Genomic DNA, 288,358 nt, shown 5'->3' with positions numbered 1-288,358 from the left:
AGGAGGGGGAAAACGGCTTTAAAGGTCATTAAATACGTCAACCGCTGGTTTATCAGTGCTTCACACAACTTCGCATTATTCTATAGCCTCGTCGTAAAATTGGGCAGTATCTATAGCCAGTTGATTTCACGCCAGCCTTAATTCAACAGTCACTGCCCAGCCCCACCTCCAAACAAGTCTTACCCCCTCTCGCGCAACCGTCACGAAGCTTTGAGTAATTGCAAGCAGCTTAGTTCTTAACGTTAGACAGCTGGACAACAAACCAAGTGCCATCCACAGGATCACCTTCTTCCTCAGCGGTTACGAAGTTGGTGGAAGAGCATTGGTGATGGTGCGAAGGAGACATAGAAGGAAACCGGGACAACGAAGGAAAACCCCTCAAGATGGATATTTACGTGAGTACGAAAATGTAATACAATTGGAATAACACTTGATAAGATGAACTGACTACGAAATGGCTGAAAAAGATATTTTCTGGTAATGTTGGTGATGTTTTACGGGTTCTATCAGTGGAGCGGAAAAAAACCTAAAAAGGTGAAAGAATTTTTTAAATCTCAGTATTTTATATGCAGTCTTTTTGTTAAAATATCAGAGTGATGAACGGACGCAAAAATCACTTGCAAGTTGTTCTCCTTATCTCGGTTGAAAACATCAAAATAAGTATTATAGAAATGAGTTTATTTGCTGCGGCAGTTGAGTTATGCGTTAAGATTCAGTCGCATTACTGTTTTCGTGTTGCTAATTGCTTTCCACCCCTATGCGGTTCACTTGATCAGTACTCCTCCATCGTGCATTAAACACTTTAGGTTAAGCTTACACCATCCGCACATACGATCATGTATTTTCTCATGTTTTTTCAATGACGTTTGAGGCCAATGTCGTATTAGCCAGGGGGGCTCAAACCCCTGATGGAGAGAATGGTCATATGCAAAATCCCTCCAAATGAACGAACCGCCTTCCCCATCCCCACGAAATTTTTCTATGGCAAGGGCGGTTTAAGATTGTTGTTTCATTGTGTTCATTAAAATCCTTCGCGCATCGCTGATGTGCAATGCTTCTCGGCGATATTAAGTCCGAGACCTGGTATGCGCAGACGAGTGGCTTCGTGGTATTCATAAATTATTTTATTATTTTTAATCATAGTTTATTAAGCCGGTATATAGCGGAACAGAAGGAAGAAAAACTTTTATTAGTAAACCACATGATCATAATATTTTCAATTTTTCTATAAATTGCGCGGGTAGTCCCACCGCTTAATTTGCCACTGGTCTACGGCCTTGATTTTAATAACGATACAGGTAATAAAGTAACCCTCTCACACTGTTCGATGCCTCGTACGAGTTCGTTTAGGTGCCGAATTACTCTTGATTTTGGTGCGAGTTCTCTTAATAATTCCTAAAATGTCTTAGCATTCTATGTCCCTTTTGATGAATATATTTCGCCATTTGAGTGAATATTTTCGGGCCATCTACGATTACAACAAGTTGGGATAAACCTTAAAACTGCCAAAAAAGTATCTGATGCTTTCACGGTGAGCAACTGTATTGAAAAGCAAATTAACTACATTCGATAGTCTGCTTAGACACTATCGATATATCGATGGTTGGTTGTAGCATGCTGTGCGATTCACACCATGTGCTCAGTTGAAGTCAATTCTGTTTCGTGTGTAGAAGAAGTTCTCATTGTATTTGTGTTTGATATTAAAATAACGTTACCACTATCTAGACGTCAATAATTTCAACAGGTTATGGACCCAGACTGCTTAATCACCGGAAATGTGCGGTCAGTTTTAGTGAGAACGTTATTTTTTGTGAACTCCAATCGCAACTTTGTTCTTCGGTTCTATGTTCCAAACGGACTATAAAATGGATTTCCGAGCCAATATTGAAAAACTGAAGGGTGCGGAAAATTGGAGTAGATGGAAACGGCAAATAGAATTATTCTTGAAGCATCACGAAGTGGCCGATGTAGTTCACGGAGGAAGACATCCCGGTATACTTGCCACGGCTGCTTCTGAAGGTGAAATTACTGCGCATAGACTTGCTGTGCGAGAGTATGAAAAAGCCGACTCTCTGGCACAAATTATACTCGTGAGTAGCATGGGTGATGCTGATGTTGAATTGACGGCGACATGTGCCACTGCTGAAGAAATTTGGAAGAAGCTGCTGTCAGTATATGAGCAAAGTTCGGGCCAAAGAGTGGATCGGTTGATGGAGAAATTTTTCTCGTCGGAGAAAAAGGAATCCGAAGACATCACAGCGTACGTTGCTCGTCTCCAGAAGGACTTCACGGACCTGAATGACGAGCTGAAGCGATTGACCGATGCTGTGCTCCCTGAATTGCTGTTGATGAGCAGAATTATGTCGACTTTACCCAGGGAATACTTTGAATTCAAAAGTGTGTGGGAGAGTATACCCATTCCTGATCGTTCTATCAATCTTCTGATTGAGAGACTTCGATTAATTGAGATGAGGCTTCCGGAAAAGGAAATAGACTCATCTGCTTTTGCTGTGAAAGCCGAATCGAAGAAAGGTAAAGAAGAGACTAGAAAATGTTTTAAATGCCATCAGCGTGGTCATCTAGCGAACAAGTGCCCTGAACAAGGTAAAAAGAGGAACAAACATTTTTCAGGCAAGGGTGCAAGTTTTTTATCTTTCTTAGTTGAGGGTAATAATGTGCCTAGAGAAGCATGGCTTGCAGACACTGGTGCCTCTCAGCATATGTCTAATAATAAGGGTTACTTCATGGACTACACTCCTTTTACTAAGCCTGTGAATATCACGATAGGAAATGGTGAAGTAATTAAGGCGCATGGCTGTGGGACTGTGAGTGTGAAGGCGTCAATAGACAAAAACCTTGTTTCATGTGATATTAGAGATGTTTGGTATGTTCCAGAATTGGGAAGGAATTTACTCTCTGTAGGAAGGACTGTAGAAAAGGGATTTAAATTTAGTGCGGATGCGAGAAAGTGCATCTTCAAAAGAAATGGGCTAGTGAAACTTGTGGGAGTGAAGACGGAGACTGGGTTGTACGAATTAAAAATGACTGTCCAACGTCCAAAGGACTCTAATGAAGTCAACGTTACAGCAGTCGATGCTAGTCTTCAATTATGGCATGAAAGGCTCTGTCATCAAAGTAAACAGCACGTAAAGAAGGTACTGAAAAGTAGGGGTATTGAAGTTCAACAAGAAGAAGATTTCTGCGTTGGATGTGTGATGGGAAAGCAGCACCGTGATAGTTACAAAACTCGAGACTGCAGACCTGATACCGTTGGTGAGATCATCCACGCTGATCTCTGTGGGCCGATGGAGACCTCATCGTTTGGAGGAAGTAGGTACTTCTTACTGCTAAAGGATGATTTTTCCAGTTACCGCCGAGTATTCTTTTTGAAGACAAAAGATATGGTTCCTCATTACCTTGAAATATTTTTGAATGAGGCAGACAATGAAGGTAACAAGATAAAAACTTTTATGAGTGATGGTGGACTTGAATTTAACAATGCACGTGTTAGAAGACTCCTTCAAAAGAAAGGTATTAAGATACGGATGTCCATGCCCTACACTCCAGAACAGAATGGAGTGGCAGAACGTGAAAATAGAACTTTAGTGGAGAGTGCAAGATCTATGTTGCATGCACAAAATCTTCCTAAAGGACTATGGGCGGAAGCTGTGAATACAGCATGCTTTGTCTTGAATCGTACAGGTCCGTCAAAGGTATATGGAAAATCCCCTCTGGAAGTATGGCTGAAAAAAGGTCCTGTTAATGTAGAGCACTTGAAAGTGTTTGGTGCAGAATGCTATGTACATGTTCCTAAGCAACGCCGGAGGAAGTGGGACAAGAAATCAACATATGCCAGATTTGTAGGATACTGCGATGAAAGGGATGGATATAGGTGCTGGCTGCCAAACTCAAAAAGAGTAATAATGAGCCGAGATGTTTTGTTTAAACCAATAGAAGTTTTGCCCAATAAGTCAGAGTTTAGAATCAGTAATCATCCTGAGAAGAGAAATGTGGATGAGAATAATACTGAACCACACAATAATCAGGAGGTAGGAGATCTTGAATCCGTGGACGACTCAGAAGTAGAGGAAGAACCATCTGAAGATGAAGAGATGCCCCAGCTGCGTCCCAAAAGGCAAGTAAAGCAGCCTGCATATCTGAAGGACTATGTCATGGCAGCAGAGTCAACATCTCCATCATCTTTTAGTGAAGCGATAAATTCAAAAGATGGAGACTTGTGGAAGAGTGCCATGGAAGATGAGATGAACTCCTTGAAAGAGAATGAAGTGTGGACTCTAGTTGATTTACCAAATGGAAAAAAGGTCATTAATAATCGGTGGGTTTTTCGTGTGAAAACACATTCAGCCAATGGGGCAGTCCAGTGCTACAAAGCACGTTTGGTAGCGAAAGGTTGTACTCAACGCCTAGGTATTGACTACGAAGAAACTTTTAGTCCAGTGGCAAGATTCGAGACTGTACGATCGGTTCTTAGTGTGGCTGCTGAGGAAAGATTGAAGCTTCAACAATTTGATGTGAAAACAGCTTTTCTTTATGGAAAACTTAAAGAAGAAGTGTACATGCAGCAACCTCAGGGGTATGAGGATGGTACAAACCGAGTTTGTCGCTTAAATCGAAGCGTATATGGACTGAAACAGGCGCCTCGCTGCTGGAATAACAGACTGGTTGCATTTTTAGCAAAACAGGGGATGAAGAGGAGCTCTGCTGACCATTGCCTATTTGTGAGGAATAGGATGGACAAAAAAACTGTTAATTGTGATCTATGTGGATGATGGGCTGATTGCTGGAACAGATGAAGGGGAAATGAGTGAGTTTTTAGAGCATCTAAAGATGGAGTTTAAAATCACTATGGGCCCTCTTAGTTCTTTCCTTGGGATGGGAATTCAGCAGCTAAGCAATGGTTCAATTTTTGTGAGCCAAGGTTCATACACGAAGAAGGTTCTGGAGCGGTTCCGGTTTGCTGATGCAAATGCTGTCTCGACACCCGCCGAACCTGGTGCCTCTGGTGGTGACGATGGCACTGAGGATCAACCCTTGGATGCCAGTATACCGTATCGTGAGGCTGTAGGGAGCCTTATGTTCCTAATGGTGGCTACACGCCCTGATATAGCCTATGCCGTGAGTATTGTCTCCCAATCCCTTGAGAGCCCCTCAAACAAAGACTGGAAAAATGTGAAAAGATTATTCAGGTATTTACGCGGCACAGCTGACTATGGATTGTTGTATAAAGTTGATTCCCCAGAGCAAGTGTTGCATGGATTCAGTGATGCAGACTATGCTGGTGATATAAAAACTAGACATTCACGGACTGGGGTGGTTTGTATGTACTCAGGGGGTGCCATTTCTTGGTTTAGTCAAAAGCAAAGAAGTGTTGTATTATCCACCACTGAAGCTGAGTATGTGGCAGCAAGTGAAGCAGCTAAAGAACTGGTATGGTTGAAAAGATTATTTTCTGAAGTGACATGTTTAAAAGACTCACCAAAGTTACTAGTTGATAATATGAGCGCTGTAAAACTTGCAAATAACCCAGAGTTTCATAAGAGATCAAAACATATAGATGTTAAATACCATTTTGTACGGGAAAAGTGCAGTGATGGAACATTGAACATTGGACATGTCGAGGGTTTGAAACAAGTGGCTGACATTCTCACTAAGCCATTGGCAGGGCCACGATTTAAGACTTTGTGTGAAATGCTGGGTCTAGTTGATGCAATAAATTTAACATGTGTGTAGTTAGTTTGAGAGGAAGTATTGAAAAGCAAATTAACTACATTCGATAGTCTGCTAAGAAGAGATCTGTATCACAAAGTATGTGATGTTTTTTGTGAAAGATTCAGTAATAAAACTTGGTGACAGCGGTGATGGCTTCGCCAGTTGGAATGTTGGCCGCGTTAAGCACTATTGGGGATATGGCAGTGAATTGGAAGAAGTTTCGGCGCCAATTCGTTACGTTTGTGGATGCCTATTACGACAAGGCAACGGAGGCCAGGAAGGTAGCGATATTGCTACATTCAGCGGGTGAAGAGGCTCAGGAAGTATACGAGTCCTTCCAGCTGGATGCTGGAGATGAAAAAAAACTAGATATCGTACTGCAGAAATTTGACGAACACTATATTCCGGCCACCAACGTGACTTACCAGAGGTATTTATTTTTCAACAGGCGCCAAGATATGGGTGAATCGTTTGAGCATTTTATGTCGACACTAAAAAATCTGAGTTTACAGTGTGAATTTGGAGCACTAACAGATAGCTTAGTAAAAGATATATTTATTAGTGGGATACAGGACAAAAGACTCCAAGAAAAGCTGTTGAGCGTTCCTAATATTGATGCTAAGGGTGCTTTAGCTTTGTGTAGATCCCACGTAGTAGTATCTCAACAGGTACATAATATTAAGAGTGAAAAGAACAATAATACAAAACAAGATAACACACTATACAACATCTTCCCCTTTAAAAAAGAAACTATTATATTACTACTCTACTACTAAGTTTTATTACTGAATCTTTCACAAAAAACATCACATACTTTGTGATACAGATCTCTTCTTTAGATCACATGCATGAATATACATATGTTCATGATCACATGAACAACAACTAAAACTCCCTCTCTTGGGAGGTTCATACATCAACCAAACAAAAGAACAATAATACAAAACAAGATAACACACTATACAACATCTTCCCCTTTAAAAAAGAAACTATTATATTACTACACACAACAATCAGCAGACAAAGTCTTTAAACTTACTTGGCCATTTGACTTGTCTGCCAGACCTCGTATTAACTACAGGATTACTCTCCTGAAGAGAGAATGACTCTCCCCTTGCTGACACATTCAGATTACTCTTCTGAAGGGAGACTGGCTCTCCCCTTGCTGACACATTCACTTCATTTCTTTTGTACACTCCCCTTCCTTCCTCACCCTCAACCACATACGATCTGGGAGTTTGACCCTTTTCCAAAATAGTTCCCGGTACCCAAATGGAGTTTGGTTTCTTTTGAAACATGACCTTTTGACCCACCCGGTACTGGGGATGGGATTTTGCAGACCGGTCATAATACTCCTTTGATTTATATTTATTCTCCTGGAGAATGGGACGATCTTTATCATATGTAATCTTTGGAATCAAAGCTTGGAAACTACACGGTATATTCGTGCGCAAATTTCTGCTCATTAGATTTGATGCAGGGGAGTGAACTTTGCCTCTAGGAGTGTTTCTGAAATTTAAAAGTGCTAAGTAGGGGTCTTCATTTGAATCCAATGCCTTCTTAAAAATCTTTTTAATAGACTTCACTCCGCTCTCAGCTAAACCGTTTGACTTTGGATAGTGGGGGCTGGAGAGAACATGAAGAAATTCCCACTCTTTAGCAAATTTCTTAAACATTTCAGAGTCAAAACATAATGCCCCATCTGTATACACAACCATGGGAATACCATGCCTAGCAAAGATCGATTTCATTTTCTCCACCACCGTAATAGTCCTTAAATTGTCCAAGGTAGTTACTTCAACAAAGTTAGACAGAGCATCAACCACTACCAAATAATATTTTTGATAGAGTTCAAATATATCACATCCTACTTCTGACCAAGGCAATTGGGGTAGTTTTTTGTACTTCAAAACATTTTTTGATTTGTTATCCTGAAATTTAAGACAAGTTGGACAAGACTTGACAAATTTCTTAATGTCTTGCCCACATCCTAACCAGAACATGGACATTTCAGCACGACTCATCATTCTGTTAATACCAGGGTGACCTGTATGTAATTTTTTCAGCATTTCAATTTTTAAAGAACAAGGAATTACAATTCTATCACCCCTAAAAACCATTCCTTTTACCAAAACCAGTTCATCCTTAAATTCAAAATAGGGCCTACAATCAGAATCAACATCTTTGAAGTACTGAGGCCATCCATTAGTAATGTAAGTCTTTAGTTTGCAATACACAGTATCATTGGAAGCATGCTTTGAGATCAGCTCCCAATTCTCCCTTGTCACCGGCAGATTTTCCAACAGCAGTGCTACCTGCATTTCCACATCATCATCAAATTGGGTATCAACATCACAACTTTCAGCACAAAAATCCCTTGACAAAGTATCAGCAATGAACAAGTATTTACCTGGAGTATGCACTACATTGAGACGGTATGGCTGCAGCTTTAGCATCATTCTTTGTAACCTTGATGGAATTCTGTGAAGTGGTTTGTTGAATAATCCAATTAATGGTTTATGATCAGTTTCCACCCTGACATAATCCTTTCCTAAAATATACTGATTGAATTTTTCTGCACCAAAGCAAATGGCTAATAATTCCTTCTCAATCTGGGAATATCTACTTTGAGTGTCAGTCAAAGCACGAGAAGCATAAGCTATAGGCCGACCCTCCTGAAGCAATGTTGCCCCAATCCCTATTGAACTTGCGTCAACACTCAATGTTAGGTCTAAATTAGGATCATAAAAACCCAATACTGGTGCCTTCGTTAATGCAGCCTTCAGATCACCAAATGCTTTATCCTGATGCTCACTCCAAACAAAATAAATATCATTTCTTAACAATTCCCTCAGCGGAGCACTCCTCACTGAAAAATTTGGTATAAATTTGGACACATAATTAAACATACCTAAAATTCTTTGCAATGACTTTTTATCAGTGGGAGGTTTCAAGGCATTAATTGCTTTTACTTTCTCTTTATCAATTGACATTCCCTGAGAATCAAATGTATGGCCTAAGAAAGTTATTTTATCAGCCAAGAAAACACACTTTGTGCTATTGAATTTAATACCATTAGCCTTTGCTGCCTCCAGCACCTTAATTAAAACCTGCATAACTTCCTCTTTTGTATCTCCCCATATCAAAATATCATCCTGAAAAGAGACAACATGATCTATCTTATCAAAAGTTTGACAAATTATCCTATGAAAAATTTCAGGTGCACAGTTGAGACCAAATGGAAGTCTTTGAAAAGAATACCTTCCCCAGATGGTTTGAAATGTACACAATTTAGAGCTTTCCTCGTCTAGAGGAAGCATCCAGAATCCAGATTGAGCATCCAATTTACAGAAATATTTTGCCCCAGCCAGCCTTGTTGCTACCTCCTCAATCGTAGGAAATGGAAAATGAGCCCTCTTAATTGCCTTATTCAGTGGTCTAGGATCCAGACATATCCTTAACGACCCATCTTTCTTTTTAATTACTACCATTTGGCTGACCCAGTCTGTTGGTTCAACAATTGGTTTTATAATACCTGCTTTCTCCATGCGATCGAGTTCATTTTTAACTTTGGGCACTAATGAATAGGGTATCTTCCGTGCAGGGGAAACAACAGGTTTCACCTCAGAGTTAATGACAATTTTCACCTGTTGTGGGAGACAGCCCACTCGGCCATTGAACAATTCCTGATAATTAGCCAAAATAACCCCTTCAGGACTTAGTGATATTGTTTCGATTCTTGAAATTAATCCCAAAGCCTCTGAAGATTTTAACCCAAGAATATTGGCACACTTATGAGACACCACATAAAATTCTATTGGATAAAAAACCCCTTGAAATCTGCAGTGCAAAACACATTTACCAATAACCGGAAGTTTGTTGTTTGTGAACGAAGTAATTACCACTTTACATTTTTTTAATAAACCGGCATTCAATCCCAAAGCCGTGTACTGAAACAAACTAAGCACATTACACTGCGCACCGGTGTCCACCTTAACCTGAAACAGTTGCCGGTTCACTTCCAGACTAGCCGTGTACCAATCACCACCTTCCTGCATTTGTTGCTTCACTGAAGATACTACCACTGAAAGTTCGCTTATCTCTTGGTCACTATCACTTTCCTGAATGTCCGGGAGTCCATTGATAGAGTTTACTTGCTGCCTTCCGCCTGCGGCTCTACACATTCTAGCAAAATGATTATTTTTCTTACACCGAGAGCACTGTTTGCCGTATGCCGGACAACGGCCATACTCATGCACATACCCACAAAATTTGCATTTACTCTCAACACCCTTATGAGTATCCCGCAGTTCCTTTGGATGCTGCCTCTGCCGTGTTTTTTGTCGCGTTCCACCAACCCAGTTTCGATTAAGTACATCAACATTGGGCTCATCCTTAACTAACAGTTCTTTGTCCATGTCCTTTTCACTCTTAATATTATGTACCTGTTGAGATACTACTACGTGGGATCTACACAAAGCTAAAGCACCCTTAGCATCAATATTAGGAACGCTCAACAGCTTTTCTTGGAGTCTTTTGTCCTGTATCCCACTAATAAATATATCTTTTACTAAGCTATCTGTTAGTGCTCCAAATTCACACTGTAAACTCAGATTTTTTAGTGTCGACATAAAATGCTCAAACGATTCACCCATATCTTGGCGCCTGTTGAAAAATAAATACCTCTGGTAAGTCACGTTGGTGGCCGGAATATAGTGTTCGTCAAATTTCTGCAGTACGATATCTAGTTTTTTTTCATCTCCAGCATCCAGCTGGAAGGACTCGTATACTTCCTGAGCCTCTTCACCCGCTGAATGTAGCAATATCGCTACCTTCCTGGCCTCCGTTGCCTTGTCGTAATAGGCATCCACAAACGTAACGAATTGGCGCCGAAACTTCTTCCAATTCACTGCCATATCCCCAATAGTGCTTAACGCGGCCAGCATTCCAACTGGCGAAGCCATCACCGCTGTCACCAAGTTTTATTACTGAATCTTTCACAAAAAACATCACATACTTTGTGATACAGATCTCTTCTTTAGATCACATGCATGAATATACATATGTTCATGATCACATGAACAACAACTAAAACTCCCTCTCTTGGGAGGTTCATACATCAACCAAACAAAAGAACAATAATACAAAACAAGATAACACACTATACAACAGACACTATCGATATATCGATGGTTGGTTGTAGCATGCTGTGCGATTCACACCATGTGCTCAGTTGAAGTCAATTCTGTTTCGTGTGTAGAAGAAGTTCTCATTGTATTTGTGTTTGATATTAAAATAACGTTACCACTATCTAGACGTCAATAATTTCAACAAACTGCGATGACTTTTTCTCAGAATTTCGTCCGGGTTAGGCCTTCTATTTCCGTCGAAGTTTCGATAGCGTCTGACGCGGTTGGATGTCCGATAAAAAATCATGACATATTTACTGCCTTTTCCGTAAATATAGAGGAGCTAAAATGTTACTATTGGCCGAGAATTAAATCTTTCCAACCCAGAGTTGCCTTTGGGAAAAATTATATTTCAAGATTTTTTATTTTTTTTAAGTGAAAATTTTCTACTCAATCATGATAACTTCGGCAGATACATATTTCGCAATTAAACTTTAAAGCATAAAATAATATATTGTTTAAATCTTTAATGTATATAGCAGATAATGAATACATTTGTAGTTGCTTAGAAGCAAAATTGGTTTATAATGGGTTATTTGGAGGGAATTCACATGGCCGATTTATCCGAGGAATACTTTCAGTCCACAAAAATGTAACTTATTTCCCCTATTTATTTTAGCTATTGATGTGCTTGACCCATTTACCATTCCACTACGCTCCACGCGTTGAAATGATGAGGTAGGCCTTACTTCCCTTTTCCCCTATTTTGGAAGGTATGTCTCTTCTTCCTCTCCCGTCTCTAGAAGCCAGTTCCTCGAATTTCCCAACTGAGTGAAAGCGGAGGATCGAGCCACTCTGTGTTTTCAATCTCGAAATTTTTGGCGTCCGCGAATTTATTTTATCCGAAACATTGAGCAAATGATTGAGAGGACAGAATTTTGGGTTTTCGCTAAAATTTCTCTGACGAAAGTGCATTACACGTAAGTTATCTTTAATTATGAGGTTAACAAAGGCCTGTTTCAATCTTTTATTAGAGCATGAATATAACTAGAAAAATTGGTTGATGACCACTTTTGATCCAAGTAGATATTCAGACGACGTATGAACGAAATTATTGAAGCTCAATTACGGAATCAACTTTTTCATCAACTAAACCATATCAGCTTCGTGTCCTCTTACAATGGAAATATTTTAAGCTATTGTAATTTAATTCAAGGGAATATTTTAATAGAAATGAAATATTGAGAATTTTATTTATTAGAGAATTGAAATACTGATTTGAGAACAGAATAACGATTTCTTCGAGGATTCAAGGTGGCTTACATATTTATTGTCACTCTGTTTTGACGAACCAAAAGCAGATTTTCCTTGCCATTGGGGGAGGAAGCAGAGGCCGTGCCTCATTTTACATGCAGTTAATGGTTAGGGGTACTGAAGAAAAGGCTGGACGATGCAGAAAAGGTGGTCAAATTCAATCAACAGTCAACTGCCCTAATGATCATGCAAGGTAGAGTAACATTTCAACAAATAGCTCACTGGTTAAGAATTCTATAGCTGTGCGGCATCCTCTCTCCCTCATACGAAGTTCTGCGAAGTTTTTAATGTCAGAAAAAGTCCTCAGTGCGTGTGCAGCACCAAATCATTTGTGACCAAGATTAGAGCCATACTGGTCTGTAGATTGATGCTTTGCCATTTACACCATCGGAACGAATGTGCTCTTAGGAGTTTCAGGGCATTTCCATGAAAATGTCAACTTTTTCTATTAAATTAAAATTTGGACTGCAAATATTTTATCTTGATAAATCAAAAGCTAAATATTTGGATTTTATGAAATCAGTGTTTGAAAAATTATTCGGAGTCTTATTGAAAGTTTTCAAATTATACTTCAGTTCACAGAGTTTTGAAGATGTTTGAAATCATTACACTAAGGAGGTTGATCTGGCAGTAATTCCGTCACATGTTAATTTTGGGCATATTTAGAAAGTATTTCGACAATTCATTTTGTTTCTGTATATGAAAATCAACTTTAAAAATGTTTTTTGATCATGCATAGTTAAAGTTTTGCAATTTTTTGTATGCTACAATTTTAACAAAATAACCTATTGCAAAGTTTTCTCGAAAGGTAATTCCGTCACAAATGCAATTGCCCTTCAATGCCCAAAATGTTGACTGTGTTTACAGATATCCCAGCGAGAATAAACTCTATTTCAAGTGGGACGTGGGCGAATTCGTACTTTGGTAAATTTAAGGAAGAATTCGTAAGTGGGTCTATTACGTGCTATCGTACTGCGATGCATGAGATTGAATTTGACTGGTACTAGGCTAATCTAGTATGAAAACTCCCATTTGTATGATAATATTAAGTGGACAAAATTTTGAATTACGGGCGTCTTCAAGTACATCCTGCACAGTAGCGCCGACTCCATGGGGCCTGAGGGGGGCCGAGCCTCCCCAAAAATCCGTTACAGATGTGAGGAAAAAATGTGTAAGGGTTGTCGATTTTCCCCGGAGTGTCCAGATATCGAGATTCGAGTGAACAGGGTTCTAATGATGATCATATGACTCTTCTAAAATGCTTAAAAACTTAAAATTCACTACTTATAAAATTTACCGGGGCAAGGTCCCCGGTTTGGGTCCCCCCAATATATTTTGTAAGTCGGCACCCTTGATCCTGCAATGCCTGCGAAACATTAAGACGCCAAAGAACATTGGTTTAATTTTTTTCCGCCACTGTGTGTCACGAGCAGTTAAATATAAAATTAAAAAATAAGAGGAATTCACATTTTTTTATTAATGAAGTACCTAATTTATTTATTTACTTACATAATAATTAACTTGTCATTTTTATAATCTAATTAGAAGGACTCAATGCTATTTCCACTCGATTTCTGGAATTTCCATATCCATATTATTGGTCGGCACATTTTCTCCATAGTTCAGTTTTGAGGGAAGAAATGACTGTAGGTGTAGGTGGGTGTGGAAAGTGGTATTCGGCAAAATGGGTTAGATAGAAAGCGCCGCGAATATTGGCTCAAATTATTACTTGAAAGGGGATTTTGGCAAAAATAATTTATTAGCTTCCAACCGATATATCAACGTGATCTAGCACTGCAGTCCGCTTTTTGGGAAATAGGAAGACAACCTCCTATTCACGAATGTTGCGGGAAGCTCAATAAACGAGCGAGTATATACATATATACGTTTAAAACTTATCCCAAAAAAAGCATGGTTTTACAAAAATCTAACAAATTGTTACGATTTTTGCAATATTTTTAATGCACAAAAATTAATTTTGCATTATTATAGTTATCGAGTAAAATGCGGTTATCTATTGCAAATTTATACGATTCTCGCAATATTTTCAATGCGCAAAAATTAATTTCTTATCAAATGAGTGCTATAGACTCTAAATTAAATATATTCGTGTTCAGAGCTAAAGTTAAGACAAAAAATACTATAGATCAAAGAATCGCTACCTCGAGAGGGAAAAGTTTCTCAAACTGTTCTATTCACACAAATTACTTTTCGAAGCAATAATATGTTCTAACTTTCGGCACACTTGTACGTACCAAATCATATAATCAATTCGTATACGCATCACATGAAAAATAGGCCCTGAAGTCAGCTTGCGAGGTCACGTGTAAGTGAGTGTAATCCCAGAAGTACTATTGTTTTCAATAATATGTAAACACCCACGAGTCCTACTCAACTGATGGGACCGGGACGGTGAAAAATTGGAGGGTTTACCAAATTGAAGTACTAATTAGCACATGAAGCAACCTACATCCTTTGCCTTCACGGCACCAAAAGCCGACGAGGACTGGCGCGGACGCGACTGAGCTTCCGAAGCTGGAGTCAAACTCCAGGAGAAAATGCCCAAGCGGAATCAAGATTAGCGGATAGAGTGCATTGAGGAAACTCGCGTCCACGCACACGTTGGGCCGTCGGAGTGTTTTCTTTCGGGTTCCGTTGCGAGGTTTTAAACGTATCCACAGCCTGATCAAAATGAACAACAAATTTAAAATCAAAATCAGATAATAGCGAGGGAAAGTTTAAGTAATACACCGGAACTAGTCTCAGTGATAACTTAACGGAGTCACCCGAAATGCACAAATTTTGCGAGAAATCCACAGAGAAAAAACCCTAAGCATTTCCAAATTTCCACGGGGGAGAATGACGCCTCGGTAGCTTACCTGACTAAAGCACTCAACCGGGTCTCGGAGGATCCGGGTTCGTATCCCGGTCAAGGCAAATTATTTTTCTCCGCGGATTTTTGGCACAGCGAGAGAAATGTTCAAATAGTAAGTGATTTCGTACGCAATCACGCGCACGGTTGGAAAGCTATTTGCACCAAAGATGAAATTTACCATGAAATAATTATTTGTTTTGATCGGTATTCCAATTCATATTTCCAGTACGATTGGTGACGTAACTGGTAGCAAACCTGAACGTCAATCGCGAGGTATTGATTAGAATTGACACGATTGTTCATCTTATTCGTATAAAAAAAAACTAAAAATATTATTTGGCACAAGTTTTCCATGAGGACATATAAATATTTGATTCATCATCAGTCAACAATCCTAAGATTGGTTTGACGCAGCTCTCTATTTCTCTCTCCATTTCGCTAGCCTTTTCGTAGCGACGTATTTATTCTATCTTATATCCTGTATAACCTGTCCTATGTAACTGATTCGGGGCCGTCCCTTGCCCTTTTTCTCTTCCACTTGTCCTTCAATGAATGTCTTCGTCAGACCATCGTGCCTCAAAATGTGGCCAACTAAGTTGTCCCGTCTTCTTCTTAAGGATTTTGGTAGAGTTCTCTTTTCTACTACTCTTCCTAGCACTTCATCATTACTTACTCGGTCGATCCATTTTTTTCATGCTTCGGTAGCACCACTACCTACTAGCCACCACTAGCTACTGCTGTCGGCGTCTAAGGCTCGCTTCCATAGAAGAGCATGATCCATATGTAGCATATGATGCACTATTTCCTCAATTATATGCTTGTACTCTCAGCAGTAAGAAGATTCTTCTTTATGCAAAAATCCCTCTTCGCCTGCGCTATTCTACTCACTTTTGCTATCTTTTCTCGCCTGAGAAAATTAGCTGTATAAGAAAAGCGTTTGAAAAGATCAACTTTTCCGGCATAGCGACTCACGGAACCGTAATAAAAATTTTCACTACAGGAAACATATGTCCTTCATTTACATTTTTTTGGCGCAAAAAGTTTTATTAGACAAGGCTATTTTTTAAGAATGGCGGTTTTAATTTTTCGTAACAAAAAATCGCAGAATCCGATAGAAATTTCAAGACCAGTATATTTTGCAAAAGTCCATGAAAAATTTTTTACATTCCAACTACTTTGATGCCTATTGCTATGCAACTCTATAGAAATTTTTTCGACATTCGTTAGGAAAAAATAAAAATTAAAACTAAACTAGAAGCTTGGACGTGATGGAAAGGCTCCGTATTAGCAAGGATAACACTTCGTGACTTCCATAATTTATTTATTTTAATATGACGGGTTTCGGCTATCAAGCCATTATCAATTATATAACCAACAATTGTTTAATTATTCATTGTTGTTCAAAAATTGTTCATTTGGCCATTTTTAGTACATAAACAAGCATTGTAGTTTATGTACTTAATAATGGCTAATTATTCGATTGCCGAACAACAGTTAAGTAAATAAAATAAACAACACTTGTTTTTTATGTTCTTAATAATGGCTATAATATAATGAAAATTATCCAGTCAATAAACAACAATTGTTGTTTATATACTTGATAACGGCTTGATAGCCAAAATCAGTCGAATTTAAAAAAATAAACTGTGGAAGTGTTATCATTGCTAATAAGAAATAAATTAAAAATTAGTGCGGTGGCGAAATGAAGCCACAAAGGTGGCAGTGAAGATCTCTCGGGTTCTTCGCCGGGTAAGACCCTCCATTTCTCCATCCAACGTTTCGACAAGAAATTTCGATAATCAAGCAAGAATCCAATTGGATTCCTGAATCCCTGAAGACGATTGGTGAGTTTTCTTGTCGAAACGTTCGAAGAAGATATGGTGGACCTCACCCGATGCAGAACCCGACAGATCTTCACTGCTATTTTTCGCCGGGAAAGAATCAGACATTACATCAAGTCTCAAAAGTAGATTCCGGAAAAGAGGATGACGTAAGACGGGGTGGACAGAAAAAAGTTCAGAAAAGAATGAGAGCGAAGAGAATGGACGAAGTCAGTGTCTGCGTGATGGAAGGGAAGTGTATTTTCGTTCGAATTACCATTAACGAGCCGAAGATAGCACCTGCTTCCTGCCCGCATCTGCCTGGCATCAATCTTTGCACGAATCCCATGAGTGCATGAGTAATCTACAAGAACGATATTCCTGAAAGTCGAAATCGAGTCGTGCATGGCCACCATATCACAATCGCCCCTGTAAGCAAATCAGACTAAACTGCGCGGTATAATAGCTCGAAGAGAGGTGGGAGCATTGGTCGATTATGCTATCCATCGACACGCTTACTTATTTTTCACGATAATAAAGTGGGCTGAGTACGAAGAAGTTTTATTTAATTAATTCACCAAGTTGTTCCTATATATCTCGCTTAAACCAATGGAAACTACTTGACGAAGAGGATTTCAATTTTTTCTTGAAATTAACCAGAAGCAAGGAAGATAGTCCATCGAGAAGAAAGAAGGATGTCCATCGAGAGACAAATAGACTACATTAAGACACATGATAAAGATATTATAATAAAGCATTATCAAGGACATAGTGTAATGTCGAAACCTGGGTCGGTTATTAAAACTTCTGTGGAACATACAAAAGTGTATCTTTATTATGTTTCCTGTCACCAAGTTCCACCAAGTATCGCCATCCAGCTTTAAGTTGAACTACATTAGGACCTCCAACATTATTAAATAAGTTGAGTGCGGGACTTCACTCCTCTCACAAGACACGTGACCAGGAGCTTCGGACCCCCCGAAATATTTTGTGACGACTACCCGCGATACATCTGCAGAGAAAACCACTACCCCAGGGGCACCTATCCTCTGAGACTCCATTTATCGAATTAGCTACATTGTATAATGAATGCCTATAACTAACGATGAGTTTCACTGTCAGCACTATGCAGGCGAAAAATATAGCTCACTTTATGCATTGCTGTCCAATGGGTGCGAATAGAAAAATTAGAATCGGCAGCTCTTATATCTTCCGAGCACTTCCCTAAGCAAATTTTGGGTATGTGCCTGGTGTTAAATCGGTATATATATATATATATATATATATATATACCGATTATATATATATACATATATATATACCGATATATATATATAGGTATATATATATATATATACTTTTTAACTTCAAAATTCAATAGTAACGTTCCAAAAGAAATAATTACTTCTTAATATCACTACGTTTCGGCGCCTTGATAATGGTATCAAGGGCCAAAGTCTTGGCCGGGCAAGTAATGAAATTTGAGAGGAAAGTTACCACTGGCTTTTACCTTTGACATGGATCACTCTCTTATGTCTTGTGCACCGTCATAGATTTAACTGCCGTATTTTAAATCACTAGACTCATATTTAAAAGAGGCGACAGGGCTTGAGAAAGTATGAAACCATGCAAAAATAACATGAATAATACACACTTTCTGAGGCAACTTATGACCCCAGCTGAATAAGGGGATTTACCACATTAAGGTTATCAACGCATGATAATGTGAGTCACCAGAAACATATCATTATACTTTACTGCACGATGCTAGTAAGCAAGAAACCTTCCAACTACAACGATATTGCTTTTTTGTTGATAGTTTTCCGCCGCCGGTGCAGGAAAGTAAATGAAATTATTGATACACCAGGAAACTTAATCTATCTTCACCTTAATTCATTGGCACAAAGTACGTATTCGTAATATGCAACTCACTGGTCGGTGCTCCCGGCTTTACATCGAGATACGAAGCATCCGTTCCCCATTTCTGATGTTTGTTTTATTTATCCTTTGAGATGCAGGCAAATTTTGAAGAGGCCTACTGCACTTACCCAGAAAGACGGAGATGATGATGAACACTCCATTACGACACGCGGCATACACCCATATGTGAGTTATTTTTAATCAACATGAGCCGCAAAAGCTTCAATTAAGAAATTCGACGCCTCTACGGGGAGGACCACCGTCGCGGATCGAAGAGATTCGACCAATTTCGTGGCAAGAAATCTTCCCTTCTTTGTCACTTGGCTTTCCTGCTGCGCTGCCGAGATGAACAACTAACCCCTGATTTCCTCAACCTTTATCATCATCTCCGTTCCCGCAGAACAACGAGGCCGCAACATTTCGTTATCTTCCCCCTCCAGTCCTAACTCCTCACACCCTCCGCCCACCCTCCCACCTGAAATATAAAAAAGGCAGCAAAAACCAATCCAAGCATTATTCCCTTGAAAAAGTGACCAGCAGTCGGTCGCGAAACGTCGGGTCAATCTCCAGTACGACATGCGGCATACACCCGTATGTGAGTTATTTTTAATCAACACGAACCGCGAAAGCTTCCATCAATAAATCCATTTTGCTTAACTGGATAAATATTACTTATGGAATCGTGTAAGGATTTATAAAATACCCCTCAGAAAGCCGTAAAATTCACCATTTTGAACAATTTATCTTAAAAATTTTCTGGGGGAGAGCGCCCTCACCTCCCGCATACCCTGGTGGGTATTCACCGCGGCTAGTCCCGGTATACTTTAAACTAGTCTAGAGCGAACACCTCTTTGTGTTCTATGACCGGGCCTGCTCTCCGGCTGCGGCGCTGTGCGCACGATTTGGACTGCTTGTGGCATCATAAGCTCAGCAGTCCAGCAACACCTTGTCCGGTAGTGTCCAAAAATGTACACAGGGATGAATGACGCCTCGGTAGCTTAACTGGCTAAAGCACTCGACCGGAAATCGGGGGATCCGGGTTCGAATCCCCGTCAAGATGAAGGATTTTTTCTCTGTGGATCTTTCGCACCCTACTATTAGTTGCGCCATAAACTACCTTAGCTTTAAATCCTAGCTGCGCGTCTGAATGCCGACTCAGTGTTGCTCTCCACCTTTCCATTCCCTTCCCTCATGACGCAAATGAGCTCAGCTGTCGGTCGCCGCCTCCAATTATCATACCATACCTCGAAATGACCCCAAGATTTTTATATTCATATCGATCTCAAGTGGGCATGCAATAGCGCGGAACTCAAAGCAACGAAATAATGATCGCGATAAGCCGCGAAGAGTATCACTTGAAACCTGGTTGAATGCAGTTTGGGGCATCACAGATTTTCCGACTACCTTGTAATTTAAATATGAAAAATGCGCGAAACTTGAATGAGAGGCTAGTGCTTTTTTTAATTACGTAACCCACCGGTATGCGAGCCATATTCTCTTCCACGAGTGGGCGCGCCGGGGTAATTTTACGGCAAATAAAAATTGCATTCCCATCGCTAATTTTGAGGTGTTTTCTGATTAAAAACAAAGGCTGATTAAAGTGTTATAGGTCTATGTTTTGCTTGATATCAAAATTACGGTGCTGATCATATTGGATCGTAACTATGTTATTTTCTTCGCGTCTGGTTTACGTCTCTTGATGACACCTCTTATCTACATTGTTTTTACTCCTTTAGCACATATCTGTTGATCCACAACAGTTATGTCGTGAAATCAATTGTAAGGATGATTCACAATTCCATCTATCATGCCATCAGAATTAAGTAAATGCGTCCCCTTCTCTCTGATGACTTGTAAAATTCTCTTCGATTTAACATAGCTATTGACACGCTCGGTAGATAATTGACACGGATATCGACTGTGCCGCTGTGAAAATTAAATAACTTGGATCACAGAAATATATAAACGCTATCAAACGGCGAAACCCGAAACTCGGAGGATTATACAACAGCACAGGGCCTCATTATTCATTAATCCCAAGTGCAATTCAATTCAAGTTCAATGAGCAGAGAATTTGTTTTAGAGCTGCGGTGTTTTTTCTCTATGTGAAAATCAATCGTAAAGGTCTTTGTCTCGTTTGAGAGCCAGCATTCAAATATTTATAGAATCGATGTGAATAGAATTTTAGAGCAATAGATTGTGACATCAAGCACCAACCGTGTCTTTATAATCACCACGCCACCTTTGTGATTTACACGAACAAGGAGGTTCCCTGTTTTTTCCAAATAGAAAAAGAATGACCTCTGACAAATTAGGCATAAATGATAGCTAATTTTGTTAGAATACATAGGTTTTGTTAAATTACTCCACCGGTTTAATTAAATTATTCATTTAATTCCTATTGTAATCCTCCCTTTCCCCGCCTACCAAGAATTCTTCCCTACTAAAGAACATATGAATGGTGATAAACGGATAAGGGGAAAGTTACGGAGAATAAGGATCCAGGCATGGAAAAAATGAAATTCCTCGAGATAAAAGCATATTTAAAACTCTTAAAAGACAAGGTACAAGAAGCAATAAAAGAGTTACAATTAAAGTGTTTTACCGGTGTAGAAAAGAAAGCGTTTAAAAAAACAAGGTTGGCCAACTTCCAATTTTCGCCATTTCTCCACAAAAAGGGGACTGCACTTTTTTTCCAAAACTTTTGCGGTGTAATGTTTGTAATTGTGAGGAATAGCATTGTAAAGTTACATGAATTTGATATATAGTAAAATTATTTATATAAATATATAGACTAACACCCCTAATTATTCTTAATTTACCCGTGAAACTCGAATCGCTTTGTCCGTCAGCGACACGGGTGGCGACTCTTGCAAACCCATTTAAATGCGCGTCGGATGACAACACATGTAGAGGCCAAATTGAGGATCCTCTTTTGTAATATTCGTGCTTTACAGTCACAAAAATTAAAATTCAGATCAATGGAGTTGAAGTTCATCTTCCTCGCCGTCTTCTTTGAGAATCGTTGGAGGTCATTGCCCGTTTGGTCGAGTGGTGAGGGAAATGAGCTAGGAAATTCCACTGCCGTTCAAAATTGATACTCTCCAGCGCTCCACAGTCAATTCTTGCCGTCATACCATGTGTGGAGAGCGAGAAAGACATGAATCATCTCATGAGCGCAATCGGGAACATGCTCTCGTTCAGATGGAGAGAATAACGAGGCACTCTCCGTGTCGCAAGTGCACGATTCCTTCCTCGGTTGGTGTGGCCGGGACGCTAACGCCGAAAGTGACCCGCTCGACGTCAGCCTATTGCAGATATGTTTGGCCATGAGGGCAGAAGAACTGACGCACAAGTCCAATGACATACGGTCAAGGAGAGTATTTGCTATCGTTTATTTAAATACATAATAGATATACTGCAAATACATTATTCACTCAAAAACCGGGACTAGTATGCTGTCTGCGACATTTGAATTTCACTGATACAGCTATTACCTCTCCGAATCAGAATTTTCCTCATATCAACTCCCAGTTTATTAAAATTCCATCCCGGTAATGAATATTTATGCATTTTTCTGGCATTAGTATCACTTCCGCTGTGAAAATGGCTGAAAAGACTTCGGTCACTTTCATTAGGCTAACATTGAATAAGATTTGAATTATTTTCTTTTGAACAAGACGTTATCGTTTGCTATCCAGAAGTATGCTGTGATTCATACTGCATTGTCTTTTAGGTTTTTCATTTCTCCCCAAACCAGGGGTGGTTTCCTAGCTATACGGCTTACCTTACCCCTAACATTTATATGCTTTTGTGCCTTATTTTAATTGACAACAATAAAGCATATAATAACTTTTAAAAATCTCCGAAGACAGCATAATCCGATAGCCAATCGTTGGGAAAAATACATATTTCCGTGACAAAAATTTCAAAGGACATGGAAATCATCAAGAGGGGAATAATAGATGTTAAACAATCAAGGGAAAAGTCATTCGTATCACAGCCATCACGAATAAACAGGCGGGAGGGTAAATATTTTTGCAAATTTTTGGCTCAATTGGTAAAATGTTTTTAAAATTATTTTAAAAATTAAATTTTTTTCATTTCCTCAACTCTCATTGATTTAACAAATGTGACATAGTCGAATTTACCAACTGTTGCTCTCGCCCCTCGACCTGACGGGAAACGCAATCCAAGGATTCTCAGAAAGAAGACGGTAAAGATAAACTTCAAATCAACTTAGAAAGATATGCATCGATTATCTTGGCAGTTAAATAAGGGGGAAAGATAAGAAATTCCCGCCAAGGGATAGGCTAAGAGTGAATATTAACCCACCCCTCGGCAGCTTTACCTCTATTATTCTCCCTGTAAATGGCTTCTAAATCAATCGTATAATCCGTTTCAGAAATGCTTATTTCTATCCTAATTTGCATCCGGATGTTCCTGTCTTGAGATATTTTCACTGAAACCAATTATAGGCTCAACTTAATTATTATCATTAAGATACGGGTCAAAATTTGAGGAGATTAAAGGTGGTTAGGGCTAAACTTGCTATTAGCCCATATTTTGCGCAAAAGAGAGGCATTCATGACAATTGTCTCTCGTTATGCTATTCTCAGCACATACATCGGTTTTCTAAGATAACTAGTTATCCAGCAATACAGCTCAGTTAATTTTTTTTCAATTTCAAACGGTAAGTGCAACGTAATTAGATATATTTTGCCATTTATTTATCTTAAAAATAATTTTAAACTCATAAAATATGGTGAATATATAACATTTCTTTCATTTTCGCATCATTGCCGATGATGCGAGGAGGTTATGCGAATTTTCCTAGTAAGAAATTAAATTTACTAGAATCAATTAATTGCCATTTCCATTGAAGTTCTATTGCATGCCCTTTTAACTATTTCAAGCTTTGCAATTACATTTATAAATATGAAATGGATCAGGTAACTCTACCAATTGACAATGATACACTGGGGCGTGGCTCCATTGGCCACAGCGGCGAAGGCAAAGTATTAAATAATTACAGTTTACCTAAGAGTGTAATTAACGTTAAAAATTTTCAAATAAAGATGAAGCAACAAGATAGTGTCACTATTCCATTTTTTTTCAATGTATAATTCAATATAAATGAACCTCCCTCGATGTGGAAGGTTCATTATATTGAGGAGGTAAATTCCAAAATTAGGAAATTGTACTTTTAAAACAACGAGTCTTGTGCTCATACCCAAGAACGTACCAATACATTTCATGTATTTTCGTAGCATCATTTCTAATTATTAGGTGTGTTGGACTGATTTCCGAAGAAAAATCCTTCCTGCTGCAAACCCAAATCGGTTTGATGGGGAAAATGAGGATAGCACGCCTGTTAACCTGAACATTCTATTACTCCCATTGGCGAGATCGTTCGCTATTGAGTAATTTTCTCTCCAACAGTCCGTGATTAAAGGGCTTCACGGTTCCTCAGGGTATTGGGTCGGCTGCCTTTCATTCACAGTCCCACGCTTCTTCCTTTCACCGATTACCTAAATCGACGCGAATTGTTTCTCCCACGCGAGCGCAGACTTGAAACTTTGAGTGAATGCCGAAAAAGAAAGGCATTTGCAAAAACCCATGAGATCACCAAGTTCACGCCCTTCCTAAATCGGCCAATGACGCCAGAAAACGGAAAATATCTGGAACAGGAGGCTCCACCTAGATATATAATTCTTTTGCGAAATTTTCAAAATTTGGCTTATTTTTAAATAATTGAACTTATGAAGCAATATTTTTAGGAAATCACACTTAAAACACAGAAAGTGCCCATACTTAGGTTCCACCCCAAAACTGCAAATAAATAGACGACATTTTGATTTATGTCGGAATGTTTACTTCTTTTTGACAAAAATTACGGTAACTTTCAATATTATTTATATAAAGGCCCATGATAAGAAATAATTTAATCGTTATGTTCAAATGCGAGCAGTCATTGAAGTCCAAATGCAAAATTAAAATTACGTCCTACAGTCGATTGAAACTGGTGGAACAATATAAAATACTGAATATACAATCAAGTTAATTTACATAGTAATCGACATAAAAATTATTCTTGGGCTGTGGCTCGTAGATTGTTTCTACACTGTTCTGCGATTTTTTTTTTTTTTGCCGCTAACATGAACGGTAGGGTGGTCCTCATTTTTAAAGTCTTCGAATTTCTTTTGGGATGCAACCAGTTATGCTTCATTTAGTAAGAAAATAAATCGTTAAAATCATTTTTGCTATCGGAAAAACGTGCCGCATCGCACTTAAATTTTTGAAATTTTGGTATTTTTGGGTGTTTTTCGGACTTAACTGAAGATAATGTCACTCTCGCATTATTCTATCACTTTTCTGTGTTTTACAACGACTCGTTAGTCATTTGTTGAGTATCACCTCAAATATCTTTCATTTCTAGCGTTTGGTTCCAGGGATATCGCACCGAGAGTGGGCGCGCGTCACCCTAGGGAGAGATTTTGGGTGGCACGCGGGTTGCATACCAGTGTTGGCCGAAAAAACTCATTTTTTTATTTCGAAGTTGAAATTGCGCGGAAATTGTGCGAATTGTATTGACAAAGTTAAATAATAATTATCAAAATCGGTTGACATCTTCCGGTCGCGCATGGAGCCCAAAGTTTGACAAAATAGGAAAAACTTAATTTGTGCGATTATTTCTTTTTAATTTCTGTGAATTAAATGTTTTCGCAATGCAAAATTTTGCAATGTCTTCAAATATAGCCTTAAAACATTGTGCTTTCATTTGGTATAAGTCAGTTGATATCTTTCAGCTTCAACATACTTTTTTAATGTAATGGGTACTACTGTGTGCATTGTACAGTTTCCTCCGGTGCCGATTTCATTTTTACAATATTTTTATCCTATTACATTACATTAATTTGAAATTTCATATTTCATTTTTCATGAATTTTCTCCTGTCAATATTTTAACATACTCTATCATGTAGGCTGATTTGCCTTCGTAGGTATTCTCTTATCTACATCGTTACAGAGCTCATCCGATAGCTTCGTATTTATTAACGACAGACAAAGGAAAAAAACTGAGGGCATATTTTATCAGCGCCTGGGTCTATATTTAGAGTACCTGTAGCGAGAGCGAAGAACTGTGCTTTTTAATTTTTTTCTGAGTTTTGATTGATCTGTAATCCACTGTCATGAAATACCTTCAAGGACCATTCATATGCTTTTTACTGCATGGGTAAAAATTGGGCGAGAGCCTAGAGATACCTACTTTGCTACGAATGTGGACAGACATTACATGGATTTAACGGTTTTTGGAGAAGGCGATCGACAGCTGCGGTCATTTCGATACCTCAGCTGATCAAACGCTCAAAAATCGACTACAAGGGCTACTAGATGATCGGATTTGATTCGGTGAGCGATTGTTGAGCGTTTTTGCATTAGAGGTACGATTTGCGCCTTGAGGGAAGGGTGGAGAAAAATCCGGCGTCGGCATTAGCCTGCTCATAACGAAAGGCACCAAGGGGACCAAGGCTTAACGTCCCACCCGACGGACGGAGCGTTGCGCTTGAAATGTCGACCACACAACATTCAAGTAGGGATCGGGTAGTCTCTTAAGGCCGTTTTACACGGTACACGGAATTGCGCAATCTGATGTACGTGCGAAGGCGCAATCAAAATTGCGTCGTGTAAAGCGGTGAATTGCTAGAACATACTGTATGCGAGAATGCGTGGATGCGAGACGGCAAAATAGCCCCTGTTCTAATTTCGTTCATGCATTCGCGCAATTCCGCGCCATTTTAGAAATTAATGCAGCTCTAACCTGCGCAATTCCGTACGCGTGAAAAACGGCCTTTAAAATTCTCTGCCATCGCCGGGTTATGAACCCGAGCCCACGGGTTTGGGAAGCCAACACTTTCGCCACCGCATCAACCCGATCCCCACATGGTTATGTACGGATTTAAAGATTTGAATGTAGTGAGAACCAGAGCAATCCACAAGCAGAACCTGCGCAAAATCTTGAAGAAAGAAAAAAGCAAGATCGTGTAAACACAGTTTAAGATAAAGAAAATTATAAGGTATTACAATTATAATTTTTATCTCGCAAAACGTTCATTACTTCCAATCTGTTGGCTGGATCTCTTGCAAACCTGTAGAGACCACGCATGTAGAGATTTGAGAGGCAAACATGGGCCGAAAGCATCGTCCTGACGGAAAACATTGCCAGCAATATTGAGAAATTACGTGGTTATAAAGGGCATAGCCGGATAAGAGAGTGAAAAGTCCTCCCTCTGGGATTCTTCCCGTACTTGGGGTAAGCGATTTGGGATCAAATAGGACAAACCTCCCCACATTTCCAGCCCACTAGAGGCCCACCAGGGCCGACTAGATCGAAAGTACGATTTTCACTCTTTTTTTAATATATCGGTCAAGAAGGCATATTTTTTAATGCGGTTTGCGGCATTTGAAACCTTATATAATGGAGCACATTTTCAATTGTTTTCAAGAACTTTGAGCGGGACAAGAAGATATGGCGTTGATTTGAAAATTATATGGTAACTCCGAGTCGCCACTCATCCCCCCATTGTCCTCTGGGACACAGACCCAAGGCCACGCTGTCCTCCATTTGAAAATTTCTAATGCATGTTTTTATAAAATATGTTTGAGAAGGCCAAAAAGAAAAAAACCTTTTCTGGAGGTGTTTTAATACCTTTCGGCTGGCGTATTGAAAAAATAATTTTCAGATGGTGGAACATCGCTAAAAAATGCGATTAAAAATATGCTATTTTAGCCATTTGGCTCTATGCTCTGGCCTTTCATAACACCCCTTTCAGGGATGGGGGACTTTTCACTCTCTTATCCGGCTTTTCCCTTTGGCCTCAACTTACGGCTGCTGAACGAACACGTAAAGCGTTCTGCTAATGCTTACGCTGGGATGTCTACGGAGAAAGTGAGTCGAGATTATGGGTCGATAATGTAAACGCTGGAGGACGCAGGTAATTGAGCGACAAAGAGAAGAGCCGTGATTCATGCTAAGAGATAGCCGCTTAACGCTGGGGGGAAAAGTCCACTGACCCAAGAGTTTGGACTGAGCGCATGATAAGATGGCGGCGGCGTTGTTGTAATCTTAGCGCTTTCGAGCCCTCGCTCCTCCGTTTTAAGTGGTCTGACATTGAGGTAAGTCGAGCAAACGCAAAGCGTCGTTGCGTGTAATCCTCCGTGTAAGTGACCACGGTGAAATCAAGAGCGAAGGCGTCTTAGAGTACGCGAAGCATGAGGCATGTCCATCGAGAAAACGTTCAAGATAACGCTCAACTTTTATTGGTCGTCCTCTGGTCACATCGTTTTCTAGTCTCGCGTGAGGCCACGCGCACGAAAGTGCATGTCCTTCCGTTGCAGAGCTCATGCGATGACTTCGTATTCATTAAGCGACTGCCTGAGGGGAAAAAAACTGAGGGATTCCTTTATCAGCGCCTGGGTATGCATGCATAGTGGTTCCGCTTCAGATAATAAACTGCATCGGTTAAAGAAAAAAAACAAAGTATCGTTTGACTCCACATCCCCGAGTTTTACGAGCTATTTGGCTGTGCCGGTGCAGTTCGTTCTGGCATTCCATGTCAGTATATACTTTTCAGTCAGCCATTTTCAACTCGCTCAAGTGAAATATGAAACTTAAACTAGGGAAACTTGGTAGCCTGGTGAGCGGAGCGTAGGGTGCTCGCATAGTGAGGAGGTAAGACGTGGAGGTGGAGATAGAGGTAGAGGTCGCGGTACCTCGAGGCAACACAAATGCATTTAATGTTACGGGCGCGCCCATAGTGAGCAGGTCGAGGTAGAGGTGTACCTCGCGGTTCACCAGGAGATCGCGCGGCACCGCTTTCAAAGACAAACGAGTTTGTCTTTCGGGCGGTGTGTCGCGAGGTACATCGGGAGGCTTCTCCGTGATTGGTGCGTTCAAGGCCCGTTTCATGTGACATCCTAATGTAGTTCCTGAAATTTGTTTAGTTAATACTTAATTACAAATACAGGTGGTGATATTCCCCCAGATCTTGTGGCGCTTGATTTATGGGATGGGCATTGAATTCGCGATCACTTAACGACCAGTCAGCCACCACTTACATGCTGATGACATGTCGTCACCATCACCACTACTGCCGCTTAACATTGGAAAAAAGTAACGATTAACCAAATAATCATTATACTTGATGCCACCCGGTGAAAGATTGGCTCGTGGTCGAGGCAATGGGAAAGCTGCGAGCGTATACCTCTCGACTATGCGATACTACCTCTACCACCACCTCAATCTCCATGTCTACCTCTATCTCCACCCCCACCTCTGCCTCCTTACTATGCGAGTACCCTTAGGCTGCCGAGCGAAGGCTCCCGGGTTTAAACCCTAAATATGAGAAAATAGCAATGTTGTTTCTCGGTGACCTCTACCCTCACCAATCCAAGCTAATACGCTGAGTGAGTGAGGGAGAGGGTGAGGGAACAGATCGTTCTTCAAAAACGTCAAGAGACATGCAGCTAATAGGGTGGTTTCCTATTATTTTTTATTGCCTTAATCGAAAGATTATTACCCCTGGATTACGATTTCACGCTTTTAGATTTTTAAATGACGATATCTATTTTTCGCGATTAAATGAAAAGTGAAAATTTTCAAACGCGCGAAAACGCGACGGCTAAGTACGAATGCTGGGAAAACTCCGTGTGACGTCGTTCTGGTTCCCGCTGCCGCAAGTGAGGTGATCTTTGGGAGAGGCTTTGAGCACTGATACGACGTAGGATGCTAGCAGGTAGCAGAGTACCCTGCTAGCTGGTAGCGCTTGGCTTAAATAAGGGTTATTAATACCTTAGCAAACGAAGAAAACTTTCCGACCATAGGCAGTTTTAATAGGTGATTATTAAGACATGTTTCCCTGAGCTCTGTGCCTCATACATGCATTGGTAATCTCAGACGATGTAAAACTCCCATCTACTCGTATAGAAACTAGGTCCCTGTGACGTCACGTGGAGCGGAATCGCATGGGCACCAATCTGGCCTTTTTCAAATGAGAATATAATTGACCCTTGCCATTCGTCTAAACCGGTATTTCTAAAACCAAATAATTTGTATATTATGAATACACTAATGTTGTGTAACAAATCGCAATCAATGCCTTTCGTTTTCTTTGATGAAGAAAACTACCCTATTATCCGATAGAGAACCAGAAAATCATTTCTGAACCTGGTGGTACGCCGGAAAAATCTAAGATCTTACATCGCCTTTTCAAGTTCTCACTTCGAGTTCCTATAGCGTGAATCACGCCTAATTTTTCTTGATCGATCGATTACCTACGACCACTCCACTGTTTACCGTATCGACAGACTATCTTGACACACTTTCTCGGTGTGGATGTCTCCATAAATTCAACCCTCGCGGGCTAGGGCAAAGTGGAAGAAATCAAATTAACACTCATTCACCCCCGAGCCATTACGCCCCAATAACGGGTGCGAGGAAAAGAGTATGCTTCAAATTAAGGCATCGAATGGGGCAAGAGGAAATCGGGGACACGTCCACTGATAGATTTCTCGTTCCGCAACGCCCTCACTCGGATCAAACGCAAATTACATTTCGGTGCGATGCCACGTGGGCGTCATTCTTTCCGAAAGAAAGACATCGTTATCAAATCATCTGAATTCGGATCGAACCTCTAGCGCCGATGTTTTCTCTTCAGTTTGCGTATTCAAACCTTTCCAAAAAGGAATGGTAATGTTAGAGAGGCCGATAATATCATAGCTGTTGCTTCAGCAAGTTACTTTTAGTGTCATCGAAGCAGGGGGGGGATAAAGATCGTCGTGGTAGGAGGGAGGGACTCTCGAAAATGGTACTGTAGTAATGTACCATACTTTTTAAGCCAACCCTGATGAAATTTTCTGAATGTAGATACCTTTTCATGATATATTTATTTCCTTTCTGGACAAAAAAATAAGAGTGTAGCTTCTTTTTTTCAAACCGTTATTGTTTATTTTTTGTAATTTTGCGCTAAATTTATATGGCCCTGGTTAACACATTCCGTGCTGACCGTTTTTTGATGAAAATGCCCGTGGCTGACTTTTCGGCGTTCGACGTGGCGTGGAAATGGCTGACTTTTCGGCAAAAATTTGTATTTTTTAAAATATTATTTTAACGACGTGATCTTATGATTTGTGATGCCTGGTACATGTTTTCACACTTTTTTCCAAAAATAACTATTCATTTGTAAAAAATTTAAAATTTAAATTTTCTAAGTATCCTGTCAAACTTGTGATACCTTCCCGCAACACACCTACATGTTTCTCATATTTCTATGCTCTTTGTCAATACTGTAGCGAAAACCCGTTCAGACTTTATCACTTTCTGGAAAAAAATAATGGAAACAGTAATGCAGCTAACATTATTTTTTAAATCTGGAAATGATACATTTAAATAGGATTTTAAATGCTTTATTGCTCTAAAGAAAATATAGCGTGTATTACCAATATTTCCAGCAAAAGTGTTGCTCCCTATGATGGAAAAATTATAATGAACGATATGATATCCTCTGGATAAGATTTTAAAATGAAGTACATTGGTTTTTAAATGAAAAGGAAAATTTGTATAAACGAAGAATTCTTGCAATGAAACATATTGTTTCACAAATCAGAAATTGACCAGCATAATTAGAATAATTTTTCAGTTACTATGCATAAAATAATATCATTTTTTTAAATAAACATTGAAATAGAAAATATAAAAGGTATGCATTAAAAAAATAATTTTTTCCCGCTGGGTAAATAATTTTCTGCATCACAAATTCTTGTGATACTTCTGGAAACAGTCAAGACACAATCGAGGATCAGCTAGGCAGGTGGGGCTATAATATGATGTGTCCTAGCGGACATTCTTCTTGAAGCACTGCCTACATCTCTTCTGTTTTCGTCTTTTCTGTCTTCCTTGTTTTTCATATAATCGGGAAAATGTCTTAATAAGCCCTTGGTTTTGGTTGAGGCGGGCTAGGATGGCTATCTCCTCAAAGGGATCGAAGGTACAGATATTGTCATAAGAGATTCTATAATTGGAATTAGAAAGTCGATGAGAGGAATTTTCCAAAAATTTTCTTTGAATAAAAAATAACGGTTCAGCAACAGTAATTACAGTAGGTGGATTCCCAATTTTTAGTACCTTTTGATGGATTTCCTTTCAATGGGAAAGTCAGGCATCATTTGACCCCAATGATCAATGCCACAATTGTAATTGCTATATTCAATCACCGCCTGTGGCTCTCTTGGCATGCACCCTCGTCTTTTCGTAGATTCGTTCATTTTTTTGCACTGAATTCAGCGCTGATCATCCGCACTTCCCTCTTATCCTTCCACCTTAGGATACAGATTTTATCCTCATGAAAGGCCTCCACCACCTCACCTTTCTCTTATTTGTAGCAGAGCACCACAAGAGGAATAACTTTCTTGAATCTCCTCAGTGTCCCCGTCAAGTTAGGTTTCCCATTTGGATGGAATCTAGAACTGGCAACACTGTTATAAAAGTTATCCATATAATAGGATTGGCCTCAGTCAAAATGATCCTCCGTCATTTGTTTGCCATCTTCTCCAAATGCCCTCTCCCAGACACTTCTGAGTTGGAGGACCTGCAGCGCCAAACCCTTTGCTTCCGTCAACATATACAACTTTATTGCGTACCTGTAGCGCTTTCCCCTCATATATTCACTACATCCCAGCATAGCTCTCCATGGAACCATAGACTCTTCCAAACTTAGGTCACGTGAGCGGGTCACTACTTTGTCTATTGTTTCCTTTAATGCGTCTATCTGGGGCTAATTTTGAATAATCAGTCGGTCAGAGGAGTGTTAGTGTCAGAGAATGTAGATAGGTTCTCGTTGATTTGAAGGGCTTGGAGAATTGACATGAATTGATCAAGCGACTTCTCTCTCCTGAAGCAATGCAAGCAGGGGCGGATCCAGGATTTTTTTCTGGGAGGGGCACAAGCAAGACCGTATCCAGGATTTTGTTCTGGGTGGGGCACAAGGATACCTCGTAATACAAAACGAACGCAATGATAATGGGACCGTATTAAAAATCTTGCATATTTTTGAGGGTCTGGGGGGGGCACGTGCCCCCGTGCCCCCCCCCTGGATCCGCCTATGAATGCAAGTCATATAAAGATTGAGCTTTTCAATTATTGGAGATGCGGGAAATTTTGATAATTCTTGTATGAAAAATAAGGCCAAAAAGTGGGGAAATTCTTCTATGGTTTAATATATCCTTCTAGTAAATTTCCTTCGGGACAGGCATTACCCATTTTATATCCTCGGATGTATATATTCTCGGGCCGGATCAGTTTCTCCGAGTTCGGCGGCATGTGACTGGGTTAGTGGAAATTGTTCTCTTAGGCATTTTTTTGTTGGGGAGGATGCCACATAAAATGCTTGTAAGTATTTCGAATATTATGGAAAAAATTAAGTAATGAGTCTCTAATTCAAAGGCTAGTGAACATAAGGATGGAGAAGTCTGGCAATTGTGCATGAAATGTAAATAGTAAAAATAAATTGCAATGTGGAACCAGGACTTCACTGAAGTTATTGTAAAATTTATGCAAATATGGTTATTATTTCAAGCTTAGCAGCAAATAAACATAGGGATAACAACAAATTTTGCCATGATGAAATCATAGCAAATAAAATTCACTCGGAAACTTTAAAGGTATAAGAACGGAAGCATTTATAATTAATCGTAAGGATTAAAATACACATACCTGGAGTATGTCCGAAATTAGGCATCCAGCCAAGCAATTTACCACGATAGCGTTAATTGACGCTAAAAATAAAAATAACAACAAGGGAAAAATATTTGTATTCCTTCTTGTAAAAACCAATTAAATAAACACAATTTAATCATTGCGTGAAAAGTCATAAAGAAAGATAAAATAAATTGTAATTAAGTATCTTACCTATCCTCGTCAACTGCAAAAGGATCTTTTTTTTTAATTCGCTTTGAATATTCATAAAAGTTTTTTTTAAGGTATAAGAAAAATTGTGAGAATATATTACTGTTTTGTGCATTATAAAATGAAAGTAATAATGAAATAGATTGTAAAAACCCACCCCCAAAGACGTCCTTGCAGAGCAAAACCGGGTAAAATAGAAAAACACAGAAAATATGGAAAAAAAAATTTTTCGGAGCTTTCCGCACGGCCAACAGGTGAAGAGTGGTGACTGACCCTCTCCCATACCCTAACACCGGTGGCTGGTGCTCAGGGCGGAATATAACGCAAAAGGGAGTCATGACGTAGCGTCTACCTCATCAGCCACTCGGTAGTGGCTGCCATGACGTAGACGCTACATCATGAGCACCGAACGTGTTAAACCTCATATGCTATCAATATGCTTTCTTATCTCAAATTTTCCTCAGATTAGCACCTTTTAGGCTGTCTCTTCAAAAGAGTTAAAAAGATGTTTCAAGGAAAATTTTTCCCTTTGATCTATTCATAAAGCATAGCACCAGAACTGGATCAAACTGGGAATTACGGCGTCCAGTAGACAACAAAAAATTATCCAAAACCGATTGCTTCATGTCATTACCTATTTAAGTCCACATAAACCTAGATAATTCCACTACAGTTACTTATGACTCCAATGAGTTGAAATTTTGGTTCGGTACATATGTATATCTTTTACACCATAGCAACCCAATAACATCTCCAATGTAGGCTCACTATCTCTCATATGAAATATCCATGACACAAGAAATGTTCCCGACATTAGCGCAGCTAGGCTTTTCCTTCGGGGGGGGGGGTCCAAAAGCAGGGGGGGAATATTTTGAAAAACAGGGTACTAGGTTGAGGGTTTTTAACTAATTTCAACACTTTTAATAATCGAAAAAACTTCATTTGTTAAAGAAATATTTGGTAAATTCATGATTTATCAACATTTTGTTTTCTTTTATGAAGGAAAATAACTGTGTTTTTATATTTCGGGGGGCACTGTGTTAAGTTTAAGAAAGTTTTAATTTATTTGATTATACGCTTGTACACATATAAAAGGCAATGCCTTCTTAAGATATAAAAAGGTTGCAATTGTGTTTCTGCAACATTCAGTAATATGGGCATATAAAATCCTGAAAAATGAGAAATGAATGTCGTAATCGTCTTTGATAAAAAAAATAGCTGCGCAATTTAAAAGCATTTGAGTTGATTAATTAAATTTGTTTAGCACATTAATCATTCGAACCTCATAATATTTTGAATACGTAAAGAGAAAACGTTCAGGATCGATTTGGTAGCTCTTGCATCCGGCTAAGTACATGTCAGAGAGAGATAGTCACCTCATATCACACACCTTATGAATAGCTTTTTCGGTGGAAAATGTACCGTTTGTGATTGGAATAAAATAATGAAATAATGGTGCACGCCATGTACCCGCCTCTGCCTCTATGCCGGGGTGGTAGGGGGCACTCAGATGGGGCTCATTATGGGGCCCCCTTTTCCCGGTATATTCGGGGGTCCTTCCCTGGAAAAATTTAGGAAGTTGCATACAAAGTATAATCTGCATTAAGGTCATTTTTCATCAACTACAAACTACACATGTATTTCAAATACTTATTTTAAAATACTTGTGTTTGAAATACTGCCCTTCCTATTCACTTCCGCAAAAATGACCAGCTCGAGCATAGTGCGCGGAGCATACCCGAAAACTCAAAATACAGCCGTGATGACCAGCGAGAGCTTTCACTAAGAAATAACATTCATGGTTATCGCGATATCAAGGTAAAATAATAGGTTTAAAAAAATCGAACCACAATCACATCATCGATATTACGATCAACAGATTTTGACAGTAACTAAATCACTATATCCGCTTAGAGCAACAACTAAAGTACATAGATAACTTTCTTAAGGTATATAAAATACTGAGGTACCGATTGCACTTTAAATTCGTTTCTGGCTTAAACGCATCAGTCATGATCTCGAATAATATTTTGCGATAAAGACTGTTTGTCCATGCCTTTTCATTAATATTTTTTTGAGAAAAAATTGGGGAAAAAAAGCAAAAAAAAAGTTATCAGTGGGGTTCGATCCGGTGACCTCCGTTTTGACAAAGTTTAATTTGTTTTCAATGATAAGAAATGAAAATGAACTAAGAAATGAAAGGTGTGAGGACGGCGTGGTTCCACAATGTGTGGATTCCTTGGAGCGCGTCCCCGTGGGGGCCGGAAGACTTCAGGGAACTCCCACCTGCCTGAATTCCTCCGACATCCAGTGGGCCGCTGAACCAAGACCACGCCGCCCTCAAACAATAAAGGCGAAAAATTAAGTATATAAACAACGATCCTACCGGTAACCATGGTAATCCTTCTCGAGTAAAAGGCCTGGTCACGAGGATGGCCTTTCCGCGCAAACTTTACTTCACCAATCTATAATGTGGACGAGACTGTCCCGAAAGAGATTAAAAAATTGAAATAATCTAATTTCGATATTTACGTCATACATTTGCTCCTATAAAATTTCATATCGCCGAAACAAATCAATATATGGATCCATAGTGATGGACTATTGTTGCCCATTTGAGGTCCAGTAATTAGAGTAATTTCATTATGGTGCTTCAGTTCTTAATATGGCTGTGGTTACTTCTGGATACTGAAATGCAATGTAAAAATAAACCGGTAAAACAGGGACATACGTACCGACGTACCGGCAAGCAAATCGGACCGACTGCCCATTATTTTCCTTTTATCGTGACGTATTTCTCATCATCTTTGTGCTCACCTTTCACATATTTCAGCTTTTTGCCTGTGCCTTGAATTTAAAAATACGTATGCGAAAAAGCCAAAAAAATGTTTCAAAAATGAGATACCTACAGGAAAATAAAAAACGAGGGAAAAATGTTTACAACAGGAAAATTTCAAGATTTTAGCATATGTTTGAAACAAGTTATAAGCCAGAAAATGAGACGGTCTGAGAGCGAGTGATGCATCTTCGCATATGCATCGGCGGAATAAGGGGGGGGGGGGCACGAGGGTTCGTGCCCCCCCCCCCCAAACGCTTAAATAATAGACATGATATTTTATGCGGTTATAATTACGTTCTTTATTTTTTGTATTACGGAGCCTCAGTCATTTAATTTTATATCAATAACTTTTATATTAAAATAAAGAGAATATTTCTTACAGTGATTATTGTATCTTGTTTTTAATCTCAATTATGAGAAGACCTTTTGCCTGTCAGACCCTTGTGACCCCCCCAGAAAAAATTCTGAATCCGCTCCTGATTCTAAACTTAACTATCCTATTATACCACCATATGTGAGTCTCGATGTGGGTTATGGTAAAGTTTTTGGAGGAGGCAACCGACAGGTGAGCTCATTTTCATGGTGAATTTCATCCTTGATGCATATAACTTTGCACCTTTGCACGTGACTGCATAAAAAGTCACTTGTTCAATGCAGTGCTTTGAAAACTGTCCTTCGTGGTATAGCACCTATGACGGGGTTATTCTCCCACACTGGTTTAGTAAGCACGATCTCCATTTCCTGTGCCACAGAATGAACACGACAACGGCATGCTCCATTAGCCCACTCGTAAATTCGCCTTGCAAAAAAATAAGGTCTGGTGGTCAGTGGCGAAGCCAGGAATTTCGTTCGGGGGGGGTACAAAACAATGACCCGGCTCACCAGCAACCCGCACAAAAATGGGGAATAGTCTGCTTGCCACTCAAGGAGAGGGCTGAGCAGGGATTTCCTTTATGATGACGCAAAGTACAAGTAATTATGTTTCATCCAAATAAACAGAAATGTTGTGTTGTAGTCATCCGGAGCCTCAAGCTCTTTCAAATATGTAAGAAAGGCAAAAAAATGACACTAAAGAGCATTAGTTAAAATATATTTACAACATTTTAACATTACGTAAAAGAGCAAGTCCATTTAATCTTTCACTACCTATTTACCTGAAGTAAATAATTGATAGCAGGGTAAAAGTTTTTGTCGCAGGCATCTAGAACGGAATTGATTTTCTTGGGATTACATTTACATTAATCCCTGTCATATTCCACAGCATATACTCTGCCTTGACCTCACAATCAGACCACTGACTATCGTAGAACAGTTTCAGCGGTTTCAGTTTGTGAATATTTTTTTGTTTTGCATTGTTTGGGAGTAAACAATCTAGAGCTTCCAGAATTTCTCTATTTTTCCCGAACCGGTCAACCAAACTTGTAAGAAAAGAATCAATGCAAGCTATGAATACTGATGGACGATAATATTCCTCAGAAATAAAGTAAGGGGGTTTGTCTCTCTTGGTTTACTTCCCCACTTGCCGGAGCACAACAATTGCTGTTTCAAAATTGTCTTGAGATATTTTTTCAGCCTTATCAAATAATTAGGAAAATTGTTTCATATCGCTGCTATCTTCATTTTCGGACGGGTTACGCAAATACTTTAGTCGTTCGACCGTGTCATCAGCAAATTTAAGGGCAAACGAGATGTCACTTTCAGGTTTTTGGAGGTACTTCGAAAGAGGAAGAGTGATGCTAAATATGAATTCACACACCACCATTGCAACAAGGAAACCTCCTTTTTCAACAGAGGCTAGGAGATAGGCAGCTGAAGACGATATCACTCTACTAGAAGATACTCTTGCAGAGTAGCAACAATAGCAGGAAAAACTTCAACAAATGTATTGATAGTCTCAAGCATTATTTCTCATCACATTGACCACTTCATTTATAGTTCCCAAACAGTTCCTAATGTAAGGTATGTCTAAGGAGTCACTCAAAACCAAATTCAGACGGTGTGCAACACAGTGCACATAAATAGCTTTGGGATGTGATTCGCGAAATCTTTTATGTACCCTAGGCAAATGACCACTAAACATTGAAAAACCATCGTACCCTTGACCAATGACTTTATCCATGTTGAGACCTACACTTGCGCAAATGGTTAAAATAGGTTCGTAAATGCTTTCAGAAGACAAATCAGTTATGTGGGTAAATGCAATGAAGTCTTCTTTCAGAATAAGTTTATTTTCATTCGAAATGTGTCGAATGCAAAGTGAAAACTGCTCTTTTCCAGATACATCAAGCGTTTCATCTCCTAAAATGGAAAAACAGTCTGCACTATTTACAGATTGAACAATGTTTTTTTCTGTGCAAGTTTTCCACAAATGTCAATAATATCATTCTGTACTTCAGGGCTAATATAGGTTGCATTCCGTGCACCATTTAAAATGTGGTTTTTTAAACTTTCCTCAGTGACTGTTCGGTACCTGAGCAAGGCTCGAAATTCACCCTCCTTTTCTAAAGGTTTTTCATCTGTTAGTGGCCCACTGTCCCGATGTCCCCGAAGGGGTATTTCAATTTCACTGCAGATTATAATTGTGTCAATTATAGGCTTGAGTGAAGCTCTGTTTTGTTCTTTTTCTTTCATCTTCTGCGAATCCAACGTCATTTAGATGTCTTCGACAAGGCCAGAATCGACCTTCATAAAGCTTTCTGTAGCTACACAAGAAAATTTGTGGTATTCAGAGTTATTGTGAGGGGTAAATTTATCTATTGCATCTTTCCATTTCCTATGAGGCATAGTTACTAAAACTCCCAATTTTTGGTGTTGGCCTTTACCAGTGAACGCATTGGCAAATAACACTCAAAACTTACAATAAGTTCCATCCTTAACCTTAGAATAAGCAAGCCAATTGAACCTTTTTAGCCAGGTACTACGAAAGTTTAATATTTTATTGTTAATGATGGTTACTGGAAAAATATAACTCTCATCTGGATAAAATAAATCATTCAACACTTGCTTTTCAAATCTGCAGATTTATAAAACTCTGTTTTTGAGTGAAATAACTGGTCAGAAGCTATTCCTATATCTATAGAGGTTAGGCCAATTATGCTTACTTGATAATCTGTAGACCAAATAGTATTTGACTGGTCACAAGAGGATGAACAACACGGAGTTGGAGTTCACGGACTTCTTTCTTCTCCTGTCGAGCCATCAGTGGTTTCTTCTACCTCTCGGGGCAACAGCGAAACTAACACTTTTTCTCTCGATTCCATGTCCGTTTTTTTAAGTTTTCGGTTTAAAAAACTGATCAATGGTTCTCTTACTCACTGTAAAAGGAAGCAGCAGTACGGAGTAAAATAAAAACTTGATTCCTTAACGTTAACAAACATCAAAAGAACAACACTCATCCCGTCACTGTCAGTAAACATAAATCAGCTGGTGACACGACAGAAGTCTTCACATCAACTAAGCACAAGCAAATATTCAGCTGTAGACACTGTTCATTTCATTCATTTAAAGTTGCGGGTGTGCTGGTAAGGCAAAAGCAATTGGGGGTTAGGGGAGGGAAAGTTTCGTAACATGTGACTTTCCTTTAGCCAATCAACAGAGCCGAGCGTAAACGTATTGTTTCATAATTTATTATTTTAACAAAAGGAAAAACCTCTTTTAACAACGATATGATAATTTAATATTTTTAGACTTTCCGTCCATAAATGCTTAATTAATTCTGCTATGCATCTAAATATTTCAGGGGGGTGTCCAGACCCTGGCTATGCCACTGCTGGTGGTGTGGTTGCTAGGATACCTGACGGGCAATCTGGGGTACTGATATAATATCCAGGCTCGATTCCTGGCCAAGTCAATTAATTTTTTTCATGACGAATTTCATCCTTGGTGTATGTGAGCTCATTTTTGTCTTCAAAAACTCATCAAACTCAAAAAACATCATCAAAACTCATCTGCTGTGTTAGTTATTGGTACATTCATCCTATGTAAAAAATTAAATAGTCAGTGTCAACTAAATAATGCGAAAATATTCTTTCTTGGTTATATGGACTTCAACAAAAATATCGAGATATGTACCATGTGATGGGCCTCGTAAACCGATCCTGAGTGGTCAATGTTCATTAGAATTCCTGGGTGGCTGAATCTGTAGTGTTAAATGGAACATGTCTACTTCCGGAAATAGATTTCTTGAATCATACCATTGGTTAAGGTTAAAGGAGGAGCAGTGGCTGCTTTATTCTGCCTGAGCAACTTAACAGTTCTATGAATTAATTATTCTTAGAGTTAAGCTTCTTACGATGAACATATCAAATGAACTTTGCCAGAAAGCACAAATTCACCAAATAGCCTGCTCCTTGCAAAAGGTAATTAGATTGTCTAAGCAAAGACAAAGATAACATCTAGGTCATTCCACAAAAAAATAACTTGTTAGCAATGAAATCAAAGTTTTACTGTAAACATTCTGATTTGACTTACATTCCAGTGCAGTGCCGTAACTAGGAATATGCTTTAGGGGGGGGCATGGGCTTTAGGGGGGATGGCCTCGAGTAGCGACCCCCCTAGGCAACCAGGGAAAATTTTTGAAAAATGACATGCCTGGATGTACATTTTACATCATTTTAGCGCTTAAAATTTAACGATAAGCAAATGCAGTTAAATTTCGAAACTAGACAATAGTGTTAAAAGACTTTTTTATTTCCATGACGATTTTGGGGGGGAGGGTCTTTCCCCTAAACCCCCCCCCCTTGAACCCCAATAGTTACACCACCGTTCCAGTGTATAAACTTCTTTATTGGTTGCATTATAGATACTTGAGACCTCTGGATGGTCTTTGTAGCTTTATTTTTTTTAAAATACCATCAACAGCACGGCATGCTGTGCATCAAGATGCCTTTACTGACTACACTGGATGTAAGAACAGTGCAACTTGTAATGACCTGTTGTCTGTATACCGTAGGGTGGCGCACGGGCCCGCCAGCTACCTTAGTCGGTCCGCAAGCTACCTTAGTCGGTCCACAAGCAGCGAGCGCCAGGGGGAAGAAAGGACCGACCATAAAAACTATGAGACTGACTCAGGTAGCCGGCACCACCCTATGGTATACAGACTATAAGCTAGGCATTCATTCATTCATGACTTTTTCTGGCCCAGTTCATTTCAGACACTTTGCATAAGTGTGCATTGTGGTTCTGACCAAACTCATTCACTTTATTTCCATTAAATTTTACTTGACATAAAGAAATTATTCAGCATCAAAATTGGGGGGAGTGTCATGAGCTGGGTCAAGCCAGTATACAACTTAAACTTCTCTCAAGTTTGGGGCTCAAGATTGGGTAGCCATGCATTTGCATATACACTCCTTTTACTCCGTTACAAGGTTAGAAAAACTATTAAGCCAACAAAAATGAAATTTGAGGGGTCATGATGCCAGTGACCTCTAAATACACCCCTCAGTGTCTCTGAAATTGTGCACCCTCTTAGAGTTTTCAGTATAAGTCCTCATGTTTCCCTATGTATCGATACATATATTTGTGGAACAAGAACTTGGTTTACCCATTTGTGGTGCTTCAAATTCGAATGCCAAGTGGCTGAAGCTTCTTTAAGATCTACATAGCAGGGGCATAGCTAAGAATTAAGAATAGGGGGGTTTTAGCCACAACCAATACTGGCGAGTCTGAGGGTATGGACTACCTGCCAGGGTAAGTGGGAGGTGCTGGGGGCCCTCACTCAGAAAAATTTCAAGATAAATGGTTATACTCTTTTCATTTTATCGCTGCGGGTGAGCTGGTGTGGCCAAAGCAAGTGGAGATGAGGGGAGGGAAAGTTTCTCGACATGTGACTTTGTCTTTGCCAATCAAAAAACAGTGGGCGAGGCCTCAGTGAGTTGCTCTCAGACCTCCGCCGAGTGAACATCGTGAATCTGCTCGTGGAGCAGTGTTGCCAAACCTCACGCGTTCTCCTTGTATGTGACTAATTGTAAGTATGCCTTCCACCAACGGTGCCTGATTCAGCACGGTAGCTGACAATGTCATGGGCTCCTGTGAAATGATTATCCCCAATGTCTTCCAAATGAGTAGGTATATTGTCTCGGCACCAGGGCCAAAATACCTGTGGCCACCTATGACTCACATGTTTTCAGTGACAAAGTAAGACGGCTATCTACATTTGGCAACGTTATGTTCGCTCCTCCTCTCTCTCTTGATACTACCCCCTCCCCCATCAACAAAGCCGTCTGAGAGTGTCCGGGCTCTCACGAAAGCTCACCCGCAGACATAAAGTGAATATACTATAAAAATGGTGAGTTTTACTGCTTTCTGAGGGATATTTTGCTAATCCTTACCTACACTATTCTATAAATAATATTAATCCAATTAAGTGAAATGGATTAAATAAAAATTTCTCTGAGCTCTGGGGGGGGGGGGGATATCCCCCCCCCCCCCAGAGCTCAGAGACCATACCATAGTTTTGGGGGGTATCCCCCAAAACTATGGTATATAGAGGCACTATAGTGCCTCACATTTTAAACTTGAACTTGTGAAGAAAATATGGGACTATCCCATTCTTTTAACACAGGATTACCATTGTGTTGCCACGTAAATGTCGCCATGCACTCAAATACCAACAATTTGAAATGCATTGCTTTGCATGTGTTGTTGGCTTCCCTACAAAACATTTTGATGAGTATGGTAAAATAACTGTTTCCCTGTGTATTGCTCAACCGCATCTTTTCATACTCCACAGCTTCACTATTTATTATGCATTTGAGATACTCTACATGCCTTACCTCAAGAACAATAGAGCAATTTGTCAGCAACACTGGGCATGTTTTTTCAATAACTTCCTCTTCAATTTAACAGGGGTAGAAATACTCTGATCTCATTTAAATTTTAAGAGTTAATAAGGTATGGAACTTTTTTGCAGAATTTATTTAAGTCCACCGGTTTCGTCGCAAAGACGACATCTTCAGGTACAGATTTTGTTATCTTTATAGTTATTTGGTTGTTATTATGCGTTGGTTGGGTTGCGGAGTGGGCAGGGTAATGGGTGGTTAAGGAAGTTCTGGGACCGGTGTGGGGGTTAAGGTTGGGTTGGAGCATCACTCAAAAATAAATTCTGTGAGAAAAGTACCATACATACCTTTTTAATTCTTCATTGCAGGTTTTCACAAAGTAAAGCCTGAAACCATCAAGTTCATATGTAATTAAAATTTTGCATAAACATGTTCTTGAGATATTACAACAAAATTGGGAAGTGAGAGCTAAAATGTTTTGAGTTGGAAAATAAGCAACAATCAAATGAGCTTACTCCAAGAGGTTATCATTTCCATGGCTGGAACCCACCAGTAATACAAAAGACTATTATTATACTCCCTCTCTTTCAGACATTTCTTTCAGGTACTCTATGCATAAATGTATAATGTATTACCACAGCTAACCATTCCAGAGTTTAAAATATAATAGTCCTGGGATGCATGGAGATGCTTATGCAAATGAACAATTTTCTTAACACGTTGCGTACGGATGGCGGGAATTCTCGTCATTTTTTTCCCGAATGTTCCGGACGGATGACGAAGATTCTCGTCATTTAGGCGCGTCAACCTAAACAATTTTAAAGCGTACAATACGTATTCGTTAGTACGTTTTCAGTTGTTCGTTATTCATAATGAATTGATGCATCATAAAGTTTGATTGGGTAAAGTTATATTCTAAACATTAGCTTTTTAACCATGTTTAAACCAAAGGCATTACGCCCTAATAGGCACATATTTCCAATCTCCGCGTTCCTAGGAATTTAAATACCCCGGTACGCAACGTGTTAAGGTATGTCTACACCATGGGCATAGCCAGGAATTTTGTTCAGGAAGGGGGGTCCAAAACCAGGAGGGAATATTTTTGAAAAACAGGGTACCTGGTAGAGGGTTTTCAACTAATTTTAACACTTTTAATAACCGAAAAAACTTAATTTGTTAAAAAAATACATATTTTGCAAATTCATGATTTTTCAATATTTTGTTTTCTTTCATGAGGAAAAATGAATGCGTTTTTATATTTCAGGGGTAATGGGGGTCATGACCCCCCGTACCCCCCCCCTGGCTATACCACTGGTCTACACTGTAGAGTGTAGCAAGAGCAGTCTACCATAATATTCTAAAATGTAAACATCTCTGAAAGAAGTCTAGCTAGTGCAACTCCCAGCTCTAGTAGTAGAGCTGCTTTCATGCTAGAGCAGCAGTGTGAACAGAAAGTTTTAGCATCTTGCTAGACTGCTCTCACTCTGTCAAGGTTGCCAGGTAAAGTATTTTCTCTCGCGAGAGCAAATCAATCCTTTCAGCAAGAAATGGATAAAAATTGGGGTAAAACTGACCTCTGACTCAATTCAGCCGATCGAAAGTTATTCAGAAAAATGATCTGGTGCTTTCCCGGAGTCTTTTGTGAATGAAATGCTCTTTAATTGCTCCCACTCCCAAACCCCCCAGTATTGGTTGCACCTAAAACCCTCCCTAGCCTTAATTTCTAGCCGTGCCCCTGGTTCTCACCACCTGATTTGCCTCATTATTGTAGACGTTTCGATCAGTGACTCATTGGTCGTCGTCATCAGGAATACAGCTAGTCGCTTGTCAAAACGTCTTGAGTATAGGAGAAACTCACCTTGTGGAAGACCCGAGAGCATTATACAATAACTGTAGCTGCTAATGGCCATCTATCCCTGCGTGAACACTCCACAATTGACTATCACTCTCTCGCCTCTCAAATACTGAGATTACGCAAGCTGAATCTGTTGCACTTCAATATTAGTCTCATGATAGCAGTCTCGCAAGAGTAAATTTCATCTCAGTGTGTACAGTCTCTAGATTAAGTCTCGCTTGAGCAGTCTCACTTTGTCCAGATTTTGCTGTACAGTGTATCTTTAGATTAGCGACTCTCTAATGTGGGAGCGTTGATGAGGTTCAGCAGGCTAACTGGGCACATCACACAGATCATATTCTATCATACTTACAATAAGAAAGAGCAAGTCATTAAGGGATAATGGCTTGGAAGTTGAGAGAGAAGAAAACAAGTAGATTTTCTTCATCATAACAATGTGAATGAGATAAAATAATAAATGAAAAAATTTGAGGAGGAAAAACTACTATGAAAGTCAACATACAACCCAGAACCCACAACTTCTTGTTTTGATGGATGGTGGCCCTTTAACACAGGAGGTTTTTAAAACCTGCATTTTCATTTAATAAAATTAATTCATTAGTATGTATATTTAATATAACTGCATCCAGAATTATAATTAAATGTCCTGAAAAATAGAAGTGATACATCAACATACCTTGGAACTAAAACCATGAGAGTTGTGGCCACCTGTCAATTTGGGAATTTCTGTATTCCAAGTGTTGAAAAGAGCTATGCGATTGAATTCAGTTGTACACCCATATGCCCGCTCTGCAGGGGATAAGAGGTGTCCAGATGGTGTGGGAATTTCTACAATGAGAAAAAGAAAGAAAAAGTGAAGTATCTGTTCTCTGAATTAACCCACCACTTGGAACTACTGCAATACCAATGCTATCTGAATTTTTAATTTTTTTTTTCACTCAGTTATATCAAATATTTAAAACAAGAGGATATTCTTTCTTGAAATTGCTGAAAAATAGCAATACATACATTCATCTAACTTGCTCACATAAATTTATCATATTTATTTGCTACTGCAATATTTCAAACATTTTAAATGACATTACCAATGGGGATCCCTTACATCACAACAATGTTTGAGGTGATTTACAACTATTTGGGCTCTCAGAAGTTTAGGAGACTATTGAATAAATTTGGCAATAAAATCCAATCATGATTACTTTTAAATATACTTTTATCTGATTGGTTAACTGAGCAGAATTGCTCCAACAGATTGCTTTTACGTGAAGGAATCGCTCATCAGAATTAATGAGGACCCCATTAGAGCAATGGTGGTGGTGAAGGTAGGATTACATGGACAATTTTGGTAATCACCCCAACTGTCCCCCATCCCTAAATTGAACTTACCTCCACAATCACTGATAATGCATATTACCTTCATTCTATAAATAAATTTTAGTCTCTCATTCCTCTTGAGAATAAACTAAAATGGTATCCTTCCACACAATTTTATTTACTAATAAGTACCGACCCGGTTTCACCTTGATAATGACGCTACGTGTCGAAACCGGGTCAGTACTTTAGTAAATAAAATTGTGTGGAAGGTTACCATTTTAGTTTATTCTCATGGATATAAAACATTTCCACCAGATATCGCCGGACACTGTGAATTGTGTTTTTTTTAATACATATTTGACACAGATATCGCCGGACTCTGAATTATGTTCTCACTCCCCTTCCCTACTTGATTGAATTTTTTTCCTCCAACAGATTTTAGCTTCCCTTCTACACTTGGTATGCATTTGCTCCATCCAAATTCTCCTCCTCCTCTGTATACTTTAATAAAAGTATATTCGCCACGTCCATCATTCTTACACTTCTAGCAAATCATTTTTTTATTCCCTCTACTGTTCCCCCTTTGCTAATTCATTTCTATTTCTGTTATCCTTACTGATTTTCCCATTTTCCTCTCATTTGCTGCCCAAATAGTGGAACTGCTCCACCTCATCCAGCTTATGACCGTCTACTAATATGATAAGTCTCACAGTCCTTGCCCAAGATACATACTTTATTAAACCACGACTAAAGTCTACTAGTGATTAATTTTCACGCCATATTCCTCGCACCAATAGCACATCCCTTTTGTCATCTGCTAATTAATGTCTGATCTTCCAAGAAACTCACTGATATAAACATCTCTCTTCATATTCTCACCACTTTAATTCTCACCTCTACTTCATCCCACACCTCCCTTTCAATCTCCCCTTCTCGATTGAAAGAAACATGGTCAAAGCTTTTAAGAACAAAGTGAAAACTTTAATTAGCGGTGGAACACCCCTGCCCATTGCATTACCATGGTTTTTATTTAACTACTGAATAATGTCGCACATAACCACCAGAGAGTCCCTTGGTGTATTGATGTTTGGAAGGGCTCTTCACTGACAGTTGTCATTGGTTAAACCCAGGTTAAGGCCCATATCCAGGCCTTTCGTGGCTCACATCTTACAGTAAGTGAATTGCAAAGGGTTATGATTAAAATGTACCCACATGAGCAAAAGGTATGCTCGGGGGTGGTGAAGGAAAAGTTGGGGTCCAGACTGTCTTTGGTGTTAACCGATGGTGTTGTTGTTCACAGGCACATTAGCTGATGAAGATATATGGGAAAACAGGGAATCTTAACATGTTGCGTACGGATGGCGAGAATTCTCGTCATTTTTTTCCCGAACGTCCCGGACGGATGACGAAGATTCTCGTCATTTAGGCACGTCAACTTAAACAATTTTAAAGAGTACAATAGGTATTATTTAGTACGTTTTCAGTTGTTGTTCAATATTCATAATGAATTGATGCATCATAACGTTTGATTGGGTAAAGTTATATTCTAAACATTAGCTTTTTAACCATGTTTAAACCAAAGGCATTACGCCCTAATAGGCACATATTTCCAATTTCAACACCTCCACCCAGAATCGGCGTTCCTAGGAATTTAAATACCCCGGTACACAACGTGTTAAGGGATATGGGCAGATGAAGTGGGACGGATCAGCAGGAGAAAAGTCAGTGCCTGAGGCTACTCCATCTGAGGATGATGAGGTACCAGGGCACTAGAACCATAAGCTCACCAAGAAGAAGCTCTAGAAGCAGAACTAACCACACTGGAAATTATCAGAATAAATCTCCAGTGAAGAGTTGGTAAAAGAAGACATATTGAATGTTTATCCGCGCTCATATATAAAAGGACCATGGACGCGGACGGATTACCAACTTTTTGCCGCGAATGACTCTATCATTAACACTTACGGCTGGGAAACTCTAAATTTGAATTTCAATTTTCGTCGTGACGTCACCTGGCGTTTTGTGGTTGCCGACGTGTCAAAGCCAATCATCGGCGTAGACTTTTTGACCCATTTTGGACTTCTAGTGGACGTGAGAAACGCCAAACTTATCGATGGCATCACCTCACTGCATGCCATCAATAGCATCGGCGTTCACTCAGGGGACCAAATAAAAGCGGTTGTGGGTGTGTCCCATTACCTCACCCTTCTGTCCCGTTTCCCTGAGATTACTCGCCCGGCAGGAACCCCTGGGAAGACAAAGCACTCCACCGTGCACTTCATACGCACCACCCCCGGCCAACCCATATGCTGCAAACCTCGACGCTTGGCCACGGATAAGTTCGACGCAGCCAAGAGGGAGTTCAAGTTAATGGTGCGGATGGGTGCCGCCCGCCGTTCGGACAGCAGCTGGTCGTCGGCCCTCCACCTCGTCCCGAAAAAAGGTAACGAGTGGCGCCCCTGCGGTGACTACCGCACCTTGAACGCGCGCACAATACCAGATTGCTACCCAGTACCCCACATAGAGGACTTTTCCTCTTCCCTGAGTGGTGCCCAAGTTTTTTCAACTATAGACTTAGTGCGAGCATACTATAACCAAATTCCTATGAAGAAATCCCGGAAGACATCCCCAAAACCGCCATTACCACACCTTTTGGACTTTTTGAATTTTCTTTCATGTCATATGGACTACGCCTCAATTTTACCTATGCCTATCTTGACGATATTTTGATCGCATCTAAAGACGAGGATGAGCACGAGCACCACCTAAACAAACTTTTCCTTAGGCTTAGTGATTACGGTGTTGTTATTAATCCTTCAAAGTGTGTTTTCGGTGTTTCTCAAGTGACATTTTAGGGTATAGTGTAAGTGTTGACGGCACAAAGCCATTAAGAGACAAGGTTAGTGCCATCCAAGAATTTCCCGAGCCGGTGACAATCAAACACTTACGCCAGTTTTTGGGAATGATTAACTTTTACAGACGTTTTCTACCCAATGCGGCATCATTACAGTTGCCACTAAATGATTTATTGCATGGTGGAGTGCGAGGCAATGATGAGATAACATGGACGCCCGAATTGTGCCTCTCATTCCAAAAGTGCAAAGACGCCCTCTCCAACTTTGCCCTCCTCGCCCACCCTGTTCCCTCCCTCCCCCTAGACCTTTTCACCGACGCCTCGGATTTTACCCTGGGGGCAGTTCTCCAACAACAAACCGACACTGGCTGGAAACCATTGGGTTTCTTTTAAAAAAAAATCAATGCCGCAGAGAAGAACTATAGCCCATAGGATAGAGAGCTATTGGCCATTTACCGTGGAGTTCGCTACTTTAAGCACATGCTAAAAGGGCGAACTTTCACGATTTTTACGGACCACAAACCGATATGCATTCAGGCAAAAGTCAGACAAGTGCTCACCCCGGCAATTCCACTACCTTGACTTGATAAGCCAATTTTCAACAGATATCCGTCACGTAGCGGAGGCCGACAATGTTGGTGCGGACGCCTAGTCCCGAGTTGAGGAAGTGACTCATGCCATTGATTTCGAGGCACTAGGCCATTCCCAGGAGACTGATGAGGAACTGGCCTCCCTTCTCAACTCCCAGACATCCCTAAAACTGAAGAAAGTGCACATCCCAGGGTGCAGTGTACAGTTAATGTGTGATGCATCAACATCCAACGTGCGACCATATGTCACACCCGCTTTCAGCCGCCAAGCATTCAATTCTATCCACAATCTTGCACACCCTGGAGTGAGAGCCACCGTAATATTAATGACTAGTCGTTTTGCGTGGCCATCAATCAACAAAGATTGCCGTCAGTGGGCTCGTTCTTGCATCCCCTGCCAGCGATCCAAAATCACACAGCACTTCTCCTCACCCCTTTCTAATTTCTCTCTGCCAGGAAGGAGATTTGAACATATACATATAGATCTTGTTGGTCTCCTCCCCATCTGCCGTGGTTACCGCTACTGCCTCACCTGTGTAGACCGCTTTACACTGAGGCCATTCCTGTGGAGGACATCTCCGCCGAAACTGTGGCACATGCCTTCCTTCGGGATTGGTTGTCACGCTTCGGCATGCCTCAGCAAATTACCACGGACCAAGGCAGACAATTTGAGAGTGCCCTTTTCCGCCAACTCTCTGATATAGCCGGTGCAGTCCACTTGAGGACATCCTCTTATCATCCGTCAGCAAACGGGATGGTGGAGCGCTTCCACCGCCAACTAAAATCTGCCATCCGCTGCCACGACACACAGCAGTGGGTGGATGTACTGACAACAATCCTCTTGGGTTTCTGATCTGCGCTGAAGGAGGATATTCAAGCCACCCCAGCGGAGCTCGTATATGGCGAGCCACCACGTCTTCCAGGAGAATTCCTCTCCCCCACAAGTGGCCCCAACCCCAACGCCACCTATTTCACCTCCCAGCTCCGGGAATACTTTCGAGGCCTGCGTCCTCGACCAGCAGCACGCCATGGCACACAGCATGCCTTCATTTTTAAGGACCTGCCATCGGCATCCCACGTTTTTGTGCGCCATGATGCAAGTCATGGTGCCCTCCAGGCCCCTTACAGTGGCCCATACAAGGTCCTGCAGCGGGATAGTAAAACCTTTAAAGTTTGTTTGCCAAACCGCGATGTACACATTGCAATTGATCGACTGAAACCGGCATACAGCATCTCCGAGGAGCCAATCATCCCTGAGGAGAGGAGTGAAATCCTCATTCCGACTACCAGGAGGCAGCCATGAACCCAGGTGTTGCCATCTACCAGCATCCCTCCAGCTGATGGGCCAACTCCTACACCCGCAGCTCCAGGGGCAGAATATACACTGCCCAGTGGCCGCCCTAAGAGGCGTGTCCGTTTCCCGCAGCATCTGCTGCACTATCATCTCTAATCTACTCCATTCCTTTTCCCCTCCAAACATTTGCCAATTTTATGCCTTTTTCTTTCTTTTCTCTTTTTTTAATTCTTCTCCACTCTAGGGTATCTCACTGCCAGGTGATGTGGCGGAGCCCTTCGTTTCGAGCGCCGTCACCAAGGTCAGGTGTACCTTCACGAAGGTACCTGAGGGACATTTCAGATATTTTCCTCTTCAACAAATGCTTTAATTTTAATGGGTTACTGACATGATGCATTACGTTCACCCTATTACCATTTTATACACAGTGTTCTGAATTGAGATTCATTTGCATTTGAGGGGGCAAATAGATACTTAGGTATATTATTTTATGCTTCCATAGCCCAAATAAAGTATGTGAGCGCTACTAGCTGGAAGATATTAAATTTTTCTTACAATCAGCTCATTAACTGCACCCCTTCCCTACAGAAATGCAATGCAGTTTTTTGAAAGAAGTAGGTATGTTAGTATGTGTAGATGTTTGGTGAGTGAAGGAGATCTAAGGAAAGGTAGTGCCATGGAAGAATCCTTCTTCCATGGTAGTGCTACCCTTGCCTTACCCTCACTGGAATGTGGAGCATGAGTTGATGGAGGGTTAACTACACACCATGGAGGGTGTGTTGTTGCCGTAAAAATAAGTAACTCCGTTCCGGGTTTCGGCCTCTTTATTGAGTAGCCAACAAGCAACTTTACACAGTCTGGCTTTACAGCAAAATAACCCCCGTCTGCCCCAAGACACGGCCTTTTATATCCGTCGCTCCCGCAGCTCCGCGACCTCGGCGCCCGCTGTCTATCCGGGGTTGTCATTAAATGGGGCCTCCGCGACGAACCCGCCACATCTCTCCTTCTGAAAAAACACTGAATAAAACAGGGAAAGGAACAGGGAAACGGGTCTAAGGAGTGTATCGTTGAGGGGGACGCACAAGTCGTCCGTATCTCGTCCTGAATACTCCCGTCTCTGGTGGGCTGTGGCTCTTCGCTGTAGACTCGAGGTCTGGAAAAAATGCTTCATAATCACTCGAAATACTCGGCTGCCGTTCAGCTAATGTCAGCGCCACCCGATTCCTCCTGATGACTCCACTACCCGTCTCAATGAGATAGGACCGGGGATGGCCCGACTTTACTACCCTTCATTTACCCTATGTCTACCCACCATGGAGGAGTTCATTTTTATTACAGTGGAAGTTGCAGGCAAAAAGTTTTGCCTGAAATTGGTAAATACATTGGAATTAGAATAAACCATTGCAAATTATTTTATTGACTGCTAACTACTTTCCAAAACCCTATTTGATATTTCAACCTTCATTGCTTGTGCAATCATTTAGAAGTAATATTTATTTTTACCTTGCATATTCATTTTTTACTATCTTACCAAGCTTGCTTAAATGCTTAAAGTTTGCATCATAAATTGAGGCTAATATCAGAAGTACTTCTGATATTAGTCTCAATTTATGATGCAGCCCTTTCTAATGCCATCCAAATAACGCAACTCTCCACAAGCCATGATTGTGGGCAGTGGGTACCTTTGAACCCATATGAAATTCATCTACCTATGAAATAACAAATATAAAATTGTAACCCTTCTTGAAAAAAAATTAATGGACATTAAAAACTGACCACTCCATAGCCCAGGATTCCTAATTCCATTAAGTATCAATGTCTGATATACATTATAATAATTTCACTGTAACAAATAAAGTTAAGAGCAAATTGCAGATGACCGAATAAAATATCAGATCTCATGTCACATCAGAATCCAGACCAGTTGACTCACTTGGAATTTTTCCAGAATAGTTCCAGACCAGTTGAAACTCATAGAATATTTCAGTATAGTTACAGAATAGATCCAGACTAGATGCAGACCATCGAAAATTACAGTACAGTTACAGTCAGTTGATCCAGATCAGTTACACACCATTGAATATTACAGCACAGTTACAGACCAGAATTCCAGACTAGTTACAGACCATTTTCCTTTGCCTCTCTGAAATCCAGACCAGTCACAGAACATAATTTAGCCTTTCAGACCAGTTACAGACCAGATCCAGATTAGTTACAGACCAAATATTTTTACCTGGGTAGCTTTATGGCATATCTCATTCCTTATTCTCATGTAACAATTCTGCACTTCCTCTGTTTTCGCAGATTTGTATTTCTTCTTAATTAACACATTCAGTGCGGATGACATATATATATGTCATGAGGGCTTTTCCACTCAGGCGGATGACATAAATGTATGTCTTCGGGAGTACGTTTTTCCGCTGGTCACTAGGGTGCTCCGAGCGCGCCTAGCGTTACTTTTTCACCCTCCCGCAGTTTGGGATTGACCTTACACCATTGCGGAAGTGTCCGTTTCTAGTTCTACGTGTTCCTTCATTTTTAGAGTTTTTTTGTTTACTTTACTGCTATTTTTGGAACAATTTGGCAGGTTGAGATTTTTCTTTTCATTTCCTTCGTCTCTTTTTCATCATTCTTATCGTAAATATCATAATCATGTCTTATATATGGATTATTTTTTTAAATTTGTTTTTTTACCTTCATTTTTAATTTATTCATATTTTATGTGCTATCACAAAAATTATGATTAGACTAACTTTTTTATTAAAGATATTTATCCCCGTTTCATACTCACTACATTATAAAAAAATGATCTTAGTGCAGTGCTTCAGTTAATGATGTTATATTTGAATTTCTTTTGCTAGGAACATTTTTTATTAATGCAAATTACGTTTATCCTGGGTGATTTTTTTTTGGGTCTTTTTTCTACTTTTACGGCATATTTTCTCATTCGTTTCCCTAGGTCAATTACCAATCCTCTATTCATTTCGATTTTATTTCATTTTCTGAGTTATTCATACGTGTTGGGTTAGTTGCAGATTTTCTTCCTTTTCATAAAAAAATAACTTATTAATGGCGTATGCAACACTGCATTACATTATCTACAGTATTGGTCTGTATTTTTTTACTCGTTTATTTGTTTCCTTAGCTTTGAAAACGAAATTGCGGAAAAAATAGACTCAGAGGTATTTTAAGCATTACGGCATTTAACCATTATTTATTCCCTTGAAATAGTATTTTTATCTTATTTTTTAATTTATTCATATCATATGTGCAACCACAAAAATTATTATCAGACTTAGTTTTTGTTAATAACGTGTATTCCCGTCTCAAAACTTACTATTTTATTCCAAAATGTTTCCTTGCGGTCCATAAGGTCGCATTTTATACTTTATTGATAATTTTAAAATAATTATTGCAAATTACGTTTTTTACATAATTTGGGTTTTTTTCCTAATTTTACGGCATATTTTCTCAGTCATTGCTCCGCTTCAATTACTTGTCCTCTGATCATTATGGTGTTTTCATTTTGAAGGTCATTAATACATTCTAGTGTTAGGTACAGATAGTCTTAATTTTCATAAAAACTAAGGTATTAATCATGCAACACTCTATAACACAAATTGTACTATTTTGCTGGATAATTTTTAAGGCTCAAGGTTGGAGTCCCTCCCTACCAGCGGCACTCCCAGAGATTATTTCAACTTGCAAATGATATTTTCTTTGAAATAATCCTCCAATAGACGGAGAAAAATGCAGAAAGCATTTTCCTCCGAAATCCTTCACCAAGGGCCCTCACTAAGGGCATAATGGATTGGAAGCTGTTGGACAGGGAGAACTGGAAACTTGGCTGGGCCTTCCTCTCCACATGGGCGCAATTAGGGTTAACACGATTTCTAACGATTGGAGGTCAGAATTAGTGTGAGTACCGATATTCGGGAGAAAATGTGCCGTGATAGGTTTTTAGGAATGATGCAGGCTCTTCATTTCTCCGCTAACCGTGAAGGCATCCGTAGGACAGTTACTGTAATTTGCCCAGAATGTGAAGGTCAACCAGGGCACTATCTAAGGCCTTGCTTTCAAATATATCATAAACATTTGTGAGAATTTTTATCGAAATGTTTCAATTTTGCAATAACTCTGAGGTAACTTAGATTAAAAAAAATGTTTATCCCATAAATTTATATTTTTCTTGCCGTTCATTGTGTGTTCTACTTCTGTGACTTGAAAAAAAATTAAATCTACGGCCGTTGAAACAAAAAAAATACACGTAAAGACTAATTCCAAGATATTTCAGTCATTAACCTAAGGAATCCATGGTAGAAGAAGTATTATAAACGGAAATATTAAAAGTTCACTCCTTCATACAAGGAAAATTGCATGTGTGTAATGCGGGTTGCGTGAATTGTCAATTACTGGTGACGGGTGGCATACATGTATGTCATTAGGGTTTTTAACAAATTGCTTGAAATAGAAACAAAAAAAATTGCAAATTCTGTTGTGTTACTTCCAAGACCACCGTTATGAAGGAAAATCACCCATCCGTCACTGGAGGTTTCGGTGAAAATATCATCCGCATTGAATGTGTTAAATGAGATCCAATACTTTCTGCAAGATCCATGGTTTTTCATAACCACTTTCCTTTTACCAACAACTTCTTCAGCAGCTGCCTGCAAACCACTTCCAATGGTTTTCCAACTCTCTTCGACTGATTTATTGGTGGAATTCTCCCCTATTCTGTTTTCTACAGCTTCCTTAACAACCAGTTGATGTTTAACCTCCATAGCATTTTCAACTTGCCATATTTTTCAAGGCTTTCTTCAATTATTAAAATTTTAGGTGTCATTTCATCATAACTAAGTTATGGTCACTGTTGATATCTGCCCCTGGGAAGCCTTTGCAGTCCTTCACCTGGTTCCTTAACCTTTGATTCAATAGAATGTAGTTAATTTGAAATCTTCTAAGATGTGCTGGCATCTTCCATGCATCTTCTGACATATTCCATGTGCATCTTCTTTGCAGGGGATTTTTAGTAAAGTGTTGGCAACCACCAGCCAGTGCACAGTACAGAATTCAAGTATGTAGCTTTTCTTCTTTTTCGGTTCAGTTTCCCAACCCATATTTCTCAGTTATCATTCTATCTTGACCTTTGTCGAGAATGGCGATCCAGTTACCTAAAATAATAAGATTTTCTTCCCCTCTTACCTGTTTGATAACTTCCGTTATATCTTGGTAGACATCTTCTACTCCTTCATCTTCATAATCTCGCGTAGGCATGTATGTACACACTATTTATAATGACTGAATGCAGGGGCGGATCCAGGATATCTTTCAGGGAGGGCACAAGCAAGGCCGTATCCAGGATTTTGTTCTGGGGGGCACAAGGATACCTCGTAATACAAAACAAACCCAATGATAATGGGACCGTATTGATAATCTTGCATATTTTTTAAGAGTCTTGGCGGGGGAGGGGACACGTGCCCCCCCCCCCCTAGATCTGCCTACGTCTGCCTACACTATTTATCTTATCTGTATACACTATTTATCATGGAAATTAGAATAATATTGCTAAAAAAATCCAGAGGTAGTAGCTACATATCTATAATTCACCAAAACCTGAAATCAGAATACCAGAATGTATATACCAAATCAGAATATAAATTCAAATGTGGATTCTGCAATTAATAAGAAAATTTATCACGCAATGAACTGACCATTATCACCACCAGCTCATGAAGAATTCACAATTCACTGATATGTCACAGAGAAGAATTATTGGTCTTATTTTTTTTCATCTCGCGAAAGAATTTAGCACCACCGTTTCTTGGTAAAAAAAATTCAAGAGTCAATTCAGCCTGAACAAACTCAAAAGAGAGATATTTACAATACATAACAGAAATGATGTTGCAGAAAAAATAAAAACATGAACTTATGCCTATGTTGTAATGAAGTCAATGCTCATACCATAAATATGTTTGGTATATAAATTTCACATGCTGTGGTGATGAATTGGAGTTAACATTTATGGCACCTGAGTGGATAGCGCAATTATTATGTTCATATTTTTTAAAGTATGCTATTAATCATAATATTTTTGAAACAATATATTAATACATACTCTATAAGAGGAAAATAATGACTTAATTAAAATAGATTAAAATAATCAAGCATCAGTAAATTCAAGAATCACCAAAGATACAAAATTGACCTACGGGTGTATGCTGACTGACATAATGCTATTCCATCCAGAATAGCAGCCCTAGGAGATATTCCCCAGCCTTATATTACCCATTGCAGGTGAAATTGGGAAATTCATGGGAAATAATGCTATGTACCATATTATGCTGGCTTTGTATTTATTTTGAGTCCATCTTTCTTCCTCCAACTTGAATTATATAAAAAGCAAGCATCACCAAGTATGTACCATCAATTCCCATGAATAAAACCAGCAATTAGTATGGAAAGGTTTGGGTTAATATCCTGGTGAATCACAGAGCATGCACACATATGTAAGTTTTGTCATCATGAGCCACGAAAGCTTAAATCAAAAAACACCAGAGATACAGTGCCAGATAAAGCTTAAGGCTAATGGGCATTTTATAAACCTTTATACCCTATCCTATAAGTAATATTAATGCAATTAAGTAAAATGGATTTAATTAAAAAATTTCTGAGTTTTTGGGGGGTTTATTCCCCAAAACCCCCCTCCGCTGTGCCACTGGCCAGAGGGACCCTGGCTCTTCTCCCAACTTAAATGGCAATTTGTCTGAAAAAAAGTATGAAACCTGTACATTCACATACAATGAAAACAACAATATGAAAATGTTAAATTAATTTTAGTCTTAAATAGAACTTAAAATGCTGTTTGCAGAGGGTAATTTTAAAAAATTTCCAGGGTAAGGCCTTGGAGACCGGGGGTTTCACTGGGGGGTATTCCATAGCCCCTAGACCGCAGAAAAGATTGCTATGTAAAACATAAAATAATGAATTCAGCCCTGAGCATAAAATTCTGAAAACAGCCCATGATCTACCTATGTGATAAATTTCCATATCACTGGAAAGTTTCGAAGTGTAACTGTACACACAATTCCATATGTTAAAACCATGGATGTGTTGTAAATTTATAATTTGTTTTTCCTGAAAATTTCTATTTCTTTCTTCCCTTTGTTGTTTCTTGTTCCTAATACAAATTCAAATAGTTGTAAGGGTATAATAATACTACAAGCTAAGCAGACAAATCTATCCCTTGGGTTACAACCTTGCCACCATGGAAAAGCTTGCATATTTTTATGACCTCTAGAGCTGCACTGGAGGGATTAATTCCAAATGATTCCTGGTAGGCCCACCCATGCCAGATAGGTCAAAGGGTAGGAGACAGTCGAAAAATGGCCCAAGTGGTGTCACGTAAAAAACACTCTTGGAATGGAAGTTGGAAACCCTACCAACTATCTCTTCCCTGAAAACATGAAGTACAATCTAGTGAGCTTCAGAAACTCATCCAATGGGACCTGCCAGCAAAGAGCAGGTGTGCTTTACTGCAGTGAGGTCGGCAAGGTCCTTGGGGTCGTCAACATGTAAATCCTTGCAGAGACTTATCATCAGTGTGGTGTACCGCTCAATGACTCAAGACAACGTGGTTTTCAGTTCAGCGAGTCCGACTGGCTCGGCGGCAGGTAAGGTAGCAACTCCTCGAGCTCACAACTGCCGCTGATAAGCCGGGGTAGGCGGCGTGCCGGTCGAGCCAATCGAGCCTCATTTATTTCCAGCACAAATACAACAATTCCTCCCTTTCAAAAATGGTTACATCATAGAACAAAACTTAATAACAAAAAAAATAAATTTGTTTCAATAAACAAAAATTTAACAACTCCTTGGAAACACATATTTGGAAATATAAGGCAATAACAATAGCAGTGTAACAATGCATAAACTATAAAAACTAATATAAACACCAACTAAACTCTCAAATATAACCAAATAAACAAGATCATTGCGATTGAAATCTATCACCCGGCTTCCTAATGCGCTGAGGGTATCTTTTATCAACAGCTGATCCCTCGTTTGGAGATGGAACACTTGCATTTGACTGAGTGTCAGAGTGAGAAGGAACCGGGGATTGCGGCGATGGGGATGGGTGAGGCAAACGTGGCGTACTGGGAATGCTAGAGGTGGGTGAGGAGTGAGGGGAAAGGTTGTTTTTGTTTGGGAACCTCTCCGCTACTGCGTCGTTATTGACATTGAAATCACCCGTTTTAACATCATCACAATTGGCATACACTGAGCTGGAATTCATCCCAATGAGCTGATCAATATGTCTGTTACAAACAAAACCAGACTTGAACATTACAGAATACATTACACCACTTAATTGTTTTAATACGATCCCTTCAACCCATTTGTCTTTACAGCGATAATCCCTAATTAGAACAGGTTGATTTTCAAACAAAATCCTTGTTTTCTTAACACCAAAATACTCTTTTTGTTTTTCTTGCTTAAGTTCCACTCTCTTGACCACATTAGGCCTCAATAGATCTAGTCTGGATCTTAAAGGTCTACCAAACATTAGTTTAGCAGGGGTTTCATTCGTAGTACTATGAATAGAGTTTCTGTAACTAAACAATATATTACTCAGGGCAATATTTACATCTGCATTTTCTACAAAAGCGCAACTTAACTTATGCTTAGCATACTTAACAGAACTCTCCGCCTGGCCATTAGATCGAGGGTGGTATGGCGGCGAAAATGAGTGCTTCACACCATTTGATACCATAAAATTTCTAAATTCTAATGAAGTGAAAGGTGGGCCATTATCGGAATGTAAGGAAACAGGTAGTCCAAATCTTGAAAATAGCTCTCTGAGCTTTTCTATGGTTACCTTAGCCGAGGTAGAGCTAACTTCAAATACCTCAAGCCACTTAGTATGAGCATCAATCACCACTAAATACATCTTTCCTTTAAAAGGGCCCAAGTAATCCACATGTAACCTCTCCCAAGGAGAAGCGGGATAATGCCACACATGAAGTTCACTCTTGGGAGGGCTAGAACGTTCTCTAAGGCAAGGCGAGCAATTGTTAGCTAGGTCTTCTATTCGTCTATCAATATTAGGGAACCAAACATAATTTCTAGCCACAGATTTCATCTTTACAATACCTAGATGACCCGAATGCAATTCGTTCAGAACATAGTCACGCAATTTACTTGGAACAACAATTTTGTACCCCCACATAATAATACCATGCTCTACAGTCAGTTCATCTTTCCTTAAGAAATATGGCTGTAACTCACTATTTTCCTCTGAGATAAAGTTAGGCCACCCATTAATTACATAATTATACACCTTCTTTAAGATAGGGTCACCCTGTGTTTCTTTTCTTACATGTTCAAAATTTAGTGGTACGGAACTCTCAGCTATACAATGCAAATAGGTCCTTAGATATAGTTAAAATTTAAATACTCATTCATAGGATATATGAGTGGGTGGCAAGCCAAGTGGTACAAGTGATTTCTTTTTTCTATGCAGTGTTAGGTACAGAAATAAGGTATAGAAAACAAATCAGATCAACTAGATATTTAGTATTCACTACAAACATAAAATTGAAGTGTCTGATCGATTAGAGTATTTGGCGCTTAAGAAAAGATACCGTAAAATTCTTCAAACAGCAAAAAAATCCTCCAACAATCAAAGAATAGTAAATACTGACAATAAATCAAAAGAAATTTGGAAAATTATCAAAGAATCCAAAGCTCACCACAATCAACATTGCATCCTTCAATTGCAAGACTCTAAAGGGGAACTAATCACTGATTATACTACCATGTCATCCAATCTCAATGATTTTTACCTGTTTCAGTCAGATCCCACAATCCCAGGCAATTCAAATAACTATGTACTGTGTAATCCAATCGCCAAGCAACTCGTTGTACTTGTTTCCTTGTACTGAATCTGAACTGACCAAAATTGTTAACAAATTGCCCAATAAAAATAGTCATGGATTAGATGAGTTGGGAGTTTTCCCGGACTCTCTTAAGATTGCCAAAGTTGTTCCTCTCTATAAAGGCAAAGGAAGCAAACAGGAAATGGATTCATACCGTCCGATTTCCCTGTTGAACCAGCTCAGCAAAATTTTTGAAAAGGTCTTTTACAACCGTCTGGTATCATACCTTGAGTCATTCAGTCTCTTGTCCCCTTCTCAGAATGGGTTCAGGAAATCTAAATCCACATCCACAGCCACCTATGAAGTGGTGACCCATATACTCTCAAATCTGGATAAAAGAACGGAGACTCTGGGTCTTTACTTCGACTTTTCTAAAGCTTTTGATCTTGTCAATCACCAACTACTCCTGCTGAAACTGGGTTATTATGGTATACGAGGTACTCCTTATAAGTGGATTGAATCGTATCTGAGTGGACGTCACCAACATGATGTATTATACAAAAATGGCACTCAGTTTATCTCTCCTGGTAAAGAAGTCCTACTTGGTGTGCCACAGGGCTCCATCTTGGGCCCTGTTCTATTTTTGCTGTATATAAATGATCTACCAGGTACTCTTATATCTGTCACAGGTGTCAAATCTATACTCTACCCTGACGATACTAATTTTATTGTATCAGCCCCATCACTGAATAGCTTGTCCCTTACAGCAGTCACTGCTACTAAACTCTGATATGAATGGTGTCAAAATAATATTCTTAAACTGAACCTTGACAAGTGTGGCCTTATTTATTTTTGTAACAAAAATAAAGTGCCAGAATCAATACCAATTGTTGTAGAGGGGAAAAAACTCCCACAAATTTCTAGTTCACAGTTCCTAGGAGTTACCCTGAGCAAAAATATAACATGGGTCGAGCACATCAATAAATTGCGCAACAAGCTTAGTTCAACATGCTTTCTTATAAGAAGCATCAGGAACACCGTAAATAATGATGTCTTATTGTCTATTTACTACAGTGAATTTTATTCTCACATTATTTTCAGTATCCTGTTTTGGGGTTCCTCTCCCCATGCTACTGAAACCTTCAAAATTCAGAAGCGCATTATAAGGCTGATGTGCAATGCCCCCTATGATACACCTTGTCTTCCACTTTTTAAAAAACTGTGCATCCTGCCACTTTCATGCATATATCTATGTCATTAGTATGCATGTAAAAAAGAACATTCTTCAGTACACATCAAATGAACAATACCACGACCACAACACCAGAACTTGTAAGGTTCTGCATCAAATCTTTATCAGGACTCAAAATACAGCCCTAGGTCCTAAACCTATGGGCCTGAAGATTTTTAACCCTTAGGCTGCGGGAACGTTTATAAACGTTCTTCATGGTGAGTGCGGGAAAAACGTTTTTCTACGTTTGACCAGATTTTCTTACCACTCGCAGACTTCCCTTAGGATTTTATTGCCATCCTTTCCGCGGTTGCTTGAACTCGGCCCAACTTAGTGGCAGAGAGCACAAAGGCGTCTTTCGAGGACTGGGCACCCTCACCACGGGGAGCGCTACCCAGATTATCCCTTCTTCGAGAGAGAGGTCTCTCTGCTCTCCGCGGCACATTCACGAAGAAAACAATTCCAGTGAATCCTTACATTTCCTAGGAATTTTTTAATCTTGTCATTGTCCATTAGCCGGGGAAACTTATTTGAAAGCATTGGTTATTCTTTCTTATACTTTCGGTGGTGGGTCTGTCGCACCTGCGTAATTACCAAGGACATTTCTTTCCTTTGAGTATTATAATCTCGTTCTGGATTTCCCACCGAATGGGTTTCCCTTCGAATATCCCGTCTTTTCCACATGCTCTAATGATCTTTGCTCAGTTTTTCCAGAGTTTCGGTGGTGTACGTTTGCTCCTAATCAAGTACCTACTCGAGTGACTACATTTTGTGAATTCTTCATTTATTTTCACTATGGATAGTGAAAATTTGCCATCTCGGCCAAAAAGGAGAAAGGTTTCTCTCGTGGATGAAGTTGTCAATATTTTATTCGACTCTGATTGTAAGAGTGAGGACGGAAATTTTTCCGATGTGTCTGTGTCTACCAGGGATACTGAGACTGATGAGGATGATGCAAATGATTCCGGCGATGGTGGTCCATTCAATTTGGCTGAAGACATTGAATCCGCATCATCTTCTTGGTCCAGGACTGATGATTTTACTCGTCAGATTTTCCAGTTCGACAGCTCCTCATCTGGTGTAATATCGGACCACCTTCATGAGAATGCCTATTATAACCTTTATTATCCATTATCTTTACCTACCGCATCCAAACATACGTTCCAAATGCTCCCCAAAGTTCAAATCGGCTGAAGTATGGTTGAAATGTTGAGGAATATGGTTAAAAATCAATGGATTTTTTTACTGTTTGATATCAAATTGCTCATAAAAATATCATGCTGGCCAAATTTGAGGAAAAAAATTCATTTACATTCAATTTAGAAAAAGTAACGTTCAAATATTTTAATTCCAATTATGATTCTTAGAAAGGGCTCAATTGTATTCATGGTCTGTCGTCAGGGGGTAGGGTGGGTAGTCCCGGATTATGAGGGTCCACTACCTGCTAGACACACGCCCGGGGTCGACGGAAAAATATCTTCCCCGTTCGTGTCCCGCACACAGTGGCAGAAAAATTTTGACGCTCCCGCAGCTAAAGGGTTAATGGGTTGCCTCCAGAGGTGAAAAATGAGAGTAGGACCTCGGTCTTTAAGAAGAAACTTCTGAAGTTTCTGAAAAAAAATCTATTTTATTCGGTTAATGATCTTCTGTATTTGTAACATTTTATCTATACATTCCAATTTAATTTTTTATTGATACCAATTGACGTGTCCTATATTTGTATTTGTATTTTGTGTACAACATACAGATCTTTGGACAAACTTTTGGTACAAATAAGGTACAAATAAAAAATATTATTATTATTATTATAGTGCATTTGATTTTCCACTCGATGTCAGCACAGAACAGAGACACACTCGTATACCATCCAATAAACTTTACCTAACACTGTTGAGAAAAATATCACTTGTACCCCTTGCCTCATCACCCTCTCACATGAATATGGAAGTTGGGCCGAGGATCGAGTGAGGAAAGCTCTTATTCCAACATTCAAAAAGAAGACAGCTGTAAAAAGTGGAGCAAAGGAATAAAAGCTAAATGTTCAAAAGTAGTGCTGAGAATTGTAATAGGTTAATGGATGCAAGGGCAAGCAATCAATAATTATTTTAGTAATATTGAAGGAATGTTAACCTATGATGTCTCAGCAGTTATGGATACCTCAAGAGAAAGGAATCTAGAATATAATCAGTGTGTGTATGCATACATCATGAATTTTGAATATAGCATTTGATATAATAGTGTGAGTGAAACAAATTGGCACCTATCCTTAGAGAAAAAAGGAGTTTTCATAATCGGTATATGGCTCAGATGGCAGAAGTGAGGATAAAAATCCCAGGAAAGAAAATTTAGTAGGGAGGCAGGACGGGATTCTTAGATAAGGTACAGGAAAGATGGAAGCAAAATAGGAAAATTTGAATTAGGAAAGAGAGACAACAAAGGGAAGAAAGAAATAGAATTCTTCAGGAAAAACAAGTTATAAATTTACAACACACCCATGGTTTTAAAATATGTAATTATGGGCACAGTTACACTTAGAAACTTTCCAGGGATATGGAAATTTATCATATAAGTAGATCATGGGCTGAGTTCAGAATTTTATGTTGGGGGGCTAGCAATCTTTCCAGGGGTCTAGGGGCTATGGAACATCCCCCACGGTGAAACAGGGGGTCCCCAGGGCCCTCTCCACAAATTGCCATTTAAGTTGGGAGAAGAGCCAGGGTCCCTCTGGCCAGTGGTGCAGTGGAGTTTTGGGGGATAACTCCCCTCTCCAGAGCTCAGAGAAATTTTTAAGTTTAATCCAGTTTACTTAACTGCATTTATATTACTTATAGAATAGGGTAAGGGTGTATAAATTATCCCTCATAAAGCCGTAAAACTCACTATTTATCCTAAAATTTTTCTGAGGAGGGACCCCGCATCTCTTGCTTCCCCTGGTGGGTATTCCATTGCTCCCCCAGACACCCCAGTATTAGTTGTGCTTAAAACCCCTCCAAGCCTTAATTCCTAGCTGCGCTCCTGCCTCTGGTCACCCCAAAACTCCACTCTTGTTGTCAGGGGTGACTTACAAAAAATATTGGGGGGGCCCAAACCGGGGACCTTGCCCTGGTAAATTTTATAAGTAGTGAATTTTAAGTTTTTTAAGAATTTTAGAAGAGTCATATGATGAACATTAGAACCCTGATCACTTGAATCTCGATATCTGGACGCTCCGGGGAAAATCGACAAGCCTGACACATTTTTCCTCACACCTTTAACGAATTTTTGGGGGGCCTGGGGCCCCCTCAGGCCCCATGGAGTCTGCGCCACTGCTTGTTGTTCAATATGATGTAAAGAGGAGCCCAGTATTGTATACACTATGACACCAAATAAAACAGGATAATCAAAGAAATCTATGGAGACCTAATATGGGATATGCCACAAAGCAATGCATCATGGGCTTCATGAGGCAGACAACATGAAGCCCCAAGAGACCCCCAAGGGATATTCAATAAGGGTATTTTTTTGTTTACACCTCATTGCTGATATACAGTCAACATGAAGTGTTATAAAACTTCAATATTCTTTTGCTTCAGAGGGAATGCCATTGAGTTTTGTTCAATGGTATATTGTATTCCCGCGGGCCGCATTGGGACTTTATTTCTGGAATCTAGTATAGTTATCCGGAAATGGAAGATTTCTCTTTCCAATATATGCATAAATATGTCGTTATGTGATGTCTCAGAATAGCCAGCTATGACAAACTGTGCCTTGAGATTTGTATCTTTTCACTTTCAAGAATGCCTAACCTTCCTTTTCCCCTTCCTCTTTGACCAAAACATCCTAGTTTCATTTCCCTATAATAATGGCATGGTGGAGACGCTATTGGGACACACTCACTTACTTGATGCAGTAACTTATACTCAGTCACTGGCCACTCGTCTCTTGCCAGTAGTCAGTCATAATGTAGCCGTCAGTTGGAGTCGAAGCGCGGGCCGTATGGCCCGTGTGACCAAAGCGCCTTGCTATCCACGCATGCCATCACCAGCGGCTCCTCTTCCTTCCCGAGACTTTGGTAATATTTAAACTTTTGGCTATTCTAGACGCAAAATTCATTACTAGGTACTTTGTGTCTTTCCATTGAACTGAATTGGAAATTGGGATTTTACATGGAAATAAACTTTGGATTAAAACTTTAAACATTCATGCGTGATTATTTGCTTCCCGATACCAAGGGCAAGAACCTATACTTAAGAGCATGTGACCCACGTTGCAGGCCATACCTATACACTACTTCCTGTATTTTTTCCATGAATCTATTGCAGGGCTGGAACTGGGGTGGGGCAGAGGTGGCACGTGCCTCTAGCAGCAGATTTCAGGAGGCGGCAAAATTAGAAAAGTTTATTTATAAAAGTTATTGAATTTCCTTAATTTAATTATTGAACAACAATTATCAATTTATAAATTATTATCAAACAATAACATTTATAAAAAACTTCTTAATGGCAAACATACGGTGTGTAATTTCAGATACCTCTCAAAGAAATGGCTAATGTGTACTATTTTAGTTTAAAGGTGAGGGGGCGGTGGGGGATAAGGGGAGGGGGTGCGACAAATTGATTTTTTTACCCCCCAACAAAACTCCTAGTTCCGGCCCTGATCTATTGCCCTGACCAATAAGCCGTTTTGGGGTAGGGGGGTGGTGGTTCACTACATACTTTCCACGTGGCCTTATTGGTATGCAATGCCTATCAGTGTTAATGAGACTACTTAAGAGACAAGTGGCTTTTAGACATTGAACATAATAAAATTTTGCTTTGGGGAGCCGTTTTCATGATTAACACCACGAATATTACAAAAGAGGATCCTCATGTCGGCCTCTAAATGTGTTGTCAACCGCCTCGCATTTAAATGGGTTTACAAAAGTCGCCACTCGCGTCGCTGACGGACAAATTGATCCGAGTTTCACGGGAAAATAAGGTATAATTAGGGGTTTTAACCGAAATTTATTTACATGACGATGTAATCTATCAAATTCATTAAATCACAATGCTATCCTCTTTATTGCAAACATTATACTGCAAACTATTGGAAAAAAGTGGATCGCATTACACTCATCACTGCGCCGCGGACATTTTTGAAAACCGATTAAAATGCGACCGAAATGGCAACAGAAATCATCCTTCTTTGGGGTAGAATTGGGCCTCCTTTATTGAGTCCCCTTGATTACCTTCTCATTTCTCCACATTTTTCCAGGAAGTGCGGGTGGTTATCCCCCTCTTAATCCGCCACTGTTCCTGACATAACTCTTCGCACTTAATCCAACCATAAAGCCCACCACCACGGAAGCGTTACGATCTTTTTGAAGATGGTTGAGTTCTTAACTCTGATTTTCGCGGGGCTAAATGACCCAGTGGATCTGTTTGAGACCACACTGGAAACGAATTCTGCCGGATGAACGGAAAACTTCCCATCTATTTATGTTTCTCCCCACCAAAAGCGTCGACATCAAAGGCGACCCATTGCGGGAAGAGAAGTTTACGCTCCATTCTATATATCTCGCCAGCTTCTCCTCGATGGAAGAGAAAGGCGATAACTTGGGGAATCGGTAGCGTCGTCAAGCAGGTGCAAAGTCTCTATCACACTCCGATGACAACTCCCCTCTCTTCCCCGCACCATTGGGCGGTCTGGCCTCGTCGGCTGCTCAGCAATCGCCGAGGGCCCCGAGCTTAAGGGGCCCCCACAACACTCTCGTCTATCGTGCAGTGTATAGGAAATGTGTAATAAAAAAAGACACGGAGACCTTGAAACAATGTTTTACATGCTATCATAAAATTCTGCGTTCACATTAGTGGCTTTACTAACAACATATTTAAGTATACCTGGACTAGCCACGGTGATAACTTTTACGGAGTCACCCGCAATGCACAAATTGTGCGAAAAATCCACAGAGGAAAAATCATTCACCTTGACCGGGATTCGAACCCGGATCCCTCGATTTCCGGGGGAGAATGACGACTCGGTAGCTCGGACGGAGTGGACGTGTTTCGGAGCTATCTGTGAGTCAGCGACCGAGGTTTTTTTTCCCGGCGATCGAGCCCTTGATCGCCGGGAACGTGGTTTTTGCGTTCCCGGTGGAGTGCTTTGCCTTTCGGTTGAAGGCAAAAGCTTTGTTTTTTGTGGGTTCGCACCCCTGTACCAGGGGTGTGCGGACAGTGTTTCGTGTCGGTGTACGCAGAGCGAGCCGTCACAATGCCAGTTGAGAAGAAGAACACTCTCCGTGTCAACATAGAGAGTGTGAGTGAGGCGCCATCAGTCCTTGAGGTCCACCAACTGCTCGGTGGAGACCTCGGGCTGAAGACAGAGGAAATATACGGAATCAGGCTGGGTCCGGCAAGGAAGTCGATCTTCGTCAAAGTCAAGCAAGAGACTACCTTCGAAAGGATTATGGTGAAAGCGGGTGAAAAATTCCAGTTCCCGACCAAGGGCCCCCAAAGGTTCTCTTGGTGGTGCGAGTCTATTTCCGAGAGATATACGTACGTTAAAGTGTGTCAACTACCCTTCGAGGTGTCACGTGAGCAAGTGGAAGCTGCATTGTCCAAATATGGAAAAATATTCGCGTATGTGGAAAATAGGTGGGCCGGCGATGGGTTACACCAGGGCACTTTGACGGGCACTAGGACCGTTAAGATGTCCCTCACTGAAAATATACCAAGTGTCATTAGTATTGAAGGTGAACGCGCTGTCATTCATTACGACGGGCAAAAGTTAACGTGCTCAAGATGCGGGAGTGAAGATCATTTGAGGCTACAGTGCCCCAAAACGAAGGCGGGACCGTCATACGCTAATGCACTTAAAAATTCTGGCGGGGGGGGAGAAGATGAGAACGACGAGGAGAGGATGGACATCCCAGTAGAAGACGGGGGGGTAGTACACGTGGCGGAGGAGACGCCCAAATCGGTTGAAAGTGGGGGCAATGTTTCGCAAAATAACGGCGAAAGTGCTGTGAGTGCAACAGAGGGGGTGGAAGTGAAGAAAAAGGAGAAAAAGAGAAATAGGCAACGTAAGAAAAATATATCCAACGGCATAAACAACGACAGCAATGTGCTTGTTTCCTCAACCGAGACGGACACGGAAGAAGCAGTAGTGTTGGAGAGAAATGTTGTAGTGAAGGGGGGAAAACCCGATAGTAAAATTGTGGAAATCATAAGTGAAGGGGAGGGAGGAAATGTTTTAATGAATGCCTCAGGCACTGTGGTTTCGACCGAAATCATGGATTTGAGGGAGGGAGGTTGTGATGACAATATGAAAGTGCTGGAAGAAGAAAAAACGTCCTCGGCCGTTGGGGGGGTGGGAGGGGAGGGAGTGTTTTCTTCCTTTCTTACACAACCAGGTCCAAGCAGGCTGTGGTCGCAGCGAGACGACGAGGAGATGGGCTCTAGTGATAACGCGGCCCTCACCCCCTCAGAGGATGACGAAACGAATAGAACTGCAGCCGCAGTCGCGAAAAAACTATTTGGGAAGGACCTCACACAGAAAAAGAAAAAGAAGTGGAATGACAGGCTTAGAAAACGAGGCATCAGAATCCAGGGTGGTGAGCACAAAAAGGAATAAAAAAATCGTCCAATTAAAAAAAAATAAAAAATTATGGATAATAATTCCTCCAAAGTCTTTGTAAATCTAACGTTAATTAATTTAAATAGCTCTTGCTTTGCTTTGATTATAACTATGCATTTAAATTGTCAAATAACCCTTGCTTTGATAATCAGAGTTGTTTTATATGAACCATGCCGAGGGCCAGACTTTACTTTCATTCCTTACTTTATAAATTTGAACATTTTTTCTCTTGAATATTTTTCTTTAAATACCGAAGCTGTCATGCAAACGGTTTCTATTTGTTTCCCCAACATTAGAAAGAACTTTTTTCAAATACAACAATGAGTACCTCTCCAAGTAAACGAGAGATAACGGTGGCGTCACTGAATGTGGCCAGTATTACGAATAACTTAAAAATCAATGTTATTAAGAATTTTATGTACAATGATCTAAAAGCAGACGTCATCTTCATCCAAGAATACAAAGAATCGACTGCTTGGCAGAGCAAACATTATTGTATATTTGGCAATACTGATGGCTCCTCTCTAGGTACAGCAATTTTAACTAAAAAGTCTTTAGAGGTAACAAATGTGCGTCGTCATGCCTCCGGGAGGATAACTGCACTGCAAATCGGGGACACGCACTTTATTAACGTATATGCCCCTGCAGGAGGTGGGATGTGGAAGGACATGCGAGAGTTCCTGGCAAGCGAAATTCTGCCTTACGCATGCCTTTTCAAGGACAAGGCTATAATGGGGGGAGATTTCAACGCTATATATAGGAGGGAGGACAGCTCGGCAAACAATACGCAAATACGATACCCAATAAACAAGACATTTAAAATTCTAGTCAGCAATATGGACGCAATAGACACCGGTAAAAATACAGCTCAAAACAGATTACAATTTACCAGAATAGGTACACACTCGAAAACCAGAATCGACTACATATTTATATCACAGAAACTAAAAAATGATTTAATTCAATATAGTACGACCCCTATTGCCATTTCAGATCACCACGCAATTCACATTAAAATTAAACTGGACCTTGTTACACAGAGGACATACAATAAGAAGGAACAAATTTGGCGCGTAAATACCAACTTACTAAAAGATGTAACATTCTGTAAAAAGGTTGAATATGAAATATTAAGGCTCTCAAACCACGCTCTTAGCGAAAAAGACATTTTAACCTGGTGGGAACAGATATTTAAAGCAGGTATTATAAAAAAACTTAAAAAACTAACTAGTGATTATTATAGAGAGAAAAATGAAGGAATAGCATTTTATAGAGAGGTGCTTCAACAGCTGATAGATTCAAATTGCAGGACACCCAGTGTAAATTTCGAAATTAAAGAACTAAAAAAAGAAATTTACAGACGGGAGGTGGAAAAGCTTGCCCCGAGGGAATGGGAGAGAGGGTACGATACGAGTGAATCAGAAGCTCTGACTTTGGAACAAATACGGATATTAATCAAAAATGCGAGTGGAGGTGAAGTGGGAGGGCTAGTTGACTCCGAAAAGCGGCTCGAGGAGGCGACGAGCTTTTACAGTCGACTTTATAATCAGTACGGGGTATGGGAAGACGGAGATGGGCCGCCTATCCCCCCCCTCCCCAAGCTCAACCCCGAAAACACGAAGAGCTTCGAGGCAACGATCACAGTAAACGAAATAGACGATGTGAAGCTAAAGCTGAAAAAGGGAAAGGCTCCAGGGGAGGACGGTCTGCCTAATGAGTTCTATCTCACATTTTGGGAACAAATGAAACCTATTCTATGTGCAGTCTTTAACGCCATCTTAAAAAATGGGGAAATGTGTGAGCGGATGAAAAATGCATTAATCACACTGGTTCCCAAAAAGAGAAACGCGAAGCACCTTACTGAATTTCGGCCAATCTCTCTGTTAAATACAGACTATAAGATATTAGCCCATATTGTCGTCCAAAAAATGACCATGATAATGAATGGCGCAGGCCTAGAGAATCAGTTTGGAGTGGGAGAAGGGAAATCCTCAATTGACGCTTGTATTTTAATCCGGGACATTATTCTAAGTAGCATGCCAGAAGAGGAAAACTCACTATATATTTTAACTATTGACCTAGAAAAGGCTTTTGACAACATCAGAACAGAATGGATTTTTAAGATTATGAGAGAAAAACATTTTCCAGAAGGAATTATAAGCATGATTAAAACGCTTTATCATGAGATTACATCTCAAATTAAAATAGGGAACAAATTATCCGATCATTTTATGATTAAAAACTCAGTCCGACAGGGGTGTCCGTTGTCTATGTTGCTGTTTTCTTTGGCAATGGAGCCACTTATAATAGACTTGAAACACAGCATCGGAATCAGGAGGTGTGGAAAAAGTTACGCATCCTGTATATATGCCGATGATATCACTGTCTTTGTAAAAAATAATTTAGAACTAGACAGAATAAGTGGAATAATGGAAAAATACACCTCAATAGGCATGAGAATTAACATGTCCAAATCTGCTCTCATCCATGTTAAAGGGATAGAGTTTTCTGATACAAAAGGTTGGAACAAAGTCGATGGCCAAAATATATTAGGGCTATGGTGGGAGAAAGACCTTGCCGCCACCATTAATAAAAATTGGGACATGGCAACCGCAAAAATTCGGAAAACCATATTTGGCTATGCGGAATACAACACGCAGATTACATCAAAAATAAAACTACTCAACGAAGTTCTATTCCCAAACCTATGGTATGTGGCTCACGTCTGGCCAATGCCTGAAAGAGTAAACGCTAGCGTTATAAAGATGACGAACAAATTTATTTGGAGCGGCTTCCTTCAAAAAGTTGCAAGGAAAAGGCTATACGCGCCCCCAAAACTGGGTGGTCTAAACCTAATCAACACAGCAATAAAGGCACGGATAATAGCTATTAAAAATATCGCTAAGATCTTACACGCAGATGATAACGAAAGAAAACGTTTATTGGTTAACTCCATGGAAAAAACAAGGGGGCTGAGGTACTTTAAGAAAATCGTGCACGAAGCAAATAATTTCGGGGACAAATATGCATTTAACAATACTCTGCAGTCCACTAAACAAATATACGAGCGCGTGCTAAAGGAGGAGCTGGAAGCGACTCCTTACACAAGGTCAAGCAGAACCTGGGAAAATTACTCCAGGCTGGGAAGTGGTGCGAGGGAGGCGGGCATAATGTTCAGCATATGTTCGGACTGCCTGGTGACTAATGCCATGAGAAAGAGACTAGGTCTACGAGCAGAGGACGAGTGTCCGGATTGTGGGAGGCATGACGACATACCGCACACTGTTCTTGGTTGTCAAGAAAAGCACGATGTATTTTGGCAAACGTTGAAAAACATATATAAAGAATTCGATGCTTTCGGCACGGGAAGAATTAACGATGAGGATCTATTAAAATTGAATTTCCAACTCTTCCCATGCACGAAGAAAAAGATTTTAACTGAACTTGTGGCTGCTTATGTTTTTAGCAAACACTATAGAGGAGACATCAGGTATAGTTTAATTGAAAAAGTGAGATTTCTAAACAAAACTGTAAATATTACAAAGGAACAGAAGGAGTGGTTGCAAAATGTTTTTTAATTAAAAAAAAAATGTAAGTGATCTCTGCTTTGGCTCATTTCTCTCTTTCTTTTTCTTATTATATAGTGCTGCCTATGTATATCTTCACTCTCTTTTTTATATAAATATTTATAAAAATGCATGTATAAAGGTGTGCCATATAACTATTCTAAATATTTGTATAACTGTAAGTGATTTTAAAGCATATTTAAAAAATATGTAAATATGTAAATTTTTATATATTGTACTGTGCCAAAGTAAGCAATAAATGCTTTTTAAACGTAGCTTAACTTGCTAAAGCACTCGGCCGAAAATCGAGGGATCCGGGTTCGAATTCCGGTCAAGGCGAATGATTTTTCCTTTGTGTATTGCATTATTTACAACATACTCAATGTTAAAATATTATAAAAATAAATAAAATAAAGGTGTCAGGAGATAAAAGAGAGCCTGATGCTTTTTTGAAATGTCATTCGAAAAGGGTATTTTAAAGTTTTATTTAGAATCAGAGCAGTTACAAGGACCAAATTCATTAAATAGATATTAGAACCGTGGTTCATTAATATTATTAAATTTTATAACCTGCTTCAACGAATTTGATATATCACATCATCATGTATTTGAATTTCGGTTAACACCCCTAATTATACCTTATTTTCCCGTGAAACTCGGATAACTTTGCCTGTCAGCAAGGCGAGTGATGACTTTAGAAATCCATTATTAAATTTTGCAAGCTGTGAAATTCTCAATTTTCATTGTATTTTTCTTGCGAAATTGCTGTTTAAAAAAACTTTTATCTGGTTTTAAGAGAAATAATAGAGTTAAAATCCATTTCCGGGCATGCTATTTCATAAAATTTCCGGGGGAGAATGCCCGAATTCCCCGATTAGGAGGGGCCAATCATGAGCCCCAGCCGAAGACCCCCAATCACCCGATACCGCCCCTGCCCTCACCAAATGGCAAATGCTGATTCACAAAAAGAACGAGGGCCCAAGGGGGGGCTTTGAAGGATACAACACACTGGTGCCGGGACACAATGATTCAATTGATACGCCTGGACACTCGGGGAGGGGAATGGAGTGGCAGGTAGAAAGGAAGGAGGCGCCGCCGCGATATAGGAGCCCGTCGACGTCTCCAGGAGAGGATAGTGGTGGAAGGGTGGGATAGGGAATACCCGCGTTGCCATTTTGACAACGGATCCCACTACTAGCGAAATCATGACTTGATTCACCAACGGAATTGGCAGATTCTTTATGAGGAGAAAAATCCATCGATGGATCGTGTGGGTGCACACCAATGAGTACCCGAGTAGGGTACTTTGAGGGTTACAACCGCCGGAGCCGGGACTCAGTACTACAACTGATACGCCCGCGCTCCCGGGGAGGGGTGTGGAAGGGAAGGAAAAAGGAAAGAGGCGCCGCCATGATAAAGAGCCCGCCGGCGCCTCTGGTGTAGGGATAGGGATGGAAGGGTGGGAAGGGCAAACCCTCGCCGCTATGGAAACGACCAGGGCTCAATACAAGCGAAACCATGATTTAATGCTTCTACTGAAAAGGAAAAAAATCCTATGAGGAAGGAAATTTCTACGATTTTCCGAAGATCGTGTGGATGCACAAAGAGAGTATGAGGGTTCAGGGCGAACCCTTCGAGGATACAACGCACCGGGGCCGGGAACCAAGCCAGTGGCTTATTCGCCCGACCACCCGAGGAGGGGGAGGAGAGGAAGGGAAAAGGAAAGAGGCGCCGCCGCGAAAGGAGCCCGTCGACGCCTCTGGGAAAGGAAAGGTGCGGAAGGAACGGGAGAGGGAAAAACACCTCAACGCTATAGACGCGAAGAGGGCCCTACTATTAGCGAAACCAGGCAAAGCCATTAATGTTCTAACGATCTTGGAGGATTATTCTATGAGGAAGAATAATCCAACGATCAGATCGTTAGATCGTGCGGTGCACACTTTAGTCATAGCTTCGCCATGCACACTAGTGTCCAAGTGAGCTACAAGACAAAGGGAAACCGTCCCACTTCCTAGATTCACTCGCTGTGAGTCACAGAAAGGCAGCGTGACTTGGCCAAATATTCTCCGAGGACACAATACCACGAGTGCATTCAGGAGGAGTAAGAGCTCGAAGCTCCCGCTCACCACGAGAGCAGACCGCTACGTAGCATATTCAACCTCTCTGAATGAGAAAGTTGAAAGAAGCGCAACGTAAGGGGATTCTAAATCATTTAGAAACAAACCATTGGGCACCAAGAACTACGAATATTACAAAAGAGGATCCTCAAGTCTGCCTCAAAAGGTGTTGTCGCCCACCGCGCATTTAAATGGGTTTACAAAAGTCGCCACCCGTGTCGCTGACGGACAAATTCATCCGAGTTACACGAGCAAATAAGGTATGATTAGGGGTATTAACCGGAATTTATGCACTTGATGATGTGATCTATCAAGTTTTATTACTTTTCAATAACATTCCTCGCAATTGCAAACATTATAATGCAAAATGTTGGAAAAAAAAGGATCGCATTGCACTCATCACCGCGTCGCGGACATTTTTGAAAGCCGATTAAAATTCGACCGAAGTGGCAACAGAAATCAGCCCTCAATGGGATGGAATTGGGCCTCCTCTATGCAGTCCCCTTGCCAAGAACTAGGGATGGCAAGTGAAACGAAACGATAATGTTTCGTTTCGACCCGGAGGGAAACGGCAATACGAGGCCAGGGTTTAGTCTCGTTCCCGCAAAAATTAAAATCATCAAGGAGTTTAGTTTCGACCCGGGACGAAACTTTACTCCCGGGAACGAAACTAAATTAATCGAAACTCCGCTGCTCATAGTTAAGTTTACATCCAATAGGATGAGTGGAGGGGGATAAGAGGGAATAGTTTCGACCCATTACGTTTGACATGAGAGGTTAAAACATTGAGCTTAAAAATCGAATGGCCAGTTTGCGTTCACCGTTTTACTGTATAGCGGTAAAATATGAGTGACCCACGCATCTAATGGCGGTGGGCCGAACCTCTATTCCATTCATCCATACTTCGTACTCGGTGTGTGGGTCGAAACTAAACTGTTCGAAGGTGAATCACGTGGTCCCTCCGGTGCGAAGCATCATCTGCGTGTCGTTTTGTCCCAGAGTTTTAGTTTAGTTTCCACTCGAAGTAGTTTTGTCTCCGGTTTCCTTTCGACCCTGAGTTTAGCTCGCCGGGTTTAAATCCATTTCGTTTCCTTTCTACATTTCGCTCTCGTGAACGAAGCTATTGAAATTTTACTGGTTTTGAATTTCGTTTAGTTACTATTGCCATCCCTTCCAAGAACCAATATTTTAGCATCCGCAAATCAGCAACGAGTATATAGCCTATAGGTGAACAGGGTATACCGAGAATCTTCGACTCAAATTTCGTTTCAATCGGTTACGTAGTTTATGAGTGATTACCTATTATTACGTTACAAATTGCAACACCTTGAAACATCGGACCCCCACCAAAATGTACCCCGGGCCACCCACATCCTAAATCCGGCCCTGACCGCACTTCGCTTCTCGGACTAACGTCCAGAGAATCATTTCGCTCGGAACCAATCGAGGAAAGCGATATTACTCCGGTCACTGGTCCAGGGAGTACCGGGGCAACGAACCCAGGCCACGGTCCGGATGTTCGCGTGAGCTGTGCAGGGAGGTGGGGGAGTTGAACGCAAGTTCGACGGACGAGGGGTGAAAGCTCGATCGCAGGTGCACTTAGCGGAAGTAAACAAACGAAGCGAGAACCACGTGGGGTCGAACCGGAAGAGGAGAGAGCAAGCCAACGGATTGGACAGGCTCAAGAGCTTAACTTAACGCTTTGGTGGGCGAAGGTGTCACACGTCGGCTGCAAAAACAGGAACGATCGGGACTTTATAAATGGGGAATGGGTGTCGAAATAGGTATCTCCGAAGAGTGGGAATGAAATATTTACCCCTTATCTTTTGTTTTTAAGTTCTATTTTAAAATATGTACTGGTCTGCCATGATTTTTTCCTAATTCTATAAGTGATTGAAGCTTTCGCGAACCATTGATTACAAATAAACTTTTGTTTTGTTAAATTGCTACCAAACAACAATTATCCCCGAAAAAGGGTGTCATTAAAAATAATAAAGGCACCACATGGTAAATACCTTTTTCAAATATTGAATAACAAGCAATTATTTCTGTAATCAAATCAAGAAATTAACCATACAAATATAAATACAAAATTATGGTAATTATTGGTTTAGTCTTGATAATGCTGCAGTGCAGCGAAATATGTCGACGGTAGTTTAATAAATTTTTATGTGGTAAGTGCTAAGTGTTTCACTACATATCTCATAATGGATCTCCACAAAGTATATGCCTCATCCATTCAACCTAAAATTTTGTGACTTAAACATCTTCTGAAACACTACTTCAAGGCTTGTAACACGAGAGATATTTGGGTTATTGAGAGTTGGTGAGAAAGGAGTATTAAAAGACGACAGTATCAGCAGGTAGGGTAGTGAGGGGCAAGAGTCCGCATGGGGCAAGCTTCCTTTTCCGAAATATTAATCTAAGCAGCTAATTCTAATATCTAATAGCAGGTTCGCAGCTCACTATGTGGCAACGGCCTTGGGGCAAGTGTCCGCATGCGGACTCTTGCCCCAAGGCCGCTGACTCCAGATTGACTGACGCTGATTTTACAGGATTGCTTTTTCTATGACTTCATATTTTCCGCCAAAAATATTATATTTCCTTTTTTTAATAATTGTATTGAAAGAAAATGCGGAAACTGTAAGAGAAAAACCGATTGGGAACCATTAGGATAATAAATTTTGGAGATTTTCTCTGCGTCCACATATTGAGGAGTGGTATGTGCAATAGAACATATAGCATGCAATGATAGGGAATTCGAAAAATATTACTTATTTCCAGAATTTTAGAAGCATTTTATTCGCAGATATGCATCATACTGCCTGTTGTTGCCCGAACTACCCTTGATCAGGCATGAGTGTAAATTCCCTCAGTCCTTAATTTTCCGAGAAAGCGATTGAAATTAGCTTGAAGTTTTGAATCACCTCCAGGAAATCTTTTGCTAACGACAGATTCGGTATTTATTAATTCAGACATTTATAAATGACCGGCTGAAACATTTTAAGGGAGATCCATAACTCTCTGCTGATGATTTAGTGTTGTCATGGAAGACGGAGAGGCCTTTTGTACCCTCAAATATTCCTTCCTTATACTCCCTTGCCAAATTCATGTCCATAAAACCTTTCACCTTGAGTACTTTACTCTGATAACTACTTACCACTTACAACTTACAACCATACATTGCCTATCAGACATCGGGAGGCACGTGTCTCTCTTGTGAGCATTAGACCATATCCAAAAGTATTGCAATCGTAAAATCGGCGTAAAAACTTAAAGTGGTCTTAAATTCTTACGAGTTCCCTCAACACCCAGAAACTAATTGTTAATATATCTAAAAAGAAAGTAAAGGGCTGTAGCACTAAGCAGCGGTTTCTGAACGGCAAACAGGGCATTCACTTCACAGGAAAAACTGATTATGACTATGTAGGTTGTGGAAAATTGTTCTCAGATCCAACAATTGTTAATTGGATAATGTGTTGTGAATGTAAAACATGGAGAAAAGAACCCTGCACCTCATTTTATGGAAAGAGAGAGTTCACATGTGAAAACTGTGATTAGGACTCTTGCCCCATAATGCGCGGGCTCTCACACCACGTGAGGAGCAAGTTTCCCATTTGTTTTTCTCTTACTCTTTGCTGAATAACTCCAGTTCTTAATTTCTTCTGCAGCAATGGAAGATTTAAGTATTTTAGTACATGAAACAGGGAACAAATTGTGAAAAAATAAAAATTATAGCTTGAACCTGAACGCATAATTTTTTAAATTGTTTGTTAGATGCGCACTCTTGCCCCTCATTCCCCTACGTAAAATATTCATGGAGACAGCTGCATCAATACAATCTCAGGATGTGTGGCGAAGATGATGGAACGATTGGTCAGTTTCATTCAAGCCCTTGTAAAGTACTCTTCATATCTCTCAGTTTTTCCACACCAAATTTTCTAAAGTATTCATTAAAAGTGGTCTCACCATTCTCTATTGCTTCGGGCGTGAGACATTGTGATGCGTTTTTGGGCAAGTATTTGCGTAACTTTGATATGAAAACTAATATTCTAGGCTCCTAACTCGATAACGTGGACTTTATTTTGATCTGAATCCAGCTGAAATCGACTCCCGATTGAATAACGCGAAATATATATCTAATGCCGCAATATATCATTGGAAAACACAATATATATTATCTGAATCAGACCTTATCAGGAAATTGCTTCCCTATCGAATTATGTAACGTGATATTTATATAGAATAGGAGGCGTTTCATCACGTCGATTCGTGATATTTGTACCGGGCCCGACGCGACGTGAGGGTGATCATTGCTTTCGTGGTTTACCGGAGGAAATTGTTTTGAGCCCTTCCCAACTCACGCCAATATATTTATTAATAGGATAAATAAAATTGAATTTTGAGGGCTTTATAAACGTATATTTTTTGAATTTGGTGTTTCTTGTTTCTTTTTTACTTTGGTCTTCGTATATTATTGTGTAAAAATGGATTTTGAGGGCATTGTAAATGTAGACATGTATTGTTTTTTGCTGATTTGGTGCTATGTACATGGGGACATGTATTGTGTAAAAAATGGTATTTTGAGGGCTTTTAATTTTTTTTTGTACTTAGTATTTTGTTTTGTATTTTGGTTGATGTATATTTTTGTGTGTGATATTGATAGGTTACAACCTATCAACCAAGCTGGTACTTTGCATTTTATATTTTTTTCTTAATGTACTTCCTGACTTTATGTTACCACCCGACTTCATGGTCGACTTGTAACAATTTATGTAATAATAATAATAATATTAGTGCCCCAAATCGCCAATTAGCGGCTTTATAAAAAATAGCGCTTTCTACACTGAGTTTTCCATTTCACACAGGCTTACCATCGCCTACTCCAGCAATCGTAATAGCGATAGTTTTTTGTTTTCCCGTTCCTTTTTCAGACCGACTCCCCGGCGAACTATTTTGGCAAGGGCGGTGAGGAGGGGGTGGGGGGGAAAGGAGAAAAATACACAAGTGTACACGAAGGGAGGCGTTATGGGAGGATGTGTCGCCGACCGCTGGTCATACTACTTCGTGGAGGAACTGCGCATGCGCCGAAACGGGGAATCCTTTACAAAAATTCTATTTCAGTATCCATCCCTTTCTTCCATCCTGTCGTGTGGAATGGGCGTCTCTGAGTCTCGCCTGGCAGTAATCCCCCTCCAGAAAAACGAAAGCGCTTATATAGGGACAGCCTCCGAGCTCTGGAGGCGAGAGAGAGGGCAATTGATACGAGCCGAGGATTCGGCAGGCACCCCTCTTGAGGAGTAATGCCTCGTTCACATTACGATTGCCCGAGCGATCGTCCTAACGATAGTTGGCCGAACTAGCCGTGTGAATGCATGTCCTGACAATAGTTCACGTATGCCCGAACGTTGCCACTTTACGATGGTTAGGCGCTGGGAGACCGGAAATGGGAGCGATAAGAGAAAGGCGAAAAGTTCGTGAAGCTCTCTTCGCTCACTTTATTTTGTCCTAAGAAGGAAGAATATGGGCGGAAGAAAAATTATTCGTTAAATACATGTTGCACACAGTAATATCATGACCCTGCATACCTCAACAGCTTCGCTAACCGTCAATTTCTCGTTCACTTTAGATGTCAGCACTAGAGGGCAGCACAGATTTTAACCATCGTCGTGTGAATGCACGATTGCTGGAACAATCGTAATCTGAACGAGGCATAAGACACGGCCAGCCCAAAGCTCGGACGAGAGCGGAGACTCAAACAAATGAAGGAGACATTCCCGTCGCGAAATCCAAGGCCGTGCTGTCCTCCGCAGACCGGAGCCGGTCCGAAGCAAACGTTAAAAATGACTCGTAAAGAAAGGATAACTTAAAAATTAAACTTTTCCGTATTCCACATAGCATTTATTTAAAAATAAAATTCGACCTGTTTCAAACTTTTCAGGACATCATCAAGAGGTTGAAACCTGTCATGTCTAAATAATTTATTAAATTAAAATTTAACAAATATATTAAAATTTATTTCACGATTAATGAACTAATTATTTAAAGATTATTTAAGCATAAAGTTACCCATATAATTAATTTATATACAAAAATATTTATTTATATTTAACATTAAATAAATTTTTTATTAAAATACTCGACTGGTTGCAACTTTTTCGGGTCATCATGAAGAGGTTGAAACCCGTCGAGTCTTTAAATTATTTAATAAATTTAAATTTAATAAATATATTCAAATTTATTTAACTATTAACTAACTAATTATTTACCTATTATTTAAATACATAGTTACATTTAAAGTTAATTGATTTATAAATATAGTTATATATATATATTCAATATTAAATAAATAATAATTTAAATTTAAATAATTTATTAAAAGACTCAACCGGTTCAACCTTTCAAGGTCATCATCAAGAGGTTGAAACCGATCGAGTCTTTCAATGAGAGCTGTGTATAACAAAAAAAAGTATATATCTATAGAGCGTTCCACATTTAGTTGACAGTACGGGCCTTATGGATAACAGTGTTGCCAAGCTTCTGCTCCGCCGGCAGGCATCCTAACAGCGTATGCAACCACACATAATATGGCGCCAAAATGGTTTAGTTCAAAAAGGAGTTAGGGATCGCACGAAAGACGGCGTAAATTAAGGAAATTTTAGCGTAAATTACTATACCTTTGCTGCAATATAAAAGGAAAAGTCTTTTGTTATTTTTTGCATGTACTTATTCAATGCACAAGCTGAGTAGTGAATAATCTGTAATGTAAAAAATAACAATAAATTGAAGGATAATAAAAATTATCGCCACTCCTGAATGAGACCAAATTTCTATTCCTCCCATATAATGCAATATTTTTTGGATCTGGCTAGTATTACATGAAAGGCGATGTTGTTTAAGACATCATCAATCTTTCAAAATTTTCCCGTAAGTACTTGGTGTATTGTAAATTAAAGATCTCTTTTCAAGCTGACATCTTCAAAGCTAATTTCGTTAATGTTCTTTTTCCTCCACCTTGTAGTAGGCAAGGATTCCAATTTCCTTGAGTAATAAGAGGCATTATCTACCACTATAATTGATCCTTCGGGTAAGTTTGCAAGAGGTGAGTGCTCAAATCATCTCTCGTAACACTCGCCACCCACTTCTTCATGCTCATCCATTGAGTTCTTTTTGTACAGAAACACATGCAATGCTCCTTAAATGAACCCATTTTCCGTTCCTGCGTGTATAATTGCAAATCGTCCTCCTCGGTAAGTGGGGGCCAAGCCCAGTATTTAGTCCAGCAAGGAAAGCTTGACGCGGATTTTCTAATTGTTTGTTTCGCAAACTAATGTTCACTATCTGTCCAACATTAATCCAACTTTCGCCTGTGAATACACTCGTCCTGTGTTCGCGACGATATTTTTTAGCTGCCTTAAATAATTAATTGTGCCACCAACGAATAATATCATCCCTTTCGATAAGGATGATTATTTTCCCCCTGCGTTCGTACACGAAGCCTATGTCCAAAAGAAGACGATGTAGTGTTGTCCTATTGTAATCTGGGAGAATACTATCCATATATACCGAGTTTAAGATGGATTTTAAAGTCGAAGGAATATTTTTCACGAAGGATTCGTGTACCTTCCTTTTAATTCCCGAGCTCACAAAATCGTCGAAAATCACTGCTCTCGAATTTTTGTAAGGCTGTCTAATTTCTTTAGTTTTTGAAGGAGTTACCAATGGACCACGGGAGCTTTCCTTTCTCACTCTGTAAACAGTGGACTCCGAGCACCCAGTAGCCTTCGAAGCTTCTCGGCAGGCCTCTCTAATGCTGAGATATTTAAGTACGAGAAGATTTTGAGCACCAACTGTCTTTCGCGGCTTATGAGCTTCTCACCTTTTATCCTCTTCTTTGTATCGGACATATTGATTGGTCGTGTTACAACAGAGATAAGTGTAAAACACACTTCACAATTCTCAAATTCAGCAGACCACACAACACTTGTTCACTCCAAAAAAATGCAACGACAAACTGAACGCCTTCGTAAATTCTTCCCACGGTCCCTTCGGTCGATTCTGGTGCAGGTTTTATGGTACCCTATGGAGGGAACTCAGAAAAAACCCTAGCCCCCTTTTGTAAAAGGTGTGCACTGGATGGGGTAGTGTTTCGTACAGATTATGAGATATTCTCTTTCTTGGTTTCCGCGATGGGACCGAAACGCCCAAGGCGAAAGCGTTTTATTTCCAAGCCGCTTGCTTACTTTCGTGTATCATTGTATTCAGATAAAAACACTGCTATTACGACGTATGAGTATTCTCTGTTTAGGATATCAAACGAATAGATAAATACATTTCATAGTATGCATTGACAAAAAACTCCTTTTCCGCCCGAGAATTTTCCCTCTGCGCGCAAGAAAAAGCAAGAAGCCCGGCCCAGCGGCGCCGTAATATTTTTCCTTAAGATCAAAACCCTGTAACTCGCTTCAGAATTGATGTAAGTTAATTATTTTTTCACCAAAAATAACTTTGTAGTTTTCTTCACATTTGATACGCGGCATATTGGTACCTACGACGTAAGAAACGTAAGTTAGTAAGCGACTACCTTTTACCTTACAAAAATCAAAATTTTCTTGTCCTAAAGGGTGTTATGTCGGCATAACAACATTTTAACTAAATATTTGTACAATTGGTGAAGACCTTCAAAGATAAAATAGTGTGAAGAATTTTGTGCAGAAGATTCAATTCAATACAGACAACGGTCAGGCAGAAATTGCGAGAAGAAGATAAAGTAAAAAAATATACGTTTCTGACGGAAATTTAAGGAAATGTTTTTTATAGCTTTTGTTATAATTTTTAGCGAAAAACTATTAGAACCAATGAATGCAGCATATCTTTCTACATTAGAATAAAATTTTTAATCAGTGCATAACGCAACATTAATTTTCGTGCTGTTATTGACAACACCGCGCTCCTGGCCTTACGGAGATTAACATGGGAAACGATTCTCCATAAGAGCCCATACTGTCAACTAAATGTGGAACGCTCTATAAAAGCTATCATTTCACGATTGCACAAAGTAATCTTGCAAATCATTGATTTCGTAAGGAAAGGTGATCAAATGTCAATATAAGTTCGCGTTCAAATTCTACAATGTGATATAAAATTAATTTATTCCCATTTCCGCCCAGGAAACTAATTGCTTGGGATTGGGAAGATATTTATATATGTTTTTAAATCCATAGTTGTCCTCAGTAATCCTGTGAAATATTTTGGCATTACATGTTCCTTGTTTTTTCAGTCTGGGCCGTAGCCATATGGCTATACGCTGGGTGGTAACGAGGTCAGAATCTAATGCTGTTCAATTTCCACAATCTTCAGGACACGTGTACTATATTGATGTCAATACAAGTAAGTGCTATAGGGAAATATTATACCATATAGAGCACAAAAATGAAACCAAGATTTTGGCAAAGAAATCAAGACGTAAGAAAGCCTCGGACTAAAGCCCCCGTCCTGGACAAGAAATGGCATTTTGAAAATATGAAAGATTGCACGTTTTAAATGACCAAATAATCCTCACGATGGGGAGTTCAGAAAATCCTTGATATCAATTACCACTCAAAAAACTTTGGCAAGAAGCCCTTTGGACCAAGATAACCCTTTGAAATTGAGTCTTGCATGTAAGTCTGAGCAAAGTCGCCGTAAGATGACCGCAGTCATTAGCAGCAACACTTGATCTTTACGTGGCATTTTAATCTGGCTCATTTTCGAAACTAAAAACCAAAAAAGCCACTTACATAAGCCACTTTATTCTGTTAACGAACTATGAACTCTTTTCTGTTCACCGAGGCTGTTTTCATCATGACATGCAATAGTAATCATAAAAAAAGAGCACAAAAGGTTGCGGTTGACTATGTTGGGATATTGGTGCCAAATACAATTTTTTCACAGACGCGATAATCTTAACTTGTTATTTTTCTTCCAATGAGTCAGTCTGTGTTTATTTTACCACTAATACATACATGTATAATGAAATACTACCTACTGTCAAGAAAAAAATACTTCTGAACATTAGATCAATTCCTATATAATAATAACCTCAATAAATGTGTAGCTATTAAGAAAAAACTCATTAAAATGTTTTTGTTGAAAAAGTTGTGGAGCAAAACCTTGAATATTTATTTCCCAAGAAGCATGGACAAATTAAACAAGGACAAGGGCGTCAAAACGCAGTTGGTAAATAACAATGTCAACCGAATAACAGAGCACGGCAGCTATAACAATTATATGATTTTGGTGAATGAGCAAAATAAAGCATGTAGAAAACACATAACTGGCTATAAATAAATGGATGTATTGACTTGAAAAGCACTAAAAGCAGTTTAAAATTGGAAAAGTAATTCAGTTCCGCCTTCAAATTAATTTGTTACCGCTAGGACCACCTTTAGAACTGTACAATTACAAGATTTCCCATTGTAAATCAGGTTATGAGATGTTACTGACACGATGCAACTAAATAGTCAATAATAAATTAATATGTGTCCAGTAATGTATAGTATATAAATTAATACATTAATAAATTATATATAATAATTACTTAACGATATAAAAATAATTTTATGGCAAATACAGTTGTGATGGGATTTAGATTTGATACCGAGCGAGATAATGTAAAACAGATTTTTCGAGATCAACATTAATTCTACTTACATCAAATACGCATTAGTGTGTCATTTCAAAAAGTTAGTACGCTAACTTTCCGATCGCAATGATAGACAATTCTCCTAAAACGTATTAAAATCATGTGATGGAGAGCAGTGGCGAAACTATGGCGGGATGAGGGAGTAGATCCCCCCAAAGTCTCATAGAAATAAAAAGGTTTTTTAAAACTACTGTAAAGTTTTGAAATCTTACAAACGCATGTGCTAAAAGTTAAGCTAAGCTTAAAGTCATTTACGAAAGAAAATGAACCAGGCGTGCTAAGTATTCTCCTATTCCTTGCAAAACGTGTCTGATGAAAATTAAACATACTTCAGCTTTCTAATAAGCCTTCGAACTAATCAATATGAGGACTAAATAAATGCAAGTTTTAAACCGGTAAGAAAATACAAATTTTATGACATTCATCTAACTTATGCAATAACATTACTTGGGTTATTACCTACCAAAATCCATATGAATAATACAAAAGAGCTCCTGTGTCCACTCAAATCCAAGTAGATTTTTAGCCTCGACAATAAATTGTCTCCAGACTCCTCCGCCATGTCAACCTCTTCCCCATGTCTTCTCATGTCTTCAACCACTTGGTCATTCCATCTTAATCTTGATCTTTCTCGTGGACACTTGTCTTCTGATTGATCTCTCTACACCAGGCCCGTGCTGGGCCGCCGGGACATATCCCGGTGCGCCCTCCAGCCCCGAAATCTTTGGCGCCCTCTTCTTCCGAAAATGACAAATTTTACAGTCAGAATGCAGTCAGTCATTGAGCAGTTAACTTGATTTCAATCATTTCTAATTTAAAAGGGTATATAACACCGTTTTTAGTAACAAAACAATAATTCAAATTAATATAATTCAGTCTGAATCATTCCGGTAGGTAATCCTCCCCCTGCATAGTGCCTGCGCCCTCTGATCATAGCCGTCCACCAGTGGCACAGCTAGGAATTAAGGGTAGTGGGGGTTTCAGGCGCAACTAATACTGGGGTGTCTGGTGGTATGGCATACCCGCCAGGGTAAGTGGAAGGTGCGGAGGCCCTCCGCCAGAAAAAAATGAAGATAAATGGTTCAAAATGGTGAGTTTTACGGCTTTCTGAGGGATATTTTATTAACCCTCACACTATTCTATAAGTAATATTGATCCAATTGAGTAAAATGGATTTGAATTAAAAATTTCTGTGAGCTCTGGGGGGGGGGGGGGTTGTCCCCCAAAATCCCCCTCGCTGCGCCACTACCGTCCACCGCCCTAACAGGGGGTCCAACACGGGTCAGCTCTATACTCTTCTTAGCATTGCATCCTCCTTCCATCTTTTAGCATAACCAAGCCACCAAATCCTCCTACTTCATATCACAGCCACAATATCTGGTCTTCTGTACTGGTTCCTGAACTCTCTGTTTTTCATCATCATAAACATATTATGTATTTGATAGAGTGAACTGGGTAACGTTAATGGATATTCTAAAGAAAATAGGAGTAGATTGGAGGGATAGACGACTGATTCGTAATCTGAATATGGCCCAGACTGCGCAAGTGAGGGTAGCGGACGGAGAATCTGGGTGGGCAAGCATTGGGCCGAGGGGTGAGGCAAGGCTGTCCTTTATCGCCGCTTCTCTTTTACGTGTACGCTGAGGAGATGATGGGAAGCGTGGGATGAGTTAGAAGCTGAAATAAAAGTGGGAAGAATGATGTTCAAATCAGTGAGATTCGCGGCTGATCAGGCGGTGATTAGCCAGTCAGCGAGGGGGCTTCAGGCTCTAGTGGATGCGTTATACGAGCGTTGCGAGGAATATGGGATAAGGATCAATCACTAGAAGACCAAGGTTATTGGGATTAGTAAAGAATCACAAGCGAGGAATGTGGGACTTAAGATAAAGGTGGGTGGCGAAAAACTTTAGCAGGCTGAGCAGTTCAACTATTTAGGAAGTACGTTAGAGGAAAACGGATACAGTAATAAGGACATTAGGAAGAGAATTGCATTATAAAAGGAGGCGTTCATTAACAGGAAGGAGCTTCTGAGAGGATCGTTATGTAAGAATTTAAAGAAAAGGTTGGTGAAGAGTCTGATATGGAGTGTAGCGCTTTACGGTGCGGAAACGTGGACACTGAGGAAAGAAGACGAGAGAAGATTGGAGGCATTCGAGATGTGGGTGTGGGGAAGAATGGAGAAGGTAAAATGGACAGAGAGGAGGAGGAACGGCGAAGTGCTAAACATGGTGGGTGAGGAAAGGCAGCTTTCAGATGAGATACGGAGGAGACAGAAGATATAGATGGAGCGGGTACCTAGCGGGGAGGGGATGTTGAAAACAGTGTTGGAGGTCGAATATTAGGTAAACGAGGGAGAGGAAGGAAAATAATAGGATTTTTAGATATAATGAAAGGGAGGAGGTCTTTTTGTGAATTGAAAAGGGAAGTGCATGATGGAAAGGGAGGCTCCCGGAATTCTTAAGCACCCTACGGAAACCTACCTTAATCGGAAGAATATTTTAATAATAATCATTAGAGATACGTAAAAATCGCACTTTCATTTTTGTTTTATCGCACTTTCAATGACAGTTTATCGCATTTTGTATCGTCATTTTTTTTATTTTCATAATGAGGTAGATGACGATAAAATGTAATGAAACACAGTTATATGAAAAAATACAGAATATTTTAAATACCTTTGTTGTAGACCAATAATAAATTAAGGAATAAGACATATACTGGCGGAGGTGAAGCTTGCCCGCGCCCACTTGTAGTTCGCGGCCACGTAGAGTCCCAGCCAACTAGCTGCTGGCCAGTCGCTCACATACAAGCGGTGAGTGTCGGCGGAGCATTTAAACTGCGCTCGGCACAAAATGTACGAAGTTTGCCGTCGAAAAGGCAAATTTGCGTAAAAATATCATAAAAGTCCAGTCATCGCATCTATGTCGCATTTATTTGCGCACATCGCATCTATATCGAATTTATCGCATTTGCGATTTTCACGCATCTCTAATAATCATATATGAATCTCATAATATATACTCTTTAATAATAATCATATGTTGAACTAAAAAGAGTCATAAGTGCTCACAATCGATTCTTCACATTATTCGCACGATCTTCCGATGAAAAAACAAGAAACGCTTTCGTCCGCTGAGTGGATTCCCAGAGACGGATTTCCGGGTTTGTATCCCCCGCGGCCCTCACGTGCCGCGAAAATTTACCCTGTCGAACAAATCACATACGTGGACTGACCCTGGAGCGACCTTCGGCTGAGTTCCGGCCCTGCTTCCCCGTGCCACCCATCTGCACATCAAGTCCCGTCCAAAAATAAACGGAGCGCTCGAGGGACTATCGGAAAAGCCGCAATGGATCTTCCACGTCTGCTCGTCACCTTTCTAATGCTATCACATTGCCCTCACTACGCATTCAACCACCCTACGTCATCGAAGCTCGTTTCCTTGCAGCTAAGAATATGTGGACAATTGCAAGTATTTATTTCAAAGCTAAATTAAAACTTAGCCCAAGATATTAAGTAGTGAATATATATTTAAGTAGTGAATAGCCCAGATGAATTTCATAAAATGTTTTTTTACCGGTTTAAAACTTGATTTTTCTTAGTCCTCATTAGTTTGAAGACTTGTTAAAAATATCCAGTATTTTTAACAAGTCTGTTTTAGGGTTCTGCATGTCGAAACAGGCGGATAGAATCGCTCAAAAAAATATTGTGCCACGGCAACAATTTTTTCGAGCAAAATTCACTGGCATGCCAATTAAAATTAGCCTACTTTGATATGAGAAGTCTGCGAAGATTCTAAGCGTAAAGTCAAAAGATGTACATACAAATTCCATAGAATTAATTTTTTGAGAACACTCATGGAATACCGTACACATATCATTCAATAAATTAAAAATTTCTCGCAGAAGGGAAAAAATTAATAAATTGAATGTTATTCCTGGAAAATTTATCCATCACTTTTAGTGAAATTTGTAATGATTGTATTTTAAAATAACTATAATCATCATCGGAAATTCCGTGTCTAAATCACAAAAATTACGCAGAATTGCCACCAATATCTTCATTACAAATCCCGTAATTACGTCTCTAAGTCTCTTCATTTGCTTTCCAACATGCAATACGTGTGCTTCCTAACTGCTATTTTCCTCACTTTCACGATTTTTCCCTCTATTTTTACCATCTTAAAACTGTCTCAGAGAGTTTTACATTACAGAGTTTGGAGTGCAGTGCACTCGAGCCGGTATTGGAGAAAAATTCTTATTTATGTTATCATCCTGAAAGTTATATAACCCTATCATGAAAAATGGAATGCCATGTCCCGTAACCGAAGGAGAAAATACACGGACCATGCTAAAGACAAGAAAAAGACACAAACACGTGAACAGCCGGTTTAATCGATGCAACTTGGCTTAGTTACTCTCGGTTAATTCTAGCCCCCTGCGAGATAGATAGAGATAGTCTCCAACTCCACCGATCGAGTCATAAATAATTATCTGTAATGAGAAAAACTATCTAAAATAGACCCAAATACATAATTTTTGAAACGAGTAGCGAATTGAGCTGCAATTTCTGGGAAATTTTATCAATCATTATGGTTGAGAGGAAACCAATTTTTCCTCATCACCAATTATTATTCATCTCATCTCCATCTCCACCTTTACCAGTTAAACTAACCATAAGTTGGAGTACAGAGATAAGTAGATGACTTCAGAGGATTCAGTTAAATACATTTTCTTTGATAATTGATTTTCTTTTCTTCTGTAAGCTTCAATAATTCCTATAGCACAAAAGGAGGGAAGTTTGAACATCGAGAAATAATACTATGAATTTTCCGCTGAGTATGCACTATTCGCCATAGGATAGAATGTATGGAAAGAGGGAGTACTTAACGGGGAATGGATGTTGAAAACGGTGTTAGAGGGTGTAATGTTGGACAAACGAGGGAGAGGAAGGAAAAGAATAGGGTTTATAGATAGAATGAAAGGGAGTAGGCTTGTTATGAATTAAAGAGGGAAGTACTTGAAGGAAGGGGAGGCTCCTTTAATTCTTCTCAAGTACTCCGTGGAAACCCACCTTAACCGGTAGAACGTTTTAATAATAATAATAGGTACTTTTTATATAAAAATAAAATGGGAATCTCTCACGAATCTACCATCACTCACCGTGCAACTAAACTTCAGATAAATTAAGAGAGAAAAGCAGTGGAACTGAGTTGCTCGTAAACACTCGTGATTTTCCATCTGATAATAACATAAAAGACGTTCTTCATTTTCAGTAAATTCCGCGTCCGTTGCCGTGGCGAAGACAACAGTTTCGCTGGCACTGCTGCCAGCGTCTTCAGGTTGGAGATACTGGTTCACAATTTTCGCCCTCATTATACAGGGCTCCTTTACCTCAAGTTCTTACAGCTGCTCTGCCGTTGATCCGTTTGAGCAATCTTCTCCAATGGGCGTATCCACCGTCGCGAAAAAAAATCGTCGGTAACTAGTGAACACTTCGTTCGCAATACAGTAGAATGAGAAAAATAACTAGGAAATGATATTCACATCATAAGTATTTCTTTCCCGACATTTATATCTCTGAATATTTCCATGAAAGTATGAGTACCCATACACAATTTAAGTATTACAAATTTTGCACATAGGTCGATAGAAAAAACATGATTATCTCATGAACACGAACGCGAATTATTAAGTGTTTTAATCGGCAGGTCCATGTTACTGAGAGAAAATGAGGGAACAAGCTTATACTGATGAGAATCAGTTAAAAATGAAGATGCCGTGACTTGAGCATACAAATTACGTCGTAATTTTAAAGGAAAATTTTGTTATAAATAACAATTCACGATACAATTAGCTCATCAAACATATTTAAAACATAGACAAAGAGCTAACTGACCTCAAACATCCACTATCATTCTCAAAAGAGAGAAGTAAAAAAATATCTATTTGAGATTCCGTGGAGGAATAAACGGAAAATCTCATCAAACCAGAGATCAAAGATATCGACGAAATCAGTGACACTCTCATCTTTTGGAATGACTCAGACTATGGTTTCAAAAATAAACGACGATGTCGCAAGGCGTTGAATCTGGTCGTTTGCCTGAATAAAAATCGGCAAGAACATGAATACTTTGTCTTTTCTCATAAGAAATACTCAATTGCTAAAATTTCCTTCTTCCATCAAATAATAGGTCATATATTAGCTTCAGAAATAATCATATTCCTCAAACATAAAAATAACTAGTTAAAAAGAAAAGAAATTAGCCTACTTTCATCATAGTCATCATCGCTTTTTCATTTTTTAAGCGTTTACTTTCTTTATGTTCAAAATACCTACACAGTTGGGACAGTTTAAATCACCATAAACAAACTACCTTTATTGCAATTATTACAACTAGGTGTTTACTTGAGAAAATCGAACAATTTACACGTTTGAATTATTTAAGCAGAAAGGGATCATTTTTCACATTATTTTTCATTGATATGATTCAGTGAGGATCTTACCAAGATCTGATAGCTGTTCTGAAGGCCAAGATTACTTTATCATTGTTATTATGAAAACTTATAAAACAGGCCACATAATAAGTTAAAAAGTATATGAATTGATCAACGCGATAATAAAATGTATTTAGAGACAAGGGACTTACAAGGTCAGGTTCTAAAAAAAATTCGTAAAAAAGGTTCTCTTTTTCATGACGTATCCGTAGGGCGTAATTCAGTTATTATCTTACAACTATTTATAATTCCACCTGAATAATATTTGCTTAGCATATTTTGTAGTAAAAGGTTCAGGTTAAACAGGCAAGTTTTACCCAAACGATTACCTTAACTTGGTCTCCTCCATCAAAAAACTTTTTCGCTCCCAAAACTACATCAATGATGTTCTGATAAAGGCTATCGTTATTTACACTCCGGGGTATAGTCATAGGAGAGCCAAAATATGTTTTAAACAGATGGTTTATTATGGTGTGTATGTGGTGCTTTCGCTTTATGGCTACGGATTTTTTTTACATAAGTTACCCTGGCTCTTTACGAGACATGCAAATACTTTCCCTCAGTATAAACCATTTATCGATTGTAAGCGATGTGTATAAGAATGAATATGAGGCAATCAGAGCACCGCGAAACCACTCAGTGATGTATTTTAGGGTAAGCATATATTTCTAAACAAGAAAAGAAAGAAAGTAATGGCGGGTAGAAACATGAAAGAATACCTGTTATGTTCTTCAATTGACTGGAAAATAGAGGATTCTAAAGTCAGCATCTAAGTGTTTTGTCACCCACCGCGCTTTTAAATGGGTTTACAAAAGTCGCCACTCATATCGCTGACGGACAAATTGATCCGAGCTTCACAGGGAAATAAGGTATAATTGGTAACTGAAATTTATATACATGATGCTATGATCTATCAAATTCATAACTCTTTAATACTATTACTCGCAATTACAAAGACTATACTGCAATTATTGGAAAAAGTGGATCGCATTGCACTCATCACCGCGCCGCGGACATATTTGAGAAGCGATTAAAATGCGACCGAAGTTAAAACAGAAATCAGCTTTCTGTGGGATGGAATTGGGCCTCCTCTCTGGGATTAAAACCATCCAGATTCAACGAGACCATTCCATTTTCAAAATGCCTGAATTACGAGTACACAATTCCAAGGTCGTAGCAAGTGGTAGGATCAGACATTTCGAACTCCCCGAACAGTTTGAGACGTCTAATATAGAGATATTCATGAATCTCTTGCGAAATACACCCCCTCTCCAAATGGCACTCCTACCCCCCTTTCCTAGAAATATTTACCTGTCGACGGCCTTGCACCGTCCTGTCTAAGGATGACTGAATATTCATTCTATCATGAAAAAAAACCAACAATATTTTGCTCAATGCAAAAGACGACTTAACTGCAAGCAAAGACTGATTTCTTATTGCCAGTACTCATTATAGCACATAATAGTGAACTAAATCAAGAACCGGAAATCACCTGTTCATTGCAATTCTAAACTTAAAACTTACAAGGAAACAAGAAGAAATGGTGATGAGCAAACCATTTTTTACAGGTTTCGAAAAAAGCTATTCGGGCTTCCAGCCGGGTGGTCTCCCTCCATTCTGCCGAAGACTTTATGAGCTGGCAAACTTCGTCCACTCACCATTAGCCCTGAGGATGGATGGTATGGTATTTGGATGAGGCGACCGACAGCTGAGGTCATTTGCGTCATGAGGGAAGGGCAGGCAAAGAAGGGTGAAGAGAAACCCGGCGTCGGCTTTAGCCTGCTCTTAACGAAAGGCGCCAAGGGGACCATAGTTTGACGTCCCATCCGACGGACGGAGTGTTGCGCTTGAAATGTCCTCCACACAACATCCAAGCAGGGATCGGGCAGTCTCTAAAAATTCTCTGCCACTGCCGGGATTTGAACCCGAGCCTACCGGGTGGGAAGCCAACACTCTAGCAACCACATTAACCCGATCCCCTGAGGATGGAACCCGATTCGTGTTTCGAAGCGTCGGCAGAATGGACGGAGGCCACCCGGCTGGAAGCCCGAATAGCCTTTTTCGAATATATTCGCCGGGAAAGTATAAGATTTTACTTCATATTTTACAGGTTTAATGGTAACTTTTATTCATTTCCTTATCCCTCCTTGAAGACGCTTACTTTTTCCTTTCACAACCTCTATTTTTGGGTAATGTTTGAATTTCTTGTTTTTGCTGTTCTATAATGTATTTTTCGTCAAGGTGATAAGGCGCTGTGAAAATGGGTTTCGGGAACAATTTTCCAAATGGAAGCAAGAAAGTTCCATCCTGACATTAAAGAGCGACTCACGGATCTTCTTTCGGGTAAAAAAAATAAACTAACGTCGACGCGGGGGCGGCTGTGGAGTTTCCTAACACGTTGTCCGAACCGGAAGCGGGTTTTTCCTCCACAGTTTCGAAGGAATGACTTTACGCCGAGAATGACTTACGAGTTACGAGGGCGCTGGAGAGGACGCGGGAAACGGCTGAGTTTCAAAGGACGGAAATATGCTAGGGAAAACAAGGCCATGGGAATGGAATGGTTTCGAGTTTTCGGAATCGGAAAAATATCTTGCGTAAGCACTGACGCCGGGCGTTAGCAGCAGATAGACGTCAGGTATCACGTCATTTGAAAAGAGGTTCCAGATGACATAGCAAATGAGATATAAAGAGTAGGTACCCAAACGACGAGCAAAAGTCAATTGAACAACCTTAAGTACGACGCATATTCATAAAGTAAGGGCAGTCTGCTTATATTTAAATATTGGCGCTTCAGACCACAGTTTTACTCTTGCAGCATTTGTTTTGTTTCGGAAGTCCTTTGCATGTCCGTGCATGCAAACAAAAATGTCCGCGACAATCGTTGACACCGCTAGCTGTGAAGTGCGTTCTGTCATGCGATTCTTGTATGCAAAAGGATTTCCGTTGGGAATTATTTCATCAACCACCGCACAGTCTTGACCTTATACCTAGCGACTACTTCCTTTTCTTACACTTGAAACAGTGGTTCAGTTGACAACGTTTCGGAAACGAAGAGGTACTCAAGAACGACGTTCATGGGCGTACCCAGCGGGGGGCAGGAGGGGGCAGCTGCCCCCCCCCCCCTTAGAAGCGAAAATAAATTTAGTTCAAAACGAAGGTTTTGAACAAATTTTCTTTTGAAGAAAAATGAAATTAGTCTAAAACATGGAAATAAAATAAAAATCATTATTTTTTCAAGCAAATAATTTTATAAACTAATGAGGCGCAGTCATTATTTTCTTAAAATTTTGGTTTCACTAACCTTTTCTGTGTTACAACTTGAACGACCACGGCTTGCCCCCCCCCCCCCCATATTTTTGATCCTGGGTACGCCCATGACGGCGTTGTTAGTTCAACCCTACGGCGGCGAGCTCCTATGCAGAAGGGTCAAAGAAGCTAGTTCAGTGGCAGGAACAATGCTTACAATTAGAAGTGAACGGCGAATATGTAGATAGTTGAATCAGGTTTATAGCTAACTAAAAGAGCCAATTAAATGTATTTCATATGAATATATTTTTTCTCGTGACCAAACAGCCCTTACTATTTGAATACGCCTCGTACCCTATTGCCCTAAATTTAAAACTTTACTAATTACAAAAAAATAAATAATGTGCGTCAGGGTGACCGTTAGCCATGAAACGAGGGAATTCTCTGAACCAACCGCAACTCTCTGAGGGTAGTCTCTGAACTAAATCCTCACGATAAGAGGCTAGAGATATAAACTGCCCCTATACGCAGAATTGGCGACATTTTCACCTTCATGGCTTAGTTTGTGGTAAGCTTTAGCATCAGTAATCCACTAAAAACTTAAATCTGAAATACTGAATGAGTTGGGGTCATAAAATATGTCACAAAATAGAGGTTACTTTGCGATAGGTCACCTTAATCCTCGTAGTGCCATGGGCCGACATATCGGCTCGAACGTAGACCGGATTAAAGATCACTATAAGTTAATACACAAAAAAATCCATTATTCAATGTATAAGAATGTAGTAACCAATATTTTATTTTCAGTAATATAAAAACATTACATTTAGTAACTTCATGTAGTCTTTGTGCATAAAGTGCTACAAAATTCTTAAATTTATGTAGGCAATTTTCGCCAATACCACGAAATTTCGGGGGCAATAAAAGGGTTAAAGACGCAAGTGGCACCACAAATATTGAATTTAAAATTTTTTCCTGTCGATGGGATGTCTTCTCCCTTACTTAGAAAAGCCAAGCCATGCTTCCGAATGGTAATGCCGCCTCTGACACTGATGAAGCCTTAAATTTATCAGAGAAAATTATTGTAGACAAAATTAATGAGAAGGCACTCCTTTTAGAGGGTCAGCACGTGCTTCATGCAGAAGAGCAGTTTTCCTTCGCAGGATTACTACACTGCTTTCGAGAATTCTCCGCCCTTAATCCGCATATTTTCACGCCATTCCATCCGTTTTATTTTTATCTCCGGGATTTCCCAGCGCGCATTCAATCCTAATCCCGACCACGGTTCGATCTTTATACCTCCCACAATAGCTACCACATCCCGCGAGTCTGATGGTGCTATTCAAATAAATATACATCTGGAAATTCCCAAAAACTAATAACGCTACAGATAATGAATAACAAAAAAGACGCTACGACCCTCTAAGTCAATTTGCTCTGTTACTTTAAACGCTATTTCAATAAATTAATTAAATATAATTATTTTATGAGCTTGTGGAGAAACCAAATACAAATACAAAAAGTGTAGGCCAATTTTAGTTAGTCCTCATGTAATTACGTTAATTTTATTTGCGTGCAAGCAAGATAAAATTTAGTCTTAATAAGACCAAAGACATAAAATATATCACATTATGATGACAGCACTAAATGAAGTAAAAATGAGTTTTCCATTTTTATATCAATATGACGATTTTATGTTTCAAAACTGAAATCGACCAATTAAAGGGCTGTATCAATAATTACAAAATTTCTCAGTCTAATTTACAAATAAAATACATATTTTTGCTCACCTTATTTAAGATAAAATAATTGAAATCAGGTTAACCAGGAATCGCTAATATAGCTGTCACTTAACTGAGAAAAATATTATAATCAGTAATAATTAAAAAGGTTCGTATTAACTTAAATTTAATTAAAGTAATAAATGGATATTCAATATTCACGTAGCATTTGACCGAACATCTCCCATTTTCCACTGCATTCACAGACCGTTCAATATTGTTTTCCGTCTTTATACAAATATTTTAAAATCTAACAGCCGTTACTATAGTCACTAGGAGGTGGTCATTCTTATAACTCTGATGAAAAGCTTACGCTGTTTTTAGTACGGAAGGACACCTTCCGCGCATATCGACGGACATGTAAAATATTTTATGGCTAGATTTTCCCGAAGGATGCAAATAGAAAAATATGACGACTCATTCATTTCTTGACGCTTTGCTCTATAAGGCTACCGACGAGGAATGTTGTTCTCCCGAGGAGAATATCTCATCACCCTGACATCCGCCATCTCATAATTTGCTTTTAGACTCGCACCCCGTTGCTTTCTCTACTCACTGTTTTAATAGTGCACACACTATGTTTGTTTTGGACTCTACCGCGGTCAAGTGAGCGTTCATGGACTGATTCCATCAATGACTAATATCCCATAAATAAAGGCAACAGTGTACTCCACTACTATCAATATCTATTTTCCGGCTATTTTTACCACCAGCCCCATACTCCCCTCAACCCAAACCAAGCCGCAACGGACGAACATTCCAGATTATTTATCACTCAACACTTGTCGTGTACCTTCATTGGCTTCAAATTCTCACTACCGATTAAAATGAAACCAGGATTTAAAAATTTACCTGCTCATAACTATTACTGCCTCTGAATTTGTTCGATATTCCTTTATCGAAGTTATTGTTCATTGATTTGGATATCAAAAAACGCATTGCAAACTTTCGATTTGTGAGCAGACATTCAACACTTCAATTTCAATTGCCGATGGTCGCCCAGAGTCACAATTAAAATAAATATGTCACTGAAGACGAATTTGATACAAATACGTGTGATGCCACACAGCTTCAAATAATGAATGACATTCAACAACTTATTAAAACTGCTTTTTGTTTAAATGCATTGAACACGTTAAAAACCATTCATTTTCTTCAACATCAATTTAAAAACTTTATTTTTATTCAATGCATAAGAGTACCCCATAGATTAACAATTTAGATACTCTAACGAGAAGCCTCATAACCTATTGTTAAAGTTAATGGGAAGATCATATATATATTACTAATAAATAGTTGTTCTATAAACCTGATAATTCTCTTGTTTCGCGAACGTCAAATGTTTGAAAAAAGCATTTCAAATGTATATCAACAATACGGGCATAAGACTCGTTGCTATCGTCGTGTTCAGCCAATCATACAGATCACGTGATATAGTCTTTTTATCCTTAGGCCCATGCACAGAGGCCGATGACTGCTTTTTCATATCTTTGCCCTGAATTTATGTCAGAGCACAAGACAAGTGTCTCATATGAAGCGCGAGAATTATTTCCTCATCGATATTTAGTGAATATATTCTCAAAAGACAATGTTAAATTAATGATATGTGAGGCAGTACATGAAAAATCAAAGTCCGTCGCTTCATTCGCAAAAGAAGTGAGTTTTTTGATTAAAGGAATTTAATTGCCATCAACGGTGTAGCATCCAAGTTAATACGCTTAAAACTTTTTTTGAGGCCAACAAAAGAAACTCACTTCCTCTTTTTCTAACTTAAGACACGGGAAAAGTTGCCAAATTGAACCACCGCAGGCAATTAGGCCTTAAGGAAAAGTTAGATCAAGGTTTCGCTGGTCTATAAACCAAACAAAAAGGCATTAACGGCTTTATTCTTGCCTAAAGGCTCAGCCAATTTCCATTTCAATGGTCTATTTAATTTTGTCAAAAAGATTTAGATTAGATTAGCTAAACTGTAGGTTTCTTTACGAAATTCAGTATCGCATTGATGTTCACTGACATGAAACTATGGATGCAAATAATTTCGTATCAAACTCGATCATCTCATTGTTAGAAAGGATACAAACATTCGGTTAATAGGTGGAGTGGAAGTGATCATTTTGAACTAAGTCTTCAATGTGCTATTTAAAAATTACAATGACCAATGAATGGGACCAAATCAACTAATCACTAAGTGAGTGGTCTCAAATCGGAGACTAACTTTGACAATTTTAGGGCAGAAATAACCTCAGAACAAGACAAAACAGCATCGCAGCCATTTTTATGTGACTGCTTTTCAAACAAGTTATATTTTTTCTGAATCACAAATTTCCGCATTGTCACCTACTTCATTTATTGGTGTAACAGATAATAGGCTATGCAGAAGGCTTGGCATTGAAAATATTTGTTTTATGTGTTCATACTTACTCACTTCACGTCCACATATTGCCAGGGAGTACGCTCTGAAAATGTATCATTACCTCACTCCCTCGCTAACGTGATTTTAAATCATGTTAGATATGACTACATAAGATGCAATACAAATCGTTACATTTTTGTACTAAAAATATTTTTTTCGAAATCCAATACTCCACTAGATCGAAAGAATTCTTGATTCCTCCGATCAACCAGTAAAATATTAATAAACACTAAGCTAATACTCCAATTATTATACTCATTTGATAAATCTAATAACACGGATCAGTAGAAACAATGTTTCCACTAAAGAACTCCTTTCAGTCATCTCTGTTAGCTGCTATCGCAAACTAAGCAGCATTCAAAGGCAACGGCTTTTAGCAACCGATTCGCCAAGGAGCGTGTATCAGCGGAACCACTCCATCGCTACAGCATGTTTCGCAATAACAGCTAGCGCTAATTAAAGTGTGCTGATTCTGGCAACGTTAGAGCTACTCAGGGCACATACCATTGGGAGAGAGAGAGAAGAATTTCAGGGCCCCGGGCAGACGAGATTGATTGAATACCGAAATGGAATCACGGGTAAATACCCATAACAAGCTGACGCTGCAAATGCAAGATAATTTGAATGCGAAAAAAAACTGTGAACATCACATCTCCATACTTTATAAGCCATTATTACAGCAGAAATAATGATGTGACAAACAGTTTATCGTCGATAAAATAATATGCACGTTTTTTAGCTTTTAGCTTTTTTTAGCTTCCTCCCAAGTATAATTTATTAGGATATTCTCAACAAATGCTTAATAAAATCAAAGGTTTTTATGTTGTTACTTGCCTTCTTCCATCCCTCTCTAAAAACCGAGGAGCAGATCTCTAAATCTTGGTACCTATAAAAATCTATGATTTTTTACCTAAACCCATGCTTAGGAAGTATTTGTAAACAACCGTAAAATATCTGAGAGTTCGCTAAGTTTTCTTTTACCATAAAAGGAAAGATACAGATGATTTTAAAACTTGACAAAAACTAATTTCGATAATTTTGATAAGTCAACCACTAATTCTTTCATTTTCTAAATAATTGAAATTTCAGGATATTCAGGCCTTAGTCTATTAACATGTTAAAAGTGATCCCAAAAAGCTAAAAATATGCGTACATAGCGTGTGTAGAAATATTCGTTTGGATACAAAAAGAGGCTGTTCGGTTTTCTAGCCGGGTTATGTCTCTCTATTCAGCCGACGTTTCAGAACCAGAGTTGCGTTCCACTGACAGGGCTGATGGCGAGTGGACGATGTAGGCCAGCTTATATATTGTTTACGGGGTGACTATATTCGCCGAAAGAGCGTTAGATCTTACTTCATACGTTTGGAAAGGATTCAGGTTAAAATGGGAGAACCATAAGGGGATGAAAACACCAAATTTTCCATTTAACCTATGTATATAAAACAAAGTCCTAAATCGTCTACGCTACAGTATTTATTCCTCGAGAATGGCTGTACCGATTTAAATGTTTTTTCATCCACCTTAGCCCCGGATTACAGTATAAACATTAAAAAATAGTAAAAGTTCACGGAAAAAAATTAATGATGATCTTAGGGTTATTATTTTTAGGAGTTCGCCACAATTTATGTGAAGGAAAACTGCTGGGTCTAATAGACGCTATAATTGGTATTTAAAGATAATTTTGCACTTTTACAGCTGAAAAAACTTTCATATTTCTAATTTATCACACCATAGATCAGAAGATGGAAATAATTTTCGATTGGTGTGATTAAGGGCTAATACCATATTATATCTTGCCGGTAGAGGTCAGAAAACTAGTCATACATTTCATATAATTGTTTAAACATTTCAAGCACCATTTTCAGTCAAATCTAATCCAAAATCGCCATCATCATCACTGGTAAACCGTGATTGGAAAAATATCGCTCTCAAAAGGCGAGTCAAAGTCACCCCAAATGAAATAAGAATTGCTACTTCATATGATCTTCTAAAATATTTTAGTTAATGAGTGTAAAAATCATGGACCGTTTTTTGTCCTAAAAGCGAATTTGTTTCCATGTGAAAAAAGTTTACCATTATTCTTTCTGAGAAAATTAAGCCTGATGAAAGAGAATGTTTACAGACGATATGAATCTCTCAAAAAATTTATCAACAAGAAAAGGGTGATAGATTCATATATAATGAGAAAGAAACTCCAGCTAACCATCCATTGTGGCTGTATTTGATATCACAGTCGGAATATATGAGAATTTGCTTAATTTGGAATCTTTTCATAAACATTCAACCGCTTTTATCTTTTTTCCGCTGTTAGGAAAAAGTCACCTGAAGGTTGATAAAGATCCCCTAATTGACGGCACTGAACTATTAGTACTTAAGTAAATGAAAAAAGCAGCTTTCCCGAGAGAAGAAAAGTTTAGGGTTTTTAAAAGTTTCAATGCAGATAAAAAAACGTGAAGGACTGATTCGTTGAAAGTCCACGAAATGGTAAACGACTATATTACTATTATGCTAGCAGGTATTTCCTTTAAATCTTATAATTAATCAGAAACACGTCCCAATTTTGCAGTCCCGTGACGAAATTTCCGATCAAACGCCAGATGTCCACCTACCAAGAAGGCTCGTTTCGCGACGAGTCACTTTAATCTATCCGACACCATCGCTGATGGATGAGGTTCCGCGATAAAATCTTAGGAAAGGGCACACTCCCCTAGATATTGGAGAACGTGCCATAAAGGTCTCGGGAAATGGTCGGGTTAGATAAGCCCACGCTGCTATGGATACCTATCCTTCGCTGAGGTTCGAAAATGATTGAGCCCGCAGAGAGAGATATATGGGCGTGTGACGACATTGGGCAAGCAAATAAAAGCTTTCCACCTCAAACCCTTTTTCCTCCTTCGCCTCCATCGTAACGCTCGCGCAAAACTACCCTTCTCCCTTCCTCCTTCCCCTTTGCCTCTGACACTTCCATCCACCTCCAACCCCTCAAAGCCGTTACCTCATCCATCCCACGTCGTAACACCGCGAGCGGTGCCAACAAACCAAATTGCTCTTTCCACAACGTCCCCTCCCCTCCAATAACCTCATCATCCCCCACCTACCCCTCACTTCTCTCATCTCCCCTTACTACAGCTTCACCACCAAGCGTTGCTAATAAAAGAATACTCCTATGCAGGAAGATTCAAAACAAGAAATGATTTACAACAACTTATTACCTGATTCATGTCTGAAAGCAGAAAATAATAACGTAATTATGAAAAATGTTCAGTCTTGGCTGTTTAGAATGCAAAGTGTGGAGGATTTTCTTCTATGATATAATACCATGTAATACATATGATATAATACCTTGTAACGTACTAGCTTCAATTCAAATGCTGTGCTTAAAGTGTTTATATGCCAGTCTATGTAAATCATGTAAATGATGGTAGCCAAAAAACAGGTTGTCCTTAATGGCTACCTAAAGTTACTACATTTTATGTAATTAATTCTATTCTGTACTTTTTATTTTTTTTGGAGTAATAAACAAACAATTTATTTATATTTATTTATTTATTATTTATTTATTTTTTGACGCAGTGGCATAGCCAGGAATTACGTTCGGGGGGGGACCAAAATCAGTGGGGAAAATTTTTGAAAAACAGGGTACTAAGTAGAGGGTTAAAACTAATTTAAACCCTTTTCATAACCGAAAAAAACTTCATTTGCTGAAGAATTATTTTGTAAATTCACGATTTTACAATATTTTTTCATTTATGAAGGAAATTAATTGTGTTTTTATATTTCTGGGGGTTTCCAGACCCCCCAGGCTTCCCCCCCAGGCTACACCACTGGACGTCATTTTGTGGAAATATTGCACAGCCATGATAAAGCAAACAAAGGTTTCACACCTATTAAATACAAATTCACTATTACTCCAAAAGTATAAAATCAGTATTAAATACAGTACCACGTGACTCAGAGTCATATTCGGTGGCGGCGGGGTGAAGTCTTCGATTGTCAAACCGCAGGTCGAGGGTTCGAGTCCCACCAAGCTAGGTTTTCCTTACCCAGGGCACGGATATTTGTGATCGTCCCAAGTGGCTACACGTTATTTTCCTCCGATGTAGAGGCCTTTAATGAGCTATTTTCGGCGCGATGAAGATAAACAAATAAACATGGTAGGCACAGAGTCGTGAGGCGGCGAGGCATATACACGGTAATCTCAAATCTTTTACCGTATTTATGCCAGTCCAACCCTGTGCCATACGGACACCTAGCCGCCACACGACTCTGAACCTGGAACATGACATTGATTACATTATCAATTTTACAAAAAAAATATTGACTAGCCAGCCTAGTAAGTATACTATGCCAACAACAATTTTAGTGCAGTAACGGGCATCACTAGAATGACCCAATTTTTTAAAGTTTCAAGAGCGAGTGCAATTTTTTTGGTGTAGTATCATTATCAAACACTTCGTAGAATTAATCAGCTTAACTGTACAATGTATGACCTCTACTTATTGCATTTGAAATTGATCGGTGTATTTTATTGAATATTGCCTACGTCAACAGGGTGAACTTTGGGGTTTTCATATTTCCACGGCTGACATTGCGGTTGCCAGAGAAAGAAGCAAACTTTAATTACATATTCTATCCTTCCCGACGAGACTTTTAATTCATACGGTGCTTAAATCTGTCGATAGTAACTTCAACTTCACCTTTAACACAATATCCCCATGGGTGAGAAAAATTAGCGTACGACTGAAATGAATTTGCCACGGAATGATAACGAATACAGAGAGATTGGATTAAGTGACTGAGATATGTAACTTAGGTAGCAAATTGGAGATTCATAACAACTGCTCCTCTGTGCTCAAAAGAAGAATATAGAATTCCAATAAAGCCTTTCAATTAAAATAAGCCTCCCAATAAAGACTTGCATGCAATAAGCAGGAATAAATTCCTGATACGCCTCATTTGGAGTACGGTAACATATGGATTTTAGGCTTCGACACCAAGGATGAGTGTAATGAGCATACTTGAAGCTGCAGAAATATGGCTTTGAGAACTAAGTAGGCAGCCAGAAAAATCAATGAGAACGTACGAAACGAATTCTCATAGAAAGAGAACTATAGGAGTCAATTAAAATAAGAAAAGGAAAGCTCAAAGGAAACCTACTTAGACACGAATACTTCATGAAAATAATTATGGAAGGTAAAATTCTAGGCAAAAGACAGAGAGGTTGACCGTCAACTTCATCCGTAAGTGTTGGCGATGAAAACAGGATGGACCCCTCAATTTACTGCCAAAAACTTTCCATAGGAGTTCCAGCAACACTAAACGTAATACTTCGGCAACAAGCCAATACTGCGGCTAGATGCGAAAAAGTGAAATCAATTTATCCCATCCCACATAAAAATAAATTATTAAAGAATTCAGACTGTGGTATTTTCACTAAATACTGTATACAGACAGATATGGTCAATTTAAATTCTAATTACGTAGTTCAGTGCGTTTGAACAGATTCTTTAGTAGCCTAAACGTGGTTGCAGCAAATACTTAAAAGAGAGCGCTTAGACGATATACTAGCAGCCGTAAAGATAGTCGCCGATTTCTTCGTTAACTAGGGGTAGCGACCGCTAATAGCAACCGAAATAAACGCCCAATAAATTTAAAAAATAATGCCACAACATTGCAACTAGTTACTGATGAAAACTCGTCACGTGAAAACTAATAAACTTGAGTGTGAGCACAGTATTTTGAGGACCATAATTTCCACGGTAAAGGACCATGCTCAAGGAGGTTTTCAAAGACCTTCGGCCGTAAACACTCGGGATATAGGTCAGCGATATTTTACAGAAGACCTCGAATTCCTCGCATTTCGGAATAAGTTGGTCTCCCTCTAGCCGGCTCCTTCCCCATCAGCTAAATACTAAAATCGTTCAGCAGCTGCCATTCCAACCACCAAACGAGCTTAATAAGACTTCAAATATATCAGTGGCTCGATGTTAATCAGGGCTTTTGCACTCCAAGATCCTTGCAATCCAAGAAAAAATAACAGTAAAGGGCGAGGGGAAATGAAAGTTCCATCACTCGCTGTGATCTGAAAATATCTCAGAAGGCAATGAGGAATAAGAGGCAAAACTAACTGCAATTACTAGGAAATTAAACAAGATGTCCCACATGAACCTAGAAAATGCTGTTAGGGTGCGGGTTAATTATGTTCCTTTCAGAAATTGGATTCTAAAGATATTAAATAAAATCATAGCCAAGGGATTAATGTAATTAATTACAAATATAACTCAACTGTGGATTGGTGTTTAGCGATTTCACTGATCCACCTGGACTTGATGGCATAAATAAGAGCGAAGGAATCACATGATGATCGGGTATTAAATCTGCCACGCAAATTTCGTCCACAAATATTAAATTAAGGTGGGTAGAGGTAAATTTCATGAACACAAGAAGAAAATTACAATTCCGGACTATTTTCCCGCTACATCTGCTCCCAAATAGGAGCAAGATAATTTCCTGAAAATAGATGATAAAACCCGTACTTGACGACAGATACCAAGAATTATTTTTTTCAGTCCACTCCGGTAATTTAAATTCTAATACTAACCATTGTAATATAAATATGAAAGGATATTTTTCCCTTTTAACTTCTTAAGTTTAAAATAGGTCAGTCAATGGTGAAAATAAATCAGCGTTGTAAAAGTGCAGGGTAATTTATAAACTCCTGTGAGAGTACGCTTGACTAGCTATGACCATCGACCACAATAACCCATGGATGATGAAGATCACTGCGCTAATAATTTACACAGCGAAAAAAAAGAGACGCGTATTACACTATGCAAAACTTTCCCCTTCTACAGAAAATATTCCAATGAATCATAATCACTAAGAATTGCCATAGATTAAAATAACCTGGTTAGTTTTTTTAAGTTAGCATTCAAAGACCTTGTGCATTCTGAGGAAGTAGGAAAATAACAGGAAATGAGCGCTTGGAATACGAGGTTGGAATAATAGGTATATTCAAATGATTGGTTAAATATTTCGGGTACAACTGAATCAATATTATTAAATTTCTCTCAAAATAAAACACATTAAATATATTGACTTCAATAATTCTGAATTATATTTTTAAAATGCGAAATTCAAAAAGCTTGTGTAGATTCTTCAAAACGTTTACAATTTTATATTGACACATTGAAGATGACAAGCAAACTATTTGAAAAATGTTCGGAAAGTTCATTTTTCATGGAATAATCCATTAACTCCAAACAAAAATCACAGTTTTCAGTCGCTTTAGTCAGTTTGAAATGTTCATATATAAAATACCGAAATATTTTACCACATATCGCGCGTGCTCAAACATTCCATCCCAAGCCTCTCCAACGCCTGGTAACAACTGTCTGTTCTTAGTCCGATCAAAAAGTATCTGAAATCAATCCGAAGTTGGCCTCTGAATTACATTCCGCTTCCTTGCCCGATTCAACTCTTTCCATATCCCGTCTATGAATAGTCGCTGCTAAGGTCCCCCTCCCTTCCCACACACACCCTCCCCCCCTCAAACCCCACCCCTCCGCTTTCCCCTCAAATGATTCTTTACCCCTCCCATTGGCACCCCAAAACCTTTATTTATTCACCGTCTGACTCCCCTCTGTTGTCACTACCAGCACCGCCCCACTAGGAAGACAATTCATCCAGCATCTTTCGATTCAAGCTACCCAAAAAACACCGATGAGGCATTAAGAGTCAAGTTTGCAATCTACAAGCTATTTAAATACATTCCTTCTCCCTCCGTTCCATTGGCATGTCATGCTAAACTGTTTATTAGCTAAAATAGGCGTCCATAGCCATGATCAGATTTTTACTGCCTACATTACCCTTTTTTGGTTCATTTCTCGGATTATAATGTGATAGGAGATGACAAGGAGAGTACAAGTTCACGAGAAATTGTAAGAGGCTTTTAGATAAGCAAATTTTCTACATCAAACAGTCTTTAATTTTACTTTAAAATTTCGCTGTTTCTCTCTCTTTTTGTTCCAATGATCGTATTTATATTCAATAATTATAATAAATGCATCGTGGTACGATCTTAGGTGCCCATTTCCAAAATAGGACTTCGGATTTTTGCATTACCCTCCTTTGATCCGAATAGAATAGATTCAACGGATAAAGGCAGCCAATGTGGTGTTAGGGAGGAAAAAATTTCATGAGAAATTATAAGGAGCTTCTAATTCCACCCAACGATAGAGAGCTAAAGAGCACTACTTTTCCCTGTTTGCGATTTCAGCATTGCTTCGCATAACTTTGTAAGCATTATTCATAAAGCGACAATGATGAAATCGTACAGCTGTTTCATTCGAAGGCGCACCTGATAGAGTAGGAAAGTGTGATATCAATTGAAAAATGTCGTCGATATATTTTACCACGAAAGCGAAAACTATAAGAACTCCATAATGAGAGACTTGACATCAAAGGTGGGCTGAAATCACCATTTACCTTGAGAAGTCATTAGAATGTCTCTTATTTGCATTAACCGAAGGTCAAATAGGTGTGAACCTCAGCCAAGGGGCACTCACGAGAAAATAATGATATGCTATTTGGCGTTAACGACACTAGTTGGAACAGTTCGGCCTATTCTCCTTGGAAAAATATCAACAACGATCATTAATAACGCAAAACGAGCCTCTTATGAAGCTACCACGAGTACTTCGTCGAAAAACAACACAAAAGAGAAACCACGGGCTCTAAGAATGGATTAATTTGTCACCGCATAGAAGGAAGATAATCTTATCTTACTGGATACCAATCAGCGGCTTGTGACAGATGATAGATACATTGAAGCGTAAAACTTACTAGCGCATTATTTATGGAGTGTGGATATCAGACAATACACATTTAGAACAGGACGTATGCCAGAGAACATATCTTCGGATACAACTCTAATCCATAATTTCAAGCGTACTGAGGTAGAAATTCAGGAGTAATAGGAACCGTACAATGGGAAAACTCGAGCCTGCAAATAAAGAATTACCTATAATATAATAATGAACAAAGTTTTGGAAGTCAACCCTGCTAGAAATTTCTGTAGAATATTTCTTTAGAATGTTAGGCTTTCTATGGAATGCGCCGACGGTTCCGTAAACTATTCTAAGGGCTTTTTAACAGAACACCAGTCTTGTTCCGCAGAAAAAAGTATGTATGACCTTGCTGGCTGATTCTGTACAATGAGTTCCGTAGAATGTAAGTAATATCTATAAAATGACGACGACTTTCATTCCACACATATCATGTGTGGTAATTGTGTACGACAGAGTAATACGGTATTCTTTTGATTTCGTATTTGTTTAGTGGTAAGAGCAAAGAGTTCATAAGGCATCGGTCATGTATTTTACTTTTTTTTAATTCTTAATTCTTGAATGGTGCTGTAAAGTTTTCAAAAACATCGTTTTCGATTATAAAATTACATTTTTAATAACCGTGAAACTAGAAAGCTATGGTAAAGAATTTCTACAGGAAGTTCAAAGGAGTTCTGTAGAACTCTGTAAAAACTGCTTATTAATATTGGTGAACTCTACAGAAACTGTCAGGAGATCCGCACAAATTCCTCAAAAAAGTTTTTCAATATTTTAATGAATTTCTATAAAAAAATATAGGAAAATTGTAAAAAGTTGTGAAGAAACTAAATAATTTTATAGTTGGGAATAGGAATTTGCTAATGGCTCATCTATGGATTAAAACATCGCTATGAACATGGAAATTTTACAAAAAATAATTAGTTAAAAAATTAGTCCCGTGGACGTAAAACATGCGTAACAACAATTAAAAAGAACAAAACTTTGTATTTACCCACCAATTTGCTGTGTACCTGAGGATGACGCCGCTGCGTCGAAACTAGTTGTACCACGAAAATAAATTGGTGGATAAATATAAAGTTTTGTTCTTTTTAATCGTTGAAATGAACTTCCGCAAAGTAGAGCCTGAGGCTATAGAGATTAACATGCGTAACTTAGCAAATGAACATGTCCACTAACAGGTCTTTAAAATTAATCGGTAGCGCATTGTAGGTTGGGAGCCAGAATGGGTCGGAAAAAGTTCAAGTAGCCAAATTTTTTAAGGGCGGTCCAGAGCAAACGCTATCCGTCTTTTAGGACTAGCAGTGAGTGCGTCCGCAAGGAGCAGCAAGAGGACCATTTATCTTTCCGACACCGCAGTCGGAACCAAAAGCCAAGACACTGAGGCAATAACGAAGAAACGAAGTGGACATCGCCCTGCAGCGGACTAAACCAATGACTATTGCTCGGCAAAAGCTAACCGTGCAAGAACTGGAGAGAATATTTGAATTCCATACTATCGGGAAAGCAAAAATCAACTTTAAATATTAAAATAATCGCCACTGAGGCTAACGACAAAAACATCCTCGCCAAAAATATATGATATATCTCTTTTAAAATACGCATTAAAGCACACAAGAAAAATTACATCATGGGCAAAACTTTTCTAAATAAGGATGCCGCCATTCCCATGCCAAATCCACAATTCAGTACCATCTTTAACAATTTTTCTAGAATACTTGAAAATCAGAATACGAATTTGGTATATAGCACATATGTGACGTGTCTTCTTATTAATAGCTTATGTGGGCAATTTTCGGGTATTTTTATATACTTTAAATTAGTAGGATTAAGTTTTCATGTAAAAGTAGGCAAGATGGATTATCGTAATTATTACGAAAATTTCCCAAACCATTTTTAATAATAATTAAATAGCCCGCAAAATCCTACACCACTTGTTGAACATACATAATATGTATCTTACTGATCACTCAAATAGCGAATAGATCGGCCATCGATATAAACAAAACTATGTCAAGCCATCTCTGTAAACAAATTTGCCCCCAAAAACTTTTTAGCTATGTAGAACACCCGTCGTGCTTTCAACAAAATCTACTGCATATCTATACGAATTAAATGAGTATATAACATTCATTTTGATCTTTTTTGGATTTGTACATTCATAAATTAGGCAAAAGTAAGATTAAGCTGACAAGAACTTTAGAGATCATGAGCGAGCAAAAGTATATTTAAAACAAACATTTGTTCAACCCGAGCCACCAGGTATCTAAGCGAATTGCAATAAAGTTTCAAGGCTTCATAGGCGCTAATAAATGAATGAAACGTTTACGCCTAAGCTTTGAAAGCTTTCTAGGCACCTTTCTGGCGATCCTGACCCCAAATTTGCTCTAATAATAATAATGAACGTCTTTATTGGGCGAGATTGGGACTAGAAAGTCCCGTCTTCCATCTAGCCAACGATAAACGCTGCCGTCTTATGCCTTTCTTCTAGTTATCGCTTCCAGACTCTGGAGAGGTCCTTCCCCTACCCTTACCTCCAACGTTGTCTACTAAATCACAGAGAACGTCACAACGCCCACATATTTGGCCAACCCTCCTGAGACTAAAGCTGCACTTCGCCAATGAGTCTCGCTGCATAAGCCGTTAGTCACCAACCTCATCAATCAGCCCTCGTTATAAGAGTGCATACAAATGCATTTTTCATGCGCACCTAACATTTAAACAAAGGAGTATTAGTCTTCAGATCTACTAATTGATGAAATATGCTCATCCATGTGACAATATGAAGCGGTTGAGATTAGAGGACATCATTAGCTCAAGAACAAGACTTGGGCATCGCAAAAAAATCATACGGCCTTGTCTTAAACTTGTCCTTGCCTCGACTGAAAATTATATCCCAAGTTCTATTCTATATAAAAAGATGCCTATTACCAAAAATACATAGTTAAAAAACCACACAAATGTAGTCACCAAACATATATCAAGTAATTTCGTTAGACAGTTGCATTAGAACTTATCATCCACACACTTTTCTCGAAGTGCTATGCTATGTTTTATAAGTGGAGGGCAGAAAAATGACATATATGACGCAATATCCTTCAAATTCTGAAGGTAAAAGAAAATTTGAAGTGTTTCGAGGAATGAACTCTAATGAATAAGGAAATCTTAATCGGGACATTTAAGAGGGAAGTTAATTTGGGAGAGTTCACAGGCTGGATTGGTACCCAAAATGCTTTATGAAAACCTTTTTCAGACGGTACGGTATTCCCTTCAGTCATCAAACGACAAGCAAATTATTCAAAAAAGCTGTGACTACATAAAGGGTTAGGAATAAAGTGAAGGAGTTCAGTAAGCCGAAGTTTCTAATTTTTTTCTATTAATGAGAAACCGTGCCACAAGTATTAATCCATTGATTTCTATTTTCTGAGAAAAGCTTACGCACTGTCATAGAAGTAAGCATTCTAATCATTTTAGGCAGAAATTGATTTTCAGTTTTTACTATATGTAAACATTGCTACTGGTCTTACATTATAAGATGAAAGGTAAGAAATTGACCGCGGATAGATACTTTTGTTACGTAACCTCGGAGATTCACTTGCCGCAGTTGTGTCGCAGAGCGGTTGAGAGAGGGCAAATATTGAAGCCGTATTGACGTTGGCGGACTGCCACATGAGTGAACTGACTTCAAGTAATAAATTAAAAAAATATGTCGCTATATTTCTTGATTGGCAATGCTCTTATTGTTAGCGAGAATAAACTAACTTATCATATCAAAAGACGTTTTCAAGTAACATTACTGACAGAGAGAATATTTAAGCAATGCCCTTCAAACAAAGGGAACCTTAAGTTTCTTAGATGGTAACTTAAGAGAATATACCAATTTTGTGAGTTTCAATGCTTTTTCACTTACAATTAGTTTCGAGTGGCTTTGTATGTCATTCTCAAGGTCTGAGGACCTTCAAGAACAATTGAAGGGGAAACTTTGTACATACATTATTTGCGTCATTTGTTTGAAACCAGTCGGATTTAAATGAATAAAATATATAAGTGCGAATTATTCGAATACAGCATCAATCGGAGATTTAATCGGTATGTGACTTTCTACCCAGAAGTGCCAGTGAAATCCTGGTGCTGGCGAGAATTTCTAAAAAAAAAACCACTTGCCTGTAACTCAAATTTCATACTTTAACCTTAAAATTATGCCAGATATATAATTATTATAGTTGAGATAACGCAAATTTCGGCAAATGTATACTTTGAATACCCTGACAAATTAAAGGTGATGATGATGTGTTTCAAGCACGCAATTCGTTGCGAAAAAAAGACAAAAACAACCGGTCGGAGTGATGTGTCTTCATGACTCCTTATCAAGCACATTCACTCATTTGGTGATTCAACCCCATGGTCGGTTTGGATAGGTGAGGGTAGAGCTAAGCACGGACTAGTCATAAGCATGTGAAATTCACAAATTCAGGATAGGAGGTCCATCTCCCTTCCCTGGGCCACCTCATACTGTGAAAACTTTGATTCGGTATGTCCTCAGGCTTCACCATAGATTTGAACCTAGAACTCTTCGATCAGCAGGCAAATGTTCTACCCACAAGTCTACCACGCTCCTCTTTGTTTGCCCTGTACGATTGTTTTTTTATTGAACTTGAAACATAATGAAACGCTGGATATAGCCTTTCGAATTTTTTTTGATAATTTATGGATTTGAACCCAGAACTCTTTGGTCAGCAGGCAAGCTCTCTACCCACAAGGATGTTGGGAGGCTGAAAAATTATATAAATGAAGCAATTTCCCCAAAACTCAGAAGGTAAAAGAAAATTTTGAAGTGTTTCGAGGAATAAACTCTAATGAATAAGGCACGCTTGACCGGGAAATTAAAGAGGGAACTTTAGTTTGGGAATACCACTCTATACCCACTTAACACGGAGAAATAATTTTTTTTTAAATTTACCTTACTTCAAATACGGTCAGACACAACTGTTTTCGAGGGCTTCATTTCCTCTTAACCCTTCAGCCCCATCATCTCCACATCCTTTCCTCATTCCCCTCTTTTTTCTACACCCCCCCCCCTTCCACAACTCACCCCTCCCCTCCGACGCCGGACCCGCGAACTGCCCCTCCTCCGTCGCAACCTCCCCTCCGTCCCCTCACTTTCTCTCCAATCCCCCTCCCCCGCGCCGCCGTCTCCAGACGGAAGTAGGCAAGGGAGCGCGGAGACGCCCTCTGTCCCCAGCCTCCAAAACTAATCCAACATTCTCGCCAACTCTTGCTTTGCCTCCCCTCTCTCTTCTATCTCTCCTTCTCTCTCTTTCTCCTTCTCCTACAGCCCGTCCACAACAACCACACATGCGCAACACACATTAACATTCGGCCAAAGCTCCAACATAGTCGCACATCCCTCCCTACACAAGCAACGACCCGTCCCGCAAAACGCCTTTTAGGATAAATTTAAGCGAAACGTATATTTATTTTTTCTCTTTTTTTTAAGTATAATCAACGTAAGTAACAAAGTTTTTCTCAAGCAAGTACATAGGGATTACAAGATTTTTTACGTGACACGTAATCGAGTGTGAGGGCTTATCATAACTGGGGTGAAGGTGGAGAAGAAGGATAATCGACGAACTGTGCGAAGAGGACAAGGAGGAATCAGTCCACCCCTGGCGGCCTGGTTTAGCGGCTGACAGCGACTCAGAAGACCCAGTCCCGGAGGTCAGCTGACGATATCTCCCGGTGAGTCTTCTCGTATTTCAATCCATCCGTAACCACGGAGGAGGCTGTGTATTAGTGTTAAGGACCGGTTACCTAAGCGGTGATCAGTGCATGGACACTGTTCATGTCTTCAATGGATAGTTCGCCCGAGTGATTTCCATACTACGTTCTCAATAGGAATAAACAACACGAGTTATATTGATAACGTTCTATTTACATATTTTCGTATTCCTGGAATGGACACGGTGTTATGATTGTGCCAGTGTGTCGGTGTAAATATATGATGAGGGATTACGAAAAACTCTTCAAAATTGATAGGCCATGAAAATGATTCTGATACCGAGGTCATAAAAGTTACTTTTTGGCCAAGCGTTGAGATATTAAATGAGTATAAAACGACTCGTGCCTTTAAAGTAAAAAGAAGGCCGGCAGTGAACGCGTAGAAATAATTATTTTGACGTGACACTGAAATTGTTGACTAAACGAAATGATTTTTTTCAAGACTAATACGATTTAAGTGAGAAAATAAACACAATTTTTTTCTTGCGCTTCAGACTTCAAAATAGCACTCCGTTAAAACTATAAAATGAGATTATAACACAAGTCTATATTTTCACAAGTAATGCTTGATAAAATGAAAAGTAGACTACCAAGTGATCCGAGTTCAACGTCCGAGTTCTAAAATTGGATATCAAAACATGCAAATAAGTTACTAAAGTTGAATAATGCACCGTACATTCTCGTAACTATGTTTTATATTCTAAATCAGTGTTGCACTTTAATGGCGAACTACTTCAGTATTATTCTTTAGTGATATAAAGGGTTGGATGCAAGAAATGAAATGCAATATTTCCTCGATCCCGCGCACAAATCGTAATCTCACTTTCTGGCTTTTCCTCACCAAGGCGGTGGAATTTTTCCAATTTATTCGTCCCACACGCGATAGGCAAGGCTGCTAACTAATTTTGCTGCAAGACTGGCATGCATCTTTCAACTGCAGATAAAATTGAGACTATAGTGCCAATGGAATAAAAGCAAAAATGGATAATTCAAATTGAGAACATCATATTTTTATTGATTGCTGGAAAAATTGTGATTGTAGCATAGTTTAGATTTATTTGTATCAAATCGATGATTGAAATTTATTCAACACTTAGAATGAATAATATTTGCGAATATAGAGCTCGAGTCCAAGATTTTTCTTCCGATTGGTGGTGACAGGACACTTGGGGTAATAGAATTGAAATAATTCAAAATCAGCATCTCGTCAAACGAGCCAAATCAGCAAGCTATCTCAAATCTCACCTTCTGTACAGGTAGATATATTTAGTTGGCGGCGCTCCTTTATAAACGTTCATCTCGGGTGAAAAAAAATCTTTTACTCTCACTAGAAACAGGTGGTGATTACAACAGCCATTATTAAAAGTAGGTATTTTAGGAGTTCGTCGATATTAGTTATTAGCTATTCGATGGGCTAAAAGATGTCTGAGATCAGAATCAGGTTAAGAATTTAAGGAATTTAAAGGAAAAGATCGATTAGTCTTTTCGAATCGCAGGTAAGGACTCGGCAGTTAATATCTTTACGCGTCCAACTACATGAGAAAAATAACGACCTTCTTACATAGTGATAAAGAAGCAACAAATTTTTGTACAACTGTGTAAAATCAAACCTTAATCTTGAGGAATGGAAGCTCTGATGTTAATTATGGATTCTATAACAGCGCAAATAAATGTAAAAGATAAGCATGAAGTGTAGTGACTTAAACTTGTTCGCCTATCTTCCGGGGCTTTTCGCAATTCCAGAAACCACCAGCTGAGACTGAAAAAAAGCTCACATCACGAATCGAGAAACAGACATTGGAGACTCAGGGCAACTTCGATGGGAACTAAGCCATCCCATATCCTAATCTCTCGCGGCATTTGCCTTAAGTTAATCGTTTTACTTATTTTGCGTGTTCGGAGATGTTTTCACGGGAATTAAGAATCACATCTACCTTGGACGGCTACATAACAGCACGGTAGTCCAAATATCATCGGTTCGTTTCCCTTTCCACGATTTTTTTCTTTCCTATACATTCAGAAGCTGTGGTATTCTGAGCCACAGGACTAACCAACACAAAGTATTCCGTCTTATTGTCTTAAATAACGATTTTAACGAGTTTTTTTTTTTCAAATTAAAACACAATTGTAAACGCCACGCTATTTTTTAGTGAAAGCCGACCCGACTCGCACTGAACTGCCGAAGCTAGGGTCGGTTAACATTAAAATTAGTGTGGGGTTTACAATACAGATAAAATGCATCCACATAAACAACTTCCACAAAATATTCGTAATGTCAATTTTACGAAATTTTATCATGTAACGTGATGTACTATAGGACCAAATAAACCATTACCCTTGGAAATAAAAATTGATTCCATCGCTCGTCAATAGGGGAGTTTGAAATTGTTTACACATCAAAGTTTGCTCAAGTGGGCAGCTAAAAATTCCCTAACGTCTTTCATATTTCCCGCACTCTCCGGTCACTTCTGGTTTAGTTCCGAGGTCTATTTTTGATTCCGCGCGAGGTGCAATGCACTGAGGGTGTGGGTCCTCAGAACTTCCAATTTCTTCGCCTCTTTCAAATTGGAGCGTAAAGTTTTCACCTTGTTTACTTGGCCCAGAGTGGTACGGATGCCAAATTGGATCGAGAAGCGAAGTTTAAGGGGACTATTGGATGGAAAGACAGGACGATTGACTCCGAGATGTTTTCCCTTCCGTTCAGAAGCCAGACTTTTAGCGAGATATCAAATTTCGCCCAGGGTCCTCGCTCCCTTCACCAACCTTGACTTAATGGCTGGGTATTTCGCTCGCGCGAAGGAGCCAATTATATCTTGAAACTATGTTTGAATCGCTTGAGATTAGAGAGAGGAGAAAAAAATCGCTCCAAATAGAATTTACATGCTGAAATATTGAAAGAATATTTTTTTTTTAAATGGGTTAAACTCGCGTGCAAATAAGTGAAATAAGTTAGTGTGGGAAGCTCGAATTGAAGCTAAATTCGTAAATATTATGCTCATGTTCATATACCTGAAATAAGTTGCTGTGAGCGGTAATTCGCGTGTATTCCAACGGTTCTGGTAAATTCATAAACCGGTTAATCCATAAAACGGTTCATTCGTCAAAATCAAACTAATGTAGGATCATGATTCCTCGTTTAAATTATATCTATCAATTATATTCCTCAGTCCACAAGTTCATTAAAAATCATATCAGTATAAGCTGCAATGAACGGGTGATATTAATTAAGTTTCAAAGGCTTTCCTATTGTGTATTTGTGAAAGTATTTACAAGCGTAAATAAGAACAACAAGGACACGAATTTTACATCCCTGAGTAATGTAATGTAATCCCAATGCCTCATCTCGATCATGCTCAAAATGGCTGCCTCATTATAGCAACAAAACCCTGTTTTAAGAACCCCTTCAATTACTCAAATATCAAGTTTGTGTTAATACTCCGCAACGTCATAAATCGATTTCCTCTCTTTTCCTGTGCAGATGAAATAATAACGTCATAATTTAAGTACCTTCAGCATGCTATATTTCACTCTAAAGCAGAAGCTAATAAATATGTGATTATCAGAGTATTTATAACAGGATAACTACAAAGAAAATATAGGTCTCATATATCGCAGAACTTCTCATTCGTTCAAGAAATTTCTTAAGAACTACTCTAGTGACTGGATTAAAGAACGAAAATCAATTCGTGATCGTCAAGGAAAGTAGGGCATTCCTTCTGCAATTCATTCGCATCAGTTCATCTTTATCATCATTTGGTACCCTTCCTTTAATTGGAGGATTCGAAACAGCAAATATCTCTCCAGTGTAACCTATCCTAAGCATCCCATCATCATTCCATCTGTCATCTTAAGCTTTCTTCTTCCTCCTTTCTCTTTCCACTGGTCCCTTGATTGATGAATTTAAAACATCATTCCCTCAAAAAAATATGCCAAGTTTCTCTTTCTTCTCTGTATCTGTTCAAAAATACTCATTCCTCACTAATACTCTCCAGAAAATCAGTAATCAGTTTTTTAATACCCTGGTAAAAAACATCTAGTCTTCAATTATATTTGTGTATCTGAAAAAAACTGGCCACTAATAAATGTATACCCACTTAGGTAAGAGTTACTTCCACCTGTAAATGGAATTTAATTATTACCTTCTAGTGAGTTAACTGCAATTAATTTGAGTATATGAGTAAGTTAGCAAGAAAATGCTCAAAAGTTTAAGTACCGACATAAGGATTCCTCCTTTAGCCCTAAAACACTCAAGAACTCAAATGCTTTAGAGCATAAAAATGAAAAAAATTTAAATACAAGTGAAAATGTACTTTTTATTATATAAAATTCGAGGAATCAAGCGAGATGGAGTGGAATTGATTCATAGTGAAACAATGACTTACAATTTTCCACGAAAATTAGGGACATTTACACATATTTGTGGAAAATTGCAAGTCATTGTTTCATTATTTTTTATTATATAGTTTTAGATATATGCAAAATTCAATTTTTAGTTCCCAATAAAATTTTACCACATTAAAACTTTACTTATACTAAAACTTTATTACCTAAAAAATACTGAAAAACAGTAATCATTTTTTGTTAAAAGTAAAATAAACGGCTTTTTTACCAAAAAAAAAACTAAATTTGCAAAAATTCAAGTTATGAGAATTTAAACGAAAGCAGTACTTCGACAAATATCGAAAAATGAATATGAAAACTAAAAAATACTTCACTAAAATCCAAAATTATACCTTTAACATTAAAAATATTTTTTTCCCTTAATTATTAGAATATTCCTCACTATAGGCCGATTCAAGGTTACTTAACGTCCGCAAGTGTATAAGAAATGGATTGGAAGTAGTTCCATGTTTTGTATGATCAATAAAAAATAGGGCTACGCCAGAGAAGCTATGATTGCTACTCAAAATTTCACATTAAAAAAAGCCTCTAACTCATTTTAAAAAATCGTTATAGAGCGGGGAAAATCGCCAATTTCTATCAAAAATATATTCGTTTATGTTCACCAAAAATAATACAAAAAATTCATATGATTATTCGAAGTTTCAACTAAATGGGCATGGGCATTTTATGAAATTAGAAAGTGCCAAAGAGTAAAAGGGATAAGTAGACCTTGCGTGGTCCTAATATTGATTGAAATGAATCAAATGCTTGCATGCCAAAATAAAAAAACTATTCTATTTTCTCTCAGTATAAATGAACTGAACAACTTAATAAATATAGACCATTTTGAATGCCTGGGAAATAATCGAACCAAAAACTTATTAACATATCATAAATACTCTATAATTTAGAGAAAGTGGTTATAAAATGGGGGAGAGTAAAATAAATTAAAAAGGGGAGCAATATAAGTCGAACACGGTGAGTGTCAGGAGACATGATGAAAGGGTTGTCAGACGATAGAGAGGTCGAGCAGTAAAAAAACATCATTGCATGGTTTCGCAACACAATGGTAATTTTCATATAGCAGTAAGTCATCCTTCCTAATTCTTTGTCAAAGCGGTGTAAAACAGTAGCGTGAAAAAGGGGAACATTATCAAAATCATAGAGCCAAGGCTTCACCTATTTCCACAGCACACCCTTTCTTCCTCATCATAGGCATTTGTATCCCCACTACTGCAACGAAGTCCGAGAAGTCAGGGTTTTGGAATGTCATGTCTTCAACCAAAATCCAAATGAAAGGAAAATGCTAAAGATGAAAAACATAAGTGAAGTTTAATCTAATCACAACGTTACAATCTTTAATGTTAGTATGAAAGAAATAACTATACGCATAAACAAGCCCTCCTATCAATAGCATATGCCAAATTTAAATGTTGTCCCATTCTTTGGCATTGTTAGCAAAGTTTCCCGTAAGAAAGTAAAATCTGAATGCTAAAAACTCCACACAAACTCAATAGTATTGGATAGAAAGATTAATTATGGTTTCGGCATATTGACCAAGAAAGAAAAACTATTTTTTTCGTAATTTATCAAAGCCAATAGATGGGAAAGAACAGCGGGATTCCATTCTTTTCTAATAACATCAGAATGGAGAACTATATCAGAGACCTAATTTTGGAGAGATTTTCTACTAAAATGGCATTTCTTCCTCGTTATAGGCCAAATAAAAAACGAATTTGGAGGCACATTTCTTGACTCTAAGATGAATACTAAGGAAAATTATTGCGGTTTAAACTTTACACAATTTCAGGCGGAGGCTAATTTTTCAATCGTAAGATCCATTTATATTTTCTTCTCCGCAATCAAGAATATTTGATTGGGAATGTACAAAATTGTCCCTGGACTCGAACTTAATATTGTAGCCCAAATTTCGGAACGTGAAAATTATTCCTGCCACGAAAACCACGAAATGTGAGAAAAAAATATTTCTTTGTTTTCGATGAAGGTACACTCTCATATGCTTTGCAGGAAACAAAGTCTATCACAAGTAATTGAAATATATTTACTGAACTTTTATTAGCAGATATTTAGCCTGTGGGATCATCAAACTGTGATTTCACTCACATAGCGTTGACATTAAGTCACATAACACCACTTTGAATCTGGAATCATTTCTCTGCTTCCAATTTATTCCACCACGTGTCGAGTGCCAAGATTCTCGACTGATCCCACAGGAGATAGCAAAATAACTCACAACTTCCTTCGCCCTAGCAAGGTCGCAGAAGGGAGGAGTGTTGGGGGTTTGTATATGGCACCAACGAATCTCCATAGCCCCTCAGGGCACATCTGTCCCTCGCAAAGGCGTTTCTCGTTTCCCAGCAGCGCCTTCGTTTATTCGCGCCGATGCCGAAATATCCTGGCAAAGTGAACGGGGATGCAGAGCAGTTTGTTTGAGTCCTGTGAAGCAGTAATATATCCAGCCCACGAGCTGCACCATTTGTACTCGCATTGACAACCACTTCAAAGGAGCAGAGACAGAGACCAAGACTCACAAAAGCCAAAATCATCTTTTCCTCTATGCTAAAATACGCACATGCTGTGGAACCCATGCTCCATTACGTCAGAAATTTGAGAAATTTTGACCATACTGAGCAAGATTAGCTATTTTCAGGTATTATCGGACTTATTTACTCATGGCATAGAATATGAACAAATTCGTACTTCGCTCATACATTACTGACAAGTAGACTATTGAAGTGGTTAAGCATACTCTTTTTTAATTCAGAGAATAACCTTAAATCTATCATAAATCAAATAAGATATATCGAATTGTCTCTTTTAAATTAGAGAGAAAGATTTGTCATTCAGGACAGCAGTCAGGCTACGCATCTCTGCCTTCAAAATTGCTTACAGGTTGCGCTGTCGTATCGGAAGTCGATTGAACCACCATGATGATTACCAACAAAAAAAAATACATTCAATTCCTGTCGTTGAAATTAACATTAATATCCGACTTTTGAAAGTCGAGACCCAAAATCATGTTTCCAATAAATCCAAATGATAATGTGGATTTGTAACATCAATAGTCACCATCATTAACCGTATCAGCAACGCTGTCCAGATTTATCGGACCGTTGCAACATAGGGATCAACGGGATCAATAGGGATCAACGCGTTGATCCATAGGGATCGGGTTGGTGTGGTAGGTGGACTGCTACCTTCCCACCCTAAGCATCCGGGTTCAAATCTCGGAGGTGGTGGAGGTTTTTCAGAGGCTACTCGTTACCTGCTTCAGTGCTTTTTAGCGAAAATTTCTTTGGCTGTCGGTCACCTCCTCCAAATACCTACATGCTTACCATTAATCCATGCGATACTCTTGTAAAATATTCATCAAATTATCATTCATTACGGTACCTCCCTCGCATTAACTATCACAACAACTAAAGACTCCTCGTCTATCTAAATTGGTACTCGGTATGACGAGTGTTAGAGAATTGTGGCCGAGGTATGTTGCTATACAAGCACTGACACAACTCTTAAATGAGGGTGGGAACTAATTCTTCGTTAAAACTTTCGCGGGCGCTCGTCATTATGAATAAAAACTTTTGGGCTATGTTGCCGCGACAATTCTTGGGTGGCCCCAACGTTTCCCGACCGATGCTCGTCGCTTTTTCAAGGGACACAGAATCCCTTGAGAAAGCGACCAGCATCGGTCGGAAAACGTTGGGGCCACGCAAGAATTGACGCGGAGACATAGCCCAAAAGTTTTTATTCATAATGAGGGTGGAAACTTCCAAATGAGGGCGAAACTCCCAAAATGATCGTTGACCTCATCATCGAAACGGCTTTTAAGAAATCAAACCATTGAACCTCCCGCTACGCCTGTAAAAGCATTCATCGAAGCAACATAACAGTCGAGTAGGTCCCTCGATTTCACTACGACTCCCGGATGAAGACGGGCGATGTGAGTACCTACCGTGCGATCAGTCAGCCGAAAGGCTTCGAGTCTCTCGCAGGCATCTGTGCGCGCGCATGTCCACGCTTCGACTCCACTATTAGACTCTCCCGCCCACCCTACCGCCCTCCCTCCTTTAGAAAAATAGGGGAGGAAACCGAGGAGGCGATTTCCCCAAGGAGTCTCGGCTGCAGCCATCAGGAATAGACCTCAGCCACCGCCGCCGCCCGCCGCTGTAGGAACAACGGCCGACCCCCTCCACACTCTCCGTTACCTCCTCCATCTCTCCCTCCTCACCACCCCTTCCTATAGCAGGATAACTTATTACCCATCGCTCTATATATCACCCAGTGGCCTGCCGGCCGTTGATGATGAGTTCGCGTTCTTACTACCATTTAAGAATCAGCGAAGTTCATTTGAAATCTTGATTTTAAATGAAATAAATAAACCTTGGCGAAGTAGATTATGGAATTGTCACATATAATGACGTGAAAAATGTTTTTTTTTTCACGAACAGACGAAGGTTTCGTATGTTAAGGGAAAATATTCTTTCAGATGATGAATAGCAAACTCCGTTTAATACCCGATTGAACACTAGGTAGAAGAGGTTCTAATACCATTGTCGATATCAAATGGTTCCCAGGGTAGAAAACTAGTTCCCCAAACTTAAAAAGAAATTTTCATATGCACATTGCTATGAGTTTTCTCTCCCGTACGAAAAGTAAACTATTGACTTAAACACTTTGACTTACTTAATGTCTATGCACCAATGAGAGCCATGATTTATGTTACTAATATTATTATTAGAAGCATGTTATTTTTTAAGAAATAGGAATCCAAAGAAAAAAGTTATTTAATGAAATAATAAAAAAATGGTCTAAAACTTTATCAGAAAATTAAGCCTCCGCAGCTAACCTTACCACTTCGATCCCTGGTCTTTTTCAATAAATTTGAGGCAATAAGCCAATTTTTTTTAACCATTTTGAATATATAAATTGAACGCTCATTTTCATCGGGGTACTTGACTTTACTTCTCTTTCCACGACGGATCAGAAAAGTCAAAACATTATTTTCGAAACCACAACCACAAACAACTGTAAATGTGTTTAGGATAGCAAAGTTTAAGGTCATCTCAAAGTAATGAGAAATTGTTTATAAGGAATATACAAAAAACCTTGTTTGTTTAAGGATTGATGCCAAAATATTTTGATAGCATCGATGATTTTATCGCACCCTATAAAGGTGTGATACAAAGTGGAGCGTTAATCTGGGGACAAATCGTTCATTAAGGCCAAACACTTATGGGGAGCGTGGTTGCCAAGTGGCTAGAGAATTGGGCTCCTAATTGAACAGTCCTTGGTTCAAGTTCCAAGGGAATTTTTGGACAATAACGATCAATAATTCTTGCTTGCAGAAATGAATATCAAACAAAATTTTACGATTGAAATGCTGAGTAATCTACGCTCATACCAATGTTTTAGCGTTTAAAAATTACTTTTTTCCAACTGGGTCATTCCATGTAAACTCAACCAGGGTCCCACGCCCACCATCTCAGATTTTGAGTATTTTTTCCTGTTATTAGTTTCAACCTTAGTTAAGAATAATCGAAAATATTTAAGACCCATTGCAAGTATTTTCCAAAATATGAGTGCTTAAAGTCAATGAGGCACACACAAAATTTCTGCCCACGAGTCAAATTATTCATAACTGCCGTATTTGTGCCTGTAAAAAACCTAAACCAAATGAGCCAATCTAGTAAAACTTTTAGAAGCTATAAATTTGCAGCCATAGTTTCCCAAAATGATTTTCACTTTAAACCTTTTTTTTCTATAAATGTTCAAAAATTGCACTTTTGACAAATTTCCACAAAAAACGACATTTTCAGACATATGTAAAAATCACCTATATCACATGAAATCCATAAAAATCACTGTAAGCATGGGGAAGACAACCAACTTTAAGATAGAGTGAGCTTTAGAGCCAATGTTGAATTTATTTGTTGACAAATCTACTGAAAATGACCATTCCGCTAATATTTTTTGTTGAAAAATGTCCCTTTTTCAACTTCTAACAACAAAAAAGGGACACTAATTAGGTGACTGAGTTTTTATTATAACTTGCACTATCTTCCCTCTTTCTGGGAATTTAAACCTTAAGTTGCTCCCATGATTTATAGTGCTTCTATGATTTATTTTAGTGATGGTTGTAAAATGGCCGTCTACGGCACTTACGTTTCAGGGCTTCCCCCAAAAAGGTGAGTTGAATTTGATTATTGAGGTTCCTGTAAACCCCTCATTGTTTTGTAACTGAACTAAACTTGTTATTTTGGTTATAGATAACCTCCCTTCAATCAATCAATAATTCCGCCTCAACCGTGTGGAAAAGTATTTCCGATCACTTCCTAGAGATACCTCAATGACTCGAAATGAAAATAGTATCGCACCCGGGGATATTTAGTAAATAAGTGCGATAGCGCAATTTGGAATCGCACTCGGACCCCGGCGCCTAATAGGCGGGCCAGGCCGTTTCCCCATCACACGCTCTGGGCCAATCTCCAAGGCGGAATTCTCGTGGCAAACGTTTTGAGCTGGAGAGAGGAGAAACGTAAGGATAATAGCGGGGGACGCGGTGCGGTTTATTCCGGCCGTTTTAGAGGTGTCGGGTGAGTAAATCCCACAGGAAAAGGGTGGAAGAGGTTCGGAATGGCCTATGGCTTACGGTTAAGGGGAAATGGTAGTGCGATTTTTTTCCGACGCATGGGCAGCGGTGATAAAAACACCAGACGCGCCACCGGAGGCGGCACTGTCGCTACCGTCTGCGTATGCGAGTTCTCTCATCTATGAGGCCTTCTGGCTCTCTGTATACGCGGTGGAAGCACTGATGTCGGCTGAGTATAGGGCTCGCTGGCAATGGTATGGGATGTAAACGGATGGCCCAGCCATATCTCGCCGTACTCTTTGCTTGAAGCTTTTATAGCCTACGAGGTATAAGGAGGCGTTATTTGGCTCAAGGCAAATGCAGAGGGAGGTCATAAGGGGCTTCTCACGTCACACCTCCCTTTAAAAAGTCTCCTCCTACTTTCTTCTAAGCAAGTTATACATACCAAAATGTTTCATTTCTTTCACATTTTATTTCTCAGCATGTCCCTAAGAAACAGTTGAAAACAGAAAAACCATTAACCTCCGCTGAATATAATTTTTATAATTCCCTACCAATTTCAAATTATTAGGTATTTACCAAGGAATGTCTTGGCTCATACATTCTAAATACACAATTTTTTCTGATAAAATGTAATAAGTAAACACCTAAGTACACTTATAAAAAAAACTGGCACAGGTAATCGTTTTTCTAGTGAGCACGATATAAAATGATTGCATGCTATTGATAAATAAAATCATCCCTCACCAATCTTTATTGCCTCATATAATGCTTTTAAAATGTGTAAATACTCTGAGAACACTTTATCCGTACTTACCATAATAAGAGAGAGGATAAACAAATTTTAGCTAGGAATAGCAAAAGCTTTACATTTAATCTACCTACATTTAATCTACCCGTTATTCATTCAAAATCAAAGAATTATTATCGAATAACTCTCAACAAATAAGTCCGTTAGATATTAATAAATATTTATATTTTTGAAAACTTCATCTTACCTCAAGTTAACGCAAATTTTTCCTCTCCAAGAAAACAATATCCTGGAGAAAATGGGCAATAATCATTTTGAAGGCCTCATTCTTTTTCCTCAAACGATTTGGAAAGAAATACTTGTTGGTAATACAAAAGAAATTGGACTGCAAGGTGCTGCATAGTTTCAGGACGAAACAGAGTTTACTAAGGTCGAAAGTAAGGAAATAGTGGGAGGGGAAAGGCTCATCATCGTCGTCTTCAGATCGACCATATTGCATCTCAAGTGCTACTCAAGAGAACTCTGGTCGAGAGATTTATAAATGCACTCAAGTGTGGACGACCGAACTCTCTTCTCCCCTCCTCCCATCTCTTCTTTCACCATTTCCCTCTCTACTTCACAGCGTAACGTCATCACCACGATCATCTCACGACCGTTTCAGCGTTACGTGTATGTCGTTACGCACCTCAAGAGCACCCGCAATTGGTACCCGCACACTTTTTCAGCCTCTAACGTAGCCAGCGATCCGAGCTTAGGATTCCCATACTTAATTTCTTAATATTTCCTTCGAATGTACCACAAAATGGTCAATATTAAAAACATAATTATCCGCTCAATTAAATTTCCTTCAAAGCAAAGACATTTTAAGGATTAAAGAAACAAATTGAAATAATTTTACATAAAATAAAAGAATACTTAGCGTTCGTTAATGACACTATCATGCAAATGATATGAATACATGGTAAAGATAATATTGCTTATCCCACATAGGTCATTGAAACGCGAGCAATTTTCAGATAAAACACATGTAACCAAAATGGAAGTAACAAAGTACATGATGACGAGATGTGTCTGAATGTTCACCTAATTCTCTAAGCCGGCAATAATAACTGATAACGAGTTGTTTATTTCCATTATAAATATATATTTGTTCAATTTAATTTAAATTTGTTTAGTTTAATTTTATCATGAACTAAATGAAATGTATTGATTATTCATTCACTGTTTTTTCCATTTCTCAGCATAATACTGGAATTAGGGGTTTCCATGTTGGCATCAGCTTTTGGTTACTGAACATCCACCATGACAGATCTTTCAAATATTTAATGTCAGGTGTATCCCCGATTACCCGATAAACGAAAACACCTTAGTACAAATATCTCGATTTTTCTACGAATATCACTGACTAAAAAATATTAAATGCTTCTGCGGTAAGTAAAACTTACCTGACCATTAGAGATATTATTGGTTCTTGCTGACGTAAGTCATCTTGCCGTCTAATTTCCCCACAAAAAGTTCATTCATAGTGTTAAGATGTGTGCTAAAGTGATTAAGTTTTCAGAATACAACGGTTGAAAGGAGGCCACGTAGCTGTGTCTATTTATTAGGAGTAGAAGAGAACACATTTTTGCACGCATCAAATAATTACCTCTAACCAACTCGATTAATTATTAATTGAATATTCTTCTGACTAAGGTTTCTAAGGGTTTATTGAGCATTTTATGAACCAGCCCGGCCAGTCTCCCCTCCACAATTGGACATCCCTCCTTAATTCCCAATAAGGCCTACTCCCTTTCATTCCATCTCTAAATTTTATTCGCTTTCTTCCTTTCCCTCGCGTAGAGAAATATACCTAAATCGGAATACCCTTGAAACATTCATTTTCTCTGAAAAGGTAGATTTATAGTTATCCTGAAGTCGGCCATCTCACTACCGTCATAAAAGCAGTGGTGCCTTATCCTGGCACGACCACAAGGTGTGACGCCTCAAAAACTAGTTCAGCCACATCAGCCAAAAGTTTGTGGCCATAAACAGAGTAACTAGAACGGTTCCGATTGAGTAAAAATCAATTTTATACATAGATATGACAACATTCTTATTTAGTTGTATGCATTACGCCAAAAATTTGTATAATTCACCTTTTTTGCCTTTACCAAGCAATTCGTCATGTCACAAATTTATTCTACCTAGAATAATATTGGAACCAGTAGCCGAAAGTTATTCACGGGGAAGAAAGCAATTATTATTATTATTATTATTTTTGTTAAAACTTCCACCAAATCAAGTCAAATACGCGATCTGCCTTCTCTTCACAGAGTCCGGATGATAGAGAACCGATCGTAGTCGTAGGTAAGCATTCTTCATTCGAGAAACGTAATTTAGAGGCTCTTCCGGGAACATATTTTCATCGTTTCAAGGCTTGAGAGGATTGAAATTAATTCATGGGAGGTCTTACGTCACACCAACACGGAACCCCGACGAAGAGGAAGCACCTCTGCCGGTGTCATTTCCCCCTGCTCATTCCGGCCGCTGTGTTGTCAACACCCTGCCGTCTAGTTTTGCGCCAACTTTTGCCGGAACTTATCTTTGAGCGACGGGCGAAAATGACGCATGATGAAGCGCATACACGCTCACAGGTCGGGACGAAGGCGCAAAATTGCCAATTCGCCTGGTGTTGAGTGGGTAGTACCTGCCTACGCTAAAAGCAAGGGAGGAAGCAGGCTTGAGATCTCGGTGCATCAACTCGTGGCTAAACACCGTACCGTTTAACCTAAGATCACAATTCTGAGATACATACCGGCCCAGATGGAATAATCCAAGCTTTTGAAATGATGCAGAGTTTTCAGGTATTCATGTCTCGGTGAGCACCCAACGCATTTGGCGAGGTAAAAACCAATGATTCAATAAATGCCAACGTTTTATGGCTAAAAAAACCGTGATAGATTAAAATCATCCACGTAGCGGAGAGATTAAATGCAATGCGGGTGGCGTAAGAGTCCATTCAGAAGATTCACGTATGTCATTTTTTAATAACATTTTCATAGTTAAAACAAATAGGAAAAAAAGTTCAAAGACAAATCAGATTATTCAACGTGAGAATTGAATGGATAGCTATATCAATCCAGCATAAGTAGCATTAACTAAAATAGTAACGATGAGGAAAAAATTTGCTTCAAAGGCTATCTATAGTCTATTCGAGGTCCCTTTTAGATCAATGGACCAAAAAAATCCATAAATATCCTGGTTACTAAAGATGCTCATAAAAACCTAAATTACAAATTTAACGAAATCAACGAAGCTTTGGATAAATAATCCGGCAAATACCCAACCAATCGGGTATTCACTAAAACCTAATTACAAACCCGGTTTAGTGACTAATTGCGTTTTGCACTACACATATACACCGCTGGCAATACGTCTGGATATCCCCATGATTACCGACAAAAAGAAAATAATTACTCGCCAAGGGAAGCAAACCCTGGACCATAAATATTCCGGTCCTGTCCATTACTGCAATAATATTCAATATTCTTGAATATAATTGAGGTTTACAGACAATCGCGCGCAAGTCGAACCAAATTATGTTCAAACTTCACAAGAAGACAATAAAATTAGTGTTAACAATGCATTATGAAAATGCGCTGTTATTTTATTTCTTCAAAGCGAATTCAAAAGCATTCATTTACACTTTTAAGGTTACTCTTTGAAGTATAACCTCAAAGTACTTACATATTTCATTCCAAAACACCACAAACTGTTCTCCTCTGGAATTCAAAATTCGTCTTAGAAGAGGCTTTGCGTTTCCGAGGAGAAAATGCCTTAAAATAACATCAAACGCTTTTCCTGGGTTTTCTGCGAGGAAATCAAAGAAAAAATCTTTTTGTAATGAATTTGAGACCCTTACAAACCGCTATCGACTTTGGAAACTCGCCATGGAACACATCCCAAGACACGAAGCAAGCACGTACGCAGTCCTTACAGGTTGAGGAATGTCTTGTGCCAAATAGTTTTCATGCAATCAAGCACACTTACAATGGACGAGCTTTCCAATTGGTAACGAAAGGAATAAAACAACCCCTAATTCAAGGCAAACGCCAATCCGCCACGAGAAAGATATTTCATGGTTGAAAATGATAATTGCTGCGTGATAAACATTATTATTCAAAAACACACATGGCTTCAAACCAAACCTTGTAAATCAGCCAATCTCAGCCTCCTTAAACAATATTTATATAATTTATAACCTTCAATATTTATCAGGGTAAAATAATGAGGATTCCTTTTACGATTTCATATGACTAAGTGTGTTATAAGACAGTTTATTCGAAAATTTGACAAAATATCTATTCCTTGAAATACGTGGGTACATACCAATTCTATCCTTCCAAGTGCTACGAAATAACCTACTCGCCATGTACACAAGATCTCTAAATTCACAAAGTCTTTCACGCAAACCGCGATAATAGCGAGAAGTGTCCGTCACTACAACTACCTCTGAAGAGTTACGTGATCATTTACTTATCCCTAAATCTATTATGCGGGAGAAATAGATTTCAGATGCCCATAATCCCCACATCAATGCCCATAAGACGTTAGACAACATTTTAATATCATCAAATAAAATACTTTGTTCTATTCCACACTTTACTTTAAATAGTAAGACCCGGGTTTGTGCATCTCATGCTATCATCAGGTAACATCTACAACTACATAATACCCCGCAAGCCGCCTAAAAGGCGTGTGGCAGGGGGTGTTAGGACACCAGCCGTTTACAGCTACAAAAAATATGAAGTGCTTTAACGAGGTTGGGACGCGTTTATTAAAGTCCTTTATGGTTCGGGGGAAAAACGAATTCCCATATCTATCCATTCGGCAAAACATCTCTCTTAATTTATCGCTTCTATCGGTCCTGGAAATATAGTGTGGCTCTAACATTATGTTCTCTGTGTCGCTCTTAAAGATATCCACTCCCAATTGTTCAAGCAATCTAAGCCTAGCGCGCAGCCTCCGAGTCTCCAACGGCTCCCAGCCTAATTCGCTTAACATCTGGGTAACACTGTCTGTACACCCGTAGCATTTTTTGACGAAACGCGCAGCCTTCCTCTGTATTTTATCCAGTTCGCGGATTAAGTCTTTCTGCACGGGATCCCATACGCTCGCTGCATATTCAACATCCTGATGATAGCATGAGATGCAGAAACCTGGGTCGTATACTATTTAAAATAAAGTGTGGAATAGAACAAAGTATTTTATTTTATGATGAAGCAGTTCCACAAAGTAACGCCTGAGACCGTGTCTTATAGCATTTTAATATTTCATAAGTAATCGCAGGCGCTTCAATGAGAACAAGAGAATTTCCGATTTCTCCTGGTGAGTACTATTGATGAATTCTTCTTGGATTCTCAGCCAGGTTAATTTTGTCGTATAAGACAACTTGTCGTCCATATTCAACGCCGTGTTACTCTTTGAAATTGTGAAATTGGACTTTCTAAGAAAATACGGCCTTGAAGATGGCAGACAAGTCGTCTCTCGAAACGTCGGCTTATACGACAGAATTAACTTGGCTGAGAACCCGAGAAGAATTCATCAAGAGAAACTCCTTTACAGGTTTTAGAGAAATTTAAAGTTTAATTTCTATTACGCTCATTAGCTCTATTGTGCATTGTCTAAAAGAATGCATAGTTGGAGCACTCGTGCTAAATTCTTCGAAAATCCTTAGAAATAGCTAGTGATTTACTCTGTTACTCCATGATAAGGTGTTTTATACTCCATATTAATCAGTAGTCGAGATGAAATACTATGCCGATGAATACGTTCGGTGCATTTTCACAATGGTCATTATAAAGAAAAGTTCAGTTATGTTTTCGCAACCATTATCACAAAAATGTATTTCCGCGCTAACGCAGCCAATGACCGCGTCGCGGCCTTTGGTCCTGTCACTCTTGATCGTCTCCTCGGAGCGGGCAACCCTTGTAGGTCTGGGCCAAAAATAATTCCTGCGCCAAAAGTAATTTACATTCTTCGAACGCTTTGCAGAAAATGTTCCCAAGTGGAAACCGCCAATTTATTAAAAATATCAGGGAAGAAATTCAAGAATGTGCTCACTTACATACAACAGCGTACCACGGTCGTCGCGGAGGACATTTATTATACTGCACGAAATTAATAAATAAATAATGAATTAATATGCAATTTTCTGCATAGAGATGAATTGAGAATCAGTGTCGGCCTATTATTAAATTTTAAAGTTATCCTTGCTGATATTTAAATAAAATTGAGTGAAAACTCTGGCCGTCACCACAAATATCTTTTGATAATCGCATATTTGCTTGCCTAACCTTAAACTAGGATAAATAATAAGTATCAATAAATTTGATAATATTTTAAGATTAAGCATACCCACGGGAATTTCAAATAGAAAGAGAAAATGTCCTCCAAAATGGTTAAAGATTAATGATTGAATTGTTTTAAATTTGCTATACTGCTCATGAGATATCTCGCACCCCTTCTAAAACGATAAAAAGAGAGGGAGCAGGAAGAATAAACCCATCGCAGATTCTTTGAAATGGCTAACGGACCATTCTTCTACGGTATTAAGAGGTAAATGCAAAGGTTATTAGACAAAATATAACACAAATCCTGCATAGAGTATAAGCTAAGCTGATGAATAAGATATATACATTCTTGTACAGGCCATATCCAAGGAAAATTCAGTGGTATTATAGCAAATATCGTCACAAATATGGCTTTCCGTAGACCGCAACCAAGCTCCTCACCACACATATCTTTGGACTATCGCCCGAATGCGTCTGGTTCGCTGTCACCCTTGATTGTCTCTCCAGGGCCGGCATCTCTTCAGGCCGGTGCCAAAAAATCATCGGCCAAAAGTAAAGCGAATTCCTCGCATGCTTGACAAAAAAAACCACTCAAGCAAAATGCCAATTTCTTCTCAAAAAATAATGTAGAAATTCTAGAAGGCGAGGCATTAGCTCTCTTAGATTATAGGAGAAGATTAAGATGGACAGACAAACCTGCTATAAGGTTTTTGCCAATATTCTAAGGTTTAAAAAGAAAACTGGTATAAAAAACAAGTATAATCATTTTCTGTTATTCTCTTGTAAGCATTTTATAAGTCCAATCCTTAAATTTTCATCAAAATCAACTGCTGTGACAAAAACAGTGATAGTAAGATTGTATACAATGGTAGTTAATGGACTAAATATAAATTCAAAGGAGAGCATCATGATAACTCGCAGAGTTTAGATACCTTCTTAAGGAGACCTCTTAAAAATTCAAAAATTATATACACTTATAACAAGTCGCACTACAATGTTATATAACTAATAAGATAAAATTACGCCAAAAACAAAAAATGGTTATCAATTCTTTCCTAATGATGATGGCTTCCTTATGTGATTTAAAACATATAGATCACATCCTCAATTGGAAGAAGTTAAAATGCAGGTAAGTAGGTATGAATAAGATTGATAAATTTATGCAGGGCGATGTTTAGCAAATCGATAGTTCCCACAAAATTGTTTTCGTTATTATTTTTGAAGCTCCAGAAAAATTATTTAACTCTGAATGCAGCATTCCCGTATTCAATTAAGAATTCACACATGTCAGAAGTGGAAATCGATGCATTTTAGCGTATTATATATTATCGTATTACACAATGTTGATTTCGTAACACTAGAATAATTTTCCGCATCATTTCAATTTCGTCAAAGTTTGCCAATAAATACATTTAACGACACCAACGATGCATGTAACCGAATACATATTTATCCTAAACATGACAAAAGTAATTTCTTCGATGGACTAGAATCCTGGTATCCTCTACGTGAGTACCTAGGCATTCAAAATAGGCGTATACGCATGTATTACCACGTCGAAACCTTCACAGAATTTTATAACAGGTTCCGCACTAGAGTCAAGTATTTGCCCAGAGTGCATGATCAATCCGCATATTAAAGCAGCGTGATAAAGAGAGTAAGGGCGTTAACTAGGTACCACAAAAAAGTCTTCCGTAGCACAACAGATACAAGTTGAAATAACTCACTCCCCGCACGAGATATCTACCCTATTACGCCTTCAGCCGCTAACCGCCTAATTATTGGTTTATCTGAATCGAATTGCCACAAGTCAGAAATTTGAAACTAGGATGAAGAATATGCTGGCTTATTGTTAGAGAAATCGCATTACAATATCCATGCGACCATATCTCCTCCGAAGGACAACATTCACGAGTTCCGCAGTCTCATGTTACGCGATAAACCAGCTCACTCGGATAAAACTGGATATGCAAATCGACTTCCTACTTATGGTGTAGGACTTCAAAAACATCACTAACTGGCAATGAAATTGCCTTATTGTAACCACTCTCAAGTGTAAAAACCAAAGCTAAATTCCAAAGATTAAAACATCTAGCCATAACCTGTGCTCACACCAAGATATGTAGATAACGTGACAATTGATTCAGCAGGCAACAAGAAATCCCGCGAAATTAAGTTGAAAAAAAATAAATCATATTATTTCGAATCCAGCTGTACACATTTTATCGGACATAATCGATCGAGTATTCATTCATAAGAGTAACCTCTTTTCCATAAAACAATCCAACAAAATTAACCGCGACTCAAAACTTGTCTGCTGAAAATCACTGTATCTATCAACTTTACTACTTAATCGTTGATTACACAATGCTGCCCAGCAGTAGTGAGATATAATCATACCGTCAGTTTTATCTTTTTATCCCCATGTAGGATACTTCTCTGGTCTTCAAAATTAATAATTTGAATGCATAACGTGATTAGTACAATAATTTTTGCAGAAATTTGATTATTTTTGGACACTTTATAACAAATTACCACAGCCATCCAGCAACTGAATCTTTATTACAAACTAAATTGCATACAAATCATCCGTATATCATATAAAAATAAATCGAAACGTTGGCTGCTAACTTTTGTTTAAATGACCTATACTCCAGGAAATACCATATTATATATTAAATAAGGTCAAGAAAAGAAAAAAAATAATATTAATTATATCATAAGATACATTGCCCTCGATACACCTATTTGAGATGACCGCATCTAATCCATAAGACGTAAACATTAAATATATTTCACACCGACCATCCAATACTGCGAGTACAATTTCACTCGATAAAAATTTACACTACAAGCAGCTGGAAAAGGATTTAAATGTATTCTCCGAGGCAAAAATACAACGTTCAACGCACAGTAAAAAGCAAAAAATACTAAGAAAATACCACCTGCTAAGCTAAACTAAATCGAACGTCGCCGTATTTCTGAGTTAACCAATTCCTGCAGCATTTATCTAGATATAACACCAGGAACATCTGAAACAATTTCCAGCCAGCTATAGACGAGAGCGTGGGACGGATTTGATCGAGCGGGTTGGTGGAGGAAGTGGCAGAAAGGGCGTGGGAGAAGGAAAGGGACACCACCCGTTAGAGGAGTATGGAGAGCTAAAAGCCTTTCTTCCACAACGAACAATGATCACTCGATTACTTTCACGAACTTGTACCTCAGCTAGCTACGGTCTACTAGCCGTACTCATCCGCTTTGACGCAGCAGTTGCCAATATTCCCTTCAATAATATGTAGAAGGAGATGGCTTATAAAGTATTGACGCGGGTTACTCCCAGAATCCATTAATATTGACAATAAATATGGTGTTTTTGAGCCATTTTTTGTGCTGGAGAAAATCAAATACAGTGATGACCTTACAGGAAACGGCAAACGAAGTTGATAGCAACAGAAGTCAGAGGGAATTTTTCAAATGATTATAACAATTTTTTACATTTTCACAGTTAATTATTACATTCAGAATTTCAATGCAGCAAAAATTATGATAATGGTGAACGCATTTCTCGATTTGACTGTCCAAATGAGCATTTCGAAAACCTTAGTTAAATTAAAAATTACAAATGATGAGTCAATTAATATCTACTTTAATTAGAAAGATAAAGGAACTAAAAATCCGGTAAGTACCAATAGGGGGAAAATCGAACGTCGCAACTGAGAAAAACTTGGTAGCAAAAATTGTACTCTATCCTCTGCTTATACATTAAAAAGATCTTCACCCTTTCTGAAATTTCAACAACGAACCCGTATCTAAAGAACCATACGGACACTCTTTCTCCTGCATATATAAAATTTACATGGCAATAACACAAGCAAATAGCTTTGAAAAAACTTATGCTATCAAGTATTTCATCATATAATGACAACGCTTATGCTCATTATCGACATTCTTTTCCCGTTATTTACGAAGAATGGCGGGGATTGAATTACAAATACGCTTAATGCCGATTAAATTGCAAGAAAAGAGACTCATAGATAGAATTTTCACAAAACGGGAGAAAATATTACTTCTTGACTGTTTATATTATTTTTGCTAAAAACCAACTGGAATGATCGTTATGATAACACCCTCAAGTGTTCTCCATAATACCGATTCGTGAGACCTTCACATTCATACCCAAACATGAGGAGGTAAGAAGTGAAAAAAATGTGGAACCAGAGGTAAGTAATATTAAGTGAAATTAAGGTCATGTAACATGGGCTGTTAGTGTGATCTAACAGACCAATGATGACCATAAAGTTTGAGGAGGGAATTCTCAGGAATCCTGTGAAATCAAAGGGGCTACATTAGGTCAATAATGGCAAAAATAATCCATCCAAATAATTTTTACAAAAATATCCTGTTTTCAATCGTTCTCATTCACATGCAAACTTTCCTCAGTACTGCTTTTGATGCTCGACAAATATAAGAGACAATCATACCAGATGGGAGTAATTTTGTCTTCGAATCTATACCCGCAGTTTTCTCTTACAATTAGTTGAAATTTCTCTATCCATCATTTTTTACTTCCCCGGACACATGTAATGTACGCGTGCATGCAGTGTAATGGTGACAAGACATATGAGTTGAATCATAATATCAAAAGTTGGTATGTATGGAATACAATTGAACTAATAAGTTATCAGTGAGTATTGAATTTGTTTTTGTTTTAAATTTGGACATAGGATAATTGTGGGCCCAGGCATCGCAACTGGCAACCGTTCCGCTAAGTTGCGAGATTAAGAATATGAAATTTCACCAACGTTACTCATCGCGGTAGCTCACAGCTGAGATAATCCCTATAGCCAGGTGGCGGTGGAAGTACCGCAGCACTAAAGTGGATGAAAGGGTGTGCACTGTGGAGATAGATAATGGATGAAACGAAGTTGAGACTCGAGAAAGCTTCACCGCTTAGAGTGGTTGGGGAGGAAGCCCCAGTTTGCGGGGGCGATGAGTGAGTCAGCGACTCTGGCCTCTCGCTTTCCACGGCGACAGCACACGGCCCAGGCTGCTTAATAGCTTGCTGGTATAAACAGCAAAGACGGAAATAATGCCCTGACGCTATCACAAGCGTATTCACGCTCAGGGAAACCTATGCATTGAGTGATCTAAGTATACCGGCCACGGTGATAACTTTTACTGTGTGACCCGCAATGCACAAATTTCGCGAAAAATCCAGAGAGAAAAAAATCATTCGCCTTGACCGGGATTCGAACCTGGATCCCCGATTTCCGGTCTTTGCGTATTTTTTGCACAATTTGTGCATCGCGGGTGACTCCCGTAAAGTTATTACCATGGCTAGTCCCGGTATCAAGGGGACTGCATAGAGGACACCCAATTCCATCCCATAAAAGGCTGATTTCTGTTGTCACTTCAGTCGCATTTTAATCGGCTTTGAAAAATGTCTGCGGCGCGGTGATGAAATGCGATCCACTTTTTTCCAATACTTTTCAGTATAGTCTTTGTAATTGCGAGGAATAGCATTGAATAGTTAAGAATTTGATAGATCACATCGTCATGTACATATATTTAATAATAAATAATAATAAATAATTTTATTACTCCACACACAAATTACATGACAATAGCAAAATTGAGTAATTTTAGGTAGCCGCGAAGGATAACCTGTTTGAGGCTCCAAAATAATAATACATTATGCTTTACATAAATTGTACCTCATTTTGTGTTACCTTGATAATCTATACTAACAAAGCTTAAGTGCGTATACGAAAAAACAACTAAAGTAGTATTTATAATTCGTTAATTCATTTACATCAATTTCGATTAATACCCCTAATTTTACCTTATTTCCCCGTAAAATTCGGATCAATTTGTCCGTCAGCGACGCGAGTGGCGACTTTTGTAAACCCATTTAAATACGCGGTGAGTGACAACACATTTACAGGCTGACTTGAGCATCCTCTTTTGTAATATTCGAGCCCGTTTCACTTAATTTTGTCAAGAGCGAACACCTCTTAGTGTTCAAATTTCGGGCTCTGCTCTCCGGCTGTGGGGCTGTGCTCACCATTTTGACCGCCTGTCACATCACATGCTCAGCAGTCGATAAAACCTTGTCCGGTATCGTCCTCAAATTTCCATAGAGGAGAGTGACGCCTCAGAAGATTAACTGGCTATAGAACTCACCGGAAATCGGGGGATCCTGGTTCATATCCCGGTCGAGGCGAATGCTTTTTTTCTCTGTAGATTATTCGCTGCATGCATTGAGTCTTCAACGCAAAACACTCCTCAATTATGGCAACCATATTGAATCAAAATTCCTTGTAGATTTCACTTACTTAGATGGCTTAAATCTCGACCAATTTCGTCACTGTGCGAATCGGCCGATACAAATAGCCTTATATACACTGATATTCCTATCCCGTTACCATTTCCTTAATCTCCCACCACTTGCTGTCACTGTTCATTCTCTAAATCAACCTCCCCACCCACTTCCTGTCATTGCGTGACTCAAGGACGATCATACCCTCCTTCCTATCTTCCCCACCTTGGCTAGCCTTTCACACCTACAGACTCATAACATATAGGGTCTAGCTTTTCCTGTATTTTTGCCTTAAGGCTCCCGGATACCTAGACCAAAAACTACGCTGCAGACGTCTGGGCAGATTCGTTTGAGGCCTCTGTTATTCTATGCACATAACATTTGAATGCTTATTTACAAAGAAGAAACATCGATATTTAAAAATATCGTCGTAATTTTTCATTTCTCGTTTTACACACTGCAATATTGACCACGGAAAAACCCTAAGTTCGGCAAAATTGGCTGCCTGCTACGGCGTGTATGATGACGGAACCGAAAATTTTTTACGTACTTTTTAAACGATAATCCTTTATCTTCATATTAACCCATACCATTTTACTCCCTACTTTACTACCATATACTCCCTATAATAGCGACACTAAGTCAATCTATGCGAACCTGCACACACAGGGACGAAACTGGTCGAGGTTAAAGTTATCTATGTGAAATCTACTGAAGGTTCTTTGATTAAGCAGAAAGTTTTTTCACGAAGTCACGCCTCAAACTATCCATTTCAAGGCAAGCATATTTTTTTCTTCACTAACATAGGGATTCAGCCCAAAGCTTGGTCTGAATAGGTGAGAGTAAGTCTCACCCCGAACTACGTAACAGGCGTGTGAATATCGCACATTCAGGGAAGGGGGGTCAGTTCCTTTCCCCTGGGTGTCTTCGCGCTTCGAGGATACTGTTTGAGAATGTCTCAGGGCTTCACCCGCGATTTGAACCTAATACCCCTTTCTTATTATCCCTGTACCACCGAAAACAGCTCCATTTGCCTATTACACCGAGGTTTTTAACCTAAAAATCAAACGTACACGAACATCCACGCCCTGGATAGGGGCAAACTACACAGGTGGACTCGAACCCGCGACCTCTTATGTGGTAGACAAGGGCTTTACCCCGCCGCCACCAAGGCCGGCAAATATTTAGGTTCTGCTGGATTCAAATTCCATTACACCATGGGACCTTTAATGCTCTACCCATGCGCACCCTCCCTCGCCTTTCATATCTTTAAAGTCATACATTTTAACATTTACGCTCATTGCCCTGACGATGGGGCTGGGAGTTGGAATGAAAGTGAGTTGGAGCGGGAAAATTATAAACAAATATCTGCACAAGGGTAAAATGGAACATCAGGCATCGGGCGGGCTTAACCAATTAGAATATGTAAATGCCGTCTAGGGAGATTGCACGCAGAGGTTACGTCAAAGAAGTTTGTCTTCTTCTACAATGATTTTCTAATAATTTTCTTCGTCACAGCTCATACATATTCAATTTTAGTGACGTAAAACAGTACCGTAAAACCAACCAAAAGTTCTTGGTGCCAAAACTATCACGGCAACAATACTTCAAACCAGATAGATCTCATCAAATGTCGATTCTGGTTTGACATTTTATACAGTTTTTTTGCAATCAATAGTTGTCAATAGCGGGATTTAAAAGTACCACACCAAAACCTATATATGTTGGCACCAAAGGTTTAAGCGCGGTAAAATCATCACATTACGCTGATATTTTAACTTTCAAGAAATCTTTTTCATACCATAGCCAGGGTAAATGCCAGCCGATGATGAAATAAAAGAGCTTCGGAGCGCTAGAGTACATAAAGCCATTAAGCTGGAAATATGAAGCGCAATATCAGATAGCAGACAAGGCAAAGTAGTTTAAATCCAGAAAAGGTCACATAGATGCATGGAATGAAAGGACGCGGTAAAAACGAAGGCACGGAAATGCCCATAACGCCAGGTTCTTCTACACAGGTCCTCTTGCATGAATTTTCATCCTCATGGTAATAAGACCATCAAATCCATTTGAAATAGATGCCCATCGCAGCTGAATCCAATAAAAGGTGATGCACGCAAAATTTGCATCGTAAACAAAATTCGGACGTAAAATTTAAAGCAAGACTGATTTTCATCACTGATTTACTTAATACACCACCTAAGAATAATTTCCATAACCAACCCTCCAGAAACACTGATCATAATTAATAGAATTATTGCTGCGCAATAATTGCCTCCTAGTTGGTACAGACTCCCGCAAAAACATTTTGCAATTACAAGTATTTAAGTTAAGCCCTTTCACGAAAAGTCCTCTAAAAGGAAAAAGGCCGAGAAATAATTTAAGGAGCATCGGATCGGAAAGAGTGAGAACAAAAAAAAATGCCGCAAAGAGGGAAACATACAATTCAACATTATGGATTTGACGAACCAACGGTTTAAAATCTGGACATACTGAGGACGAAAACAAAAGCAATATCAAGAAGTGCATCTCTGATTTTCAACTTAAATTCTCCAAATCTCCTTCATTAGAGCCAAAAAATTGTTTACCCACATATGAAAAAAAAAGAAAAAAATGTCGCTTGTTCTTATATGGCGTCATTTTTATCACGATATCAGAACATAACTCATATCCATACCTTAAAGCAAGTAAGAAAAGCAAATATAAGATACCATTGCCCCAAAAATATTTTTCCGCGATAAACATCGCATTCCATAGTCTTCGGCTCCAAGGTTAGTGCAGTACGAGCACAGAAAATGATATTTTGCCTACGAAACTCACTCACTTTATCTCATATTAAATTTTCAAGATACCGACCGACTCGTCCACCATCAAGACGACAAGGCCATGCCGAGAAAGAAATAAAAGAGCATCGAAGCGCGAAGAGGAAAAGCTGAAAGGCAAGCCGCGAAGCGGGAAATATGAAACGCAACATCAGGTATCGGACGAGCCAAGGGAGTTTAAATCTGGAAAATCCCGTCGAGTGGGGGTGTGAACGTGGGTGGGGGAGGGTGAAAAGCAGAAGGAAAAATGGAGAGGGAAGGTGGAATGGGGACGTTAAAAGGGTGGAAAGAGCATAGGGGGCGTCGTACGTGGGAGGAGGGGAGGAGACAACCGACAGTTGGCTCGGTACCTTCTTCGCGGGCGAGGGGTTTGGGGTTTCCTCGAACAAGGGTGGCAGCGTGGGGTGGGAAGGGCGAGGAAGATATAGGAGAGGGGATGTTTGAGTCCCGAGGTAAAGGGTGGCGCTCCCTGACGCGACGGAGGGGAAGAGTCAAGAAGGAAGAGAAAAGGGCAAAAAGATAAAAAACCTTTGCCACATGGCACATGAACACACGCAAAGACACACGTAGTCGGGAGAGCTACTGTGCTCCCGAGGCTCCCGGTTCTCAGAGATCTTTTTCCACCAGTGTAGGGAGTCCACACGCGTCTGGTTCGGCCACCTTCACACGAAAAGTTACGGAGGGTAGTAGAGAGCAGTCGTTGGATATTTCTTCCGGTAGGGACTTTCATAAAGAAATTTGAGATAACGAACGTGAAGCGAACGAGGATAGAGGAATCTTATTAAAGGACCCCATAAGCGAAGAGAGTTAATCACGAGGAAAGAGAGGTGGAAGCTACAAGGATTAGGAAGAGAAAAATCATTAGATAGATTTTTTTTTGTTTTTCTCACGCCCTACCCCCCACTCTCAGTTCTTCCTGGGTGAAAAAGTGTGCTCACTCCCCCCAACCGACGATATTTCATCGAGGAAGTTTCGTGTGTTTTCCCTTCTCTCCGACCCTCACTCCTTTTCTTCTTTAAATCTGGAGCGTGTTTGAGGTCAAAAGTGTTTAGCGAATAGCGTGCTTTGTTCCCAAAGTGACGGGGAGAGGTGAACAGAACCCGGCGAGGAAAGCTGTGTTCGTCGAGAATTTTTTTTCTGATCGCTTTGTGGTGAAAATTGGAAAGGAATATCAATTGTCAAGGTCGGGTGATATATTTGTTGTTGAGCCTCCTGAATAGAGGTGGGTTCTTTTCTTATATATACCAGCTTTCCCCTGTCTTAGCACATTCTTTGACCCAGTGAATGATCGCGGGAGGAGAACAGTACCCAACATCTTTATTTAATTTTTGCATACCCAAGAAATAACCCCCGATTTAAATTCATCTAACATTGACTTATTAGAAGCTCTAAAAACTATCTCGTAACACTGTTCACTGTTTTAACTCATCTCCACTAACCAACTGAGTAGTGACTAATTTCTTGGTTAAATAGATAGATTTCATTAAATGGAAGAGTTCTAAGCAGAGGCTTTTCTCCCTTAATATAACCTTCATATTCACTTACTATCCAAATATCCATTCCCATAGCAATATATTATTACCACCTATCCTTTTCTACACATTATACCTTTATTTTTTATGAAATCTTCCAATTTAAAAAAGAAACCACGACAATGTCTTATTTACCTGTCAATTCACACCTTCAATAATAAATATTTCTCCGAAAACATTTATTGAAAATAAATGCATTTGCAACTACTTTTCAAAATAAATTACTATTTTACTATGAATTATTAGAAAAAATATATAAGGCATTAATTAGTAAGTGAACTAGACCAAACATACGGACAGATAGAGTAGTTTACACCGGTATGATGACCATTTTTAAGATAAATCTGTACATGGGAGATCAAATTGCATTTAAAGTAGCGCAGAGAAAGACAGGATTCGCAGAAATATTATAACAGCAATTTCCATTGCATAGAGATTATATAATAATTGCATTTAATCTAAACATTATTTGATATTAGTTCTAATTCCATAAATATATTAATGCTCAATCATAAATCAGAATTTGTACCATATGTTGACAACAGCTAACAACATATAAAATACGTCAATTTTACTAATTATTAGTAACGCGTCAGAAGTATAAGCACGAACGTCAACGAGGAATATATTCTTTTGAGAATACTGCATGACTAATCATCAATTTACTTTAATTTATTGTTTCCAAAAGCGGGAACGGACAAGGTTTAATAGCTTATGTAGAACTTAATACACCATATAATATATTATCCAAAATCAAAGGTCAGGAGAAGAGATACTGAGAGAGTAAATAAAAGTACAAGAGTAGATATTTTCTTAGGAAGACATAGGAGTAATAGTAGGATTGCACCGTTCAAGAAGAAAAATAGTGCATATGTAACGGAGAAGAAGATTCTCTATCAAGGAGTGATTTCGGATTATGATCACTGAAGCCATCTTGTACATCTATCAAACCGTCATGGCTTTTCTATTTAATTTATGGGTAAGTTGATTTTTTTATTCAATTATTCTTAGAATTGTGGAGCGATGCACATTATTTTTTTTTTAAGAAAATGGAAGATTTAAACGGGTCAGCGAATGGAATGGCTTAAAAAGTTCGGTCCGATTCCATACCACTGAGGTACTTACGCCAAATATTATAGCGGAGTTTATGGAGATTATTTTTCGGAATTAAATACCACATCGCACGAACAAAAATTGGTTTAAAAAACAAGCATCTATAGCAACCAATTTTTACAAGAAATATTTAATAACATAAATATCACAGCTATTCATTTAAAATTCCCCACTTTTTACCCTATGTCATATTCAAAAGCTAGGATTTACAAAATTCATAATAGAATAACTCACCGTGTTAGTCTACGCGAAAGAACGTGTCGTTTTCCGACTATATGGATAAAAAGGAGAAAGAATTTAGCTAAAAAATACTTCACCTATCTTGCACGAAAAATAAATAAAAATATGGAAACATAATTTGTTTCAAAGATCAATAGCCCGGTCAAATTAGCCCAAAAAAAAGGGGGTACCCTTGCATAAATTGCCAACAAGCTGAAAATTTCCAGGAACGTTAGGAATACCACTCTAATGAAATCCTGAAAAGTCCCCATCGATCCCGTGTGTGCAAAAATTTTTATTCAAGGTCAAAGGTCACATAAATGGGTTTTTTGGATTTTTCGACCAAACGGTTAGTTTTACGATAAAAATTGCTGTTCAAAATTGTAGAGCATTTAATTTTTTACAAAAGTGTCACCATACTTTTTTCTCTAAGATTTATAATTTCTGAGATAGAGCCATTCGAAATTACCCGTAACTGTATTCTCAGTAATATGCATAACTATATTATTCCGTTCTCTGAACATTATTGGACACGTAACACGCGTATTGCTCGAATGGCTCTATCTCAGGAATGATAAATCTTAGAGAAAAAAGTACAGTAACACTTTTGTAGAAAATTAACTGCTCTACAATTTTGAACTGAGCAATTTTTATCGTAAAACCAACCGTTTGGCCTAAAAATCCAAAAAACCCATTTTTGTGACCTTTGACCTTGGATAAAAATTTTTGCACACACGAAATCGATGGGGACTTTTCAGGATTTCATAAGAGTGGTATCCCTAACGCTCCTGGAAATGTTCAGCTTGTTGGCAATTTATGCAAGGGTCAATGTCTATTTTGACCGGGCTACAATGAAATGAAGAGCTATTATTTTCAAGCCATAAATTTTCCTAGCGAGCACGTTTAAAGTTTGCTTCTCGAAAAAAGGCAGCTAAAACCTAAAATGATAAAAAAAAAACATTCCGTTTTTAAAGTAAATGTAAAAGCAAGTAAGAAAAATTCGAAAAATCACTAAGCTATTACCGCACCAAAGCAAACATTCCATTTTTATTGTTTACGCTAAAGTCCCAAAATATAAGCGCAAATTGAACCAAAAGACGTTGATAACCGGATTGCACAGTTGACACAGAGGCACTTCGGATACCCATGAAAGTCAATTGTGTACCTTTCAAAGGGTCTCAAGCACAGCTCCCGAGGAATGCATCGCATTTGCATTGGGTAGTTTTCAAACTAAAATTAATCCAAGAAAATGTTACGTAATCATACGTTTGACACGTACAAAGAGAGTATTTTCGGTAAAAAAAACTTTAAAACAACTAAACTTTATCACAAGTAAAAGCTTGATATCGAAAATGCGCGGAAAAACATACGTTGGAGGATAAACTGAAAGGAAAAGATTCGTAAGGATCCTAGGTCACTCAACCCGACTATCTATTTCCGGTGCAACTGTATGGCCCATACGAGATTACTCTAAACGGTACAAAGGTGAACGATTTCAGAAGCGAAAGAATATGAAGGGAGAGGATTGAAGCAGGGAGAATAAAAGGCAGATCTATTTAAGGGTCAAGGAAATTGGTTTCTAAAGGTCAGGGTTTCTAAGTGTGAAGCGGGAGGGTGGACGGAGACAGACCGAAGGGTTGGTTGATTTGTGTAACACACGTGCGTATATACCTTAACTGTTAATGGAGTTCTTTGACAATTTCTTCCAGTAGTTTTCAACGCACATGAAATTCCTTCATGTGATTTATTCATTTGCTCCAAATTCTGCGTATATAAACTCAGTACCAAATGGAAAAATAATTAAAGGCGATGGTGGTTGGCGTAACATGGTGAAACTCCTTCATGATGCACAAAGGTTAAGAAAAGACTTCGCTGCTTCACAAAATAAAATATATTTGCGACCGGTTTCGATACAGCGTATCATCATCTGGCCTTTCCAGATTCCAGATGATGATACGCTGTATCGAAACCGGTCGCAAATATATTTTATTTTGTGAAACAGCGAAGTCTTTTCTTAACCTTTGTGCATCGGAAAAATAATTCATGACTACACCATGTTTTAAAAGTCACCAATAACCACCTGATCTAGGCTGAGATAAAATAAGTTTTGCAAGTTTTACTCGAATTTTACTTCATTGAACCTGATAACTTTAGAAAAGAAAATTGCTGTGAGTAATCGTAGAGTTCAGTCTTTCAGAAATTAGGATTTATTATCCCGTTAAAATCATAAATTCCAATTATAAAACCAGTAAAAATCAATAGTGGAGTTCAATTTGCTAATACTGATACATTTTCTATTTCATTCAATTAATATGAAAGTTTGCAAGTTATATGAAGGAATTTAAGACAGCTCGGATAATTAAGTTGGTTGAAGAAAGAAAACTGACGATGTGACTCACGATAACAACAATGGCGAATTTGGACGACTGAATTGCCAGCCTCAGCAGCGCTCTCCATGCATTTCATAATCCATACGACAAGTCCCCGACCCTGATTATTTGATGACTTATCTTCTCTTTATATGGTAATTGAATTTTTTTAATCCATTACTTTCACTCATCAGGCTATCAATAGAAAATACACTTCTTGTAGAAGAGAAGCATTTTTACATTTTATTTTGTAACAGTTATATAAGGTTGCGAATTCCCGGTGACTGCCACTTTATGTCTACTCTTACACGTTGAAGCAAATCATACATTACCTCTGGAAAAAGGGCTAATTATTTATAAAATCACCAAAAAAAGCTTTTAACCGTTACTTTTTGTCCGCATAAAAATATGCAAAAATATTAACCATGAACACAAGATCGTCCAAGTTAAGAAAACTGTATTAATTTGGAAATAAATTTAGAAAAAATACAGCAATTTTGAAAGAAAGGAAATGAGCCATTATTACCGCAATCCCTAACGCGTGAAAAATGAACATGTAACTCAGTCCGTAGGGTAATAGGGAAGATACGTTACCCTGCAACTTTTGCGATGCTCTGAAAATCAGGAATTTGCACAGTGAGCAGCTAAATAGAAAAAAAGCAAAACAAGAAATGCAACTTGCGTGCAAAGGAATAAAATTTCGGCCGACCAAAAACAGTGAAAATAAAACTGAGTCATGAGTCCCATTCATGAGTCCAGCGTAACGAGCAAAAAGAGCTCTTGACCCGGTAAAATGTTAATTATATATTAATAGACTCAGATTGTAGTTTTTGAATATCTCGCCCGCATTCAGTGCATTTAATGCTAATAACATTCGCCCGCGCCTATTTCATTAATGTCATATTAGAGTGTACCATAAACAAGATGCAAAACGTACACTTGCTACTCTTGATCAATAGAAAATATTTTGACCAGTTGAACTTCTGGAGATTACCGAGATGAATATACCTCAAATCCATCTCAAAATAGAGACACAGATTTCATTGAGAGAACTAAGGATAGAAACATTTTACCTGAGGAATGGCTATCAATAACCTTCTTACGCTGCCATACCACTAATTTAGGAACATGGCATAAATAAAAATTAAATTTCAATTATCGGATGAGGGCCAAGAAGCAAAGAAAGGAATAAGATAATGCCAAAAATAAAAAATACAAGGTAAGGAGCAGAAATTTTTGTTTCGCAGTCATAAATTACTAAATAAATATAAATTGACATCGTTGAGTCATCTATGACATTGTTAGTGAAGGCTGAGAATTTTCAGGTCTAGAAACGTTTAACCTTTTGCATCGTCCATCAATGGCATTCCAACCCGTCCACTACAATCATTCAGGAGTATGACATAAGGGGCAGGAAGGGAACGTTTCTCAACCGAGGCGCGTCTAGGGACTTAACCGCAGAGATGGTGTCACGCAAGGGATTCCTCCGTCGGTCGACAGAGGGCATTAGCGGCGTAATCCACGCGGCACCTTCCCCACATCTATTTCCGTATCCTCGCTCCCTCCTTCACAAGATACTTCCCCATCCTCTTCTCAGTCGACAAGATTTGTCTCTTATTCCAATTGAAAAAAACTGAATTACTTCATACTATGTTAAAAACCCAAAAACAATGTCATGGTTTTCAAGAATAAAGTTAGGCCTAATTTTATTTTAAATTGCTCTCTTTCCTAATCGGTGTCAAATCATAAATACATTACTACAGGTGGACTTCAGTAAATAAAGGGAATGAGAGCGAAAGTGCAGCAACTGTCTCTCGGATTACGATACATGTTCCCAAACTATAATACTGACTGTCGCTTCAAGTGGATTTGTAGTCCAGCTAAAGGATATTGTAATATGGATGCCTAGAAAATATGTTAGGTCTTGGAGGTTTCCTAAGATATACAGATAGTTTAAATATCAGTTCACTGTATAGATATATGTGATATTACTGCCACAAAGATTAAAGAGATTTAAATGAAATCTCATGGGTAAACTCGAAATTTTAATTTTCTCGGAGGAAGTTCATAAAAAATTCAATTCCAACTATCCGTCCTTACGACCACTTACACTTACCCTTTACTCCCCCAATTTATTTCTCTCAATAGCCAAACCTTGTACCAAAAAAGCTGTTAGAAATATGTGGATGTGATGGTATGATCTTCAGAAGATCCAAGCAACTATAATTCATAGAGCCATCTCAAATATTTATGCATAAAAATGATGAAGTACTAATTTCTCCGGCTCATTGTTACCGGCTTATCAGTTACGCTTCAAGGAAGTTTAAGGCCTATTCCCTCTTCAGTCTCGTGACGAATCAAATACCACACTGTAACACATAAAACAACTAAAATATACTAAAATGGCTGCTTGTATTTAATATAGCCAGGAATAGTCTCTCTCGCTTACGTAAATGCATGGCTAAACTTTGGCTCAAACAGTAGAGATAATACAAAAAAGGCTATTCGGGCTTCCAGCCGGGTGGTCTCCCTCCATACCAGAATGGAGGGAGACCACCCGGCTGGAAGCCCGAATAGCCTTTTTTGAACATATTCGCCGGGAAAGCATCAGATTTTACTTCAGTAGAGATAATAGTTTTGATTATAAAACTCTAGCACTCCACCCAATGTAAATACAGATAAATCTCAATTTGGGATTAAATGGAATTTCCGCGGGGTTTAAATGAAGAAATGACCATCTTTCAGAAACTCATCGCGTACATTCTAGTTTGGTGAAAATTTTATTATTATTCGTTATCCTCCGATAGTATTCATGCTTCCTCTTCCTGAAGACGCTAAGAGGAGACCAGGCGAAACTTGTCGCCATACCGGCATGTACGGGAAGGAACGCGAAAGATGGTCAATCCTTCCATATTGCCATTGAGAAAAACGATAGTTTTTAGGTAAACGATATTTTAACTACCAGCCAACATACTACCAAATATATCTCCTTGAAAATTTATCCTCATTCGGATCAACGACCGTTATATATAAGTAATAATTTTCCAGTAATGCCGTAATATGTAAGCTCATGCTCATGAACTTTTTATGACGCTGCAAGTGAAACGGCTGGTGAAAGGCGATTAAAAATGAGGAAAAAAACTTTGAGGAAAAACCTTAACGCACCGAAAAAATGATATTATTTTCAATTATTTACTCTATTTCACATCAACGCGAGCATTCATCACCACTTAAAATATTTTAACCTCCATCTCGCCAGGAGTCTAAACTCTCATCATTCAACCGTGAACGCCTATTCTCATTCTACTCACTTTCTCATCATCCTTTCTGCTTTCGTGGTCTTCATCATCACCTCCCAACTAATTAACAGCTTCATCCATCTTATCCGCCTCCATATATTTTCTCCAGCGGCCTTCTTTAATTTACCATACATATGTGTGACTATAGATTGCTGCCTGCATTCTATTAATCGCGAAATCTCCGTAACTGGCCTAAAAATTATCTTTTCTTTAAAGCATAAAACCTTCTATGAACAAAAATTTAATTTTTACTATAAATCACGTCCATATTTTAAACATTTACAAATATTTGGAGTTCTAAAAGACAAAAAAAAATATTTCCAAAAGTGTCGGTATTTTCAGGGTGGCAGATAATTTCTGAAGAAAAACCTCTCATAACGGCTCTAACTATCCTCTCATATCCTAATTTAGAAGTAATACGGAATCAGCTTTCCCATTCCGTCTAATTCAGCATATTTACAGCCTGAAATTCTATTATTATTATTAAAAAATTATTCCTTATGATTGTGCTTTTCTTCCTATTCACTCCAGACAACGCAATTAATTACACAAACATCCTAAAAAACATTGTATAAACTCTTACTTACTTTTCAAGAAGAGATCATAAACACTTAAGACATAGCAGTGAGATCCCAGTTAGCTAGTTCAGGAAGTATTTCTCCATTCGAAGGTCCACTGGCCTTTATCATCATGAACCATAAAGTGTATTTGGAAGTTTCCACTGTTTAAAAACCCATTTCTCAGTAGTTCAAAATTTTCATTTCTTTTAATAGCCCAATAATCTGATCACAGGGTCACTTCAAAAGATTCCCTAATCACTTCTTTAACTTCTATAATTCTTTCGCTTACATTTCCTCTTTAAATAAAAACGCGTCACTCCCACCAGTTGCTTTATGAGCAATAACGTATTTTCCCGCAAATATTAAGCCAAATACGCAATACATTTCGTTTCTAGAATTGGCTATGTTATTTTATTCTCCACGCCAATGATTCAAATACTAGTGGCTTTTTAACGACTCATACTTTTCCTCTTTCTATATTTTTCACATCTGCTCCAAATTAATACTCTGTACCGCTTAATTTCATTATTCCTATGCAAATGCTATGAGAAGGCATTTAATCCACCCTCACCTTTATGATATCTATTCTGGCACACTTTAGGGACCAACGTAATTTTTCTCTTCCGTATGTTCCTGCCGTCGCCTTTCTCTCATCTCCTAATTCAAAATTGGTTTCCTCCGAAGAGCCTTTGTCTGAAAAAGGTTCGTCGACCTCGGAACAAATTTAGACTTTTTCGAGAGTCGTGTCCTACTCTACTAAAATATCACACAGCGTTAATCCGTATCAATCCCACTGCATTTGGATGTTCTGATGTCTCCACCGGTGGATATTTTGCTACCGCAGCTTTAAGCATTCAATCATACAGTTCACTTCTGCTAGTTTTGGTTTACTTCCATCATGTGGAAATACAATAGACGAAAATACTCTGTATTGATTAATATTTCTTGCCGTCCAGACAGCAGTTTACTCAATATTTATCAACAAAGACTGAGTGCATTTATCTCAATAAATTATTGATTAGACCATTCAATAATTAGCGATTGATACTAAGGCCATACCATACCAGGGAAATGAATCAAAGCGGGTGTCACGAAAAATATTATTATGACGAGGATTGTGCACTAGAACGGCAGTTGTGCGGAAATATGAATTACAGCATTAATAACATTGCACAAGCCAATATAATATGGCTAGTAAATACGTTACCAAGATTATAAAAGATCTATAAGTGACAACTACACACCAAAAATCCTTCCACGGTTTATGATTCAAATGTTTTTAAAAGTCAAATGTTCACCTAGGTACACCAGTTTACCTCGAGGATTTCTTTAAATAAAAATACGGAACATCACTAAATCAAATATACCAGCACCGATTGAATATCAGAGCACGTAAAATTTATCTTAAATTTAATTATTCTGTACTGGACGATCGAAAAGTTACCTGTATAATTACATATTTTTCACGCATTTCATTGGTGGATTTGTTATTACTATTTACTATACATGTTCGTGAAATTTTAAACTTCATTTAATTCAGCAATTGTTTGATGCATAAAGCTGACTACCAAGTAAACTAAGAATTGGCACGTTCTTCTATTGTTCTAATACATGATAGGAGATTTTTCAAACGCATACAGCCAATAAAACTGATTCAAGTGAATTGACCAATCAATGACCAATCAATACATGTATTTTTATTTAAATTTCGAGTCATGTAAAGATTGACATTTTTTGTTTATTTTATTCAGGGAGGCTCATCAAAGAAGAAGACTGTCACTTTCCAGGAAGACGTTTGTGACGGTCCACGACCCGAGGAACGACCGTGCACAACTCAAAGCATAAGCAGCGAAGAGCCCAAGGAATATATTTCTAAGTATGAACATGTCATAAATTTCAAATCCCCAAAAAATGAAACTATACAGACGTATATTTAAAAACTACGTTTTAACACCAACTATTTTTTACAAACCGAGTTTGTAGTGCTTATGGTAAATCTGCCTAACTATGGCGAAGGCATAGAGTCGCAAAAATGCGTCTGTAAAAAAATTCTAATTCCAATTGCAATGTAAATTGAAATACACTTCTTTTGCATTCACGCATATAGGTACGAACACATATGCGAAATTCAATATACTGCAGAAGAATTTGTGCTTGGTCGAATAAACTAGCTGAGATATAATAAAAACAACAAGGCATCTTAAAGTGACCTCAAGTACAATTATGGAGCAATAATCGGCTCAATGTCAGGTCCAACCTAAAGGTGTGATCAAGGACGCCCGCAAGGATGATGTACCGGACAGATTGCGCCATTGAAAAAAAGTTTTCGGGGGAAAGTTGAGCAAGATTTAAATAATAATAAATTGTGAATTTAATAAATCTAACTTTTGGGCGGAAATTTATCGGTATCATTAAGTGTTTGTGGACTCCCAGATGTGGCTATCCAATATTTTTCGCCTATCTGACTAAAATTCGGGTGAATAAGTTATCACTGAGTAGCTGAGATGGAAGCTGTAATGTTTACATTCTACCAAACAAATCATTAGCCTCATAAATGATTTTCTTTTTCAATTAAGCACACGTTCCTCCTCCCTATATCTCACATTAAATGCCCAATTTTCTCCAAGCCCGTCTGTAGTACATTCTATCGCAATGAAAATTTGGTAAGCATGCGGTAACAATGCTAAATTATCCTGTGCATAATTGTTATCAAAAGGTTAACTATAGCAATGAGTGCAATAGTTTTTTTAAAGCTCTCTTTCCTTGGCCGAATTCACAGCACAAAGCAATCAATAAGACCTCTAGTCTCATTAGAACTAATAAGATCTTATATGAACTTAGTAATTATCTAATAATTGTAAACTAGAGCAATAAAACTAGTAAGTAAAAATTGAAAGACATGTCCTGATTTTTTTGACGAAGCGGGTACCGCCAGCCACATATTTTTAATTACACAGTTGGAAACTTGGATCATTGCCAAAATAAATTACGTAAATGACTGGGAGCTTCTACTGTTCCTTAAACGCGAGGCACGTCAAAGCAAGGAGCTTTCACTCCTATTGAAGAACTTTACGAAAATAAAACCCTGTTACAACAGTTAAAATCCTGTTACCGCGTTACTGCATGCTCTGCCTGAGAAATTACTAACTTGATGAAGGCAGATTAAGCGTCAACACACCAGCTTTTTAACGCCAAATAAGTCTTCAACGTTTACATCACTAAATTACTGAGCTTATTTTCAATTAATCCATCATAGCACAAGATTGGGATAGTAAAATATCATTTTGCCAACTCTTTTCACCAAATCGGTTCGCAATCACATTAATCATAGACATCACTGAAATATTAAGCTATGAAGTGACTACCCCGTGAATCATGTTAATCATCAAAATAGGTAACCCCATGGAGCGGAAACAGGGATAGAAACTTGAGTGGGAGCGGGGTTGTGCTGGCTGTACTGGAGACTGTTAGGTGAGGGCAAATATGGGGAGAGGGACACTGGGTCTTCTTCTATCGCGAGCGATAGCTAGAGGGGGAGGAAAGCGAGGAGGCAAAAGGGACAAACAAAAGCACAGAGGCGGCGAAGGAGGCAATCCTGGGGAATAACAAGAGACTGGCGGCTGGCGGCACTGGCGGTTATTTATTCCGCGAGCCTCCCAGTCAAGCGACGTTGCCAAATGGTGCGCAGGGTGAAAGAATCGCCCTCTCGAGCAAATTGAAGGGTATTCAGTGAAATTCATTAGAAACATAATAATAAACTCCAGGATACGTTTCGACGTGAGGAATATGAAACAGGGAAGTAACTGACGGGAGTCAATGAAAATAAATCTGAGGGAGTCGAATACTTTTATCGCTGAATTTTTCATTGAGCTCCATTGAACGAGCGCTCCAAGTATTTAATGGAAAAACTATGATGAAACTCTGTTATTGTTCGATAAAAACATGGAGGGCTTGTTATTGGGTGGGTCCTATAATTAAAATTATCCTAAAACATCTACTGATTTTTAATAATCTCCGTATTTTGCGTTAATTTTAATTTTGTCACCAAGAAATGGCTTTACTATAAAATGGCATTCATTATAGAAATGGAATATCATATGTCAAGAAAAAATTTTCTATGTCCCACGAAAATTGGGCCAAATTCGCAAATTAACTATGGTATTTATAGAAATTAATAAAAATAATACTTTACTGCGACATACAATGAACTACTATCGACTGTTATTCACTCCGTAAAAAATGGTGAGGACTAGTACTTTCAAAAACATATAAAATATACTCTCGCCACTGTTTTAGCGAAGAAAAAACCAGCATCGTGCATCAATTGTGACAAATAACCAGTAACACAACCAGTCAAATTACTTATTATCCCAACCAGAATCCACCGTAGTGATTTAATTATGTATTACGCTAAATAAATTATTCAGAATGAATATATTGAATATTATGCAACAAACTTGCTCATATTTTCCTGCAAAGACATCCCTCTTTTTCATATCTATTTTGTAAATATATTTCAAAGAAAAATGTTCCATCCTGTGGGCTGATAATATTGGCTAAATTTGAAGTGAATGTGACATGGATTTTAAAATAATTTCATAAAATAGTAAACTTGGTAAAATCAAACGTATGGTTTCAATATTTGTACTCAATTATTTCATCGAATAAACTGCTTACGCTTCAAAAATTAAATGAAGTGTCAAAACTTCCTCCCGTGTATATGTCTTCAAATGAGTTAATATACACAAAAATTTTTATTAAAAGTAAAAAAATATAAATAAATGTAGTTTCCCAACTCACATATCTTTCTTCCTTTCAGGGAAAATTTAAAAACAGAAGAAAGCGAAATGGCGACAGTTCCAAGTGATGCCGGAAACGTTATGAAGCAATCATCGTCTACACAGGAATCATCCTCTAGCCAGGTAGGCCAAACGCTTTTCCTACAAAGGAGTCAATTAAGCAATAGCAAAATAAGTTAAACTTCACTCATTACGTGCATTTACAAGTCTCTAAGATTAATTTCTTAAAAAATATGGACATGAAAAATTATCATTACCAAATATTTATTAATTTAATAAAATGATTTCATGTGAAAAGAAATGGAAAACTGAGTAAAGTAAATGTAATGCAATACAAGCAGCACGAAATAAAGTTCTTAAAAGATAATCATTCATCCTACATTGCTTTATTAATGAATGGATAGTGTACCTACTCGGTAAAATTCGAGAATAACAGTTTGCACAGAGCAAAAAGCACAAAAGTTTCTCGGGTTTTCCACCGGTTGATGTCGTCCATGTCTCCCGACGTTTCGATCCGCGACTTGCTGATCAGGATGATAAGCAAGTCGCGGATCGAAACGTCGGGAGACATGGACGACATCAACCGGTGGAAAACCCGAGAAACTTTTCTGCAACTGATACGCCGGGAAAATCTAAGATCATAAGCAAAAAGCACCTTTTCATCGAGTGCTTTCCCAGGTATATTGCATAGTATATCATTAAGATGTCCATTGAATCCCGAATTACCAATGAAAATATTCACGCACATAAATAACCTACCATGTATAAATGAAAGATATGAAATATTTTCAACAATTTCGTCGGATAAAAGAAATGTTGAGAATAATTATGAATCAATATAAAATTAGTAACATATGCTAAAGGAATTTAATGACTATATTGGCTGATGTGAACTATTGATATACGTTCATCTAAATGTGTTGTTCAAATGAAATTCTGATATGCATTGACTCAACTTGTATAATCAAAATTATTCAAATAACAGAGTCGTCCATTGCGCAGGCGAATTGCGAATAAGTCGTAGTCCAATACTCCGAGAAAAAAATAACGGTAAGGTTGCCAAGATTTGCTATCAGCTAAAGTAAACAGAAGCTCAACTTCCGGGATTGCATAATACGAAAGAGTTACTTCATCAGGAAATGAGTTTCCAAGATTGACTTTGGGAAATGCCTAGCAATTTGAGTACAAGGATAGACGTATCTATCACGTACTGCGTTTCCTAATCTTAACTTTTAATCTACACTTTTGTAATCTAACAAGGACAGATCCCGTACTAAATATATGCCTAGATATACGAAAATCTACTTATCATACTGAAGATTCATACGATGCGGGGTGGCTTTAATTTCTTTACTTTCCTTTACAAAAGTTTTTACATTATAATTACTATTGACTATCAGAAATATAATGCAGAGAGTTGGATTTGAAACTCTTTCTATGCCATTCACATTAGCGCCGATTGTCGAGAAACTCGCAGAAAAGCCAACCTATATCTATAGATAGGTAGGCGCTATTTTACGGTTGCAAGAAATAACTAACGTTTACCATAGTGTTTCTTCATCTGCGGTCATAAAAAAACTCTTTCAGAATTCCAAATATTGAATAGCTAAAAAGCTAATACACGCCATTAAATGCTTCCTTTAAGTCTAAAACCTATATGAAAGTTAGTGTACTTTACATTATATTTCTACGAGAAACCTATGATACAATGTTGTCCCTCTTGTGCTTTTAATTTCCTAGCACCCGTATTGATTTTCATCCGTAAGCTCTTTTTTTCTAAAAATTCTCCTCCTTTTCCTATTTTCCCTGAAACAAGAATTACATAAGAATGCATGGAACACTCTGCACTAGGAATGATAATTAATCTCCCAAACCCATTCCCATGCAATTACATTTTCCATTTCTTGGAAATAAATCTCATTCAAAAATATTAAAAAATAAATTAACTTTCAAACTCAATCCAGTTAGCAATCTGACTATTTCATGCTAAATCTCCTTGTAAACCGTAAAAATTACCCTTGCCGCCCTGTGCAGGTCTATTTAATCATTATCTTCTTTTTTCTGTTTCTTCAGGAAGTGACAGAAGATGGCACGCACATCAGCCAATCGAGCATGAAGAAGGAGGAGAGCGAGACGAGGATTGAGGAGTCAAGCCAGTCCTTCTCCTCCTCCAAGGTGGTCTCCTCCTCTGTCAAGATGAGCTCCTCCTCATCCACCGCCGCCACGTCCTCCGCACTCGGAAACCTCTCCATCATGTCGGGCGCGGACGACCTCATGCGGCAGCAGGAGGACCTGATGCAGAGGGCGCTCGCCGAGAAGCAGGACAGCTTCCTCCGCCAACAGGAGCAGATGATGCAGCAGGCTCTGGCACAGACGCCGGATCTCTCGGCGCAGAACCTCATGCAAAAGCAGGAGACGCAGCAGCTGATGCAGAAGCAGGTGGTCGGCATGAGCTCCCGGTCCGTCGTCGAGGAGTCGGTTGAGGAGCAGGTAACCACCCGAAGCGGTGTCATGAAGTTCAGCTCGAGTTAGTCCCCTGCTGAGAGTGTGCAGATGCAACGGGAAGGATGGATGAGGAGGAGAGAGCAGGAGAGGCGGAGAAGCAATGGTTTTATACATATATAATCACATGAAAATGTCCCTTAACACCCACACATTTGATAGAGAACACGCCAAAGGATATGGGAAAAGCGGTGACTTGAAGAACTGACGGTTTTCAAATACGCACTAAACGGTAACTGGATTGATAATTGCCCAACAAATAAGAGCTGAACAAATGAGCTTAAAAAGAAATTATGATGATATAGATATTATATGGCGATAACTGCATCCAGCATGTCTTGCTATTCCGGCAGTCGCTATGTGTAATTAATTATATCTTTTTATTCTGCAACAGTTTCGTCCTCCGACTCCGTCGGTACGGCACGGTGGGAACATTGTTGCCTAATATAAAAAATAATGAATTACAGACACCGAAAGCCAGAATAGTAATAAATGCAATGGGCAAAAAATAAGCCCAAAAAAATGAGTCCTGAATAACATAGAAGCGCCAGTCATATTTTGCATGAAAATAAAAATAAATGAGAGCACTAAATTAAAAATTTCAGGCATGAAACCTACCACAAAGAAGCCTAGCACAAATAGAAATAGAAACAAAATAAATTACAGAAACAGATTAGTGTTTTATGGATATGAAATTTAATTAATACAATGTCATAAATACATGCTAAGCGCCATGCTCAGATTCTGGATATGATATCTAAATGGTTAATTTTATATTTTCTCTTCAAACAACTTTACTGCCATGGCGATATTTAAAGACCAGTGAGCTGAAGCCCGTGAAGTATTTTGTTGTACGCATATTTGGAGATATCCCTGATACTGTGACCATAATTTCTATTACTTATGCGAGTAGAATTAAAGGCTCCGAACCGGGTCTAATCAAGTATTAAAATTTATATAAAATGCTGATTATCACGCAATTAATCAAAATGTGGGCATTTTATTTCTATAGTTGCAATTTAAAATAGAAAAAAAGCTTTAATTCAGCTCCTCACAAAATTGAAAGTGATCCCGTAAACCAATGCATCACTAGAATAAACAGCGTTATAGATAAAGATTGAATTTCAAAGAGCATGAGTCCCACATCTTAGCTGCGACCGAATGCGTTTCCAATGGGCAATATTCAATCTAGTTACTAATGTGCGTCGATGAAGTTATTCTGATTATCATTTCTCATTTTCTTTTATTTCTGGAACAGATAAGAATTTCGCGCACTATAATTGGACAGTCGTGAAGAACAATAGGAACAGAGCGTATTTCACTAGACTGAAATACGTAACAAGCAACAGTTAGAACGCCTCTGCCATGCTTTACTGGCCTACGAAAATATCCTTGTTTGTATCTGTCGCTTATGCTTACTAAGGAGATTAGGCAACGCCTTTTTGCGGTTGAGTTTTTTTCATAGCTCTGAATCGCTACTTTAAATAATTCACATATAGCTTTGCGATTGTGTTGCTTTAGATAAGATGCTCTGTTTAATTATGCTATTAAAATTAACCTAGCGTAATAAGTTGAATATAAAAGAGAACCCTGGAAAAAGAGCTACATTATTGAGGATTATGAACATTTTGCTGATGAAATGCACGTTGTACTCGTAACTAATGGAAAATTTTATGCGTGCAAAGTATTTACAAGAGGGAAAAATTATAAAATTCTCATGAAAAGCAATGCTTGAGTCTTAAGACTTTTTATATACCGCATTCTATGCCAAGAATTTGGCAAATGTAAATTGAAAGAACTCCTAAAATGAACAGCGCGCAAAAGAAGCAAAAACTTTCATATTATCCCCAATAAGGAACGCTCTTTCTTACTACAATTAAATCACGTTATATAAGGCTCTTACTCAAAATTTAGCGAACTATGATAGTGTCACACTAGTCTGTAGGTATCATTCATTACATTTACCAGAACTAAATAACATTTCACAGAGAAATTCTTCTAAAATGTTCGGATGACGTTAATTTACTCAATATAATTATGGAGTAGCCTGATTTGTGTTGATAAAAATTCTCTTAAATTAAAAAGGAAACGGTAAATTAAATTAGCATTTTCGTGCATTTACATAATGCAAATTTATGACAAATATACATGACAAATAAATTCACTTCCATAAGGAAGAATTTGGTGCTATGACTGCATTTAGTAGTTAAGTATGTTGATTACTGATTCTGAAGAGAGATAGGTGCCTAAATATTCAGAAAACTCGTGAATATATGTGGTGTGGCTCCCTAATAAAAAGGTTTTGTAAAAGCTCGTAGACTGGTACAGAGTAGATTGCTGCATGCTTTCGGCAATTCTCAAGTATTTCCAATATTTGCAGAATATTTTTCAGCAAGTGATGCACTTAAAAGCTTCTAGGCGTGTTATATTTGAAACGTAATAACAATACAATTGCGGACCAATATCAATGAAAATCTTAACTGTAGGAAAACCATAAAGCCGAATGAAAAAATTAAACATTATATTCATTTTCGGGGTTTTCCAAAAAACATAAGACAAATACAAGACATTTTGAAAAAAATATGTAAGACTAAATTTATACCAAAAAGACGTTGTCCACGAATTACGTAAGTCTGCATCACTAGCGTCGTGGACATTTAATGTAACTAAAACCATATTTAGGATATAGCTTAAGATACAAAAGTTGTGATTGGGGTTCCACCACTAAGTTTATATATAATCATTAATGTGATAAAGCGACGCTCAAGGTTTATGTACATACATAAAAATATACCCATTTAAAAATTGCCTAAATAATGATATCATGAAGTGATACCGTGTGAAAATAAGCTCAAAAATTTACCTATTTCTCCATTTCCAAAACAGTTGCTCAATTTATACCAAATGCGATATTTGTAGCTCAATTTTAGTGTTGTACGATATGTCACAACACATAATTTTTATAAATGTTGACATAAAAATATTCATTCAAAGAATTTATAAACATTTGCAGTTCTAGATGACTAGAGTTTGCCAAATTTTAAAGTGATATTTTAATTTTATCATTATAAAGAAGCTTAGATATCTAAAGTCTCTTCTTAGATCTTTTACTAACATCTCTCAGAAAATTTTTATTCTTACGAGCTTATTTTGAAAATTTATAAGATGCCAACTTTGCTTTTTACACAATATTTACTATTTTTTTATACACTCAATTTTTAATTTCTCGAAGCAAATTCAATACCTAATATCTAACATATTAAAAAATGATTTCATAAAAAAATAAAAATATCAAACAATTCAAAAATTTTAAAATATACCTATTTTGAAACCTGTGGAGTTAATTTGAAGAGATTACTATCTAACGCAACTCTACACAGCAATAAATTACAGAGAGTCAAATGCCAAAAGATTACAACACTTCTTTATATATTTTGGCTTAGCATGAGGAACTTAATCAAAATTTTTAGGCAGGAATGCCTCCAGGAAATTATGCTCAGTTATTACTGTCATAGCAAAATTCATAGCCGAGAAAAAAGGCTTACTGCAAAACGCAGTCAAGTTAGCGCGTCTCTAATGTTACTATCTCTTTAGAGCTGGATCCTGTAAAGATAATTTTATATACATTATGTCTCCTTTTTATTATTGCTTTACAGCATTTTAGCATTTCGCACAATCACTGCTAAAGAAGAATAAAAGTTTTCTTTGATTACTAATTTTATTTGTGTACTGTTTTGAGTGTTAAGTTTGTGTTAACGATTTATATTAGAGGTTTCTGCGAAATAACAGTTTTGATACTCACAATTTTTGTGGAGTGATTTCAAAAAATGTTGTCATATTGCTTCATAGTTCCTACACATAAGGATTGTTTATCAATATGATGTCATACAAGGTATTCCACACAACATGTAGATGGGAAAATGAAATAAAATTCTTTAATAAAATCTATATGCTTCTGAGCTTTGTTAAAGAAAATAATGGCTTTCAATTTGGTGCATCAATCACCATAGATACTGGAAAAACAAATGTAAATTTGGCTTGAGGTTGGGAAATAAACCTGAACCTTCACCCAAACTTCCTATGGATTTTCAACACGATTCTGAGCATCACACAACACATTGGCGACACTTTTGCAAAATAAAAGGTTAGATACATTCCTTTGATTGAATTTCAGAAAATGTAAGGAAAGCACAGCAATTAAACCTTTGCATGACACGTTTGCATCATCAAGAAACATTTAATATGACACCAACTAAGCAAAAAGAAATAAGATACTTAACAGCGGGTTGCAATACTCAGAGAACCTTTTGATCTGGAAAACTTAGGTATTGTGCACAACAAATATTAGAGCTTAACCTCTAAAACTCTTCAATTTTAGGGATGAGGCACAACACAAAAACATGTTGAAGCACACAAAATGCTTGTTTTACCTTGATGTGGCTTTCGTTTCTCTTCAGTTTACTGGCTCTTATGCTATTCTTTTGCATGCATGAGCTGTTTTTTTTGTAGATTTGAGCTAAATGAAGGCAGAAAAATATAATGACTCCTACACAATTCCATAAAAACTATACAAAATACGACTGTTTAATATAGACACTGAAAATAAATTTTATTTCGCGCGAAAATAATTGAAAATAATTTTATTCACATCACTCAAAAAGAGAATTTCACTCAAAATTTAATATAGGAAAACATAGCATGCATGGATTTAGCATGAAAACGGTGTGCCCCATGTTTTTAAGAACTTTCATGCACTACTCTGTGGTAAGTAATAGCAAGTCGCTCAAACTTAACGGCGGTAATAATTTTTTTTATACGTGATATTTTGTGAAGTAAGTATTTTTGTTATACTTTGTACATATAATGCCAAAACTAAGACCGATTATTGTATTATACACTGGGTGATTCTGAATTCACGTTTTGGATAAGGATAGGAACCATACAAAACCATTCACAAACATTTTTATTCTGGAATAAAGAACGAAACTAAGGCAAATAAATGCATAAGCCTCTAATTTATTGATGAACAAGGAAAAATGCACATTATGATATATAGAGGCATAATTAATTCGCAAAATAGAAAAACCTATTGCGGAATCATCGTGGGATGGTGCCGTATACAAGACACTTAATATAAAAACTAAAGGCGAGTTTCATAAAATGCTCAAATAATGTCCATTGATAAGTTGGAACATAGCACCGCGAATGAAAGCCATTACTTTAAAACAACCCTACTGATTGTGTTATGAATAAATCTCAGGTATAAGAGAAAAATCCGTGACTTTACACCAACGGAAAGAGTTGGACGTGCCCATTATGGTCAAGCACCTCGATGAACCGAGGGGAAAGTCAGAGGCTAAAAACATAGAAGCATGGCTTGTAGTTGGAAAGAAAAAAGAAAATCTCAGTGTCAAATATTTTTAGTTATTCTTACTTAAAAACTCATATTCAAGAAGAATATTTGGCTAATAATTATATGCAAATATTTGAATCTAGGCTTCTAAATTTTTCAAGTCTTTGAGTGTGAGGATTTCATTGAAAAGTTTGAAATCTTTTAAAATACTAGAAATTTATACTCAGATTTTAAAATGAATCTATAATTAAAGCCAATTGTAAAAATCATGATGGGTTCGTTCGAGAAAAATAATTTGAAGATTGAATCTAAAAGAATTTCCCCAACCCCTGTCCCTTAACCTGACTCTTCCACATCGATCACCTATCATCGATCTCTTTCCTAACTATTGCATAACCTTAAATACATCCCGCTAACATATGCTTAAACGTCTTGTACCACACAACCATTGCGACCTGGGACTTGACTGTCATCTTGACCATAATAATAATCATGAACGACTAAACTTTCTCTCAACACAACCATCTGAATTCCTTCGTACAAATCATGCACCCCAAAACTTCATCTAAACTAAACCTGCCTGCGATTGATTAAATCTCTATTCTTCAAATCACATTCATCCGTCTTTTTTACGGAATAATTTGAAATTAAAACTAATATTCCATTCTTAACTCACGCTTTCCTACGCTTTTATTTCACGTACTACCTTCATTATGAAATAAAATATCTCACCTAAATTAACGTTCACAACCGTAATATTCCTTCAACCAATGGAAATACATCCTGTTTATCCATATATTCCTATAAAAAAATAATCCTTTATCCTGCTACCCCTTCATTACGCAAACGTTTCATGAACAAAATAACATCCTTACCCGAAACATCAAATAATATCACCGAAAATGCACTGAAAACATCTTAAAAATAAAACACTACTTAATGCATGTGATCCAAAATCAAAAAAATATTACTGACGTAACGACTGATTTTATGTGACTTGATTTTATCTGACTATCTTGACGAATACTTTTACTCGGCCATCATTTGGTCTCCCTCTTCTCAAAAATAAAACTTGGAATTAAAAACTCTTCTCTCTTCATTGGGTTCCACATAATTTGACGAAATATGACAACTTAAAAAAAAAACAATTGATTGTACTAAACACGAATCTTTTTGACCATGGCGACCAAAACGTGTGTTCCTATTGCGTGTATGTATGTATGTATGCCCTGTCCCCAAACACTCCTGAAACCCTTCACCCCCTTATTCCCCTCCCCCTCGGGTTCTCCCGCTCGCTTCCTCCAGGGTCCGCCAGAGGGTGCGTTGGACGCCAACGGCAACCAGGTGGAGGATGGTGTGGCCAAGGAGGCGAGGCCCGAGGAGGAACCCTCCAACCCTCCTCCACCCGACACCACCACCTCCACCACCGAACCCTCCACCTGCACCGAGACCAACATCACAAGCGCCGCAAGCAACCAAGAGGAGACGGTGCTGGAGACAGCTACGAGGGTGGTGGGGGAGGAGGAGGAAAAGAGAGAGGCCAAAGTGGAGGGAACGACACAGGTGAGTGAGAGGGGAGAGAGTACTTAAAGGTGATCTCAAAACTAAGGTAGGTTCACATGAAAAAGAGAAAGCGAAGAAGACTCCTAATTTTTTATATTAAATTATGTTTCTCTGCGAGGATCACACGCCTTGATTATCTCAATTAAGATGATGCATCACTACTCCTCTTGATTTATCATCCTTCGTCTGTTTTCACGAATCACTCGTTCAAAACACACAATATCATCTACGAAATAAATCAGGGCATGCATAGAGCACCCTTTTGAAAAACTACCTGAATCATAAATATGCATAACAATTGTAACTATGAGGACATGCATAGATAAAAATTTCTACTTCAGATACAGGCAAATATTTGCGAAAATTTCCTTTATCTCTGCAGCACACCCTGAAATTTTTAAGAATATAGCAAATAAATAGCTTATAAGTTGTAAAATGAAGTCGCCTTCATCCAGGGACCTTAAAACTTAGATGTTTCCACACCATATTTTCCCCCATTAGAATAACGCATCACCGATCACTAACTGTATTTCGCGACGAATTAATTGTTCAAAACAACGTTATCAATTAGAAATTTTCAGGACATCATTGGTAGACATTTTGATCTATTCACATAATTTACCTGTATTAATTAAATCGCAACAATAAAAAAATTAACAGCCAATTTGAAATAAAATTATACAGCCAATTGTTAACAAAGATATCACCCTACACATCCTGGAATTTTCAATCTGATAATATGCGTTTTGTTAAGAACCAATAGTTGAGAAAATAATACCGGTCAAACAGGTGTGATACGCCAACATAAGCCTAATATCTTCCCATTTAGAAAATGTATGCATAAAACAAAAAATCTGGCCAGATATCAGCACACCATTTGGAAATAAATCAAGTGTCTTTGCTACGGGAGTGCAAGAATTCAATGCAGGTCATAATGCATATTTCATACGGGGAGGGTTATAAAGCGAAAAACCAAGATCCGAATTACTAAATCGGAAATGTATAGCTAATAAGATAATTGGAGAGAGCTGCTTCAAAACAGTCTCACGGTTGCTGACCAATATTTATCATGAAGATTAGAAAAAATACATACCGAGTTTTTCCATGACCTTAAAGGTTTGCAATAATAGCATCCATACTTTTCTCTATATCTACTATAACAGTTTAACTGGCATTCTTTCCTTTTCTTTAAATATCATCATCTCTTCTCATCAAAATTGGGTATGCCTCCATCCCCACCTTCTGCCTCTTCTCTATTCCTCCCAGCAACGTTTTGTACTCACCAAGACGAAATCTCACTAGTTCTCCAAATTATTGTGTAATTGCAATGGCCCTGCATTCAGATACGTGCCATTACAAGGGATTAACGTTGAGGGATGAAATTTATGCCAAAATAGATTTGTATGTACCTGAGATAGACGCCGAATTGATCATCGGGTAGACCCTTATATCGTTGTATTATCAAGTTCATATTTGCCTCAATTAATGATAAAAGCAGGACAAAATGAAAATGAAATATGCAGTTTTGAACTAAATGGATTTAGGCGTAACTTCGTGAAACCGCATTATTACGTAAAATAGAATAAAAATACTTCGTATGTTCCACGCAATGCAATCAACAAAGTTTCTACGTAAATACCATCGGGGTTGGTCAAACTCGGTTCAGTGCATCAAATGCATTGAGTGGAACATTAGGGGTGTTTTTATTATATACTAGCTGACCCGGCGAACTTCGTACCGCCTAACAATCAATGAACTTACAGTTTACTTACACCAGTTATAAATCAAGAGCGGCTGTATCGTTTTTAATCAAGTTTAATTTATTATAATAAAATAAGGATACAAATTCAATAAAACTACGTAAATGAGTACCAAAATTGCTTGTCAGAAAGATATTTTCTTTTTTGAATCTACACAGGGTGGATCGAAGCACGTTTACGCGGATTTTTTTCAATAAATTTTCTTACGTTTTAGCTTAAGAAATTTTGGGCAATGTGGTTTAATGAAGCAGTTCATGAAATAAAAATTATACGCATTCAGTTGTTGGCTATTAGCTGTAAAAAATGTTTTTAGGTCCAAGTCTGTTGCATACACTTGGCCCATTCAGGGGGCAGGTTGACACAACCCCAGACCGACGCTTAACTGATGCTCAAAATCGTGAAAGAAAAGCCCCTATGAAGCAACATTCGCATTAAATGACTTAAGGCGCGCCAGTTTTAGTATCTCTGTTTGGAAAAAATGCACTGCGTAAACGTACTGCATGCGTAAACGCACCACATTGAGCCCTACACATTCGGGTTTAATGTCTTGCGTCAAGCACCTTCTGATAAACAACACTTTTGGCTTTGTTATCAGGCGCAAGATGAAGCGGATGAAGCTAAATAAATATAGCGAAGCAAAGCAGTGACGCAGCGAGGGGAGGTTTTGGGGATAAACCCCCCCCCCCAAGAGCTTAAGAGAGTTTTTTTTATGAAAGATTTTGTTATTAATATTAGGGGGACGGATGACTAACAAACAAAACATATTTAACTATTCACACAGCCGCAAAACCCACTATTTTGAACTATTTATCTTAAAAAATGTCTGGGGGAAGTGCCCCCACACTTCCCGCTTACCTTAGCGAGTTTTCTATACCCTACAGACCCGTAGTATTAGCTGCGCCCAAAACCCCCTATCTTAGCTACGCACTTGAAGCGAAGGAAGAAATACAGAGGATGGTTTATCGACTCGTGAACATAGCACGTTAAATTGACCATGAGAAAATCATGGGTTTTCATTAGCACATGAGCACAAACAACACAAAAACTGAAAGACTGGCCATGCGATTTTTAATCGTTATCACGAATGCAACACGAATTGAAAATTGAATACGTTTAAGCTCATAAGGGCATATGAATTGAGATCATGGAATCTTCGGAATGAGGACTTCCTCACCTTTGAAATTCCTTTGAGTAAAGTTACGTGAATCACATTCATTACCAATTTTTTTAATCACCAAACACGTTCCGTTGGATAGCTATGGTTGGTTTATGCTTCGAAAGATCATGAACACAGAAACTACATTTTTTCTATAAATCGTGCCTTGGTAAGCCAGGTACGTCCAAGGACTTAAAATATTCAGATAGATAGTTGGTGATTTCGTCTTCGTTTGTAACACATTTAAAAGATTCGAACCCATGCAGAGTACGAACTATTTGAATTTACCTCGTTTTAGTCATCCACATCTTCGTTCTTGCTCACTAAATAAACCATTTTTGATTCTTTTGGTGATCAATCATATTCTGGAATGCTTTGTTGATGAGCTCACCTTCCGCTGAAAATAATTTGCAATAATTCCAAGGAAATGAGTTAAAACTACTCGATTCGTCGACAGGAACACGGACATTACCGTTTGTCAACAATTGCATGGAGATTTGTTTACAAACACGGTAGTGAAGTGTCAACTCGAGCTGGGCCACGGCTGGGCTTACAATTAGCTCGAATTAATATTTTTTAATTTAATTTCAATTTAATTAATATTTTGAATATATGTAGTAATTAAAATGTTATTTTGTTACGAAATTCAGTTATTAAAGTGGTAAAAACAAAACAAATTATTTTATTTGTAGTTTTGACCGACTTATCAATTGTTGTGTTACTATAACTCCTAAAAGCATGTCCATAAGAAAGAGATGAATTTTTTTTTGTGAAATTATCCTTTTTTTAATGGCCTATATGTTAACCCCGCCTGAGACGAATCCAAAGAACCAAATCTCATTGACATCGGTGCAGCCGCTCTCAAGTTATAAGTGTTCTAACGGTTCTAACTAACACGATTTTCGACTTCCTTTTATTTTAGATTAGAAAACGTTTGTATGTGAAAAAGAAAAGGGCTGTTTTTAGGGTTTTCCCGGCAATTATTCGATTTTTTCTCGCCGTAAGAACCATCCTTGGACTTCAACGAACATTTTAAAAAAAGAATTGGCCAAATTGGTCCAGGCGTTGTTGAGTTATGCGCTTACCAACACATTTTGCGATTCATTTTTATATATAAGATAAAGTAAATATGTAAGGAATGTGAAGTGCGAATCATATTGAGGGATTAGTAACAAAGAAAAAATTAAACAATGAAAACTATGGCACAGCAAAAACCATAATATGATTCCTAATTTTTTCCTAAAAAAATTATGTGAAACACAGAGCCACATTACCTGAGGATTTACCCAATGATAAATATTCATATGGAAATATCTGACCAGAGACCTATCTTAGATCAAAGACAAATGAAATCAAAGCGATTCAATTCTCTAATTTAAATAAAACTTCCCTCATTACTCTAAAATTTTTCAAAAATTTAATTCAAGGAATAAAACCAATGTAATTATCCACTTTGAAAATCAAAATCGTAACCAATTTAAGAGAGAAAAGGAAACAGAATTACTCACGCCAATATAAAATAAAACGCGAGAGAAAATTTTTCGGTCCTTGGATAGGTAGGAAATGGCATTTAGACCTTTCTTTATTCCATAAACATTATTTCTGAAGAAAATAAAAAGAGGATTTTACTGACATAATCTTTACACGGGTTGCAACACTTTAAGGCGAATGTAGGATAACATTTGTGCTGCATTAGTAGACGTTTTTAACCCTTTCTGACCCAGAGGTACTTCGGAGAGAAATCAAATTTCAAGTTTTTTCTTGAAAAAAAGCTTGAAAAGTTTGCACTCAATCATGATTATTATGGGAGCTAAATATTTCGTAATTAAGCTTTACACCACAAAATAATACGTAGTTTAGATAATTCTGAAATAGAGCTGAAAATGTATACATTTTTGATGTTGCTTAGAAGCAAAATTAGGTTATAAGGGGTTAATGGAAATCATTATTTAATACAAGTTAAGCTGGGTCATTTAAACATTTGAAACATTCCCGAAATTTATTATTGCTTTCTCAACTCTCAGAAGGGAATCCAAACAAAAGATTCCAAACAGTGGTTTTTAATGCTACTTTCATGTCTATTAGCTCACACCATTTCAGTGAACTTACATGGCTAGGAGAATACCGCACGGTGCACTATCGCACTAATACCTCACGGCACGTAACATTGAGACGGTTTTTGTCAGCAAACACAGCACTTAGGATAAAAATAACGCAATAAAGGTTTATCTGATTAACGATAATGGGTAAATAAATGCTTGCAGATATATTCTCGTGATAATCCCTATCGTATTTCTTGAGAGTGAATGTGCAACAGGATTACATGGAGGGAAATCACAAGGGAGCATGTAACTAGTTACATCACAGAACCAGATATGTTTAAATCCATGGCAAGAAAGGAAACAAGTCGATCCTAAAATATTTGAAACCGGAGAATTCTCAGGATACTTGACTTCTATTAGCAAAGGGTAATCAAGTAAGCTTTATTATAAGTGCTTGTTTATCAAATATCGTCAAAATTAAATACAGCTGAGGAAGGCTAGCTAATACAAGTTTATAAGTGTCTTTTATATTGGCCACACCTACATAAAACTGATTTTTTTGCAAAAGCAAATACAGTAATAAACTGAGTATTTTACAAATGAGTATGCTTGCATATCAGCTATAAAATCAAGACTTGAGATCAATTTCCCTAAATTAATTTAATTAAAATTTCAATTAAATAAACCTAACAGCAAGAAAGAAAGATATTTTTGCACCTTCTATGAGCATTAACAGCTCTCATACTCATAAATGAATGTGTATCTCCATTTAAGTATTTACTGCTATCGATAATGAGAATAAGTTTTTAACACAATTGTAAAGTATGAAATACAAAATGTATTGTGTATCAAATGGAAGTCTAATTTTTATGAATGGATCTAATCATGAATCTTAGGAAAATTTAACAGAAAATAATATGATACAAAACACTCCCCGAGTTAAAGAGGATATAAAGCACTAAATGACATGGTAGTGTAAGAACCGAAGAATTACACACCAGAGGGAAAAATTTCGGTGAACCAAACGCCGAAGAAGGCCTTATTATTGGCCGTGTTACGAGATACAGCCATTAAGGGGAAAACGCGCTAATAGGAAAGTTTCAAGGAAAAGTTCCCCAATAAAGAACAAGCGACGCTTAAACGCACGTAATATAGAAGCACACATAAACAAAGAAGCATCATGAGGAAGAAGAAATTGATAGTTGCAATACTACTATGTATTAGTAATACCTTTTAACGCCGTACCATATCATCTCTAGCATGTAAAATTACGTATGAAAAGTATATAGCTTTAATGAGCATTCTAATCTCGATTTCATAATTTCTTCACCATGAAAACCGAAGAAATATTAACAGATGTCGTAAGCGCGCTACAAGTTTGGTTTTTCAACTATTTCACTGCAAATATTGTCTTAAAAAGTTTTCGCTTTTCTAAGCACGAAAAGAGAATTAAAAGTAAAAACCTTAAAATTGAGTAATGAGTACTGGACTGCATTTAAGATAACATGCAGGTTATGCCTTTAAAGCATGAGAAACCTCTCTCCATTCCCCAAATCAGGTAATGTGTAACAACACCCTAGCTAGCTGACGCTGCTTTGAGGTGCTGTGAGAGGCACTTAGATCAAAAGAAGCTGCAGCCGAGCACTGGTGAACTAAAGAAGATACTAAAGACAGTAGACCATAAAAAATAATACTAAAATACTCCTAACTTATATGGTGTTTCTCTATAGTATGATGATATAGGAAAGAAATGAAAAAATTAAACGACTCGTCGTTTATACCACCAAGTATTTTCTTTACAGATAAACACACTTATTTTCTCATTTGTAAGTACTTAACCACAAAATTAACAATAAAATATGAATACTCAAACAATCTATAAAACATACATCGTACACATTTTATTATCTCAGGTAATGAATTGAGTTCTGCTGATTGCAATCGTATGCAGACAGCGATCATATGCTCTTTAGTCAGTCATTAGTTCACCAGTCATCGGCTGTTGCATCCTTTGATGAGAGTACCTCTCTCAGCAGCACTTCAAAGCAGCGTCAGATAGCTAGGGTGTTGATTCACATTACCTGAGCAGCAGTATGGAAAAAGGTTTTTCATGCATGAAAAGCATAACTTGAGCTATTTTTCAAATGTAAGTAACGCAAGGTGATTTCGTATCATCTCGTTAATTGCCACCAAAGGTCACCATCAAGAGCATAGGAATCAAGTTATCATATAATATAGCTTCTGATAATAGCTTTTTATGACCTAACTTGAACAAATTATTGTGAGGAATAAAAATACGAGTCTTTTTCTCCAGCCATCACTGTTAGACGCACGCTTAGTAAGAGTTTTTATTGAGCTTAAATTTTATTTAGGCGTTTTTTTATTCACACAAACAGATATAATGTATAGATTGAAGATTATTTACTATGGGTTAAACATCTTATAAAGACTGCAATAAGTCAAAAATAAATAAATGAAACGCGAGAATGAGATTGCCCTCATATTATGTACTTATCGCCTCAAGAGCAATATCAATTGCAAATAGATGGAGACCTTCAGCTCATCCATTGCCAGTAAACACATGAGTGGGAATCTTAGCTAGCTAGCTGAGTTGAATGTGTCCCACTTTAACGTAGGTTTATTCATTACTGACTTCAATTACTGATATGGAATCAGGGTGGGTGCGTGTACACATTCAGGCATGCTTCAGGATGAATATTGCTTTGGAGTAGCAATTAAAATTTCGAATATAACATCCAATCCAAAATATTTATCTTTAAAAAAAAAACGCCAATATAAATGCATACCCGATACTTACATTATAAATACATTTATATCACATATCTAGCATACACTAGCATATTTCGATGTCTATGATAGATCCGTCCTGTCAAATCAAAATTCTTTACATGATGGGGTCACAGTATGAGATAAAATAAGCTCAATTCGTATAGCTCAAATAACTTTATTTTTTAACATTACCTCGTCATTTTTGGGTAGACCTCGAAAGTAAAAATATAATGTCAAGATCCGGGCATGCAACAAAAATTATAAGCACTCTCACGGCCTATGTCACCTAGCAATACTCATTTGGGTAACCTACTTCCCGGAAGGAATGTAACAGCAATAATTAATCGGAGATTTTCAAAACATTTCCAAAAAATTGAAAAAATGGTAAAATGCACGTTACTACCCGAATATCGCTCATTCCAGCATTCTGATGATGCTGTCAGAAGTGAAAGGCAGAAAGTAAAATTTAGGCACTAAATTAAGTAAATAAGTGTAAGCAGTAATTTTATTCGTCAATTGCATCAAAGTAGACATTTTCAGAATGCCTGATTCGCAGGGATGCCGACTTACAAAAAATATTGGAGGGCCCAAACCGGAGATCTTGCCCAAGGAAATTTTATAAGTAGTGAGTTTTAAGTTTTTTAAGCATTTTAGAAGAGTCATATGATCAACATTAGAGCCCTGATAACTGGAATCTCGATACGTGGACACTCCGAAGAAAATCGACAAGCCTGACACATTTTTTCCTCATACCCACAACGAATTTTGAGGGGGCTCGGGCCCCCTCAGGACCCATGGAGTCGGCGCCACTGCTGATTCGTGATACCCTTATTCTTGCAAATACCTTAACGGTGGCATAGATAAATTGTAACAATAAATATAAAGTCAAAATACATTGATCAAATTTTGAAAACGAAGTAGGGCTTACAAACTTGGGTTCTGTTTCTCTCGATAATGTTTTGTCGACGTATTCATAAACTCGTCTCACCGAGAGCGATGCAAATTCACCAGTGTTTTGTTTCCTTCAACCCAAAGGACACCACGGACTCCGCGGTGGCCGAGGCCCCGGCTGCGGCCTCGGCGGAAGAAGCGCCGACGGAGGCCGGAAGCTCCAGCCCCGAACGCCCTGTGGCCGAGACGACCGCCTCAGAGTCCCAGAGCCACACGACGGAGATCGCGCAGGAGAGCATCAAGAATACCCTGAGGGAGATCATCTCGGAAATCGAGCAGGCCGTCGTCTCCGATGTCATCTCTTCCGAAGCCACCGAGAGCAAGGTGAGTGGACAAGAATAGGGTGGTTTCCTTTTATTTTTTTATTGCCTAAATCGAAAGATTATAACTCCTGGAGTAAGTGTTTCGCGCTTTTAGATTTTTATGTGACGATATCTATTTTTCGCGATTAAATGAAAAGTGAAAATTTTAAAGCGCGCGAAAACGCGACGGCTAAGTATGAATGCTGGGTAAACCCCGTGTGACGTCGTTCTGGTTCCCGCTGCCGCAAGTGAGGTGACCTTGGGGCGAGGCTCTGAGCGCTGATACGACGCAGGATGCTAGCAGGTAGCAGAGTACCATGCTAGCTGGTAGCGCTTGGCTTAAATAAGGATTATTAATGCCTTATCAAACGAAGAAAACTTTCCGACCTTAGCCAGTTTTAATAGGTGATTAATAAGACATGTTTCCCTGAGCTCTGTGCCTCATGCATGCATTGGTAATCTCAGACGATGTATAACTCCTATCTACTCGCATAGAAACTAGGTCCCTGTGACGTCACGTGGAGTGGCATCGCATGGGCGCCCATCAGGCCTTTTTCAAATGAGGATAAAATTGACCATTGCCAGTCGTCTAAACTGGGATTTCTAAAACCAAATAATTTGTGTATTATGAGTACACTAATGGTGGGTAACGAATCGCAATCAATTCCTTTCGTTTTCTTTGATGAAGGAAACTACCCTATAGCGATCATGCTTTGTCATCTAATTAACGTGTTTTATTTGGGTATTCTACCGGTGAATACCTAAGACAATCAGGGGCCGGGCCCGGGAGGAAAAATTGGGTTTATGTATATCAAAGTGAAATACAATACATTAAAATACTTCAACCTTTCCTTACCTATGAACGGTCACTAAGATTCCTTAGAATTATTTTTTTCGCACATAAATGCATAGCAATAATGAGACATTTCACTATTCTTACGCGAGTCACTTGACGCAGGACCACGTCACCATGGAGACGCTGGGGGTGGGTTACGACCAAGGAGAGTTGTCCGTTGACAGCTAGGAGGGGTAGGGGGCAAGGTTGTCAGGTCAGAAAGGGAAACATCCACATCAAATGTAAACAAAAGGGTTCCGTGAAGAAAGCAGCCAGAAGGGACGACGAGCGTGAAGGATCCAAAGGAAGAATCCTTTGTATTGGCGATTCGCAGAAAGGGCATGTTTTGGTCGTTCAGGCTTGTTTCAGTGCTCCATATGCACATGAAAACGTTGTATGACTAGGGGAGGGTGTGAGGTGCATTTGGGGGACAACGATTGGTTGCAAACCATGTTGGCGCAGGGTTCTCCGCCACTCCTTTTAAAGTGCCATCGGACAACCCTCGCCGGCTAGACTGTAGTGACGTCACTCGTCCTCCACTAATTCTTACTCTAAGGTGATAATAAGTCTACCAACAACACTAAAAAGCAAATCTATCAAACTTAACTTCCTCCATTCTCCTAAACCCTCCACGTGATCGTTTTCCGCGATGACTCCAAGGACGGAAATTCCCTGCCTCTTTTCCCATCATCCCATCGGTACGTCCATTTTTTCGTCGCCGAAACCATCGCTCTCAACGTCTATCAGCCAATCAGAACGGACGCCGCTAGCACCAATTGTGACGGCAAATATGCCACGTGTGACTTTTTTATGAAAAGACAGTTGTAAACATTGAGCAAGCCAGCAAAAAGGGATGGGAAAAGGAACAGCTGGATGAACATGTGATTCAGATAATGATGAGTCCAGAAATGACTTTTTGGTTCCTCAAAAGCTATCGCAGGAGCTTTCACTCAGAAGGTCGGAGAAAATGATCGTGTGATGCAGGCTTAACACTCGATCTTTTTAGCGTTCTCACTCTTATTAGCACTGATTGTCAGTATATCAGGACCCTCATACTCCTCCGCAACTACTCTAGAAGTTTGCCTTCCATTACTCGTACTTCTTAGCTCCTTTTCCTACCCTTCAATTACACCTTCTCCATTCTCCTCCACCAACGCAATCATTATTTTCTTGTCCTCTTTCCTCAGCGACAATGTTATCACATTTTAAAGCTCGACTCTTCAGATCAGAGTAATCACTAGTCATGAATACACAGCGGGCCTTTCAATAACTCTTCTACATTCAGAAAAGCGTCTTGGCTACGGCAATGCACTTTTTGCTATCCTTTCTGCTGTGTTCGACTTCCCCTAATGTTCTGTTCGAATAGTGGAACTGTTCCACGTTCTCAAGCTTAAGACCAGCTGCTTTTTTTCTTTGGCCTCACTTTTCAAGCTTGTGATATTTTACAAAATCACATAGATTTAGTCTTTATGTCATATTCTTTGCACTGTTAACCACTGTTTATTTAATGCATCAACCAACCTGATCATCCGCGAACCTCACCGATTTCGACATCATTCTCCCCTCATTTATTCTTCCTATGTCTACCTCACCAGGATAAAGCATTTTATGGCTGATACAATAAGGCCGATTTCCCACAGAAGCATTTTTCACCGACGCCACCATCATCATCTCGCGATTATGAATTTTCATAAATTTTCCCCACTGAACCTATCCTGCTCCGCTGAAAAAATCCTGCTACAGATAACTACACAAAACGAAATATAAACTAAGGAAATTCCGTATTCAATCAGTATGCCATCGCCACGAGAGGCTGCAAATAAATGATTCCAACAAATAAAATTAAAACATCATAATTTCGCTATCGTATTTAAACGCATTCATTCCAATCAATTTCTGTGCCTCAAATTAATAAATTTAAAAAATTTTCATTGAATTCCTCTGAAGTTGTCACACCTTATAAATACGCTAAATTTCATGGCTAAAACCTTATCGGTAAAGTGGAAACAATAAAATATTCCATTTTAAATCGAAATGGCTTGAAGTCTCATTCCTGGACTTAATATCCATTCTTTGGTGCGAAGGATATTTATGATGTCAGGTGATAATTTTCACATCACCATTAATTAAGTGAAATATAATGCAAATTGTTAAAACTATTTAAGGCTTAACTAAGAATGATGAGCTATTTTAATGCAACAGCCAATATTCTCCTTCAAAGAAAATATATATGATATGGTTCACGGCCAGCCTCGGGATGATTCCGTAGTTAAATCTCCTAAGAAGCATTAAATATTAACTTTATTACAAACCCTTATTTGATTAATATGAATATGAATTTGTCTGCATAATTTATTTGGCAACAAAATTTTATATGATTCTTTTTCATAATCTTTCCAGAAAGAAGAGACGGGGGAAAAGGTGTATTATCAAGCTATCGTGTCAAACAGTGAATCAACCAACCCAGCAGCATTCGGTGCAATTGCGACAGAAACCAGTCAATTGGATGTCACGGAGCAGGTAATGTAGAGACAAAACAAAATGTTAGGAGCGGAAACGGATCAAGATGATATGGTCCTAGAATATATTAGGTCGCATGGCTATGGCCCAGATTTTACACATGGAGAAAGACTCAAGAAAAGTAACAGAAATACACACAAATATCAGGCATAGAGCTAATGACTACAGAAAATTTTCACAAAAAAACCCAATTCTACTTTTTTTTTTACATTGTTCATCCTTTTACCGCAGCGATATTATGTAGTGAGAGACAACACAATCAAACGAGAAAGGTTTACACATTGTGAAAGAAAGCAAAATGACACCTTCTACGATTAGGAGCAAACACATACTTGGAGACAACTTTAACACTCATACATTTCAAATTCTGATTTAAAACATACCAAGAAAATGGATAGTGTTGTTCATAATGAGCAATTAAAACTTTCCAACGAGCTCCCGACAGCATGTGGGAAAAAGAGATTCTAAACATAAAAACCCCGCCCATTTACTTTGATTCGTAAATTATCATTCAATGAGAATATTTTTAACGTAATATGATGGCTGTTCTTCTACAGTGGAAATCGATAATTTATAATTTTCTTCACATCTCTCTTTTACTGTGCAATTTAAGAAACTACGAGCTACCGTACCTAACTCATTGGCACTACATATGAAAATATGGATTTCCTTGCGCAATAAATATGCTTCATTCGTGCCTCAGAAGCACATTTATACGACTCACATAGGAGAATGGGATGTGGATTACATGCAAATAATAGTCATTTGTAACAAAAAATCATTAATATTTTTTTATAAAACAATTGAGAGTATTAGCGGTTGGCAGTTATTCAACACACTACTGTACCCTTCTCTCTACCGCCTGATATATCACAATGGTATATAATACAGTCATATTCATCGTTCCTTGTTCATCTGTCACTGGCTGTGCAATGCTCTCAAGTCTTTTGCCCTCGTTTCTTTGTAGTGTTCTGTTATTCTTTCTTTTCTGTTCTCTGCTGTTATATTTCCAGGCATATATCCAGCTCATCATAGTGTGTTATATGCTGTTAATAACTCTCTGCTTCCAATCTGAAACAATTCTTTATTATATGTTCCACAAGTGAAATTCACCCATGACGTATATCCCAGGTCCTAGGCATTAGTGATGTAGCTGAGCGCGTTACAGTGAGGAAGTTCCAATGTTTGAATCTTAATTTTTCATAAAAGAGTATTATTTAAAATAAAAGAGAGAAAACTCACTGAGCTTCTATCCATCAATAAGTGGAATAGACTACAGATTTAAAAAAATTATTTTAATCGAAAAATACGGTATCACGAAGAAGCTAATACTTTTTTTGAACGCTCACGATGGCTTTTTTCATTTTACTTCACTTACGATTGAATTTGAGAACGGACGATGCCCAAGTAGAGTGATTTCAGCGGTAAGCCAATAAAAACTGAATCTTGAAATACTTTATCTCTATTTAAACTTTATACTTTCATTTTAATTAATTTCTTTTCCTTTTGTCAATCGTGAAATTGTAATTTTAGATGCTTAAATAAGTATAAATAATAAAATATTTTATACGCTATTTAAGGCTGTCCAGAGCATGATTACATTAAAGATAAAATTGTGCTAGCAAAATTGGTTATTTCAGTCCACAAAGGTAAAGACCGAAATTATTCTTTAATAATTGCACGTAAAAAATATTTAATTTCGCAAAAGTAAAGATTTTCGCGAAGGATCAAAAGGGCAGAACCACAAAACGAGTTTTCAGAATAGCCATATTTTGTATAGGTTTGTCGCTCTCTCTAAAGTTAAACTCTTTAGCACATTCTATCGGGTTGTTTACGGGTTCATGCAACCGAGTTCCGCAGCCATGAAGCCACCGGGCGTTGGCTCATACCCGTTGGCGTCGCCGATGCAGGAAGTCACCAATTTCCCAGAATGTCGAGCCATAGTCCGGCCATCCGCCGTCGCGGGGCGTGACCGAGAGATAGGGGACTCATGATTCCTCGGAATGGTCAGAACTTCCGCACACAGTAATGTGACGACGAGTATGCCACCGCATTCACAGCGCTGTAACCGCATGGATGCTCGAAGAGTAAAAGAATAGCACGAATCGTCGGTTTCCCGTTCAGGCTACTGGAGGCGAGGAAAGGGTGGACGAAAAATAGTTCCTAAAATTATGTGAAAATGTGAAGACAAGAGTTCACTTCCCGTGAGCAAACGTGACATTTGGCGCGCCCAAAAGCATTTATTAGCAAAAGAGAGGAAGCATCACATTGTCACACCCCAAATGCGAACCCAATTGATTTTGAAGAGTGAGGAGAAATGAGGGAATGACTAGAAACGGTGTATAAGAAAATGATACTTATAGAGGAGATTCAGAGGAGACAGAGATCTTGAATGGATGTAGTAATTCCAATGCGGGGAGGAATTACTAAAAACTATTTTTAGAGGATGATAGATACGCGGATAAGGGGCAATTGTTGGGGATCCTTGTTAGGGGTCGTGGAACCATTTGGGAAGGGGTAGTCTTGGAATTGTTTTTAATACTGCACCAGATAATCTTACAGAATTTTTAGTCTCCTTTCTGATTATACCAGATATTTCCTGTAATGGTTGGTTAGAGGGTTGCTTTGCTACTGTTAAACAAGGAAGGAAGAGAAGATATTTTACAGATAGAATGAAAGACTTTGGCTTCACTGGGAATCGAAGAGGATATTTTATTTTATTTTATTCTCAAACCACCGGATACAGCTCTTGATGGCCATTTTACACCGGGGTGTTCAACAAATGTAACAAGTAAACGTATACAAACGACCATGCCCTGGAACGGGGAAACCTACCCAGGCGGGACTCGAACCCGCGACCTCTTGTTTGGCAGGCGAGAACGTTACCCCGCCGTCACCGAGGCCGGCAATTCACTTCACAAATTGCTAGGGGGGGACAAGTCGGAGTGATTCGCAAAATACTTCTTAAAAACCTATCTTGGACACTCAGATGATAATTCTTCAGCGCGTTGCGCCGACATTACAAACCCTGTGTGTCTCATACCTGATTGCTCGTACGTCCCAAGCTAGGGGTACAGTGAAGCCCTACGGTGCCCAACCACCCTACTCCTCCCCCAAACAAGCACAACAAAACTAGAGATGGAATGACAATGCCTTTCAGCTCTTTGAAGAAGAGACTAGTCGACGAGGCGTGCTGGAGACCAAGACTTACTCTCCCCCCCGCCAGCTGATGACCCCATCTTCGTTCATTAAGAGCACGCCCCTGCCCACGAGCACCGACCTGCCGCCCCTGCAGAGCCTCCCGCCCCTCGAGGACATCGACGCAAAAGTCGCCCTCAAAAAGCCCCAAGCCCCCGCCCCTCCTCCCCCGCCTCCGCCCACCGCCTCCTCCGTGTCAAAGGCCAGGGCCGAAGCGGAGGTCACTACCAGCAGCAGTGGAGAGAGGAGGACATCTATGTCGTCCGAGAACTTGATGCACCTCTGGCAAAGCGTGCAGGTAAAAAAAACATACGGCAACATTGGAAAGGAGGATGCCGGAAGATCAAGCACGAGGAGATGGGAGACATTATATAACAAGATGATTTTTTTGAGAGGAACTGAAGAGTTTTTTTTCCTCTCTCCTAGCTTTTTATTAATTTTTTTTAATTCAAAGTGTTGAACTACCTTGAATACCCAAATTACCTCACACCCCACCGTCTTGACACGAATCATTATCGTTTCTATGTTGATTCCTAATTCGTATTCTCTTTTAATACCTTCCCTGCATGTGAAATCATGATTTCAGCCGATTATATTCATGGGAGTCAGGCAAAAATTGAAGGAAGAAAGCCCCTTTTTTAACCTTCGTTATTATCGTCCCATTTGTCGCACTGTTTTTTACGTTTTGGGTTCACCATCCGTGAATCTCAGACAGAATTTGCAATACTTAAATCATACGAATAATGTTAGGTTCGCGTCGCGGCATTGAAAAGAAAGGTCCATGAGATTGAGATTTTAAGAGATTCTATGAGATTGAGATTTTAAGTCAGGATTCCATGCTTCTATGAATTCTCTATTTAATTTTTGAAGCCAGTTAAAGCTAGGTAAAACTATACAACAGAAGTATTTAATAAGCTAAAGTTTAAAAAGGGCAAATTACTTTTAATAAATTTAGAAGTCTAGGGGTTGTCTGTTTTTTTATACTGCAGTGAGAATTACACAAAAAATCGGCTGATATCATTCTTTAACCGCTTTATTTGTAGCCAAATGAGTCTTTAAATGTTTATATGTTGAAGTGTTATTCATGTATGTTCAATGTTCAAACATCCACTAAAAATCAATTACTCACACATTCCAATAGCAATAAACATTGAACAACAAGTCCTTCACCACCATTTCGACTAAATATTTTGGTAGGCTTTTTATATTTTTCGCGTGCTTTTTAAACGCACATAGATACTTTTGCTTTCATAATTAATAACACTATTAAATTGTATCATTAGCTTAATCTCTAAGTTAACATTTTGTTTATTTTCTTTAGGTGTGGTAGATTTTCACTATCGTGTTTGCCTACTAACTGAAGGTCTTTATTTACAACTTTTTACTACATTTTGAGAGTGATATGCAGTAAGAATGGCAATACTTGCAAAACCTGAAATTAGTATTTTAGGCATGCAATAAATGCCATAGAGTCCTTAGTTTCCACGATTTGAAAGTTGAGTGCTCAATTATTTATTATGCAAATTTTTAAATGCCAAGAAATCATTCAAACTTAAGATTCGTCAAGTGACTGAAAAGAACTGCTAGCCTTAACATTTCTGGTTAACTCAAGAATAATTATGAACGATTGATTATATCCTGCCTCAGAATTTTTACTGGAAATATTATCAGATAGTTTAAAGTAATTAATTTAAATCTAACATAACTGCCGATATTTCTGCTGCCAACGTTTAGTCAATCGATTTAAAATTCAGGTCTCACTTCTGAAAAAGTGGTGACAAATATGATTGTTTCTATGGACATTTTTTCCACAATTTCAGATAGTTTATGCTGAAATACCTAACTTATAAATATTTGAAAATACATCGGCTGTTTCCTTACTTTATTGAAATGTATGCCGAGGAAATGAAAAAAATATCGCTGCAAATTTTCGGGAAATATGTAACGTTGAACTACCCCACAGTACCTGTCAAGTATTTGTCCATCCTGACGTATTTGATAACTTTTAAGTATCAATCAAGGCGTAATGGACTGTTATTTTCCTTGGGCTTCACGCAGATAGCCCATGAGCTGAACCAAGTCATGGGCGGGAAAGGGAACGCCCCCGCGCCTGCGCAGAATGGAGAGGTCAACCAAGAGTCCGGCAAGGGTCAGACGAGGACGATGGAATCGTCTTCGGAGGAAATCCGGTCGGAGAAAGTGGTGAGTGGTCGAACTAATCATTACTATCAGTAGATGTAGCTATTTATGGAGCGAGCGATAAGAACTAATAATAACGCTAATTCTTATCGGTTTAACGAAATAATGCTATTTTCGACGAAATATCGGCGTAACGAAACGAATTTTGATGGTTTTCGTAACACCCTTCATTTTTTTGAAACAGCGAAGTTTGTTTCCGGAATTATTTCAATATTTACATTGCATAAACCTATTTTTAATATATTAACTGTCATATTGCAGTTTAACAATGACAACATAGCCGGCGCATATTCGGTCAGAATCTTATTTTGTCAATTCCTGGAATTACATTTTCTTGCTAAAAATAAGTGCTCAGCCAGGTCCTGGCCAACGGCAGTGATGAAGCGAAATGGAGATTAATCCTCAATTTTTCTACTGCTACCTGATAACACCTATGTATTTACACACGTACAAGCAATAGATACACTTATGTGGAAGGGCCCACTATCGGAATGAATAAAAAATATTCAGGGCTATTTAAATACTTAATTAACAATTCCCACTTTTTTACCGTTTACCCCTTCGTTGAAAGCCATGCTATTTCTTGCAAGTCCGGCCCATTGTCTCACGTAATATTTTTTCTTTCAATATGCACTATGCAACATTGTCGAGGCAAAGATGTTGCACAGGGAAAAGAAGTGTAAGCCATTTCCATAAAAATATACGTCACAACGTGAGTGTGACGTATAATCCTGTTTATTCAACTTGAAAATACGCATTCTTATAGTTACTTTTATAGCGATACTTGCCTGAGCACTCGAAAAAATTCAATGAATAATAAAATATACACATATTTTAGACGGCTAACGAATATTGTGCCCTGTATATCATAGGGGTAATGATAAAAAAATTTAGGTTCGTCAAAGGATGACATTTTGAGTAACTAGAAAATGAATCAGAAATAAGGTCAGAAACAAGTAAAATATAAACGGTCAGCGAAAATAGCTGATGTATTGAATAAAAACTTGAACTGATTGAACTGTGGAAGTTCTCTGAATCCTAGCTTCGTTTCTTTTATCAGTGGGTGTTGCCTATGATAGATAAAATAATTTTTATTAATATAAGCAAAAAGTATTTGCTTTAAACCGCACAGTCGAGGATATCCCTATAAATCGAGTTAAAATTGTTGAGTAATATCACCCAAGAGCCATTCAACAGACCAAACTTACCAATGTTGCTTAGCGATGTTAAAAAAAAGGAAATGTTAATATACGTATTTTAGTGTCTAAGTTAGCAAGAGTTTTTCGTACATTCGCCTCATACCTTCAAGTTAGTAACGTAGTTCATGTAAAGCCCCTTAACTGGTATTGGTTTACTGTACAGTATATACTGGTTTACTGTGTTCGATTAGGCAGAGTAACTAGGTAGGAAATCAACAGTTCGAAAACAGTTAATTAAAGCCAAGAGCAGGTTCTTCTAAGCCCATCGGGGCAATTTGAGAGGTAACTCGTTAAGTATAAGAATCAATCATTTCGGCGGCAATAGCCCGAAATATACGTCTCGAAAATTGTTCGAAGTTCCTTTATATTAACATCAAACAGTATAACGGAGTTTCGCGAAGCAATATCAACGAGTAATAAATATTAATCGAAACATCGTTAAAGCTACATCATCTTGAATTACCGTGTGTGCTTATTCTTAAACATTAATTTTAACTGAAATCACGCAGCACAATCAATTTTCGAACTAGGAATCACAAGAGTTAATAGTTAAAGTTCAACGTGATCATTCCATGCGTAATTTTTGGAAATATGAAAATTGATGAATGAAAATCCCAATTTTGTATACCATTATTTGACGAAATACAAGGGAAATGAAATGAAATATTTTGAAAATTTATGAAAATGAAATACATAGGCTTACTTCGTCAGTAGAACCTCGGAAATAGACGCTAATTTCATTTTCTTATATCGTCAGCTGTAAGTGTGTGCCAAGGGCGATGCGTCTGCACGTAGAGGAGAGGGATCATTCAGTGGTAGGGGATTCCGGTGCGACACGGTGACTCACGGCTCCGTCGCGACGGGAGGCGAAGAAGCTTTCTTCGGCCACTCCCTCCCGACCCACTCCACCCCGTTACCCAACCAGTAAACAAACGCGGTCTGGCAAAGAAAGAGGCCAAATATTCGATTGGCTTGCGGAGGAACAATTAGGGGAGGAGCTCCTGAAAGCTATTTAAGGCCCGAGCATTTTTCGGCCAACGCACGAATTTCGCATCTTTTATTCTCTTCACGTGATACTCCAAGTTTAACTTGATCCTCATCAATCTTATGTAGCAAAAACGTATCCAATGAAATTAAGTAATCACCACATTAGAGAGATCTGTATAGTAATTTCCAGCGGAAATAATAAGTCGGTTGGGCCTTGACTGTGCAGTTAAAATAATACCGCCAACAAATGGCTTTGTGTAAGTACGTTTTCTTTCTTAGATTGCTGCCTTTGGTAAAAGAAAAACTAGGACTCAAAGAATGAGGAAAAAGTGAAGTAATGACGTGCAGACACATCGCCCTTGGCACACACTTATAGCTGACGATATAAGAAAATGAAATTAGCGTCTATTTCCGAGGTTCTACTGACGAACTAAGCCAATATCATTTTCACAAAATTTCAAAATATTTCATTTCATTTCCCTTGTAGTTCATCAAATAAAGGTGTAAAAAAATTGGGCTTTTCAATCATCAATTTTCATCATATTTCCAAAAATTACGCATGGAATTCTGCATTTTTTATCACGGCCTTAATTATAATACTTGCCTTAGCGTAGGAAAACTAAATTCACTAAATTCAGAGTCAAGTTTATTTCATTTTAGGGGATTGTAAAGCTTTTGCTTCTACTTTTACCATTTATGTCTATTACATACAGTAAAATTGACACTTCATGAAGAAAATCAAATTGATGAAAATGGCATCCTTGAAGTTAAGCAGATGAAGTGGTGGGTCCAAAACTTTGCAGTATGGGGTTGCGCTATTTTGGAATTTACTGCTGAATTATTTTACCCATACAAACGTTTTCACCGATATAAGGTGCGATATGGAGCACATTATGGAAGAAAATAATACAAAAGCAGCACACTGTGGTACATACGGAGTTAGATAATTAAAGCTGCGAAGCTAAATAACTCATACAATCACATCTTGATAAAGACCTAATTTAAAAATACATGCAAGGAGTTTTCCGCACTCTTTGAGTCCTTGTTTTGCTATTACCAAAGGCAGCCATGCAAGAAATAAAACGTACTTACTCAAAGCCATTTGTTGGCGGTATTATTTTAACTGCGCAGTGAAGGCGCAATCGCCTCATTTTTTCCACTTAAAATTACTATACAGTGCACTCAAATGTGATGATTACTTTTCACTGGATACGGTTTTGCTACATAAGATTGATGAGGATCAAATGAATCGATCGAGTTAGGAATAAGAAAATCTTAAGAAGAGTAAGAGAGGACAGAAACCTCATGAAAACCTTAACATGAACACGGGACAACCTTATCGGCCGTATCTTGAGACATGATGGCCAGATGAAGACAATCGTTGGGAGACAAGTAGACGGCAAGAACGGAAAAGGTAGACCTCGCACAAAATATATAAATATGTTGATAAGTACGTCGGAATGAAAATATTAGCTGACAGGAGAATTACGTGAAAGGGCTGAGCGAGACTAATCTAAGGATTTCTGACCAATGAAAATAATAATGATGTTGCTTTTGCTGAACTTACCATTAATTAATATTGCACTAACTTACATCGGCTTAACCGAAAAAAATTTTAAAAATCAAAAAGATAACACGTTTGAATCAACGAACTTTTCAGCGAGTTGATAATAGAGATTTTAAGAATTTAACTATCTACAAACGGGAATTTACCTCTGCTTCCGCCACAATTTTGTGCTCAAACCATCATGAAAATTTAAAAAAATATGCATCACGATGCATCTTGTTCATGAAGTAGAAAAGAAATTCGCTTCAGAGAGCTTTGTAAGGTATACTTTTTACGTTAGCCCATTAACACTAAGGACTGTCGAAGATGGAAGAAGTTTTTCACAGAGCGGTGCAAGAGACGCATCCCGTATTTCGGGATATTATCACGAGTGCATAATAATTGCACAATATTTGCGCCAGGATCTTATCGAGTGTCTTAAGGCGAGATATTCTCACCCGGAGGAAATTTAATGATATATTAATCGGCGCAAGGACCATACCGAAAAACGAGCTACGCCGACTAGGGGCGGTAATGTACGATAATGGCGGTATAGGGGCGGTAATGTTCATAACTGCTCTTTTTATATTCATTTCAGACAACAAAATGATGAACCTTTCCCTTCCCAATCGTTGTATAGTGTGTATGTTGTACTGCCAGACTAATGCGCGAATTTCATTTCCGAGACCCATCAAGCCGTTTCGAGGAAACTGCAAATATTTATCAAGAATATGATGATGATGCTAATACATCGCAATCCAAATAAATACTAATGTCGGCAGATAAATATTTCTAGTTTATTCTCACTGCCTGTTGATACATAGCCTGAATGGTTGAGAAGGTGAAGGCTTATCTTTCTTGAAACCCAGTTGATTCGCTCTTGAAAGACCGAATAATTGCAATGCGTTCCTCAAATACGGCTCTCGGCCTGCTGAGGAGTAAATTTTTGCTTTTTCTTCCTTCTTGTGATCCCAAATTTTGTGTTTCATGCCTCCACGCCTGCAAAACTCATTCCACTTAACACCAATGAACTTGGCGAGAATTGGAAATACTAATCCGAAATTGATGAAGTGTATAGCTAAATCAAATAGTTCCCAATTACGTGAGATTGTGATTAGACATTTGGATTAGACCGTAATACTTTACAGCGACTACCCAAGAATCGAATGATAGGTCGATACAATTTCGTGCTTCTTTTTTTAATCGACCTCTTCTTAAACAAAAATACTTAAACGCGAGTTTTGAAAAATGACTTTTTGTACCTTAAAATAACACAATCCAACGCTCATAATGTAGATACCAGACCAAGGTTTGTCTCGTAAAGTGTTTTGAATATCATCGAGAAATAGGTGAACTTGGAACAAACTCAAGATATAAGTTTAAATTTAAAACGGTGCTTTATAGTGTTTTTTTGTCCTAGCTGATATAGTGGCCTATTTGATATCGCGCCCAGAGGAAATCATCGAACTTCCTCAAGCATGAGAAGCATAAAACTCATGATATTGTAACGAATAAAATGCAAAGAACGATTTCAAACCATGCCTTAAAAAGCCCGATATGAAGTCGCAAAATTATATCAAAGTATCAAGAAATTAGCGAGCTCACTCATTTGCCATGTAAGATATAATGGGCATAGCGATTTTTTATTCCTTATTTCAAGACTTATGTATTTTCGGCTTAGCATTCGAATGCCTGGAAAAATATTTTTAAAGCCAAAACACTCTTATGGTAAGATAGTGTGAAATTTTAAGAAATAAACAAATTCAGAAAGTATCATTTGATACTGATATTTCAAGGTCATCGAAACCCGTTTTTGTCCCTTGTTTACAAATTTTTCGTTGCTATTCAACCAAACAATATGGTAAGCCCCTATATCTACCAATTCTAACTCGACCGTTTGAGCACAGGTAACAAGTGAGTCGTGTGAATCTGTCTCAGTAGAGGAGAATATTAGGTCAAACGGATGAACGAATCCGGGGGGGCAAGAACTTGGGCCTTCCTCTGACAAGAAACCCGACCAGCCAACTGCCATTATGACAACTTTTTATTCGTAATGGGCCCATATTAATTTTAAATTTGCATTATGGAGCTAACCTCCCGGCTTAAGAGCTATGAAGCCCACACAGTAACAGGCTAAATTATATAAAAGCGTCTACATAGATATAATAATATGTCTGACTATATATTCTTCCAAATAATTACCATAAATTTATCTTTGAAACGCCATCAACCTCTTTTAAACCAAACCGACGTAATTAAATATGCTGCAACCATAATATTTGTAAGTTATTGTTGAATTTTGTGAGGCAAATTTAATGAATTAAGATAACGGTTATGACCAAATGGAACTTATCAATTAAAAAACCTTAAAAAATCAGACTTGGTCGAATAATGGAATATTATAAATAGATTGTCGTTCGGGAGACGTGGTTCATCGGAAAAATCCATATTGGCAATAAATATGCCTTGTTAATGATTAAGTTTTAGAGATAGCATAGGATATTTCTCAAGATTCGGACCATTGGGTGGAAAAATAAGTGTAAAATATCTATTTAGGGGACCAATTGTCTGCAACCGAGCAGCACCACTTCACTTTACTAGTTTTCCAGATGACGCACACCTCTTAGGGCAATGCCTTCACCTCTGAGCTATGGCCAAGGTAGCCATAAAAAATAGTATGAAATACCAAGACCTAAAACAAAGTCACAGTGTATGTAGCCCTTATTTTATGACAGATTATCAATAAAAATTAAAGCTGTATAATAATTACAACACAAAAATAAATTCTATAAAATTAACCATTGTATGCTTACTACGGCATCAAAATAATCTTCAGTTCATTATAGTTTCGGCTGCTTCAGAAATATCCAGCGAGGCCCTACAGATGCATGGCCATATGGTGCTTGATATAGTTCACCAAGAATACCACTGACCTAATCGGAATTGGAATTCTAAATATAGCAGGGAAGTGGAATTGTTTAGCGGCAAGGGAAGATAGCCAAGCAGCCTCTCCAACTCCCATAGAGAACACAGGCAAATCCCCGCAACACTTCCTTTGCTCATTCTTTGAAGTTCGTAAAATCATAACATATGGGAAAGTCCATTAACGAGTTCAACTAAGTGGAAACTGCTAAAACTATGCAACGCCGAGTTCTTCATTCAAGTGGCGAAAAACTAGGACGTAACCTGAATCTTTATGGATGTACTGAATTTTATGAGGAAAGGAATAAGGCTACTCATGCGGTCAATTACACAGCACTCCGACTTGGTATACATAGAGGACCGAAAGTGACGCTTGGATAATTTATTCACTGGAGGGAATTAAGGAGAATAAGTGTATGATAGGAGGGTAGAGAGGAGAGCTGCGGGAAATGAACTCAAGATTTTGGTCTGATGATGTTGCTCCACAATTTCATCTGTTATTCACAATTCGCAAAAGCTTCCGAAAGCAACGATACAGGTGCATTCTTATTCCTTTAGTGATATCAATTTTTCCAACTCTTTAGTGGCATCATAAGGTATGATACTTAAAGATATGACGACAGTTTAAATAGAAGTCAAAAATGCACAAGTATTTTTGCTTCCAACGCCATTCAAAATTATAATTTCCTATTTGTATAGAATTACCAAAGCTTTTGAAAATTATGAGAAAAAATATTTTAAAATTGTTTTACTTAAATTGAATACAGAAAGAAGAGTTCGTAGAAAGAAAACAGTTGAAACACCGTCCCATAGTGCTAAATCCCGATCTATTCTCGAGCTAAACAAAAGATTACTTCATGTCATTAACAGATATAAGCCATTACCGCCGTCTGCAAATAATATGGCGCCGTGAGGCGATACGATATCATAACTGAAAGAGTAACGTCAGTTACTATAACAAGATATTAAAATTATAGGAGAAGAATGTTGAAGAAAGGCTGACCAAACAATTAAGCAACTCGGCGATAGAATGAAGCATTTTTGAATTCCTGGATTCTTGCAAATATGTTTCAAGGGCAGCCTTAAATTAAATTCTGGTGAAAATACAAAAATAGTTCAAAAATGCGACTGAGCATTGAGAGCACCAGCCGCTGCCAAAATTAACGGACGCATGAATTTCGAACCAATGCTCTTCTAAACAAAACGTGAAATATATTCCATTATTTTAAAGTAAACTCAGTAAAGTAGAACAAATTCCCTAATGACTTAACTTTAAAACTATCTTGATTTTTACTTCATAGGGCATCATAACAATCCATTAGTACGATATGCCGCGAAATGCTTTCAATAATTAGGAAATTACGAACTCAGCCAAGTACATTGCTCTTATATAAAATGACTTAAATAAATAAAAATACATTAATAATGACAAAAAGAATACAAACATCCACCGTGAGGATATCTCGTGATATAAAACTAGACATAAGTGCTTCCATGGTTTTATAGTACTTCATAATTAATATTTGAATAAACTATGTCCAGTAGAAATTTTTTTCATAACTATTATCCATTCACTAATTTTAATTGGAATATTAATATGAACTAAACACAATAATCATGAAATCAGTCTCATGCAGATTGATATAGAGGTTAATTAGAAGATGGACGAAACATTAAAAACGACCAAAATACTCCCTAAAATAGAAATTAGAGGTTTAATTCGACGAGAGAGAAATAACTGAACTTAATTGAAATAATGAGCAGGTACTTAGTTGCTTCTGCTCACTTTATACTTTATAAAGCAGTTTTACGTAAATATTACGGAAGTAGTGTATTACGAAAATTCTTCTCCTTAAATAAAATCAATGTTGTTACCGATATTTCACGAAGTTATCTCACAGAAAACTGAATTGTGATGATGTCATGTGATATGGTAATCGGCCGTTTTCGCAAAATAACTTTTGTCAAACGTTATCGTGCATAAAAAAATGGTGATCGCTTTTTTTCGATGGTGATATAAGGTGACTGAGTGAATTTCGTGGGAAGAGGTCGTGAAGGCAAGAGCGGGTCGGGGTGTGTCTGTGAGCGCCGCAAGGAGGAGGCCCCGCAATAGTGCTCTGCGGTTATTTCCGTCCGTGACACCCAAATACGTGCGCGGGGAGGGGAGAAAGAAGGGAGGGAGGGTGGAGGAGAAGAGGGAGAAAACCGAGAGGAAGGTCATTAGAATAGAGATAGAGAGATGACATGAAGGCGTCCAACTGGCGAATACGAAATCATTCCTTCGAAAAATTGTACTGGAAATCACAAATCAAAAGGAAATAATTTTAAAAGGCATAAGTCCTAAACACGACAGATGTAAAGTATCCACTTCGTAAATATTCAAATCAGTCGCACCACCACAGTATAAATGAGCATTTGGAGTGAACTGTATTCAATTTCGGGATTTTTTAAAAACAAATATTCCAAAGAGTTTGATTTTTCGGATCATTATCAAAATATCTATTACGCACCCAACTTGATTTTTTCTCGATCCGTAATCCGTAAATATGCTGCGGAAATCAATTTTTTCCAGGATTCATACAAAAAATACATTATATTCAATGAAGTCAGACCCGAAATCACGATTCATTTTAATAATTTGGCCGATGGAAGGGTAAGATAGTTTAAGGCGAAAATAAAACTTTCCAAATGACTCAATTTGCTCGCAAGTGTGGTATAGTAAAACGGACAAGTTGTCCCCCATTTTTCAAGAGTTGGAAACGCAATTTGGTATCATGCTCATTCAATATTTCAGGGAGAATCTTTCATAGAGTGAAATAATCCCTCAAAAAAGTGTAAACTATGACGGACTACAAGCGGCTCATGCAAAAGCGTTGACACGAGTTAGTGACGTCAGCGACTTATTTGAGAAAGTGTTAAGGCCATCGATTTTTCGACGCGAGAAGCTCGAGAAATAGGCGACGCATCGAAAACCGGAAAAATACATCTCTTCATACTTCAAAATCAATCACAATCCGCGCAAAAATAAAATTTGTGAAGGAGCCCAAAGACGTTGTGTAAGCTCAAAAAAACACCGCGAATCTTTCGAACTTTACTAACAATGAGTCAAGAAAGTAAAGTGGTTATTTCATGTTTTGTGTGATCTTCATAAAGATTTGGACTCAATATTAAGACACGAACGTGCTGCGCCCGCTCCCAGCGGGCTTCCCCCGCTCTTTTCAATTCAGGTCCATAGAGGGATAGGCGCGTTTCTAATTTTAAAATATAGAAAAAAAGCCAGGGCCTTATGTTCAAATTTAATTGGAATGTTCATGTACAAATTGAGGTCAGAGGACCTCTTTAAACACAACATTGGAAGTAATTACACTATCCTCTGTTAAACGCACATGATGACTCATACTTACATATCATCAGGAGACTTGAATGTAGGATCAGCCGCATTTTGATAAAAGTTATTTAAAGAATGCGAGATACTGTTGCAAATGAACAAATGTATCTGTTTGTGCGCCGTTAACGTCAGGAATATTTACCGTTTTTTTTATAATCTAAAAACCAATTTTAGGAAACAATAGCAATATTTAGGAAGTAAGATATGCGATATTGGTGACTATTTTTCTCCATATAGACAGCGCCGCCGCCAACGGTGAACAAGTCAAATTTTTCCAAACATGGATGGGTAACATAGCGTAGGAAAAAGCTGTCGATAAATTCGTAACGACTCTTTATGTGCATACATTTGTACAGGACACCTGCATCTACAGCATAGGCGCGTTATGAAACTAAAGTTTCATTGGGGTACGATCCGTGAACACCTGTCGGACAAAGAATTTGGAAGCCATCCAATCAGTGTGATTTCATCACATAGTGTCGATTGAAACACGACAGGTAAGTTGCCAGAGTGCATACAAATGCCAAGCATTACACTGTATACAGGTAGAAAGGTGAAAAAATTGCTTGAAGATGACAGAGACAAATTAATGAGGCTTCCCTGGAGGGTTTAAAAAACAAAATATTTATAAAAAACAATACATAATATTTTCATTCGATTTTAGATATTTGTGATGCAGCATGAATGTTTTTAAAAAAAATTAAATAGATAAGAGATGACCATATTACGAAGGGAGGAAAATGGAATAATAAACAAAGTAAACTGGAGAGTGCAACACATTTAGTCTGAATTTAAATACAACCTCAATTTATACCACCATAAGAACCTTTCAAATGCGATGCTGCTCATAAAATCCGATGGATTTTGCGCCGATTATCTCTACATCCAAATTTCTCCAGTCAAGGACAGGAAATCGCAAAAAAATCTACCTGGCATTTAACCTGGGCATTCAAATTTGTTTAGAACTTTCTGTCCCGAAATCATTTTTTTGTATTATCAAATCCACGAGATACCTAATGTAAAATAATTAATATGCATGCTTCTGGAATAAATAATCACTCCCAGTCATAAATTCACTCCCAGTAAAATTCCATTCAATTTATCTCGATCTTCTTACAGCAAAAATGAATGGGTAATAAAGCTACTAACTGGGTATCGACGCAGGCACCCGTTATAAGAACTTGTTTTCAGTCGCGGAAGTAGGAAAGGAAAAAAAAAGAAGAGTCGTTGGAAGTGTTAAATATACGCTTCGCGCTATAAACTAGTCGCGATGAGTGATGTAGGAGGCGAAGGTGTTGATGGGAAGGCCGACAGTGAACGGAAAGAGCTGCTATATTCGAAAAACGAAGACGCGACCCTGGAGAAAGTCAAAGATAAACCCCGGTGCCACATCCAAATCGGACAGCTGGCGAGAATAAATTCGATTCACGAGAGAGAAAATAATGTACAAAGGGCCTTGGAAAAATTTACGTTACTAATTTACGCTGATAATAATTAATATTTAAAATTAATAAGTCATATACCTATCTACCGACTTCTACCCCGGACTGACACATTAGTGGAATGACCCATAATCAATAACCAAATAAATCGTGCCCATTACATCACACCAGTTCAAATTATTAAGAAAAACAAAAACATCTACTTACATTTCAGACGTTTAAGGCCTTCTATATACTACATACTACATCGTATCTACCGTATACTACGTCCGATATTGTGTGATTCCCGCATAAATGTGAAAATTAAGTAGATGTCGACTGAGAGTGACCGGTTATAATCCGAAAGTGTTCACAGCGCTGTCACTAAAACCTGCAAGCAGAAAATAAAAGGGCAATCAAATAAAACTAAGTAGTCCCTGTTTCCATCCTATCCAAGAGAGGAAGTTACTATTCTCCTTAACCCGCCGACCTAAAATTCTTCCTTTATTTACTGAACAGCGCATACCATCGGTAACTAAGCCAGCAAATTACTCTCTCTTCATGATCCTTACCTTCTCGACACTTTCTTTCCGCCCAACTTGCTGCTTCCAATATATTCCACGCTTTACTGCCAAACGCCTTCCATAGGGGACGATACTCAAGGAAACCCGCTAGTTATGGCAGGTTTCTCTTCAAGTAATACAGTTCTGCAGCTCTTAGCCTGACCTCGCCTTCCTCATGCATTGCCTTTTCTATCGGACCACAATTAAAGACTCTTTACAACAAGCAAAGGCTACAAAGTTTCTTCGTCATCAATTCTCTCATCCCAAAAACCTGCTGCGACCATTTTCACTCGGAATGCAACCCAGGGAAGTGAAATGCGTGCTATTATTTTTGGCCGTATTGCTCTGTTAAACTTGGCTTTCTTCCGCCTTGAAGACTCCACAGTTAAAAAAAGTGATTATATTTCCTAATTTTCAAACCGTAACTATTTCATTTTCCGCCGATAGATTAAGAAATTTTGGATTACCTTTCACGGAACAAAATTATCGTAGCCTGATAGGTAAAGAAAGTGGCCTAGCCTTATCATTTGGCGTCCCATAATTCGATCATACTTAAACAGCGTACGCACAAAAAAGCAAAGGTGACATCTGAGCATAACTGCATTTCCTTCACCAGGAATTTCCTTACGCAATATATTTGTCGGTGCGTTCTCACCAGGACTCGATTTCCAACGAATAAATTATGTAATGGAGTGCTCTAACATATCATTACTTTCTATCATTTGCAAATGAAGTCGGGCAAGTTTTTACTCGAGAAAACGATCTGACGTATTACCATTCATAATATTCATGGGGTAAAGGCATTCAATTCGCAGGAAAATTCGTACGTCATAGGGAGGGGCGCATTGCGGGTATGGAACAATGGGAGGGGGCGATGGCCGGAAGGAGAAAGCGAATTCTCCGCGCGTTGGATTATGGGTACGGGGAGAGGCGATGCTGGAGAGGGGAGGATAAAGAGGCTAGCAAGTGCGCAGCGAAGACGGAGAGTGTGTGCATATTTCCTATGGAGCTGGAATGCGATAAGTGAAGCAATCTGGGAGCCAAATGAGGGCGGGAGAGGGATTTTGGACGTTGATGGAGCCATGGCAAGGGAGAGAGGAGGCGATAACGCTTCAGGAATATTCTCTCAGTACGCAACACCACCCGATTGAAAGCAAATATTGTCCAGGAAAGCAGGAGGCATGGATAAATACACAGGGTCATGCTGAATTAAGCTTGCATACTTGTATATTTTCCTTACCAAATCAATTCAGTGTGATCCTCTTTAAAAAATGCGAATAATAAATCTTGGGAGAAGGTGGGCGCCGCCCAGTCTACAAAATTAGTCCACGCCTCGTCACCAACGGGAAAGCTGCTGAAAATAAGGCATGCATTTCCGAGAATATGCTGATAACTAGCATTCAAAATTGATATTGAATCTTAATTGTGGACTTCTTAACTCTTGTGACTCAATTTTCGATCGTTAGTAACCAAATCGAGCTGGAGACGTGAAGACACACCCGAACGCCACAAAAAATACGACCGGGCTCAGCTGTCATCGAAGGATTACTATAAACGTCTTACCGTCTTGAGTTTAGGCAGACGAAATATGAAACTTCATCATTCATTTCTTGCGTTTCGTAAACGCATATTTTTCATAGTCGGTTTTCCTGAATTGAATTTCAAAAAAACTAAAGTTCCCAATATTTAGGCGGAGAGTAATATGTGTAATTGCAATTCGAATTCAAGCCTCATGCACTGATTTGAAAAATATGGGTTTATTGAGCCTCCTGCTAGAACAAAAAAAATTGAAGAGAAATACTACCTCACTTTGGCGGAAAATCGGTAATTTTTTAGGATCGAAATGTAGCTAAGTGAGATTAAAAAACCCGGTAGGGCTTCTTATACCTTCTAAGACCCACTCAGCCAGTCGCACTTATCCATAAAGAGCCTGCCAATTAACTTTCTTTTCAATAAAAAAGTAAGAAATAGAATAATGAATAACTACCCTTTACATTTTATTCCATATTCTAAAAATTAAGAAAAATATAATAATGCATAACTACAATATACATTTTATTTCAATAATTTAGGCAATCATTACTGCCCTTACAATGTTAGAAGAGGAGAGGACACAGTAACACTATCCTACTCACAGGCCTTTGACGTTGCCCACTTGATAAATGCTTATGAAAATTTAGCAACACGCGTAAAGGTTGATATTTTGCGTTATCGATTTTCTAAAGGGTAGGAAAAAAGGATATAAATAGGAGACAATTACTAGTATGAGGCTGACTTTACATCTGGAGTACCTCAAGGCTAAGTTTTACGCCCAATATTGTTTTTTTGTCAATTAAAATGATCTTCCTGATGATGAAAAAGGCATTCAATCAAACAGTCAACTCTTCGCAGATAACTGCATAATTTACACTTAAATTAAAAGGAAATAGGATTCAATCATTCTTAAAATTAATTGACATTGAATAAAACGTGTATAAATGCCGCCAAATATATGGGAATAAATAAATAGGAGACTTGAAAAAACATGTCGGTTTGGTCAAAATGACTATACATTAAAAATAACAAGAAAACAAAGAAGAGATGTGTGAAAATATTCATATGCTATCTCAAAACGGACAAATTGAATGTACTTCCCTAACTAAAAAAAGGCCCTAAACCCTTTTCCGAAAAGCATTAATGTAATTTAAAAGAGCCTTTGCGATGTCAAAACAATACTAAATTTGTCTTTCGTTTATATTTTATTGTTTATTTTTCATTACCATCAGGCTGAAATCTATTTAAATTCTCTATTTAATAATATTATAATTTTTTTTACGGATCCCTAGAATAATCATTATGTCTCACACCGGTTTACGATCTATAATTTGCTTAAGCTGTCATAAGTTAAGGTTTCAGGATTTTGTGTGTGCTCAATTCAACCATCATCCACATTTTATTGAAAGTACTACTGAAGGTAAAAATCAGTAAACGCAGTAATAAGATGAACTCCTTCACACCTTGACACAGAAAATTCGTTGCAAAAGAAGTAAAGACAAAATATAACTGGCCATAATAGCAAGACAAATCCTGTAGATATAAACTATCTACGAAATTGGCACGAATCAATTTTTGAATCGAAAAGTGTCCTATATTGATTTCTCAAAATACCAGTCTGGCGCAAGTGACTCCGCGGAAGGGATCCATAATGCGCAGTATCCAAATATAACATGTGGGAGACCACCATAAAAGAAAATAGGATTAAATTTATTCTGCCTAAAACTGAAAAATCGATTGAAAAAACAAAGCTGGAGCATAAAAATGCCTCACAGTATTTTCGTATTCTTTTCCTGATTTAAAGATGAATACCAGCACGGCTTAAAGAAAACGAAAACACAGAATGAAAAGAATTAAAACAATAATTCCCTAACTTTAGGATCATTTTATGGACCCAGAAACTTAAATTGAAACATAAGATTAAATAAATAAAATATCTTTATAAAATAATTCATGGTGTATTTAAGTTAGTTTTAAACCGCCTCTATTTCGCACTAAAATAAATTAGGCACGATGAAAAATCATATAACAGCAAAATGTCCTTCTGAAATGCTGGAGAAACCAATAAGTGGGCCTATATCCTGATTTTTCTATACAACTAATGGCCTTTATTCACCATAACGAGACAAGATCGTCAAGCCTAAGGCGAATCTGGAGATAATTCATGCACTATCATTTTTATAAGGATATCGTAGTACAACAAAGTTCTAGATAATTAATTTCAAATTTAAAAGAGACGGCAATATTATATGCGAGAAGGCACATCAATGTCTGAGAGCAAACACGGTTGTTTTGAACGAATGTTTTCACGACATGTTCCTTTCCATCAGGAGTATCTTACTTTGCACTAAATAGCACACGCCATTAGGCAAAACTAAGGAATATCAAATGAACACCTCTTTCGTCATTGTACTTCAAACAAACGAACAGCCAATTGAAACTTAAGAGAATTAAAGTATTGTCGTTTAGTGACTGTAGAATTCCTTTAGTACATTATCGTTTTAAAGGTTCTTCTCCAAATTGGCCAGCTTCAGGACTTGGCGCCATGCGCACGAATTTGAGGATCACCTGTTTCCCCGTGTCCATTTGCACCGGAGCTAAGGTAATTTCACACGTCAAACAGTCACCAGAGTTGAGTCGTGGGGAGGCAGGCAGGTTGAGGGGGAGGGGAGAGAAAGAGGGGGATTTAAAGAGAAAGGAAATAGGAAAGAGGGAAGGGGAGAAAATTTTGAGGTTGTGCCTAGCGGGCTACAAGCACGACAACTTTTACCTACACATATGCTCCCTCTCAAAAATCCCTCCCCCCTCCTCTCCGGTCTGGTGTAGCGCCACCTCCAGCACAGTGGGACCACAGTATCGGTTTGTACATACGCCGTGTCCCCCTCTACCGCGCGTGCCCTTCAAAACAAGCGAAGCCGCAAGCGCGCTCGCGACTCGGCCGAGTTCCCGCCCTAAGCCGACGCGCCGTTTCAGTTCCGCCGCGTCCATCCGAGTGGCAAGCAGAGAGCTTCGGCGCCTCGGGTGTCCTTTACGAGAAGAGGGGTTCAGGGGGGCGGGGAGGGGGGCACTACATTCGGGGTTACTGCGAGGTAAAAAAAAAAGTGCGCGGGTGTTCGTCATCTCTCAATGAACGAGTGAACCAAAAACAAAAAGTTCGCACCTCATTATCTACGGAAGTTCTCACTAAAAGTAGAACCGCCGACAACAGCCCACAATAACAATAACAACAACCCCTTCGTAGATAGCCAAAAATACGAGTAGAAAGGAAAGAGTAAAGATTACCTTCCACGAGAAAGAAAGTCAATATAACGCTTCGTAAACTTCACTGCTGTGAATCGCTTACGCAAAAATTGACTTTTCTGAACCGAAGGGATATCAGCCAAATTGTGTGAAAAGAAAAAAAAACGAAAACGAATCGAGGGAACACCAGCAAGAAGTATCAATCATCTGAGAAGCAGAGCAGTTCCTGACGAATAACTCAGTCCTATAGCGAATATATACCAGGCATTCCCTCCCTAAAACCGAGCAAGAAAAATAGCTGCAGGAGTGAGTTGTACGCGCAAGGACACGAAGTTGATAGAAATATCGAAATATAGTTCTCGTTCACAGAAAGGAATAAGGAGAAATCAGAAAAGAGGACCCCCGAGTGTCTGTATCGGTGTGTTGCGAGAATAATACCCCCAAAATTTTTTTTGGCACCGAACTCTCTCTGCGAATGTCAGTGCACGCAACCTGCCAACTGGACTTCCCAGCGTCGCGAGTTATTTTGCCGATCCGAGTGGGGCACAACCAGTGAGTTGGGAAAGGACTGATACCGTTTCCCGAATCTTTTAACCGGGAAAAGGATTTGCGGGTTTGAGTGAATTGACAAGTGCGTGATTGTGTGACGCGGCGTGAAGTAACAGCTGACGGCGACAACATGAGTATCCTCTACAAGCGTGGATTCAAACCTTCTGACATCCGCGACCCAGGGAAGAGGAAGTTCCTCACCAAACTGGGAGCTCAGCTGATGCACGTCACCTTGGTAAATGGGAGTTGGCTCACTAAAAAAAATCGAAAAATACCTCGCATGGCACTCACTTTAAAAGTCTATCCATTGCTGACAGGGTGTAACCTAACATTTACGCAGCACATCAACATCACGCGTATTTACTAAATAAGTTGTGAGAAAAAAGATTTGCGAAGATACGTTTTTATTCGTGGTGTTGTATTAATAATACCCAGTTCAAATTGGTAAAAATCATTACTTTACGTCATTAGCAGGAACCAGTGCATAATGAAATAATTCAAACATTAATACCTTCTACTATTGTAATATTTATTATATTTACCAGGGTGTTTTCAGTAATGGCATCATAAAGATCACAATAAAACTTAATATCACAACCTATAACAGTTATTTTTACCACCTGAGGTTTGACAGCACTTCTTAGGAGGCCGTGATTGAAAAAGTACGAATGGATGTAATGATAATTATAACTGTAGAACACTAAATGTGACTGCATTATTTCAGAGCGTATATCCATCGTCAGGGAAGTATCGAGTATAATAACTCCTCAATTCCACACGGTTTCATATTTATTTTTAGAACGCGGTTTTTATTCTTTTTTTCTCAAAGCATTGAATCGCAGCGTCACCTACAAATTCAATCTTCCAGAATTTTAAAGAATTACCGCCAATGCCATCTAAATATTCAGGAAACTCATCATCGTTCACTAAGACGCGCAATGAATCCTTATTGCATTTTGGGAAAAATAACCTAAAATTAAATACTTAGCACTTATTGTCGAAGTAAAGGCTAATTTATCTCAATAATTAGTACATTTGGCATGGCCAATAGCGGAAATATTTTCATGTACGTTTTCATGTAATACATCTGAGAATGTTTATGAGCCGTCTAAATTTGAATATACCTAAAAATGTCACACCTTCATGCACTTTTCCTTTGATTTAAGACCCAATGTTCGATTCATCTACGATTCATCCCGCTTAAGTTTAAAGTTAACCTAATGGATTTTTATAGATGTGGCTTTTCAGAGTATACTCAATTGTCATCCGTTGACAAATCTTTCTTCCAAACTGCGTACTTATCTTTTGGGACAAATTGAAGGATTAACAATAACTACTTGTTCCAATACCATTTGTGATTATTTTTTAATACTATCAGAGAATATCTTTTGACAGCTGGAAAAAATGGTCCAACATTGACTATCAAACAATAAAAAATAGGTCAACTGGCGCCTAAGTTTTCCATAGTAATATTTAACCTGGACGGTTCCACGTATCTCCACACCGAACAAAACTCTTTCATTGCACGACCGATATTAATATAATACTTTCGTGCCCCAGAATACTAACAACTTGAAAATAAATATTTATCTGAATTTAACAGTAAGTGAAAAGTAAAAATAACAGTATCAATAAGTATGTCCAGGACGCCAACGTGGCTACTAAATATACCGCATACAATAAATAATCCACATGGCTATAAAAGAAAAGCAAAGTATAAATATCTAGGCTTGGGAAACATTCAAAAATAATGTCAAGAATTATAATAAAAACGAATTCCTTAAAATGAATATATTCAAATACTGCAAACATTCTCAGGCCATATTTTATACGAAAGGTGAAATATTTGTACTTCGATGCTAATGGAACCACAGCGAGTCAATTAAGCTTTTACATCACAGTTAGATCACGATAACTAAACTAATAACTTAGCTATAAGTTCCTACGATAACAGGGAGGAGAAGGAAAATTATATATCAACAGCTCAACCTGTTGAACCCATTAAGCACCCAATATAATATCTTACTCCTAAAACGAAACGAATTACTTCTAGATATATATGCCTCATGCTATTTTAATTTCCCCCATTATTAGTCGGTTAGTTAAAACAATCGTATCGCATGATCCCACCCTAATAATGCTCAAAATGCATTTTGATATCATCCAGTAGGGTCTTACCTCCAAATTCTCTGCCAGAAATAAGCCCTGATTATTTAGTACGACACAGAGAGGAAGGGAAGTTTCTTCAATTCGATCGTAATATAAATCATATTAACACTGTAAAAATGCATACCAGCATAAAAAATGTTTCCCCATGGTCAAAAATCGAGTTGAAAAAATGCGTTATAGTATGAGTCAAAACCATGAGAACTGGGTAGGATATCTCACGCACGTATACGTAGTAGTCAAGCACATATTTATGGCCATAATATCTCTTCATAAAGTTCAAAAACCAAATGCACACGCATGCAAGTTTTAATTACTTCCCGGAATTCACAAATGCATCCTTGTTGATAGTAAAGTAAGACAAACACTTTGGCAGTTCAAATTCATACTTTAACCACCTTACTCTAACAAATCACTTAGACACATAGCTGGGAAATATTTTGTATGAAATGATGAGAAATTCAATGTTCTACGTTTTCCTGATTATTGCTCTTGGCTTTCCTTACAAGAGGAAAAATTCGTACGATTTATCTACATTACAATAACTACTTCACTTATTGCCTAAACTAATTTCATCACCTCCGAAATAAAGTCGATTTCTTAGAGTGAGTGTTCAAATTTTCACCCAGACGTTTTACGCAAATTAAGGCATTTTTAATAATCACCATTGAAAACACTATTTCTATAGGTATCGATAAAACATAAGCGCATATTTACAATAGCAAGGACTAAAATTGTTAAATAGTTTTAGAATTTCCGCATTACATTACATCAATCACTGCAAATGTATTACACTTCCGAAAATTTGATCTTGGGAACGATATTGAAATTTTGAAAACTTTTTATAGATGAAATTTTGAGAAGCAATTAGCAAATAATTAGAATAATTTTCAATATCAACGGCATAGTAATCTATTAATTTCTAAAAGCATCATTTTTACTACTTGCTTATTTCAAATACTAGCCCGTGATTACTAAAAAAAGCGTTAGCGAAAAATACTATAACATATATTATTCCCATTAGCTTAAAGGGGTTCAAATAATTGGCTACCATAAACTTGATATTTGTATCATTCATTAGGCCAACCGATTTGCGCCAAATGCCACGTAACTCCAAGTAGGTACCGGAACGTTTCAAAAAAGCAATTACGGTAGAACTATTATCCCCTGTGAGTCCCATTCAATACTTGCCAATAGCCTAAAAATGCAATAAACATAGCACCGCACTAACAAAGATATAATAAGTTTCTCAAACATAAAGAAAGATCCTGCTCTTGGACTCATTTCTTTCGAATTATTCTAAGGTCGATGGCTCTGTCAAGAATATATAAATAAATTCCTCGTACGGATACAATCTCGTGCGGTTGGAACGCCCAAAGTTCTTCTGTAAAAATGCCAGCTTCCACCTATATCCTCCCCATTACCGTCAAAGGTCGCCGTATTATTTAACGCATCGCCCTTTCCTCCCATAACCATACGACACCGAACATTTATCTCGACCTTTACACAATAGAGCCCCTACTCAACGTTCACCTCCTCCTTAGGAGGGGCATGTGGTGTCCTTTAGCCAAGGAGAAGGCAGGAGACCTAGGGAAAAATCGTTTAAAAGCAGCCAAAGAAAACTTCAGAATAGGCAAGTAGTGCCAGCTGCGGCGATGGCATTGTCGATAGCGCCAGAATTTTAAATCCTGCGTTGATATGGCTAGCACAGAAAGAGAGATTGGTTACACTTTTTGTTTATTCTGACCTTTCCCGTCTCCTTAGCTGTGGGGGTGTTTTCCTGCATTGGTTTTAGAAACCTAAATCTTTTAAGTAAAATATTTTTACTCATATTCTCACAAATTTAGTTTAAAAGCACAATTTCACTACCTTCGTTATTAAAATTAAATCGTACTTGGTGTTGGATAGATTTTGATACTGCTGAAATCATCCACAAGTATTATTTATATGATCTAAATAATTTCACAGTGACAAGAGACATGAATAAATACTACAAATAAATACACCACTGAAGTTAGTTTAGACGAAAGAGGAGTCCTATTTCAAATTAAACACACTAAAAACTAAATCGAATTAATGACTTACGTATATGATAAAGACTTAGATAAGAAAATTATTCATACTAATCGGATTTTCAATAATGAATATCCTTTTTTCCGAATACATTTACTGGATAACTGAAAATTATTTAACTGTTACCATTGCGGGCAATTTGAATGCAGTAAGTCAAATCTTAGCAAATGGGAATAAAGGGTGAAACAGTGGAAGCTAAATCGCTGTACCACGAAGTGCCTGCTACATCATCTAGAGTATGCATTCTGGTAGGCCAAAATAGATAAAAATAAAGATCTTAAGTGATGGATATGGGATACTAAGCTTTTGGGCCATGAAAAAGTAAGGACTTATGTCATGAAAAATATGAGGCTATTAGAAATGGATGAGATAGGTATCATACTCTCGGGTTATGATCAGATGTGAAAGGAGAACGTCATAGATTAGAAATAGGAGTTAGGTACAATTTCACGTAAGTAATTGGGACATAATGACTACGGAATGACCCTAAATAGAGGCGAAAAATTATGATTCCACGATAAGATTAAAATGATGAATAATATTAATATTAAACACAATCCATCAATCTTAACCTTTGATGAATAATTCTATAACGAAATTAATTAACGTTATCGTATTCAAGATAATTTTTTCACTACCATCAAAATGCATGATGGAAAAATTGCAAGTTTCACACGTCAGCTCTTTCACCTGATACCGCAAATATTAAGTACATTCATTCCAAAATCAATGTCGTACAAATGATTATCACATTTTTAAGATGCAATTGGTAATATAATTAGCATTATTACATAAACATGGATTTAAGTTTTAGAGGGAAAAGTATCAATCCATCAAAGAATAAATTATCATTCAAATTCACGATGTAAGCTGGACGGTTAAACGTTTTATAATTAATTCCAAATTCCATCAAAGTTTCTCGCACAACCGTCTTACACCACATATTTATCTGCGCTGCATGCCCTCTGCGGAATAGTAGAAATTATATAATGTCTCCGTGTAATAAGCAACGGTGCATGATAACTTGCATGAGCGTCTGAATAACGAAATAAAAAAGTAATCACTACTTTTTTCAAAGATAGGTACGTATCTTCGTAATAAGCTTTCACTTCACAATATGGTATAAGGGAACTTGTGACATCACTGAATAAAAACTATAGCCAATACTCATTTTCTTGAAGGATAATTGACCATCAAAATATATTTTTGTCGGCAGCGAAAGGAAAAAGAAATAATAAAATAATATTTGATGTTTTACATTTAAGTAAAGCAATGCTCCCATTCTTTTTACTCGCTAATTGCTTAGTTAGTTTTAAAATTTCTTTTGCAATTTTTAAAGAATGATAACAAAATTTTGTACGAAGCTGGAAGTAAAAACCTTCAATATGTTCTAAGTTTCCCCTTGTATTTATTCTTAAATTTTCCATTTTCGAAGTCCAAAAAATGGGTTAAGGGTTGATGTTGTTATACAGCCACTTCTTCGGATTCTTCTCCTTGTACATCTATATTGTAGTATGAGATGACGGTGATGAATAACATTCCTCCTTGGTTGATTAGATAATTATTTTTTTCCCTTATCTTGACCTCGTTTAATTCATGTTAAGAAATTTCTTGTAGTATTGACCTACACTCCAAGAAATTTTAACATGAATGAAACGAAGTCAAAATAAGGAAAAAAATAAAATAATAGAAATAGGAAAGCATTTAGTAATAGAAGAAGCGAATTCATTGCTTGTATATTTTAAATAGAAGATGAACAAAGCAAATGACACTACCATTATGAATTGCGTTTAACATAACCACGTAACCACTTGCAACGGAAATTACCCCAGCAATTGGTAAAGAGGCCATCAGTGACATCAAGAGAGCCACAATTACGACTGGCCGAGATTCAAAAGTTTTGAAGGCCAACTGAAGAAAAACAGACTTCCTTAATATCGGTTTCGAGCATCGCCCACTCATCTGTTGGGCTCAGCCAGACCGGGACGGCCCGCGATAAACGACTGGGCGGTTGGCTTCTCGTTATGACTGTCCCAACTCCCACCTCATATCCGAAAACATCGTCAAAGGTGGCCTTCAACTGGATGGCATCAAGGCTTGGCGTAAAAATTCGTCCGGGGAACTAAATGATTGGGATGTATGTTCCAGAGGTGTTGCGAGACTTCTAAAAAAAATTCTACACCCGTGTTCCAATACTTTAGTATGTATGACACGTGAAAAACTTGCTTTATTTTATTTATCGCTATTTTACCCATTAATTGGATGGCTATACTCATTGACGGTGCGACTGAAAATGTCTTCATTTGACAAATTTTAGCTAAATATCTTGCACTTCAATTGAAGCTGGCTCATTAAACTATACAATAACGCAGTGTGTTTCGTCGGAATTGAAATTTTACCTGCTTCATGAAGCCAAAAAGTATTGGGAATTATAAGACAAAAATGAAAGAGGAAAAACGGGGCCGTTTACGATAAAATAATATACATCTATTTCATAGGAACGTTACCGGAAACTTTTCTAACAGCATAGAAAAAAGGTACAAGACCGGGTCTAATGAAATGCAACTTACGTTAACTCAGCATAGACACAAAATATCGCTTATCCCCTAATATCATCCAGTCAAACATATGTTAACCTGCAGTGTAACCTATAAGGCTAATAAATACCGCAGAACCCAACGTAGACTGCGACTGGCCAGTATTAAGGAAAAATTTCCAAATCAAATTATCGGGAAGGCAACTTTTCAGCAAGCTTTCATATACGGTAGTTAATTTACCCCTAGTTTTTTCTAGCATTCTATTTACTTTTTATAAGCGATAGGTGGAAGGGAATTGTAAATGGCCTATCATGCATTGTAATTCATATCATGATACGTATTCTAAAACACATCAAACTGCGATACTCCCAAAAATGTTTAGTTGGAGTATTTTGCGTTTCAATTAAAAATTAAGCTTGATTTCCTGAGAAATATAAAACCATTACATTAAAGAAGTTTTTTAGTTGTTTATTTGTTGATTTCTCTATCCAAAATCAGAATAATAAAAAATATTCATGGACAAAATGAAGCCACGTTCTGTCATGCACAAGAGCACTGTTTGCAAATAAGAGCTTTACCATTTGCTGGGAGATTTAAATAACCTACGTATTTTGACTTTGCAGTCATAACATCCGGAATTAGGTAAGGCTACCCATACGAATTTCCCTATTTCACGCCAAATTCAGGGTAGGATATCCTAAGGGTGTCCAAAAAAAAGATATCATCATTGCTCTACGCTGGTAGAAATTCCCCATTTAATCCTTTTATTATAAAAACAAAACATTATTCCGGCGTACATTTCACTTCGACAATCTTACTTTGTCTAGTTTCATTCACATGAACACTGTAATTATGAGAGAACTAATACGTCCAAACACTATTATTTTCAAACACCAAACTTAAACATGTTATACGATAAAACCAACTTGCTAATGCATTTGTAAATTATTTCACCACCGGAGTATCAAGGTTCCACATGCCAATGATTTTTTTAAGGATAAATAAGGATTTTTTTATGCATAAATAAATGGATTTATTTTCGCTAAAGATTATAATGGAGATTTAACGAAATATCAAGATACTTCAACTTCAATGTTTAACTACACCAATTCTGAAAATCTCCCCTTTTTGTTAAACTACTTCAATCGGGGATGAAACTTAAGTTCAAGAAAATAATTTTGGAAACATAAAAAAGCATTGAAAATCCTTTAATTCATCGAAATTTAAAATTCAACATTAAAAAATCAGTATAAAACCAAATCTCATTAAAAAAAAAGAAATGTTCACATGATTTTTCTCCTTAAATTTATTTGCCTAGAGGAAACAGTAAAACTGAAATAAAATACGATTGATAACAAAATATTGCATGACATTATCGATAAGTTTTTTGATCACCTGAGTTTATATTTCTCTTGGAGCAATAACCTATTAACGGGAATTAATGAGGCTCAAAAATACATCGAAAAGATTATGTTGAATGATGCTACGCCCTGCTGACTTGAATTTGAATAATAGGACTTCCAATTATTATTTTTATTGGTACGCCAGCGAATTAATTATTTTCGGACTGTTTTCACACTACTATACTATGCACTAACTTTCTTCCTACAAATCATTAATTCTCAATTTAAAACCCTCTTAAGTAGTTGGCTCGCTAATCCAAGACTCTTTTGAGGACTTAGGTAACTTAATCGCCCTAACCAGCTCGAAGGCCAGGCATGAGTTTTATTTAGGAATACCTGACTCAGCGCGATGAATTGGCCAAATAAAACGACGTAGACGAGTATACGGTCTGGGACGCAAACTATGCATTCCCTATGAATAACGCACCGTTTTGCACAAGAGCATCGGATGTGGCTCGGGCCCTTGGTAAGATGACAAAGGGTATTCGTCGAAATCCTGGCTCTTGCCTGGCTAATATCCTCATTCATCTACACGTTTATAATCATAAAATTCGAGAAAAATTAATTTTGAATATTGATTTCTTTTACCAACATTTATGCCAGACTAATCTGCCGTAAAAAGTTTTTATGTAAAAGGCGGCTAAATTCAGCATTCAATTTCTTAAAGTGGCTACTGTTGAACCTCTTTCAGGAAATTTCATCCCAAGCTGAAGGAAAATTGCGAAACGTTCAGAAAAGAATTCCTGTTAGGCCCTCCTGACTTGGAGTTGAATAAAAGGACTTCCAATTATTATTATTGGTACACCATGTCCCAAAAATCTTTTTTTCAGAGAACCAAATGAAAGAGAGAGATACCAAGTCCAATAAAATATTTTAAAAATTCATTACTGATATTATCTCTAGCAAATTTCGTAAAAAGTGATATTTTTTTCCCATAAATTTGATTGGTAAAACGCGTTTACTGGCAAATATTTGTTTGCAAGTGTCGGCTAACATGCCATAACTACTTTGAAAGAAGTATTCAACTGAGGATAAAAATATGCCAACTTTTGCAAGCATTAAGGATTTGTAGTGACCTTCCTGTAGTGAATAACATCACCACATAGTATATAAAAAGTCTACCGATAGTTTCTCCATCAAAACAGGCGTACTCATACAGATATACTGTAAATGTAAGCCAATAATAAGGCCATTTGTGAAAAATCTAATTGAAATATTCAACTTGCGATAAGTCTGCCTGCCAATTAGAGCTTACTCACTACTTTTCCGGATTCACCTCTACCACGAATTTGCAAGTCTGTTATCACTTCATTCTTCCTTCGCGTCTTCGCCCCACTGGGAAATCGTTCGTAAGCGCACAACACTATCGCATATAAGGTCTTCCGTACACTTTTCTTTTACGAAAAAGGCATAAAACGATGGCCTTCCCATATGCAAGCTTTAAGTATTTCCACTACCATTTTGTGCAGTTCTTTTTTAAATACTCTCCCTCAAAATCTCAGATATCCTTCTCTCTCTTCGATGTTCTACATTCCCAGTCTAATAAAACTATTGTGTACAGAGATGTTATTAGTAGTGCTCAAATGCACATTTCATAAAAACAAGGCTTGATTGCAGAAACTTTCGTCTAATTTATTCGCGTCTAATTTATTCGATAAACACAAAATAATCATATAATACTCCAAATAATAGTTTTGAGACAAACTTTGCGACCACCATAACATAGGTGTTCGGATATAATTGGTATCTGCATTAATAGCCATCAAAAAGAAATACTTCCATTCAAATGCCACTGTTTTCGGTTCATTTGTCGTCTTATTTATGCATATAATCGTCGACAAAGCTGCTAGTCATTGGATTTTACTTTAGCCTCGTGAAACTCAGAAAAATCACCAGAAATAGGACGCTTATTTAAAAACGCAAAATATGGAAGAAGACGAAATTTAAAATTTGTTACAATTTCACATACCGGAGTGGATGCAATGAATTTGGCAGATTGGGGATATCACCGATAATTCCTCTTTGAAATCATGATGCATTGCAGATTAAAGTAAAACCGATTTCGAAGAAGGGGAGAAATGAAAACATATCTTCATTGTAATTAATTATATATTATTTGAGGCTCTTTTCCCATTTAAGTTAAAGTTACTGAGGAGGATTAAACGTTTGTGACGTTTGACATGAATCAATCTTTTTTCAAGCCATCCAACCATTATTGTATGAACTGCATTATCTTCAATAAAACTAAAAAAAAAATAACTTTCGGAACCTAGCAACCGTTACTAACAACACCACCCTTTCAACGCTCCGTCTCTCTCATTGTGTAACGTAGGGGCAAGGTAAAAAAAAGGTAGCCCTTGTCACAGTGAGGCCAGACATGCGAAAATAATCCTTCCCACTGAAGAAAATAATGATATGCGATATTTATTTCTATAAATTCCCCCGAGCATCTTTTAAATATAGGCTAGAGACGAAGGTCGTAAACTAGAGGTAGACATTTCACGCGTTCCACGGCCGTAATGAAGCGATGCCTCTTCTTTAGAGTCGAAGAAAAAAATACCAGCTACCCGCGGGCCGGAATAGTTTTTTTTACTACCGCGGGAACAAAGAAGATTTTTGTCAAAGGAGAGAGGTCACCGCTGTGAATGGAAAAGATATTTTACATCTCGTTTCCTTTTTCTTTCTACATCCTTCTCCAAGCGGGGACTCACGGAATGGATAAAAGGAGAATTAAGGGAAACAGTAGCCAGAACATTTATAGTTAGCTAGGGTTTGAAAAATTTGCACCCGGGCCGAGTCAACCGTAGGCTTGACGAGAGATTTCCGTTTTTAATACATTCACTTAAGTATTCAATGATTATCGTAATATAATTGTTCGTATTAATTGTAAGGAGGTTATTTTAATTCACGCAAATATTTACACCTTTCTTCATTATCTGCAAATTTGTATGAAACGCATTCAGCATCCTATGCGTAAACTACACATAGTCAAGAGCATTTATCTTGAATTTGAAATTCTATCAACGATAGATGGATCAAGGTGAGGACTTATGTCGGCCGAAGAAACCAGTTTTTGAACCTTGGCAATGAAAATACGACATTTTGAGCACAATTACTGCTGTATACCGGGGACATAAAAATTATGATATTGAGGTCCCCAAATTATTGCAATTATATTTAAGACCGCAATTGGTTCACACTGGTTTTTGATGAAAAAGGGCTTTATAACAAGTAGACTTTAAAATTTTATTTTATTTTTTATATCTTTTTTCTCATCTAATAAAACACATATTCACCATATTTTTTAAATAACCCACGATCGCACTTCGTTAACACACCCGATGAGTATCACATTTCCACGCAAAGTAATTATGCGGTGGATTCACTTGCGCCGATTTACAAAATATTAAATTCCCCCTACGTTGAGTTGGTATATCTCGTTTTAATTTATATAGCATAATATGAATTTCAACGCCAAACATTTTCAGACAAAGCATAGTGATATTTGCAAAATTTTACATTTTAACGTCACATGTCACTTTCCATTGTTAAGTATTAAAGCATCTTACCTTAATGGATACGAATAAACATCACAACGACTGGATTTCCTATTGTGAGCACTTTAATACCATATACAGACCGCAGACCACTGCGAATTCAACGTTCCGTAACTCCTCCGTCAATTTTAAAAGTTTCAAAGGGAATTGATGCTACATTATTACCCGGATTAGAACCAGAAATATTTGAAGCCAAAATTATTACAAACTGAATCAATACGCTAAAAATTAGTACATAATACAGCTGTTTCAAAGAAACCAATTTATTCACACTGAATATGTTTTTCTCAAGCTTCCAACAGGGACAGGCTCTCGTTTACTGCCACCGCACTGCTCCGATATAAATAATTTATGCACTTATTTACCAATAGAAAGCACGTAGGTAAGGCATTTATGTGAACACTTTTTAAACAAACGCATTGAACATGACTCTAGGGAGGGAAATATAGCATTAACAACAACGAACTTCAAAAAGTATTGGTAATATACAAAATACTAAATTCAAGCATAATTGCAGCCTTTTTCAAGGCTATTGTCTTGAAAATTTCCTATATTTGGGTTTGGTAGTTACATGAAGGCTCGCTGGGAATTTTAAAACTCATTGTTGGTCCAGGAGAAAAATGGTATGCTAAATAACAGCAGATAACGTTAATTCATGGTCAAAATTAAAATATGGATTGCATGAAAAACGTTACTAAAGAAACTCATCGAAAAGTTTTGCTGTTTTTTAGATCCGTCATCCTTACTAAAAGAGTAGATAAGGTATATTTAAACCGTGTCTTGCTTAAGCAATGGATATTTCTCAGGAAAAAATAATAACATATTTGATACGTACAATGAAAATTAATAAATACCCAAAATTTGCTACATCATTTACATTGGATTCACGTCATTTACTGGTAAAATTAGATCCATTAAAAACAGGAAACTAACGAAAAAGTGACAGCTGCTATTTCATACACTTAAGGGCACACTTCAAATACGTGTCCGGCAAGTGGGATCCAGCGCATAAATATTTAATACCTGAAGAAAAGTAAATAGAAAATGAAGCAGGGTGATTCGAAAAAAAATGCTAAAATCAAACAGTAACACTTAACAGCTTCACAGCTTTTACAAGAATAAAGTTGTGAGTCATTCGAGGCTCTAATACTACCTGCTAGTCTTAGATTACTTGAACAACAATGATCTTTCATAACGATATGGAGAATATCAGAAGAGAACCACGCTATATTACCAGGTCCGACAGAAACGATAATATAAGAGAGATATTCTGCCGAATGAATATATACAGGAATTCGTTTTCTACCGCACAATATAGGACTTAACAAATTCTATGTCGAACTCAGGCAGCCAAAATTTCTCACAACGTATAGCCAATTTTTTTAGCATTTTCTACAGGTTAAGAACTAGTGTCCCGACACTTCCTTCCACACGGCTATTAAGGCAACTTGCAGAGTGGAAGTACGAAGTTGTTGTTGAATTAAATAAGGATACCTTGAAATGGTAATTTTAAATATTTCCAACTTTGGACAAAATGAATTCACGAAAAATGAAACGGAAATCTCAAGACTAATGAAGAATAAAACCATATAACTTAATATATTTCCGAGAGGTTTCCTTTTGAAAAGTGCCACGCGAAGAGGGCTTACCCTTCACTCGCAGTTCAAGACAGGAAAATTCAATAATAAGGCCGCAGGAAAAATTCTTAACAATTTCGCATAGATAGTAATTATGTGGGGCTGGGCCCCCTTGAACTTTGGGTGCATTTCCTGCGGGAGACGGGAAGTTCACTCGTTGAGGATTTATTTAAAACTCTATCTCCCAAATCGCTCACATTTTAAACCCATGGACGAGGGGTCCGCTCCTCCTGCCCCCAATACCTTAGACCATAATAACTTCCTCTGAATACATATTAATCGCCAAGCGCTAAGATATAAATACATGTACGTTCTAATTAAACATGTGTTATGAAAACTTATGCCAATATGTGCTGTAGACGCGAGAGATTAGAGACACCATTGTTATCACCAACATCTTCCATCAATGGAATTAAGTCCCTAAAAGATGGAAAACGCACTTCTAATTGGAGGCGAGGATTGTGTCTCAGCAATGATCCACCGACAGGCATTTCACGCCGATGAATTTCTCTAAATGATAAATTACTTTTAACATACGAATGATCATGATAATCCAGCACATTGTAATATTTATTAAATTTTGGTCACTTTGGAGTAACCAAATGTAATTGTTTATTTTTCAAGTCCACCACATTAGGCATATTGCAATTATTTTACGAAAACGCTCAATGAAGCAGTCGAATTATAATATTTTCCTTCTTCCTGGGTATACGTATTTAATCATTCCTAACCTAGTTTTTCGAAAGTGCAAATCGGCAATATAAATTAACATTCTTATAAATACATGGAAATCAGTGAAAAGAGTCCTTTAATTAAAGACATCGCGAGATCAATCTTTCATACATGAAGAATTTTCTTTGCGTTCATATTAGTCAACTATAATATGAAATACCTGATGAAAATGATTAATTATTCTGAGCTACTTATTTTTATGGGGAAGGTACACGCATCCCCATAACAAATTGAATACCCATTTTCTAAAGAAAAGATATACCTGGAGATTGATTTCCAAGGAACCCAATAAGTTAATAAGATAATATCTTACAAATATTTTGTCTAAAGTAGCATCAATTGAATCATGGCTGACAAATCTGATCAATTAATGAAAAATCTACGTGAGAAGTACTCAATAAAATCTAACGTAAAATCGTTCCCCATGGTAACTTTATTATTCTCTCCACTTTCCCCGTTGGGTGTAAAGCTAAGAGAGGTAATATTTTCATGACTGAGGGCCGCTTGTTCAAATTGGCAAGACTGAATAAGGCATAAATACCAAAACGTCAACGAGATTACTCTATAAATAAAATAAAAACCTATTTATGGGCTCACTAAAATAAAGTTCCGACCTCTATCGTATGACAGAAGAATTACATGATCACACAGGATGTAAATTTATGCTGGCTGATCGAATTTTTACTGGGACGTTTCCACGACTTTGTCGAGACACTTGATGCTAATCGATATAACAAAGCTAGCGCCACAGTAGTTTCCTGACCTTTTCCAACGGATTGAAACTGCCGTAGGATGATTGGAATTAATTAATTAATGTATTCAAAAGCCACCATTCACACGATTATCATTAGTGATCGAATACCTTATTACACAGCTTCCGATTCCATTTTGATATTTGTATAAATAAATTTCTTTTTTAAATGCCTGAATTTTCCCTTAAGATCACGTAAACATTTTTTTAAATTATACTCTAGTCATTATGTACTCAAATATGGAATATAATAGCTATTCTATTCCCATATTATTAGACTTTCAGTGGAGACTGCTTATACTTTCACGGTCTACATATGACTTGCTAATGCTTTTAGGATTACTCGCGTTTTGATGTTGATACCGGAAGCATCTCGAGCCATAAAGGTGTCCCTGGAAAAGTTAAGAATTCTCGGATGCATTTCAACATCCGGACATGCATTATCCCAGAAATATAATTAAGTCATTTACAAGGCATTTTTTTACAAATTAATATACAATACAATTACTTTACTGTATACATTGAAGGAGCCATATCACTTTCTGAAGAAATAAGATATTAGAAGATACCCCGCTGAATTATTAAGCGGGCCGCAGGCCCTTGATATGTATATGTACATAAAAATGGAGGCAGGTTCAAAGCCCAAATCGGCTAATTGAGTGAAGTAACGAGAGTCCCAGTGGTTAATGATCGCAGTGTAGGTGAGCGGAATCTTCCTCCCCCTCCTACCAGGAGCATCGGCGGAAGGTTTTCAAGCGGCCATTCCTCCACCCCACCCCCACACTTCACCCGACACCCAGCGCGCGTCCTCCCGACCCACCCACCCGAGCCAAGCAACCTCCACCAACCCCGTGGACTATTTCGGCCACTCGATGTGGAGACGGACACCCAACACCGTGGGCATTCCTTCGCGAGACCCAGGGAGCATAGGGAGGGAGCCCAGAATAGAAACTCCTTCTCCTCCGCTCCTTCCCTTAAAATTTTCCCCTTCCTTCTCGCTTCCAGTGCCAACCCGTTCTCCTCCGCCCCTCCTCGTCTGTCTCCCACACAACCTAGCCTATTTCACGTCGGCCACCGGCAACATATCCGGCACTTGTCCCTACACGTCGGGACGGCCACTTCATCTCTCCCGAGAGCTCCTGGCAAAGTCCACTTCATCGCGTTCTTTTGAGAGCGCTGCAGTTGTCATTAAAAAGTATTGGGCTGCCGGAAAATGGATCGCCATCACCGCAAGCACCCAAAAGGCCTAGTGAACTCGATACCTCCGCTACATAAACGCTCAACAATCGCCCACCGAACCAAATCCGCTCATCTAGTATTATCAGGGCTATCTAGATGAGCGGTTTCCATTCGGTGGGCGATTGTTGAGCGTTTATGCAGTGGAGGCATCGAACTGTTATTTCAGTGAGAGAAGGCTACAAGAAAAAAGTGACATATTGAAAGAGAATGGAAGTCATGAATTCCTATATTATCGAAGTTTTAAGAAAACCACTTCCTAAATTTCTGAGTGTACGTGAAGAAATATGACAGGTCAACCGCTAGTTTTTCTTTCATTAAAATTGGTGATCTCGTCATGCCGCCAAGATAAAAGGAGCGCATTTTTACTCAGACGATGATAATTTTAGTTTTAAGTTGCGTAACAAGGATGCTGTCCAATTACTTCCCCCTTTTACCTCTTTTCAACGGTAAAACTCGCCTATTTTACATTGGCGACCGACTACATACGATACTTTTCCGTACACGTAGAGAAGACCAATTTATACATCCTGATGCGCCAGGCAAGCTGCTTTTTACCATTAGCTCATTCCCTTTAAGACTGTTCACTTTTGTCGTATCTTGCGGATGATCCTGAGCATTGGTAGTAGAAAAAGTGATGGTTATCCCTTTTTAACCCAGAGCTGTTTCTGGGAGAAATCAAATTTCAAGATTTTTCATTATGTAAACTTGAAGATTTTACACTCAATGATAATTATCCTGGCAGCTAAATATTTTGTCATTAAAATTTACATTGCAAAATAATATTTAGTTTAGATATCCCCTAAATAGATCTGAAATTTTAAACATATTTGATGTTGCTTAGAAGCAACATTGGGTAACAAAGGTTTATTACGTCAAGTAACTATTTCGTCAGTAGAAAAGCATATTGCCTATTGCATACAAGTATTATGAAAGGGGCTTTATAGCAAACAGCGACAACATTTGTTGAATATCACGTCGTTTACTCACGAGTAGGAAACCCAAAAGCATACCAAGTGACTCATAGTAATAGATTAAAAATTTACCGATCATTTCGGAACGCTGGTGATAGTTTGGTATTACATGGGTATTAAATAACTTTCGCGATAACTTTATAACATTTTCGGCCAAGAAGAAGTATTTATTCAGGTGTAATCACATTAATCTGCTCACAAATCATTTCAAACATCATTTAAAAGAGCAAAACACTAAAATAGAACATGGACAAGCAAACGTATGATTTTCTAATAGGCTGGAAGAAAACTTCTGAGAGTGAAAAATAAAATACAGCACTGGTTAGTTCCTGAAAAATAAGTGCTTTTTTGAGTGATAGCGATGAAAGGAGCGTAAAATACAAGACGCTGAAAAAGTTACGCTATTCAGGACCGTGCACCAAGGGCCGACAACGAAACTTATCCGAGCATTCCGCTCTCTTGCATTACTTTTTATATGCAACAGTCCCTCGCCTATATTTCTAAAGCGACCGAAAACAAAGCCACCACCAATCCCAACTAGTGGGGAAGGTCACATTGTCTTTTTAATGCTCATACAGTAAAATGTAAGGCGTGCTGTCAGGATAAATAATCGGCGTCAAGGCAAACAGTTTGGTAAATATCACGCCGATAATAGCAGCGAATGAAACCGAAAAACGGGGGATTACAGCATGACCTTATTGTGGACCAGAAACGAGAATATCATGTATAAAATACAGCAAAATTCCAAATTATTCTTATTAAATACTACATTTTTGACACAGTTCAAAAATGGCGTTTTTTAAATCCCCTGTTCTCTTTCATAATCCTCTGAAAGATAATAACTTTAGCAAAAAATCTAGATTCCACATTATTATAACTGCTGAACTATTTAAAATACTAAATCATAATTATAAGTTATGATAATGATAAGTTGAACACTTTGGGGTTATATTAATAGAAAAGAAATTCTGGAATCAATAACTAATTTTTATAACAAGATCTGAAATTAATTCCTTACTCGGCCTCATGGCGAGTAATTATGTACAATGGAAAACAACACGATGTATCCCTAAAGCTATTGAAATTCGCAGCAAATATGGTCGTAAAATCTCCAATCATAAATTTTACTACCATCTTCAAAGGAACCTTAGGGTAATTTATGACAACACATTGTCAAACCTCCATTATTACTTGCACAGAACATTATGAGCATCGCGTTAGGTCGAGTCATTGCACCAGCTCGCGTCTTCAAACTAATCTTTTTTTTTGTTTTCAGGAAAGAGTTAGCCATTACAAATAGGCTTATATGAGACTAGTACACTGACACCTAAATACAATCGTTTCTTTTTCGTGATGAAACCGATAAAAAATATGAATAAAAAACAGCTGGGAAATATAAAATCGGTCGTGCGATCGGAGGGAATATAATTCAAGGAGATTCTCACGTGTCAAAAAAATGCAATTTAAGCCATTGGCGTGGCTGAAAGGTGATTTGTGTGGACGAAAAATCATAGTCAGCTTCGCCTTTACGATCACTGATATATTTGTCCGAATGTCAACAGCATCTTTAAACCAAGAAATGTCTTTGAAAGACAAGTTTTCGGATCGCATTATGCAGAAGTTGAAAGGCAGCTGAGTTCTCTCGGTGATGAGATGATTTTTTTCTATGAAGAATTTAAGCTCTTATATGTACCTCATGTACCACTAATATTATTATGTAATTCCAAATGGCTTCCTATAACTTCAAATTGTCTGTGCACAGTCCACAACCTTTCATTTAAAAATACTGAGTAACAGCATATCGTATGCGATTCTGATACTTATACTGCAATACAATATTTGAAACAAATCCACCTGATTTTGACGAATTCCCTTGTTTTTTTATACATAATAATAATCTAAATGCAGCTAGTTAAAGTAAATTCAATAGCAGTTTACGTCTCATATCCTAAAATGAGATACTTTCCGAAATAACAAAAAAAGTTGATTAAATGAATAAAAATTTGCTAGCAATCACTCGTAACCTCTCCAGTAAGCTATAATAAGCAAATATCAACTTATTTTTAGTATTCAAATAAAGGCATTTCCTTCAAGGCAAAACACAATCCAAATGAATTCATGTATCTTTTAAAAACGACAACGAAGTTTCATAAAAACTTATACAATCCTAATTTACTCATTTATAAATCCCTTAGATTCAAGAAATATCAATAATATGCATGCGCAAAAATATCCCAAGCTAGGAACTTTGACAATTATAAAAAAAGATGAATTAGAAAATGAAATATCTGACTCTAACCGGTATAGCTACCATAAGATTTCCGTTCGGAAAATGATACGTCCTTCAAATTGACACGAATGGCCAGGTCGGAGCCATATTCTTAGCATGCGTACGAATTCATGCAAGATTTCTTCCGTCGACGAAAATAGCCAAGCCGCCACTCAAAGTCAGCAAAAATAATGCTCAAAGTTAATATTTCTCGCAGCCACCTGTTTCCTCAATCTTGAAAAGAAACTACAATAAATATTAAAAAGAGAGAGACTTGAATACCTGAAATAATAATTCAAAATTCTTCCGTGTGGCGCTGCAGCGTATCCCATTGGAAATACATACCGTAGGCTTTAAATGTATTAAAAGTCTGTAAATGTGTTAACGACTCCAGACCATAGTTAACAGTTTAAATTATAAGACATAAAGGCTGCCAACGTTTTTATCTATATAATTAATAATATCCTTTTGACGAATCTTATGCGAGAGTTGTACTGACACTTTGGATCCAACAAGCAGTTAGTACGACTTAATCATCCAGAATCATACAGCAAGGACTGTGAACGTCTTTCAAGCATTGGCCCAATATTATATTTATCGGGGCAGATTTTTTATTTTCTGCCAAAATAGAGCCTTTTTTCTTTTCGTTGTATTTCAAATGATCTGCACAATGCATATGCGTAATGAGAATTGACCTCAAGAAGTTCCCCTGATGTCTCATGTCCCGATCACTTAGACTACTATACCTGCCCCTTGCGGTATGCTTCTTTCGTGTCTTGTGTGCAATGCAGAGTAGTAGATTTTACGGAGATAACGAAATGGCAAAGATAATGCACGAGTGCCCTAAAAGTAACCCTTACGTGTCCAACAAAATTATAATAGCGGATTATTACTTCCAAATAGAGATTGGGCCTCATATATAATAAAAAGTTATGAAATATAATAACTTGATACACCGTTTACTCCTCCAAAGCATAGGTTGCTGCTTCCTTCATTACGCAGTATAGCACCAATATTGAGCGCAACTGTTTTACCAGCCAAGCCGGATTATTCTTAAAATTCCTCGTAGGCAATAAATCATTTACCACCACCTGAATACAAACTAGAATACCCCAATTACTTGGCTGGGACTCTCGCTGAATAAGCTAACAAGGTAACTACCTCCCCAAAAAATACTACAAAAAGTAGACAAAAGATATGAAGATGGTATGGTAATTTAACCTATTAGTGTATTCGGTGCGATATTGGGAAAATCCTGAATGCAATCTAGGGCATATAAAATAATTTTCTCTCCAATTTATCACTAATTTTTTTCTTACAAATTCGGGTTTCCGCACGGTTTGCCGGTGGCTAGTCCGCGACTTCTCACAAAGATGTCTAATACTTTTTTAAGCCCAATCGCACGCAATTTGGTTTTGACGTCCTCAACTTCACATTTAAATTTCCTCGGGTTACTGGAATAATTTTGTCCAAAAGGTATTATTTTGATGGAAATGGTACTGTGATTATGAATCTCTTTGGTCAACAGAAGTCCTTACCTAAATTTATCTCTGACAGACACGAAAATTACTACTGGGGCGAATTAGATACTGGGTTTGACTTGCAAGCTTGAAGGGAACGCCCTTGTCTTGACGAGACTTTCAAAAGCGCGCGTTCCCAAATGTAAAGCAACCACGTCATGACTACCAAAGGGGAGCCTTGATGAAAAGGTTCTCCAACAAGGCGCTAGATGGCGAAAGCATTGGAGTTCTCACCTTCTTGGAACGATTTCTGTTCTACACGTGCTTCAAAGATAAAATAAGAAACTCCGCGATCCCACAGTCTTCCCTTTTCCCTCCGACCTCTCCGTGACAGGGAAACGCAATTATTAGCTAATTCCTTACATTCCAGTCTTTTTAATAGGAGCCACGAGTTTGTTAATTTGGAAATAAAATCAATTTCCCAAAGAAAAGAGAACTCAACGAGGAAAGAGATCTCCAGTCTTTGGTGAGAAGTTTTATTAAGTCTTCAATAGACCTTATCATTAAATTTTAAAAGGTCATTTCTAAATTATTGATAATTCATGCGATTTCACTGCAGGCTCAACTACTGCGCATCGTATTGGGCGTTCTATGGATATTTACTCTGGCGTACTCACGCGAGATCGACTTACAATTTCAACGAGGGAGTTAGGAAAAGTACATATGACCCGAAGCAAAGATATGTCGTTGTGTCCATACTTCACTGTGTTTTTTTCTAAATTGATGAACCATGATTACTATGGATAAAAAATTATTACAATTGCCGCATCAATCGAATCTCAGGACTTCTAATATATATCGTTTCAGAGCAATGTTTATTGAGCATTGAAAATATATATTCCTATGAGTGTAATCTATTTTATTAGGAAGCAAAGAGAATTAATTTTATTAGGAATCAAAAAAGGACTACAATCAGGATTTCCTTTCACTGAAGTATTTCTGTGGATATAAACTGCAATTACAATTTTCTCATCCATATTTAATTGATATGGCACAAGAAGGAATTGGAAATAACATAAAATCCGAAATCCAATTAAAGTACTTCATTTAAATTTGAAAAATAAATTATTACAATTATCTTCGCAATCGTAAAAGACACATTTTAAAGGTGCAAGGTGGATTGCATAAAACTTAAAGAGACCACCATTTGCACAAATATAGTCAATTCAGACCTCAATATCTATATCTTGCCCAAGAATAAGAAGCTTAGGAAGAGAATTTCTGAAAATCATATCAATGGCACATACGGCCACAGCAACTCTCGTATACGACTGAAGTCCATACTTTTCACATTATAAATCATATAAACTGGTATAAATCCGTCAAGCTAAATTTCAGTAAACATATTCAATCTAGTATAATGTAATTTCAAATCCATTTTGCATTATCAGCATTACCTGGCTCCTGAGAATACCATTTTTGAAAGAATCTTACTTTATGTCAAATTGTTGGACAAAAATATTTCCGTTGAAAGTGAATTGATTTCTAACATAAACTAAAGCTGCAATGAACTTTTTGTATTGATTTAAAATTGCTTGGATAATTTAAATCTGTTGACTAGATACTGCAAGGAATGTGCCAGCAATGAATTTGACATGACAATCTCTATTGCGACACCCCGAAATTGAACTATCTTATTTATAAGAGACATGGAGCTTGAGACGGTTGAATCGGCACTGCTTTAGAATGAAACCTAATTCATTTATGCGTTTTCTACTAAATTTGGAGTTGACACAGTTCCTTTTTCTCTTTTATACACGATTTCTAGAGATAATTTTACCATATCCATTAAAAAATTTGTATTATCACAAGTCACATTGAATTATCTATCTTAGGTTACTTAAGCAAGTTTAATATGTTATATTTATGAATATCTCTTATTTATTGAAGGATGAAGAATCTTCCACAACAACAACTACTGCTTTCTCTCGGGATACCGTGAGGGAGTCCTCTTCCGTCACCAGACACATTGACCTCGAGAAGCTGTTCACGCCTGCATCAGACTCCGGAGAGCTGACCCCATCAAGCAGAAATCGTAAGCACAAGCATCCTCTTTCCTCAAAGCTCAATCATTCTGTCACCCATTCCATCCTACTCACTCAGTAAGTGCATTTTCATAAGTTCCGATAGACAAGGTAATTTAATTTTGAGCTCACTTCATGAGGCAGTACAACGATCTTACATGACAGCGCATTAACTACCCTTGACGAAGGAGATATTTCGCGGTCATCGCCACGTTTATGATTTCGGGATTGTGAGTACCGAAAATCGTAAAAGATAGAAAGGGGTAAAGTCTATAAGGATGGAAAAAAGGAGGAGAAAAGGACACATTGCTCTGACTTCAGCCTGGTAATATATTATAGAGCCCATTATTCGAAGTTCAGTGAAAATTAGATATGCGGGGGCAAATTATTAGGAAGCAAGACTGATCTTTCCCGTCCATATCTCCCCCACAATTCCTACGTAAGGGAGATTATTATGACTTCTATTCCTGAGATTGCTTTATTTATTCATCATGAAATCTAAAAATAGGCTAAAAGAACTTTAAATTGGATTTTAACTCATTCATAACTTAATATAATTGAAAAATAAAAACAACATATCTTACACAGCAGCACAAGATATTATCTGATGCACAATGTAATACATTCATTGAAATGGCAGCCTCATCCGCAGTGGTAATTATGAAGGGAGGAGGATAGGAAGTGGGGGATTCAAAGAAAAAGCCTATTGATGGCAGATGCTAGTTGCGAGCTGCAATTGGCGGTTGAAATGGAGGATGTGTATGTCAACACAAAGGAATAATGAGGGAATTGAAGGTCAGAGGTAGCCGGTACGTACTGGATCTCTGTGCCACGATGAACGGAGGTGAGGTAGATGCAGGTGGGAAAAGAACCGTGTTTGATGGGAAGGGAGACGCAGGGTAAACTTCAGGAGGGAGCCGATAGACCTGAAGCGAGCATTCATTATTCGGTGGAAAATTCTGAGGACAATAAGCGCGCAAAGAGATTGGAAAGAAACAGATTTTAAGGTTGCGCCGTCGACTAACTAAGCCCTAAGTACACAATGAAAATTCTTTTATTACCGTCCAAATAGAAAAAATATCACACCCAGTATTTAATAAGAAAATTATATGATTACACGGTTTTGTTCGAGTATTACCCTGTGGCCTATTGAAAAGACTCCTATCAACAGATAATACCAAATAAATTTCACTTTAATTTTATCTGATGCGTGTAATCGAGGAACAATTTGGTAACTCCGTCCAGGTACCTATTCAAAATTACAACCTGATTTCGGCTGACGTTGATGAGTCCACCATACATTGCTGTCGAGGTGAGTAAGACACCTCGGCAGTAATGTATGGACAATGTTGTGAACTAACAAATATAAACCCATTCACATTTACAGATATTCTTCTACTCTAGTGCTATGCTAAAGGAAGAGTTCGAAACGGGAGACATGATTACATCATGGAATTTTTTGTATAGCGAGTTGCATGAAGCAAGGTGTTTCACAGGTACTTTCTGTTGATAATATCTCGGAAACTGAGGCCCTTTGGATACTACAGGAAAAACATTTACAGCATAAAATTTCATTTTCCATCACACAATGACGTTTGAACGCGATCTAGTGGTGAAACTTCGGACCTTCCCTTGTAAGGTTACATAAATGCAGGTTTCGTAAAAGGCTACCAATTGAAGTCACGCAGATTATTAGTGAACGTTTTACGGGACTGAATAATAGACCAGAAAAAATGAATGGAGATCCATAAGAAAACGCAGGATACGAAGTAAAAGCAAGAGCAAATAATCCCTCATCTTTATAATCGGCGCCTCTTGACAAGGCGAGGTAGCGGTATCACCCAACAGCGGCCAACCACATTCCTTGTTCCGGAAACTTCACTCACTTTCACGAACACAATAAAATTAATTCACCACTGAATCACAACGGCATCAGCAAACACACACGGGGAGTAGAGAAATCACAAGGGAAAAGCCCACAATGCACTTCCAGTAGCATATAAACCAATGTTTAACAAACCCATTCCCAACAACTGCGATGTTTTCAACAGTTCAAACATCATTATTATAAAGTTTGTTCCTACATTACGTTTCGGTCAAGCCCGTGGCCAAATTGCGCTGTCACGGATTTAAGATGCTTTCCACTGCAGTTGTGTAAATAACGTGGGCCATTGCTACTTCCAGCATTCCGGTGAGTCCCATAGAGACACTGAAGGCCAGCAGACTATTTATATATCCTAATTTTTTATTTACTAACAGTCTTCTCAAGAAATTTAAGGGTGTATATAAATATTTAAATATAAATTAATGAATAAGAAATCCCAATGGATATGTTTAAAAATAACATCTAGTTTTATATTATAGTTAGTGTAATTTAAGTTACATTGCCATAGAGTCTACAAGTTTCCACTTTCCAGGATTTTGGGGCGAAATTTATGTTTTCGAACATTTGCAAATTTGGTCAAATGGGTCAAAAGAAGCAGCTATTTTCAATTAATTTCTACCATCGCGAATATCATGAGACATTGCCTATTAACACGACGCAAAACAAATCTATGCCGGTCTATCTGTGATTAATAAACTTGAAACTTAATAATTAATTTTCCAAAAGTTTTTGGTGGTTAATGATCCCTTGAAGTGCGTTGCGTCTTCAGCAGTGTTTAAATACACCTCTAATTACGGTCAAAAAATTAAGTCAAACGAATTAAAAAAATGGCGGGATTCTTACCAAATTATTTTTTCTGTGGAAACTATTAGCTAAGTGTAATACTGAACACTTTTCTATCTCCCACCAGGAAAAATGTACTCATCATCAAGCTTCTATCTGCCGAGCCATCCTACAGTTGAGGAGCAGGTTGACCTGGCGAGAAGGATATCCAGGTCCTTAGCGGACTCGAGCAACCAGCAGAGCAAAGGCCAAAGCATGTACGTCAACCGGAAGAAGAGGTCCGTCAAATGGGTGCACGAAGGAGGTAAGTCTATGGCAGACAAAATGTGTCATAACCACAGAATTAATATAAACAGGCCGCTCAAAGTGAATAAGCAATAGCCAAAAGCTGAGTTCACAATTAAAACTTCCATTTTCAATATTATTTTGGAATTCAATATATTTCAATAAATTTCCAAAAAAGTTGGAGCATAAATATTTTAACCACCCTATGATTCAACCAAAAGGTTTATAAGGATAGGTGAGGGTAGAGCTCACACCATACATAGCCATATGCGGATGTATTTCACGCATTCAGTGTAGGAGATCAAGTTTTGAATTTCCTAGGCCATCTTGCACTTCGAGGATCTTTGTTTGGAGATATCCGATGACTTCACCCAAAACGTAAACCCTTCTCTCAGAAGCCCAACGCTCTAACCACTGGACCATAACGACCTCCGTTAAATTCTTCTAACTAGATTTTATTAAAATTCTGATACCTCTCCTTCTTTGCGAGTGCCAAATTTATAGAAAATCGAATAAAAATCATGTAAACAAACGCAATATTGGTACTCAGCCCAATCAGGAATCACGTGACTTGAGACATTGCCATTTACATTTTGATCGCATGTGCAGAGACAGAGCTCATGTTCATATTTAATATGAAGTCATAACACCCAATGTTACCCTGGAAGAAAAAATGTTTCCCTCCATAATAAACAACTGTACACTCACAGACTAGAAATGAAAGGCCTACCAGGAAGCTGAGACATTACAACGTTATCTGTTATCTACTTCCACGACTAGCTAGCCCCTATATAAATTCGAATCAAGTGATTTAAGGGTGACATATGATCGAATAAACGCACTAGGTAACATTTCCCGTTGTTTCCCCAACCAGGATCTATACACAGATGAATAGAAAATTAAGCGCGGGAGTAATATCACCACCTACTATCAAGGGTAGGTGATTGAGAACAGCACTCAGGAATTGAAATCGGCTGGGAAAAATAAAATTAGTAAAAAAAACTATCAACTGCAATTACTTATTCCATTATAAAATTGCAAAAAGTAGACTGCATGAATATTAAATATTATTTGCATGATATTTTAATCCTGATGCGTAGGTTATTTAACCCTAGGCGTCATAATAATAATAATGAAAGTACCCTTATAATAGTTTTTTTGCGCGTTACCACCGCTACTATTCACGTGCCACATCAGCAACTTCTAAGCCCTAATTTAAGCCACAAATACCAGAAGAGTAAACAGAAAAGGATTTATCATGAGCAAGAGTTTCCGGTGAAGGTCTTTGTCTCAGTAGCTCATGAGACAATACCCCTGCGTTTAATTTTAATGTATTTTCCGGTGGACACACTTGAGCACCCCCTAAAATTTAGAGGTGATGCACACCCTCCAGAGGCATTACCAAATCTTCCTTTACCCAAAACAACGCGTTTGCCATTGATGTACTAGTGGTTTGATCCCTTTGAAATTTACTGACTTTTACTCCTTTTTTATGCTCTTTCGAATGGTTATATCGAAAATATTGTACGATGTTTGGTTCGCGAGAAAAATGATGATTTACCTAGAACCGCGGAATGGGACTTTTTGTCCCATTTGGGGAAAACATACAATTTCCATTTTTTTTGTACACTTATTTTGTATTAAGCATAATAACAGTTTATTACGAAGGGGATCGATGCACAGATACCGTTATTCTGCCAGTTAGAAGCGCAGAAGGGAATAATCTGTGCACTGCGCCGGCCGCCTACTCACGCCGCGTCACCTCTGCCCGGCGCTGCGCCCCTCTTGACAAACAACACTTTTGCTGTCAAAATAAGTTTACTGTATTCCTAGTTATACTTAATAAAACGTTTTAAACATTACCTAAACACGTATTTTGTTCACACAAACCAAAAAAAACCGTCAATTATACCTAAACATGACAGGATCAACGTATTTTGTCAATGGGACAAAAAAGTTCCATGCCACGGTTTTGGTGGTGTTGGAAAGTTCAGCGGTTCTTGTGTTAAGATATCCCTGCCGCCAATGAAATCTATATATAATCAAATAAACCCCATTTAAGAGGTCAAGTTAGATCTAAACTACATTAGATCACGAATCAGTTCAGGTCTTTAAAACAAATCAAGCGTGATTTGACATCTGTAAGGACACTAATCAAGCGTATATTGAGCAAGATTGACTTTTAATTGCAACGGATATGCTACATGACATTGATTATACATCTTAGAACTTCAGTTTTATCAAAATCAGGATACAAATCAAAGACTTCATGTATCACATAATTCCATAAGCCATATCCATATCTCATCCATAGATGCCTGTCATAAGCAGCTACATCGAACTTTAGCTGAAGATATTTGTCAGCTAAATTCAATTAAGCTGATTTTTAACTGCCAATATGAATTCAATAAACATTCATAAGCTCAATGTGACAGAATTAGTATAGAAACACTGAAACACACATCAGTTTGGGACTGGTTCATGTAATTTAGATTAAAAACAGCTCATTTCCCGATCCACTTTTAAGATGACACATGATAACACATACGCTCCTCTTTCTACGCACTTTTCCCCGTGCCCTAAATCTCCTCTCATTTCGTAACATCACCTAAATAGTCGTGAGAGACAAATTACAGACATCGCTTAGTTCCTCATTCTTCCATGCCTACCTACCATGCCCAAATACTGCTTGGCCCAATCATCAGTTCCGACTGAACAATCAATCCCCAGTTTCAGGGGAAAATAATTCCTTGGCCACCAAGATATAACGACGATGAAAATAGACACAGAGTTAAAATAAAATTGACACACCTACTGAATTTAATAACAACAAATGCAATGGATAAATGAGTCGAATATTCAACGTGAATATTATAAAAATGAACCACTCGGAGAGAAACTTAATGCGACCCATTTAACATTATTAAAGCGAAGACATAGATGGTATGAACCATTTTGGCATGCCATTTGTAAACAGTGAACTAATATCTGAGGAGAGAAATGCAATAGGAGGACTCAACTCGAGGCCTTTGTGCCATGTTTATAATCCTTCCCATCGATACTAGAATTATTAAAAACAATCCCATACAGTTGAAATAATTTCAACACCAGATAAAATTTTTTTTATTTATCATTCAATGAAAAATATTACAGTATTGAAGCCCCCGATGTATTTCATGTTAAAATTTAAAAAATACCCTATGATACTCCTATTTACTCATTTTTTTAAACCATCCCGAGACGTTCTACAGTGAAATGGATGGCAGAAAAGTTTCAACAATAAATCAAAAAGATAACCACGGTGATTTTTAGGAATAGCTGAAATATGCTACATAGCACGGTTTTTTTCTTGTTATTTGCCATAATTCTCCCTTTATTTGGGCATTTTCTTGATTCTTTCTGCATAAGTAAGTGGATCAGCCATTACTCGAGAAGGCAATTACTTTTTTTTAATAGAAAACAGACAGATAGAAAATATAAAAGCGGTTATTTTGTCATCAAACAAATCAGCTTCCACGTTAAAAATAACGGAAAAGTACTCGTTCTTCGAAAAAATCGAGAGAAACCGAATCTTTTGACCTCCTTCCAGGATATCGCATAGCTCTCTTTCCCAATTCACATCTGCAAACCTCATGCTGAGAGGAGGGTATTACTATCCCTTTGATGCGAACGAAATCTTATATGTTATTTAACATACTGTGCTCACATACACTTGCGAAGGAGTTTCGTCATGCAAAGACTTCCAATAGTATTTTTGACTCAGAAGAAGATCCGATACATCGGCGGAAAAGAAGTCAAATGGAAAGGGCAACCAACAAAATTCGTAGATCCAAAAATGTAGCTGATACTTTCAAAGATTACTCACCACCGTATGCCTCATATCCGTCAAAATATCAAAATATGTCTTTCTCACTGACCAACTCAAATGCAGATGGCGAACTTTGTGGAACAGACAGGAAACATTAGCACAGAGAAAATTTATTATATCATACATTTTTATTAGCGGACTTGGGTTTCGAACAACTTTGTTCGAGACAATCAAATATTAGGCATAGCACCTTGATAACGGAATAAATGTTCGAAACTTGCGTCGCATAATAACAATCTGTCGACTGCACAAACTTTTGCATGTGATTATAGTACCTTCCTCATTGATTCTGCCGCATGTTGCTAAATTGAGCCTCTTCAGCCAAATTTCTTGTAACTTGGATTTATAAAATTTACAAAATTCGAACACGCTCATATTTAACACTGACCTACTTAGGTGGAAATAGCACTGACTGGGAGAAAGGTGAGCAATCAGCTGAAGTGATATCCACATTTTTCACAAAGGAAGTACCCCAATAGTTGAAGCAAAATAATTCCTCCAAAAGCTGTACATGTTCGCAATTTTCTATCCTCTAACAATAATTTATCTAACTTTCTAAGCATGGGCACTTATATTAGTATTGTTTCCTCTCCTAACAAATAATTTAGAACCGGACACATTACAAAAATGAAAATTATTTTTCATAAAATAAGTCATATAGATAAGACATTTGGGAGTATGAATATTTTACCAAGAGAAGTTAATTATAACGGATCCCAAGGCCCCTGAACAATAATATTGAATTTCTACACATGATTCCTTCAGCCTTTCTGCTAAAACTTGAACTTTCGCCCTAATTATTTCCGCAAAATGATGCGCACCAAATCAAGACGTTCAAAACAGTAATATTTAAAAGTTTACCAATTAGAAAAGGCAATAGGAACGAAACCCTTGGGTCGGGTTCGCGGGATACACTCCTGGGGCAAGGACTATAAGCGATTAGCTTTTCTCCTCTGCCACCAGAAGGGGAAGGACGGGAAGGAACAAGGAAAGGAGGCGCCGCCGCGATAGGAGCCCGACGACGCCTCCAGGGAAAGGACGGGGAAGGAAGGAAGGGACGAGGAATCCTGCACCGTCACAAAGGCGGGCAGGTCCTACCACCAACGAAACCATGCTTACGCAATTAATATGCTACCAATTTTAGTAGATTTTCCTATGAGGAAGAAAAATCTATCGATCAAATCGGTAGATAATTAGAAAAGGCAGTAAAATTACCTCTCTTCGTCTTTAAACAAAAATTTTCCAATTATTTTCCTTTCCCACAATTTAAAAATCATGAGAACAAGAAATGCCGTAAGTAATTCAAAAGGCAAGAAATGTCAAATAGAATTATAAATTCATTATTTCCTCAGGAAGGAAAACTGAATATAATATAAAATATGGTTCAGGCTAATTACCTTAATTTCAAAGGTGATAATATCAAAGTAAAAATATCAATACATTTACATTTTGCAATTTAAAATCTCATTGAAATTCTACATCCGACGGTCACTATCTAAGCTAGTTATAATGGTTTGAGGCGACAGCCAGGTCCTCAGACTAAAAAAAAAATTAAAGCTACCTAATTTTTAAATTCTCACAGGAATGCTAAAAACCACGGTAAACAGTGTTGAATCGGAAGCAACTTTCAAACCGTTGAATAATACTGATGAGAAAAATACACGGGTAAAATAAGATGTGGAGCATTTCATTAATATTTGGTAATCCAAAAATCAAGCTATTTCATTAAAGAGGAAATAAGTACCTATAAATTCCACCGTTGACATCGGCCCATTCAATGCTGGCTTGAATGCTCTTTACAGATTCTAGAATATGCTGAATAGCCTGAGTAGATCAAATGGTGACCTTTCAAACTTTTGAAAAGACGAAATGTTCCCTAGTTTCAGTTGTTTTCTTTCAGTTGTTTCAAATTTACAACTTCCCAGTGTACCACCATGCTTAATAAGTCTTAATAATAGTCTTTTTATCGAATAAATTAAGGAATATTAGCACAGCCATTAAATGATAAATATTTAATGTTTATCCAGTAGAAATCTATTGGTCTAACAGACTGAAAAGTCTGTTTTCAAAGTGATTCTAAAGCTAATAAACTCGCAGCTGAAGTTTTTCGCGAAAACATTTTTTCGATTTAACCGGTGATAAAAAATGCCTATTGATGCAAATTATTTCTAGTTTATTATTGACGATTATGACACGATTAGTATAGGAAGTCATAGTCTACCGTGGATATCATCCTTCTCAAAGGTCAAATCATGTTTGTATCTTCGAAAATCTTGGTCTCCAAGTTTCAGAGACATACTCTGTAGTTTCGAAACCCTCTCCCCTTGTTTACCTTGGATGCATCGCCAGAGAAGACTTGGAGCATTGCAGATGTTTGCACCACGCTATCATCGCTGCCAAATTTTGTCCACAGTGGAATTTTCCAAGGATGAAGATCAGTAGAACTGGGGAAAATAATCGATATCGGCCTCCTGTACCTCAATTTAGTATAGCCATCGAAACGAAAATGCACATGGAATTTCATTTAAATATTATGACACTACATCTCACAGAAATGACTTATTCCTGGGAAAAATCGGGTGCGGGTTGACACCGCTCATAAGTGCATATTAAACCTAATGCTTAATTGATAAAAAGTGTGTGCCCATTTCTTAGTGCTCACCACTACTCAAAAATAATAATTAATCCTCCTTAAGGTAATGTTAATTATGGTTATATTACTGAAACTGCTTCAAACACTGCATATTTAACCCAACTATTTAACTTCATAATAGCAAAACTGTTACATCATATCCTGGGCACTTTAATTTTTGTTTTAATTTTAGCAATACATCGACGGAAAAATATTTTAAGCAAATGAGTAAAAACAGATATTTAACAGCATTCCAGTTATTTAGCCAAATTTCTTGATGTAGATAAAACCATTCAAGCGAATTTATTTTAACCTGTGCAGAAGAATTCCATATGGTCATCTGATTGCCAAATCTACAACGGAATCGGGAATAAACAATTTTACAAAATTCGCTGATCTACGCAGGTTGAAAGTTTTCCAGTGATTAACGGACAGTTCTTTAATATTTCTTAGTGTGGAAACTTCAACGGATACAAAATATTCATAGAAAACTTACAAATCCCAAAATTTTCATATCCAGATTTCCTTTATTCAGCTTGCGCATATTTAAAAAAATAACACGGGATTTGATTGCGGCTAGGTACTTAAATACCTAAAATTTACACAGGAAAATCCTTACAGAACACCTGCCTCGGAGAACGTAGCCTCTGCAAATGAAACCCGTAAAACCTTCATTAGATGAGATACACAGATTCTATTCCAAACTTCCCAAGTGATTTAAATTCATATATATGGCCTACTTCGTATTTTTCATGCAGTCTCCAAACGCGATAACATAAAAGCGACCGACTTTTAGCCTTCTTGCAAAATTGAGAGTGTACAAGGAAGATCATCAATTCTATAATCAAGGTATTCAACCAGTTATGGTAGGTTTACGCGAAGTTTTTTGCAAATCATCTCGGACTGTCTCCTCAGCCAAATTGGAGTTCCCTTTCCGATCCAAAATCGGCCTATTTATTTTAAAGTTATCGATAAAGTCTATTGCCTTCTCCCCCTTTTCTGCTAATCTCATATTCTTCTTTCTAACGCGGTTTTAGCATCCCAGCATTGTACTCTCTCCGTCTTGATCCTAAATCTTTTCCTTAAGTCCTCTTAATACTTCTTATCTTAGTCCACCATGTACCGTCCCCCGCCAACCACTTCGTAGGCCCTTTCCCCAATGATAGATTCGTTCAGAATGAAAACGTTGTGGAAATTATGCGTATTACAATATATAATTACTTAAGGAAACTCGTAATTTTCGCTTATATTCCTTCAGATAGAGTGTTCTGTTATTAAATCTACATATCAGAGTAATTCAGGTAAATGTCGCGTCCAGTTTAGGAGGTACCACCGAAAAACGCAGTTAACGCAACGCAGGTAAGAACATCTCATACCATAATCTTCTAAAAAAATAAATACATTTCAAAATACTCAAATAGAGACACTTTTTTACGAAAAAAGTTCGCAGATTAAATTCAGATTATAAATGACATTTTTACTTTTTTTATAACTTTGATCTTAAGAAAATTAAGCGTACGGTACTCAACACACTACTGCTTGATTACTTAAAGTTCATATTGTAAATGAAGTCAAAACATGATATGTGAATGAAAATGGAGATACAGTTAACTCAAGTAGTAATCCACAGTAAAAGGGAAAAATCTATGATTGAAATGCGTGTTAATGAAATCGATATCTATGCTATATAAACATACAAATTTTATTGTTGATGAGAGGTGGGGAGAACTCATTCCAATACTTAACCGCTCGGGAAATTAAATTACTTACGACAGAAAATAAAAACACCGCGGCGTAAAGAAGGGAAAATTCTACATAAAGTTAAAGAATATCCTCTGTTTTTTCTTTGTTCCTAATGATGCAGCCTGCAACGGACGCAAAAGATCAGATGGCGAATCACCTCAAGAAGCAGGAAGCGAAATGGACAGGTAAAAATGACTTCCATTGTCCGAGAAAAAAGGAATAAGGAGGTGCTAGACGCGGTGAGTGAGGAGTGAAAACTTCCATAGGAGATACGGGTACAGGATAGAGCGAGTAGTGACAGGCTGATGCTGATAATCGTGTTAGAGTGAAGGTTGCTACGTAGGTTAAGCGAGAAATTGAGAGTGAGGGGATACGGTTTGTGTATAGAATTAAAGGAAGTAAGCCGTGCGGCAGGTCGAGGACGGAAATAAAGCTGGGAAGAATAGAAAGAGGGACAAGGTCTGGATGATTTACGTACAGTTCCATGTGAAACTAGCGCAACATGTTGAGTCACTCAGACAGCGACTTACCCAAAGGTTCGTTTGGATAGGCAAGGGTGAAGGCCAACCCGAACTTAGTCAAATGCTCGTTTGAATTGTCACACATCCAGGATAAGAGGGCCACTTCCTTTCCCCGGACCGTCTTGCACTCTGATGATTGCTCGTGAGCGACCGAAGGCTTTCCTCAAGATAAAAACCCATGTCACTCAGGTTAGAAGACTGGCGATCTATCCTCTAAACTACCTCGCTTCCCACAGGTAGTTACAGATATATAATTCATAATAGGTACTGAAATAATTTCCATTCAATAATAACCATTCCAAGCAATTTATCGTGAAACATGTAGTAGCTTTTATATACCAACTAAGATGAAATTGTATCAAGATCACATGTGAAAGAAATATGATAATAACAATATTTATAAATGGTTGGATAAAATGAATTGCTTTAAATCGCACAGTAATGTCATAACGTCATTACTGGTCGTTGCCGTTGCGCTCCTGAGCCCAAGTGACTACCGTCAAAGCTCTAAATAGCTCACAATCCAAGATGAGCCCTTGGCAGTGAGTGACAAAAAAAAACTTTTAACGCAAACAGACACTGCATTAGTCAACCGCCAGTGTTTCCTCTCCTCCATCTCTCGAAACTCAGCTTGTTTATCCCGCGACAGGAATGACTATTCACCTTGCCGAAAGCGAATGAGAAAGGGGTGTACAAACGTGAAGACATCACCGCGATTTCTCGCGGTTATTCCCCGACCGAGTTTATTATCCGCCCTAAGGGACATCATCACGGATGGCGAGTGATTTAAGGCGGACGCCCACACATCGTTTCCTCTAGTTGGCGTTTGCCCGTTGGGTACAGTCCCCTCACGGTTGGAGTGTCAGCATTTTATCCACGCAGCTGTAGCGTTTTTTGGCATAGAACCCTCCATAGAAGAAAGAAGGGGAGAGGGGAGACCTAGCTTGCCCCCACCACTATTTTAGTCCCCCTCATTATTTTCCAGGAAGGAAAGAAAATAAAGGAAAACAACGGTCAGATAAAAGACGTAGGGAGGTGTGTCAACCTCCGTGCGCTGCATGAGAAAGACTCTTCTTCTATCTCATCTGCGCTAAATGATGAGTCAAGGGACAGGAACGCCCGAAGAGGACGGTTGAGGGAGCTTGGTTTCTTGGCCCGCGCGGAGGACGCGGTTCACAAACAACCTAGAGCTGTGATTTCAAGACAAGCGGGAGAAGATGAATATCAGACTCATAACAGAGCAGGATCTGAGAGGTATCACAGTTTGAGGAGGCCTTTGTGAGGTGTTAGGACTCGTTATCTAACGGAAGGATGAAGTAATCTGTTCATCTTACCACCACTGATATGTGTTTAGGGTGAGGACGTCTTTCATTACACCCCTCCCTTTAAATTTAGGCATGAATAATAATTTTAAAATGTAAACCAGTGGCGTAGGATTGGTACTCAAGACGCCCCAGGACCAATTTAGTTACTCAGGCACCGATCTAGGTCTTACTTGTTAAAATGAGATGCGATTTGGATGTTCACTATATAGAAGACTATAACAATCTTGGTGCAATAATAATTCATTGAAAATTATTTACTTTTACCATATGAAATAGCTTTCCTTCAAATATTGCTTCAGTGACAGAGCAAAACAAAGCAATGTCGATTCCATCGTTCCCCCACAATTCTCTACATGAGGTCTAAATTATACTTCATAATTAGTCGGTAAGTATCACACTGAGACCGACTTCCAGTAGCGGGTAATGATGACCGGTTTTAATTAATGATAACGGTGCATGAAAAAGGTCAGGTCAAATTTTTTTGGGCAGAAGTAAATTGAATTGTTCTCTAAAATAGAAATCAAGATTTTAGAGTATCACTTTGACCGATGAGTAGGATTTTCATACCTACTTACTAATCACTACAGAGTTAAGTAACTTTCGTGAAGTTTACCGCGTTGCTTTGAATGTATACGAGAGAACACCCGCTATTCATGATGGGTCTTTAGCTCTGTGGACTTTGGCAAGAAGCCTATGAGCATTTACCGGCACTGTTGATGTGACTCCAAGTGCAAATATATCACGCCTTATTCTTTTTTCTGCAACCTCTGATGTCATAAAAATGGTTTTGGATGGAGGCTTTACCTTCATTTGATTAAGTAAAGAACATTTAAAGAACCGCTCAAGATCACAGTAAATCGGGGTGATTTACTCTTAACTAGTTTAATCTACTACATATCGAGATAGCGTTCACAAGAGATGCCATCGAGACCCAGTGTAGTGTATTCCTATTCATGCCCGAATATCTAGGAGAGAAATTAAATTTATTAAAAAGTTAAAAATTTAGCAAAAATTAAATCTACTAAGCTCACGGTCACGAAATGTGTGAGAAAATAACATAAATACATTTTAGGCTAATAATAGAATAGAATAATAGAATAAAACATTTTAGGCTATACATACTTCAAATCAAAATGAGCTGGTCGTACCCTGAAGTACATGTATTGGAATGATCAAATAGCGCTTAAGGCTATGATATGAAGTCAAACTCGGTCATACTGGGAAGGCCATGGCACAAATACTTTAAAAGGGAGAATGTAGAGAGTCGGGATGCGCTCGAATGGATATTTGAAGCGCATAAAATCTCATGATTTTGATTGATATCTAAAATGCAATGCAATCCGAAAATTTTTATCCAATTAAGTCCCCGAATAGGAATGAATTTTCTCCGTATTCCCATGCAGAACTGTCCCCCTGAACTTTACTTGAAGCCATATGTATGATGGATGAATTGAACATTTTTTGCTGCACTCGGCTATCGTCATGCTATGTAATAGAGCTCGGAAGGTTGTTACCTTAATCGCTAGAATACTTTTATAGTGGTGAAATTTCATTCCCGAAAAATAAATCTGTAACTGCCTAGGATTCCATGGTTGACAATAAAATTTACGTCCATTAGAAAATTTCTAAACGTCAACAGCTATCCGAGGAAAGGCAACGGAAGGAGGACCCCATGGCGTTCATGGCAATGAGGTAGTTTCCTTCATCAAAGAAAACGAAAGGCATTGATTGCGATTCGTTACCCACCATTAGTGTATTCATAATATACAAAGTATTTGGTTTTAGAAATACCGGTTTAGACGAATGGAAAGGGTCAATGTAATCCTCATTTGAAAAAGGCCAGATTGGCGCCCATACGATGCCACTCCGCGTGACGTCACAGGGACCTAGTTTCTATACGAGTAGATAGGAGTTTTACATCGTCTGAGGTTACCAATGCATACATGATGCACAGAGTTCAGGAAAACATGTCTTAATAATCACCTATTGAAACTGGCTAAGGTCGGAGTGTTTTCTTCGTTTGATAAGGTATTAATAATCCTTATTTAAGCCAAGCGCTACGAGCTAGCATGGTACTCTGCTACCTGCTAGCAGCCTGTGTCGTATCAGCGCTCAAAGCCTCGCCCCAAGGTCACCTCCCTTGCGGCAGCGGGAACCAGAACGACTTCACACGGGAGTTTTCCCGGCATTCATACTTACCCGTCGCGTTTTCGCGCGCTTGAAAATTTTCACTTTTCATTTAATCGCGAAAAATAGATATCGTCATTTAAAAAATCTAAAAGCGTGAAATACGTACTCCAGGAGTAATAATCTTTGGATTTAGGCAACAATAAATCATAGGAAACCACCCTATTGAACGCGATAATCTGAACCGTTTGACATGTTAAGGGGGTTATAAAGGAGATTGGAGCCAGATTTGAACCATTTTCTTTAAAGGTCTTTGCAACACTTCTAATATATAGTATGATAGACTAATTTTGTGACTTATGCGATAGCTTTTGCATCGATTTGAATAAAAATTAAATTTCTTCAAGAAAATCAAGCGGTTTCCACGTCTCGACTAGGCCAGCAAATAGAAATACATTTAACGAGGAGGGCTGGATAACTGCTAAGTAATAACTTTTCAAAGCTCCGTATCCCACGAAAAAAGTCGAATAAAGGTATGGAATTTAGACTACGCGGGCTTTCGGTGTTAATTAAGTTTTTTTAGGGATCGATCGACGGAAGAATGTGGACAAAAATTATTTTCTAAAGCGGCTACCTCGTCACAATCACTTATTTTGGAACTGAACATGGAACTAGATCATGTCTCAGAAACTCGCCATGAACTTTAAAAAAGTCCTAAAAAAAAGTCCTAAAAACCATTGAAAACATTCCGACCTCACTGAAAATATTCCTATTACTGCTGCCTACTACAGCCAACTCATCACTTCTTGCACACCGACACGTTGCATGTCAACGCAAAAAAGGGCGCGATAAATGCAAATGATATCCTGGGTTGCTGCGAGCGCAGAAGAGAGGAGGCTCCAATGCAGGACGACGACCCACGCCCCTCTCCACCAAGCGAAGAGCCGCGTGGATTTCTCTGCGAGGGTTAATGAGAACGGACACCATGGTAGGGTGAAAACGGGATTTATTCTTGGAGTTCAGATTTGGGAGGGGAAGTGTGGGAAGGGAAGCTTAGGGATGAGAAACAGAGGATGAGGACAGGGAAGAATATTTCCTGAAGGAAGAGGGATGAGAATGGAAAAGAGAGACAGAGAGAGAGGAACGGCCTTCCAGGCACCTGGGCGATATTGATCTCCACAAAGGAAAAATACCAGTCAGCATGCGTAAGTGTGAAGCACTACATTGTGGATATCTGAGAAGAAAATTTAATTTTCATCACACAAGAACACCTTTCAATGTTCATAGTTTATGTTAATATATATTAATAGAGGTTTTATTAAAATTATTGGTCCTCAATGATTATTTTGCGAGGTTTATTTTTGCTACTCCTGGTCTTAAAACTATTACAACTCCATCAAAACAAATAGTTATCACCATGAAAATGTTAATAAGCACATTCTGTCGATTATTGTTGCCTACCTTCTTTTTTGTATCCCAACAAATTGCAATTTAACTGTCTTACTTAATATCAAATTCCCTCACTAAAATTTCTAAATATTTAATTCAATCGGTCGCATTGACTTTATGAGCACATGACTTTTAATAATGAATATAAACAACAAATTTATTGGCGAAAAATGTTTCATTTCATGGCACTAAACAGGAAAAATGGCACGGTATCTCCTCATGAAAAATGTACGCAGATGAAGAACAAAAACATTAAGATAGGTAGCAATCCCATGAAGTCACGACCAAATTCCTCTCCATAGGACCAATTGAATGAAAAAGACCTATAAACCAGTTGTATTTAAACATTTCATTTCCTATTTCATGATAAGTCATTTTGTTACATCTTTTCAGCTAATGCAGAACTGACCATAATAAAATAACGGAAAAGAAACACATAATTGCCACGAAGATTTTAACAACCTTCAACTAACAAAAACTGGATAACTATTTCAAAATATTTATAATAAACTCCTAGAAAACGGCCATTTTTCGATGAAAATCAATCAAGAAGAAGATCAAAAAAGAAATGCGAACCTCATCGTACAGACTGAATTTCTGTAACAAACAACAGCTGACTTAACTTGATGTAACATAAAGGCGTTAAATAAGCCAAAAGTCGTGTCCACTCTCCGTTGGTATATAACATTGAAACCAATTGATGGCCCATTGAGATCGAATTCCATCATTGCCAACTTAGGATTCGACAAAAACTGCCGAAAAATATCGTCGAGGGTGGTACATGTTGAACGCCAATGTCAACTGCCAAGAATGCGTTCCCAGATCGTTTCCGATGGTTTGATTTTTCATTCGTCGACGGAGAACGTAAAATATCTTCTAACATGTTATCTGGCGCTGGTTGAGGAATAATTCCTTTGTTTCCCAAGCAAATTGACCCATCCGAGAAAAAAATTAAAGGTTGTCCCACTAGGAACCAATTAAAAACTTTCAGAGGATTCATGGGTAAATGAGAGTTAATTTATTTTCATTTCGCCGCAAGGCAGCAGCTAGTGACATAAAAAGTTTGGCTTCCCTTCCTGGTTCTAAATCATCTTCCTTTTTGTATTTTTTAGAACATGTTGGAGCTATCAATGTCTAAATAATTCATTTTTATAAAGAATAACTGGAATTTCTTAAAAGAAAAAAAAACTTTTTTTCCTTTTTTGTCTCAAATGAAATTGAAATTTACACGGGACCATACACATGAAATGTTTAACATTGAGTATAATAAATGAGTTATTGAATAGATACTTTTATCTTCAGAAGGGCTTTTCAGAAATAACAAAACTGGAAAAATTAGATCAATTTAGTGGACTGACGGTCTCAGAGCATAAATTTTAAGACAAATACTTCTGTTTATTACGGAAGCGAATAAAAAGGCAGAACCTTAGGAATACTTCCAAAGTTCATGCTTGAATTCATTTCGGAGTCTCAAGTGAAACAGGGATGACAAACGATCGCTATCGCAAAGATATGAGATCCTCTCAAAGGACAAAGACACGGACACAAGATAATAATATTATTATTTTAGAAACAATCCTTCTAATATTAATTGCAAACCTAACATCCACAAGTGAACAAAGTAAATAAAAAAGTTACCATCGTCTGAAGGTAACTGCAGCTTTCTTGAAGTGTTTAAAGCTAAAAATGGAGGAATAAATGAAATCATTAGAATATCTCCGTCGGTACCTCCATGACTGTCCATTACCTACGAAATATTAACCACTTTATTACGAATAATGGACTCTTAAGGAAAGGCATCCCTAGTAACGAAAGTCTAAAGCTTCTGACGACGGCAAATAGAATGGCGCCTATACATCAAGACGAGGGATAAAAGGTGCATTTAGTACATATTTTAGCCTGTGATGCATTTCCGCACCAAGCTTATTCCGAAAATGCATTGGGTCATATTTCAGGCCGTATCAACGACCAACTAACGGATGAAATGTGTCTGCGACTTCCCTACGGATATTCTGCTAAGAATAAAACCTCAAATTAGAAGATACCCCCGATTACAATTTACTCTCACGGAAAAGCCGTAATCATTTTTACATATAACTTAGGGAGCCAGATTAAGCATAATATCGCAGATAAAACTAGGCAACTTTGGAAAAAATTTATCAGTTACATTAATATCCACGTATAACACCATAAACCACAAATCAAATTATTTCAACTAATTTTCGCGTCAGAAATCTGACAGTTCAAATCCTAAAAAGGAGGTGATCAAGTAGCTGACATCTTGATTTAACATTTCATGGCACTCCCAGGCATAATTAGAGTGTAGAGAATCTTTATCCTTATGACGGCTAAAATTCCTCAATTAAATATTTTATTATTTATCTTTCTGGCAATTATAATGCATGTGTTCCCATTTTTTATGATTATATTTATCACGTAAAACAAATTCAACAAACTAATTCCTAATTTTCTTGTGTGAATAGGGCACAGGAAAGTAAAATATAAAGTAATAGCAGTCTAACCCGAAGAATTACACTTAAAATCACATTTTAAAATTTAAGGAGCAAACGTTTTCAGGGGTATTTTCACGATTTCAATGGTATGATGCAAACACCTACGAACAAAACACCCGCGTCATCGCTAACATTGCTGAGGAAACATCTCATACGCCGGAGTACACCCAGCGAACAACATCCGCTCTAATATCTGGCGCACATCCAGTTTTGAGCCCGGCAAATAAATCCGAGGCAAATCAGCATTAAGGCATCAAACCTCAGCAGAAAATTTGACCACCCATAAAGAAGTACTTTTAAGAAAAACTTAATGACGGCAAGCAGAGAAAGTGATATGGTGACAAAAGAGACCTATTACTGAGACAATACTTCTTAAAAGACTTCAAATATGGTAGGCATTGCCTGTTTTTCGGCGAACTGTTTTCCTCAAGTCTTGCATCTCACTATTCATAATGTAATTGTAAATTTCCGAGATAACTTAATTTCTGTTTGCCTTTATTAATCACTTGGGTTGCATACAGTAGAAATCGAAAAATATACTAAAGACTACAACTGATTACTATTTTTGAGGTATCGAGTTTTGGAGCCACACAATGTTAGATGAAGTAACGATTAAAGCACTTTAAGCTCTTCGAATTTTTTTATTCTTTCACGAAATTCATCGCAGTTAGTAACCCAGAGTAAATTATTTTTTTCCGTTGTGTTTCATCTGACGCGAAAGAGATTCGGAACAACGAAAGATACAATCTATTCAAGGCCGCAGACTGCGAGATTACCTCGTGCTTCGTTTCTAGAGATACCTAATGATCTCCATAAAGCTGCTTAGCATAAACGTGAAAAGAAAAAAAGAATGAAAAAATATGGCAAACGACAATGCAGAAAAAATAGTTGATAAGTCTTTGCTGGTGTTGCCCATCATCTTTACTAAATCAAAGATACCAAAACATTTAAGTTGAAAATATTGCCCAATATTTATCAATCCTTAGTGCTAATTCATAATACATAAACCGCCGCTTTTTCGTGGTTTAAAGAACCTTTACGAACCCTTATTTTGCGGGTTACTGCAAACCACTCTCTTTTAAATTTCGGCGCACCAAAATGTATTCGTTCATAAATTTATTCCACAATTCAGTGCGTCATGTAAAAAATACGATTGCTTGTAACTTGTATTAGATAATGGAAACGGTAGTTTACATAGAATCCCAATGTCGCCACACTATTATCATGCTCAGGTTAAAAATTCCGGTTCTTTCACATCTTTAGAAAATCCCCGCTTCCCCGAAACTAAATTTATATCTGACCTGGACAAAGAGTTCTTACTTCCTTTATTTTCCCCTCTGTTCTCTCACCCCCAACCACACTTCCCCTATCCTGTTTTACACTCCACCCTCCCCTACCACAGTCTTTATATCCCTCGCACATAAACGCAAAGCCCTACTACCTTTTTGCCCACCCAGCCTCTCAATCCTCACTCAAAATGTTACAGCTGGCATTTAAACGATCAAAGGCATGTTTTTCGTTGGCCATCGCGACGCTGCCATCTCCCAACAAACATCTCTTTCCGTATAATATTTCCCTCGCGACCAACACGAAAAACTCTGCATTTACGAATAAAAAGACAAAACCAACTTGTTCACGGAATTTTACGTTTCTTACATCGCTTAATAAATTATTTCTTTGGAGAAAAGATGTTCTGAAAATTGAATTTAGTATTTTCAAAACTTTCGTATTTACTATATAAGTCGACCGGCTTCATGGGTTTTGATGCGATGAAACTGGTCTAGGTCTAGTAAATATATAAAATTATGCAAAATATTGCGTTGGTGCATAATTATTTTCTTTAATAATAAAAAATAAAAAGATTCCGCTCGAAACTCCACGTCAAGGCCGAGAGTCGAGCATCGAATCTTGAAATGGGTATCACTACCATATCCATCACGCCAACGCGATACCCATCTCCCTCGCCTCAGAGCTATTCTCATCCGCACGCATAGGTCCAGCTTTCGGAATCACTCAGCTTGGACTCTCCATATCAATCCTAGAATCCCACACGATCCCCAGAAATTCAAGGACTCTCGAAGGGTGCTAAGGGTGGCGGTAGAGACACATGCCTCTAAATTGGAGGGGTGAGATTTCGAGGAGGGGGTTAGGTTGATGTGTTCTCATGCGGAGCGCCAATCAAAGTGCGTGAAGAGGAATCTGGACAGTTGGTTGGCAGGAGGAGGAAGAAGCAGGGGGAGTGTGGAGTGAGGGAGTCAGACGGGAATAGTCAAGGGCTGTTCGACATTCAACTTTTGGCATCACCGTGAAATACTGAAATTCGAACACGATCGCATAGCCAGAGAGCCTACGAAAATGACGGGGGAGGGGGAATAGCTTGCTATAGGTATGTTACGTAATTTGAAATACTAAAATAGTGAAATAACATTTTTATGAAAAATTTTTATATGTCTAGTAAAAAAAAAAGCTTTATTTGGCCTTATTTTTTCCGATTGTAAGTAGCGATTTGGGCGTTGAAATCACCATTGAGATAAATGATGGTTCGAGCTACACGTTTTTTTCAACTTCTTAAAAATGTTTGCATGGATATAAATGGATAATGGATAATGTTTACACTAATAATGGATTATGTTTGCATGGATATACATATTAAACATGTTTACTTAACCCTACCTAAGCTTAGTATTAAAGTTCATCATGTATTCTGAAAAGTACTATGATTGCGAAAGAACGTCTTCCCAACTAAGTTACAGTGGATTTCTGACCCAACCATAGTATTTGTACCACATTTTAAGTTACAAATAACTAATAAAATAAAGCCACTTGCGAAAGACAGCCTGTATGACATTTCGTTCCTGACTATTCGAGAGGCATAGACGATACTGAGCAACTTGGGTCATCATATTATACCGAATTTTATCTCCTCAAACATTTTCTCATCTCGTTCAACGTTATATGAAACGCATTATCCCTAATTTTTTGTAAACTGAACCATACTCAAGCCAGGATGTATTTCACTCAGAAAAATAACAGGAGCAATAAAATATTCGGAGTAATCAATGGCATCTTTTCCGCTAAAGAACGCTCTTATGTGCATAATTTTGGTCAAAGAAAATAAATATACACATGAAAATAAAGTTCAAATCGGCGATAAATTAATCACCCATATGTAAAGTAAAAATTGAGAGTGAACTAAAATCCTACCAAAAATAAGTCTCGATTCCTCTGAAGTGCTTTTGCCATTTTTATTTCTCATAAAATCAATTCTGAAATAAAACTGATATTTTTTTCTTGATTTTCGAGAAAACGTGTTTGTGTTAAGATTTGTTTAGGAAACAGGAAATCAATTTGTCCGCACATATTCAGATACTTTTTGATATGATATGAACAATTTCAACCTTATTAACATAAAAGGAATGAACTTTTCACAATAAATGAGACATTCACGATAAATGTAATATCAAAAACATATTAATGCTTTAAACGATAAGGCGGTATTATTGAAATGGTCACTACTAAATCCAAGTTTAAATTTTGAAATTAATGAAACGATGGGAATGGCGTTTGCAGAGGCACCAAGGGCAACAGGGGGAGGGATGGATGCTAGAGTTTTATGGGTGGCGTGTTGAGGAGATGCCAGCATTGGGGGCGCGGAGGGGGCGGTATCGTCGGCGACGAGCCACGGGAGGGCCGACAGGAGAGTCAGGGGTATATAGGAAGAGGAAGAACGCTGAACGCTGCACCACGGGACCTTGATAGGACAATAAATTGAATTTGTATAATTCTATCAACAAAAGGTACAAATTTGATAAGTCAAGCGTTAAGTATAAACTAAATTACGTTAAACGTGTGTCGAAAAGCAGGAAAAGGTCCGAGTCACACAAATTTTAAGGTATTGACAACATTAAGCTATAATGTTTTTATCTCACAGACAAATATCGCACACAAAGAATAGTACATCTGGAAACACAATCGTTCATCTGTTGGGAAAGGAGAAACGTTCGGAAACTAAACATAAGAGCTAAGCGCTAAGATCTCTAGGTAAATTAAGTAAAACAAAACGATAATCAAAAACATGATTGTCTGGAATTTAATATTACTTTTTCTGATAGAATAATGATATATAGAGCCCAGCTAATTAGTAAACTACCTAGAAAACGAATATGGAGCAATTATCTCAATATGAAAATTACCAATTTAGATTTAAAACAAGTTCTTATCCATTAACCTTAAATGATCAGCCCTTTGAACACACAATCGTGGCATGATTCTCCAACGAAAAGATAGAACGAAATAGAAATTAATTAGGAGGTATTTTGGATCAAGCACTAAGTTTCAAATGGCCTATGAGCATGGGATAAATCCAAGAGATGGAATGGAGAAATGTATAGCCTCGCTAAATATTAATTTCTTAAATTTAATCTACTCTAAAATACATATAGCATCCTCTAAATGAGTATTAATTTGAGTAGACATTGGTTTAAGTTTCAAGGGTCATTAGCGAGTCAATAACGAGGGAAATGGGTATTTATTTCATTGATCTGTCTGAGAGGGCTCAGTTTTATTAAGTGCCTAAGCATCAAATGAGATGGCATGATACCTGTTAGAAAATTTTTCATTTGATGAACCCTGAGCTTCGTTCGAACAAACGGTTTTCTAATCATCTCCGATCATACATTTATGTTTCTTGCTCAATCTACTCTGCGAATCTTAAACTTCTAATTCTTTACATCACTGCAAAAAGAATACTGAGTAACCAAAGCCAATATTTCGTACTCGTAATACTGATTTTGCACCTAAAGTAAGAGCAACCAAAGGCTCATGGTCCTTTATCGTGACCAAGGACTACTAAAATATTAACAACTAATTAGTCTGAGTAGTTTTCATAACTAATTCATAGCTTTCACAAATGCCGATGGCGATGTACGGAAATTTTAATCACTTAAAGGAGACCATAGTAACACGAGCCGCGGTTGTGGCACGGGCGGGCTTGAGTTCTCGCTTACTTAAAAATAGGTCGAGGGTGCAAATCCGGCTTGGATTTTCCCTACCAACGTAATAAATGTTATTATTTTCCATTACGTAATATTTTAGAGGTTTAAGAATTAAATCTCTAAAGTTAATAATAATTCACCCAAACAAATATTCCACAGCCAAAATAATATAGGAAGTTGGTCAAAAAGCTACACATTTTTTCACGTATATCCACATAATTGTACAGCAAATAAATATCCTTATTTTTTTTAAATATAAGCCAATTTATATTATGAATATTTTATTCATTAAATATAGTTTAATCTCCTAATCAGAGAGGAAAATGTAGAAGTTACGCATTATATCGACGGTGCACTAAGTCAAATTTCATGACGCCAAAAGAAAACAGACCTATTGCATCAGTTCCTGAAGAAAAAGTGTCAAAATGATGGGATAGATTTAATTAATAACTATGCACATCATGTGACGGAGAATTATTTCTGACTAGGCACATCCAAGCAATGATGGCAACCACACACGTACCTAAGGAAAATGCGTCAATCTTACGCTAACTGAAGTGATCACAATATTTCAACTGTCAGTCTGTCTACATTCTTTTCCCACAGAGGACAGGGTTACTCTTTGACAACACAAATTATTTTTCACGAAGATCCCACACAGACACGAATTTTTTCACTCTGCTAGACAATTCTCGCTGAAAGGAATCACGAAGGAATTTGTATTTCAAATTCCTTCGTGATTCCTTTTGATAATTAATGGATCGCCTTTCAAAAGTGATTTCATGGAATACACCTGCTGGCTGCCAATCATGTAACATTTCACATACATTTGAACGCGACTTTAACGACGAGCAACAGGCAAGAGACCCGAAAGTTACCGTCCAACTAATCCAAGACAAACAGGAGCGGTAAAAAGGAGTGTTATTTATCGTTCCGGACGAGAATATTTAAGTTTTAAAAGAGATCCTCCAGGTTTTGAAGATCCAAACTCCGACGTGAGAGAGAGCTAGATTTAGAATTACTACCGACCAGCCGTCTCATGGAATAAAAACAACTGGAAAGAAAAAAAACCGAATCTGGAGAGCTGTTTGATGACTTTGTTTAATCTCAAATAGAAAAATAGCACTTGTAAAAATATCTGTGTTTGTTTCAATCCTTATGAATTAACTTCTGGAACTTCACTTAAACTGTGAATAAACAATAATGATTCTCCGGATCTAGTTTCAAACTACAGATCTTTGGATTACCTCGTCACTCCGCAAACCGTTGCGCTATCCAATATCCTCGATTCTAGAAATAATTACCCATGGTTTCATGGCTATAAATAATGCGCAAGAACGGTTGCGAATTGGAGATGGGGCCTCAAAAAAACTATAACTGATTCGGAATTTCACTAAACCACGCTTGATTTTATTGGTGGTATTTCCAATATATTCGCATTAATTTAAAAAATGCATAGGATATATACAATAAATGTAGTCTTATACGCTAAATAAAATTTCCCTTCACTAATAAATTCCTAAACGATTTTACTACGACTGTTCTCGTTCCAACGACACGAGAGTACTTTCCACAAAAAGCATAAAGTTCATGTCATAAATTCGTATATATAATTTCACAAAAAGACGCGTTGAAAGCATCACTTGTTTGATGATATTCATTACATAACATTTCATAAGAGCAATAATTCAATGGAAATTTCACAACGCAAAAATTAATTTGAAAGTTTCCGATAGCATTGGAAGACTTGGTTAGTGGTTAATGTGAATGGAGGACTTAAATTTCTTCTTCGCAACCCCCGAGCATGAACACAGATCTAAAGATAGCTTATATTCCACAACAACAGAGCAATAGATTTTTTTGATTCTATACAACTTCCCAGAAATCGAGAAGATAATTTCATTTAATGTTCGCCTACATGCCCTGAAATGAAAATAAAATTAGCGCGGCGTCAAGGTGAACTACTAAGGACAGAAAAATCATCATCGGTTGATAAGTGCCAAACGGCGACGAGCTTGAGAGTCTAGCTTAACTTGCTCGAACGAGACCCAAAAATAATTCGATCGGCAACAAACAAATTGAACAAGAAAAAAATACTATGAGAGAGAGGTCGAATACGTAACTGCTGTACCCACTCCAGCACTCGGATTCCCCGGGATCTCTCGACTCTTCAATCAACGATCGCCTTGCGAACTTTTCAACGGCATTCGTCGAACCTCATTCCTAGCAGCCACCCCCAGACCGGACCGTCTCATCGCGGCGTTAATCAGGCGCGACGCTATTGCCACCTTCTCCCTCGCCACCCTCACAACTAAATCAGGGGTTGGGCCGATACCATGATCGTAGTGAAATACCGCAATGAACCCCCAGTCAATGTTAACATAAGCGACGCAGGATAATACCATAGGTGCCCATTAAAGGAGTGACCACAGCTGTTAGACTGGACTTTTTTCCTGAAAGCTATCATATTCAAATTATAAGGATTTGTGGAATAGATCTTCAAAATTCACCTTCACCTCAAATATGTAAATTAACTAACAAATATAACGCTTGACCACTTAATATTACATGCATCTTTTAATTTTTCTTAAGTGTTGGTCAAATAATTATGCATACATAAATCGCGGCCGATGTTCCAACAAAATATTATTGATTCCTTCGGGGCTTAGAATTTTAATTAAGGAAGAGTAAAAATTTAATCAAGGAGACTTTGAACAAACAGGATCCCGTGATATACTTTAATGTTAAAGGCTCAAAGGTTGAGTTTTCAAAGTATCTTCATGAAACTTTTCATCCCAGAAGAAGCTAACAAATTTGTCGAAACTTCAGCATAGAATTAAGTATGTACAATTATTTGACCAACGCCTAATAAAAATAAAAAGATTCATTTTAATCTCAATTGACCTCAGTTCATTTTTTTGCTAACATTTCCATATTTTCGTCACAGGTTGAAAAAAGTGTAATTTGCGTATCCTAAAAATTTAATGATGATAGCGTAAGTTAGGACAGGCGGAGGGGAGAAACAAAAATTTCGGGAAGAAGTGATGCACGAGTGAGTAATCCTCGTTCAGATTACGTTTGTTCCAGCAATCGTTGGAACTATAATGCATTCACACGACGATGGCTAAAACCTGTGATTCCCTCTAGTGCTGACATCTAAAGAGAACGAGAAATTCACGTTTAGCAAAGCTGTTGAGGTATGTAGGGTCGAGATATTACTGTGTTCAACCTGTATTTACTGAATAATTTTTCTTCCGCCCACATTCTTCCTTCCTAGGACAAATCCATGAAAATAAATGGAGCGAAGAGAGCTTCACGAACTTTTCGTCTTTCTCTTGTCGCTTCCTTTTTCGTTCTCCCAGCGCCTAACCATCATAAAGTGGCAACGTTCGAAACTACGTGAACTATTGTCAGGACAAGCATTCACATGGCTAGTTCGCCCAACAATTGTTAGTACGATCGCTCGGACAATGGTAATGTGAACGAGGCATAAGCAGCAAGAAAACAACCGAAGGTGAGGATTTTTGAAAGAGCTCTAATTTAACAAATACCGAACTCCAATTGGACAAAATTAAGATATATTAAGTATTTATAAATATTAAGTCATTGATCTCTCTTGTTCGCATTTACTCTGACATACGAGGCCCGCCCCCACTGGCCGCGCGCACCATAGAATGCTCATATTTAAAGGGTGGACATGATATGGTGCGCCGTCGAGTGGACAGCGTGGTGGCGGGGGTGGAGAGAAGATAGAGTGAAGGACGGCAGAGCCCCCTCTTGGCTCGCTTCCCGTCTCCCCCCCCCCCCCCCAAAGCGATTTCCACCGAGACACGGGGAGCCAAGTGTCCACCATAGAAATCTTCACAACACCCACCCCTTAACGTCCTCTTCGATCAGAAATTCCCTACCGAGACGACATATTTTCGCAAAAACTCAAAAATTTTGAAGTCCCTGGCTTGTATCCCCCATTTTTCTGGTAACAGGGCTTAAATTAGCGGTTATAAAAATTAAAAAAAGAATGTAGAGAAATGCATGCGGATCCCTTATATAAACTAACTAGGTTTCGAATATTCAAAAATTTCGATTTTTTTCCATATGACTTTCACAGATGTCCATATTATTTAATTTACTATATTGTAGGTATGTGCTTGCAGGACGACAGCCAGTTTAGGTAATATGCACCATGGGGAAGGATATGGAAAGAAGGGTAAATGAATAAGCTCACTCTTGACGAAAGGTGCCGTGGGATCATGGCTTATTGGTCCCATCGACCGGGCGGAGTAATGCGCTTGAGGTGCCCTAGAGGTGAGGCTCACGAGGTTCGGTCTATCTCTACAGAATCATGAACACTATATGGATTCGAACCCCGGCCCACGGGATGGGATGCCAACCTTGTAGCTACCACACCAACCTGCTCCCCCTTCTAGACTTTATTTTCATTTTTAATATTTGAAAAATTATGAAAGCATCGCGATTAGAAGTCCACTTAAGCCCAGGTGATACACGATAATAGCTGACTGATAGATAGAGTTTTGACACAATAAATATCTAAAGAAATCAATCACATTTGTATTTCTTCCCGATAATTTTTTAGATGAGTCAGCAAGTCTTTTTAATGCATCATCTTCTCTCAAACTCATTTTTGAGGTAGGTACTCAAGTAACCACAAGCTGGGGCAATACACAACTCGACGTTTGTCGCACTGATAACGAATATTAAAAAAGCCATTATTTTCCCGATAATTTTTTAGTTAAAAAAAGTTTTTATAGAGACTATCTTCACAAAATTCTCCCTATTTTTTTAAGCTAGCTAAATTACCCAAACCTGGTGCACTTCACGTTAACTCTCATCACACTGATAAGGGATATTAAAGCGATCTGGTTATACATGGCAGTTAGCAATTCGATTGGCAAGCCCGCGGTGGCGGTACTTGGAAGCAGGAGACGCAGCATTCCCGCCATTTTCCCTTCTCGTCTCTCCCCGCGATCATTGTTGCAGGTATGGAGGGAATGAAGAGCGCGCCGGCAGCTCCGGAGGATAAAGAGAAAATTGGTGCGGGACTTTCGACACGCTTCAATTCACTCGAGTGGCAGCGTGCGAAGGGAGGACACTAATAGGATCCGGGATTTTTTCGAGTGGGGAGAAGGCGAGACGAAATAAATCGAAGAAATAGAAGATCAAGGTGGAAGGAACGCGAGGGTCGGCATTAGCAGTCGATCGAAAATAAAGCAGTAAAACGAATCGGAGACATCTCGGGAGATTAGGAGGCGAGGACTATGGACCGTTAGGATATCGTTCGAAGGTGGGTCGAACTACCAGGCAAAATTCTAAACCCCTACAACCCCTGTGGTGGCCGCCAACCTGGCTTAAATACACATGAGCACGTTATACAAATAAAGACGCTCCCCTCTGCCAGCGCTAGGAAAATGACCGCGGGCTAAATGATTTCACGACGTACGTCATTCTTCTCCACAACTTATTTTTAACAACCTGGTTGCTATCACTGAAAACGTGGGTAATACTGAGTAGTCTCATTGCCACATAAAGAGTATGAGAATGCTCTGAGGACGTAACATTAATGAGCATCGCTAACCATTATTCAGGCCTTATTTTTGGCATGTTTTCAAGACCATAATGTAGCGCATCTCCTAATTCTGCTACTTTTCCCACTGATAAGTGTAAGCCTATAGCCATAGGGCAACTACGAGTACACTAGGATCATCGTACTCATGGAGTTTCCCAAATACTTGCTCTCGTGAACTACTGTGTAATATCGTTTCTGCATGGAAACCATTCCCAATAAAAAAAGAAATTTTTGGTAAAAGGGTGCGAAGGCATGTGTTTTATAAATAAATTGTTAATCACTTTTAAAAATTGATGAAATGCCTTAATTACAAAATGAAAAGTTCTTAAGTACATACATGGTATAGATATACAATAGGAAGTTGTTATGAAACGTTAAGTGCAATATACTTCTGATTGAAGGCCCTTGGGGGTGCAATAGTTACAAACTAGAACTAGTCCAACTACAAAATCAGTACAAATGAAATAATACCTCTATACATCCTCAAATAAAGACTTACTGCGGCATTCATATTTGCTTCTCAAGCATAAGTAACAGCCAACAATCGCATATTATATTAACTAGCGTACCTTATTAGCTGTGGTTGCTATTAAGGCATACATTATTTCACCAGGGTTGAGAGTTTAAGAGGAAGCATACCTCCTGCTCGACCGGACTATTTCGGTGACAGAAAATCCGCTTAAACCTTAAACTATCATTCTGAAAATTTTATGACCAAGCCATAGTGGAAAACATTAAGAATAAATAAAACTTCTTCGACGCATACATACGCACCCACTACCTTGATCTGCTCTTATATTAGAGAACATTACTTTTTCAATAATTAAAATTTATCATTTTCGCAAATAATGAACTCAAAATTCAAATTAATGCCGTAACGACCCTATGGATCGGTCGAGTTGTTTAAACTACCCCAGTTCGGGAGATTCAATCTCAAGTGCACCCCTCCCACATAACCCCCCCTCCATGTAAACCCCTCAAAATATTTTTTCTGGCTAAAGCGTGATTCACATTCTCCATTCCCGAGAGATTCATTAGAACTTTCAACCAGCTAAATTATGCGGCGCACCACAGGGTGCATTTCATTGGTCATAAATCGCCATCTGCACCGGCGGCGCTGTCCTTTTATTTCACCAAGCGAAGCAGGAAACCATCCATCACATCCTCTGCAAGATATGACTACTTTACTACGGAACCCAGGAATAGACGCCCTTTGAATTTATACCTTGACTCTAGTTATTACTCGTTGACATTCGATAACGTTCACGGCCCGGTCGATCTAAGGTCCTCGGGGGAGAAGGAGGGAGAGAAAGCTTGTCTCCACTAGTCTGTCCAAATCTCCGTTCCCTAACCGCCGCGGGGCCGAGCGAAAGTGGCGACAATGCACGCGGGTGGCCGTGCGCCAAAAATATGAGCGGGAGAATTTAAAAACTCGCGCGAATGCTCTGATTACGGTGAATCACTCTCCCAGAAACGCCATGCATGTTGGCATGCAAAATACTCGGGTGCCGTCCTCAGGATCCAATTGGACGCGTAATAAATATAACCTCAAGCGTGGCATTCCCCAAAGTTTAGGTCTGCTCACACGCAGAACGAGTCCAATAAAATTTTTATTTCCGTGGAATTAAGCACGAAATTATTCAGATTCGAATGTCTGCTTGGACTTGAAAAGTTTTTCTTTACAACCCACGGGTAATATAGCAGAAAAACCTCTTAAGGCATTGGGATAAAATAAAAAAATAGGGTGGTAACCATTAAAAATACTACGAGGAATTGAGAGTCTTATATTTAATGACCTGCCACGGCTATCATCGAACATTATTAATGGAGAAAAAATTAGTTCCAATCAAAGCACATACAAGAAAAATAACACTTAAACTTTCCTTGACGGAGTTAGCACTGGAAATGATCGAAGAGTTATATGTTACTTGATTGAAGAAATCTCAAATAAATGATCGGTTAAATCATACCGAGGGCTTCAAGGGCAGTATCTTCCACTCAATAGGCCAAAAAAGAGTTCAACACGTTATTAAATTAGAAAACTATTAACAAGAATTTTAGACATGATGAGAAATTATCCTCCGTATCTAAAAATGAAAATTGTACACAATGTAAAACTTTTTAGGCTTGGCGCCCGTCCACATTGAACCAATTGGCTCCTCAGAAGCGAAAAGAAAGTGGTTTGATGGGGGAGTAATTTGTAGAGAAATATTTGGCCTTATCAAACAGTTGGTTACAAGGGTATTTCTTCCCTTAAGCGCGCCAAATAAAGATCAAGGATTCGAAAATAAATTCGTAAATCTTCAATCACGAAGCAAAAAAATCCTAAATAATCTTTACTAGCAATATTTAATACAGTAATACAGATCCGTCACCGAAATGAAAACGCCCAAAATTCAGTCAAACAAGTCTATTGCTTAAATAATTAAATCATCATCAACCACATAAGAAAAATCTTGCCCAAAAAGTGTAGGTGTTGAGAACAGGAAGTCAGTCATAACGCCACCAGCACCCAGATGTGACTGAGAAGAAAAGCCATTTCACATAATATTTCGCTAGGAAATATATTGAAAAAACGAAGCGAAAAATTAAGAGTGAGAAAAAGGAAGACTTTAGACTTTAAGGAACAGGCGATAATTTTTACTCATCGAAGGAAAAAGTTAAAATAAGTACCATATTTTTTTATATCTAATGTCATTTAATTTTCCATTAATCCTTCATCATAGTTACAAGATATTTACCACTTCATTCAATAGGATCAGTGCTTCACAATGAACGCACATGCGTAATGGAGACATATTATTTTTCTTCAGTGGAAACAAGCTGCAGGAAATGTCATAAAACTAAGTCACGGCTATTCCATTAAAAAGCTATCATTAGAAGCATCTTATCAACACTTATTTTCATAGGTCTTCATTCAAAAAGTTACTAAAGTTTCCTGAAGATCATCGTTAACAATTGAAAATTAATAGGATTTTGAGAGAAAATATAGACATTAAAGATGAGGTAGCTCTTGACAGTTATTTTCCAAAAATTTGAGAATCCAGACAATGGGAACTCAAGCTTTTACATAGATTAGGTTAGGAGCCGCTCGAGACTCGTAAGATATGTGTTCGGCATATATTGCTTAGGCAAATAGGAACAAATGCTTTTCAGAATGAATTAGAGTATATATGAATTCAAAAACCACACGATATTTCCTGGTCCGACAAATGAGACACAATAAGAAAAAAATTCTCATTGGATAGATAAAGGAATTTGTTTTCCCGTCGAACAATAACAGGCTATAATTAATTCTAGGTTGAACTCAGCCAATAAAATCTGTCACAACGCAAGCCTAAATTTTTAGTGCCCTTGTAGAGGTAAACGGCTATCCTAACACCTCCCGCTACACACGTACGGAAGCGAATAGTAGGGAAGTATGTAAATATTGTTGTAGATGTAGATATACAATATGAGGGGGTGAAAAACCAAGGGGCACAAGTGATTAATATTTATGCTAAACAGATTTAGGTATAAAAATTAGGTAAGGAAAACGAACGAGATCGATTAGATATTAAGTAGCGCATTTGATTTTCCAGCGCAGAACAGGGACTCACTCGTATCCACCGTGTTTTCAAATATTTCTTCTATAAATTTCAGCACCAAACTCTCTTTAGAAAAAAAATTACTTGTACCCCTTGACTTCTCACCCCGACATGTGAGAAAATGCATTTTTCATTACATTTATAGAAAATTTTACTCTATTTCTATTCAAATCCGAAAATTTGAGAGGTAAACATTTGGTTATAGAGTATGAGGACATAGTAGCCGAAGATGATGCCCCCGCTAAGATTAATGCACGCTTAGAGTATGACAAGAGGAGAAGCACACACCCACCCACTCTCTCTCTCTCTTTGTATCCTTCCTTTTGTCCACAAAGCACCTCCCAACCATTCCCCCATCTCAACTCCCCACGAGTCTCCCCTCTGCCTCCCGCTATCCCACCTCACCAACCTCCGGGAAAGTTTATTTTCGCTTGCAAGCAAGTGGGTTGGCATCTCCCTACAGCGCTCCCCCTACTAATCCAAGACAGCTCCTCCGCCTACTCACCCCATCCCCCGGAACCCTTTAAGATACCCTTCGCACCCTCCTCTCCCTTCAGGGGGCGGGCACTGTGGGGGGGGGGGATAGAAAATGAAAAGAGACAACGACGGGAAAAACCCGCTTCGAAATCCCCGCCCTGAGCGAAGGCCAGCGCCGAGGGCGCGGAATACGAGTTCCTCTCAGTCCACGGGCCATGGCGCCCTAGGATGGACCTGTTGTCGAAGTTGACCAAGGGCGCGGCCTGAAACTTTTTTTTTGAAACCACCCTCAACCAAGTACCCTTTCCGTGAAAGTATCACACACTATCGAGTGCTCGAACGCAAGTATTTATCCCTCGACGACGTCTGGAATAACTCTTGCCCAAGCAAGTGATTTGGATTTCTCCTAAAGAAGACATATACCTTCATTCCACCTACCTGTTGGCGTCCCTATAGGGACCAATTCAAGGAAAGCAAGCCAACAAGGTCCCAAGGTCACCCGCAAGTAGTAACGTTAGTGAGGGTACCTCAAGGGAAGTTATTAGTGTCATAGTTTTTTTTACACCAGCCGGTGGATTGAAAAAAACTGGTCAGTGACTGGAGATTTGTCATCAGTGCGAACGAACGACTATTCGAGGAAAAGAGCACGTCCAAAGAAAAGGGCATTTTTTCAGAAAAAGAAACTGTACCGCAGATCGTAAATCAAACTACAAAGTTGTCGGCCTGTCTGGTACCAAGGAAAGTGTAAAGTGTGAAAGCGTAATGGCCAGGCGAGTAGGATGGATACCATGCATTGGAGCTCCCCCACCTCCAGGAGTGCCAACATACTTGCCGAAAAAGAGGAGAACAAGTGTGGAGTACGACAATGATCGCGGAGGAGCCGGAAGAGGTATGAAAAAAGATAAGCGAAATTAAAAAAATACAAGTCTCATTCGTCTCGCTATTACGAAATTTCCACCGCAAAGATACGCTTCAAAACAAATATTTAATTCCAACTTTCCAATATACAATATAAAAAGCAATTTATAACAAGCGATGTATAGAATATACTGCTTTGTTCGATGAAAATCTTTGCCATTAATACAAACAACAAAATTATAATACAGCTCCCGTTGGCTCGTGGACTCGTTTCTCATACGTCAGAGACAATTATGATGCCATTTTTACTAACAAATAAAGCGTATTTCAGCAAAAGTTGCGGAAAATATTAACAAACTATTAGAAATCTCGAAATTGAAAGGACGGTGAGGTTCCGAAGTGTTATCTAAATCGTTGATTACACGATATAACATCAACAGAAACTACATTTGTATCCTTATTTTGAACTGCATTTTCCATATTCATGGGGAGGCACTTTCAATAGAGCACTGAAGGGTTTTCGGGTATTTAAATTCAATTCGGAAACAACTACCACTAGGAAAGCTTACCTTATTAATGTCATTCGGTATGGTACAATAAAAGTGCATAACTTCTCAAGTCGATGAATGTTATAAAACGCTTTCAAAACAGCAATATAGAATGTGATTAAATTGAGATTTAGCTAGGATAGAGAGAGAAGGGAAACGGAAAGAAAGGCGGGTTCATCAAAGGTCGAAGCCACTGTACAGCCAAAACTAAAATTTTCGCGGTACCTTTTTCTGATTACGGAAATAAAAGCAACGAGACTCCGCACTCTAGCGGATAAACCGTTGATCTATGTGAAGTAAGATCTGATGCTTTCCCGACGAATATAGTCAAAGAAGGCTACTCGGGCTTCCAGCCGGGTGGCCTCTCTCCATTCTGCCGACGTTTCGGAACTCGAGTCGTGTTCCATCCTCAGGGCTGAGCTATGTACCTGAAGGTTCTGGTTGCTGATACAGGGGAAGACTTTGGTCACACCAATATCCTAAAGTCCTCGCGATTTGGATTACACACTAAACTCCGGGTAGCTCACGAAAGGAACTGGCCCTCTGCCCTAAATTTACAATTGCACTCCAACCTGACAGTACCCAATGGGTTTCTGATGTCATAAGCTGTGTGTACGTGTTGAAGACAAAAAATTGTAGAATATAACAAGAGTATATCTCAACAAAGTCGCATTATATTTCCATTAAAAAATTAAGAAAACATAGATCGTGCTGAACTTGACTATTGAGACGGCAACGACCTTCTTCGCGGTAAAATCTAACCTCGCCAACCAAAACTTCAAGTGGAGTAACTCAGTGAAAATTAATGACTTATCTCACTTTATTAATTCTTCTCCTTTTACGTATTGGTTCACTTTGTCAACAGGTCTGACAACTTTTTCTAACTCCTCATATTTACAATCACACTACTAGGCTCAATTCATCTACCAACATCAAGGAATGAACAATTTTCGCTGTCCTCTAAATCGGGCCAAAGTGCAGTATTATTTGCTTCATTCAAAATAAGCGAAGTATTTAACTAAATCGATATTTCGTAAAAAAAAAATGCCTACCTTAAATACTTTTTATGTTCCAACCTTTGTTAAGAGATCTTTCGATCGGAAGACAAAAACATTACATACAGTAGAGGCACACCGTTATTTTTATCAACGACAACCGTATAGCTACGCCAGTGAGAATCTTTACATTTATTAAACTTAAAAAGCCATTGCAGCTCACGGTAAATGGTACAATTAAAAATAACTAAATTTACGATTAATATTATATTTTACACTATTCCCAAGTATCCCTAGCCACATTTCGATTACACCGGAGAAATTGTTTCACAACAACATTTTCTGCATTTAAGTCTCCTTTTATAATCGCTTATCACATGAGATGCTTTTATAAGAATTTTGTAATGATATGATAAATGACTGATTGCCATTTTCTCTAGTGATCCTGGTCACCTCAAATTTCTCATGTTTATCCGCCATTGGTGATACTATTTCAAGGAATACCCAGTCTTTCCTATTCTTCAGATCATCTTATAAGTAGCTAAGTGCTTTTCCCACGATGAATTTACAAAATATGGCTCTTCCTACTCAACTTTCCCAAAATTCATTAATTATATTTCATCGAGAGCAATTTTCAGATCGATAATAATTCTTGGGAGATATTTATTTCAACAATACAATTAACTTATTTGTACATTAAATAATAATTATAAAGCATTCGGGAACACCCTTTCTTTAAAAGGCAACTAGATCAAAACGCTTTGATTCCACCATATATGCGTTACAAAAAGCACTAGAAGCACTAGTTACATTCTGGAACTTGACTGTACCAAATTTTACATTGCGCAAAATTTCCGCCAAAAACTGCAAGACCTGGGAAAAAATTTGACTTATCGATTTCTAGCATGCCATGCCATGCTTCGACTTCTTTTGAGTGCACATACTACAGGAGATTACTCAAATATTAGGCAAAAGCTTAAATGAAGTACCCTTATCGATAGTATCAAAAATTATGTCAAGGGCTAATAAGATGATGATACCATAAAATATTATACATGTAAACTTCACCTATTACTTAAGCTATTATTCGCTATTTATATGCAATTTAATTTTTGATAGAAATTAAACCACTAACCTTAATGACGATACTCATTAAATAGTGGAACTTCATTCAAAAGACACGACTAAGTTATGTGATAAAACTGCAACCAGCGCGGCGGGTCAACACGTGAATAACGTGACTGGGTTTTATAAGATCATATTGAGAGAAATAAATAACTACAGACACATATTTAGCACAATAGGCAAGTCTGACGTCGGGTGTTATCTCTCATGAGCAATTCAAAGATTTCGACAGATTGAAAATCAGTCAGAAAAAAATTCAAAAATTGTAAAAATAATTTAACGGTTAACTTTCCAGAAAATTATCACCATAGTCTCATCGGCGGCAAGTTTCTCACCTAAGTCAACAGTGATGAGTCACACACAGATGTCTCAGAGCAACGAAGCATTTTCGCAGCCAGGAAAAATTGCACAAGACAGCTGAACCAACTTTGGTCGAGGCAAAAATGATGAGTCGGAGTTTAATGTCTATCCAACGTTTTTGCCGAGTTAATTATTACTCCATCCTTATTCCAAAGAAAGATGTACAACGGGAAAATAAAAATAGCATTACATTATGAAAATTAGGTTCACGGAAAATGGATAATTATGATTGTCATCGGGGAAATCTAGAGGAAACAAATATTTTAATGATTTTAATTTTGAGCACTTAAAAATCTTTCCGCAATGAATAATTGTAAAGAGAATTAATTTAAATGTGTTACTTTACTCAAGTCTCAGTCAGACATTTGCAAAAAAATCGATTCGTTACGGAAACATTCATTTGAATTGTTTTTACTCATTTTCAGAAAATATAAAAAATGCGTTAATTTCTAAATCAGGAAACAGTAGAAATTTTCAAATTCACTTCCGATACTACCGAATAGATATGCAACTGAAAATCTTTGCAGTTTATCATCGTTTCACAAACGCATGTGTGACACTTTTGTACGTCATGAGCTAGCGCTCCAGTATATGAAATTCTCTTACAAATATGTATCAATAACTCCGTGATATCATGGGATAATCCGTAAAAGATAGACAAAAATTTCACTAAGACTACTGCGTGATCATCAACATCAAGGTACTTAAAGTCGTTGATGTCACCATTTAGAATATCCTGAATAAAAGAGGCTAAAAATATAAGCTAAATCTTCCAAAACATCTCGTATTTTTAACTCATCACTTACTGGCGTCTTACAGAATTCAGAGATTGAAATGAAGAGCTTGTTAAAAGTTGGAGAAAACTGAAAATGGACAATTTTTCCAGTTCGCATTCATACGTTTCTGCATTCCTCGGAGAAATATGTCTCATAATGGAAATAAATTAAACTTCTCCGTGGCAAGCATATCTTAATGCTGACAAGTATATAAGAGTGCTTCAAGAAAATGGCGAAAAAAAACACTAATAATAAGGCACCAGCAACCAGGATGAATAATCTGATAAAAACGTCAACCCTAATAATAATATCGCCTTTAAATGTTACAGTATACACATGACATAAACTAAAAGTGACATTTACAATTCTGGGTTGAGGATTCCAAAAACATTCTCGAGAGCTCAAAATTTGAATCAGTTATCTAGGCTTTTAGATAAAGATATATCAATCACCGTGTCGATCAATTTTCTCCAAATCATATTTTTTCCTGAAAATAACTAATATTTAAAATGAAACGAGGTTCCATTCCCACTCCTTCCAATTTAGTGCTCCATTTATTCGTAAATTATCAGAATTTCCGAGGACTGAAATAGTATAGAAATCACTCCGTAGCTGGAACCATCTCCAGCCTTTCCTTTTTTATGCATTGCTAAAGAAGGATTTTCACGATACTTGAGGGCACTCCTGGTAATTTGGATGATGACTTCTTTGTCTATCTTTTAGACAGTTATAATGTAATATATAGCGCTGTCTTTTCTAAACAAATTTTTATCACCTACAATATCTTTACTTTCTACGTACTCCATTTGATAACCTTATTCTAGATCCACTTCCCTCATGCGATTCAACACTTGATTTATTCTTTCGTTAGGTGTCAATTGTACGATGAATATTATGTGAAGGGTGACAAGTATTTGATTTTCCATCAAATGTGCATCAGTCCGAAATACAACTGCAACACAAAGTAAGGGCAGAAGCATTTCAACGACGGACGGCATCAAAACTCAGAGCCTAAGCTATAAAACAATCAATACTCTTCCTATAGTACTGGAAGAGTTCCAATAAGAGCCACAGTCAACGGCACAGGGCTTTCGTAACCCATTGATTGAAGCTAGGTTATGTAACAACAGCAGCTGAATCCCAAGTTACAATTCCAGAACTTAAAGCTCACTGCATGATTGCTGGGGAGAATATGGAGATCATAATATATTCATTAGTAAATTCATCCCATCCCTTGTAAAAGTAACTGTAGTGAATCATTGATTTGAAATAACTTTTTTCCCGTTCAACTTTTAATACGAAATAACCACTCTACCCGTGTCAATTATTCCCAGATCCATCCGAAATGACCACAGTAGGAATTTACTAACATTCATAAATGAAAATTGATTCTTAACCTCATTCATCCATTAACCTCTTCAGTGTAGACCACAGTCGTCATGATCTTTCTTCTTTTCTCTCTTCAGTGATTCAACTGTCTAGGTTAATTACTTCCATAACATTAACCAGCAATTTTGAAATACAGATACTTAAACTTTCTTAATTAGACTCTTTTACTTCATGTTTTCATTGCAGCCTCAAATAGTATTCAGCAGTCAGTGTTTTTTTCTCGGCATTAACTGTTTGCGAGTGAGTAATCTTCCTTAACGGCTATTACTTTCTGCGTCCTTTTCCATGGGATAGCGAGAAGTGCGAGAGCTGTACATACATATAAATAGATATTTTTTTATTTAAGTATACCGGGACTAGCCACGGTGATAACTTTTTACGGAGTCACCCGCAATGCACAAATAGTGCGAAAAATCCACAGAGGAAAAATCATTCGCCTACACCGGGATCCCGGTCAAGGCGAATGATTTTTCATGTGGATTTTTCGCACTAGATATTTTTTGTTTGGCCACAATTTTTCTACATCTGCCAAAAGGGCAGAGATCAGCTATAGTTTGATAGTTTTCATTTTTGCAGCTCTGAGTATTATTTTATACCAACACTAAGTTTTTTACGACCTGGAACATCAATTTTTATCCAGTATTTTTCTATGATTTACCGACATTTCTGGTATTGACCATAGCCTATTTTCACTGCAACCTGACAAACAATTACGGAATTAAAATCTATCTATCTAACAGCTTTTAATGACACTACCATTAGAGTCATGTCCCTAATCAAAGATAATCTTAAAAAAAAAAAAACTAACTGGCAATGAACGTAAGAGACATTTATGCTACTATAGGCAATGAAATATGTGTGGTTATTGACAGACACGGAAAATAAAAGGTTTAAAAAAGATAGTTAGGAATTATTATTTTGAAAGGGCATTTTACAGAGCAAAGGATTGCTTTGATTCAGTATCCAAAGCTTAAATTAATTTCTACACCCACCAGATTTTTCGATTGCTCGTTGGAGGCTTTCCTTGAAAAGCGATAGTGACAAGTAAATTTCGCCGCCTATTACTGAGCCAATGATTACTCTGTATTCCACAGACCAGAAGTACGAGGGATAAGGCTCCCTTACTCCCTACTTCGTCGCTTCTGTGATCAAATGAGACGAAAAATAAAAATATTTCCATAAATTAGAAGAAGTCACCAACCTCTATAAAATACAAGCAAATTTCCTGTAATATGTAATGTATGACAATCGCTGTAAATTAAGCACCCATTCTAACCAGTTTTCGCAATTCAAATTTAATGAAATCCACCCTAGTTCGCTATTTGGCATACTCCTGAAAATGTGGCAACACGCATTTCACTCGTAAGTTGAAAGAGGCACACCACTAAGGATGACTTGCTCGTGGAACCGTTTATTTGAAGCGACGCGTCATAAACAAAGGTAGTAGTGTAATTATTCTGGATTGAACCAGAAGTAGAATTCGTGTAAAACACAGGTAGACCATTCACAATGAAGACAAACTTTCTGAATTGTTGCGAACAAAAAAGATGGAGCCATTGATCTATTATAGTGGAATAAGCATACGTACATGCTTATAAGCTAACAACATGGCTCTCTCATTTTGAGCTCTCATATACCGAGTGATAATTGAATTCGGTTGCTGTTATATATCTCAAGCAAGTTTTTATACGATCGAAACAAAACTATGATATTTTTTGCAACTTTTACCTATGAATTTCGTTAAATTATTTGACATTTTATCCATGACACCATCGGGAAATTTTACGCGATCGATTAGTTGCATAGGCTTGCTGCATAAAATTCTCCAAAGCGCTGAATAAAAATTCAACGCTCAGTTATTCTTCTGGGTAATTATCATATGACAGTCCTGAATGATCTCAGAATAAATTGTAAACATCCTCCAGGCTTGCAATAGCGTCACGAACATACTTAATTGCCCAGACGGCTCCTGATAAGACGCAGGAATTGCAGACAAGAAATTACGCTAGTCCATGACATGTCCCTGCATTTAAAAACCACGGCTGTGAGCTATACTTATATCCACTTATCTTTCAAAACATTAAAAAAAAGCTTTTTTCATAAAAGCACAAAACAGCAATTGTACGGTACAAACATTGCAGTATCCACGTTTTAGATAATTTTACGTTCAAGATTAATAAACATGTTTAATCGGGATCTCAAGATGAATTCTGAAGCCATTTTCATTGGTGAAATTTGGTAGTAATGTATTCCTTTCGCTTTATGAAAATTTTCTCGTCTATTTTTATTGGAAACTAACGGGTTAAGTCTTGCGTAACTAGCTAAAATTTAAAAATAAAAAAAACACATTTACAAGACTAGGCAGACTGGAGAATCCTCTATTGTAATATGTACTCGTAATTTGAGTAGCGGAATAAATATTGAGCGATTCAAGCACACCCCACTAAGTCATCCTGGGCAACAAAGGCTAAGATTTTGCCCTTAGCTGCACGCTCAGGTAACCGGCCAGGGAGGTGAACCTACATCACACTCCCACACGTCGAAAATTGCACAATAGCGATCCGCAAAAACAAATCAAGGCCCCGTGAGTGTCAACGAGCGCATTAAACATTCCGAGGTAGTTTTAGTCCACGGGAGCCTGGGAAACCTCATCGTGCAGAGCCATTATGTGACTAGCCCTGCCAGCCAAGGGAGTTCTCCACTTTCCTCTTGTCTCAGCCAAGCCGATCGAGGCTCTAATTGATGAGCAAGTAACGCAGCTCCAGCTATAAATATGCATGCATCGTGGCGCCTCCCCTTGCATTAGACTTTTAATCACGATCGGATTGAGCCGGAGGTAGGTGGCTCTTTGTTCTCTCAATCAGTGTGAAACCTACCGTGTGGAATTCCTAAAGGCACCCAAACGTACGAGACTGTTCATTCCTAGGATGATGGATTAGCAAATCTTGACAAGGTATGTTGCCGATTAGGGTTAGCATAGCTGCGGCGCTAACGACGAGTCTTTTTAAAATAAGACTGTGAATCTCCCAGATTATTTTTTTCAGACTTTCGTAGGCATTAGATCACAAGTAGTAACCATTTTCGCGTGTACTGCAGATTGGAATAAACTTCGAATGCTCAACGTTTTGTTCACAAAAGAGAAGAAGAATTCAGACCCCTCACGACGTTCACAGCAGGAGGAACCAAACGTTGAGCATCTGAAAAGTTCATTCCACGCAGCAGTACACCTGATAATGGTTTGTACTAGGTCTCCCGGAATTTCTCGGTGCTAGGATGCATGTTCATTATTTCATCTTAATTTTAAACATCATAATACTTGGAATTCAATCTTTTCAATCGTTTTTGGCCGATTCGCGCCGTGCAGAAAATCAGCGGTCAATTTCTAACGGTCACCAGCGCACACCGATAGAAATTAATAATTCGCAAAAATAAAATACGCCAGGATGGCCGCTGAGCCGCTGCAATCGAATTTTTACCGGTGGCATGTACGTTTGGCATATCATCCCATTTACTAGGTTTATCGAGGCTTTAAAAAACCATTACAATTAAGATATATGCGTGGAAGAGAAGATTTCCGATGGCGCGTTTTATTGCTCGTTTCATCACTCGTTCATTGAACATACACAGCAAGTTCTTTTGCAATTGAACGAGCATCATTTTGAACAACTTTCAGGATTATTTTGTCGGTTCATTTTCTCTACAATTATAATTGCAACCATGACGAATGAAAGAGCGTAATATTTCATTCCAATCTAGATAACGGAACATGCAAACGTTAAAACTCACCTCCAAACAATACACTAGCCATCGTAATACGGTAAAAGGTATTGAAATAACATTTTATACATTTTTTCATTTTCTGTTGAATATACGTGTACTTACAAAGAAAATTTAAAAGCTAATGCAAATCAAACAAACCACTAAGTAGAAGTGCAAAGGAAGACATACGAGAGGCTGAGAAGCCATGGGGTACAAGTGATTTATTTTTTAAACATAGTTATAGAAAATTCATAGAAATTGATAGAAGAAATACATGCACAAAACATGGGGGCCAAGGGATAGTAATGAGTATCTGTTCTGTGCTGACATCGAGTGGAAAATCAAATGCACCACTAAATACTTAGCTGATCTTGTTCTGTTTTCTTTACCTAATTTCTGAACCTAACTCTGTTAAGAAACAAAAATCACTTGTACCCCATGCCTTCTCACCCTCTCAATTATTTATAAAGATGTCACAAATTTTCATAATTAAAAAAAATGCACTTATTCTTATGATAAAAAGCTGCCTCAGAGCTACAGTAGAGGACAGTAATGTTTGAAATACGATACATAGATAGATATGGATGGAAATAGAAGATGTGTCGAAATGTATAAATTTATCATTTCCCAATTACTATGTTCCATACCTGACCTACAAGAGTAATCATTCAATGAAGAATCTCGCCTTTTGGGATAACCCTCGCCCGCATTTTAAATTCTGACGTTTCTACCAGTAATATCTCTACCATAACTCAAATTACTAAATTCCCTGTTTTTACAATAGAATTAAGCACGTTTAAAAAGAAAAGTAATAGCCTCTGCAATAAACCATAAGAATTTTTGATGACTAGAACTCATAGCGGCCGGTCTTTTTACACAAATAGTACAGAAGATGGTAATTTTCCAAAGATTAGGCCAATAATGTGCATTGGATAGGGTGAAATATGTCTATTTATAACAAGGAAAACAGACAAACATTCCAAGTTATTAAACAGAAGTAATCATGTATCAGCTATTTTTCACGGGTATGGGACGGTTATGGTCCTCATTTTCGGGAGGAGGGAGTGTTTCTGGAGATACCTGGAGAGTATACGATACCTCGTGACAAAAAGGGGGGATGGATCCTCTCAAAATATTTAAAGCCATGGAACTATGAGAATTTATGAACTATGAGAATTTATTACGGTATTTGAACCTGTGACCCTACTGTTACAAGACAAGATCCCTTAACACCAGGTTGCATGCCAAACCATCCTAAAGGTTTGAAGCACTAAGTGAGGGCATGTTAATTTTAACAATGCATATTTAATGAATAAAAATACTGTACAAGTACTTTTTAACAATAAAGTACATTTAAATAGGGTACAATCTGTAATTTTCCAAGCTGCACTGCACTATATTTCACTGGACCCTCCCTATTCCCCATAAAGTTTCCCTCGACTCTAAACATCCCCACTTCTCCCCTTTCATGAGTTTCTAGAATCATCCCTACCTATGCCAAGTCTCTGTTACAGCCAAATAGGCTCATTTACACAATATATCTAATTTTTTTCGGACTTAAATTAAAAAGGAAAAATGCGACTGACAAATATTATTATTAGAGGACATTTACACATTAACCCATTCACTAACAATAAAGTTACTGGCTTTTACACAGAACAAGTAAAAAAATAGAAAAAATTAAATTCAGTGTTTTGCAAACTTCACTGAAAATTATTTCTTAGCTTATTCATCTTCCTATAAAGCCATGGATAATATTGGACAATGATTAAAATGCAATATAAAGGAGTAGATACACCTTAATTAAGAAAACCTGTATAAAAGTAATTTCATATTAATGTAAAATGCATTATTTTTTAACTTTAACTACCATCAGCTACTTTCTCCTAGAAGTAACTTATAACCTCTACCACCAAATTATTTCATGAATTAATTTTAAGTTTTTGGTAACTTCCCCAATTATGAAATAGTTATACCTTTATCACAGCCTTACACTTTGTCATAACACACCAGTGTGCAGTTCATCAATACCTAATGCCTCGCCTCGATCTCATCCAGTATAATCCTCTCCTTGACCACCAAGGGTCATAGATTGCCGAGGGCAAGGTATCAGAATCCACTCGCAGCCAAGAAGGATCAATGGAAAAAAGAAATGATTGAACAACCCATTGGTGAATATAACATTTGAAATATGGCTGACCACAAACATTATCATCCAAGTTCTTGTCACAGCTGATGATTGGCACTTCATGCCCTTGATTTCCTTTACATCTAACCTTCTCAGAGTAGGTACCTCGATGCTTACATGCAATGTTTTCAGCCTATTCTCAACCTCCTTCCACAGAAGCAATATTTCTACCTGATACACATAGCAAATGGGGAATGTACCATGTAGCCATCTCTTGTGGTACGTCATTCACAGGTCTTGCTGCAACAACAGAAATTCAGCACTGTATTGCATTTAATGTTTAATGCTAGGCTCATAGTAAATCGTCTTAGCAAAACTGATATCAGAGGAAGGAATTTGTTTGGCACCAAAATTCTCTCTCCAGCTGTGATTATAATTTTATCTGTTCAAAAAAGTTGTAGATAAGTACGAGTCAGCATGTAGGGGTCACCTCATGATGAAAAAATCATTGAAAATCAGCAAGTTGGTGGTTTCATAAGGATTCAGTCATTATATTTTGATTTTAAAAAGACATAATTTCCTAGAATCAGAAACTAAATGTTTCACCCACTCCTCCCATGAAAGACATGTTTTTATGCGTGAAAAGTGGTTTAAGCCTAGTTTTATGGGTATCATTCAATGGGATATCCTAAAAAGCATGTACATTTGCTCCAGATGTAATCCCACGTAAAAACGTTTGATATAAAAGTAAAAAATATACTACTGTTTTAAAATTAAAATTTGTTCACATTTAAACAGCAATATGTTTTGAAGACCAAACTAACCTCCCAGCATGCCAAGTCAAGAAATTACTTTGCAAAATATATTTTTGAAAGACTGAAAATTTTAAAAATCAAGAGAGAGTTTTCTGAGAGTGAAAATAGAAATTACCATGGTAGCAAACTGGTTAACATATGTGGATGGCTTGGCTGTGATGACAGCCAAAATGTTCCCTGAAAACCTACGTCAATGGGTAAAATATTCTTAAATACTGATTACTGATCAATAAATTTACCATTAATGCTTTATGCTTTGTCTCAGGAGCAGAGGGGGTTGGTGGTGGAGGAGGTCATGCTACGAATGGGGTTGGTCCAGAAACTCCTGCAGACGACAAACTACTCTCATTCAAGATCCCACAAGTAGGACCGCAGGTAAGAGATTATTTAATCAAATTCTGGTCATTCCTTTCTTTGCAGTAAAATACAGGTAAAATGCACATTTGAGTTTCCATTTTAATTTTAAATCCTACCTAATCATGATAGCAGAGTAATCTACTTCTGAACTTCATAAGATAAAATGTGCCACAATGTAGAACAGTTCAATTTACTTTATTCTCACAATTAGAACAACAAGCACATGACCACACACAGTCAGTCTCCAGATAATTGAAACAAGTTGCCTCTTTAAGCCTCCCAAATTTTGAACTGCAAGGGGAAGGCAATGGCCACAGTGGTCAGATGAAGTGACTGTTGGGCCTCTTCTAAATTTTTAGGGAATTTATAAGATGTTTTAAACATTTCATTCATTTTTTCATGAATTCATTTCCATGCTGTTTAGTAATTTACACTTTTTTAATGTTAAATTTAAAAATTGCAGCAGACCCTAGAAGCACAGTCTCCCAGCATATGCTGACATTCCTCTCAATTAGCAACTCCCTGAGTCACTTTGGTAGCTGAAGGGCATATCTCTACCCCATGAATTTGGAATAAGTCCGGCAACAGAAAATCCAAATGTCAATTAAAGTTGATTGAAAAAAAATCTCCAAAACCAGTTTTTCTGTTGCCTTATGCAATCATCAACAGGGAGAAGAACATGTGTTAACCAGCCACATTGTCACAAGTCCGATATATGAATCAGTATACTGCAATATGATGATGAATATCATGATGAATAATAAGCTTACTACACAATTACGTAGTAAGCTTAGACTACAGTGGACCTCGCCACGCTTCTACGGTATAACACGCCTCTACAAGAGAAGATTCTTGAACACGCTCCTTTAAGTTTTTCAGGGTAAAAAATGGTCAAAATCGTGAATAATCATTGCATGGAAGTTATGTAATTACCTTTGATACCTACCCTCACTACGATGCACGTTCAGAGCATGTTCAATCGAAAAGAAACGTAAAAGGGCGTCAAATAATCCCCAGTCATCCTAAAAATGTAAGCATAACGTATAAATGAATAAAAAAGAAATGAGAACGCCTAGAATACTGAATATTATAAATGTTTTCGAAACATATGTATATACTACCCACAGCAAACCGCCACGATGATATTCAAATGCGTTATGGAGTAACAAATGAAACTCAATGTGCGATAACTGGTTTGAATCAACTGCGCAAAATTCAAGCGTGCGTGAATTTGGTCATAAAGAAAAAGGACTGTTTTTTTGTCAATGTCCAAATATATATTGTTGAAATGACGTTTTTCTCACGTGATTGATTAATTTTTGAAGTTTAAATAATTTTAATCTCGAAAAAACAAAAGGACAAAGAAATTATTTATTTTACTTTAAATATATAATTGCGGGTACTCGCAAAAACTTTATTCAAATTGTTAAATGCGGACAGTGAAAGTTTCAACCACTGGCATTATATCTCTACCGACTACAGCCTTAAAGTCATCTACTGACTAGCCTTTACGTCAGTATAACGAACTGTATCTATTTCGACAATATATTTTTTATTATTATTATCTTTAAAGTGTATATCTCAGAAATATAAAATGAGGGCACAGTCTGGTTTCTCCTCTCTGACATCATTTATTCTTTTCCTTCAATAATCTTAGGAGGTGCATTTCAAGGAAAAGAGTAACTCAAGCCTTCGCCTTGTAATGAATCCTCGCGGCCAAGTCCAAGACTTGGCTAGCCTGAGGAGGCAAGGAATACCTGTGGACACAGCCCCGATGAGCCCAGAAGTAGTCTTCGACTTGGTGAAGGATCTTAATTCTCCCAGGGGAAGAGGTGAGATATTGGAGAAAGATGTTTTCAAATGCAATTGCTAGTGGTAAGAATTTTATTTCTATTTTGAGAGAGGATAGAATCCTTTATGTTAATTTACCACCTTTATTTTCAACTCGCTTTTGATTTATCTCTCAACTCCAATTTAGTCCCATAGAATGTGGAGTAATGAGAAATATAATTTTTTCCGTAAGGAAAAAAATGTTGGTACTTCCTGCAGTAAATGATGAGAAAGAAAGTTGATGCCATTACATTTTGTCCATGATCCAAAGTAATTCCCCCAAGTACTGAAAATTTTTTTGTTCTGACTGCAGCCTCAGCCAAAGGTACATGCATAACTATTTGCTTGCTCAAGTTTCCTTCCCCAAAAGAGCTTCCCACAGAGACTGTCACACTCCAAGTTTTGGTGAGGTAAATTGTTTTTAAAAATCACCCGTATTTCTTTGGTACACTCTTGCACAAACGCCAGGAATACTGAAAAAAATTAAGGATGACATAATGTTTCATAACCTATCACGTAAAGAATAAAGTCATAAACTATTATTGTCCTGGATTGGATACAACCCTCTAAAAAGGCTTAAGAATACTACCATCCAGACAGTGGCATAGCAAGGGGGAAGGTCTGGGGGGTCCTGACCAATGGGCATACCGAGAATCAAAACTAGGGGTGGGGGGGCACCAAAAATAGTTGTGGTCGTTCAAGTTGTAACTTTTTTGCACAGAAAAGGTTAATGAAACCAAAATTTTAAGGAAATTATGAAAGCAATTTATTAGTTTTTATAATTATTTGCTTGAAAAAAGTAATAATTTTTATTTTAGTTCCACCTCTTATACTAATGTCATTTTTCTTCAAATGGAAAATTTGTTCATATCATTTATTTTGAACTAAAATTTTTTTTTGCTTCTAGATGGGGGCAGTTCCCCCTTTCCATCCCTTGCTGGGTACACCCATGTCCTGATCCCCCTGAAATATAAAAACTACAATTACTTTCCTTCATAAAAGAAAACAAAATATTGAAAAATAATGAATTTACAAAAGATTACTTTGACAAATGAAGTTTTTTAGATTATTAAAAGTATTAAAACTAGTTTAAAACCCTCTACTTTGTACCCTGTTTTTCAAAAATTTTCCCCCTGATTTTGAATCCCCCCCGAATGAAATTCCTGGCTACACCTCTGCTTCCAGATATATAATAGCAGATCCACAGAGGAGGGGATAAGGAGGAAATGTTCCCCAAAATACAAGGGAAACGTGTTTTCTTAGGGCATTATCTGACGTTTAAAACTTAGCATGAACCAATTGATGATACCCTGGGTTTCCAACAGCTAGAGTCCCTTTTGTTAGCTAAAATAATAAAAAAAATTCTCTTGATTTCAGGTGCCGAACTCTTTGCCAAGCGTCGAAAACGATCCGAAAATTGGGTGGTAGATGAAACTACTGTTAAAACTTCATCCCAGAGCATTGCAATGGAGTCACAGAGCAGTTCAATGTCATCCATGATGACAGTCAAGCAACAGACTCCTAAGCCCTCCGCACCACTACCCCCACCCTCCTATCTGGACCACAAACGAGTGGAGCATATCCAGAAAATGAACGAGATACAAGTGAGTAAACATGAAAATAACTCCTGTCTCTCTGAAAATGATTTTATGGAAAAAATTGAATGGTAATAAAATGAAACATGAGTTGAGTTTCACTAACAAAATGAAATCTGAAGCATAAAGTTTAAAGGGACATGACAAAGTGCTTTTATCATTTTTTTTTTTACAAAGTTTTGTCCCAAAGTAATGTCAGAATCCTAAAACTTGAAATCGAAGCATTATAAGATCAAAAGAAATAAACTTGATGCGGTTTATAAGGTTTTTAAAAAATGTGTCAATGGATCCTAAGGAAGATAATGGTAAACTTGGGCTGATTATACTGCTCTCTAAAAGGGCATTGGAAGAATAAACATAATGATTGGTGGAAATAGTGTTGGTACTGAAGATACTGGTACCAACAGCAGAGTAGTAGTCTGGAGTAAAGTATGTAGTCTGGGTAGAATAGGTCAAATAGTGAACAATAATTTTACATTAATGAATGTGCATATATGATGACACAATTTTATGAATTGCTAATATCAAGTATGAATGAATGGCTAGTAATAAAAACTATCAAGTCATAATAATCCAAGAGAGGAGAAAAATAAGAGGCAGAACAAAAAAAATGTGTCGTAGTAAAACCCTAAATGCCATTAAACCTTAACATTGTAATTTGCATTGAAGAAGAAGGGATTGCCAAACTTAAGCTGTGTTCAAAAGTCTCCACAGTCAAGTTAACCTGATTTCATGTTCACTTGATGACGATAGACAGCGAACTCATACGAATTTCTTCAAATAGAGGAGATATCAAGTGGGCATTCCAGAGTTTTAAAAAAATCAGCTTCACATTTCCAAGTACCGAGTTCCAATTTCACAGTACCAAATTCATTAATGGAGCAGCGATGACCACTAGATGACATTGGTGGTAGCAGGTAACTGCCATATAAGATCATTGTCTTTCATGATCAAATCAATCAAAATCAAATTCATTTGATCATTGGCACTTTGAAAATCGCTTTTATATTGGTGGAAAACTTCTTGGAAATCCTCCCCTGATCAATTCAATTGCCTCAAATAGGAGCGATTCACACAGCCAAAGCTGAGGCTGGTGAAGTCACCGTGGGAGGCCGCCCTGGAGACTGGGTCTGTGGATACAGCCTTTCAGGAAGTCACCCCACCAGCTTTCGGAGGCTTCAGCTCGACAACGGCTGCTGAGGTCGCGGAGACGGTCGTGAAGGCAGCCCGAGCTGTCTCCCCCCTGCCTCCGTACACACCATCCTTCCCTCCAGCGGCACAGGCGCCCCCACCGTCATTTGCACCACCCCCACCCTCGTTCATCCCCGCACCAGCATACATCCCAATGCCCCAGAAACAGCAGGTCAAACCTCAGCCCGCACAGCAGCAGCCAGCCACAGCACCATTCGGCTCAGGAAGGGACGACCTCTACAGGCCCAAGGCTCCCCGAGGATGGACCCCTATGGAGCCAAGTAAGCGCAAAAACCTTCATCGGGCACGCATGAAATGAGTGGTTAGCTCACAGGATCACACCCACATGCTTGTTTGAAGGCTCCATTCTTTTAAATCTGTCTCTCCATCATTAGTTTTGAGCAGAGATACAGCATGGAATCAAAGTTTTAGTTCAAATCCATTCTTTCCAGGGACTTTGACACATTCAATGCGGACCCAATTTTCATGAACGTCATCAGAATTGGCCGATAAAATAAGAGAGAAAAATTGAGAGAGATTTTCGTGCCATATCTTTTGTTTAAATACTACTATTTACAAACGGTGCACACGGGTCGAAAGAGAGAAGCTCGCTGAAGGACATGCACACGATCAGAAGACTCGGAATTGGATATTAGTCACATAAGGAGGCGAAGAAAGGCCCCCATCCGACCGGTAGAACACATCAATTGACGTGCTCAGTATTTCGGCTTGGATGGGACCACGTCAATTGACGTGCTCCATGCTGAATGTGTTAAGATATGGTTGCATCCAAGCACAAAAATAGATAGGGGACATAAGGTTGCAGCATCTCTCATGTATGCACAATCAAATCCATGAATTTGAGATACACCAGTCCATCCAATACCTACCTTTTTGAGACAGTGATCTATATATGTACTATAAAACCAACTTCCGACCACTGACTGACTGATTCATACAAATTTTTGGGGTTAATAAGACAAGATATGATGACAAAAAGTCCTGGAATCAATCTCCTCTAAAATCGTCTGAAGCCCTACGAAAAATTGTCGAAACACTAAATTTTCAATTAATTACATTGCTGTCAACTTCCTCTATGCCTCTACTTTACGGGGGCGATTGCGGTTCAAAATTTGATTTTGCAAAAATGTCATTTTTTTATCTGGACCACGTGATATGATGAGAAACCGATTTTCACACTGATCGGAGCACTTTTAATTTTGGCCAAATCATATAATTTCACTCTTTCGTGAATTATTATCTCAACAACATAGGGAGGTACAGTGTTGCATCGTAGGGTTCAACAAGAATTGTAAAAACAGGGGGCAGAGCCCACCCACAGAGCAAAAGAGAGTTTTGTCTACATTCCAGCATGCATCTTGAAGTTAGGTCCTAAGAGGCAAAGATGCTTACTGGAACATAGAGAAAAAATTCTGCCCAAAAAAATGATGATGTGGTGAAATAGGCCAAAGAATGGAACCTTCAACTATAAAAAAAACCATGGAGGCATTTGTATCAACAAGCGCTTTGCTTTCCTGAAAGCTTATTACCCCTCTAAAATAAATAAAATATCCAAATAATTTAAATTTTAAACTTGACACACACTATTTCTAAGCCACAAAGAAATTTAAAGAAAATGGTCCCACCTTTTACATAAATCAGAATTCAAAGTTTACAATCTGACCGACACATGTAAAAAATACAACTACAAACACATACATATTAAGTCTCTTCTATGATTCAAATGTAATGTATTACTTCATGTTAAATCAAAACTATGAGATAAACTTTGGGATGTGGTTGAACACCTAATTTCAGGTGATAAATGACTACCATAAATCACTGCCGTCTTACGGTCAAATTTATATGGAAGTAGGCAAAGCAATGCAAAAGCATATTCTGACATTGAAGGATGAAAACATTTTAAGATATACTATAATTGTATCAAGTAAGCTTTAGCAATATGAACTGATGTTTCAAATCCAAGCATGAAAGTCAGGCAAAAAAACTCCATTATTCATTTATACTGCAGACATAGTCAGACAAGTTCCTTGGTAATAAGGAAGCTAATAAATACTTATCCACAAATTCCAAAATCGTAAAAGAGTCACACCGTGACATTGGTTTCGGTGTTTTATTGGCAAGTAAAAAGTAAAAAAATATTATTGATGAAATTTAAAGGTAAGATAATGGAAATTACAAGTACCTAGTTAATAGATATATCATTTGAATGGATGATACCATTATAGGGTAATGGTCAAGGAATAAATATAAATTTTGAGATTATTACTAAACTTTTATCAAATAAATGGTACATAAATTAACCCTCTAAGTGCCGTGGCACTAACTGAAAGTGGTACTAGCAATAAATGTCAAGGACATTCAAGTAAAATTTAATACCTTTGAAAACAAATTCTGTAATGCCACTTTTTGGTATAAAAATGTGTTGTTTTTTAATTATATTCCTTTCATATTCATTATTTACAATATCACTTATCTTGAATTTTAATTCTATAGTTGAGTGGCTGCATTCTTTTTAATTTGAACAAAAACCTATCTTAATAGCTGATAATTTGGCTCAAAGCACTTTTCGTCTAAGAAGCAAAAGCTAAAACATAGGCCAGTGGCACTAAGAGGGTTAAAGATAAAAATGGCCCTGAGATTCCCAGAGTGTTTAGACATATGCATCCATCAGTGGTAAATATCTTAGTAATAATTCACAAATTTAAAGCTATCAAATCTCCTCTCAATTGTAAATAAACACACAACTATTTATTCCTTAGAGTGCATAATTTCTATAGATTGCTAATTAACTTTTATAACAAGCTTTAGTGCAAAATCTAATTGCTGAGCCTCTCTATTAAAGACAAGCTCAACACCATTATTCATTCTTCTTGAATGACTATTACGCTTTAGAGTGGTAAATTTGATCATTGCATACCACCTTACTTTTCTAACAGTAAGCCACAGCTTATTCATACCTTTTAAAAGCTCTGTTGCTTACTTGCTTTTGATCTGATTAACTTGAATTTCTTTTCATCCATTTTATATAAGCCAGGGTATTTTTTCTAGCTATTTTTTACCCCTTTTTCTTCCACATTTGGAAAATTTGTATTTAAAAAAAATAGATCCCTTAAATACTTTAAATCAAAACATTCCAAACAGGAATGGAGACTGCTTCTAACTTCCCACCAACTGTGGCTCCACCATCTACCACTAACACAGCAGCTTACAGCACGCAACCAACTCAAGCCTTCGATCTTGCTTCACAACCGTGTGTGGATTCAGCGCAGCAACCATCTTACGAGCTCCCATCCCTCCCTCCTTTCCAATCACAATCCACAGAAACTTATAGCAGCATGCAACAGTCAACTTCTCAAACTCAGCAGATGTTTGAACAACAGCATCAGGAACAATTCACATCATCAACAACACAACAGGGTCTGCCACAAACTTACGTAGCAACAGTCCAAGCATACAGCCGCGATCTTAGCGCCAGCGAGAAAGATTTGAGAGCTCGATCTGTGGAGACCATACGAAGCTATGTGGAAGAAAAAGCTCAGAGGGAGGCACTTAGTTCCCCGTATGGCTTTCATCCCATTCATTTTCAGCCTCAGGCTCAAAGTTATGGTCAGGATTATCGGCCAGCAAGTGCTCAATTTACCAGCTATGAATCAGGAGAGGAATCTTATGAGCGAGTACATGTCAAAGAGCTAATTGACAGTTTTGAGCAAAGTGCCAGGCCCCCGATGAAGTACAAACATGTGTCATCTGCTTCACCCATGGGTACTCCAGAAATGATGACACCCACTGGAGGCCAACCATCATTCTTACAGCAGTACACTGATCCGAGGCCATTCCAAGATACTCAACCTAAAATAGTTGTAGATCAGCCACAGGCTGAGGTTCCAATTTCATTCACAGATTATGGAGGTATGACACAGCAACCTAAGTCTGAAATCTCAATGCCACCTTCAGGAATCAACCTAAAGGTTGAGTCAGAAATGACCATCATGAAAGATCATAAGGAAATGAAGGAGACAAAGGAGATGATGGAGGTTTTGGAAACTAAAGAAGTTAAAGAATTCCATGAGATGATGGAGAAAAAAGAAACCAAGGAGACTGTTTCAGAAACGAAGTCCATGATGCATGAGGAGGTCAAGAAGATTGAGTCAACATCAGAATCAAAGACTATGCAGGAAGATGTTTCTATGATGTCGGTACAATCAAGTCAACAGGCAGAAATGAGCATTGAGAAACACATCACAGAGACACAAGACAAGCAGATAATCTCTGAAACTGCAATGGGTGAGCAGGAAGTTACGAGTGTGACGCAGGAGGTACAGAAATCTGAAATGAAAGAGCAGCAGCCCTCAGCAGAGGGTATGAAAACCGAAGTGGTCCATGAGGAAATCAAGCAACAGCAGGTGCAAAGAGAGGAACAGATCAAAGTAGAAAAAGTTTTGCCAGAAGAGCCATCAATTCCACAACAACAACAGTCAAAATCAGTGGAAATGCAGGAAGAAACAGTTTCACAGGCAAAGCAAGAACTGCAAGAATCTGTTGCCAAAATTGAGGTTGAGAAAAAAGAATCATCTATCACAGAAATGCAGGTAGTGGAAGAGAAAAAACAACAAATGGTGATGCAGGCTGAAACAACAAAGGCAGTGTCTGAGAGTACTGTAATTAGCTCTCAAATAGAACAAAAAGAACTTGCAATAAAGAGCGAACAGACTGTTCAGCAATTTTCTCAAATGCAAACCAGTTCCCAACAGAGCTATGAATCTTCTTCAATGGAAAATAAGCAATTCACTTCAATAGAGGAGTCTTCAAAGAAGGTAGAATGCAAGGCAGAGCAAAAAACTGAGGGGAATCTACAGTCTTCAGTCCAAAAGTTCATGGAATCGCATAAGAGTTTTGTGGACACAAAAATGGGGTTCAGCCAGATGCCCAATGTAGAGAATACAAAAACTGTTCAGAAATCACCGAGCTTAAGCCCACCATGCTTTGATGTGGAATACTTATCCACTTATGATATTGCCCAATCTCAGGGCATACAAAGCCAAACGGTTAAGGATACTCCAACGACTGAGGGCAAGGCTAAAGAAGACAGCCCAGTACTACCTCCTCCACAATTCGATATGAAGTTCATAGACACAAAAGACCTCAACAAAGAAGTTTCTCCACCTTTATCACCACCTTCATTTGACATGAAATTCATGGATACCAGGGATCTCCAAGCAGATGGCCATGAGAAAACATCACCATCTCCACCATTGCCCCCTGCAGAATTTGATGCTCAGATTATGGACACAAAAGATCTGTTTTCATTACTCAAGCAAGAGGCATCTATTTCAACTTCAGAATTCTCTGAAACAGTCGCCAGTACCCAACAACTCCAGCAAACTGAGGTAGTTGGGGATACTGTTGATTCCAAAGAACAGTCTGAACCGCCACCTACTCAGCAACTGCCACCAGCTGACTTCTCCACAATGATATCTTCCTCAAGCCATACACAAGAGAGCTCTCTCAAAGAACAACAGACGTCTTACAGTTCCATACAGGAGCAGACCCAGGAGGTAACACAAAGCACTCAATCATTAGAACAAAAACACTTCTCCTCAGAAATATTCCAAAGCTCATCACAGACCAAAGAAACATTTCAGGCTGAACAGCCAAACCTTCAAATAAGCTCCACTCTTAGCTCGCAGAAAAGTCAAAGTGAGAAGATAGAAAGGCATAGAGTTTCATCATCGAGGACGCACTACGAAGAGATAAGAGAGAAGTTTGAGAGTGGTGCCGCCCCATCTGTAGTCTCACACACAATTCCGCAGCCTGGGTGGATGAAACCATCTGGTGCAGCACTCAATGAGTGTCTCCGCGGGTCAATGTCTTCCACCATCCAAAGCCATGGATCACAGACTACTCAGTACCAAGCACCTCCTGCCTCAACCTCTTCCATTCCTTCAGCAGCAGTACCAAGCCCCATTCGGCAGCCACAACAGCAGAAAGAAGTTCCAGGAGCAGGAATTCCGAGCCAGCCTAAAGACTCAACAGGCAAGGCCTGCAACTTTGGAAAGCACCAAAACTGATGCGTTTTCCAGTCCACCATATCCAATACCCAATTACCCTGGCTTAAAAACCCAATAATAGTCTTATTTCTGCTTTTTTTCATTTTTGGTTTTTAATTAATATGCTCAGCATGATCAACTTCTCTGTTGCTGCTCTGAATGGATTTAAATGTTGCATGTACATTCTGATTGAATTTGTTTTTCAACAAAGAAAACTTTCTTTACTAATTACAGCTCTCCAAACAGAACATGGTAAGCAGTTTTATTAAGTAAATTTTTCTCAATGATTACTGTTGATTGAAGTAGCCAAAATATTTATATTTTTTTTATTTCTCAACTCAATCATTACCTAAGCATGCTGGTACTCACTTCTAATGATGAAATTAGGAATCATCTTCTATTTTTAAGATGTGACCACTAACATTCCATTGAGTTTTTGTGAACCCTTCTCATAAAATTCAACTCAAATTATTGGTGAACCCACTTATCAGTATATCACGGCCAAATCAGAAAAAAATGCAGACGGGTACATTTTAGGAAGTTCATTTCCAGAGGGGGTTGTGAATCCCTTGCATAATATGCCCCTGAATTATGTAGTCTATTAAATTAAACAGTAACAAAAATAATTTATGAAAGATGGAAGAAGGTACGTACGACATTTGTTTGGTACACCAATTAGGCCAATATTTTTGCAAAAGAACCATCGAGTAAAAAAAAGCTAAAATGAGCAAACTTTGATGATGTTTTCACATTATCTCACCTTGAATTCCACTCACATTCAATAGATTACTGCTGAAAAAACCTCAGATTAGGTACCTTGTAATCCCTGCGTACATGGTATTTTGATTGCATACTGAGTGATATAGGTGAAACACATAATTTCCGTGTGTTTTTTTTATTAATAAAAGGTACTTGAATACAAGATAATATAGAGTCTCTAATTTTTGCTCATAATTATTTGGAAGTTGTTAGTTTAACATTTTTGCCCCTGTGTGGAGGCAACACACCGCACATCCTCAAGTATTTAAAGGGTGAAAGCCACTTTGCATATTTAAACCCCAATATTTGACAAGATCAAGCTCCTCAACCATTCCTGTTGTTCTAACAACCAGATCATCCTTCCTGACATAGCAAAATTTAATATTCAGCAGAAAATGTCTGGATGGTAATATAACTACTACATAGCTATACTCCTTCGAACCTGTCTCCAGTAGCATGCAAATTGAGTGGATTCTTGGTCTGAAGTCTGCAGAAAATTTACAGACATTAGGATGGAAAAAAAATCTGGGGAAGATATATCTAATCAAGTTACTGTTAGTTGGATACAAGGTAAACCAATGAGAATATACATAGGCCGAAGCAATCTGAATCAGTTCCCTCACAACAGTCGATTTAATTATTGTAGTGGTCAAATATAGGCAAATATGTGATTTGTAACTCGTGCATAGTTCATATTGTGCCTGTGTTGGCTGTCAGCAACCATGCCTATGGATAAATTTACCTCTGATTAACAGCCCTTAACTATAAGAACTCAAATGAACTTGATTTTCTAAGGTAGGTAATTAGAAATGGTTTTCTCTTAATATCATATGAAATTCTCTTTAGCATTTGGAGGCAATGGATGTCTTCAAAATATACACGCATTCACTATTCTAGGAGAATGCATGTTTTTAAATCTATGATGCATGAACAGTATTACTCACCACTGGCATATTGAATTACCCATGAGACCTTGAGGTTATGTTGCATGCAAAACTAAAGATATAGTGGCTTGCAAAATGATTCCATTTTTTGGGTGTTGATTTCAATACTTTTAAGGTATTACATACACACAGTTCAGCAGGAAATGATGTGTGTAGCATATGAAAATAAAAATAATAAGTCACTAGCTCTGATAGACTAAAAAAATCATCATCTTCATTAGTCAACAATCCTTAGATTGGTTTGACGCAATTAAAAAAAACTTTAAATACTTAAAACTTAAAAAGAAATACTTAAAAAGAACACTCACACAATAAAAATATTTGGAGCTTTGAAAGATCAATCTCCTAATTGTTGATAAAGAAGTGATTGGCATTGAAAGCTCCAAATATTTTTTTGTGAGCGCTCCTTTTAAGTGTTTTATTTTATTAAGTGCATCAGAGCAAGTGACTTGCTGTTTTTATTTGTGAAATAATTGTGAATTATTTAAGTAAGCATGCTGAGATGATTTTATTTCATTTGGAGGTCTACTTACATTTTTAAAGGATAAATACAATATAGAGCTAAATTAATCGAATGAATGAGAGTTAAATTCCTAACCTTCCTCAGAAAATACTACCTAATTTCTCTGGAGTTTAATTCATCAGATGAAAATTTTGAGTGCACTTATGTGAAGTGCTCCAATTTGATTGCCCTTCATTGCAAATTGTAAAGAAATATTATCCATTTGAAAAATACCATGGAAAACCAAATGACCATTCAAATTATTAAACTACAAAATTAAATATTATTACCCATGTCAGCTTAAAATATTTTACAAAATATTAAAGCCTAGTTCTTGATTACTTAAACAACTTCAAGTATCAAAGTGTATAATTAGTACTTAATTCACACTGATCTTCAATGAAGTGACATAGCCAGGGATGTTCGAGGGGTCCGGACCCCCCCTGAAATATAAAAAGCCAATTTCTTTCCTTCACAAAGGAAAACAAAATGTTGAAAAATCATGAATTTACAAAATATTTCTTAAACAAATGAAGTTTTTTTGATCATGAAAAGTCTTAAAATTAGTTTAAAACCCACTACTTAGTACCTTGTTCCCTGTTTTTCATAACTTCCTCCCCTTGTTTTGGAACACCCTTCACCCCCGCTTCCCAGAATGAAATTCCTGGCTATGCCTCTGCTTCAATGGGGTCCACCATTGAGCAATAAAGTGTGTCACTTTAAGCCTGCACTTCCGGGGCAGTGAAGAGAACTAAAACCTAGATTTCTTCTATTTCAAATCACAATACATATATACATTCAATATCTTAACTCTGACGTGGGGCACAGTGGGGCCAAACCCCATTTAAGCGGGTAAAAGTACAAAAATGAAAGTTTGACTAGGATTTTAAAAAATATTAGGTTGGGTAATCGGATGCTAGACGCAGATGCCTAAATGGAAGGTCGATATTAAACAATGATTACAGTACACTGGTCCTCTTGATTTCATTTTTTTAAACTTTCAATCGACTGAAATGAGTAAGGAAAATATAAATATGCTTTTAATATTTATATTTTGGAAAAAATAACCATGGAGCAATTAATTATCATGAATGGTTGGTCGTTGATTTTTTACCATGAACAGTTTCATTTAATGAGAGAAAAGTTATGCTATAATCCGACCGAATCGTATCATGATTTTCAGATGCATCATTCATTAAAGAATGAGCTATACAATGTTAAAGAAATCAACTGCCCTCAAGTTGCAAAAGGAGTTTTATGATAAAAAAATAGCTATACAATATAAGCTGAAAAGGAAGTCATTTGACAGCTATGGCTGCATGGCAACGGGTAAATTATAATATAAAGTGTCAATTAAGGTATTATTATTTTTAAATAAATCAAATTTGCAGGCTATATGTATTTCGTGTACTCCTAGGTACAAATGGTGAAGTTTTCTAGACAAGGGGTGAGATTTTTTTAATAAAGAGAGGCCATTGCTGAGACTGCACCTCTGTTGTGTATGAAGTGCTCAAAAAGGTTATTTCCGCTCAACTGAAGCGTACTTATTCGATTTTGGAATGCCAATTTAGTACTGTCTCTTTGCGTAATACACCATATTTAATTGTACCTTATTTTTGACAGTTAAAAATATCTCTTTAAAACAGTATTTTATTTCTATGAGCATTTAAAAATGGTACATACATGATAACTTCAGGGCAAGTCTTAATTTATCTATGAAGCGTGAAAGTTTTTTGCAATGGTTCTCGCTAAAATACTTTTGTAAATTATATCAGTTTTTTTCTGAGGACTAGAAATATTGACGTGAAATTTTTTATTTTTATTTGAACAATTTTTTTTATAATCTATTTTTATAACTAATCAAGTTGCCGTTAAAATTGTAAGAATAATCAAATTTGAAATAAAAAATCATGAATAACCTAAAATATTGATAACTTTAAATTAGATTTCATTGAAGCAGTCTCTAAAACATAAATTTGTGAGTATTTTAGGGTTAATGGTAAAATATTTGGACTTTTGTCTGTCTAAAGTGGGGTTTGGCCCCACAGTGTGGGGGATGGAGGCAATGGGAACAGTGTTGGTTTACTGAGTGAAGAGACCTGGGTTAAATTCCTGGGCGAAGTCTTTAGACATCCACAATAACCACTACCCTTGAAGTGGCTGGTTGCCCAGGGAAAGGAATTTCCACCCCTACCTTGAATGTGTGGACTTCACAAGCTTCTGACTTCTACGTCTACCATCACCCATCAAAACCAACCTTAGCATTGATTCAGTGAGTGAGTGAAAGCCTACCCTGGGTACACATATTCTAGGTTGAGCTTGGGGCATTAAGTTCCTTAATCAACTCCAGAAGCAATGGATATTTCCTGTACTTTCTATGGAAGCCTTTTTGAGTGACAGCAACAATTCAGTCTCAGTGATGGCAACTTATGACAGATTTTAAATAATACAGTAATACCTCTATGTAGTGAACCTCTTTACATAGTAAACCTCCATACTTCATTCCACCCCTACGGTCCCGTCTGATTTACATGTAAATTTATAGGCAAACCTCTTTTTAGTGAACCTCTTTATCTCGTGAAACCTCCACTTATCATACCAAGGAGACATCCCCAAGACAGCCTCACTACCTCAGCCAATCGTACCAAGACAACCAGAGACCATTAATGCAGCCGTGATTACGTACATGGATTGACATTTTCAGTGATAAATGTTTCACGCTTATTTTTTTCTTATACACCTTTAATATGCTGTAATGTTCATGATAACCTTTAGTTATGGCAATTTTGTTCCATATGAGAGCATACCTAACAGTAAATTAGAAAAAAGGATCCAACTATCCTAATAATTTGAAGTGCCTGTTGAATTAAGAGAGCGCACATTGTTTTCTCTCGAATCATGGTAAAAATCACGCGGTAGAGCTCGCTTTCTGTTATTATTAAATAATAAATACATGTTCACCATTGCATTCATGTTTGTTTAAAGGCATTAATATAATGGTTTAGAATACAGTAGTACCTTTCATTTCCAAAGGATATGAAAAAATGGTGCCTATCACTAAAACTTCTCTATAGTGAACCTCCATACACCAAAATGCCCAAATTTTGGCCCACTCCACAACGATGTGAAGAGGTTTTACTGTATCTTTAAAATATGTTAGTTTCCTATCAGCTCTCCCTCTCCTACTAGGGTAGTGTTGTGCCTTTGGGCACCCCCAAACCAAAATTCTTGAAGTGTGAGGTGGCCCAGAGAAAGGAATTGGCCGCCCTAACCTGAAAGTGCGGTATTCACATGGCTGAGGTTAGGGGGGGTCATCGGGATCACGACTCCCATTCCCCCGAATTTTATCAAAAATGTTTTAACTTTTATTAGTTTGATAGTTTTTATGTACTTGTAAAGGAGTGTATTTGCAAATAGATGGCTACAAGTCCCAAACGCGAGAGAAGTTTGAGTTGTATTTATCTTAGAGTATAGCACACCCTACTGTAAAAATGCACCTCTCTCTTGGGGGTTTTTAATACTTACCGGACCCAGGTCATGCCATTCCCCCAAATTTGATGCTGAATCTATCCCTGGCTGTGGCTGAGTCTGGGATGAACTCTACCCTCACCTATCCAAACCAACATTCGGGTTTAATCAGTGAGTGAGTGACCCTCTTCATAGCAAACAACCTAATCAAAGAGATACATTTCTACAGAAAGAAGTACACTCTCATACACAATGGATTTTGTATAAGGATATATCACGCCAGATAATCATTCTCATCTTCTTTGATTTATTTTCCAGTTTATTCTGCTCCAAGGGAAGCTAAGCCACAGAGACCAGAGCAACCGCTGCCCCCTCCACCACAAGCTCAGCTCCCCACAGCACCAGCACCAAAAGTCCAACTCTCCAACTTTGCCAACTACAACACAGCACCAAGGGGATGGGGTCACAGCATCGAATATTATCGTCCAGTCACCTTCTCCTCCAAAGTCTGATATAGCTCCCGAGTGGAAGAAATCTGACTTCATTTTCACTCTTGTAAATTTTACTATCTTTCTCACCTGAAAGAAACTGGTGCTACTCTGTATAAATATGATGGTCAAAGAATCTATCAAGAAATTCTAACAGCACCATGGGATGTAAAGACTTGTTATAGTTCACCATTAAATGCATCAGTATGCAATTGATAGATTGTTACAGAAACTCTTATGACATTTAAAACATTTTTATTATATTTTTGTCATATTAAGAGTGAATGTATTATTTACACCAATCATACTTGACTATCTTTGTGAAAACTGATGGTTGTGGCAGACTGAGCCCTTGTTAATAAATTTATGGTTAAGCAGTGGTTGACTGTTTTGCTTGAGTGTTACAACATGATGATTTTATGTTATACTATCTGAGGTGTAAATATGTATGCATATTATTATAAAACAGGATAATTATGATATGAAATATGCAAGACAAAATATTGAGTATGCATTATCTACATCACCATCACAATGTGTACCTCATATAAAATAAAAAGGCATTACCAAAGTTATTAAAAGTCAACATTTCTTCAGGTTATATTGGATAGAATATGACTTGTTGTAATGTCCACCACCTCAAATACATTTTTATATACATGCTAACTAAGGTGTAACAGAATGGTGGAAAATGTTTTCTTTTCTGTTCACCTGATGTTCTTGCTGTTGATTGAAAAACTGTTCATGCCTGTATCATTAAAAATTATTTCCAATCCTTGAAATCTCCACCAAGGAAGAAGCTAAGCCAAATCAACAATCCTGCAAGATCATTGAAGTTAAAAAAATGTTGTGTCCTGATAAGGTTGGATGGCTAACCACTCATTCCTTCACAAAGGTACTCTTGTACTATGCCCGCCAGTGAAGGACAGGTTAAACGTGAGATTGGCACAATGAATCAAAGTGCCAGGTGATATTGAAGCGCCAATCAATCAATCTACCAATCAGGCCCGTGCTGGACCCCTTCTTAGGGCGGTGGATGGCCATGGTGAGAGGGCACCAACACTATGCAGGTGAACTACCGGAGGTTCTGGGGATGTGGAATATGAAAAATATAGTTTGAAATTTTAATCCTTACCCTCTTGAGATTGATTTGAATTTAACCAGATAAAATTATATTAATTTCAATTATTATTTTGTTTATTCAGGACATTGTTTATTA

At 38.0% G+C, this 288,358-nt stretch overlaps 1 protein-coding gene across 4 annotated transcripts; it reads left to right on the top strand.

Moving 5' to 3' along the window:
• The first annotated feature begins 114,342 nt into the window (after positions 1-114,342).
• On the top strand, positions 114,343-287,714 carry LOC124161490. Of its 4 annotated transcripts, none has more exons than XM_046537817.1 (17): positions 114,343-114,857; positions 152,963-153,087; positions 156,031-156,133; positions 158,084-158,500; positions 165,171-165,428; positions 174,212-174,451; positions 177,665-177,784; positions 180,945-181,280; positions 183,041-183,184; positions 223,275-223,419; positions 226,204-226,380; positions 270,200-270,309; positions 271,949-272,123; positions 273,499-273,725; positions 274,780-275,188; positions 278,073-280,964; positions 286,970-287,714. In XM_046537817.1, the coding sequence occupies exons 3-17, from the start codon at positions 156,059-156,061 to the stop codon at positions 287,161-287,163; spliced, it is 5,919 nt and encodes a 1,972-aa protein (XP_046393773.1). In that variant the 5' UTR covers positions 114,343-114,857; positions 152,963-153,087; positions 156,031-156,058; the 3' UTR covers positions 287,164-287,714. The 4 variants fall into 4 exon arrangements, with proteins under 4 accessions (XP_046393773.1, XP_046393772.1, XP_046393771.1 ...); XM_046537816.1 differs by lacking the exon at positions 114,343-114,857 and adding an exon at positions 144,376-144,630 and having other exon boundaries at positions 270,206-270,309; XM_046537815.1 differs by lacking the exon at positions 114,343-114,857 and adding an exon at positions 144,377-144,630.
• The last annotated feature ends 644 nt before the right edge of the window (positions 287,715-288,358 follow it).

The sequence above is a fragment of the Ischnura elegans genome, chromosome 6, assembly GCF_921293095.1.
Source record: "Ischnura elegans chromosome 6, ioIscEleg1.1, whole genome shotgun sequence".
Classification (NCBI taxonomy): domain Eukaryota; kingdom Metazoa; phylum Arthropoda; class Insecta; order Odonata; family Coenagrionidae; genus Ischnura; species Ischnura elegans.
This window is presented reverse-complemented; position numbering and strand designations above follow the sequence as displayed.

Excerpts from the sequence above, each read along its gene's own strand:
- LOC124161490 (XM_046537815.1), top strand. The coding sequence starts at position 144,568 with ATGATCACTGAAGCCATCTTGTACATCTATCAAACCGTCATGGCTTTT. Across the intron at positions 226,381-270,199 it reads CAAATGGGTGCACGAAGGAG|GAGCAGAGGGGGTTGGTGGT; the intron begins GTAAGTCTATGG and ends GCTTTGTCTCAG. Across the intron at positions 280,965-286,969 it reads CCAGCCTAAAGACTCAACAG|TTTATTCTGCTCCAAGGGAA; the intron begins GCAAGGCCTGCA and ends TTTATTTTCCAG.